General features: G+C 42.9%; 1 protein-coding gene across 2 annotated transcripts; it reads right to left on the bottom strand.

Moving 5' to 3' along the window:
- Positions 1 to 53191: 53191 nt before the first annotated feature.
- Positions 53192 to 198451, bottom strand: LOC121543690 (myoD family inhibitor domain-containing protein). 2 transcript variants are annotated; one of them, XM_041853798.2, is made up of 6 exons: positions 198158 to 198451; positions 197712 to 197874; positions 195663 to 195791; positions 175498 to 175803; positions 55388 to 55448; positions 53192 to 54266 (listed from the first exon to the last, which is right to left on the bottom strand). In XM_041853798.2, the coding sequence occupies exons 2-6, from the start codon at positions 197803 to 197805 to the stop codon at positions 54215 to 54217; spliced, it is 642 nt and encodes a 213-aa protein (XP_041709732.1). In that variant the 5' UTR covers positions 197806 to 197874; positions 198158 to 198451; the 3' UTR covers positions 53192 to 54214. The 2 variants fall into 2 exon arrangements, with proteins under 2 accessions (XP_041709732.1, XP_041709731.1); XM_041853797.2 differs by lacking the exons at positions 53192 to 54266; positions 55388 to 55448 and adding an exon at positions 168157 to 170965 and having other exon boundaries at positions 198158 to 198447.
- Positions 198452 to 234796: the final 36345 nt, after the last annotated feature.

Consider the following 234796-nt stretch of genomic DNA (forward strand, 5'->3'; position numbering starts at 1 on the left):
GAGTGTTGGGAAAATGACACTGCTCCTTCACCGGAGTGCTTTCACTTTTATCATCACAAATCAAATTATAAACATTGCAGCCAAACCTTGCTGGGGATCTGGCTGGAGGAGATTTCCATAAGATTAATTAGGCTCGCCAGCTAAAGACAGGGATGGGCGGAAGGGACAAAAAATGAAATTAAATAAAATACGATGGGAGGGGGTTGGATAGAGGGGGTGGGCGGGAGGCGGTGGGGAGGCATTCATTGCAGTATGTGAATAAGGGAAGTCAATTGGACAATAGGTAATTAGTGTGGACTAGCATGGATTCTCAAAGACACCAGAGGACACCGGACCCTCTCCCTCCTTCCTCCCTCCTCCCTCCTCTCCCCTCTCTAGGCCTGTGATGTGGAGGGCCGCGTGGTGAACCCCACATTTAATTAGAACACTTTGATACCCACAGGAGTGCCTGGAGAGCCCCGGGGCATCCTAAACACTGACTGACACACGGCACACTCCGGCCGCTCCCCGCTCTCCAATTAGAGACGCACCACGCTGTGCTACCACACACTCCATATACACATCTATGACTGTACACTTCTACACAAGCTCCACACACACACACACACACACACACATCTACAGTACATCTACACACAGCCGCCATTTGCCAGCCCAAACAAGCACAGCCCTAACCCGCCCGTCAGTATTTGCGTGCCTTTCCAAATTGGCATTTGGATTAAATGGTGCCTAAGATGCTCTGAAGGGTGTCAGAGAGAGAATCTCTCACCTGAGCTGATCGGGATGCAGAGAGACTGCAAACAGAGTGATTAAAACTAGGATAAATTTTTAGGGGGGATAGAGAGAGAGAAAGGAGGCATTGGTGTTTGCAAACTGTGTCTAGCATGAGGAAAAGACACACAGAGTTTGGTTGGCATGCCGATGTGCAATCTGCAATATTAATGTGGGTTGGGCTGAATAAATGATAACAATGCGGGGAGCTTTGCTGTGTTACACTGGTGTATTTTTTATGTGTTGGGATAAACCTGACACCACAACATTTTACATTGCTTGACTTACGTGAACAAACACTGGGTTCATGCATTATGCAATCAGGATGTTTTCATCCAACACATATAAGTGTTAAGTAAACAAACTGCTTACTCTTTAGCTAACAAGATGTTGCTGTAAATAATAGATATTCAAATTTGCTCTCTGTCTCTCTCGCCAGATGGAGAAAAGAAGAAAGTTGTGTAATTTGTTGTATTATTTAACACTTTCCCCCCGCCGTCGCTTCCCCGCTGCTCAATGACAAACAAACACAAACAACGAAAACATCAAGAGAGGCGTCTCACGCTGTTGTTGTTCTTTCACAGAACACAATCTTGTGAAAATATTTCCTTTTGCATAACAAACCCTTATTAGAAATGTATTATCCAACTTTGAAATATTAATATGAATCTGACATATACTTCTCTCAAAGAGAAAGAGCATGACTATCTCCACCACGACAGGAGAATTGTATGGTTAGAGATTTTAATCAAAAGAAATCAATAGGATAAATATTTTATTTCAAAAGACAATGGCAACTCACAATACCGAACGCCATCACAGACTTTGCATGCGTCTGTCAACGTTAATCCCTCTAGAAGTCTGTCATATGAAAACATAATGCATGTCAGGCTGTGTGAGGAACCAGTTGAGAGACTCTAAGACATTGCTGTAATGGATTGCTAGGACATATGCCTATCTCAACACAACAAGCCTGTCCTGTGTGCTAGTCTGTTTATCCAAGCTTCAGTCGGTTGCAGTGTTTCGTCAATAACCTTGTTTGATCAGAGATTATCTTTATCGATGGAGGAAATCAAACAAACAGAGAGCACTAATGGTTTGATAATCACTGACAAGGACAGGGCTCCTCTTAACCACTAGGGGCTGGATGGGAGGCTTAGTGGTGGCTAGAGGAGGAGCGTTTTGTTTCCAACACCCCCATCCCCTAACCCCCCTTCAGAGATGATAAAACCCTATTACCATACCACCCTATATTCACACTCTCTCACCCCCCGCACACCCTGCCGCCCCAACTCACCCCCACCCCCACCCCCACCCCCAGACTCTCTCTCACCCCCCACCCCCAGAGGCATTGGGTGTCCCTTCCCTTCCCTCACCACACAACCACCCCCCTGCCCCCCCTCCCCCTTGGTGCATGTGGGGCCCGGGGACCCCAAAACACCCCCAGATGGGTTCTCATTACCCCATGCCGACACCAGTCATGCGCCTTTTTAAGCATAAAACCACGTTTTATACATCTAAATGACATATGCCTTTAAAGCCAGGTCCTATACATATAGATGTTGCTAAAACTTAGCATGACTGGCTGAAGTGAACTCCGATTCGTGTGGAACTCCAACAGCTGTCAGAAATTACGTCCAATCATCTTTTCTCTGGGCAGGGATTGGGCGGTGAGCCCAGACTGTGAGCACCAATGGCTTTATTGGGCCCGACAAATTGAGCGACTCTTAGAAAGCCAGTCATTTGCTTTATAATGCACTTTGTCACTGTTTGCCTAGATTTTGGCGGTAAACCAACAGTATATCACTTTCTAAGGTTGAATGTGGTGTATGGTGCACTCACTGCCATATTTACACCCCTCTCAATTCTTCTGTTCTCCTGTTTTCAATTCTGTCTTCTGTATCAAAGCGCCTCTCAGCACAGCTTGTGTTCCGTTCAAAAGTGATTTGTCAAAACGTGATTGAGGGACACATCTTTCTCACGCTCACGTCAGTCTCTCCGACTTCCCACCCTTTTAGAGGTGATGTGAGCGAGATGGAAGGGAGCTGTCAGAGGATCCTGAACATCTGTATCAATCAACATGGATTTGTTGTTGGAAACAGACTTGTACTGTATAAATCAGTTATCAGGTTACTGACTCTGTCTGTACATTTATGTTATATCCCAGTAGGGGATTCATACGTATGCGATTATTGTTTTGATTTGTTTCCGTCACACTCGTGTATGTATAATTAAGGCCTGGGGCTTTTAAAAATCACCATTCTCTTTGCTATGCTATATCAAGTCAATTTGATGACAGGCATAAACATGCTATGGTGAGTTAGCTATAGGGACCTCGATAGTTCATGTAGCCAGTGTGATCATGGTAAAAGTGAATAGGGGCCAAATACTGTAGCATACACAGATAAAAAATAAGTCTAGGTCTCTCTAGGGTCAGACTGGCTGCTTTTATTATATTATTTTTCATTTCTTCATTTTATTTATTTATTCAATCAAAGATTTGATTTCCTCCCAACACTCTTCCATCTGGGAGAAAAAAAACTGTTTAAACAATAAAACAGTTGAACCTTTTGAATAGCTCCACCAGAAGCCAACTTGAGAGTTAATGCTGAATCATCAGCCAAGTCTGGTGCTTTCCAATGATACACAGCCTGCCTCCTACTCAGTACTACACACTTGATATGCTTCTTCTTCTTCTTCTTCTTCACTGGAGCGTTCATTACTCCAAATGGAATGGAACAAGCCGGTCACAAAATCCAATCATAGGTCTCAACATGGAAACCGTTGGAACTGGTACATGAGGTAATTCTTAAACATCTCCATGCTCACTCAGGCCAAGCGACCAAAACATATAACACTGCTGAGCTTCATCCATTCAACAGCTGCTAGCCTTTATCATTAGTTATATATTCTGTATATCAACAAGGAAAACATTAAATAAAGAGTTCCATATGGTTTCAAAATGCCATTTGTGTGTTGGACGTTAAACGGCTTTGAGTAATTTAACATGATCCGTTCGGAGAAAGAATCTCTCTCCCCCTTCCAGCAAATGTTCTTCCACAAAGACACAAAAACATATGGCGTGGAAGGCATGCAAGTACAATAACATTTACACTGGAAATCACAACCACATTGGGCTTGTGTTGTGTCAGGTAAGCAGCTCCATCCAAACCAATCCACACACTGTGCTGCGCTGCTGGGCTCGCTGCTGTGTACTCGTGGGTGTCGGACCTGTTGCCTGTTGGCTCACAGACATACAGTGTTGGCAGGGGCCCAGGATAGCCTATTAAGGGGAACGCCAGCCAACACCGAGAGACAAACAAGGCTTGTCTCCGCTCTGTGACATTGTGTTATTTTAAGGCTTTAATCGGTGACAGTTCGCCGCTAAACTGTTGTAAACACTCCTCGTCAGCGTGGGCGGAACTGTGAGAGAAGAGCTAACGGCAATCTGTTGGTAAATTAATGAGGGGCTTTTCCACTCCTCCTGCCCCCGTTGGCACGATGCCAGGCCTTGAGTATCAACAGGCTGGCAGGGAGAGGAGGAGAGAAGGTTGGGGGAGAGGAGGGGAGGGAACGGGAGGGAACGGGAAGGGATGGGAGAGGAACCATCAGGATCCAGTGGAGGAGAGGAGACGGGGGTTTAATGTGAGAGGATCAAGATGGATTCAAGGTTTCCCCTAAAAATAACTCCCAGTCTCCCACCACCATTTTATATCCAGTATCCACATCCTAGACTGGAGCTGGCTGCGCTCTCTGTGAGTTCAAAGTGACAGTTCACATTGAGCAGAGTTGCCCTGCCTGTGCCAGAGAGGGCTTTTAGCTGCAGCTAATTTACAAAATGGCTTGTGTGAACAACCCCTGGCCTCACCCCGCCCCCTTTCCTCACTTCAAAGCAACTTTATTAGGGGAGAGATTAGACTACACTTAACCCCTAACGAGCCATATGAGGGACAGAATAAAAGGTTTCTTAACTGCACTTTTATTTGATGGTTTCAATATGAGCCACGGGGTGGGGAGGGGAGGTCTAGAGCTCTTGATGGCTTCGTATGTAAAAGCAACCTTCTGTCTCCGACCGACACAACTCATACCCACCTCCTTTTGACTATACACAGCTGTTTCCCCTCCCTATTTCTTTCTCTCCTCGCTCTCTCCCTCTCACTTCTTTTTTTTGTTGCAAAATAGGCCAAAGTAACTTCCAAGGGTTTCCCCCTGGGGTTTATGTGATATTTAACTATGGCTACAGTGGCATTTACTAATTTTATATGTGCAGAATTTATGTCAGAATCTTATTCAGAGATTTCCGGGACGCGGAGCAAAGGTGGCCCGGTCTCTGTCCCGCTGTGTATACAGTGGTATTAAGTGAACTATTCACAACACGTACGGTGACATGTGCATCGCTATTTTGTCTATAACTTTGCTGCCTTTCCTCACCTTGCACCACAATTAAATGCTAACCTTAGCATTTGGAGAGGGTGACCTGCAGGAGCCAATTTGTTGTCCGCTGCACCTCACCTTCAATACAGAACAGCCAGATAAACGCAGTGGGGTGTCTTGTCAAAGGAAGCCTCTCTGAGGGGCCATCTTGTTGACAGGGACATGGGATAAATCAGACAACATGAACACAGAGACACATGCTGTGGGTTGGTATAAGTCACCCTGGAAATAGTCTATTGACAAGCTGCATCTAAAATGACACACAGTCATTTCCTCCACAGTACACTTATTTTCACTACTAGAGCCACATAGGCGTAGTGCACTATACTCCCGAGTGGCGCAGTGGTCTAAGAGATCCTGGTTCGAATCCAGGCTCTGTCGTAGCCGGCCGCGACCGGGAGACCCATGGGGCGGCGCACAATTGGTCCAGGGTAGGGGAGGGAATGGCCGGCAGGGATGTAGCTCAGTTGGTAGAGCATGGTGTTTGCAACGCCAGGGTTGTGGGTTCGATTCCCACGGGGGGCCAGTATGAAAAATTTAAAATAAATATTGTATGCACTCACTAACTGTAAGTCGCTCTGGATAAGAGCGTCTGCTAAATGACTAAAATGTAAATGTATATAGGTGAATAAAGTGTCATTTGAGATGCAGCCACAGCTACAGTCCAGAAAGACACTTTCAGCATCCCAAGCTTTAACCAGTGGCCTCCGCATATATATAGGGATTAAACCAGAAACTGTCCTGAAAGACAGTTCTTCACCATAAAAAAAACGTAAATATTCAAGTCAAGTCAAAGTTACAGTATGGAGAATTGGGGGGAAATGAAAGCACGATAAAAGAAAATGCCAGAAAAAGGGTTCAGAGGATTGACCCGCGGGGCTTAAAATCAAATTGCAACAGTATTGTATTCCCTCCCATTTTCAGTAGTGCCGGTAAGCTCCTTATTGATACACATGTGATGAGACCACCCATACCTGGGGCTCATCCCCGTCATTGTACAGGACGGAGGATAGTAAGGGGAGAAATCACAGGACCCTTTTCTTATTCTAAAAGCTAAATCCCCTGGGTGGAATTCTGTCTCACTCCTGACTCAATCAAATAATTACCTTCTGGTCTGCATGCTCGTTAATCAAGTACTTTAACGTTTTATGCAAAAATAAAAAGTATTCATCTTATCCCCTCTTTTTTTGGACTGGCGGAGGAAGGATCGGTCGGTGCCCACTTTTATCTCTGCAAAGTCGCTGATGTGCAGTTTTGAGATTTCTATAAAACATACTGTATCGCAAAGATTGCTTTATAATTTTATGTTTAGTCTACAGGAACGCAGATTATTGTACTCCCTGGACTGGGTTGAGAAAGTAATTTGAGTATCAGCATAACTGTTCCGTTTAAAATAAATCTGCTCTGAGCCAATGAGAGGGAAAGTCATGTAATGATGTTGTTTAAATAAACAAAATGTGCAGTTTTTCCTGAGGTTCCTCTGTTTGTAATTGTCAGTTATAACCGCTAACATCTGTTTGGCTCTGACGTCCCCGTTACAAACGGCCCCAACAATTCCAACACCCCTTAGACAAATAGGCAGGAGGGAACAAGGCCAAAAAATGTTAAACTAAAAGTCCAATGGAGATTTGGGAGGAAATCTTTGGAAGCACCCTGATGAGGACCATAATGCCAAAACATGTTTTAGATAATAATCCATTTTTTTTAACTTTCATTTCTCTCCAAGAGCGACTTGAGTATCTTTTCTTCATACATTTTTTGGAATGAAATATTACATCCATTTGATTATTGTCTTCACAAAATGATCTAAGACCAGAGAGAGTAGGAGTAAAATATCTTGTTGTAACAATAGACTTGATTGCTTCTTGAAATGAAGCGACGGAGAACAACACTTGTGAGAAAGAAGTGTTGAAACCGGTTGGAAGTGTAGATGGTGTCTGACAACAAGTGAGATCCTTCCGTCTGTGGACACATTACATATGACACTACTCAGTTGGCGATGGGTCTAAAATATGGAGCGTTAATTCAGGTCCTGACACGTCTTCATGTTTTTTCTGCTACTTCACGTTTCTTTGCAACATATCACAACTTGAAGGTAGCAGAAATATGTTTTAATCAATGGTATTTCACCTATGACAGGCAACTGGGATTTACTCGCAAAAACAACAGTAGACCTACTGCTATATTTTATAACCATAAAAGTAAGAATTGATTCAGAGCAGTGTCTATCTGCTCTAACCAATCAGAAGCATTCCATTTAGACTTTCAAATCTAGGGCATTCAGTTTACACTAAAGGGCTGTAGGGAGCAGACAGATTCAACCACTCCCCTCAGTCTCCTGCACAGATAGGGGCAATTCCATGGTAACATAATTACGCTGAGAAAATGTATACCAAACAAAAATCATTGATTTCAAAGTTTAACCATCCATAGAACTCTATGCACAATTACTACTTTAACAGACAAAAACTGATGGAGATTTTACCTTGATTCTGTTACCAAACTTTGCATCTGCACAGTTTTTCCAGTAAATGTTTATTTTTTACTGTGTAAATTGTTCAAAGTAGTCATTGTGCATAGAGCTGGATGGTTTGTTAAACTTTGAAATCAATGGTTTTTGTTTGGCATACATTTTAAAGGGAAAAATTGGAGTCTTAGCGTAATTCCGGTACTGAGGATTGTCCATAGTTCTATCCTCCTTTAAATATGACCAGTATTCTTGCTACTGAACTGGGTCCACATAGGGGGAATCAAGCCAACCTATTCTCGGCCAAGCCATCTATCTTCAAACAATTTCAACCTAAAGTTACACTCACTATGAATACACTGCCACATTTTATTTTCTTTTCCCCCAAGAAAAACAAAGGAAACATGAATTAATACCGAAATGCTAAGCAATGAGCCTTCTCCTCCGTTCTCCCACCAAAATAGAAAGAAGCAAGCGTCCCTCGTCCTCCTTCCATCCTGCTCTTTCACTCCATCGAATGTACATTTCTAATGCATGAGGCCCATGGTAAGGCATTGTGGAAGAATCCAGTATCAACCAACAAAACGATCAATAAAACATGGAGGCATGGCGTTCAAAGCCATGGTAAACGCACCTGACATGGAGAGGGAGAGGACGTGCATATTTTGTCAGATAGGGAAGGGAGAGAGCTACTAGTAGTGTACTGTAGATGTATATAGTGTGTTGAGGAGAAATAGAAGACCCACAACTGTTGTGATGGGCAGTAGAAAAGGATGGGGCTGCTTATAGGTGACATGTGAAGCTAGCTTACCTTTCAAACTCCCTTTGAACGTCTTCTTTAGGGAGGGACGGAAAGAGAGAGAGAGAGAGAGAGAGAGAGAGAGAGAGAGAGAGAGAGAGAGAGAGAGAGAGAGAGAGAGAGAGAGAGAGAGAGAGAGAGAGAGAGAGAGGGAGAGAGAGAGCGAGAGAGAGAGAGAGGGGAGAGAGAGAGAGAGGGGAGAGGGAGAGGAGAGAGAGAGAGAGAGGAGAGAGAGAGAGAGAGGAGAGAGAGAGAGGAAAGCGAGAGAGAGAGAGAGAGAGAGAGAGAGAGAGAGAGAGAGAGAGAGAGGGAGAGGGAGAGGAGAGAGAAAAAGAGAGAGATTGTTATATCAAATGGTTTTATCTTCTAAAAGTTTATTTGATTAATTTGTTTATTTGATTGAATGATTCTCATTATAGTGACTGTAGCCTATACATCTAAGGGTTGTGTGAAGCTTTATGTGAGTTTGTTTACTACACTATCATGTTCTAGGAAGTCTTGTAATTATATCACATAGGAAACAGATAAAATTAGGGTTAATTCACACACTTTTATCTGAAGGCATAATTGGATTCCATTTTAACCATCCTCGTTACACACAACCACAACACATTATTGTCACAATATGAGAAACACACTCAGAGAGACATTAACACTCATGCCAGGTGAGTATGGAAAACGGTAGATTCTCACATAATTAGATACATTTCACCAGAGGAAAATTTCTAGGAAAATCAGATTAATCTACAAAACATTTTGATTTCTTAACCACAGAGGTTAATTGGAAGAAATAACTATTTGTCTGTTGAATAAACACATTGTGAAGGTGACTACGGTTGACTGTGTTGCTAATCATCGTTTATCATAATTATCATGTGTAGTCGAAATTAGCTGGAGCAGGAATGTTGAAAATGTCCATCATCATGTCTGTCTGTTTTCTTTGGACAGGAGCACCCAATCACCTCCAAAAACTGTCAATAATATTCAATCATGACCGCTATCCTTGATCCATAATATCACAGTCCCTTGATGGACAACCCACACTGGCCCACATCCATGATCCATCCACACATATGGTGAAGATTACTTAAGAAATAGAAAAGAGACGAGTCCAAATGAAATAAATAAATAGACAAATAAATAAATAAAAAATACAAGCTAGTGTTCTCATACATTTTAGATGACAAGCTCCTATTGATTGGGTGCATATGAAACTAAACAAGCATATCCATGCCCCAGAGCGCTGAACATGCACACTGATAATTATTTATGACATATCTGGCCAGAGAAGTTTTCTTGGCATAATAAACTGGACTGCTCTCTATTTTACCGTGCAGTAATCTACTGGGTGATCCCAGAAACCCACAAGGCTAGGCCAAGTAGAGTGGAGTAGTCTCTTAATGAGATACAGAACTTTTGGAGAGAAGGGAAGAATCCTATAACAAACGTAATGTGTTTCATTATCGACCAATTCCACACACACTCTCGATAATAACACTCAAATCCCAAATCAATTGCATTTCTCACAGAGATCTACATAGACCTTGTTAATAAAAATGCATAGGGAAACATACAAATAAATGATGATCTCGCCATCACGGTTGACAACTCCATTGTGTCCTCCTCCCAGAGTGCAAAGAACCTTGGCGTGACCCTGGACAACACACTGTCGTTCTCTGCTAACATCAAAGCGGTGACCCGATCCTGCAGGTTCATGCTCTACAACATTCGCAGAGTACAACCCTACCTTACACAGAAAGCGGCACAGGTCCTAATCCAGGCACTTGTCATCTCCAGTCTGGATTACTGCAACTCGCTGTTGGCTGGGCTCCCTGCCTGTGCCATTAAACCCCTGCAACTTATCCAGAACGCTGCAGCCCGTCTGGTGTTCAACCTTCCCAAGTTCTCTCACGTCACCCCGCTCCTCCGCATACTCCACTGGCTTCCAGTTGAAGCTTGCATCTACTACAAAACCATGGTGCTTGCCTACGGAGCTGTGAGGGGAATGGCACCTCCTTACCTTCAGGCTCTGATCAGACCCTACACCCAAATGAGGGCACTACGTTCATCCACCTCTGGCCTGCTAGCCCCCCTACCTCTACGGAAGCACAGTTCCCGCTCAGCCCAGTCAAAGCTATTCGCTGCTCTGGCACCCCAATGGTGGAACAAGCTCCCCCACGACGCCAGGACAGCGGAGTCACTGACCACCTTCCGGAGACACTTGAAACCCTACTCTTTAAGGAATACCTGGAATAGTATAATAGTAATCCTTCTACTCCCCCTTTACTACCACTGTCTTTTGTCTAAACTAACACCTGACTTATTTCACCTGCTAGCACTGACTTGTTTGAAGAAGTGTACTTACTGTGATCAAGATGTGGTTGTCCCACTGGCTATCCTAAGTTAAATGCACCAATTTGTAAGTCGCTCTGGATAAGAGTGTCTGCTAAATGACTTAAATGTAAAAATGATTCTTTAAAACAGTGGTGGATGATCATCCAATTTAGCCCGTCATAAGTGTCAGCTGCTAGGTTCAAATCATAATAGCATGATGTATGATCTTGTTAGCCGCACCTTGTCATGACGCCGAGGCAACATCTTAATCTGATCTATGAACAGGCCGACCTAAGCAGCTACGTGGCTGGGTGGAATAAACCTGTTCAACGTGCAGATAAGCCCGGAGAAAGATGAGACAGGGCCTAATGTGACAGGTGATACACTTCACATTTAACAAGCTTACACTCCAGTGTGTCCGTACATACAAACAACCCGTAAGTAGCTTAGAAATCAATGACCAGTGAGCAGGGAGCAGACAGGGTTGGTATTTTATTTCCTGAGGTGTCTAGCAGACAAGAGCTTAGCCATCCATAATCCATGTTTAATATCAGGAGAGGAAGAAGCCCCGGTCGGGCCAAAATAGCAACCAATATCCAATTTGGGCCCAAATAAAAAATTGAACAGTAATGAAATACTAATCAAGTGGGTTGTTTACTTAGCTGTGATCTCTGATCTATGTGTCTGATGATGTTTTCTCTCAGGGTGTGTGTGTGTGTTTGTGTGTGTGTGTGTCCTGAACTCTGAGCTGTGTTGATGTGTTAGCTGGCCGGCCTCCTATGCTCTTCAGACAAAACGGTCATTCCATATATCAGCCTTGTAGCATTACACAAGCTGGACCAGTCGTCATTGCATTATGGCACAGAAGTAACTACACACAGACACACACAAACTCGCTAGGGATCCTGCAGAGGTCAGTATAGTAACGCCACAGAGATCAAATACTTTTCCTGACTTCACACACACAGACCAAACCCTGCATGATTCCTGAGATGGTGGACAAGACTTCTGAGATATCTATAACTAAAACTAGGCATCTGGACATATAGATAGAAAGTCTATGTGGACTGACTGAATTAAGAGGGAAAGATCAACTCCATAAAACTGAGTCACACTACAAGCCTTCCTTCCTCACAGGTTGTGTTGTAAAACATATCAGACTCCTAGAAAATATTTTCTTCCACCTTGGAAGTATCGCATGTTTAATATTCACAAAGTCCCCTTCATGGTATCATAGGAAAATAATGTAAAACGCTGATATTATCTACTCCAGCTGAAAGGCACCGTGAGATCTCCTGTGTTAATTAATTCCATACCTGTCATTCTCGTAAACTCTCAAATCGTCACACATACCATCTCTTCTTCTTCCATGTGAACGAGAAGAAGAGGAGATGAGAAGAAAAGCTGCAGGTTGTACTGAGATTGAGAGAGAGGGAGGGTATGAAAGTAAATGTCTCTCTTCCCTCTTCCTCTTCTGATTTTAATTGCGAGGTGCAAAGTGAAATGGCTGCACTCCATGGTAGCGTTAAAGAAGCCGAGTGTCAATGAGACTGGATGGGTGGAGGGGGGGTTGGAGGGAATAAGGGAAGGTGACAGACAGAAGAACCCGTCCCCAAGGTGCTCTCCAAGAGCAATAGATAAAGATTCCCCTGGGACATTTTTCTCATTAGTCCTCAGACACAGTTCAGTAATTCAGGGGTGTTGGGTTACCATTTGTCATGAGAGTCACTCCATGCTTTGCTTCCTTTATTTGGATATGTCACCTCGGAGGAAAAATTATAAGCCTAGCTTGCATTCAAACAAAGGGACTGCTGCACACACACACGCAAGCGCGTACAAACACGCACACACACACTGAACGGTGGGTTTACATTGAGGCGCGTAATGAATGATGGCAAACTCTGCGCGATGCTTATCGGCCCGACCATTGTGATAAGTCCATCTTTAATGAATATGAGGTGTTCTCCACCAGAGAGAGACTGCTGGCTGTACGGTTACTTCTCACCTCAGTCTCAGACAACGAGACATCTGCATTAGGCTATCTGGGTTTGTCACTCACTGAGTTTGTGCACTTTCCTTATTTACGGCTCAATAGAAAAACCAGAAGGATCGAGTCACCTTAAAACAAAGAAAATACAAACGACTAACGGCGATGTTGACACTAGAGGTAGTCTGTCTAAAGTAAAGGTGCAGGACAGCTGGAAAACATGTTAATCTTGCACCCAACACGGTCTGTGTTTGAACAGTTATCTTCGACTGCAATATGTGCTCCTCCAACAAAAGGAGAAGCTTTTCTTCAAACGCACCGTGCAAGTTCTGGACGTTTTTATTACACCCGTTAGCCACATTAATTCTGCCGCACAAAAGGAGCCTTTGCTTGTGTGTCACCTCGGAGACAAAGCCATACCAAGACAGATGAATTCCAGAGGATGTGCTTGTTTCTAAAGGGAAAGATCTATTCTCTCTCAGAAGTCTTGACACTACACCGCCAGATACAACAAATGTGCCCTTTCAGGAACATCACAGAGGCAGGAGCAACGGAAGGACAGGGGAAATGGAAAGTGCTCATGACAAACCAACACATCCACCTCTTTATAAATTCACTATCCCAATCATATCATCAGACTTCTTTCCGAGAAAGGAATAATATTGAAATTCATTTTCAGAGAGAGAGATGGAAGAAAACCTACATATAACCCTGTTAGATTTTCTACACCAGGAGGGTGTTAGGTGTTAGTTATCCCCTTGGCTTGTGACTGTGTGCCATCTCTCTCCTTATCTCTGTCTCTGTCTGCATGCTTAAGAGAGGAGGCCTAGGCATATTAGGGAAGACCTAGACTGAGACTGTAGGAGACTAATTGTGTCAGCGACTGTACCCAGGCCCATCTCATCTCCACCATCATCATCTCACATAGTGACCTTATCATGAACAGAGAGCGAGAGATAGAGAGCCAGAGCGTGTGGCTTCACCGCGTAGCGTGCAGTCTGGCCTGCCCCCGCTATACTGATGGACTGCCAGTCTATAATGGGGAGAATAATACGCCTCGCTCTCGCTGTCATCTCACTCATGACCCCCCCGCAGGGTCAAAGGTCAGGCCATATCTGTCCCGAGTGGTCATTTAACTATTCTTAACACAACAAAGAATGCAGATTACATCCCTGTTGCATAAAAAGGTTACACACGCCGTGCCAAGAGGTCTCGGGCTCTCATTGCATATTTAAAAAATACTTGAAGCTCGGCTCGGCCTCGACGGCAGGAATGACCACAGGTTCAGGGAGGCTCGCGGTGGGAGAATAACAGTGAATAACGGTTGGTTCATCCTTCTAGCGACCTTGGAAATCTTCTCAGCTACTCACAAATACAAACTCTGGCTCCTTCTTAACAGATGCCTTTCATTATTAATATTGTAAGAAATAAGCAGTGAGAGAAAAGTAGGGAGACTATGGGGTTTTATAATACTAGTACCCAGCAGAGTTAGTCCACATAGACCACAGGAGGTTGGTGGCACCTTAATAAGGGAGAACGGGCTCGTGGTAATGACTGGAGCAGAATCAGAATGGTATCAAATACATCAATTTCCAGGTGTTTGATGCCATTCCGTTTGCTCCGTTCTGGCCATTATGAGCAGCCTCCACGGACATAGACAGGGATAGGTGACAGAGTGGTGAAATTATTATTCAGACCTAAAATAAACACAGAGGTTGTTGAAATGGAATAACAGGACTTGTCCTGTGGTAAGTCAAGGCTACACAAACTTGAACAACACTCGTAGAGTATTAGTATGTTCATTTCATAACCCTCATTTGTCATGTCTCGATGCCAGTATCATAGCTCTAGTAAAACTTAAAACTCCACAAAGAAATTGGTGCTGTTTCAACATCATACCCAGCCTAATAATAATAATATGCCATTTAGCAGACGCTTTTATCCAAAGCGACTTACAGTCATGTGTGCATACATTTTTACGTATGGGTGGTCCCGGGGATCGAACCCACTACCCTGGCGTTACAAGCACCATGCTCTACCAATTGAGCTACAGAGGACCACATATCCCCTCAAAACAGTGTCCTTCCCTTCATGTAGGGGTTATCAGCAGTCACCCAACTCTGTCTGACAAGCCCCCTTCTACAGTACAGGAAACAACTGTCTGTCCTACAGGCCTTAGTCTGACCAAGCAGAAGAAGAAGAGCTACATGTTACATGCTACACTCAGATGCAACTCAAGTGCTTTAAACCAGGACAAGCCCCTGCAAACGTACAAGAACAAACGTTGATTTCTGAACAAATTGTCCTTGTTTGACAAAGAGAAGGAAGTGTTTTGTGTTGAAACATTCAAGTCAGTGTCACTTTATTTTTTATTTTTCTGTATGTCAGATGTATTTATCAATTTATAACTATGTCATAACAAAACTATATATGTACTGCATGTATCCCTTCACACAACAATGGAAATACTTGTGTATCAATACAGTAGCTAACCTTGTCCTCAACAAAGACTCCAGCTGGAGTTCGCTCAATGGTTGGACTAACACCAGAGAGCAGTAATAGCTACAGATACAACACAGTAAAGAGATTATGAATTTTCCCTCATTTGAATTCATGTTGAAAGTTGAATTAAGATATATATAGGACGACAAGCTTTTGAGCTGCAAGCAGAGAGAGAGACAGAATTATGTAAATTCAAATAACATATTCTTTATATCAGAAAAAAAGAATGAAGGGGCTATAATATGTTCTCTGTAACAATGAACGAGTTCGAGGAAATTTCCTCCCAAACCGTGATCTAGCAGAACAATGGGCCTGTTCATGGACAATTAAAACAAAGAGCCAATGGAGTTCTGCTGGGGAGCAGTGATGAGCATAAATGTCCTTTATGAACCATGCAAATGGTCCCTTTTATTAGAGACACCATATTCAACCTTAAAGAAGAAACATGGGATTCATCTCATTCTTGTCTCTCTTTCTCTGACCCTTTTTTCTAGCTTTGCCTCCCTCCCTCTTTCTCTGTCTCTCTCTCTCTCTCGCTCGTTCTCTCTCTCTCGCTTTCCCTCTGTCTCTCTCTTTCCCTATCGCCTTCTCTCTCTCGCTCTTTCTCACTTTCTCTTTCTCCCTCTCTCTTGGTTGTTTGGGAAAGATGCCTTCCCTCTCTCCTTCTGACTGTTCCTCCCCAATCCCTGGGAGTGGAGTAATCACCTCTTTACCATGGCACCGGCTGACACTTTTGGAACGAACCAGAGGGCTGAGGTTGGTGAATGTGATTTCACACAAGGCAGGGTTTGCAGGTGACAGGACTGGGGGACTATCTGATTAGTCCCTTGCTGTAGTCTCTGAGCAGATTTACAGAGAATGGTGCTCTAGTCTCTGTCTCTCTCTCCCTTCCTTCCTCCCTCCCTGCTCAGGCCCTGTCACCATAACAAACACTCATTATTTTCATTTACTTATTATAGAAAGCAATTTATTATCAAATTATTATCATTGCAATTTGTACAAACAAACATGTGCTGTATCTGTATGGAGATAGACATATATATATATATTGAAAAAAACATCATTTGCATATATTATGGGGAATTTTGTATAATTGCGAGCATGCATACACATGCTCGTATGCACTCACGCACGTATGCGCACACAGACAAACAAACACAGACAACAATTTGCCCTGATTGTAGATCTATCTGTGCTAAAAACAAATGCTATGGAGTCAATTGGCTCATTCATCACCCCTCCTCTCCCCGCAACTATTCCCCAGGTTGTTGCTGTAAATGAGATGTGTTCTCAGTCAACTTACCTGGTAAAATAAGGGTTAAATAAAGAAATAAAAAATCAAGGGGGTATTCGTATGTGTGTGCACGTGTATGCTTGTGTGTCTATGTCTACGTGTGTGTGTGTATATATAGAAGTAGAAGGTTAATGCAGATCTGTGAGCAGAGATGACAGCAACTGGACCCCAGTGAGCACCAACACGAAGAGTCCAGAGACTTTCATCTTCATATGCACTGGCCTCTTTGTTCCTCTCCAGTCTCAAACTTCACATTTATTGCCAGGCTTTAGAGAAGGCAGAGTGACCTTGAGAGGACCCTGTAGTCATCTATTCCACTCAAACACTAGTTAATTAGCGACACCACGGTTTGGGGTTTGCTAAATCACTGGATACAGTAATCAAACCACAAGCTGACAGGCCGCGATACAAACGGCTAAGCAAAAAAGAAAGGACCACGGTACTAGCTCTGAAGAAAATAATTACAGCACTGTGTAGTGGTGTGTGTGTGTGTGTGTGTGTGTGTGTGTGTGTGTGTGTGTGTGTAGTAAGTGTGTGCGTGTGCTTATAATCTGTGCTGTGCCACGTCAAAGGCACATTGGACAAGGAAAAACATTCTACAAAAAAAAAGCCTACTCAATTAAGATAGATAGGGACTGCATATGGGAGACTGAGTAAAATGTTTAAAAGGACTATCAAGGCAAACATCAACCTGCTGTCAGAAATGCCCCTTCCCAAGATAAGTCTATGGAGAGGAGGGAGAGAGGGTGAGTGACCTGCCTTCCCTCCCTCTCCCTCTCTCAGATAGGCCTATTGTTCCTATTGACAATCAACAACCAGCCAGAGGTTACACTGAGGCATTAAAATCACTCACTTCCCTTTTATTATTTCACATTCTTCCTGAACAATTTTTTTTAACGCTCACTTTTCAAAAGAAAAGGAGAGAGGAAAAATACAATATGGCAATTTAGCTAAATAATTACAGCATTTTACTCCTATTCCGCCTACACTTGGAGGCTCCGCTGGCGGAAAAAGCTAATAATTCAATTTCTCAGTGCTATAATTGTCACCGATGTACCTAAAGGTCATATCATTCACCCAGAAGAAAGGGAGAGAGAGGCTGGAGACATGCTCAGAAAAGGCAATTTAACACAGGGCTAATGGGAGGAGTGTTACTCAAATGGACGGAGGAGTGAGGGAGGGAGGGCGTTTGGTTAGCAGCCACATGGTAACGGCGGGCTCATACTGTATCGGCTCTCTCCCTGGTCGCTACGCTCTCCATCACCACCGCCATCATTCTCAGGTAACTAACAGATGAGTGATGGAGACAAAATGGAGATGATGTTTAGGCCTGTGTTAGGGGTTAAGCCTGGTGGCCTTTCAAATGGCTGCCGTAATAAAAGTGCAGTCGGGAGGCAGGATTGGGGGAGTAGCAGCCCTGGCTTTGAAAGTAATTGACTAATACAGTGCTGGGTATTAAAGTCATAGAGTGCCAAAAGGGAACACACAGCCGCTTGACCCTAAGCCACTTTGGAGTAATCTAGTATTCAATCCAGCGTGTAATGACTGCTGGGGCTGTCAATCCTCGGGGCTCTCTGTCTCTGCCTGGCTCCCCCACTCTCTTAGTCTCCCTCTGTCTATCTCTCTCTCTCTCCCTCTCTGTCTCTTTCTCCCTCCCTCTCTTCCTCATAATTCCCTCTCTCTCCCTCTTCTTCTCTCCCCCCTATATCTCTCCACCTATCCCCCTTTCTCGCCTGGCCTATGAATGCTGTTGTTTCACAGAGAGGAGATGGAGGGATGACTAAGTTGAGGGTTGACTGAGGGGCCTAGAAGAGCCAGGCTTTAGGGTGTTAAGTCCAGGGCTCACACCGTATCTACCCACTGTCCCTCCTTCATCCTCCAGGCTAATCCAGCGACACCAGAGGGGTCAACACACTCTCCGTCTCCCCCACTACCTCCTCCCCGAAACAGGGCGCACCGCACACTCCTTAAACTCTCTCTCAAACAGGTTATTCATGTTTAATACAAATGAATGTGGAACCGTTGGTGAGGTGAGGAGTTCAGAAGCGGTGTCTTTGGGAACGGGGGAAGGCATCATTAAAGAGTGGAGCGGTTCGAGCAATTTGCTTAACCTCTCGACGGTCTCTGTTCTCTGTGATCAATAGGTTTTATCCACCGTGTGAGTCGTCCATAATGATGAGCGGACTGACAGACAGATAAGAAGCTCTGAGTCAGATGAGGATTTTCGACGTGTTCTCTTATTAAAATCATTAATCTGTTTCCTGAAAAACGCTCTCCATGGACTTTCTGTATTGTTCATAATGTTGCACAGCAGTGTTGTAATCTTAGCAAATAGTATTTTTGGTCCTTTTCCTATTACGTACAGTATATATTAATGTACCGCAGTCATGATGAAATGTGTGAATCACACACAAATCTTTGTCAAAGTGATCTGGTGAATCAGCAAAAGACTTAATATGCACCTGTACGTTTCTAGCTAGACAATTTAATACTTGTCCATGCATCACAGAAGTATCTAGCAATAGCAAGATAAAAACCTAAGGAAACCAACCATCGAGGACAAGAGCATACTGCACCCCCCGAATCCCCGCCCAGGCCCTCACCCCACCCACCTCCACCATCCCTACTTTCACCGCCATCGCAGAAGAGACCGGCACCTGTCACACTGTTTGAGCAGAGGTACGGGAATGGAGAAAAAAAACACGGCAGCACTTCACAACACTGTCATTGCCATTCATAATACGCATTGCAGTATAAAGAGGGCTATTAGGGCCCCAACCTGGGAGCCATTAAATCATTTTAAATCGCTGTAACATCCCATTAGTGTCAGTGGTGAGACCACATAATAGTCTGTATTATAGAGATCACCACCGTGGACCCATTTGGACTAAATCACAGCAGCCTCTATCCTCGGCTGGGATCCTTATCCCCCGTCCCCAGCGCACGGGGACACTCATGCCGAGGATATGCTGGATACTCCTGGGGATCTCCTGGTGCTTTAAAATCAAAAGGATTGGGCGGACCGTCCACAGCACCACCCTATGAATTAGGCATGATGCAAACTCCATTAGAAATGAGTATGCTATCTGTGGCTGTTTCTGTGGGAAAATCATACAACGGTAGCACGATTTGCTTGTTTAGTGGTCAAAATATCAATTGAATTTGAACCAAAATGCACTACTGAGATGTGTTGATATACAAGCATAATTAGGATTGGAAGATGGACTTTACTCCCCAAATCAATTGTATGAGATCTGAGGGGAGGATAATGAGTCAGAGCTTGCGGGGGTGGATTTGCAATCTGGAGATGAGATGGACAGTAATGTGATATTAAATTTTACATTTTAGTCATTTAGCAGACGCTCTTATCCAGAGCGACTTACAGTTAGTAAGTGCATACATATTTTTTTTTTTTTTTCATACTGGCCCCCCATGGGAAACGAACCCACAACCCTGGCGTTGCAAACACCATGCTCTACCAACTGAGCTACACGGGGCAAGGTCTAGTAGTCCCTAACTAACCTGTGAGGAACCAAACCATGACAAAACAGCCATGCTAGAGGTCAGAGGTCACTAAATCATAGGTCTGACACAACCATGACAAAACAGCCATGCTAGTGGTCAGAGGTCACACAATCATAAGCCTGACACACAGCCATGACAAAACAGCCATGCTAGAGGCCAGAGGTCACACAATCATAGGCCTGACACAACCATGACAAAACAGCCATGCTAGAGGTCAGAGGTCACACAATCATAGGCCTGACAAAACCATGACAAGAAGCCAGGGATCACATCATGAAACAAATAATGCTCTCTATAATAATGAATCAGAATAAAAGACAGGGAAGGAAAAAACATTTTCAGAACGAATACCTGACTGCTGATTAGGCGTAAGACACCTACAAGTTTGTTATTGAACTCAAATATTGATGATATAAACAGTACAAATGACGAGAGGTCACGGTTACTAAACTGAAATGAAAAGCAGAACAAATAGATCAGGTAGGTGCTCTGGGTTTGAATGAAAAAACTCCATGTGAAATATGCATCTTCCATTACATATCTATATCTCTCTCTCTCTTCCTCCACATGATAAATAGCTCCTTCCACAAACCCTTGGTCTGCCCTATGAGTTCTTAGAGGAAAAAAGCTATGATGAATGGATTAATGCCAGAGCCCAAGCAAACACCTCTCCTGGCTGATAAAAAGAGATCTTGCCAATGACAATTTGGGGACACTGGTGACCCGAGGAGTGGTCTATGGGGTATGCCCCCCAGAGAGGCACGGTGATGGAGCCGAATCACCATTAGGGGGAAGATTAAGTGCCCCTTGCTTCCGACACTCACTTCATTATACATGCAAGCCCTCGCCCGGCGCATCTCCCGAAAAGGCACAGTTCCTTTGTTTCTAGTGACTCCCGCCACTTTGATTGCTTATTTATTGGCTGTCTCCGTTGGCAACCCCAGTCTAGAGAAACAAATCCCATTGGCCGCGGTGCCCCTCCTGTCAGGTGAGGAGAGGAAGAGAGGAGAGAAGTGAGAGTTAAATTTTTTATTGCGCAGAATACTTGCGCAGGTGGGAGGGAAATGTTTTTACCTGTCAAATGTTCTGTGTCTCAGGAGGAAGAGGAAGCATAGTCGTGGCATTCCCAAAACTACAGCTGACAAATAGAGAGCCCTCAATATGAATGGCTGTGCTTAGAAACAATGGGTATGAATAAACAACAGCTCCCACACAAATGCTAATAAAAATGATGTCATGGGGGAAGGGGGTTCGGAGGCTAGAGTCATTAGATGAAAAAATCTCCTCTAATAAGCATGCAGCACTATATTAAATGACTGGATAAAATGACCATATTATTACTTTGTCTTGTTAGACTAAACGAAAGTGAAACATATACTGGCATACTGCATTTTAGTCCAATCTGTTCTCAAGCCCCCTTTTAAACCAACCAATCACTACAAATCGGCAGCTGATATTTTCGCCAGATTTTTACAACGTTTTTACAAGCGGTGATCAGAGGAAGGGCGAAAGTCCTCGTCGGACATTTAAGAGCCAAAGTGGTCTTCGTGAGGACTTTCATGGCTCTTTAAGTAAATTCCCAATACATGCCACATGTGTTCCAACATTTCAGGGTAGGAGGACAACCCCCAACACCTCTACAGGGTGTAAAACAGGAACACATTTTATATAGGAGAAAAAGCTGAATAAAGAATCACTTTTAGAGCGGGTTGGGTAAAAGGACAGTGTGAATAATTAATTGCTAATCTAAGTTACTCGGTCGGGTTTCAGTGTACTCCTCATCCTGTTATGAAGATAAACAGAGACTTTTTAATATGTAATGGCAGGAAATGTTTTTTATTCTGACATTTCCAAAGTGAAGAAATCAACAGATATGTCCTCAGGCACCCCTGTGTTCAATGCAGAGCAGAGTGCTTCCACAGTTAAACACAACCTGAGAACTTTTAGAATGGATTAGGCTATTTTGTTCGCTAGCTATAGGTTACTAGGAAATCAATACAGTTTGCATAAGACGGCAATGTAATCCTAACGGCAATGTAATCCTAATGGCAATGTAATCCCAACGGCAATGTAATCCTAACGGCAATGTAATCCTAATGATTCTTAATCCATACTGTACTGTATCCTATCAAAATAAAATCAGAATGGCTACTATATACAGGAGCCATCATGGACCTGAATAGTTTAGTTTTAACAGCCTGATAGTAGGTATCAGAGTACTAAGATAAATGTCTATTTCACACCTCAGAGCTGAAGATAACCACATGGCTGATTAGCTTCCAAACATCCCTCAATGAACAAACGTTACACTAACCGTACCTCTGTCACATATCAATAGATAATCAGCTTTGACATTGAAACCAATAACACTGGACTCACTGTGGGAACTTACGATTCTGTTTTCTCTCAAGAAATTTAGGGCACCAAAAACGGAGTTGTAAAAAGCACCGACGTTATCTTAACCAGATTTATAAACCACATTAGTTGTCTGTAATCCAAACTGAGATGTACTGAGAAGTATGAAGGGTTTTGATAGCACTAAGTGGAAAGTTTGCTGAAGAAGTTATAAGCAGGCCACAAGTTACATATTATGATTTTTTGGGGGCAACAGCATGGACGTGGAGAGTACTCTAATCTAAATACAGAATGCCATTTTCAGAAAATAAAATTCTATGCAATTCTGCATTAACATTTATGCCCGAAAGCCATCCATTATTAAATATAATTTGAGAGTGATGAGCTGAAAGTGACATTAATGGTGGTAACGAGATTGATATATTTAGACTTAAAACTTAGACACACGTTGTCATGCACACACACACCAAATATTAGGGGGCGCTCTCCACCTGTATTTTGATGCGACTCGCATGCCAAGACATTTTCCTGAAAACCATTAATGGGTGTTACATTATAAAACAATATCCATATTCATGTAGACTGACAATGAATGATGACAATAGAATTACTACTATTAACTAATATATTTCAGATTTTGATTTATGTACATAGTCACGCTTATAATCAAAAAATCCCAGCATTCACACGTTATGCAAAAAATGTATCCTAATATTATGCCCTGTTGGATTGATTGAATATATTATGACACCAAATCAATATATAAAAAATAAGTAGTTACAATATGGCTATGCTATACATTTCATCACAGTATATCTACTGATCATTCCTAACAGTGGACAAGTGCATCCAAGAAGCATATGTCAAATCAATAAAGGAAAATCTATTTAAAAAGTGTTTGCATGTATAGATTGACATGGTGGATCATCAGCACTATCGATTTCCTGTACTGTGATGTTCATGAGACACTACATTCAATCTAAACTTTGCTCAAGTAACCAATACATTGTTCCCTCTCTCCCTTGTTTGCATACGGCAAAAAAGTGCAAGAGTTGTGGCAAACTGGTGTTTTTATCAAGTTCCCTCATACAATTGAACTGGTGTTTTTATCAAGTTCCCTCATACAATTGAACTGGTATTTTTATCAAGTTCCCTCATACAATTGATAGAGATAAAAGTACAGTAAATTAAGTACAGTAGTTCTGTAAAGTTAAAACAAAGGGCTCTATCCTCTGACTTGGCTGATTTCAATCAATTAAAAATCATGCAGTCATTGTAGGCCCACAAAAGAAGACATCTCCACTCTATAGTCACATGTAATTACCCAAGTCAGCTGCTCCGTGGCGTGTGATCTTTGGCTGACAGGAACATTGACTGAAGACCTTCCCAGAGAAAGGACTCCCCGGTCGGGTCGCCCGGCACGCTAGGCCCTCCTCAACCTCCATAACTACCCCTCCCAGCCCCAACATCTCAATACACCCCCGTCACACCCGGCTTTCAAATACAAAGCTATTGACAAATCAGACCGTCAGTGTGAAAGCTGGTCTCGCCTATCACTCACAATCAAGGATCTATCTATCACTCCTCTGCTTTGTAGGGCAAGAGAAATGACTCCTCGTCGTCTCGGCCCGTGCTAATTTGACACAGCCCACTTGGCTCGCCATAATTGCTCTGTCACTGTCAGTCCTTGGTGGAACCCCCACACTGTACAATTTGGACACAATTACCAGGCGTTTACCGGCATCCATTATACCAGCGGTGTTGCCCGCTCTGCTCCTCACATTGCCACGGCTCATCAAACGTGGATGCGGCCCATTAATGAACATTGTTAGCATTTCTCTTAAACTTCTCTTCTCCTGCCTCTAATAAACAGCCAGTGTTCCATGAAGGAGCATTGCCATCCTCCATGTGACATGATATTTATTGTCTGCTGGGTGGGGGTGGGGTGGGGAGGATCTGCTAGAACAGGAGGAGGGGTAACAATAGATATCAGGTTGGATGGAGAGCGGAACAAAGAGAGAGAAATAGAGAGGCCAAAAAAGAGAGACAAAGAATGCCACAGAAAAAGAAAGTGAAGAAAGCATTACATCCTAAATCTATAGGACATCACAGTAAGCCTAAAGAACACCATTATGACCAAAACTGCATTGGCAGCTATGAATACATCAGTGGCCATCAGAGGTCATTCTTCAGCTGCCTGACACCTGTTTTGTCCTCACTGGCCCAGAGGAGAGGACACCCACCGTGATCTAATGGCGTCCGTGTCCTCTAAAGACCGCTCATTTCCTGCTCTGCCCCCGGGGTGGCGTTGTGTGACACAACAGGGGCCATCTTTAGCGAGGGGGGTCACCATCCATCATTGGCCCGTGGTGCTGCGCTACATTGCTGTTTCCCTATTCCAAGGTAATTATATGCTGATCAGAGGAGTCAGGGGTGTCACCCCGCGGCGGCCACAGGCTGAAACTCAAGCTGAAACACACTTACACGCAGGCCGACACATACACAAAAATACACATGCCCCCCCCCCCACCCCACACACACTTTCCCCACACACAAACTGTGACCATGAGTCATGCGCGTCATCTCCCCTCCCATATCCTCCCTTTTCACAGACCCTCCCCTCCCTCCCTAACCCCTCAGACAGTATGGGTAAATTAATGAAACCCAATGCAACTGCACTCGAAGACACAAAATGTCCTCTCATTAGGCTCCTGTCTGCCTGCCATCCCAGGGCCACATCATGAAATATACAGACATACATTTTAGGAAGGGTTCAAATCGGCCACGTTATTTATTTATGGCCAGTTTATAGGGGCTAAGGTCTTATTCTGGGGGAAAAAGAAGACAATTGGGTGAGGAGAGAATGCCATTTGAGGTACTAGAGTTGTATTGGGTTGCAAACCTAGACTTACTGTTAATCAATTTAAACGTATTATGCAAGTAAATTGTTATTCCTTAGCTGGCTATTGCAGGCACCTGTGATGAGGCTTTTCATTTCAGAACGCAGACTGAGACAGACAGACACACTCACCAATACCTGCCGTACAAAAGTAATACTTTCCATGTCTCTGCAGTCCTGATATGTACTAAGTGTTTGGCTGATCACAGAATAAACTCATTAATTTGCTTAATTATTTAGCCCCATCATTTTCCTCGAGTCTTGCTGGGAACTGTCAGTGAAGCAAAGGAAACAACACAACATTCATGTTCTCACTATCACATAATAAACAAACATAAAATACACCAGAGACTGATTACAGGCACTATACCACAGAGAGAGAGAGAGAGTTTTTTCTCTCCGACAGATGAAATTGTTTCAGCTTGTTTTTGACAGCTACAGCACAGACGTGGGGTGTGTGTGTGGCTATTACTGTGGCGTGCGTCTGGTTGTAATAATTAAAGCCTACCGTACTGCCGACCTGAATAAATTAATACTTCCTGTGTGAGCAGCAATGTGCCACTGCACATTCAGACATGCTTTGTTCCTCCTGATTACTTGTTTTGTTTCTTGTACTGTTGTGTGTCGTGTGTGTATGTGCATGTATGTACGCACACGTGTGTGTATGTATGTGCATGTATGCGCACATGTGCGTGCGCACTTTGCGTATGCTTGTGTGTGTGAGCGTGATAAAATGATGCGAGTGATAGGGAAAGCTGTCTTTCTCTAATGTTGCACATTTATCTCATGAATATAAATTAAAAGTTTGGCGCCTTTTACTTTTTATTTTTATTCTAATTAGTTGGGAAGGGCCGTGAAGGAGAGAAGGCTTAGAAAGGCATTAGGTTGCAGACAACCCAGGGCAATGCTCTGTGAGACTAGAAGTGGACACAGAGCAAGGCTTTATCATATCACCATAAACATGCAATGTATAATTGTTTTGCATAGAACTGGTTCAAATCACAATTCATATTCCCTATGGCTGTTTTCCAAGCCTTGTCATTCATCCAACATCTCTAATTAATCCTGACTCTCCATTGGCAACACACACACTGACACTGTACTGACAGTACACTCGCCACAAAATAACATAATGGATTATTTGAAATGCAACCTGCCCTCTCTCCTCCTAGTCCCCATTCGCCCCCATAAAACATTTACCCTATCAAGCCATTTACCATTTACTCTCTTCCACCCTCTTGACCCCTTAGTGGTGGGGAACCAGTGCATTTAGCATTAGGCTCTGATGTGGTGATGGTGCTGCTGGTGGTGTGACAGTGCAGGAACTTTTCTGGATAGTAGTGTAATTAGGGAGGAAGCGGTGGCAGGCAGGCGCTAGCTAGCTACCAAGCCAGGGTAAATCCCATTATTTGGCCCTCTTCCCGGAGAGTGAATTGTGTGTCAAGTAGGATGCATGTGGTAACCACTATGAAATTACTGCTGGGAGGGGAGGAGAGGGGAGGCTGAGGGCATGTAATGCACTTCCATTGTGTTGTCGAGTGCATCCAAATAAGCAGGGGTAAATGGAGGAACCACGGTAGGGCAATGGGGCTGGGGGTGGGAGGGATGGGAATCAGTGGGATGCTGTTGGTGGGACCACCTGTAGTTGGGGAGATGCTGTGTGTGTATAGTGCTGGTAGCTCACAAATAATATGACTGCGATGATAGAAAATTTTGAGAAATAGAGTACCACCCACCCACAATCCCTCCGTTTTTTTGTCTGCCATAAAGCTGTAGTCACAGGCTTTTCAAAGGCCTCCACTCTAGTAGCAGTATGACTAGGGTACAGAACTGCAGACTTCGGAAGCAGAGGGAAATACCTCAGGCTTACAGAAAGTCACAGACGAGAGACCGGGACATTAAGAGAAAAAAACAACACTAAAACTGTCAGATGAGGACAAAAAACAGAGTTCCGGAAATCTATTATGAATGAAATAAAATTGAAAGGTAGCGGCAGAATAATAACACAGAAGGAAGAAAAAGGAGAAAGGGAGAAGAGGAGACACATACGAACAGCCTCCAGTACCGCTAGCTGACGCCGTTCATCAACAAAGGCCTCCAGTCAACACTGTTTTTATTTCATGTAACATTTATCATCAGTGCTGTCCGTCAGAGGCAGACGAGGCGCTGATCTAAACCAGACATCAACCTCAGCAGAGCTACAAAACTAGTTGACGGTCTCAGCTCAAGAATGCTAGCTAGCACCCGTGTTATTAGGTCTAGAGAGACAGGCAGACACGATATTGCCAAGATAACTACAAACAGAAATCTCTTTGTAGGAAGAGAAAAAATAAGTCTTATGCTTTAGATAATTTGGGCCCAATCATACTAGTGTTGTTTAGACTTCTAACACGCCCTCGGTAGATGAAGTGTGTCTCCTGCTAATAGCTGGTATAATGACTTGGTTAAGCTGCTTATTTCAGACATAAATAATGCATTTAGGCAGATGCGCTTGACTTTTGTAGAATAATAATCGCACTGTGATTGACACGCTGGTTTGTTGAACCTGGAGTTGTATCTACATGTTCACCTTTGGAAATAGGCCTGTCTTCTTTAATATTGCAATGTTAACATAATTATGAAAACCACCCCTTAAAGCACATCGCCCCTTACATCCATGACAAAATTAGCTTGCTATTTTTGGGTGCCTGGATTTTTTTTAATAGCCAAAGCAAATCCAAGCAGAGCATTGCTGTTTGACTCTCATACATTCCTCATTCACTCAATCAAGTTTCAAAATGTATTCACCACGTGCACAGGATCCTGATACAACAGGTGTAAAACAATACAGTGAAATTCTTACCTTGAGAGCTCTTTCCAAACAAAACAAAAAACACACTCAAGAACTAAAATGCGAGTCAAAGAAACAAGAGAATGCAAGTATATACAGGTCAGTGCCCGGTTACATAAAATATCTTAAGTGTTTCCCTTAAGGAATAATTTCCCCTTACCTAAGGGAATTGTTTAAACTCTACGGGATCGGTGTCCCGTATACGGGATGGCTGAGCTAACGTGTGCTAATGTGATTAGCATGACTGTTGTAAGTAACAGCAAACTTTCCAGGACATAGACATGTCTTATATGGGCAGAATGCTTAAATTCTTGTAAATCTAACTGCACTGTACAATTTACAGCAGCTACTACAGTGATAAAATACCATGCTATTGTTTGAGGAGAGTGCACAACAACAGAAAACGTATCACGGCAACTGGTTTGATACATTCACCTCTGAAGGTAAATAATGTACTAACATTCAGTAATCTTGCTCTGATTTGTCATCCTAAGGGTCCCAGAGATAAAATGTAGCATAGTTTTGTTTGATCAAATCCATTTTTATATTCAAATGTAGGAACTGGGTTCTACAGTTTGAACCCCTGCTGTCTCTGGCTCCACACCCACCCCGCACGGCCATCTAGATGTGTGAAAGTTAGTGTATAAGCTAATGATCCATCATTTATGACATTCCTGAGAGTGTGTAAACTTACATTTTGTATTACCATATCATTTTTGCATGTTCTCTATAGTTATGTACTTCAAAATGTATCAATTGACCAATTCAGCACATTTGGGCAGACTTGATACAAAATAGTCCAGTATTGCAATGCTTCACTGGATCAATCTGAAACTTTGCACACACACTGCTGCTATGTAGTGACCAAAATCTAAATTGCGCGTAAACTGCAATATTATATTGTGGCCTTTCTCTTGTATTTCAAAGATGATGGAACAAAAAAATAAATAGAAAATGCATGTTTTTTGTTTATATTATCTTTTACCAGATCTAATGTGTTATATTCTCCTACATTAATTTCACATTTCCACGAAGCTCAAAGTGTTTCCTTTCAAATGGTATCAAGAATATGCATATCCTTGCTTCAGGTCCTGAGCTACAGGCAGTTAGATTTGGGTATGTCATTTTTGGCGAAAATTTGAAAAAAAGGTCAGATCCTTAAGAGGTTAAGGGCGTTGCATAGAGGCCCTCAAATGTTTTCATTTAGGTAAGGGCATAGTGAAATGCTTACAAGCCCATAACCAACAATGCAGTTTATTAAAGAAAAAAGAAAAGAAAAAAAGTTAAAGAAAAAATAGATAAGTAAAAAATAAAAGCAAATAACTAAAGAGCAGCAGTAAAATAAAATAACAGTAGGGAGGCTATATACAGGGGTGTACCGGTACAGAGTCAATGTGCGGGGGCACCGGCTAGTCGAAGTAATTGAGGTAATATGTACATGTGGGTAGAGTTAAAGTGACCATGCATAAATAATAAACAGAGTAGCAGCAGCGTAAAAGAGGGGGATGGAGTGGGGTGGGGGGGCAGGGCAAATAGTCTGGGTAGCCATGATTAGCTGTTCAGGAGTCTTATGGCTTGGGGGTAGAAGCTGTTAAGAAGCCTTTTGGACCTAGACTTGGCGCTCCGGTACCGCTTGCCATGCGGTAGCAGAGAGAATAGTCTATGACTAGGGTGGCTGGAGTCTTTGACAATTTTTAGGGCCTTCCTCTGACACCGCCTGGTATAGAGGTCCTGGATGGCAGGAAGCTTGGCCCCAGTGATGTACTGGGCCGTACGCACTACCCTCTGTAGTGCCTTGCGGTCGGAGGCCGAGCAGTTGCCATACCAGGCGGTGATGCAACCAGTCAGGATGCTCTCGATGGTGCAGCTGTAGAACCTTTTGAGGATCTGAGGACCCATGCCAATACTGGAGTGGTTGAGGTGGGTTTATACATAAAAAGTGACTGGTAGTAGGATATACATGTAAACAGGGCTAAAAAGTGACTGGAAGCAGGTAATATACTAATGGTAATAATCAATCAACACTAATCATATAATCATACTAGCTCCTATATAATTACATCTACTGTATGTGACACGGTAATATGATTTTATCCAAAGCGACTTACAGTTAACACATAATGACATACTATGCCTTTGGGAGAGGAGGCGTCCATTTGAGAGCATGGGAATATGGGAATACACATTGCGGCACTTCAGACCTGGAGCCTTCGATGTATTACTATCTTATTTAGTGTTTATTTACAGGTTAACACCCATAATCATACATTTTACATTTACATTTTAGTCATTTAGCAGACGCTCTTATCCAGAGCGACTTACAGTTAGTGAGTGCATACATTATTATTTTATATATATATTTTTTTTTTCATACTGGCCCCCTGGTGGGAAACGAACCCACAACCCTGGCGTTGCAAACGCCATGCTCTACCAACTGAGCTACATCCCTGCCGGCCATTCCCTCCCCTACCCTGGACGACGCTGGGCCAATTGTGCGCCGCCCCACTCGGGGACGTAAAAGATAAGGTGGCTTTTAACATTAAATGCCACTATCAGACTACACAGAATATCCATGAAACAATGATATGTAAATAGGCATGTAAATATGTCCCTATGCAGCTATATAATAAACACTATTTTCCATCCATGCATGAACAAGACTTAGAGCAGATGAATATCTCCAATACAAAATATTTTTCCACATTCGTTTTTTAAGACCTTGTCTTATGGCAGGGAAATGCATCTCAGTTCACATTTAATCCCCCTTGGTGTTACACTGCTAGGAGAGAGAGAAGAGAGAAACTCATATTACTGCACCCCCTCCCTAGTCCCCGGCTGAAATTAGCACATTGAATAGCTTAGAGGTGGGTACTAATAGCTGGAAGCATGAGGATGGGTCCCATGTATAAATATCCACATCAGTCAGGGACTTTAATGTCTGACCTTGGGCCAAGTCACCCAGCTATTGTCACTGTTCATCATGGGAAGCATGTAGGTAGTACAGTACACACACAGGGGCAATGAGCTAATACACTGTATAGTAGGGATGTGTAGCGTACAGCTAGATCACACACATAGAGAAACATATTGCACTGTAAGTGCTCCAATAAACGGTATGACTATTAGTGAAGAAGTCATTTGATTGTCTGGTAATGTGGTGCGTAGATACCACAAGAGCCTATAAAAGAAAAACGTCTGTGAAAGAATATAGCTTCTGTTATCTTACTACAAAATCGTACACCTGTGTATGTAACTCCGACCTGCGTAGGCAAACTCATGATTCATTTTTGTCAACGTACTGTCTATGAAATTATAAACTGGGTGGTTCGCGTCCAGAGTGCTGATTGTCTGACAGCCGTGGTATATCAGACCGCATACCAAGGGTATGACAAAACATTTATTTTTACTGCTCTAATTACGTTGGTAACCAGTTTATAATAGCAACAAGGCACCTGTGGGGGTTTGTGGTATATGGCCAATATACCACAGCTAAGGGCTGTATACATTTTACATTTTAGTCATTTAGCAGACGCTCTTATCCAGAGCGACTTACAGTTAGTGAGTGCCTACATTTGCATACTGGTACCCCGTGGGAAACGAACCCACAACCCTGTCGTTGTAAGCGCCATGCTCTACCAACTGAGCTACAGTGGACTACAGTGTATCCAGGGGACTACAGCGTATCCAGGCACTTCGCGTTGCGTCGCGCATAAGAACAGCCCTTAGCCGTGGTATATTGGCCATATACCACACCCCCCCGTGCCTTATTGCTTAAATATACAATTGCATTCTCATTCTTTTGAATGAAACTACAAGTATGATGATAAAGTAAAGTAGGCCTTTGTCCTTGTAAACTCTGCATCACTCTAGAAGCATAATAACTTCCTCCTCTCTGTTGCTCCTCTCCTCCTTCTTCTACTTTGTTGTGAGCAAATTGGAAAAAACCCAAGGTAAATTCTGCTGGTATTTGTCAGGGAGTTCTTGCTGGTCCCCAGTGATAATTATTTGATCTTGTTTGCTTCATTATTCATCTTGTGGGACCCTGTTGTGACTTGTGGATAAATGCCATATGAAAGCATTGTGATCTGAGGATGCATCTCCACTTTTATCCCTGCTCCCCAAACAGATCAATTAGTAAAACTAAACAGTAAATTATTAATCAGCTTGCTTTGTGTCCTCGTTCCGTCGCTGGAAAAAAACACTTCATTAGAGTGAAAAACATCTTGTGATTGAGGGAAAGTATAAGCCGAGCTGATGTCACTCTGGCGTCGAAACATAAAAGAAGAGTATAATTATTGAGGGTGTCCATCATGCCAGGTAAGTTTATTTTCCTCCAACACCGTCCCCCTAAAATGACGTGCACTCGTAAAATGGGGTCAAGTAGAGTGGTTCAATGTCATTGGCGTCGTGTGTCGCTAGATGGGGGCTTGTGATTAAAATAACACCGGGCTGTTACATGTCACGGAGAGGCAATCAAAATATATTAGCAAAAATATTCAGATCAGTCAAATTTTAATGAGGTGTATGGACTCAAGAGGGTTACCCATCCACCAGAGAACCAACTGGAGGATGGCGGGATGGAGAGACAGCAAGGTACATAAACTTTTTTTCACAAAAAAAAAGAGATCCAGAATTCCGGGGTCCACTCCCTCGGTCTACAGATTGCTCCGCTGTTCTGAGTCGGGAGCAATTTGAATAAATTATTCTGGGGGAGAGAAAAAAAATTACTTGGTGGGTTCATTTTGTGCGAAATTATATTTTCACTGGAAAGGTTAATTTTGAAGGGAGCTTGAATGGCTGGAAACGGTGCAGCTGAGAGAGCCAGGCAGGCAGCCTCGCTCGGTACGGTGTGGAGGAGAGGAGAGAGGAGAGGCGGCAGTTATTAAAAGCGATTGCATTTCCTCCCGGATGTCTCCAGAGAGCAGAATCAGTGGAGATGTTAAACCTTGCTTGACACCCCAGTTGGATAATTGTGGGTGTGGGAGCTAATCAGCGGAAGATGTCTCCTCAATTTAAATCTTGTCAGTTAGTCGAGATTAGGCCCTCCTGTATCGGGCGCCATTAGCTTTGTTGCATGTCAATGTGCGAGTAAAGATGTACGCAAGGTCCGGCTGCAAGGGTAAAAAGGGGTGCTTGACGGTGGATATATAACAGGCAGATTTATTCAAGCTAAAACCCAGTGTGGCATTTTCTGAGGAAACCATAAAAAACCCAGGGAATTTATGCAGCCTTTTGAAATTGCATGTGTTACCACTGACCTAACCAGGCGCCCAGTGGAATAAGAATGCAGTACATAGGGATGTGTTCCAGTTTTTTTTTTAGGTACAAAAGCATTTCAACGTCTTAAAATTCATAAAAAAAAATTAAAAAACAAGGAGAGGGCAACGAGGCAAATAGTCTGACTTGGATTCAACACATACAATCAAAGACTATTACAATTCCACTCATGTTCGGGATAAGTCATAAAATATACAGTACTGTATATATACGCAGGCCTCTTTTTAACTACAGATATTGAATTATAGATCAAATCTGGGGCTAGAGGAAATCATATAGGACCCATGCGTTAACGCCGCCGTAAATAAATGGTTAATCATCTGTGACAGCATGTCAACTCATTAATAAAAAAGGGGTAACATTTTAGCCAGGGTTTGAAAAGAGGGGACTAATTCAAGAATGTGCAGTGAATTTTATAGCTCTTCAGTCTGGCTGGCGTGGGGCATGCCTTTGCATTCCCCCATGGTAAATATTTGTAACAGATTTTCTCCTGCAAGACAAAAGCTCCTTTCACCGAGCCGGTCCCTTAACCTCGGCGCGAACGCGGGGTCAGGCCAAATAAACAAGGCAGTCGTGCCAAGTTCACCGGCCCCAATGATTCCTGGGCTGGGCCCGCCGCATACCAGCTTCTCTCTTCATCACAAGTGGCTGAGTGCTGACAGATGTTTCTGCTAGCTGGGCTAAATGGAAAGGAGACCCCTCCTCTTCTCTCTCTTTCCTTCTCTCTGTATCACTCTCTCTCTCGCTCTCTGTCTCTCCTGTAGCACTGTCTTTCTTTCTCGTCAATGCTGCCGGCAGACACTTGTAAGCCCAGACAGAAGGCATTCTCAGATTTATGGAATATGAACTCCAGTAGACTACAGTGACCAAACAAAGACTACCTGAACAAAACAGCAGTCCAACAGACCGAACAGTCAGAAATACAGTATATAAACTCAAACCAGAATACCTGAACAACAGAGACCCTAATAGTCAGAAGAGTCAAATATACAATAGACGGGTTGGTTGTTTATCAACAAAACCGACACGTGCGCAACTATGGGGCAAAACAGACAGGGTTGTCTTAGATTGTTGACAACATGTAAACTATATTTCATCTCCATTGTTTATTGAAAACATAAATACATATGCACAATGAGCACTTGTTGTCTCTCAAATACATCGTTACAGTTGTTGGTTAGCTAGCTAGCAAATTTTAGCAATATTAGCATAGACGTGACATTAGTCAAAACACCTCAAAACAAGATATGGGATCAATAACAAGATAAAACTAGCTGAAACGAGCCACCTACGATTCCCCACAAGGCAGTTTCTTGTCATTGTTGCTAGCTTTCTGGCCATCCATAATCACAACAACACACAGACTTCTGCCCCATTGAAGCGTGTGCATCATTTTCGTGACGTTGTCAGCTAACCCATCTCTATCAACTTAGATTTTCTTGAATGACACCAACACCCATATGTGAACACAACACCTTCTCCCTCTGAATAGTAACAGGTTCTCTCGTACAGTCTGAGCTCCTAGCATTGAGGTGTGTAACCTGAGAGCCAGGTTCTAATTATCAGCTCAGAGGAGGGAGGACGATGCTGCGCCAACACAGAGGCCCAGCCAGACCTTCCCTGGCTGGGGTCGGGAACCCCTGTGAACACCCCTCCACCACCATGCGTGGGAAGAAAGTGAGACGTCGACTCATAGCCTAGCCCACCAGACTTTTACCCCACGATTAGAGGCATCAAAGCGGGGCGGCAGAGGCAGCGCTGTGAGGTGTAACAGGTTGTAACGGGTTCACGGCCGGGCAGCTGGAGGGCCAGACGGTAAACAGTTGTTGCTGGCTGTTGTCTTGAGCCTCAGACAAAGGCTCAGTGTGGGAAACAACAGCTACAGCTGGGGGGAGCAGAGTGCGACATCGATCCAGAACCGCACGCATTTGACACACCTCTGAGCTCTCCACTGGCGGCCTCGCCTCAGCAGCCAATCCATGGCAGCCAGAAGTAGTAGTGGTGGTATTGTTTGGTTTGTAATGTCTGTATTAATATGTCGTTTTTCTTATTCTGTAAACGTGATTATCATGTGCTCGGATTGGGTCAGAGTTTCTACATTATAATAACCTATACAGTATAAGGGTATCATATAATATTGTACAAAATGTATAAGGCTATCAAACCAATTCCGTATTTATATTATAATAATGTTAATGTAAAGAAGGATGTCTCCTCTGAAAAAAAGAAGATTTGTGTTTGTGTTTATATATCAAATCCAAGTCTGTACAGAGGGACACATTAAATATATTAAAATGAAAAAAAGCGGTTGCCATTTTATCTCCTAAGTTCTAACAGTCAGTAAAAACATTAATTATTGATAAGGCTGGCAATTGATTAGTTAATCAGATAATGTAATTGAAAAATGAAAATCATCAGACTTGAGTGAGTGTCTGCTACATTCAAATCCACATGGGGGTAGTGGTGATGGTGGAGGGGGGGGTTTCAGTTCTTTGGGGATCGGCCTACGTAGAATTTCATCATTACCACGCCACACTATAAAAGCAGAGTGGTGATTAAAAGAACTTGATTGATTTGGCTCTCATTGGAATTAGTCATCCCGTTCCGTCACATGACTGTGTGTATGTGTGTGTGAGAGAGAGAGGGAGGACCAGCAGTCGCAGCACGGCCAACTCTGGGAGAGAGCGTGTGTGTGTGTATATGTGTCGTCAAGAGGTGGCCCCACTCCCCCAGTTTTCACTCTCCAGCTGTCTGCACCGCTCTGCACACACTCACACACGTTCACACACACACTCTGCACTGCTCCACACACACACACACACAAGCTCACACACACGCACACACTCCTCCAACCCACACCACAGAAAGAGAGAGCATCAGCACCAGCGGACACAAAAGCTATTGATTTTACTATCCACCACAATGAATGATCATCCTTAGCCAATTTCTGAATTTAGAAATGAGTTCAATACTAATAATGATAGTGGAAGGGTTCTTTAAACTGTAGAGAATTGAGAGAGAGGAAATGGGCTAGAGAGAGAGAGAAAGATGGAGGAAAGGAAGATTTGTGTAGTGTTTGGCTTTGGAAGAAGAGAGGATATGACTTCTTGCCATGGGTGTAATTAAATAAAGATGACACCAATGGTTTTACAGTATAAATTACTACATTTTACTCTCAAATACAATTAATCTTATTTGACTTTCCTCAATGGACAGTTTTTTAGCAACTGACAACTTTTAAATGCATCACTCTTCGGCTTTTATTATGCAATTTTCAACATACAGGATTCTACCAAATTCATATGCAGTCTTATATTATGTCATGCGTCATAAAGATATATTGTAGCCAGTTTCACATTCTCCATGCTTTCTGCTAAACACTGTCTTCCATAAAACTAAAACAAGCACATCAATATATTTAACATTCACTTTGATTGGACGAGGAAAAACGATTTATGTCAAATTAACAATAGACGAGCAGAAATACAGCAACTAACCATACTGTAACAATTATATATTTTCTCATATCTCCACACAAACTTCATGGTTATTCAGATAACACCAATAACATTCAAGAAAGCTTGCTATGTGAGTGTGTGTGCATGGCTGTATGTATGTGCCCCTGCATGTGTGTGCACATACATGTGCGTGTCTGCGTATGTGTGTGTGTGCTCACAAGTGTGCATGCATATGTGTGTGAGCGTGTGAGAGAAGGGGGCTAGTCTTATTTCGGTAGCATGCAGGCAATCACACACAGAGGGGTGATGTGTGTTAATCAGAAGCCCTCTGCCCCTGCCGGGGTGTTAATTCGGGGCCCGTTAAAGAGAGGTGTAGATTAATAGATAAAGGAGGTCCATGGGAGGGTCAGCCTGATACGGACGCACAGTGTTCCGGGTGCTTGTCAGACGCCTGCTCGGATTAAGCTTCGGGTTCCTTCTCCATTGTGGAAGGTGAGAGGTTAACCATTTACCCAGTTCATTGGGCTCTCAATCAGGTTTTCAAGGTGGATGGTGGAATATCTACATAAAGACATAGCATCTGTATGCCCCTCAGGCTTCATTTGTATAGAGCTGAACTGAGGGCAATGCAATGCACTAGCAATATGCTACATGCCATTGGGGATTACAGGGACATACAGTAGGGTGAAAGAAGAAATATCATGTATATGTACATGTGGAAAACTACAGTATATTAATTGGATCATATTTGTAAATGCTGAGATGGCGATGCGTTTGGATAAAATATCTACAGGCTATCTGTGAATTCCTAAACCCTTATATACCACAGGCATAAATCTTAATGTGGGGTGCAATGCTTTCCTTTCTCTTTTCAGGAATCCCTTGGAATAATGATGAAAAGGACGAGAAAATCCCGGGGAGGAGGAAAGACGGGGAAAAAAGAGAGGAAAGGGATAAAATGCCGAACATGAAACTCTGCAAATTTGACTTATAACAAGCAAAATTACACCCTGCTGTCATTTAAAATGTGTCTGCCCTCTATAAAGGTGTCTTTTAGGTGTGTTAATTGAATCCGGCACTATTTTCCAATAATAATCTGTAAAGTTCAGCCATCCATCCCTCACAAGATCCCTGCCGTGTGCCAGAGGAGGACGTATCTATTTCAGTGGCTTAATTTATTTTCATGATTCGCTGATAATGACTGCCATGCAGGCTGTACATCAGAATTAACCTTCATTTCACTGAGGTATATTACGATGACAGTCTCAGACACATTTCACCTACACAAAGGGCATTCTCCCCTTCCCTCTCCCCGCACTTCATAATCATCCTCGGCAAGATGAAGATTGTTTGATAGCCGATTAATTTTCATAGGAAATCAAGTGGCCACAGCTCCCCCCTCCATGCCACCACACCACACAAGCTTGTGCTTAGTGACTTTTCTGGCAATTAGGTATTTTATTTAATATTTTCAATTTATTTCTTTCTAAATTGCATTTTTTACTAACCTCCCCACCCCGTCCTCCCTTTCTTGATATCTCCGCCTTGTAATTTATTTTCGGCGATGGCAACATAACAAAAGTCCTGTAAATTGATCAGGGACATCAAGCGACAGAGAGTGAGAGGAGAGAGAGACGGGGTCCCTCTCTCTAATTTCTATGCAAACCATTAAGTGTCAGATACAAATTCTGCCATTTACTATGGTTTCTGTGAAAATATTTCATTAGGGACGTGACGTCACATTTGAAGCCAGCGCCGGATCATCTCCGTCCTATTTTCTCCCTCATGAGCTCTTTGTTCTTCTAGCCTTTGTAGGATCTTGGCACTAAAAAGGCCATATGCAAATTACAATAATAGATTTAGCTAAGCACCGCAGCAATGGCATGATATCCTATTTAGAGTGAAACCAAAGCAACATTCAATTTATGGTATTAACCCAGGCACATGCAAAGGTTGCCAAAAAAGTGATTAAGAAATTACGGAATTGGTCCTCACTGCATTAAGTTTTTTTTCCCACCCTCATTGACATGGCACCTATAATAAGGAAGGCTGATAATTAGAATATTCTAGAGAGCAGAGAGCAGCCAGAGCTCTGTTGGAGCTAAGAGCTGGGGGTGTGCTCTCTCTCGCTCCACTCTCTCAAGGCCTGAACCAAGAGTGCAAACACACCCATTCTGTCTCTATGGTAGGTCATACACCTCTATGGGCTAGAGCATAGACTCACAGCCTGCAGGTATGTGTGTGTGTCTCAGAGACACCGATCCTCAGCCCTGTCTGTGCCAGCAAATAAATATAATCAATCCTCCATTTACATACAAATAGGCTCTCCCCCTCTACCCCTAGTAATCTGCTGCCTTCTTCAGGGAGGAGAGTTATATTCACTCCATACTGCAATTTCATATTTATCCTCAGATGGTCTATTGATAGTTTCTTCTCTCCTCCACTTCATTTTATTATTAGAGGATATTGAAGGCTTGTTGGGGCTGACGAGGCACATATGCTCCGTGATTTCCTGCCGCGAGGACATGATTATCACAACTATTGACATAGTCACTTCTCCCATCACTTATCATTGCTTACTGCCCCGTTTTCTCCTAAGATCTGGCTACATTATCATGCCGTTTAGATAATGTGTGTAAACGGTGGGGGACAGTGCCACCGACGTCCGTGTCACTAATGTGCCTCATTCACTCAGTGTCAAGTTGATGGGCCATGGACCCCTGAGAGCGTGTCAATCCCACTTTGGACAAACACCCTCCATCAAAATGATCAGTAACACTGGGGGCCGCCGCAACATTACTCACACAGAGAGGGGGGCAGAGAGCAAGGGAGGGGAGAGAGAGAAACATAGAGAGAGAGACAGACAGACAGAGAGAGAGAGAGATAGAGCCAGAGAGAGAAAGACAGCCCCACATGATGACCTTCATCATGTCTACTGATACAGCACTTGGGAAAAGGAGGGAGAAAGGTCCCATACAGTATCTTTACCCTTTAGGAAATGGCCCTTTTATGCAGAATGGTGATAGCCATCAATAGCGACCTACTGTATTGTCAAGGTCCATCTTCAAAATGCAACTTGTCACTTCATGTAATTAATGTGTCAGAAGCAAGGCGTGATAACACATAAAATCATCCACCATCCGCCTACACTTTGTTGGATGCTTGATCGTGTAATCTTTGTTATGCATTGGATAAAAACATTCAAAGCGATTGCACTATTAACCGTTTCAGTCACCCTTCTCTGGCCTTTTAATCAGGGTTTAATAGCCGTTATTAACTCATTAAGGACCAGTTGGGGAGCTGCTGTGACCTCCAACAAAAGTTAACACTCTGATGCAAGAGTTATTTCCTCATGTTGAATAATTTTAATTGCGACCTATGCAAATTCACTGCTGCTCGTTACCAAACCAGCTGAAATAATTAAGTTGAGTGGCTCAAATTAAAATACAAAGGGGGAGAATATTGCATTAGCCAGTACCCATCCCAAAAAATCGATCCTATTAAAATGTGTTCAGTTGTTTTTGGTGAGCTCAGCAGCCTTGGCAGAATGTGCGTTCTCTGTTTTTTAATGCAAGGCCTCTTTAGGATGTGTGGACTGGCTTTGACAAATAAATAGAAACACATATTTACGTGTCGTACGTAAATATTTTCCAGTCGATGTCTGTCAATAAAACTTGTTAGGCCTCATCGTACGCCTAATTTGTATACTCAAAAGCGGAAAATAATTTCATCAACATCTAATTCCATCATAAGCGGTAATCGGGAGCTGGAGAGACGAGTGACCGTGTGTGTACGTGCATGTGTTTTGTGAGAGTAACAGTGTGTTTTGTGTGAGTGACAGTATACCATGTGACTGCTGCCAGTGGAGTCTGACAAAGTAATGCAATTAGCTGCGATAAGAAACTGTTAAGATGCTTTTCTTTAGATATAAACAAAGATGTCATCAGCTTCAGAAATAAAACTGAAGTGAGAGAAATATGTCTGACAGCACTGCATATCTACAAAGACTGACTGTCACAAATAAATGACTATTATTCTCAAGTAAATATTATTTTTTTCCCAGAAAGTGAACAGCTGTTTCCTGTCTTTTGGAGAGTGTGACCATTGTGTTGATGGAACAGAACCAGGAAGTAAGTTAGGATGTTGATAGTTTGTCCTACCATGTGTCTGACTACAATTAATGGATATCAGTTTCGATCATGCCTCTCTACTGTATGTATGGGCTGTGAACAGAGTAAGACAAGCCAACTATAAGTATGCATTTGTTTTATGTTAGAGTACTTAAGTAGGCCTATCACTGTGGAAAGTATTCCAACACAATGACAGGTGTACTATGATAACCAGATATAGAACAGATACAGTACAACTGCTGGTAGCCCCGCAGTTTACAGAGAACATGATGATGAAGAAGTAGTTTGTTAGGACAACACACTGCCCTGCCTGAGTGCTATACCTGAGAGCATCCACGGAAGCAATCTGAATTCCGTTTCCCCTCTCGGCCTCGAGCAAAGTTCGATCTGGGAAAAAAAACTAGCAAATTAACCAAAACTGTCACTCAGGAATTACGATGTGGCTGAATACTGCAAAATATGTTCTTTGAAGTCCTCATTTCAGCAAAATGTATATAAATATAAAAAACGTTATATCTAATTAAAATGATAACTGCATTCTCATTTTTCTAACTCTCCATATCCTCAGGGCCAATTGGGATAGAGTGGGTTTTTTCCCCTTCTGCAGCCTTTCTGTCTCTCTCACTCTCTCCTCCACTGCGGCTCTCTTTCTCCTCCTGAACTGCTCCTACAGCAATATCACATCATTACCATCTCCCCAGCTGAGCTGCAGCCAGCCATTATCATGCAGCATTATTAATCTTCTTGTCTTATCAACTTGCAAATCACAAACCATTGAGCCTTATGGCGTGGTTTTGGGTTGGCCGTTATTCATTTTGTAGGTCTACCTAGCCTCCCGGTCCCCCCCTAAATCACCTGACGATTGTCAGTCTCTTACTTTTGCCCTGGCCCCTGTGGCCCTGTACTGAAGCAGTGGCAGGGATCCACGTCTCTCTCTATCGCTCTCCTTCACTTTCTCTCTCTTTCTATTTTCTCCCTCTCTCCATCCACCCTTGCTTCCTCTTTCTCGCTCGCTCACTCTCCATCCTACCCTTTCTCTCTTTCTCCATCTCTCTCTCTTCATCCTCCCCTCGCTCTCTCTGTCTCTCTCTCCCTTTTTAAAGAGAGGGCCCCTGCTTTTGAAACGAGGAGAAAGGACACATTTCATTAATGAAGAATTAACATCCCACTGCTATGAGTTCACCTCTTTTCCTGACACGTATGTCCACGTCATTCTAGTCATTTTTTCCCCTGCCATTAGTATTCTGGGTGGGATAAAGCAGAGCCAGGCAGAGCAGCAAACAGCCAACAGAACAGAGTCGGGGAAAGTTTCTTTAAAGCGCCAACACTGACCCTGTGATTCTGTTCCTCACTTAAGTTCAACTTTTTTTTACTAAGGCTAAAATATTCAATGTGTTGGAAATGCAGTGTGGCTAATGCTATGCTATTTGAGAAAAATATGTGGGTAAAGAGCATGTGTGTGTGTATTTGAATTTGCATTTCCTTTGAAAACTTTGCATGATAAATTACTTTTTCTCGCCCTCAGCTCATTAAACGCTCTACAACAGGTAGCGACCATTAAATATTAAGCAGAAGACAAACTGTTGTATGTGCACATACCCACATACCGGCCAAGTCTATGTGGACCAAAGTACTAATCCACCATCTCATCTCATTTAACATCAGTTAAAACTGACAAATCTGTTTTAACTTCATTAATTTTTATGTAATCATTAAGAATTATTTACAGTAGAACATGAGAGATCATGATTTCAACATCAAGTTAATAATGGTGAAAAATACTAATTGTCATACAACATTTATGATGCAAAGTAGTCTTTCATTCCGGTAATGTAATTGACAGCCCCTATATGGATTGGAAACTTCAAAAGATAACTTCCTCAACATTTTGGATAAAGAGTAGGCCTAGTTTACTTTTAAAACACACAGCATTAAGGCTTTCACAGTGGATGATATTTTAGAGGAACATTTTCCAGGAATACATGGCCAACATGATCATTCCCAAAGCTTATCTAATCAATTCTGCAGGCTTCATCTGCCTCCTATCAGCCCCTTAGAAGAAATCAGCTCTGTTACACCTCAAGAACACTTATAAATAATGAAAACAGTTTCTTAAAAAGAAAAGACCGCTTAAGGACAAAATGTTGATTATAAAAGTGCCTTTTACCCATGTCTTCATATTTTAGGATTCTCAAGATGCAAGACTCTGGGCAAGGTACTACTAGAACGAGGAACTACATCTGACCAAAAATTAATTTGAGATTTTTCAAAAGTGCTGACGGTATGAAAACAGACAGACAAGTGGTATTTGGATATAGACATTCAGATTCAAGTCTCTCCATGCTACCACTTTGATCTTGTGTGTATCATCTTGTCCTTGAAACTGGTCTGAACTCCGTAGTTTACAGCAGGCAGCACACTGTGGTCGACTATTAATCCAATATTAAAGTCATCCATCTTTGAAGGGGCAATCTGCGATTGCTACATCCATTTTTTGACTTCTAAATTAATTATATATGCCCACTGAAGAATATAACTTATAAATGCCTCATCGGCTTAGTTCAACTGTCGTTGCTTATCAGAACCCAAAATATAAGCTTGTTTCGCTCCATTGTCTATAAAGAATGCAACCGCAAATAAACTTTAATTTTGATATCATGGATGGTCAGTCCTTGCATCCATAGCGCTGTCTATGAATTTGAGAGTGGTTCCATTTCTCCAGCCCCTTCCCTCAGCTGTTTACCGACAGTGGCAGGGTTGACACTTCGTTATTGGTTGAACTGCTGCTTTAAACAAAGTTTCAAAAGAGTCCAGCCAAACTCAGGAGGTATAAGATAATCTCCAGATGACTAGTCATTTATAACATATAGGGATGTGTACCTGTGTACGTGTGTGTGTGTGTGTGTGTGTGTGTGTGTGTGTGTGTGTGTCTGTGGACGCAGTACCTCCGTTGTGAGTAAATGGAGAGAGTTAAAACACTGAGACAAAGCCGAAAAGACCTTTACATGTTTAACAGCATGTGTCCTATTTTGTCATGCTATTGCTATGCAGAGGCAGTACCAGAGGGACAAGGCAGACTTTTTATGCCTGTCTATAAATTAGAGCGCTTGTGGGTTGATGAGCAGTGAAGGGGAATCGTGCCTGAATCCAGGGTGAAGCTGCTATGAAGGGAAGGGAGAGGTGACGGAGACAGGCAGCTGGGGCCCTAAAAAGTACAAAACTATTGTGGCCAGAGGACAGACGGACACACACAAATGCAGGCATGCACACGGAGACGCATGCACACACACACACTGAACTCCCTAAACACATGGACCCCCTCACACACACTCAAATCCTGATGATGGCTATCCTCTATCCTGTACGGCTCTTCCAGATAGAAGCAGCCGCTGGGTTTCTCTCCACACACTAGGAGACAGAGGTCTTTGCCTTACATTGCCAGCAGGCTCGGGTTCTACGCTCCTCTCCTCTCGTTTCCTTCGGTGAGGATTTACATTCTGCTCCTGGCAGGTCGACCGACAAATTGACCAGGAAGCTGCGGGAGACAGGCTGGAGGCTTTGGCTGAGCTGAGGGGGGAAGAACTGCTCAGAGAACAGCCTCCCTCAGTGGAGCCACTGCTCAGTGCCGAGGGTTCCAGGGGGAGGGCTAAGGGAGTCAGAGCAGCGGACGAAAGGCTGGCAGGCAGGCAGACTGCATACGGACCTTCCCAGGGACCTGGTGGGGCTCAGAGGCCAGTGTCCCCCCAGCGGCAGCCTGCAGGCCAGAAGCCCGGGGCTATCGCTCCACAAATCAACCCCATTTTCCAATCAAACATGGGAACCAACCAGGGAACCAGGCCCACAGAGTTGCTTATAACAGTGAATAATTTACCACACAGAAAGGTCGTCACACCAAACTGACAGATTTCTCTCTTTGAAAAAACATCTCCAGGCCCCATTGGCCCGGTCGGTCTGTCTCCAATCCTCAAAAGTACATCTCAATCTTTAATGCACTGATAAAGAGAAATGCAGGGGGAAAAGATTGAGCAAATGGAAAGAAAGAGCATTGATGTAACATTTGTAGATTTTTACATTTAGGTTTATTAAAGGGGAACTGCACCCGCTGATTTGGCCTCGTATTTTGGCTTGCTCCTCAAGAAATGCTGGCGGCCATGACAGAAGCCAAATGTGACTTGGCATGGGGGTGTGGTTTGATGTGCGTGTTTCTTGGGTGTGTCCTTGCCACCACCAAGACACACCCATCTGTCAGAACCTTGACCGCAGTGGTTTCCCCCCACTCAATCACAACAAACAAACCTCCTGCAGGTTGAGTTGAATAACAACAGGCAGATGTATGCTGAGATGACGGAGGAAGCTTTGAATTGGTCAGTAGATATAATAATATATAATATAAACCATTTAGCAGACGCTTTTATCCAAAGCAACTTACAGTCATGTATGCATACATTTTATGTATGGGTGGTCCCGGGAATCAAACCCACTACCCTGGCATTATAAGCACCATGCTCTACCAACTGAGATACAAAGGACAGAGTAATATGAGATGTGATTGCTGAATGTACAGTGAGGGAAAAAAGTTTTTGATCCCCTGCTGATTTTGTACGTTTGCACACTGACAAAGAAATGATCAGTCTATAATTGTAATGGTAGGTTTATTTGAATAGTGAGAGACAGAATAACAACAAAAAAATCCAGAAAAACGCATGTCAAAAATGTTATAAATTGATTTGCATTTTAATGAGGGAAATAAGTATTTGACCCCCTCTCAATCAGAAAGATTTCTGGCTCCCAGGTGTCTTTTATACAGGTAACGAGCTCAGATTAGGAGCACACTCTTAAAGGGAGTGCTCCTAATCTCAGTTTGCTACCTGTATAAAAGACACCTGTCCACAGAAGCAATCAATCAATCAGATTCCAAACTCTCCACCATGGCCAAGACCAAAGAGCTCTCCAAGGATGTCAGGGACAAGATTATAGACCTACACAAGGCTGGAATGGGCTACAAGACCATCGCCAAGCAGCTTGGTGAGAAGGTGACAACAGTTGGTGCGATTATTCGCAAATGGAAGAAACACAAAATAACTGTCAATCTCCCTCGGCCTTGGGCTCCATGCAAGATCTCACCTCGTGGAGTTGCAATGATCATGAGAACGGTGAGGAATCAGCCCAGAAATACACGGGAGGATCTTGTCCAATGATCTCAAGGCAGCTGGGACCATAGTCACCAAGAAAACAATTGGTAACACACTACGCCGTGAAGGACTGAAATCCTGCAGCGCCCGCAAGGTCCCCCTGCTCAAGAAAGCACATATACAGGCCCATCTGAAGTTTGCCAATGAACATCTGAATGATTCAGAGGAGAACTGGGTGAAAGTGTTGTGGTCAGATGAGACCAAAATCGAGCTCTTTGGCATCAACTCAACTCGCCGTGTTTGGAGGAGGAGGAATGCTGCCTATGACCCCAAGAACACCATCCCCACCGTCAAACATGGAGGTGGAAACATTATGCTTTGGGGGTGTTTTTCTGCTAAGGGGACAGGACAACTTCACCGCATCAAAGGGACGATGGACGGGGCCATGTACCGTCAAATCCTGGGTGAGAACCTCTTTCCCTCAGCCAGGGCATTGAAAATGGGCCGTGGATGGGTATTCCAGCATGACAATGACCCAAAACAAACGGCCAAGGCAACAAAGGAGTGGCTCAAGAAGAAGAACATTAAGGTCCTGGAGTGGCCTAGCCAGTCTCCAGACCTTAATCCCATAGAAAATCTGTGGAGGGAGCTGAAGGTTCGAGTTGCCAAACGTCAGCCTCAAAACCTTAATGACTTGGAGAAGATCTGCAAAGAGGAGTGGAACAAAATCCCTCCTGAGATGTGTGCAAACCTGGTGGACAACTACAAGAAACGTCTGACCTCTGTGATTGCCAACAAGGGTTTTGCCACCAAGTACTAAGTAATGTTTTGCAGAGGTGTCAAATACTTATTTCCCTCATTAAAATGCAAATCAATTTATAAAATGTTTGACATGCGTTGTTCTGGATTTTTTTGTTGTTATTCTGTCTCTCACTGTTCAAATAAACCTACCATTAAAATTATAGACTGATCATGTCTTTGTCAGTGGGCAAACGTACAAAATCAGCAGGGGATCAAATACTTGTTTCCCTCACTGTATGTAGACATTCTAAACGAAGTGTTTTGATAACTTTCAAATGTAGTAATAGGTCCATGTAGAATAAACAACCCTTTACATAATACCGTAGAAGCAGTGTTCTGCTAATATAACAATGTGCACCTTTCATTGTCATTCCCAGCCCCATTCAGATACTATGCCTATTGGCATTTTGTCTGGTGGTAATGGGGCTACCTTGGCAAACATGTCAGAGTGGTCATAACTTCCTGTGTGTTGTCCCGTATACAACAGGAGTTCCCTCATCCTGGTGCAGAATACACAGGGTTTCTCCCTCCCCATATTGACTGATACCATAATAAAAATAAAAAGTTCACTCTAGTAAAATTGTAATGCAGAGTGCCAGGTCTCTCTCAATATAGAGACATCAGTATCAAGCCCGTCAGTCAATCTAGACTTCATCACGTCATTTTGCAAGTCTCCATGTGCTGGTTCCATACATGTTTCTGTGAACACATACACATTCACTGTTCTATTACCAACGGCAGTTAGGATAGGTAATATCTGAAACACAAACAGGTACTATGTTGAAGTTTGAAAAGGTAAGACAAAACCTACCCAATTATACTCTCCCCATCAAACGACAGAGGCTGGAGTATGGCAAAAACATCTCCAGTCCTCTCCATCTGTAGAAATAGGCAGAATTGAGGCAGAGTTAACCAGTGACGCATGGAATGAAAAGGGTGTTGCAAATACTGGACATTTCTGCTGTACTGCATTATTAGTAATCACCTTCAGTCCCACATTGTTGATGTGTCGAGTGCCAGGTCTCTCTCCATTCAGAGACGTCAGTATCAAGCCTGTCATTCGGTCAGGACTCTATCACATAATTTTGCAAGTCTCCAAGTGCTGGCTCGATAGATGCATCTGTGAACACATACACATTCACTGTTCTATTACCAGTGGCAGTTAGGATAGGTGATTTCTGACAAACAAACATACAGTGCATTCGGAAAGTATTCAGACCCCTTGACCTTTTCCACATTTTGTTATGTTACCGCCTTATTCTAAATATTATTATTTTTTTTATCCAAAAAAAAAATCCTCAATCTACATGACAAAGCAAAAACAGGTTATAATTTTCTGCTAATTAATACAAATACAAAAACTGAAATATCACATTTACATAAGTATTCAGACCCTTTACTCAGTACTTTGTTGAAGCACCTTTGGCAGCGATTACAGCCTCAAGTCTTCTTGGGTATGACACTACAAGCTTGGCACACCTGTTTTTGGGGAGTTTCTCCCATTCTTCTCTGCATATCCTCTCAAGCTCTGTCAGGTTGGATGGGGAGCATTGCTGCACAGCTATTTTCAGGTCTCTCCAGAGATGTTCGATCAGGTTCAAGTCCGGGCTCTGGCTGGGCCACTCAAGGACATTCAGAGACTTGTCCCGAAGCCACTCCTGCGTTGTCTTGGCTGTGTGCTTAGGGTCGTTGTCCTATTGAAAGGTGAACCTTCTCTCCCAGTCTGAGGTCCTGAGCTCTCTGGGGCAGGTTTTCATCAAGGATCTCTCTGTACATTGCTCCATTCATCTTTGCCTCGATCCTGACTAGTCTCCCAGTCTCTGCCGCTGAAAAACATCCCCACAGCATGATGCTGCCACCATGCTTCACCATAGGGATGGTGCCAGGTTTCCTCCAGACGTGACGCTTGGCATTCAGGCCAAAGAGTTCAATGTTGGTTTCATCAGACCAGAGAATCTTGTTTCTCATGGTCTGAAAGTCTTTAGGTGCCCTTTGGCAAACTCCAAGCGGGCTGCCATGTGCCTTTTACTGAGGAGTGGCTTCATTCTGGCCACTCTAAATAAAGGCCTGATTTATGGAGTGCTGCAGAGATGGTTGTCCTTCTGGAAGGTTCTCCCATCTCCACAGAGGAACTCTAGAGCTCTGTCAGAGTGACCATCGGGTTCTTGATCACCTCCCTGACCAAGGCCCTTCTTCCCCCGATTGCTCAGTTTGGCCGGGCGGCCAGCTCTAGGAAGAGTCTTGGTGGTTCCAAACTTCTTCCATTTAAGAATGATGGAGGCCACTGTGTTGTTGGGGACCTTCAATGCTGCAGAAATTTTTTTGGTACCCTTCCCCAGATCTGTGCCTCGAACACAATCCTGTCTCTGGGCTTTACGGACAATTATTTCGACATAGCAAAGGGTCTGAATACTTATGTAAATATGGTATTTCTGTTTTTTAAACCTGTATTCACTTTGTCATTATGGGGTATTGTGTGTAGATTGGTGAGATGTTATTGAATTTAATCCATTTTATAATAAGGCTGTAACGTAACAAAATGTGGAAAAAGAAAAGTGGTCTGAATACTTTCCTTAGGCACTGTACACTATGTTGAAGTTTGAACAGGTCAGACTAAACCTACCTAATTCTGATCTCCCCATCGACGACCATTGGTGAGCAGGCAAGAGGTGTTCTGACTGTAGTTCCAGATTTGATTAGATTCAGGCCGGTGATGCTGTTACGATTTGCTGCTCCTAGTTCACTGAATTAGTCAGACTCAGACATGAGATAATGTCACAGGGTTGGTTATGTTTCCACTTGACACTGCAGAAATATGTATTCAATGTTTATGCATTCCAATTGGTTGATTGAATTTACATATCAATAAGTTGTTATGCCATTAGTCATGCTTGCAGATAGGGGGAGATCGCATACGTAAATTCTTACCAGTCTGATATTGACATGGAAGCGGTAGGTCATGTTCTAAAATATTGTATTCTATATTCATATTTACAATGTGTACGAGTTCACTATGTACATGGCCTGGTGTGTGTGTGTGTGTGTGTGTGTGTGTTTGTGTGTGTGTATGTATGTACAGTACCAGTCAAAAGTTTGGACACACCTACTCATTCAAGGGTTTTTCTTTATTTTTACTATTTCCTACATTGTAGAATAATAGTGAAGACATATGAAATAACAAACTATGAAATAACACATATGGAATCATGTAGTAACCAAAAAAGTGTTAAACAAATCAAAATCTATTTTATATTCAAATAGCCACCCTTTGCCTTGATGACAGCTTTGCACACTCTTGGCATTCTCTCAACCAGCTTCACCTGGAATGCTTTTCCAACAGTCTTGAAGGAGTTCCCACATATGCTGAGCACTTGTTGGCTGCTTTTCCTTCACTCTGCCATCCGACTCATCCCAAACCATCTAAATTGGGTTGAGGTCGGGGGATTGTGGAGGCCAGGTCATCTGATGCAGCACTCCATCACTCTCCTTCTTGGTAAAATAGCTCTTACACAGCCTGGAGGTGTGTTGGGTCATTATCCTGTTGAAAAACAAATGATAGTCCCACTAAGCCCAAACCAGATGGGATAGATAGCGTATCGCTGCAGAATACTGTGGTAGCCATGCTGGTTAAGTGTGCCTTGAATTATAAATAAATCAACGACAGTGTCACCAGCAAAGCACCCCCACTCCATAACACCACCTCCTCCATGCTTTACGGTGGGAACTACACATGCGGAGATCATCCGTTCACCCACACCGCGTCTCACAAAGACACGGCGGTTGGAACCAAAAATCTCAAATTTAGCCTCCAGACCAAAGGACACATTTCCACTGGTCTTATGTCTCTTCTTCTTATTGGTGTCCTTTAGTAGTGGTTTCTTTGCAGCAATTTGACCATGAAGGCCTGATTCACACAGTCCCCTCTGAACAGTTGATGTTGAGATGTGTATGTGCCTTGATCTCTGTGAAGCATTTATTTGGGCTGCAATTTCTGAGGCTGGTAACTCTAATGAACTTATCCTCTGCAGCAGAGGTAACTCGGTCTTCCATTCCTTTGGCGGTCCTCATGAGAGCCCGTTTCATCATAGCGCTTGTTGGTTTTTGCGACTGCACATATAGGGCTTTTCAGTCTGCTGTCCTTTGAACGTGTTGGGGGGCGATGAAACAACGGCGCCCCATTCAATGAAGGGAAGCGAAGTGGGCAGAGGGGCAACTTGCACGTGCAGCTTGGCAATAAGGGGGCATGATTTATTGACATGATTGTATTCCAAACCCAATCTTCATTTACTCGTTGTGACGCACTGAGGTTCCAAATTCAGTTTTCGACAAGACTGACTTTATGAACAAATTTATGCTATTTGCACTTTGTAGTCAATTTTGACACTAGAATAAATGTTTATGACTCATATATTATCGATGCCACATAGGCCGTTTTCAAAGGGATTAGTTACTTTTTAGGGGCAGTTGCTCTTTAAAGATTAAGAATTTAAGAACTGTGCTGGTCTGAAGCCCTATGCTATGTCCAGGCACTGGCTAATTAAGTTTGATCTAAACTGCAATGTTGAAACCAGCAGTAATTGCGCTTACTGAGATTTTAAAGCTCTAACTCATGCTGTATTTATTACCCTCTTCCTTCAAAAAGAGTTGGGCGTGAGAAAATCAGAAGTAGTTAGACGTAGTTATGCCCACTAAAGTGGGCCTAAAACTTGAAACCTCAAACCTGAAAAGTGTCATCTCCACCGACTCCCAGTGCTGAGCAATGAGCCTTGTTTTTTTGTCTGTCTGTCCCAGGCATCTTGAACAATTAGACGGTGCAATCAGCATCCATCAACCCTGGTCAAAGAGCCAGAGAGAGAGCAAGGCTCCCACTGTTACAGGTCAAATGGCCAATTGATGCCATCTCTTGCGAGCGTGGGACATGCAGGGTAAAACAATTATCAGGACCAGCTTGTCCATGGTGTACTGCAGCATTATCGTAGCATAGCCACCATGCAGTACCCAGCTCTGCTCTCCCAGGTAGGGCCGTGCTGACTGGTTGAGAGACAGGGAGCAGAGAGAGAGAGGCCTGGGGAAAGGAGAGGGGGGAGACTGGAGAGGAGGGCGGAAAGAAGGAAGAGGGACTGAGACGAGAGAGGGAACGGTGAGCCTCCTCCTGTGACAGTGTTCCGCTGTGTTGTCGCCTGTGTGGTGGGGGACTTGTTTCCTCCGACGTTTGTCGCCGCTCCGCTCTGTACCCACTGCCCTCTCCCCTCTTCCTTAATGAGTGTGGATGCCCGACTGCCTCGGCTGCCTCAGCACCTGCCGTGGGTGGCGAGGGGTTAATCCTCGGTGGGTCTCTTCCTCTCCCTGACGCCCCTGGGCAGGCTGCGGAGGAGCAGGCAGGAAGAGCTGACAGCAGCAGTAGCAGCGGCGGAGAGGAGAGGGTGACAGGAGGCACAGATACCCTCGGGTTCCCCCCGTAGCACGCTAGAATGAGTTGTTTCAGACGCTGCTGGATGCCTGACAACCGGCCTTCATAAATTACAAAATGAAGATTGATAATCGCTTCTCGGCCCCACCTCCTCCTCCACGTGTGTGTACACACAAAGTACGCCCGCACACCTACAAGTACACACACACACAAAAGGAAGATTTATGTGAAAATAACTGTCATTTGCAGCATGCTTGTTTGTTGTCAGGCTCCAGGTAGCTGCTCTCCTCCCTTCTTCATGTTCTGCCAATTAAAAAAAGAGGTCAACAGGCTGAGAGGAGTGTGAAGAAGAAGTGTGTATTACAGGCTGTAACGCCTGGGCGAGGGCCGGGGTGAAGAGGAAAACCCATACATGTTTTATTTATCTGGAGGAAAAACAACTCCTGAGGAGGCTTCTTTCGCTTGTGCTCAGAGAGAGAGAAGCACTTTGAAGCACCGTGGGGGCCGTGGGCCATGGGGAAGGACCATGGGTGGGGTGGTTATTATGCGACAGAGTGCTGAGGCCTACACAGCACTCCATTTTGAACTCTTTGGCTCCCAAATGAATGGAAGGGAAGCAGTGCTACCTAGACGGCACAATGAAGGTCAAACACAAGTTAGCTGGAACTTTCAAGAGAGGTCACAACTTTGTATGAACAAAACTGGAGAGAAGGACTCTTACACAGAGACAGGGATAATTTCAAAAAACAAACTCAATACAGTCTCCCTTACTCTCCTCTGCTCTCGCTATAAGTGTCTCCATTATGTTGTGATTACATTGCTCCTATCCTGGTTACTGTGTCTGTGAGGAGTTGGTGAGAACTGTATGAAATATCATACTGACTGCCCTGTTATGCCATATGAAAAAGGCAGAGAATCACAAAAGCCAGCAAATGAAATCAGAACCGGCTAAAAGACAGAGATGGCGTATGAATGTAGCCCTTCCAACCCTCCCAAAAGGAATTCAGTGGGGAATAAATAAAGAACATTTAACCTCTCTCGTTTTCCTCGTTGCCTCTGGCTGTGTTAAATTCAGGGCACTTCACGAGAGATTGATGCTCCTCTATCTGATGCATTACGAATGTCTGCAGGGATCCGGCACCACCCGCCCTCCTAAAACCGCCCAGCATCAGCATAACGGGCTGCCGAAGCAGCGGCGGCCAGCAACACACTCCACTCGGGGAAGTTTTTCGACTCAGAACATCCTTTTTATTTTTTGAGAGCGATAACCTTGGCTTGTAAGTTGCTTACTCAACAGACCTTATTACGGGGTTGGGGGGGGGCTGTTACTGTCGCTTCTACTGAAAGGTCAGCAGCGCTGTTAGCTGCCACTCCCCATTTCATTATGATCACGCCATTATCATAAGCTGATTCACAAATTGGCATTGGGGCAGAGGGTGGGGGGTAACAGCGGGGATGACCGTAGGGTAGGAGGGGGGTGATGGGGTGCAGACAACAAACCTCCTCGCTCAGAGCAGAACGAGACTCGTCCGTCTCCCCTCCCCTCCTCGTCATGGGCTGCACTGGTAAATTGGCAGCAATCCAAAGAGAGACAGAGCGAGGGAGAGAGAGCGACCCCTTACATGCAGACACACTAGGATGTCTCCAGGGCCTGTCAGAGAGGAGAGGAGGGGTGGGGCACAGCGCCAACGAACAGGGAGAGAGAGAGTAAAGTCAAATAAAGCTGACTGATACTTTCTCCTTCAGACGGTCTAAAATGCCAGACATGATGTAAATCATGGTCCCATGACCGTCCATCCTGGCTCGTTGTCAGTTTCTTGCAGGCCGTCTCCTGTCTTCGCTGGGTGATTTGGACAATTGTCTGAAAGTGAGAGAGAATCCAAGATTGATATTTATTCAAAAGCGTCCCCGCTTCAATAGCCTGATGGCCAACATATTTCAGCACCGGAACCCATCACCATCAAAAGGGACACTTTCAAGCATTAGTTTCCCTGTACTGAACAATAAATAATTGAATATGCTATAGGGGTGATATGAGCGGAAGAAAGGTGTATAAGAGATATGTCCCCATTTATCTTAACACCTATCTAAAGCGTCACCTTGGACATTTTAGAGATGGGCCTGGGTTCAAGAAACTAATGGTTCAACATGTCTTTATATTCTTTTTCACCATTCAAGTATTAGTACTGTGCACATTTGATTTTCACACAATCCTTTTTAATGTGCCATAAAGGGCACTCATTCAGACCATATGCGGTGTGCGTGTGTGTGTGTGTGTGTGACAGTTATGACGGGGTAACAAATGTGCAGGAAGCGTTCTGGCGCAAAATCAGTGCAGCTGAAACAGCATCCAGGTGCTACAGTACACATTGGCTGCGCTGAATGAGCTTACCCCCATAACAAGAGCTGGCCTGAGACCACGCAACGAGAGATGCAATGTAAATGCAAGCTAAATTACGACTATTATTAACACTATTAAACTAGCACGGTCTCGAGCAGAACCGAGGACTGGAGAGCGATGGATGGAGGGAACAAAAAAAGGAGGGGGATACTGTACCCAAACAGAGTGAAAGAAAGAAAACAGCTAAAAGATCAATTTCATTTGGCTCTGGTCCCAGTGTATAGTGTAAATCAGCCATAGATGGTGTATAGTATATGTCCCTGCTCTGACCTGCCCGAGTATATTGACTTAACCCAGTTGTCAAGGCTATGCGGCACTATGTATATTTCCACAGGTGAGCAGTTAAAATGTTCCTAAAGCTAGGAGCCTGTCTGAGATGAATTACCTCCGGCCCTGTCGCCTCTCCAAAACATCCCCCTCAAACTTAAATCAGGCGCCTGTCAGAAACAGAGAGCGCTAACTCCCAGAAGACGCTCAACATCGGAAATAACGGCAAGTTTAAATAATTTTCAAAAACAGCAGGCCAATACATTTCCGCAAGCTGAGGTTAATTTAGTAAGGGGAAACCACGGTGCAATTACCCTGTCCGATTCCTCTCTCCTCCGTTCCTCCTCTGCCTCCGTGCCCCGAGGGCGCCGGTCTCTGAAATGTCACACAGAGGAATTATTTTTCACCTGAAGAATGCAGCTCTGAAAAACAGGCTTATCTGGACAGGCCTCAGCTAATAACACACAGCAGCACCCGTCACTGAATATTAGTTCATTAGCTAACTCTTAGTCATTTTTTTTCTTTCTTAATTCCGATCAAAATAGGAAAAGCCAAATTATTACTTTAGTTCTTTAGACAAAGTTGGCACTGAAAGAGATACAAGAGAGAGAGAGAGAGAGAGAGAGAGAGAGAGAGAGAGAGAGCTGTTCAGTGATTATATTAGACTGGCAGTTTGGTCTGACGTCAGTCAATTAGCTTGACTAAATGAAGTCTAAAAGTAATAACGCTCGTTCAGTTCAGTAATTAGTGAGGCTCATGTTTATCCAGGGCTCCAAAATTACTCCCACCCCATTACACGTATTTTGGTGTCCTTAATATGACATGATGTGAGATGCATAACAGTCACACACAGGCTCTAGTTAGTGACACACTGACTGCTCTCCTGTCACTCTACCCCCACCCCAGCCCGCCCACCGACCTAAGCTCACCTCCCATCATGCAGTTCTGTTTTGCGAGTGCCTGGATGGAGGGAGCTGCTATCTACAGTGACGCTCTACCATGTCTCTAATTACGACGATATCTTAATCTAGTCAAATCAGCCAGATCCCAATCAGATTCCCCCAGGCCCTGACGGGCTCCCACCGCCCAGGAAGAGAAGACTCTGAGCTGAGCTTCGATCCCATTTCCTTTTTTAATCAAAGTCTGACTCAAGCTGTTCCTGTATGAAGGGAGAAACGATCATGCTGTGTCTTTTTGGAAACCAATGACCAAAACTATGTTGCCCAAACACACATGCCGGCATCCACCAACAATTGGGTTCTGGTCTGCGTTGATGTGTGTGGGAAGTTGCTAATTCAAACGCGGCACAGTGTGGGCCTCTGGGAAGGTTTTGCAGTTTTACCCCCATTAGACAGTGGTCTATAGTTGTAGTATTTCGTTTTGGTTTAGAGCAAGTTTCTAACTCATTAGCTAGTAGAATTGCAGTGCAGCGCTATAGGAGGTCACACAGAGTTCCCCACACAGCACAACAAATAATGAAAATAAGAGGTTTACAGTAATTTCATAACCCTCTCCGCTGTACCAAGAGGCCAGCATTTCATCACTACACTAAATCAGTACAGTATGCTAATCTTAGCTGAAATAAACATGTTTCCTCCGCATTCCATTCATTTCAATGTTGCTGTTTTATAAAAACCTAATCGAGAGCCAAGCTCATTTGCACATCAGAGGTCTGAGTTAGCAATCTCTCCAGGCCTCTTGCTTATTCCCCATCACTTCCCTGCCGATCCCAGCTAAATACTAACAAACCCAAACGGCAGGAGTCCAAAGACCTCGCATTAGAATTTATAAACAGTTTAAAGAGATAAGCAACACATTTACCATAAACACCATACATTTTTTAAATATTCATAACAACTCCCCTCTGATGTGGTAAATGGTAGCTGTAAATGTTAAATGCTGTTTTGAATATCTTGTTAGCTAATTGATTGTGACTCATTCGTTAAGGGAGATGCACACAAGCGAGATGCGGACGGTTTCTGCAGTTTTTTTTTTCCTTGCTAGAGAAAACTGCGTGCAGCAGGGTTTTCATCAACTAGTCAAATAAACTATTTGATCAGCCCTCTGAGAACTCAAAGCTGCTAACATAAGATATTGCAGAATGTGACATTTTGTATAGTTTGTTTTCTCTGGATGGAAATTCATATTGGAGACAAATACCTCACACTACAGTAAGTCTTGATCAACTTGGCAAGCAGAGGGGTATACTAAAGCAAATTCAATGAGTTAGCCAGCTAACTTTGATAAACAACCAGAACTAACTATTGACTTTACGCTTCATTAAGAAAGCTTAGATCTGTGTTTTAATTGCTGAGTCAATTAGACCAGAATATTTATTGAAGTTATTTTAGAATATTTAGGCAAGTTAGCTGGCTTAGCGAGTCCCTATTCGTGTTCGCTGATGTGAAGTCTGTTTGCTGAAAAAAACATGCGTTACTTAGAAATTAAAGCCTAGCATCGACTGGACACAAAGGAGAGTAAAATCAAAACATGATGAATATGTACCAAATCAATTACTAGCTGCTAACATAACCCACTGGCCTAATGAGGTATGCACAGTTCAAAGGACATAATGTATGAGCGGGACCCAGGGAACAAGGGTGAGACTCTCGCTCTCTCGCAGTGTTAACGTATACGAAGCAGGCCCTCTCATTCTTTCTCCCTCCCTCCCTCTCCCTCCCTCTCATTGATTTGGTTCTGAGAGCGTGGAGAGCACAGCATCCTGAAGGGGCCTTATGAAGTGCACATTGTAGTGAGTCTCCTGTAACAAATCACCTCCATAGCGCTCAAACAGAGAACCCATGATCAAACCGCCACATCTCCACACACACAGGCAGAGCCATGCAAAGGAGTGGGAGGTGAAATAACGAGGGGGAAGAGAGGGAGATGAGAAGGAATAATGGAGTGAGTGGGCATACACTCTGGCTCTGGCATGGTGGGGGGAACACAAATCATCTGCTGTAAAATAAAAATCCATATGAAGAAAACAAGGCAAATACTGACACAAAGGTATGGATGTAAGCTAGCAACACATCTGATTCCAGGTCTGTGTTGGTGTGTGTGTGTGTGTGTGTGTGTGTGTGTGTGTGTGTTTTGTGCTGTGCGTGTAAAAAGCCCAAGCTCCATCACATCTCAATGCCTCCACAAGGGAAACACTGCACACACATTACATTGCACAGGTGTTGTAATAAATAAAAAACTGCCCTAAAATGTAAAGACTCCCCTCAATGTCCTCCACCTCTCTCCCTCCCATGTGTGTGTTCATTAATAGATTACAACAGCTGTGGCTACAATGCATTGAGAGGAGAGGGTGCTGTTGTAGCAAAAATCACACACTGGCTCTAAATGCCGACACACACACACACACACACATAACCCATACACAGACACACACATGGGGGGTATCACTAAGCATCTGCATGGAAGGAGCATGTCCTAGAGATGAGGGATGACAGCAGCTGTACAGTAGCAGGCCCAGTGAGCCAAGCCTGTGTGGGCATGCTGCTCTTCAGAGGCCTGGGGTAGGGAGGAAATCCACAGACCTGACAGACCTGACAGACAGACAGACAGACAGAGCGAGAGAGCGAGATAGAGAGAACCTTAGGGATAACCAGAAAGAGAGAGGGAGCTACAGAGGGAGAGAAGAAAAGGAAGAGGATGCAGAACAGTGGTGCAGAGGACATCCAAAGAGAGAGATGGAGAAAGAGAGAGAAAGAGAATGAGAGAGAAAGAGACAGAAAAAGAAAGTGGCAAGAGGGGGCCTACTACTGTATATCTGTAGAGACAGAGCCTCTCAGAGCCTCCCAGACTCCCTCAGCCTGGATGCAGTCTCCCTGTCTCTCTTCGGTCACCTGAACTGCCACATTATGATAATGCAATAAACGCAGCAGAAAAGCAAATCCCAATACTTGTAATTTCCTCTCCCGCAAGGACTTCATGTAAATGCTTGTGTCCGTCGCCATAGGGGGGAGAGAACAGGCGGCGCTGCCACACTGAGATAATAGCAAACGTGTTCGCAGGGGATGCTATTTTTACGATCACGCTACCGAAATCCGATCCTTCAGCACATTTCTTCAGGAGTAGACACAGGTTATCTTTTTTTTTTTTTTCATGTACCCATTTCAATTAATATTCAGTGGAGAGTGAAAGTACAGAAATCAATTTATCATGCTCCGGAATCAAAGTTGTGCTGTTTCTTTGATAATGGTATAACAGACGTTTACATACTGTGGAGATCAATGTGATCCTTGTCCCAGACTGTCTTGTCTGTTTTCCCTGCTTCCCATCATCTCACAGCACAGAATATACACTCTCTCATTCCATGTCAGTCCTTTGACATCCAGTGTGTGTGTGTGTGTGTGTTTGTCCGTGATGTGAGTGCACTACACTTGTTATTCCCCAGGTTGTGATGTGACTCCAGACTTGTGCCTCTGTGTTTACAGCTCTGTGGGCTGGTTTCCTCCTCAGGATGAACACTGACAATGATGATGAATAAGTGAAGTGTCTCTCTCTCTCTCTCCCCCACTCTCTCTCTCTGTGGCCCGATGCTTCCTTTTCTTTATCCCGACTGTTCCCCAGTCTCTCCTCTGGCAGGAGGACATACAGGCTTCCTGGAATGGGAATGCTCTCGGAGGGGTCTAGGGACAAACACATGGATAGAGGGGAAAACACCTCTTTATCCCAGACTTCAGTGGGAATATGCAGGGTGGGGAGGCAAGGAGGCTAGGGAGGAGTGTGTGTGTGTGTGTGTGTGTGTGTGTGTCTGAGGGGAAATGACACACTCCGAGAGAAAAGGGAATGCATTAAACAGAGTTCTCTCCTGTGGCAACACACACACACACACACACACAGCCTTTCTCTCCTCTCACAAAGGACACCTTTATTAACCCTTACCCTACTAATTAAAGAGCTCCAACACTACAGCAAATATTGTAATGTACAAATAGTGTACACTAACTAAATGGCATTTATTTATCTCTCGACTAGAGACATCTCCTCTGTAAATACCTAGTTAAAGTGGGTTATAGGCCCAGCAAAGACATCGTTATATACCAGTCATTTAGGGTTAATGCCCAGCCTGACAAAAAGCACATTAGTAATTTCTTCCCCTGCTGATATGTGTTTCGGGTAAAGGCCATAAACTAGCTCCTTTCAACATGTTTTGGCGCTGGGAAAGATCCTTGTTTGTCTTGCTTACTGGGGCTGTTGTGGAATGCAAACAGGAGGACGTGGTTCGGTTTTAATTCAGTCTCGTATTATGCAACATCAAGTGCCTCCTCCCCTCAATTAAAACTGACGATCACATTAGGCCTTAAATCTTTAACACAGCCGGCTGAAAGGAACCATGACTGGCTAATAGTGTGTAATGCCTTTTGTCTGTGTGGGGGGAAATCCGTATCGTCAGTAAAAACAATGCATCAATTAAGCAATTAGCCAGAGCGCCGCAAACGAACAGAACAAACTGGGCAGCTATCCAAGCCCTCCCTCCTCCATCCCCAATAAGACAGGCAGGCACCATGCCAAGGGGCTTGTAGCTTTCATTATGAAACATCACAGAGCAGAGGGTTGCCTTTCATTCTGCCAGAGTGGAGGCATTTGTCTGCCAGCCAGAGGAGAGTAGGCGAGTGGAGGAGAGGATATGTTTTGTTCCAGCAGATGTTGATGCTGTTAGCGGGGTGGAGGGGTAGAGAAGGCTACATGGCTCGGTCAAGGCCTGGTGCTTGGTTGGTGGGAAACTATGGGTGGGTGTGGGGGCGGGGGGGGGAGGGGGGTACACAACAAAGCAATGTGCCATGGCCCTCTTCACTCGAACACAGATTAATTAAGCCATCAAAGCAGGCCTGCAGTGGCAGCTGGAGCTTAATTGTGGTAATTGGGGTTAATAACGTGCTATTACACACTGATCACAAGTATTGTTTCATGGAGGCGGGTAAATTGAGCTGGGTTAAATATGGGCGGGGGTGGAGGGGTAGGGGGTAAGAGGGTTGGGGTAATGCCAAGTTTGTTTCAGTTTCTTTTCCCACATAATGTTTGTTGTCCTTGATACCCACGGCTGGAGAGTGAGCGAGAGGCTGGTAAAACATGGCGGTTGCTGCCCAATTATCAATACATGAATCTATGATTGGATTGATCAAGCATTCAATAAATCAATACATTTAATCAATCAAATGTAACACCTGATCATAAGCATTGTCGATACATCACTGTCGTTAGCACAGGACAGAACTATTAAGGTCACTCAGTCCTTCCAACCATACATACAGTCTACATCCCTCCTGGCCTAACAGAACAGTACAATGGCACCATTTCAATAGGAAGTCATCAGTCCTTCAAAGCAGTGATAGTTTAGACGTGTCCTGGGTCCAACCTCAGTAACATCTTCTTAAAACGGAGAACGACGGTGAAAGATGGTGAAACAGGAAATCAATGTGACGAGGCTAGCTCTCTGATTAATGAATAGATTTCACGTCTGGCTAGCCTCAGTGACGAGCCTCTAATGTCTTTATATCAGCCGTGGCTATATCACTCTCTCTCTCTTTCTCTCTCTCTCTCTCTCTCTTTCTCTCTCTCTCTCTCACACACACACACAGGATGTCAGAGGCTATATCTGACAGACTGGAAATAGAGGAGCAACATCACAAGACTGAAAATGGACAGAAAAAAACTGTCCGTAGCAGTTATTAGTTGTAACGTTGTACAGAAATACTGATATGCTAAGTATGAAGCCCATTCTCTGATACAGGCTGTGACAGTTTTCTCTTCCACTCCAATTCCATAGCAATTACACAGCTCTTATAGAACCACTATTAGCCTGTCTTTAGCCCATACATTTGTCCTGCTCACTCCAACTGGCTACTGGCTGCAGAGAGCACTTCTCCTGTTTAAAGTGCAGAATTATCCTTTGCACTAGATTAAAATGATGTGGTTGCTGTTACGGCTTTCGCTTTTGTTTTACCCTTTTAAACACTAACTTAAACCAGGGGTCGCTTGATGTACAGTGTATTAAATTAGTGGTTTAAGTATGATAGAAAGCATAGAACACAGGCACTTACAGGATGTGAAAGAATCCCTCTAACTCTCAGCCAGACAAGTGTATACGCTTGCCTCTGATGAATAAGACCTATCTGACTTCAACACATTTACAAGTCCTGTCTACATCCGTTTGGACTTGAATGTGAACACGATGTGAATGAACAGAGTGCTTGAACAGTCGGTGCTAACCTGGCAAAGCTCTGCAGTGTGTGTGCAGTATTTGTGTGTGTGTGTGTGTATATATATATACTGTATATCTCTCTGTGTGTGAGTTAGCTTCAGCCCTGCAGGCTCTCCCCAGCTCTGAGTGGTATAGTTTTGGCAGACAGACAGACAGACAGACAGACAGTGAGGGAGAACAGAGCTAGGTGGGGCAGGGATCAGCAGTGACTCCAGGCATTCAGCCACATCTGACTTTGATTAATTGGCAAGCCGCTCCTCTGTCTCTCCACCCAACACCCTGACAGAAAGGTAGAGCCCAGACGCACTAGGATGCACTGTGAGCCTTCAGCAGGAAAAGACACACTGCACACACACACTCATATAAACACACACACACACACAGTCCTTTTCTCACTCACTACATCAATGCAGAATCGTCCAAGCTGGTGAGAGTTGTTGAATCTCTGCTTAAATGATTTAAAACAGGAGTGTGTCTCCCTCCCTCACTCTCGAAATGCACAGATCATCCCCCATGGTTCTCCTTAAATTAGTCAAAAGGGCAGTTTCTGGTTAAAGGAGTTTTTTTTATGCAAATTTTTTGCCACCCTGGCTCCTGATGTCTTATCAGTTACAATGCTCACCTATGCACTTTTTCCTTTGACTTACTGTACAGTATATCCTCCTTACGTCTGCAGAATGCACTCCAGGACATCTATTCTGTCTGTCTGCTCAGTGTGTGCGTACATATATTTTGTCTGTCTGCTGAGTGTAGCCCTCTACAGCACTACATCTCTCTGAATATCAGTACAAACCTGACAAACGGAGCTGCTCAAATGATTTCTCTGTCTTTAAAAACTTCAACAGGCAAGCGTTTTAAAATCATTAGCTACAACATACCTTCTTTGTTTTCTAATAAAAGTGTTTATGATAAAGAGGATCTCTTTAACGGTCTCCAAGAGAGAAAAGAGTGTCCCACTGTTTCATCTACAAACGTATCTGCTTATATTTCCATTGGGACAGAGTTGTTGAATTGCATAGCGCATCATAGTTCATGTTTCTCCCTTCCATGGGCAGAGACAGTAGTGTGATAGACCTTTGGAAGCCTTTGGAGAGAAACATTTATTGGTCCTGAACGCTGTAATATGGATTTAGCACAGATGCTCTTATTAATCCCACTACATGAGTGCACTACATAGGCAATAGGGTGCCATAGTGCACTATAAAAGGAATAGGGTGCCATTTTGGAAAAGCCAAGGACTAAACAGCAACACGGCAGCGCTAATTCTCCATACCTGGCTTGCTATGTGGTACAGTAATTGCACTTGTAGCCATCAGAGCCAATACCATGATTACATTTATGATCTCAAGTATGTTGCATTGTTGTTGCCTGATGGAAGGTTCTTAAGGCTATTTACTGTACCTGGCTGTTGGAGCAGGAGGCGTAATTATGTTGCATGTACTGAACAACAGCTGACAGCATTTCATTTTTAAATGTAACGGGAGAGAGAGAGAGAGAGGGGGGAGGGGGGTGAAACAGCATTACAGTAAATAGATGTCATTTCACATGTCTCCAGAATTGCCTGACTTTTGTGTGTGAATGGACCCCCCCCCCCAATCTCTCCTACAGAAGGCTAATAAAGACAATAAAGTATGGTTGAAGTAGCCTGAACATGGAGCTCCAAGCTCACATCATCAGTTCCAGCAACACAACACAGTGGCCTCCCATCTCCTCTTCTCTCTCTCTCTCCCCTCAACGCCGGTGGGAGTCAGATGATGTCTAATAGACCCTACAGGGACCCAGCACCACTTACCACTTCTGAAGCACCCACCAAGCAGCCAGGTCCCGTCTGCTGTCACAATGGAGCGGAGGGCCATGCTACTGTTTGATACTCTCTCTCTCTCTTTCTTTCCAACAGCTTCATTGAGAGGAATGGAAAAGGGAACACTCGATGCTACTACCTTCTAAAGCAGCTTCTGGCCCTCTTTGATCCGTGGCAGTGTTGAACATGCTCCCTTCTTTTGTAAGCCGCTCAGAGACAACTGATGTACAGATAACAGCCTGGGTGCTACTGGGTGTATTTCCTTATGCACTGGTGTAAAAGAAAAACCTTATTGGCTGTAATGGTGTTTCATGATCCGATTCCCCACAATGGGAGCCAGCTATTGCCTCTTGTGGTTTGTAATCCACAGGCTAATATCAATACCACTAACTCATGTACTGTCTAAGGGGGTAAAATGCGCATACGTTTTACGTTTTACTTTTCGAATAGAAAGAATCGGTTTCAGAACAATAGATAGTGAATCTCTTACTGTGACCTACTCCAGATAGATTGGCCATGTATAACAGAAACTGACCTTTAAAAATACAATATGCTAATAAATAGCTGTGGCGAGAGCCAGGCACTCCATACAAATGGACCAGCGGGAAACGCCTGGCGTTTTAATCAGGTGGAGTTATTTTTTAAAAAGGGCCCTCGGCCACATAATTGATCCCTAAAGGTAAGTCCCACACAGGAACCTGGGGACACCGCTCTCTATTACTATAAAGAACTACACTACCCTTTGTTTTGGGCTCTGGGAGGAAGGGGATTTAAATATACAGTATATTCTAGTCATATAAAGGCCACAAATGGTAAGCATTTTAATGATATAACTGTTTTGATGTCCTATTCCTACTGAATATGTAATAGGAACGGTGTGTGTTTTGCCCCCCTCCAGTGACAAAGCATAGGCAAACAGTGGGGTTCAGTTGAAAAGGGTACGATAATAAAGTCAACGAATCAGTGTTATTAATGATATACTGGAATAAATACTGCGACTTAACTTTAAAGTCAAAAAGTGCCCTCCTCGGCTAAAAAGTGCTGCTTATGCTGCAGCCATTTGCCTGAGGTAAGTGGCTCCAGTTCCTTCCCTGTTTGACTCCCATCAGCATTACTGTCTGTCACCACACACACACACACACACACACAAACACACAAATACACAAACACACACATTACCAGAACAACACACACACAGCTTCAGACCTCCTCAGCATCTTGACTGGATCTTCTCTACGCCAGTTTGTTGGTTCAGAGTCAAAATAGTATTTTCAATTTCTTGGAACTCAATGTGATGAGGGGAGTATTCCTAAAACAATTAGTCTACCTCTCTGCTTTCAAGTGTCGCCATTGATCTGGTGATAAACAAGAGATTTATGAGTATATCGACCCTATTGGGGTTTCTGTGGCCTACAAGAGTACAAGTGCCGGAGTACAATCAGTGAGACTTCTCTCTCTGCAACCACAATGTAAACACATGGGCTTTGGCAGGAGAAAACACACTCTCAGGGCGGCTACCTGCGGTTAGCTGTGATTATAGGTCACAGATACTGTCAGAGCCACTTTACCACAAGAAACATCCTAAGACTTCCACGTTTCAGATACAACCAACTCTACTGGGACTATTTCTGGCATTGGTGCTTGTTTTCTCTATGCTCTGGTGGTAAAAGGAGCAGTAAAAGGAGCTCTAGCTAAATGTGCAGTTTCATGTAACCGAGAGTTATCCCTGGAAAATGAATCCAGTAATTACATTACCGAGTTAGGTGGTGCTATAGAGATTATCTTAGACCAGCTGGGTAAACATATGACACACAGCACAAACATGTGCTTAATGTGAAATATTACACTGATTAAATCATGACCCACCGATTCATTCCCCGCAAATACAGCATAAACATTGAAAAAAATTAAGAAATCAAAAACATTTGCCAAGGTACGGCTATGGCAACGGAGTAGAAACTCTGTTCCAAATAAGCAAGTGAGGTTTTTGGAAAAAATGTAAGAAGATATACATTTTAGGCTGACTTCTACATGACGGTACAGGGAAGGGAGAACTCTGGGGCTGAAAATTCATGCAAAGTGTTTAAGGCTGGGGCATGAAATGGCATAGTAAACTGTAGATTCCGGACTCACAATACAATGTTTCTTTAATCTTCAAGAAAAGGAGTGACAACATATCGTAGTTAAAACATTGCACATTTAATTGTCAGATTCAAAATCCAAGGACAGTTCCTTTGTTTCCACTACGTATCCAGTATGCACCGTGCCTCCAAAATATCCCATAAAATCCTATCGCGCCACTTAATTGTTCAATATGAAGCCAAAGCATCTGAGGTTATTCCAATCTCTTTCTCCGACGAATATGTGCAATTGTCCTCTTTCCCCATTCTAATGTAATGCCATCTGCGCCGCGACGCGATTGGCTCGGTGTTGCCATTGCTGCCAACCTGGGTCAGCGCCACCATCAAGCGCTGTAATTGAGTAGTTAGTGGCAATTTTCTCCCTTAATTTCCATCTGCGAAAATCCGGTGCCTGGCATGGAAAATAGCACATTACACCAAGCAGCAATTGTGGTGAAGTGTAATAACATCGTTTCCACAGTTTGAAAACTTCCCCCGAACAAATTAGGATCATTGCTATACATGTCATATCAACCCAACCCCCACCCCCCCACCAAACACATGAACTGGGGTGCTACAGAGGGAGACAGCGGAGACGTACCCATAAAGAATGGGAGATGTCCATTAACATACAGATAATTACCTTCCTCCAACACGCCAGCCCTCCCTTCAACACTATAATCCCGTGACAAAGCCTTTGATGCGGCGTATCACAAACACCATGTTGACACCAAGGACAGGCTTAAAGACGGCGGCCATTTTCTTTCTGCATATTTATCATGACACTCGTATCAAAGAGAAGTTTGATTCATGAGCGTGTAATAAATAACCAATGCCGTTCCGTGTGTGTTTTCTGACAGAAAAGGCCAGGGTGGAGTTGTAAACTAATGGTCCAATAGGTTTGAGCAGGTGTGCACGTTGCGACTTGATACGTTTCTCTGGCAGATTTATGCAGATCATAAAGCGACATCGGGGACAAAGAAGAGTGGAAATATGAGTCTGACTTCTAATGGTTAGGTTATCACACAGAGGGTTTTATTCACTGTGACGCATGCACGCACACACACGCACACACACGCACAAGCACACACACAAACAGGAATGCATTAACACGCAGGCACGCACGTACATATGCATATTCACACACACACACACACACACAAAGGTCACATATTAAAGTTTGGCCATGTGGAAAATTAACACTTTATTCCAAGCCTAATGATCTTCCTAAGGAATGTACAACATGAATGTTTTCCCCCAAAATTTATTTAGAATAATACATTAAGCACCGTCGACATGATTTCCCTGTAACATAAATTTGATTCTATAACGTTTCATAAAGGAAAGAATCCTCTCTTCCTTGCTCGTTTAATTTGTTTTGTTTTTAAATTTAATTACTCTGATACACTACATCAAAAGAGAAATAATAATAGCTGTAATTTAATCGATTCACACAAGTCTTTTTCATAAACTCCTGCCTCTCTGCTTAACGCAATAGGCAGCCCTGGCCTTTCATTCATTATTTATAATGCTCTGATGATGTGGTAATGACAATGCCATTGTTTTTTTTACACTTAGAGAGCCTGTGAATCAGAGAGGCTTTTTACAGGCACACCGGGCTGGCGGATTATCAAGGGCAAACAAAAGATAATTAACAACAGGCAGGATCTGGGACAGCCCAACCTGCTCTGTGCTCTGGCAGGAGGCCCCCTAGTCTCAGGGTTCACTTAACGCATGCAGGTCCTTTCAGCACACAGACGCTGCCGCAGCCTTTGCAACGACTCAAACAGCATAATTAGTGAGATCTCCTGTTAGGAAAGGGAATGCAATTTATTTTCCCTTCTCTCCTCCTCCTCCCTCCCTCCACCTTCTCCTCTCTTTTCTTTTTGAATAGATATTAATACTTTGAATTTTGCCGTGAGAGGGCCTCAGGTCGGCATTGTTTAAAGCCAGGTTGTAAATGAGGATAAAAGAAAGATGGATGATAATGTGGTGAATTGATAATAAGATACTGAATTGCTATACGTTATGCTGTGGACTTACTCTTGGATTCTGGTCAATGAGAGTACCCAAATATCATCCTTACATTTAATTAAATGGATAACGTGGACGAGAAAACAACATTACTTATACATGGTTTCCAAGAGTCTGAGCTCTTGAGGCAGGAAGAAAGATACCCAAGTACCCCATCCCTGTCTCCCTGTCCTCTGGTGAGCTCAATGTCAGAGGAGACCAATCTCAACCCACGTCACACCACCTAAAACTGCCTGTCTAACAGTACAACTCACTCATAAAGCACTGCACCGATAATTGTGTGAATGTCTACAGTGTGTGTATGTGTGTGCGTGCATGCGTGTCTGATCGTATGTGTGTATTCGTCACGGAGTATAGTATGTGCATGTATAAGTGAATCTAGCAATCTGAAGCAAACCCCTTAAAAGTATTTTCAAAAACACACGCGTGTCTGTACGGGAGGCGACCTCAAGGAAAAAGCAAACAATGCTGGAACTGTGCTTTTAAAGACAATGCTTTGAGTATAGACACCATGGTAACGAAATGGGCACCGAAGGACCTGTAACCGTCTTCCTTCACTGGCTCAGCCAGCACCAAAGAGAGAGAGAGAACCTTCAGTTTTCAGTCTGACTACTTAGAGTGAAGGCAAGGCATGGATTTTTATTAAGGAGTAGGGACAGCATTCATTTTTAAAACCTCCTCAATAAAATATCATACAGTCATTCCATATTCCTCAGTATTATAATGATATGAATATTTAAATGTAAATGCATTCCGAGCACGGGTTTCTTCTTCAGTAAGGCATCAGATCTCATTTTCTACTTAAGCTCTTCAGTCATGTTTATGCATATCCACATGCATGATACATATTTCTTTTTAAAGCCTCCTAATGCAACCCTGATAATTTTGCTTGACTTTAATGGGCTGTGACTTCATTGGTGAGCTTCTCTCTTTAAGACAAAAATAAGGAAAATATGATCAAATATCTCTTTCATGTGAAATGCAGGGAATGTTTCTTGAAACTTCTCCCTCTCTTCTGTTGCTTAGACGGAGTAAATACATAAAAAACAGAAAACCCACATTATATTTCTAGTTATGAGGCATTGTGTAATTGGGATAATGTGATTGATACAGTATCTTTCAAAATGAAAATTATAATGCAACGAAATACAAAGACGATGGTAGTAAAATTTTAATTGAATGGATAACATACAAATGAATGAAAAATCACACCTTGAAAACAGATTTTGTACATTATATTCTAACTTGAAAATTACAAGACAAAGTCATTGAGAATATTGTGCATCTCATTATCAGTGTTCTATATGCCAGGGCCCTTGTATGGTTCTGATGGACCCAAGCAACTTCCACCTCTCTGAAAACCAAAGGTATTTTCTAAAGTTCATGACAAGATGTTGTCATTTCACTTACAGATTTATGAAAACTGAGCAGATATGGTTGAGTATTCTGACATATTGCTCAATTTGACTGGGGATATGATTAAAGAAGGAAACAAACAGTCAATAGAATCAAATCCATTTCTTAATCTATGGAACTGATTTGCCACAATGAGGTGAACGCTGCCAATACGGTAAATACGGTAAACATGTTTGATCCAACAGCAATTGGTAAATTGTTGATAGAAGATCATCAAATGATTACAACAAAAATATTTAGGTTGAAATCAACTTCATTAATCAAATGTATCAATCAAACGTATCAGCAGTTGTCACAAAATGCTTTACAGATACCCAGCCTAAAACCCCAAAGAGAAATCAATGCAGAGGCAAAAGTACAGTGAAATCAATGTCTCTACCAAACAACACGTGGTATAGGGAGGTTAATTAATACCAAACTACAGGATCAGATATACTGGAAAACAACAAATACTGTAACTCAACTTCTTGAAAAAAATAATATATGCTTAAGATATTGTCTTTAGACTCTGCAATCTCCTGTGATATAAAGTAATGGACCCCTTGGTGTCCTACTTGTTGAGAGGAGATTGTAGTGACGCAGTCAGGAGAAGGAGGGAGTAGCCTGCCTGTCTGGTGTCACCATTGGTGTGAGGAGGGAAGACAGAGGTACAGGAGGGTGAGATTAATGGAACCTCCTCCTCTGGCCTCAGTCATTGTCACACATGACTCAGACACAGAAGAGAAGAGCCAAAATGGCAGAATGAATAAGAGAATACATTTCTAAGAATTCTCATCTTTTTTTAACCCTCATTTCGTACAATGGAGCTTTTATTTTCCAAATCTACAACCTGCAATGGGAAATGAGAGAAAATGATGAAAAATGAACAACAACTGTACATAGGAAATGGTAAATACAGTAAATACCACTCTCCTCAATTGCTAAGCAGGTGCAAACGTGCTCCAGGCTTTGAAAAGCTTTCAATACAAGGCTAAAGGGACAGAAAAGAGGGAATCGATTTCAACCCTCTTGATACTGTGACCCTGATGCCCTGAGAGGAAGTGAGGCGGAGAGGAGGAAGAGGAGAGGAGGAAGAGAGGAGGAGGCGGAGGGCCCTGCCAGTGTGCGTTCCTTGGCCTCCCTCTGCTTTGATGCCGGGGGGAGGTCGGCAGGGCTGGAGGGGCGGAGGTCTGGAGCACAGAGAGGGGTGAGAACATGGTCCTCCTCAAATGGCGAAAACATGGTCCTCCTCAAACAAATAGAGAGATGGGGGCGCTAGGTAGGTAGGTAGGTAGGGGCACTTGGCATTTCCAGTGGCTGACCGGCCAGCTTGTTTGTGGGCTCTAATGAGCACTCGGACTCCATTAATGAGCGGAACTGAATCCATTATCATCATCATTTCAAAAGGAGGCCCGGCTGCTAAACAGCTCCCTGCATTAGCAGGAGTTTCCCTTGTTGTTCCATTTGATCAGTGATGGTGGCAGGGGGTTCACCACACCCCTGTCTGCTACAGTCTGATTGCTACAGCACAGGTACACAAGCTGATACACACACGTACGCAGTTGCATCATACAGTACATGTACACACACATACATGTACACACACACTGATTGGCCTCCCCACTTCCTTTTCCATTCAGCTGGAAAAATTAGTGACTGAAAATTAGTCTGAGAAGTTATGACCCTGCGAAGAGAAGCCGTGATGTGAGCTAACAGTTTGGTTACATGCTGTAGCGAGGTTTGAAAAGGGATCAAGCGAACAGATGAAAAAAAAACATACATTTTTCAAAAATAAACACTGGGAACCACTGGATGAAAGGAGAGATCCTCCAATTCCATCTCTCTACCACCTTTTCAAGGGACATCACATCAAAGGACCAATTAGCGTGTGTGTGAAATTGGGCGTTGTGGCTGCAGCAGTTGTGTAAGGTCCTGTCAGAGCCGGGGCCAGCCAGCTCACTGAGCAGCTGTCTGCAGTGTGAAGCCCTGCCTGCACCCCTACCTCCCCTCTGCTGCCTGGTGACAGGGCCCCTCCTGAACCTGCCTGGCCCCTGAATGTGTGCCATTCTCGATCTCCCCCTCTCTCTTTTTGTTCTCTCCTCACTCCCTCTATCTCTCCTTTTCTCCCCTCTCCCTCTCTTTCCCCTCTCTCTCTCCCCCCACCTCTCTCTCGCTCTCGTTCCGTTCCCTCCTCACTCCTTCTCCCCCTTTCTCCCCACCTCTCTCTCGATCAGTCCGTTAAAGGATTTTAATTAGGCCTCGACTGCACAGCGCCACACAGCGCTTTTGTATCTCCTGAATGGTACAAGGGCTGTGAATCTGAACCAGTTCACTGATGTGAGGGAGGGAGGGAAAAGGACCTCTTTTCTCTTTCTCCTTCGCTCTTTATTTTGATATGTGCTACTTCACACCCATTCGGTCTCTTCTTTCATTGTGCCCTATCTATCTCCTTCTGTGGTTGTAGAATTATTGAAATGTTAACGTGTCCGTGTTGCCTTTGATATTTAAGACAAAGGGTACAGCTCAGCAGACTACACAGCCGATCTGCTCAAACTGTAAAAAACGATATTTCATCTCACTCTTTGTCATGCTCCGGCAATAATTTTTATGTGTGTATATTTCTAAATCGCTATTTCATCTTTCATCTTGCTCTGCCCTTTCCTCCACTGTAATGACATCCAGTACTACGTTTGACTAAAGAATGGACAATAAGTAATGAATGAATGTTTTCGATTCACTGCCCACATTGTGGATTCTCCCATAGATTTGGTTGCGAAACCAATCATAATAGTCTCCATACCATTTAAATTATCCATATTTTATGCATATAGTACAAGGGAAACAAAATATACCGTCAATGAATGAAGTCTTATTAAACAGTTATAGTCAATATTCACACAAGGAATTATACATGGCACAAATCTATACAGTACACCATGACAACCTAATGAGCAACGTAAACTGACAAACATGATAACAGTGAATTAAATATCTGTAGGTTCTGATACTGTATATCTGGTATTATTACACAAGCTGCTGAGTGTCACCCTGAGGAACACACTGATACCAGGGATGGCACCAAGCCAGCAGGGTCCAGCCCACCCTCTCTCTCATCCTTCACTCTCCTCTCTCCATCTCCCTCCTATTCCCCTCCCTCCCTCCCTCCCTCCCTCCCTCCCTCCCTCCCTCCCTCCCTCCCTCCCTCCCTCCCTCCCTCTGGTATCTTTCCAGTGCAGTGGCCGTCGTTTACCAGTCTATCCCAAATTAGCTGGGCAGGTCTTATCCTCTTCATCACGCCATCACACCGTTCAAGGCGCCGTGCGGCCAGGCAGGCGCCGTTTCCTTTGGCTCTCTACTGACGGTCCTATCTGACAGCGTTTTACATCTCCCCTGCTCTGCCTACCCCTCCACTTCACCGCCAGACAAAGAAATTAATACCCCTAGTGACTGTGTTTTAATTAAGCAATTTCATGCAAATTACACATTTTAGATTGTCAAATAATATACTGCGCAAAATTGTGAGCAGGCTGATCTGATATGCATGGAGTGTTATTCTTCCAGGCGCTGTGCATACAAGGAAAATGAACAAAAATGCTAATTTCTAATCTATTATGCAAACAGTGAGATACTTACATAGATTTGCACGCCTTTCTTGGCATGGCTGAACGTCGCTCTTGAATTCTATGGATAGGATGGATGTCTGGATAGGATTTATAAAGCAGTCTCTTTTGCTTAAATTTTTGTATTTTCCTTTTCAATCATATCTTTCTCGATTACCTCTAGGTACAAATATTATTCCTATTCTGGCAATTTGGTATTTTGACAGCAAGACAACATAAACAAACATTAATACTGTAGATGTCAAATATGGCCTTTAATTAACATTCCCTTAACATATTAAGATTTGAACAACCTAAGAACTTGATATAAGACTAACAGTGTATTTTTTTTAATGTAATAATGAAACAGAGACCATAATAATTAATGTTAGTGATCCTCCAATCCTCAATTTTCTCCCTTTTGTACATATAACCTATTTTAAATTCATTATAATCCACCCAAGCCTTAGCACAGTGGAATCAGTAATGATGACAAAAAGAATATAACATTATACTTTATTATAGTTGGCTTGATTTAATATCGGGGTCCTGCCTCGTGAGAGTCCTTAGAACAAGCGACGTTCTTAGAAAAAACGTCTCATGAAACCACAGGCGCTAAAGTCAGCGTGGTAGCATAGGTAGCTAGCACAATGAGGCCCTTATTAACAAAGGAAGAGGAGGGATCTTGCTGTTTTTTTGTGATTTAAATACATTTAATCAAAGGTTTGTTTCGATATGCTGCCACTTAATAGTGTACATTACCACATACAATAAAAGCGAATGATTTGCAGTCCTTCCAGTCCCCTTTTTTAATGGGGGACAAATAGCAGGATAAGAGCAGGGACGGTGATGTTAATGACAGGGTACAGAACACAGGCCTTGACGTGGGTTTTCCAGTCAGAACGTGGCGGTTCATTTTAATAATGGACCCTCATACAATAATCAAGGAGGGGTTCTTATAACGAGAACTAACTACAATACACATAAAACATTAACCGAATAATGAGGAGCTAATCCCAATGGTCTGGCTTCAGTCAGTCAGCAGGAGGCCTCCTCTACTGTACATCCCTGCAGGGAAGGTTCTTTTATGATTCCTCTGATATCAATGAAGTCAACAAGAGCAAGGCAAGATTAACATCGGATATAGAGGGCCAGGAGTTTTTCCCTGAGCACATGACCTGACCAGGAAAACACACTATGCAGTAACTAGGTCTAATATGTACTTTGGGTGGTTTTATAGTATATTACTTTTTTAAATGTTGTACGCTTTAAATGCTAGGATGTCATACTAATTTCAGCTTTTCATTAAGTAGAATTCGCTTCACACTATTGAGGAAGAGAATCGTCTTTTGAGACCTACGTGTGTTTGACAACAGCTAATAATCAGATATGGTGATGCGCTGTACCAAAATGAACAAATGGCATGAATCAATGCAACTGCGCATTAGATAACGCATTCTCATTATGGACGAGCCTAGTATGTTGATATTTGTTGCTTGCTGCACTCAAATTTACTAAACAGTACGTTCTAAATAGTATGTAGTACGATTAGTACACAGTATGCAGTTTTAGTAAGAAGAAGGCAAAACTTCTGAACCTATAGACATTCAACTTCAATCTGTTTCATCCATGATACAGAATACCATCATATTATGGCCACATGGTTTTGAGTCTGAGGATGGAACACCCCAAAGCGCTGCGGTACAGTAGAGACTTTTATGCTGATGTATTTACCACAGACATACGGTTACTGTCTGGCCTGGTTTACAGAATGAATTCTGAGGCGTCCCAGACCAGACCATGGCTGTGTTGTTAACAAACAAGTCTGCTTCCAGTGGCCCAGCACATCATCATTCATAAGGAACTATTCAATTCTTATTCAAGGCTCAGACTCAGGCACAGCAGCTCTGTCCTGTGGTGAGGCCTGTTATGGAGATAGAGTCAACAGTGTAGTGGACTCCATGTCACATTCAGTGTTATGGCCTTTGTTTTAGGATATCTTAGGGACTGACTTTTATACTGCCTCATCCCCTCCACCCCATTTCTCTCTCTCTCTCTCTCTCCTTTCCTACTCTTCCCTCTCTCTCGCTCCCTCCCTCCCTCTCCCCTCCATCACAATCTAAACAGAAATCTGATCTGAATTCAAAGCCCCATCATCTCACCGAGCTACCATATGACTGCCGAGCGAACCCATTGCGTCATCTGGCCAGGGCTTGCGTCCTGTCCTGCGGTCAGTGAGTTTGTGTGGATGTAAACAAAGCTTGCATGACAGCGAGGCGAACTGGGGGGAATCAGAAGCTGGCAGCGTGGCTACTCCACAGTGTTCCCGGTGATGGGATATTAAAGGGTAATTACATGATCCGAAAGGCAATCTGATTAGAGCATGGCAACAGTTGTTATTGATCCCAAGTGTAGGATCTGTGGCCTGGTGGATAAATGGATACATGTTTATCATATGGCTCTGGCTTGACTGGGGAAACTGATTCAAACGCTCTTGTCAAACAGCGGAACAAGCCAGTTCAAGAGTCTTTCGTTAAGTTCAGTACCAATGGAAGTCTGACAAACAAAATGGGCTAAGAGGTTTATAAACAAGGCGATATCGGGTAAAGGAAAGATATCCAAAGGTTGGGCACTGCATTGTCATCATACTGTAAAAACCCCAAAGGTGTTTATTTCACAGATTGGGTATCATGTCATCCTAAGATTTGTTCTTCTCGAACTAAATGCTAACAATGAGACATCTCCTTGAAATGGTCTAGGAAAACTAATACAATAATGAGTTATTTTACTAGCCAATAATCAAGCATATCACTTCACAAAATGATTCAGCAAACCTCTGTCATGGTATACAGATCCAAAAACGTTGTAAAAGTACAACAAAACCTCCCTAAATCATTACATCTACTCATTATTCAACGTTGCGACAACGGAACAGTTCCACAAGCAGTGTGATGGAAATCGTTTCCCTGTTTCCAGGCCTCTATATCACGATGAATGGAAAGCACAACAGCCCCAGTGTTGTGGCGTCTCGTTAACTGTGCCTCTAGGTAATCCAATTGATCTGCAATTCATTTTCGGAAGCGTTAAATCAATGCACAAAGACATGAAAAGCCCCAGGTTTTACAACTTCAGTCAGAGATACCGACAACACTTTGTAACACAGATAATCATGCTAATGTTACTTGTTTGTAACTCGGTTACAGTATGATCAATGTGGTGAAGGAGAAAAGCGCCTACACGCTTGGGGGGAGTTGATTTCGCATGAAGATAATGGAGAGTGAAATGTGCCTTTTCCAGAGTCTCTCTCTGTATTTATGGATAGTTCTCTATACATGTGGACCCGAAAAGACTAGCGGTCACCTAATGGGGGTCCAAATAAAGAAAAGGGTGGGTTTAAAAATAAGAAGAAAATCAGTGCCCCAGAGGCATCTATGGCTCTTTCTTTCACTGTCACAAACCTTACACATCAAACACACTCTAACCTCTTCCTAGCACTACAATAATCCATTCTCACCTCCCCATCGCAAACAAAAAGACATTGCCTGGACCCAACAAAACACACAGTACACAAACATCGACTGGTATCTCATCATTCAAAGTACAGTATCTCTTGAGCTAGAGTGATACTACCCCTCATTCCATATTGATTGATAAAGCAGCAAAAAATTTAATTATAATTGATTCCAGATGAGCTTACCATAGTGCCTCGGAATACTACGCAGCTCGGAATCTGAATAGCAAGCTGGTAATTAGGTCATGCTGTTCAATTTTTAATGATCTCTGAAATCATTTTCATGCTCACAGTGTGCCAGGTACAGCCAGCCCAGAGTGATACATCATCATTCTGTGACATGAACATAAGGCCTATCCGTTTAATTGTGTGACCTTTGCAGACCCGGAGCTGTACGTTGTGTTGAGGAGAACTATTTAGTGAGTGCATAGGGAGGATAAGTGATGGCTATCAGGAAGGAGAGGTGCACAAGGCAAGGTCATCATAAAAAAAGCAGTGCATATGTGGCATCGATCAATCCCATCGATGTGTCTTGAGGTTTTTTTGTAAATACTTATTAGATGTGTTTTGTTTTCTTGTGCATTGGCAGGTAGCAAGACAGGTAATATGCAGCTAATAAATCTACTTTAATCATGTCCACTACAAGAAATGAAAGAAAAGCAATCAACAGTAGACATTAAATCCAACTCAACTTAATCCTCATCAACCCATTTTGTCCTATGATGACTGATTGATTTCTGATTTCATGAATCAAGCATAAAGGCACAAATAGCATTTCGAGAAACTGGGCGATCAGATCAACTATCAAGAGCTCTTGACCCAAAGGTCGGCCCATGGTTGGGGGATCTTTATCAGGCTGGTAAAGGCCAACGGATCATGCATAGACGGCTCTCTTGACCTCCCTTGTCAGAGCTCATAGGTAGGCTAGTCCAAGCATACAATTATAATCCAGTGTCACCAGGTCAACCACTGTGGGCAGACTGCTATTAGATGAATACTAAAGCGCAAGGCAGAAGTATAGTATAGGGAGAGACTAAAGAGATGGTTTGCGGCAACACCTCGTTCACCTTCCTCCATGTAAAATCCATCATTAGTGAGTGATTGCTCATCCCACGCCAGCTTTTCACAGTAACGTGCATTTGATCCTATAATTATCCTCCCGGTGAAATGATTGCATCTGGAGTTTCCAAACTGACAACTCTATTTGGACAGAAATAATCCTCTGTATCGGGGCTGCTGATACCTGAAAATAATCTACCCGCTCAAGCGGGAAAGACAAGCGCGTCTCGCATGCCTTCTCTAAGACGACGTATGCGTTGGGGCACGGTGCTACTGCTGCCTAGCTGCCGGTAATTTAGCCATCCTGGTTTGGCTTCCTGAAGTGTGCTGTTTTATCATTGTACGGGTTTGGCTGTTGCTGCGGTGCTGTAATTGAGTAAAGGATGTAAATGGGGGTAGAGCTACAAGGGTGACAGTCTGCAGATGCTAAGTGTGATCCTGAGATTACCACACCTGCCAATAACCGGCCTAGTAGGATGCTGGACGGGCTTGAGACGCTTTACCACATCAGATACCATGGATAGCACAGATCACTGCTAATACTCACCTCCTCAATCTACTCTATGTGAAGGTAGTTATCCTCTTTCACTGACTGACTAACTAATAGATTCCATGTACCAGCTACTAAAACAAATACAGTCTAACACTAACGAGCATGTTTATGCTCCAATTTCAGTATATATATTTAACATTTTACAGTATGCCTTGTGTATCATTCTAATAAATGGTTTAATTGAGGTTACCAGTGGAACAGCTACGCATTATCTACAAATGGGGCTCCTGTCTTGGTCTATTCATAGCAATAGTAATTTTAAACAAATCAGAACATTCTCACACTTACTAGGGTGTTATATTAAAAGCAGCGATTTTGAAATAAATTGAGGATATTCTGTGTGGAAGAGAAGGGAAAAAAACACGAAAGCAACTGCTGCTGAAGAAGAGAGAAATTCATAGAAATCGCACCTTAAAACAGTCTTAACAACTTGCGGCCTTCGTTTATTAGTGTTCCTCGTGTTAATACATAATTGTAAGAGGAGCGTGAAGGACAGACTTTGATGGGATTACTACAGCTCGGCTATAATGGCACATTTCTGTTAAATTAAAATTCAGAAAGAAGACGATGCAGCAAGAGAAAGGGAGAGGCGACTGTAGTGTGAGAGATAATAAAGCAAGGCGACGTACTTATTATTAGGCCAATAATAAATAACAGGGCTGAAATGACACTCATAAATAGAGCCACAGTCAGCAGGCCCATTAGCGTTACCAGGCCGACATGACAAGGCAATGATGCTGGGTAAATACATGCTGTTTATTCATTTGGACCCGTTTGGATTTAAATAGCGCTTAGCTTAGCCGGATGAGGTAGAGATGATGAACAACTTCCCGGCGTATAAAATGATAAAGGGCAAATAACATACACGATAAAAAACATTTTATGTCACTCATTTGGTAGAGAGAGAGAGGGGGTGAAATAGCATTGGATTTGACACATTAGCTGTAGCAGGCAGCAAAGCTGATTTTCAGCTTCACTAGTGAATCAGAAGGGACTACAAAGAACGACGCTGCCAGCTTTGCATGGTCCGTTTATGTATTTATGTATTTATCTATTTACATTACCGTGGGAAGCTTTGGTGAGTAGTGCAGTGCATCCCCATCATGTTGGTGGGAATCCTCCTAATAATAACACCAAGCTGTGAAGAAGGCACGGTGATCCTGAAACGTTGGTGGTTTACCCAATAAATTACCGGGAGCTTGTATATAGTGTGTGACTCTCTTTATTTTTATAGCCTACTGTTACTAGCTTTGAGCCACACACATACAGTACACACACAGTCTATAACGTGCAAACACACACACACACACAGTCTATAACGAACACACACACACTCCCACATGTAACAGTTTTGCTTCCTTCCCTCTCCCCAATCTGGGCTTGAACCAGGGAACCTCTGAACACATCGACACAGTTACCCTCGAAGCATCGTTATCTATGGCTCCAAAAATAACACGGCTCTTGCAGAGCAAGGGAAATAACTACTTCATGGTCTTCACCGATTGAAACGCTACTAGCGAGCACCGTTAACTAGCTAGCCATTTCACACCAGTTACACCCACACCACATACCCAGACAGTCTATAACAGGTCTGTCAACAGGCAGGAAAGTGGAAATCAATACAGTCATAATTGGGGATGACACTGTGTCAATACCTGGGCCCAGATTCACACAACACTTCTTACGCAAAAGATAGTTCATAACTGCAATTCCTCAAACATTTCTTAAGAATTCATGATATTCTTATAATTTCTCAAATATCTTACTTTTTTTCCCAGCAAAAACCAGATATTTTAGGCTTAGTTATAGTGAAACATCAATTCTGGTCTTCATTTTGACAGTTCATAAAAATAAAAATATATATCCAATTGCGATCCAATTACGATCTTGTCTCATTGCTGCAACTCCCCAACGGGCTCATGAGAGGCGAAGGTCAAGTCATGCGTCCACCGAAACATGACCTGCCAAACGCTTCTTAACACCCGCCCGCTTAACCCGGAAGCCAGCCGCACAAATGTGTCGGAGGAAACACCGTTCAACTGACGACCGAAGTCAGCCTGCAGGCGCCCGGGCCTGCCACAAGGAGTCACTAGAGCGCGATGAGCCAAGTAAAGCCCCCCCGGCCAAACCCTACCCTAACCTGGACAACGCTGGGCCAATTGTGCGCCGCCCTATGGGACTCCTGGTCACGGCCGGTTGTGACACAGCCTGGGATCGAACACGGGTCTGTAGTGACGCCTCAAGCACTGCGATGCAATACCATAGACCGGTGCAACACTCGGGAGGCCCATATTTTTTGTAGTAAATATAGCTATTTTTGCCATTAGCAATTCAACTCTACCATTGAAATCATGATGTAGAGGCACCTTGAGAATGTAATCTCAAGAAGGGGTTCGGTGTGAAATACACTCCTTACTAAATTGTAAATGTGAAAATGTTTATTATGTCAAATGAATACGTAGCTTAAAGTTGTGTGTATTTGTATTTATTTTTGCAATAAAGATGGTGACGCTACAATAATACACATTTACAATAGGCCTATATCTAAAAATACATACAGCCTTATGCTATACATACAATATATATATTTTTTTTAAATAGTCCATTATTACACTGAAGAGCATGACTTGAGCTGTTTGAGAAGGTTTGAATCCTAAGCAACCTGCATACACCTTGTTTGAAGTACAATAGACCAACACAGCTACGGTAGTAGGTCAAAGCTGTGTGCTGGAAAACCTTGGTAGAGCATGGGTGGAGTAGGTATTGTGGTGCTCATGTGAATTTCCTTTCTTTTTCTGCTTCAGACCAATTCCTACTTCCCACTTAAAATGTGTTTTGTTTTTAATTTCCATGGTTTTTACACCCGAAGGTGATTATGCAACATTATTATAAACATTATAATACAGCATAACAAAGCAATAAAAGTTAAGTAAAAATACACAATAAAATTAGTATTTATTTAATATTAACAGCTGATTTTTCAGAGGGAAGCGAAAAACCAGAAACCCATTTAAGCCAATATGGAGTAAATTGGGGAAAAAAATGCCTGATCTCTTTTAACAAGACAATTGAGCAAGCTCCTAGAAAATACACAAATAATCAACATGTAGCCTACCCATTTACTATTTACATACATTATTGACTGTCACATTCGGTGGCTCGGAGAGCAAGGCATAGGACACCGGTAGACAGTGTCCTTCGCCCCCGCCTGTCGGGCACTGTTTTCCAAAGTTCTGTTAATGATGGCGAGAGCAGGTTGTTCGGCAGGCGTTAGCGAAGGACACTGGGTGCTAGCTAGCTAACTAGGACTCCAGTACACAGTAGGCGGGATAGGTAGCTAGCGAAAGCTAGGACAAACTCAGATAATACTTTAATTTCTCTTTTCTTTTGACCCACATTTTAAACGCACAGACAATCAGGGGAAATCCGGAATATCAAACGTGTCACTCAAGCATGAAGATGGCATGCTCGAGGGGGGTGGTTATACAGGAAGCCAATGGGGGGCCGCAAATGCAGACAGCAATCACACACTATTGGCAAGATGCGCATAGTAGTAAACACACCACAGTCCCTGTCCATTGCCACTCTTTTAAGAGCCACCTAATAATTGAAAATTAGCACACACCGTGCGTGCCGGTGTGTGTGTGTGTGTGTGTTGGGACTGGGAGGGGGGTGTTAAAACTACAATAATCTAGCTAGCAAGTGCAATCAGATAGCAAGGGCAAATTACTGAGATTACTGGTCTAAAAAAAATAATCTGACTTAAAAAAATTCAATACTGAAACTTTCAGATGAAGTTTGTGAGTCAATTAAACATGTTCAATTGTTTTCATTTGCTTATTTTCTCACTGTTTACATTTTCCATGAGTTTAAGACAAGGTTTTAGCAATCTTGGAATTAAGAACATTTCCAAAATGAAATCCAATAACTTTAATTTCAAGAATCTAATTTCTTCTTAACTATTTTCTTAGGAAGAAACATCGGAAGAAACTTAAGAACATTTTCAAGAACTTTATTTCGTATGTTTCTCCTTAAGTATAAAGTTAAAGATGCACTATGCAGAAAACGCTCTGCCATTTCCTGATAGCTAAAATTCTAATAGATCGCCTAATTTCAATTTGTGCCAAAAGAAGCAAGTAGAGTGTAGAGAATCATTGTACTATCTAAACCGTTGTGAAACATATTTTCCATAACCAAAAATATAGTATTTTCAGCTGTTTGAAGCTGGTGTACAAAACCGAAAGTAAAAAATGCAAAAACTAAATTTAAGATCGGGAAGCATAGAAATAACACACATCTACCGCTTCTTAGACTTGCTTTCAATGACAGATCTATAACTCACATTTCTATGTGAATTTGGTCAGGTCGCCCAAAAAGTTACATATTGCAGCTTTAAGGAACAAATTGCACTTAAGGAGAAATGTCTTCTTAAGAAGTTTTTGTGAATCCGGGCCCTGGTCTTTACTTGTTGGGGGGTCAGGCTGTAATGGTGTTATGGACAACTGAATGGGGCTGAGAGCTTTCTGTGTTGGAGGATAAAGCCAGAGGGCATAGCACCGTAGCCTTTCACTCTAGATTCTCTGTGACAAGTCCAAATCACTGGGGATAAGCTTTCAACTGTTGTACAAGGGACAAAAGTTGTTTCTTCATGCAAGGGCTGCAATATTGTTAGTGTGAGAGAGAAAGCTAGAGGTCCCCGTCTCTGTCTGTGTGCGACTTTGGTTTTTATTTCCCAGGGCATACAGGGTCACTAATAAGGATGTGTTTATGCAGAATGTGCCAGAGTTTGTGTCTTTTTCCTCTCTTTCTCCAGCCTCTTGCCTATTCACTCTGTTTTCAATTATTTACAGTTTTTCAAAAAATAGAAAAATAAGTAGTCAAGCTTTTGGACATTCCTGATGTCGTGCTGCAGCACTTTCCTCTGAAACATCATGCATATTTAAAGTTAATAAAGCATATTCCTTACCTTTTATCCAGGCTTTTTAATGTGGGATATAGAGAGAGGAACATCAGAGAAGCATGTGTGTGTCCCTGGGTTCATCAATGCAGTAACAGCCACTCCGGTCCCACGGGAGAGCTGCAGCCATCACCACCACAGTAATCATTCATGTAAAAATTTACAACAAATAATTGTATTAATAATTTGACAACCCTCAGAACCGTTGCATACCTAGAGGTAACTGCCAAAATAAAGGAAACACTTGAGTAAATGAGGGATACAAAGTATATTGAAAGCAGGCGCTTCCACACAGGATGTGCATCACTCGCCATCGGCGCCATCTCATGAAAAACACTCACACATACAGTGGGGAGAACAAGTATTTGATACACTGCCGATTTTGCAGGTTTTCCTACTTACAAAGCATGTAGAGGTCTGTAATTTTTATCATAGGTACACTTCAACTGTGAGAGACAGAATTTAAAACAAAAATCCAGAAAATCACATTGTATGATTTTTAAGTAATTAATTTGCATTTTATTGCATGACATAAGTATTTGATACATCAGAAAAGCAGAACTTAATATTTGGTACAGAAACCTTTGTTTGCAATTACAGAGATCATACGTTTCCTGTAGGTCTTGACCAGGTTTGCACACACTGCAGCAGGGATTTTGGCCCACTACTCCATACAGACCTTATCCAGATCCTTCAGGTTTCGGGGCTGTCGCTGGGCAATACGGACTTTTAGCTCCCTCCAAAGATTTTCTATTGGGTTCAGGTCTGGGGACTGGCTAGGCCACTCCAGGACCTTGAGATGCTTCTTACGGAGCCACTCCTTAGTTGCCCTGGCTGTGTGTTTCAGGTCGACCCATCTGCAATGCTCTTACTGAGGGAAGGAGGTTGTTGGCCAAGATCTCGCGATACATGGCCCCATCCATCCTCCCCTCAATAAGGTGCAGTCGTCCTGTCCCCTTTGCAGAAAAGCATCCCCAAAGAATGATGTTTCCACCTCCATGCTTCACGGTTGGGATGGTGTTCTTGGGGTTGTACTCATCCTTCTTCTTCCTCCAAACACGGCGAGTGGAGTTTAGACCAAAAAGCTCAATTGTTGTCTCATCAGACCACATGACCTTCTCCCATTCCTCCTCTGGATCATCCAGATGGTCATTGGCAAACTTCAGACGGGCCTGGACATGCGCTGGCTTGAACAGGGGGACCTTGCGTGCGCTGCAGGATTTTAATCCATGACAGCGTAGTGTGTTACTAATGGTTTTCTTTGAGACTGTGGTCCCAGCTCTCTTCAGGTCATTGACCAGGTCCTGCCGTGTAGTTCTGGGCTGATCCCTCACCTTCCTCATGATCATTGATGCCCCACGAGGTGAGATCTTGCATGGAGCCCAAGTCCGAGGGTGATTGACAGTCATCTTGAACTTCTTCCATTTTCTAATAATTGCGCCAACAGTTGTTGCCTTCTCACCAAGCTGCTTGCCTATTGTCCTGTAGCCCAGCCCAGCCTTGTGCAGGTCTACAATTTTATCCCTGAAGTCCTTACACAGCTCTCTGGTCTTGGCCATTGTGGAGAGGTTGGAGTCTGTTTGATTGAGTGTGTGGACAGGTGTCTTTTATACAGGTAACGAGTTTAAACAGGTGCAATTAATACAGGTAATGAGTGGAGAACTGGAGGGCTTCTTAAAGAAAAACTAACAGGTCTGTGAGAGCTGGAATTCTTACTGGTTCGTAGGTGATCAAATACTTATGTCATGCAATAAAATGCAAATGAATTACTTAAATATCATACAATGTGATTTTCTGGATTTTTGTTTTAGATTCCGTCTCTCACAGTTCAAGTGTACCTATGATACAAATTACAGACCTCTACATGCTTTGTAAGTAGGAAAACCTGCAAAATTGGCAGTGTATCAAATACTTGTTCTCCCCACTGTACTTACAATGATACTTCAACACATACACATGGATATTGACGATGCACACACACACACACACTTTCACACTCTCCACATACGCTGCTGTTACTCTGTTAATTATGTATCCTGATTGCCTAGTCACTTTTACCCCTACCTACATATTACATAGTACCTCAACTACCTCGTACCCCTGCACATTGACTCTGTACCGGTACTCCTTGTATTAAGCCTCATTATTGTTATTTTGTGTTACTATTTTAAATCTTTATTTGCCAATGTTCTTGCTTTTTAACTCTGCATTGTTGGGAAAGGGCTCGTAAGTAAACATTTTACGCTAACGTCTACTCCTGTTGTATTCGGCGCATGTGAGAAATACATTTTGATTTGATTTGTAGTTCCAGAGTTAATTAAGCAATTAACATCCCATCATGCTTAGAGTCAAGTATAAAAATGCCCAGTTGCCCCAAATTCTGGCTACCATGGCTAGAAGAGATCTCAGTGACTTTGAAAGAGGGGTCTCATATCAGCATTGGGGGTTTAAAGGGTGTGTGTGTGTGTGTGTCTGTGTGTCTCAGTCACCAGATCTCAACCCAATTGAACATTTGGGAGATTCTGGAAGAATGGTGTGGAAGAATGGTGTCGCATCCCTCCAATAGAGTTCCAAACACTTGTAGAATCTATGCCAAGGCGCATTGAAGCTGTTCTGGAGGCTCATTGTGGCCAAATGCCCTATTAAAGAAAAAATCTACCCCAAACCACTCATTCCTTTAATTTACTGTTTTAAATAACACTAATATGTGAGAACAATATTTTTTGTGAAGAAATGTTTCATTTTCGCGTTATAATAAGGTTGGTGGCAACATGGAAGATCGTGGGTGGAAACCTGTTGCAGCTTAATTCTAACATTTGCAACGGCAGACATACTTTTGAAGAGATGGGAAACGTTGCCCATGCTACGGCAATGGGCCGTGTGGTGCATTCTGGGCGATTCTGGGACAAGGAGCATTCTCCTTCAAGGAGTGAATGGGAGTCTATTGGGCACTAGCTCAAAAACACAACATTATCACAAATTTCATCAAAAAAGAAGTACAACATTACAAATATTTTTGGAGATGTGAGATAATTAACTTGCTAACTGTAATATCGTATAGCTTTGGAATCGTGACATTACAGTGAGGGAAAAAAGTATTTGATCCCCTGCTGATTTTGTACGTTTGCCCACTGACAAAGACATGATCAGTCTATAATTTTAATGGTAGGTTTATTTGAACAGTGAGAGACAGAATAACAACAACAAAAATCCAGAAAACCGCATGTCAAAAATGTTATAAATTGATTTGCATTTTAATGAGGGAATAAGTATTTGACCCCTCTGCAAAACATGACTTAGTACTTGGTGGCAAAACCCTTGTTGGCAATCACAGAGGTCAGACGTTTCTTGTAGTTGGCCACCAGGTTTGCACACATCTCAGGAGGGATTTTGTCCCACTCCACTTTGCAGATCTTCTCCAAGTCATTAAGGTTTCGAGGCTGACGTTTGGCAACTCTTCAGCTCCCTCCACAGATTTTCTATGGGATTAAGGTCTGGAGACTGGCTAGGCCACTCCAGGACCTTAATGTGCTTATTCTTGAGCCACTCCTTTGTTGCCTTGGCCGTGTGTTTTGGGTCATTGTCATGCTGGAATACCCATCCACGACCCATTTTCAATGCCCTGGCTGAGGGAAGGAGGTTCTCACCCAAGATTTGACGGTACATGGCCCCGTCCATCGTACCTTTGATGCGGTGAAGATGTCCTGTCCCCTTCGCAGAAAAACAATCCCAAAGCAAAATGTTTCCACCTCCATGTTTGACGTGGGGATGGTGTTCTTGGGGTCATAGGCAGCATTCCTCCTCCTCCAAACACGGTGAGTTGAGTTGATGGCAAAGAGCTCGATTTTGGTCTCATCTGACCACAACACTTTCACCCAGTTCTCCTCTGAATCATTCAGATGTTCATTGGCAAACTTCAGACGGGCATGTATATGTGCTTTCTTGAGCAGGGGGACCTTGCGGGCGCTGCAGGATTTCAGTCCTTCACGGTGTAGTATGTTACTGATTGTTTTCTTGGTGACTATGGTCCCAGCTGCCTTGAGATCATTGACAAGATCCTCCCGCGTAGTTCTGGGCTGATTCCTCACCGTTCTCATGATCATTGCAACTCCACGAGGTGAGATCTTGCATGGAGCCCCAAGCCGAGGGAGATTGACAGGTCTTTTGTGTTTCTTCCATTTGCGAATAATCGCACCAACTGTTGTCACCTTCTCACCAAGCTGCTTGGTGATGGTCTTGTAGCCCATTCCAGCCTTGTGTAGGTCTACAATCTTGTCCCTGGCATCCTTGGAGAGCTCTTTGGTCTTGGCCATGGTGGAGAGTTTGGAATCTGATTGATTGATTGCTTCTGTGGACAGGTGTCTTTTATACAGGTAACAAGCTGAGATTAGGAGCACTCCCTTTAAGAGTGTGCTCCTAATCTCAGCTCGTTACCTGTATAAAAAGACACCTGAGAGCCAGATATCTTTCTGATTGAGAGGGGGTCAAATATTTATTTCCCTCATTAAAATGCAAATCAATTTACAACATTTTTTACATGCGTTTTTCTGGATTTTGTTGTAGTTATTCTGTCTCTAACTGTTCAAATAAACATACCATTAAAATAGACGGATCATAGACGGATCATATAGACGGATCATTTCTTTGTCAGTGGGCGATCGTACAAAATCAGCAGGGGATCAAATATTATTTTCCTTCTCTGTACGTACCTTCGAGGAAAATAGGCACATTCCTCGACATATACCCTGAGTTTGCGTGACGACTACCTTAGCAACGGCGTGACGCAGCATGACAACGTGAACGCGATTGGTTGACAGTCTACTGGGTGGGGCGTTATACGTTCCTTCATTAATTGGATTCCTATCTCCTTCTTCTGTAATATCTCTGGCCAACCAATTGTACTATTATGTGTGTTTTTCTGCGTTATTTGTAATTTATTCTGTACATAATGTTTCTGACATCGTCTCTTTTAACCAAAAATAGTTTCTGGATATCAGGACAGCGATTACTCACCTCGAATTGGACTAAGAATTTTTCTTCAATGAGTCGGACGCGAAGGATATCCTACAGACACCTGACAAGGCCCAAATCCCCGTTATTCGCAGGAGAAAGAGACAGAGATATCGTGGACGTAGGTCGGGGGGTGCCTTGTAAGGATCCGACAGCGAGCGAGTAAACTGCCTCTTCCATCAATCCTATTAGCCAATGTTCAATCATTTGAAAATAAATTAGATGACCTAATATTACGGTTATCCTACCAACGGGACATTAAAAACTGTAATATCTTATGTTTCACCGAGTCGTGGCTGAACAACGACATGGACAACATACAGCTGACGGGATATACAGTGGGGAAAAAAAGTATTTAGTCAGCCACCAATTGTGCAAGTTCTCCCACTTAAAAAGATGAGAGAGGCCTGTAATTTTCATCATAGGTACACGTCAACTATGACAGACAAATTGAGAATTTTTTTTCCAGAAAATCACATTGTAGGATTTTTTATGAATTTATTTGCAAATTATGGTGGAAAATAAGTATTTGGTCACCTACAAAGAAGCAAGATTTCTGGCTCTCACAGACCTGTAACTTCTTCTTTAAGAGGCTCCTCTGTCCTCCACTCGTTACCTGTATTAATGGCACCTGTTTGAACTTGTTATCAGTATAAAAGACACCTGTCCACAACCTCAAACAGTCACACTCCAAACTCCACTATGGCCAAGACCAAAGAGCTGTCAAAGGACACCAGAAACAAAATGGTAGACCTGCACCAGGCTGGGAAGACTGAATCTGCAATAGGTAAGCAGCTTGGTTTGAAGAAATCAACTGTGGGAGCAATTATTAGGAAATGGAAGACATACAAGACCACTGATAATCTCCCTCGATCTGGGGCTCCATGCAAGATCTCACCCCGTGGGGTCAAAATGATCACAAGAACGGTGAGCAGAAACCCCAGAACCACACGGGGGGACCTAGTGAATGACCTGCAGAGAGCTGGGACCAAAGTAACAAAGCCTACCATCAGTAACACACTACGCCGCCAGGGACTCAAATCCTGCAGTGCTAGACGTGTCCCCCTGCTTAAGCCAGTACATGTCCAGGCCCGTCTGAAGTTTGCTAAAGTGCATCCAGAAGAGGATTGGGAAAATGTCATATGGTCAGATGAAACCAAAATAGAACTTTTTGGTAAAAACTCAACTCGTCGTGTTTGGAGGACAAAGAATGCTGAGTTGCATCCAAAGAACACCATACCTACTGTGAAGCATGGGGGTGAAAACATCATGCTTTGGGGCTGTTTTTCTGCAAAGGGACCAGGACGACTGATCCGTGTAAAGGAAAGAATGAATGGGGCCATGTAACGTGAGATTTTGAGTGAAAACCTCCTTCCATCAGCAAGGGCATTGAAGATGAAACGTGGCTGGGTCTTTCAGCATGACAATGATCCCAAACACACCGCCCGGGCAACGAAGGAGTGGATTCGTAAGAAGCATTTCAAGGTCCTGGAGTGGCCTAGCCAGTCTCCAGATCTCAACCCCATAGAAAATCATTGGAGGGAGTTGAAAGTCTGTGTTGCCCAGCGACAGCCCCAAAACATCACTGCTCTAGAGGAGATCTGCATGGAGGAATGGGCCAAAATACCAGCAGCAGTGTGTGAAAACCTTGTGAAGACTTACAGAAAACGTTTGACCTGTGTCATTGCCAACAAAGGGTATATAACAAAGTATTGAGAAACTTTTGTTATTGACCAAATACTTATTTTCCACCATAATTTGCAAATAAATTCATAAAAAATCCTACAATGTGATTTTCTGGAATTTTTCTTCTCATTTTGTCTGTCATAGTTGACGTGTACCTATGATGAAAATTACAGGCCTCCATCATCTTTTTAAGTGGGAGAACATGCACAATTGGTGGCTGACTAAATACTTTTTTTCCCCACTGTACGCTACATCGGCAGGATAGAACGGCTGACTCCGGTAAGACAAGGGGTGGCGGTCTGTGTATATTTGTAAACAACAGCTGGTGCACAAAATCAAATACTAAGGAAGTCTCGAGGTTTTGCTCGCCTGAGGTAGAGTATCTTATGATAAGCTGTAGACCACACTATTTACCAAGAGAGTTTTCATCTATATTTTTCATAGCTGTCTATTTACCACCACAAACCAATGCTGGCATTAAGATTGCACTCAATGAGCTGTATAAGGCCATAACTGAAAAGGAAAACGCTCATCCAGAGGTAGCGCTCCTAGTGGCCGGGGACTTTAATGCAGGGAAACTTAAATCCGTTCTACCTAATTTCTGTTAAATGTGCAACCAGAGGTAAAAAAAAACTCTAGACCACCTTTACTCCACACACAGAGACGCATACAAAGCTCTCCCTCGCCCTCCATATGGCAAATCTGACCATAACACTATCCTCCTGATTAATCTTATTAGCAAAAACTAAAGCAGGAAGCACCAGTGACTCGGTTAACAAAAAAGTGGTCAGATGACGCAGATGCTAAGCTACAGGACTGTTTTGCTAGCACAGACTGGAACGTTCCGGGATTCTTCAGATAGCATTGAGGAGTACACCACATCAGTCACTGGCTTCATCAATAAGTGCATCGATGACGTCGTCCCCACAGTGACCGTACGTACATACCCCAACCAGATGCCATGGATTACAGGCAACATCCGCACTGAGCTAAAGGGTAGAGCTGCCGCTTTCAAGGAGTGGGACTCTAACCCGGACGCTTATAAGAAATCCCGCTATGCCCTCCGACGAACCATCAAACAGGCAAAGAGTCAATACAGGACTAGGATTTAATCGTACTACACCTGCTCTGACGCTCGTCAGATGTGGCAGGGCTTGAAAACTATTACAGACTACAAAGGGAAGCACAGCCGCGAGCTGCCCAGTGACACAAGCCTACCAGACGAGCTAAACCACTTCTATGCTCACTTCGAGGCAAGCAACACTGAAGCATGCATGAGAGCACCAGCTGTTCCGGATGACTATTTGATCACACTCTCCGTAGCCGATATGAGTAAGACTTTTAAGCAGGTCAACATTCATAAGGCCAGACGGATTACCTGGACGTGTACTCTGAGCATGTGCTGACCAACTGGCAAGTGTCTTCACTGACATTTTCAACATGTCCCTGACTGAGTCTGTAATACCAACATGTTTCAAGCAGACCACCATAGACCCCGTGCCCAAGGACACTAAGATAACCTGCCTAAATGACTACCGACCCGTAGCATTGACGTCTGTAGCCATGAAGTGCTTTGAAAGGCTGGTCATGGCTCACATCAACACCATTATCCCAGAAACCCTAGACCCACTCCAATTTGCATACCGCCCCAACAGATCCACAGATGATGCAATCTCTACTGCACTCCACACTGCCCTTTCCCACCTGGACAAGAGGAACACCTACGTGAGAATGCTATTCATTGACTACAGCTCAGCGTTCAACACCATAGTGTCCTCAAAGCTCATCACTAAGCTAAGGATCCTGGGACTAAACCTCCCTCTGCAACTGGATCCTGGACTTCCTGACGGGCCACCCCCAGGTGGTAACAACACATCTGCCACGCTGATCCTCAACACGGGGGCCCCCTCAGGGGTGCGTGCTCAGTCCCCTCCTGTACTCCCTGTTCACCCATGACTGGATGGCCAGGCACGACTCCAACACCATCATTAAGTTTTCCAACGACAACAGTGGTAGGCCTGATCACTGACAACGATGAGACAGCCTATTGGGAGGAGGTCAGAGGCCTGGCCGTGTGGTGCCAGAATAACAACCTCTCCCTCAACGTGACCAAGACAAAGGACTAGATTGTGGACTACAGGAAAAAAAAGAGGACTGAGCACGCCCCCATTCTCATCGACGGGGCTGTAGTGGAACAGGTTGAGAGCTTCAAGTTCCTTGGTGTCCACATCACCAACAAACTATCATGGTCCAAACACACCAAGACAGTCGTGAAGAGGGCACGACAAAGCCTATTCGCCCTCAAGAGACTGAAAAGATTTGGCATGGGTCCTCAGATCCTCAGAAAGTTCTACAGCTGCACCATCGAGAGCATCCTGACTGGTTGCATCACCGCCTGGTATGGCAACTGCTCGGCCTCCAACTGCAAGGCACTACAGAGGGTAGTGTGTATGGCCCAGTACATCACTGGGGCCAAGCTTCCTGCCATCCAGGACCTCTATACCAGGCGGTGTCAGAGGAAGGCCCTCAAAATTGTCAAAGACTCCAGCCACCCTAGTCATAGACTGTTCTCTCTGCTACCGCACGGCAAGTGGTACCGGAGCGCCAAGTCTAGGTCCAAAAGGCTTCTCAACAGCTTCTACCCCCAAGCCATAAGACTCCTGAACAGCTAATCATGGCTACCCGGACTACTTGCACTGCCCCCCCCACCCCTACCCCATATTTTTACGCTGCTGCTAACTTATTTTACTTCTGCTCTTTTTTTCTCAACACTTTTTTGTTGTTGTTTTATTTTACTTTTTTATAAAAAAATTAATGCATTGTTGGTTAAGGGCTGTAAGTAAGCATTTCACGGTAATGTCTACACATGTTGTATTCGGCGCATGTGGCAAATAAAATGTGATTTGATTTGAGAGAGACATAATCATATACAGTAGGGCCCCAGCAGGACAATGGGGATATCACAGACCAAAAACAACAGACAGTGTCCTTTCAACAGACATTCAACAACTTGACACGTTTATCACTTTCTTTTGTACCCATTCCTTCTTATTGTCTGATGGTTGTGTGTGTGCTCATCTGTTGTGCATCATCTAGTGTGTGTGTGCTATAGTGTGTATCTGTGTGTGTGTCTAAGTGTGTGTTCTCATCTGCTGTGTATTGTCTCTTGCCTGACAGTAAGGCCCTAATGAGGGGACAGCCTGGCTCGCCTAATATTGTTTTGTCAGGGTAGTGTGTGTGTGTGTGTGTGTGTGTTTCTGTGTGTGTGTTTCCGTGTGTGTGTGCAAGTGCACTGGTCAAACAGGGCCATCTCCACTGTGAACAAAAGGCTGGTGGTGGATTTGGTGGGAAGCTTAAGTGGGATGGTCATAAATCACTAGGCTAGCTGCTGGATTCTGACAGGCTTGTATAGCTTTATCTGCGGCACAGCTCTCACCCGCCTGTCTAGTGTTCATGCATATCCACTGGATAGCTGGATATCCCACCTCTCAAACAGGGGGCTAGCTGCCGCATCTCTTTTCAAGGCCTCACCAAGCTCAACTACCACCTAGGAGAGATGCGTTTCTTCAGCGTTGCTTAATTGATTCTGCTGGGGCAGGGGGAAAAAATAAATCTCTCTCATAATTTATTTACGGACCTTTTGATGTGTGATATTTAAAAGGGTTAATATGTATAAGGTTAATCTCTCAGGTGATTTTAACATTTCATAAAGGACCAAAAAATAAAAACATGAAGTTGCAGAGGAGGGAGTTCTTCAGAAGAGTGTTATGGAAGCTCGCATACCAGCACATGAAACAATTAACACAAAATAACACAAAATAAAAACTTTCATGGAAACTTTTTCACTTTTCAGGGTTAAAGCGAAGTTGACCCACACTACTACTGTACATTCAACTGTAGTTGTTTTCGTGTGTCTATTTCCTTACCAATCCAATGCTTGAAGCATTTAAGACTGTCAATGTCAATTCCTGACTACAACGTTAAGACGAAACTTCAGAGGGTTAGGAGTGGACACAGCATCAGATAGCTCCATTTTCTGCCAGACCTAGACCCATCTCTCTGCATTTCTTCCCTCCATCTCAGCGCTCATGTGTGTGTGTGCATGAACGCACCTCTATATACAACTCTTCATGGACACCTCTTCATGTGTGTGTGAGGGGTGCTGGTGGTGGAGTAGCCAGCCAGCTAGCCAGGAGCAAGACCAGGGGAGCCAGTGAGAGGCATGAGTGGAGTGGGTCTCCATGCAGTCCCAGGCAGCTCCACAGCACCCAGCATATTCATAAATCAGCCCTTTCAGCAGCTGTCAGAGGCTCCATAATGAGGGTCATTATTCAGGCAGGGTGTCAAAGCTACTATCAGAGGGACCGTCCCTGGAAATCACACTCACTCTGCTCCTTGTTAAATAAACAGTGCAGTATACAAAATGGCAAACAAGCCGAGGGTCAATCTGATACAGTGCAAGGGCACAGTAGGCCTCCAGAGTAATTTACCCTCAGGGAATACCCCATGGCTGGGGAGATGGATTGTATAAGGCCCTCAAAAAAGATTAATGGAAATCAAAGACAAAAAGGAACAGAGGGAGAGAAGTAGAGAGAAAGGGAAAGAGACAGACTGACTGATAAAAATAAAGTTGAGGATAGAAGTAAGGGAGCTTTGGACTGATGGAATTATTGTACTATATGTACATTACAACAATAACTTGAACATACATGTATAGAATTAAACAAATAACAATCTGTCTACTTACAGTAAGAAACAATGAGAGAAATCTACATGAGATTAACTTTTTTTCTGGGATATTTAATTCAAAACTGGACTGAAATCCAATATCGTCAGATACTGTCTGTAGGCCTACAATACTGAGAAATGACAAAGTGCCACCAAACTTTGGCCCCAACCTCAAACACTAGCTGATGTAATGGTCTAATAATTTCAGTGTCTGAATATACCTTATCAAATATTCATCCTTTTATTGCTTTGCTAATCTCTGACAGGGACCTCACAAGCTGTTTTATTAATTCTGGGTGGTGGTGGCAGTGGTGGTGGAGTTGTATGGTGTGTAAAGGGAGAGCAGGTGTTAGACAGAACGTAGACAGATAGATCACTACCATGGGCATGGTACCGTAGATGTGGGTGCACACTGGGCTTTAGCTATAGGCCATTAAAAAAATTAAAATAGCATAACTTGAAATGTCTCGAATATACTGTATATAATAATTATATAATTTCCAACAGCCATTAGGCTGGATAGTCTATTGGACTCCTGAGTGTACAGTATATTTCACTTTCACTGTAAATATGTAGCCTATTGCCCTTTTAAATGAATTTTATTGTGTATTATTCTGTTTTTATGTACTCGGGTGTCTTTTTAAGCACATAACCAAATGATTTTTCCCTTGGTGGGATAATAAAGTTGATCTAATCTAATCTAATATATGCCATATCTTTAGTATGTGTATCTGATCGCAGAGGGAATTGAACCCTCAACCTTGATGTTTCTAGAGTCACAATCTTACCAACAGACACAGGACCCTACCCACAGATCAGTGAGAACAGAGTAGTAACTACTATATTAAGAGATTACCATCTGCAAATTCAATCGAGTACAGGCTTAACTGAATGAACAATTAAGACGGAATGCAATATGATATTTTATTAAATAGTTTGGGGAATGGCCTCGTCTCTGAGGGAAGATCCTCAGAGCCAGATGATGTGATGGCAGGTAGCCCCTGTATGTGGGGCCGCTGGCATCGAAACACCCCGCTGGGGGAAAGGATTTCCAGTGACGGGCCTTAAAGTTATTATAGTTGGTGGTAGTGAGGAGGTGGATGGTTGTCGAAAACTATTGCTGAAAAACTGTGAGAGAACGAGGTTAAGTTGACAGACGGGGCCAGACGGATTACCAGGACGTGTACTCCGAGCATGTGCTGACCAACTGGCAAGTGTCTTCACTGACATTTTCAACATGTCCCTGACTGAGTCTGTAATACCAACATGTTTCAAGCAGACCACCATAGTCCCCGTGCCCAAGAACTCTAAGATAACCTGCCTAAATGACTACCGACCCGTAGCACTGACGTCTGTAGCCATGAAGTGCTTTGAAAGACTGGTCTTGGCTCACATCAACAGCATAATCCCAGAAACCCTAGACCCACTCCAATTTGCATACCGCCCCAACAGATCCACAGATGATGCAATCTCTATCGCACTCCACACTGCCCTTTCCCACCTGGACAAGAGGAACACCTACGTGAGAATGCTATTCATTGACTACAGCTCAGCATTCAACACCATAGTGCCCTCTAAGCTCATCACTAAGCTAAGGATCCTGGGACTAAACACCTCCCTCTGCAACTGGATCCTGGACTTCCTGACGGGCCGCCCCCAGGTGGTAAGGGTAGGTAACAACACATCTGCCACACTGATCCTCAACACGGGGGCCCCTCAGGGGTGCGTGCTCAGTCCCCCTCCTGTACTCTCTGTTCACCCATGACTGCATGGCCAGGCACGACTCCAACACCATCATTAAGTTTGCCGACGACACAACAGTGGTAGGCCTGATCACCGACAACGATGAGACAGCCTATAGGGAGGAGGTCAGAGATCTGGCCGTGTGGTGCCAGGACAACAACCTCTCCCTCAACGTGACCAAGACAAAGGAGATGATTGTGGACTACAGGAAAAAAAAGAGGACTGAGCATGCCCCCATTCTCATCGACGGGGCTGTAGTGGAACAGGTTGAGAGCTTCAAGTTCCTTGGTGTCCACATCACCAACGAACTATCATGGTCCAAACACACCAAGACAGTCGTGAAGAGGGCACGACAAAGCCTATTCCCCCTCAGGAGACTAAAAAGATTTGGCATGGGTCCTCAGATCCTCAAAAAAATTCTACAGCTGCACCATCGAGAGCATCCTGACTGGTTGCATCACCGCCTGGTATGGCAACTGCTTGGCCTCTGACCGCAAGGCACTACAGAGGGTAGTGCGTACGGCCCAGTACATCACTGGGGCAAAGCTCCCTGCCATTCAGGACCTCTATACCAGGCGGTGTCAGAGGAAGGCCCTCAAAATTGTCAAAGACTCCAGCCACCCTAGTCATAGACTGTTCTCTCTGCTACCGCACGGCAAGCGGTACCGGAGTGCCAAGTCTAGGTCCAAAAGACTTCTCAACAGCTTCTACCCCCAAGCCATAAGACTCCTGAACAGCTAATCATGGCTACCCGGACTATTTGCACTGCCCCCACCCCATCCTTTTTACGCTGCTGCTACTCTGTTAAGTATTTATGCATAGTCACTTTAACTCTACCCACATGTACATATTACCTCAACTACCTCAACTAGCCGGTGCCCCCCGCACATTGACTCTGCAACGGTACCCCCCTGTATATATAGCCTCCCTACTGTCACTTTATTTTACTGTATATATAGCCTCCCTACTGTCACTTTATTTTACTTCTGCTCTTTTTTTCTCAACACTTTTTTTGTTGTTGTTTTATTCTTACTTTTTTTGTTTAAAATAAATGCACTGTTGGTTAAGGGCTGTAAGTAAGCATTTCACTGTAATGTCTGCACCTGTTGTATTCGGCGCATGTGACCAATAAAATTTGATTTGATTTGAGAGAACGAGGTTAAGTTGACATATAAATACATCCCAAGATTTACATCCATTGGTTGAGAGAGAGTAAGGTGATAATTGCAAGAACGAGCCTATAGGTTAAACAGCAAGTGTGATGTGCATTATTGTTCGTGCTTGTAGATTATAAGGTAAATAGGTGAATGACATTCCACACATGGCTAATAGGAAAGAAGAAACAAGGCGCTATGCTGATGATGATACGTTTGTATTCATTCCCACTATGCCCGTAGAATAAGAAACAAAAGTTAATTATGTTTTGCTGCTTGATGAAGTTAAATGAGCATTCAGACCAGTTTTACTGATTGAACTTTCATTAACTACATTACATATCTTTGTCTCATCTCTCTCTATGACCAATACCTGCTTCTGGATGTCCTAATTCAACTAAATACTTTCACTTGAACATGCATGTCCATGTGTTACAGAAGGGGGGAAATGGTTTGGGGCTATGGTCCTAGTACAGGACACATGAGAGAAAAACAATATACAGTGGGGGAAAAAAGTATTTAGTCAGCCACCAATTGTGCAAGTTCTCCCACTTAAAAAGACGAGAGAGGCCTGTAATTTTCATCATAGGTACACGTCAACTATGACAGACAAATTGAGATTTTTTTTCTCCAGAAAAACACATTGTAGGATTTTTTATGAATTTATTTGCAAATTATGGTGGAAAATAAGTATTTGGTCACCTACAAACAAGCAAGATTTCTGGCTCTCACAGACCTGTAACTTCTTCTTTAAGAGGCTCCTCTGTCCTCCACTCGTTACCTGTATTAATGGCACCTGTTTGAACTTGTTATCAGTATAAAAGACACCTGTCCACAACCTCAAACAGTCACACTCCAAACTCCACTATGGCCAAGACCAAAGAGCTGTCAAAGGACACCAGAAACAAAATTGTAGACCTGCACCAGGCTGGGAAGACTGAATCTGCAATAGGTAAGCAGCTTGGTTTGAATAAATCAACTGTGGGAGCAATTATTAGGAAATGGAAGACATACAAGACCACTGATAATCTCCCTCGATCTGGGGCTCCACGCAAGATCTCACCCTGTGGGGTCAAAATGATTACAAGAACGGTGAGCAAAAATCCCAGAACCACACGGGGGGACCTAGTGAATGACCTGCAGAGAGCTGGGACCAAAGTAACAAAGCCTACCATCAGTAACACACTTCGCCGCCAGGGACTCAAATCCTGCAGTGCAAGACGTGTCCCCCTGCTTAAGCCAGTACATGTCCAGGCCCGTCTGAAGTTCGTCTCCTGAGTGGCGCAGTGGTCTAAGGCACTGCATCGCAGTGCTAACTGTGCCACTAGAGATCCTGGTTCGAATCCAGGTTCTGTCGCAGCCGGCCGCGACCGGGAGACTCATGGGCGGCGCACAATTGGCCCAGCGTCGTCCAGGGTAGGGGAGGGAATGGCCGGCAGGGATGTAGCTCAGTTGATAGAGCATGGTGTTTGCAACGCCAGGATTGTGGGTTCGTTTCCCACGGGGGGCCAGTATAAAAAAATATGTATTCACTAACTGTAAGTCGCTCTGGATAAGAGCGTCTGCTAAATGACTAAAATGTAAATGTAATGTAAATGTAAGTTTGCTAGAGTGCATTTGGATGATCCAGAAGAGGATTGGGAGAATGTCATATGGTCAGATGAAACCAAAATAGAACTTTTTGGTAAAAACTCAACTCGTCGTGTTTGGAGGACAAAGAATGCTGAGTTGCATCCAAAGAACACCATACCTACTGTGAAGCATGGGGGTGGAAACATCATGCTTTGGGGCTGGGACGACTGATCCGTGTAAAGGAAAGAATGAATGGGGCCATGTATCGTGAGATTTTGAGTGAAAACCTCCTATCAGCAAGGGCATTGAAGATGAAACGTGGCTGGGTCTTTCAGCATGACAATGATCCCAAACACACCGCCCGGGCAACGAAGGAGTGGCTTCGTAAGAAGCATTTCAAGGTCCTGGAGTGGCCTAGCCAGTCTCCAGATCTCAACCCCATAGAAAATCTTTGGAGGGAGTTGAAAGTCTGTGTTGCCCAGCGACAGCCCCAAAACATCACTGCTCTAGAGATCTGCATGGAGGAATGGGCCAAAATACCAGCAACAGTGTGTGAAAACCTTGTGAAGACTTACAGAAAACGTTTGACCTGTGTCATTGCCAACAAAGGGTATATAACAAAGTACTGAGAAACTTTTGTTATTGACCAAATACTTATTTTCCACCATAATTTGCAAATAAATTCATTAAAAATCCTACAGGCCTCTCTCATCTTTTTAAGTGGGAGAACTTGCACAATTGGTGGCTGACTAAATACTTTTTTCCCCCACTGTACATACCTCAAAAGTAGTGCTGTACTCCCAATATTGATAAGTCACAAGCGGTTCCTCATTCTCATCTAAGATAAAGGTACAGTATCATGGTCACACTGGGAATGTTCAAGGACAAAACACATGTCCTGAGGAAGGGAAACAAGGATGTTCCACCTCTCCTTTATTCTCTGGTTAACCAAACAGCTAGGAGTATTTTCTCTCTTCCCGCCATTGATTTTCATCTCACCTACCTGAAGGCAACAGATTCATCTTTTACAACTGAGTTTTCGACAGCCGTTCACGCTGGGCGAGACGCTTCTGAGCGCCATGCAGCTTATGCACAACGCCAATTAATGATTTTGTCAATTCAACAGTGGGTGGGTGACGCAGTGCTGTATATTCGTTGAAGTACTTTTGAGGCATAACTGCGACTCGTAATTTGTACCATCTGTTTTAGTGGGAGAGAAAAGAGATAGAAAAAGAGAGAGAGACCGAAGCCCAGGCAGCAATGCATAACGTTTGGTTTGTGTGACTAGTGATGCCGCCATGTCTTGAGGACATTGAAGAGGGAACATATGTTGTCGTCGGAGCCCCGCGGGCTGACATTGAAGATGAGGAAAGACAGTACTTCAAGGCAAATGTTGTCCCTGAAGAAACACTGCCACAACCTATATGGCTCAGAGTATTGACACGTCTCCTGTGGACCACAGAACTGTTACATTGGGATTTACACATAGTAGTAATGGGCAGCTAGGTCCCCTTGACTGTTCAGGGAAGAAGGACAAAAGTCCCTCAAAACTGGATCACTCAACAGGATTAGCCTGGAGGAAAGCTGCATAATCAGAAGCATTGCTACTGAGTGCCACAGACTGGGAATGCATGGAAGACATTACTGGGAATGCATGTAAATGCAGGGGCGACAGGAGTCTCTTACAGTAGGCCCCACATACTGTACCGTAGTGTAGTGTCTCTACAGCATATTTAACCCCTTACACTTGTGGGAATTGGCCTATATGGATAAAGCTAAATTGAAAGGTTTCTCACAGAAGAAATATGAAATGCATAACCGTGGTAGCAATTGAAAGGGAACAGTTTGGAGATAATGGGGAAATTATTAGACCAAAGGTGAGTACACAACAGTTCACTTGCCACAAGACTGAACCACAAGACATACAGTAGAAAGGAGTCACGAGTGCATTCAGGTGTATGTGCCGCAGCGAATTTTCTTCACAATAAACAAACATAGTGTAGGCTCATTCTGTTCAGACATATACAATGTACACTACCGTTCAAAAGTTTGGGGTCACTTAGAAATGTCCTTGTTTTAGTTTTTCCATTAAAATAACATCAAATTGATCAGAAATACAGTGTAGACATTGTTAATGTTGTAAATGGCTATTGTAGCTGGAAACGGCTGATTTTTAATGGAATATCTACATAGGCGTACAGAGGCCCATTATCAGCAACCATCAGTCCTGTGTTCCAATGGCACGTTGTGTTTGCTAATCCAAGTTTATCATTTAAAAAAGGCTAATTGATCATTAGAAAACCCTTTTGCAATTATGTTAGCACAGCTGAAAACTGTTGTGCTGATTAAAGAAGCAATAAAACTGGCCTTCATGAGACTAGTTGAGTATCTGGAGCATCAGCAATTGTGGGTTCGATTACAGGCTCAAAATGGCCAGAAACAAATAACTTTCTTCTGAAACTCATCAGTCTATTCTTGTTCTGAGAAATGAAGGCTATTCCATGCGAGAAATTGCCAAGAAACTGAAGATCTCGTACAACGCTGTGTACTACTCCCTTCACAGAACAGCGCAAACTGGCTCTAACCAGAATAGAAAGAGGAGTGGGAGGCCCCGGTGCACAACTGAGCAAGAGGACAAATACATTAGAGTGTCTAGTTTGAGATACAGACGCCTCACAGGTCCTCAATTGGCAGCTTCATTAAATCGTACCCGCAAAACACCAGTCTCAACGTCAACAGTGAAGAGGTGACTCCGGGATGCTGACCTTCTAGGCAGAGTTGCAAAGAAAAAGCCATATCTCAGACTGGCCAATAAAAATAAAATATTACTATGGGCTTTTTCTTTGCAACTCTGCCAAGAAGGTCAAAAACATTGCTTTTCTTTCGAAAACAAGGACATTTCTAAGTGACCCCAAACTTTTGAACGGTAGTGTATATGACATGAGTTTTATGATTTGGAGATGTGAAGTGCACATTTGGACAAACAGGTGTTTGGCTTGCTTGTATGACATCAAAGCGCTATTTATTATAATCCTCAACGTCTCATCTTTCAAAATACATTGAGTCATCTTAAATTTACAGCATTTCCCTCACTCAGACAACAAAAAAGTTGCAGAAAGAGGGATGGGGGGGGGCAACTTTTTGTAATGCGCGGTGCTCAAGTTCAGAACGGCTGTCAGTCAAAACCCATACAGATCTGTGAAGCACAGAGCCAAAACTCTGACGTCATGTATAGCATGTTACTGTACAGCCAATACGTTCCAATTTTGGCACTTATTAGTGCCCAAATCTGCTATTTTCAACCCGTATACATGTACAAGTATAAAGGGTTAACAAATTAATATTTGCCATTTAGGAGACACATTTATCCAAAGCGACGTAGTTTTATTTAATTTTTTACATATGGGTGGTCCTGGGAATCCAACCTACTACCCTGGCATTGCAAGCCCCATGCTACACCAACTGAGCTACAGCGGACCACCAGGTGCCTCTTGTAAAACAGATTCTAATAACACATTCAGACATCATCATTAATTACAATTTGAATCCTCAAAGTGAAAAGCTACTGTAAAGGTAACTGTTTCAGACAATGGAATGGTAAGCAAATACAAAAAAAAATAACTGTAACCTTGAAATATCATCAACATGTTGACGTCTCACTATAAAGCCATCATAATTGACCCTGGTTAATAATGATATCATTGAGATGTTTATCAGAGCCCAGCCATAGGGCCTTCATTACATCTCTGTAGCAGAGGGTTAGAGAGGAGCTCCCTACTAAGCCCTGTTTGGACACATGATGAATGAGCCTGAGATAGACTGCTGCCATTGGAGACTGGAGAGCAGAGAGAGCCAGAGGATGATGAATAATGGCTCTGTAGTCTCTTTCCCCACAGGAAGCTCCTATTCCAGTACAAAGGGAGAGTTGACAACCCAGAACCAACCCTCACAGAACCAAGCCTATCGACAACCAGTGACAGAACCATGCCTTTCTATCCACAGCCAGGGACAGACAGAGGTAAACATCACCTGCTTTAGACAAGACTCAAAGTTTCCCAAACCACCTTAGTTGTGCAATGAGTAAAACTGTATCATAAAAGTCAAACTCTTTCTCCCTCTCCGTCTCATTTTCTGAATAAGGATAAAAACTCTCGGCGGAAAGACAAGCGGTCCGCAAGGATGCTGAAAAATGAAGGCTTTCAGTGAGAAACGCCGGGAAAAAAACAAATGCACTTTTGCAAATTAACTTTGACTGCTCAACAAGGAGCTCGTGTTGACAAGGGAGAGCACGGATCTGAGAGAGACAAAACAAATGTAATCATCTTTTCCATCAAGAGGGAATCTTACTCCTTTTCCTCCACAAAGACCCCCCTGGCTTAAATCAATTGCAAACAAACCTGATTCTGCAGCAGCGAGCGAGAGAAACAGGAGGGAATAAACAGTAGCTTTCAATTTAATTCAGCGCTGGGCTCGGGGAAAGCAAAACTTTCATCCATCACTTTCATGTTGCTCAGAAGGCAGCAGTAACTCTGAACACACAACTGGAGTGACAACGACTGTAGTACGTTTACCACCTGCAATACACTTGACATCTCCTTATGTATTTATGATCACGTTTCACCTTTTATTGTTGCTTACTGTTCGTCTACGACTTTGAAGTGTTGCTCACACGAGCGAGGAGAGAGAGAACGAGAGGAGGGAGAACCCTTGAGGGTTATTTACTGTTTCACTCTCAATTACAACCTGTCTGTAATCATCAGGCCCTCAGTAAATAAATACAGTACAACACAGCCACTACAACAGGAGCTGTCGAGCCACACTGTGGCTGCCTGCCACATCAAGGGGATTCCTTCTCTAGTCTTTTAGGAACAGTGTTCATCAACCCTGGTCATGGAGACCCACATTTTCGTTCTAGCCCAGCACTAACTAACACCGGATTGAAATAATCAAGAGCTGGATAGTTGACTAGATGTGTCAGGGCTAAAATGTGGACACCCTGTGTGTCTTCAGGAGCAGTCTGTGTCCACACTATAGTCTACCAGGAGGTGGGTGTCTGTAACGAACAGTATATGCCAGTCTGCCTATTGTGCCCTGCTGAGTGAGTCAGACAGGACATGAATATGCCACCAGTGATGAAGGACATAGTCTAGCCAGTGATGCCCATGGCTTCTCTCTCTCTCTCTCTCCCTCTCTCTCTCTATCTTCACCACTCAGACCACATCCCTACATTCCATATCCTGTCATTAAGACTCTACGCTTCCTTCCCTTCCTTAAAAATAATCTCAGCAGTTTTTTGTCCATCCACTAATAATTCAATTTAGCAGACCCAGCGCTGCGGCTGCCATTAGTTTTGAGGACGTGATTTAAGATTGATGACTTGTGTCCCCCCGGGAGTCTGTTTCGAGGTGGGGGGGACCTGGCGATGGCCGGGTGGCAGCGCTGGAACAGGCGTGGGAGTCAAGAGAATTAAAGTTCTGAATTGATTTTCTCAAAATTTGAGCTGACTAATGTGACAAGTCGCAGCTGTGAGCGACTCAGTGCCGGAGCCGTGCCCGTCTCCTCCAGGCTCCTCAGTGTGACATGGTGGCAATGGGAGGAAAGGGTGCTGGGGCCCCCCTTCTTACACACACACACACGCACAGGCACACAGATGCACACACTCACATACACACACACTCTCTCGCACAAACACACATATAGCCTCCGCCACCCCCTGTAACACAGTGCAGCACAGAGCTGCTCACCCATCAAACTCTAGTCAGTGACACAAATTACAGGGGAGGACTGAGTGAGGGAAGCAAGGCTGGGCCTGGCACCTCACACGCACAGCTCAGCGCCTACAGTACACCGGGCCACGCTACACCGCTGACAAGGAACGGGTCACTACGGTGGCATTGGTGAATTATTCAACAGAAAACAGAAAGAGAGAGAGACAGAGAGAGAAAGAGAGGGAGGGGGGTAGAGGAAGAGAGAGGGGGGGGTAGAGGCAGAGAGAGAGAGCACATACTACATATATAGAGAGGAGGGAATACACATCAATCTGAAAATGCACACCTTGTCAGAGTACTGTAGGCTACTATCAAAAACATGATGAACCATCTAAAGGTTGCTGTATGTTGTAAAGCACCATGAACAGCATTAAACTTTTCTACTTTTGTATACTATACTGTATACTGTTATTGCTATAAATTACAGCAATTCTACTGAGAAACAGACAGATTTGAAATCTTAGTTCTCAACAGTGAAAATGAACTGTCTGCATTTGTTTCTCGGAAACAAAATACCAGGCCATTCTAGAGGACTGAATTACTCTTTTAACCAAGTGTTTGCATCTCAATGTCCCAACTGGCAAAAAGTCACAAAATGGGCCATTTTATATACGGTCTGGCAATTCATTTATGGATGACTTAAAGAAACAGTAAGCAAACAGTCTTAAAAAACAGGGGACCCTGATGAGTGAACGTTGGAATTGAGTTTCACGCTCGAATGCAGCCTTTAAGACAAAGCACCTCAGAAGATAATTACAGTGTCAAGCATCCGTCGTGCAAGCGTGTGACGATTGGCCAATATTTAGCTTTAATTAAATCAAAGGCAGAAATGTAATTTCTCCTGAGTGATCTTTACACAGAGGCCGATTCGAAAAAAAAACAACATAGCGGTAGGTTGGTTAATGCATTTCCTTTGTTTGTTTTGCCCCCAATGTCCGTGAGGTAGAAGAAGCACATGCAGAGAGATAGACCACTCTTATACACCTCGTGAGGAACAGCGGGATTCTAACTGGAAAATATACTTAAATTAGCCGTACACAATTTAAAATTATGGCTAAAAGCAATTCAAATGAATGCAGTAATAGGCTAAGCACTGGGGTTAAGTAATTTACCATGTGAAAGGGCAGACTTTGAGAAAACAATGTACAGTAAAGCACACAGTTACTTAGCTGTTACAGTGTCCCATAATTTTTTACTGACAATTTACAGTAAGAGTACTGGATAGGATTGAAGCCTACACAGAGTACCTCACCCACACTTTATAGGTTGTGAGATAGAGTAGTTATGGCATCGCTTTGCGAACTCTTCATTTTAAGTATGTCATTACTGAAGGTAATTTGAGTGCTCTTATATCTCAACAAGAATTTAGTGGAAACATACTTTAAGTAACTTAGTAACTCCACTTGTCTAGACTTGCACAACAATGGCATTCTCATATGGACACATCAATTTGTTCTCACTAGTCAACTCTTGTTGATTCTGGAGGGCCATTTTCAAAGCATTAAATAATACAGTAAAATAAAGTTTCCAAGGAAGAAAATAATATTGTAAGCTGTAACGTTTTTTAACGGATGAATGAACAAAGTATGATGTGGATTTAAGTCCATCTATGTGTTAATGTTTGAGGTTGGTCATAATGTTCAGGTACAGTAGGTATTGATGGTTTGGAGCGTACCTCGGAAGTAGTGTTTTAATATGTTGTGTAAGTAAGCTATTGGGGTTTGGTCTGTTTTCATTACCCAGCAGCCACTAGGCTCTGGCTCCCTAGCAGTGTCTCTCTCCAGACCAGGGAATTAAAAAAGACCTCTCTATATGTTTGGACTGCAGAATGGAGAACGTGCAGGGAAAGGTCAATACCAAAATTAATATGGGCATTAATATTCCTAATGCAAACTCACAACGTTGGAGCGTGTCATAGATGGAGGTCTGCACAAAGTTTTATAATAAAACCCTGCTAGTGCCATCAGATTTGTGTGGATCTTAGAGCTGAGACACCTGTGAAAGTTCAACACGCTGTAATTGTGACGAGGTGTTGGGTACATTTCTAAAATGTCTGATGCTGTTGATGAGCAAAGTGCAGTGTTTCGTCTCAGAGCTCTCTCTCGGTTTAATTGATTGTAAAACAGTTTAAAAACTGCCTGAACTGCCGAAAGACTCAAAGGTTGCCGGAGTGTTCAGAGATTTAATTACATTTATGATATGAGGAGGGATTTGACTATACAAATTCCTTTAAACTGAAGAATGTTGTGTATGTAAACACAAAGTCTTGAGTTCCTCCGTTTTCAGAAAATACGTGCAGAGAACTGTCAAAAAGCGTATTAATTGAAATCTGTATTCTGTACACAGCTTATACAGTGAGGGGAAAAAAGTATTTGATCCCCTGCTAATTTTGTACATTTGCCCACTGACAAAGAAATTATCAGTCTATCATTTTAATGGTAGGTTTATTTGAACAGTGAGAGACAGAATTAGGACTCTTAAAGGGAGTGCTCCTAATCTCAGCTTGTTACCTGTATAAAAGACACCTGGGAGCCAGAAATCTTTCTGATTGAGAGGGAGTCAAATACTTATTTCCCTCATTAAAATGAAAATCAATTTATAACATTTTTGACATGCGTTTTTTCTGGATTTTTTTGTTGTTGTTCTGTCTCTCACTGTTCAAATAAACCTACCATTAAAATGATTCAGAGGAGAACTGGGTGAAAGTGTTGTGGTCAGATGAGACCAAAATCGAGTTCTTTGGCATCAACTCAACTCGCCGTGTTTGGAGGAGGAGGTATGCTGCCTATGACCCCAAGAACACCATCCCCACCGTCAAACATGGAGGTGGAAACATTATGCTTTGGGGGTGTTTTTCTGCTAAGGGGACAGGACAACTTCACCGCATCAAAGGGACGATGGACGGGGCCATGTACCGTCAAATCTTGGTTGAGAACCTCCTTCCCTCAGCCAGGGCATTGAAAATGGGTCGTGGATGGGTATTCCAGCATGACAATGACCCAAAACACACAGCCAAGGCAACAAAGGAGTGGCTCAAGAAGAAGCACATTAAGGTCCTGGAGTGGCCTAGCCAGTCTCCAGACCTTAATCCCATAGAAAATCTGTGGAGGGAGCTGAAGGTTCGAGTTGCCAAACGTCAGGCTCGAAACCTTAATGACTTGGAGAAGATCTGCAAAGAGGAGTGGAACAAAATCCCTCCTGAGATGTGTGCAAACCTGGTGGCCAACTACAAGAAACGTCTGACCTCTGTGATTGCCAACAAGGGTTTTTCCACCAAGTACTATGTCATGTTTTGCAGAGGGGTCAAATACTTATTTCCCTCATTAAAATGCAAATCAATTTATAACATTTTTGACATGCGTTTTTCTGGACTTTTTTGTTGTTATTCTGTCTCTCACTGTTCAAATAAACCTACCATTAAAATTATAGACTGATCATGTCTTTGTCAGTGGGCAAACGTACAAAATCAGCAGGGGATCAAATACTTTTTTCCCTCACTGTATTATACTAACTGTAAGTCGCTCTGCTAAATTACAAAAAATAAATTTTAAAAATGTAAGCTTCACAAACATATTACCTAAATTGTACAGTAGAAGTAGCTATACTTAATTATGACAAAACAACAACTACAAGGACATCACACACATAAGAGATCAATGTAAAATTCAATAAAAAATAAAGTATTTCCCTGTCACAAGAGACAGAATGGATATTTTTGAGAGCAGAAACTGCACCACCGGGCAATTTGACAAGTGTTTTGCAGTAATTATTCATGATGACAACACGCAGCAAAGAGTTAAGGCCCCCAAATGTACATTTTAGAAAAAAAGTGCAGCATGGTTGTCGTCGTGTTTTATTCATGATAAACTGATCGCCTGGCTAGGAAACCCCCATCTGCTTTGGATGTACCTGTTAATGCGCTATTATTTATGAGGGTGTTTGTTTAGGAATGCACACTGCCACATGTGCACACGTAATTAATCCAGCAGACAATTAGATATTGTTTCAATACGCAGCTGAGTGCAATTAGCATCATTGGTAGTTCACATATGTTGGCAGTGCAACGAACGGCTTAGATTAGGCACTGAAAGTGCTTGTTAAAATCTCTAACTTAAGGCCACTTGAGCAGAACTCTCCCCCTAATGATCGTCTAAATGTTGTTGATGGAGAAATAATCAATTTTCCCTTTGCAACTAGTGGGTTCCGAGTTAGAAAACCTGATTAACCCAATCACAGACTACTTAATTACCAATGCTCCGATTACCACACCGCTCTCACAATGACTCAATTAACAGGTGTTTTAAAGAAGAAGAAAAAAAACTAAAATTAACAAAGAATCTCTCAAAGCAGAATTCAGTTCATTTCAGTTCCCCCATGACTGAGCGCTCAGTAAAAGTCTGCTACTTTTCTGAAAGTGATTTGACAAGCTGAGGGAACTGGCCCTCGTCCAATATCCTCATCCTCTCATTTCCCCTGTTTTCCAACAGGCTCTCATTCCAATGGAGTCCCATTATTTTCTCCTCACCGGGAGGTTTTCCACACCCAGTGACATCCATTGGAAGCCCCATTTGTGTTAGTTGGGGTAGTGGGCTAAAGGCTTGGAGAGAGAGCGCTAACTTGCTAAGCAGCAGTCCAGCTCCCATGTCTGGCTCTGCTGGGCTGTTTTGCCACAGTGGTTGCCGGGGTGATGCTTCACGGACTGCACTGACCTCTGCAATTTCAAACCGTCAATCTGAAAGACCGGAGTAGCTCTATCCCGCTTGCCTCTTTATAGATGCGCACATCTTTTTATTCTAAATCCAGTCTCATTATTGTTCCTCTCCACTAGCCAGCAGGAAAAGCCCTGCTGAAGTTGGAGAGTTAATTGAGCGAGTCTTTCACACTGTTTGGTCTGAGAGAGTGAGCTGGCTGGCTGGCTGCCGGCCGGAGCTCTTATTTGCGTAGATTCCGGATGTAGGGCCGATCGGTCGGACGAGGTTGTCTGCTGCCGGACTTCACTTGAGCATTCATGTCTGGGTACTTGGTGTATTCGCTCATTACCAAGCAGAGAAATGTCAGAAGGAGAACCAGGGCTGTAATGTAATCTGGACATTGAACTTCTTCCTCTTTAATGATAGGCAGACTTATTTGGCTCCTCCACACTGTGTCATGTTTAACAGTGTTACATAGAGTTGAAGTCGGAAGTTTACATACACCTTAGCCAAACACATTTAAACTCAGTTTTTCACAATTCCTGACATTTAATCCTAGTAAAAATTCCCTGTCTTAGGTCAGTTAGGATCACCACTTTATTTTGAGAATGTGAAATGTCAGAATAATAGTAGAGATAATTATTTATTTCAGCTTTTATTTCTTTCATCACGTTCCCAGTGGGTCAGACGTTTACATACACTCAATTAGTATTTGGTAGCATTGCCTTTAAATTGTTTAACTTGGGTCAAACATTTTGGGTAGCCTTCCACAAGCTTCCCACAATAAATTGGGTGAATGTTGTCCCATTCCTCCTGACAGAGCTAGTGTAACTGAGTCAGGTTTGTAGGCCTCCTTGCTCGCACAAGCTTTTTCAGTTCTGACCACAAATGTTCTATAAGATTGAGGTCAGGGCTTTGTGATGGCCACTCCAATACCTTGACTTTGTTGTCCTTAAGCCATTTTGCCACAACTTTGGAAGTATGCTTGGGGTCATTGTCCATTTGGAAGACCCATTTGCGACCAAGCTTTAACTTCCTGACTGATGTCTTGAGATGTTGCTTCAATATATCCACATAATTTTCCTTCCTCATGATGCCATCTATTTTGTGAAGTACAACAGTCTCTCCTGCAGCAAAGCATCCCCACAGCATGATGCTGCTACCCCCGTGCTTCACGGTTGGAATGGTGTTCTTCGGCTTGCAAGCATCCCCCTATTTCCTCCAAACATAACGATAGTCATTATGGGCAAACAGTTCTATTTTTGTTTCATCAGACCAGAGGACATTTCTCCAAAAAGTACGATCTTTGTACCCATGTGCAGTTGCAAACCTTTTTTATGGTGGTTTTGGAGCAGTGGCTTCTTCCTTGCTGAGTCGACATAGGACTCGTACTGTGGATATAGATACTTTTGTACCTGTTTCCTCCAGCATCTTCACAAGGTCCTTTGCTGTTGTTCAAAGAGTCAATACAGGACTAGGATTGAATCGTACTACACCGGCTCTGACGCTCATCGGATGTGGCAGGGCTTGAAAACTATTACAGACTACAAAGGGAAGCACAGCCGCGAGCTGCCCAGTGACACAAGCCTACCAGACGAGCTAAACCACTTCTATGCTCGCTTCGAGGCAAGCAACACTGAAGCATGCATGAGAGCACCAGCTGTTCCGGATGACTATGTGATCACGCTCTCCGTAGCCGATGTGAGTAAGACTTTTAAGCAGGTCAACATTCACAAGGCCGCAGGGCCAGACGGATTACCAGGACGTGTACTCCGAGCACGTGCTGACCAACTGGCAAGTGTCTTCACTGACATTTTCAACATGTCCTGACTGAGTCTGTAATACCAACATGTTTCAAGCAGACCACCATAGTCCCCGTGCCCAAGGACACTATGATAACATGACTACCGACCCGTAGCACTGACGTCTGTAGCCATGAAGTCCTTTGAAAGGCTGGTCATGGCTCACATCAACACCATTATCCCAGAAACCCATTACATCATTTTCTGGAATTTTACAAGCTGTTTAAAGGCAGTCAATTTAGTGTATGTAAACTTCTGACCCACTGGAATTGTGATACAGTGAATTATAAGTGAAATAATCTGTAAACAATTGCTGGAAAAATTACTTGTGTCATGCACGAAGTAGATGTCCTAACCGACTTGCCAAAACTATAGTTTGTTAACAATAAATTTGTGGAGCGGTTGAAAAACAAGTTTTAATGACTCCAACCTAAGTGTATGTAAACTTCCGACTTCAACTGTAGCTGGAGCAAGAAAGGAAGGCCACAAGGCCTGCTGCATAATGTCAACTTGATCTAGACTAGAGTTCTGGGCAATATATATATATATTTTTTTTTTCACCTTTATTTAACCTGGTAAGCCAGTTGAGAACAAGTTCTCATTTACAACTGCGACCTGGCCAAGATAAAGCAAAGCAGTGCGATAAAAACAACAACACAGGGTTACATATGGGGTAAAACAAACATAAAGTCAAAAATACAACAGAAAATATATATACAGTGTGTGCAAATGTAGCAAGTTATGGAGGTAAGGCAATAAATAGGCCATAGTGCAAAATAATTACAATTAGTATTAACACTGGAATCATAGATGTGCAAGAGATGATGTGCAAATAGAGATACTGGGGTGCAAATGAGCAAAATAAATAACAATATGGGGATGAGGTAGTTGTATGGGCTAATTTCAGATGGGCTGTGTACAGGTGCAGTGATCGGTAAGGTGCTCTGACAACTGATGCTTAAAGTTAGTGAGGGAGATAAAAGTCTCCAGCTTCAGAGATTTTTGCAGTTCGTTCCAGTCATTGGCAGCAGAGAACTGGAAGGAATGGCGGCCAAAGGAGGTGCTGGCTTTGGGAATGACCAGTGAGATATACCTGCTGGAGCGCATACTACTGGTGGGTGTTGCTATGGTGACCAATGAGCTAAGATAAGGCGGAGATTTGCCTAGCAGTGATTTATAGATGGCCTGGAGCCAGTGGGTTTGGCAACGAATATGTAGTGAGGACCAGCCAACAAGAGCGTACAGGTCACAGTGGTGGGTAGTATATGGGGCTTTGGTGACAAAACGGATGGCACTGTGATAGACTACATCCAATTTGCTGAGTAGAGTGTTGGAGGCTATTTTGTAAATGACATCGCCGAAGTCAAGGATCGGTAGGATAGTCAGTTTTACGAGGGCATGTTTGGCAGCATGAGTGAAGGAGGCTTTGTTGCGAAATAGGAAGCAGATTCTAGATTTAACTTTGGATTGGAGATGCTTAATGTGAGTCTGGAAGGAGAGTTTACAGTCTAACCAGACACCTTGGTATTTGTAGTTGTCCACATACTCTAGGTCAGACCCGTCGAGAGTATTGATTCTAGTCGGGTGGGCGTTCGATTGAAGAGCATGCATTTAGTTTTACTAGTGTTTAAGAGCAGTTTGAGGCTACGGAAGGAGTGTTGTATGGCATTGAAGCTCGTTTGGAGGTTTGTTAACACAGTGTCCAATGAAGGGCCAGATGTATACAAAATGGTGTCGTCTGCGTAGAGGTGGATCTGAGAATCACCAGCAGCAAGAGCGACATCATTGATATACATAGAGAAAAGAGTCGGCCCAAGAATTGAACCCTGTGGCACCCCCATAGAGACTGCCATAGGTCCAGACAACAGGCCCTCCGATTTGACACATTGAACTCTATCTGAGAAGTAGTTGGTGAACCAGGCGTGGCAGTCATTTGAGAAACCAAGGCTATTTAGTCTGCCAATAAGAATGCGGTGGTTGACAGAGTCGAAAGCCTTGGCCAGGTCGATGAAGACGGCTGCACAGTACTGTCTATTATCGATCGCGGTTATAATATCGTTTAGGACCTTGAGCGTGGCTGAGGTACACACATGACCAGCTCGGAAACCGGATTGCATAGCGGAGAAGGTACGGTGTGATTCGAAATGGTCGGTGATCTGTTTGTTAACTTGGCTTTCAAAAACTTTCAAAAGGCAGGGCAGGATGGATATAGGTCTGTAACAGTTTGGATCTAGAGTGTCACCCCCTTTGAAGAGCGGGATGACCGCGGCAGCTTTCCAATCTCTGGGGATCTCAGACGTTACGAAAGAGAGGTTGAACAAGCTAGTAATAGGGGTTGCGACAATTTCGGCGGCACATTTTAGAAAGAAAGGGTCCAGATTGTCTAGCCCAGATTATTTGTAGGGGTCCAGATTTTGCAGCTCTTTCAGAACATCAGCTGTCTGAATTTGTGTGAAGGAGAAGCGGGGGGGGGGGGCATGGGCAAGTTGCAGCGGAGGGTGCAGAGCCGGTAACCGGGGTAGTGGTAGCCAGGTGGAAAGCATGGCCAGCCGTAGCAAAATGCTTGTTGTAATTCTCGATTATTGTAGATTTATCGGTGGTGATAGTGTTTCCTAGCCTCAGTGCAGTGGGCAGCTGGGAGGAGGTGCTCTTATTCTCCATGGACTTTACATATGTGGCCAGACATGCCATACTGTTCACCAAAAAGTATGTAAAAGGTAAACAATTACAAATTAAAATTGTAATTACTAATCACCAAACATAGTCCTATATACCTACTTTATTAGCGACGCCTAATTCCCTTTCAGTCAGTCACAACCCACCACCAAATGAGAAATCCAATCCGCCCTGGGCAGATCCCTATTTTCCCTCCTTCCATCTTCCTTTAGGGAACCAGAGATTAGAGTACGTGAGCATTTGGTTAACAGTCTCACTTACCAACATTCCACCTTAGTATTTTATTCACTTTGAGTCTATCTATTTATTGCTCTAAACTCTGAGTAGAGTGGTGGTTCTGCTGTAGCCTGAGGCAGAATAAGCAATAATGTAAACCCCGGAGAGCTATTCACAGGGAAGAACAAGCCTACCGACCAGAGAGAGATTTTCTCCTCCACTGTTCTCCGTTTGGGCGTTGGGGAGGCTAAACGGCGGAGGATATCGCTTATTAAACCATCTGCCTGATGCTAATTAGATTATCTGAGATAAAGAGGAGTTTTCTTTGTACATTTTAATGAGATGATGTGTCAGGCAATTGGAGAGAGAGGTGCTGAAGATGGATGTAATTTCTTTTTGGGGCGGAAGGTTTGGTTTGAGACTGAGGATTTTCAGGTGAAAGTGTAAAAATGAACAGATGTGGAGGAGTGATTAATAGTGGAAACATCTTGGCCACAAGAACAAAGAAAAGAGGAAGTTGGGTTATGGTAGTGGCCCCTTTCACTGAATGGGCATAAAAAGACTACCCTCCGTTTGCTATTGAGATGTTTGACACAATAATTTAAGCATCGAGGCTGAATGTTTTGAAGCATCCAACCTAATCAAGAAATTGATTTAGAAAGCATTGATGATAGGATTCCAATTAAGAGCGTAACATTGGAATCTTAACCCAGTCTCTGTCTGCATCTGAACTTGCACCATTTTCCCTATAGTGGCCTGATCAAATGTAGTGCACTACATAGGGAATAGGGTGCCATTTGGGACAAACTAGTCTCTGGCCCTCCATCTAACCAGCAGATAGAGTTCAGTGGTAAGGATATTCATAGCGGGCCCCACAACTAATGAGAGAGAGACTATTGATTAGGGGCTGCCTCCAGAGAAGAACATAAAAGTACACATTCAATAAAACAGACTTCATATCCCATTCAACTAGTGTAAAGGTTAAGTGCTGAGGAATATTGCAAGGATCAATAATTGACTGCAACTTCATGTATGGTCGGTGTCGATAGCCTATATCATCATCTAATCTCCAAGCCAAATGCCACTTGGTGCAATCTGTTTGACGCATATGTTTAAAGCAAACCCAAATAGCATGGTTTACATTTGCAGTTCATATGATTTATACCGAACACTCCACAGCACACTATTATAAACTAATAAAGTCATCACCAGCCATCAACGTGGCTTTGTATAAATTGGAGCTTATTAAAAGTTAATAACCACATACATAACCGCGTATTCTCCCTTTACAATAAATAAACTCAATTTCCTCACCGTTAATGGCGAGAGAGTGTGCCTTAAGCAAGACAAATGAAGGGTTTGTGGCGCACAGTAACAACATTAACTGGCTAATTAAGCAACAATAGAGGGATTCTGCCACTTCTCACAATAATTACGCAATGTGGTTTAATGAAAAGGTTAACTACGCGGAAGGAATAGGACGTCTGAGCAAGGCGGGGATGGTTGGTTCCAAACAAACACTTTTCCCTATTTGTCTCCCTGTTAACCAGGCCCAGTTAGAGTTATATGATCTAGTATTTCTCCTATTGCATCTTTCTTAATGGATATTATATCCAGTATCCACTTCACAGATGAGTGCACTATTACAATGGAGAGAGAAATAGAGTCTCTCTTACTGTATGTGCCCCCTAGCAGAGAAACTGGCCACAGGGCAACTCTTGCAAATGCCAGATTGGCTGGTCCATCTTTAGCCCAGTGGGCCTGACTAAATTGCTCATAATGATCATTATTTGGCTAAAGAGGGCCGTGACAGGAAAAAAATTGGCCGTTGTGGGGGCCTCTAGGAATAAAATGGGCCGGTGTGTTAGAAATGCCCGGACCAATTTTTGGTCCCAGTCCGTCCCTGGCCCCTAGGATTACTGAGACGTCTGGGATGTTCACAGAAGCAAAAATAACATATAAGCTTGAACTCTAGTAAAACTTTGCTCTTCTAACTAGCATAATTTTATTCATACATAATCCCAAAACCACAATATTACATACAGTACTGAGCAACACGATTTCTCTCTTTTAGTTGATGAGAAAGCTTTACAATGAATTCTCAGTTTGACTACCAAACTCTTAGAAACACATCAGCAACAGCACCCTTGATCTCTAGTCTAGACTAAAGTAATACAAGGTCTCTTGCTTCTAATAACATCTATGTCCAAAGGCTCCTCAGGCAATACCCTATTTGTCTTGACTTAATGTCATCCTCATAAATGATTACTTTAATACCCCAGGTAGACCCAAATAACCTGGGGCGACACATCACACCAAACCACACACACCCATTACATATGACCTGTTGGTCAGCTTATACATTCAGAATACATCTTCTAGATCTGAATATTCATTGAGGGACTCATCTTAAAGTGAGAGTGATTGAGCTCTCAGCTCAGCTCCTGTGTAACTGTGAGAGAGGCGTGTCAGGGCTGGACCAGAGGGTGGACATACACAGTGAACACAGACCGTTATAGTACTGTAGTAGCCACTCCTGCTGCTCTATGAAAATACAATTAACTATAGGAACCATGCTGTGAGGTGTGGATGGATATTCTATATGGGCACATTTCCATATGCTAACGCCTTAAATATTCCATTAATTGCCAATGTAAATGCCCTTGAGGGTGCCAGACCGCAGACATAATCTGGCAGGGTTGCTAGCTAGCTGCAGTACCCTAGCGTGATCCTTTCAAATGTGACAGGGGAGACACACAGACGGACCTCCAAAAACCTTACCTCCATTCTGTTTTCTCACCCCGCGACCCCCAGAATGTGAGTGTACATATTTTGGGGTTTCATATGAAACCTGTTTTCTACATTTTCCCACGTTGCATCTGTGACATGCTCGTGAACAGGGTTTATATGAACAGAGGTCACCCTCCAACCGCTAGGTTATATGCTTCCCCCAAACCCATTGGTCCTATGAAAGCTGGGGAATATGGGGAACAAGGGATGGAGCACAGGTGGGTGGATGGTGATATAACCTAAAGAGGACAGGGAGACAGTCTGTGGTTGACCATCTGCCAATGTCCTCTAAGCTAGTCAGTGTATCTCATCTTTATGGATCCACAGCGATCAAAAGTATCATAACCGTTGTCCATGTCTTGGCTGTGAATGACATCAACAGTAGTAGTTGATTTCAGGGGCAGTGTAACCTGTGTGCTCTATGTCTGAACTCCAGATTTCTGACACTCTATTGAATGGAAATGTCGGAGACTTGAAGAATTAAAATCTAAATACATCTGAGATTACATTTAGAACAAAGAAGTGTAAATCCACAAATGCAATTACAAACAGAGGATTATTTAAGTAAGAAAGAGTGTAACTGCCAATGGCAGATTTAAAATAACTTTCTACACACACCCACTGTATACAGTGCCTTCGGAAAGTATTCAGACCCATTGACTTTTTCCACATTTTGTTACGTTACAGCCTTATTCTAAAATGTTTTTTTAATTTTTTTATATACACTACCGGTCAAAAGTTTTAGAACACCTACTCATTCAAGGGCTTTTCTTTATTTTTACTATTTTCTACATTGTAGAATAATAGTGAAGACATCAACACAATGAAATAACACATATGGAATCATGTTGTAACCAAAAGTGATAAACAAATCAAAATATATTTAATATTTGAGATTCTTCAAATAGCCACCCCTTGCCTTGATGACAGCTTTGCACAGTCTTGGCATTCTCTCAACCAGCTTCAACTGGAATGCTTTTCCAACAGTCTTGAAGGAGTTCCCACATATGCTTTGCACTTGTTGGATGCTTTTCCTTCACTCTGCGGTCCGACTCATCCTAAACCATCTCAATCTGGTTGAGGTCGGGGGATTGTGGAGGCCAGGTTATCTGATGCAGCACTCCATCACTCTCCTTCTTGGTAAAATAGCCCTTCCACAGCCTGGAGGTGTGTTGGGTCATTGTCCTGTTGAAAAACAAATGATAGTCCCACTAAGCCCAAACCAGATGGGATGGCGTATCGCTTCAGTATGCTGTGGTAGCCATGCTGCTTAAGTGTGACTTGAATTCCAAATAAATCACCTCCTCCTCCATGCTTTACGGTGGGAAATGCACATTCAGAGATAATCTGTTCACCCACACCGCGTCTCACAAAGACACGGGGGTTGGAACCAGAAATCTCAAATTTGGACTCCAGACTGGTCTACTGTCCATTGCTTGTGTTTCTTGGCCCAAGCAAGTCTCTTCTTATTATTGGTGTCCTTTTGTAGTGGTTTCTGTGCAGCAATTCGACCATGAAGGCCTGATTCACGCAGTCTACTCTGAACAGCTGATGTTGAGATGTGTTTGTTACTTGAACTCTGTGAAGCATTTATTTGGGCTGCAATTTCTGAGGCTGGTAACTCTAATGAACTTATCCTATGAAGCAGAGGTAACTCTGGGTCTTCCATTCCTGTGGCGGTCCTCATGAGAGACAGTTTCATCATAGCGCTTGATGGTTTTTGCGACTGCACTTGAAGAAACTTTCAAAGTTCTTGAAATTTTCCAGATTGACTGACATTCATGTCTTAAAGTAATTATGGACTGTTGTTGCTCTTTGCTTATTTGAGCTGTTCTTGCCATAATATGGACTCGGTCTTTTACCAAATAGGGCTATCTTCTGTATACCCCACCTACCTTGTCACAACACAACAGATTGGCTCAAACACATTAAGGAGGAAAGAAATTCCACAAATTAACTTTTAAGAAAGCACACCTGTTAATTGAAATGCATTCCAGGTGACTACCTCATGAAGCTGGGTGAGAGAATGCCAAGAGTGTGCATAGCTGTCATCAAGGCAAAGGGTGGCTATTAGAAGAATCTCAAATATAATATATTTTCATTTGTTTAACACTTCTTTGGTTACTACTACTACATGATTCCATATGTGTTATTTCATAGTTTTGATGTCTTCACTATTATTCTACAATGTAGAAAATAGTAAAAATAAATAAAAACCCTTGAATCAGTAGGTGTTCTAATACTTTTGACCGGTAGTGTATCTCAATCTACACACAATACCCCATAATGACAAGGAGAAAACAGGATTTTAGAAACTTTAGCAAATGTATCAAAAATTTAAAAAAACAGAAATACTTTATTTACATAAGTATTCAGACCCTTTGCTATGAGACTTGAAATTGAGCTCAGTTGCATCATGTTTCCATTGATCATCCTTGAGATGTTTCTACAACTTGGAGTACACCTGTGGTCAATTCAATTGATTGGACATGATTTGGAAAGGCACACACCTGTCTATATAAGGTCCCACAGTTGCCATTAAATATAAGGCTCCCTGCCTGTGCCATTAAACCCCTACAACTTATCCAGAACGCTGCAGCCCGTCTGGTGTTCAACCTTCCCAAGTTCTCTCATGTCACCCTGCTCCAGTTGCTCGTATCTGCTACAAAACCATGGTGCTTGCCTACGGAGCTGTGAGGGGAACGGCACCTCCTTACCTTCAGGCTCTGATCAGACCCTACACCCAAACGAGGGCCTGCTAGCCCCCCTACCTCTACGGAAGCACAGTTCCCGCTCAGCCCAGTCAAAACTATTCGCTGCTCTGGCACCCCAATGGTGGAACAAGCTCCCCCACGACAGCGGAGTCACTGACCACCTTCCGGAGACACTTGAAACCCTACCTCTTTAAGGAATACCTGGAATAGTATAAAAGTCATCCTTCTACCCGCACCCCCACCTCCCATTAAAAAAATATATATATTGGGTGTTTGTCCCACTGGCTATCATAAGTTGAATGCACCAATTTTTAAGTCGCTCTGTATAAGAAGTTCTGCTAAATGACGTAAATGTAAATGTTGACAGTGCATGTCAGAGCAAAAACCAAGCTATGAGGTCGAAGGAATTGTCCATAGAGCTCCGAGACAGGATTGTGTTGAGGCAAAGATTTGGGGAAGGGAACCAAAACATTTCTGCAGCATTGAAGGTCCCCAAGAACACAGTGGCCTCCATTATTCTTAAATGGAAGAAGTTTGGAACCACCAAGACTCTTTATAGAGCAGGCCGCCCGGCCAAACGGAGCAATCGGGGGAGAAGGGCCTTGGTCAGGGAGGTGACCAAGAACCCGATGGTCACTCTGACAGAGCTCCAGAATTCTTCTGTGGAGATGGGAGAACCTCCCAGAAGGACAACCATCTCTGCAGCACTCTAACAATCAGGCCTTTATTGTAGAGTGGCCAGACGGAAGCCACTCCTCAGTAAAAGGCACATGACAGCCCGCTTGGAGTTTGCCAAGAGGCACCTAAAGACTCTCAGACCATGAGAAACAAGATTCTCTGGTCTGACGAAACCAAGATTGAACTCTTTGGCCTGAATGCCAAACGTCACGTCTGGAGGAAACCTGGCACCATCCCTACGGTGAAGCATGGTGGTGGCAGCATCATGCTGCGGGGATCTTTTTCAGCGTCAGGGACTGGGAGACTAGTCAGGATCGAGGGAAAGATGAACGGAGCAAAGTACAGGGAGATCCTTGATGAAAACCTGCTCCAGAGCGATAAGGACCGACTGGGGGAGAAGGTTCACCTTTCAACAGGACAACGACCCTAAGCACACAGCCAAGACAACGCAGGAGTGGCTTCGGAACAAGTCTCTGAATGTCCTTGAGTTGCCCAGCCAGAGCTCGGACTTGAACCTGATCGAACATCTCTGGAGAGACCTGAAAATAGCTGTGCAGCAACGCTCCCCATACAACTTGACAGAGCTTGAGAGGATCTGCAGAGAAAAATGGGAGAAACTCCCCAAATACAGGTGTGCCAAGCTTGTAGTGTCATACCCAAGAATTAGCACACATTTCTAAAAAGCTTTGATTGCTTTGTCATTATGGGGTATTGTGTGTAGATCAATGAGGGGGGAAAAAACAATATAATAAATTTTTGAAAAAGGCTGTAACCTAACAAAATGTGGAAAAAGTCAAAGGGTCTGAATACTTTCCGAAGGCACTGTATGCCACAGTGTGCCAGGGCCACATTTGATTTATTTAAGAAACACTGCTAGTGAAAAAGATCAAGATGTGAAAAACGAATCATAGTTGAATAATGCAACTCTTTGCATTTGTACATATTGTATAAGAGTTCATTATTTAGTAAACGAACTGACAAAAAAGTCCATTAGTGTTTTTCAACAAGAAACAATTAATTACTCTGAGCATACAGGTTAGCTTATTGGTGACGAGTTAAAAAATGTATGAAACAAAAATATTTACATATTTTTCAAAGATGGGGAGGATGCACATCTACGATGATGAGGCCTAAATGGATGGTGTCTTTTTAAAAATGTATGCGTTGCACAAAGCATTCCCTTAGCAAGCGTTTGAGAGCTTTTTGTCATGAATTTGTTATGAAAATGTTGGTTGACAAATAGGAAAACATAAATATTAAAAGCATTTACAACATTTTACTTTATGAGTTGACACATTTAATATGCTGACTAAAAGCTTGCCACAGTTCTCAATTACTCTCCCTCTCTCGCTGTGTGTTAGCTAGAATCTTAAAGATGCATTCTGCATGCAAAGACTCACTCACTTTGAAAAACATTCTTGTAGCTTAAGGGTTCATAAATACGGTTGCAGTACGTAGATAAGATGCTGCTGCTTTGCATATAACACAGATTCAAAACATGCACTCATTGCGTTCATCAAACTGCACGGCTTATTAGAATGGAAGTAGCATTAAGCTTTAATACAGAAAAACCCTGAGAGGCCTAAACACAAACCAACGTCTAATTCCTCACAAACAGACACAAAGCAAGACAGCACACAAGAGGCAGCCAACACACAAGATTACCATTCATCTGATCTCAAACGCCACACACACATGCTGCGCATCAAATGGAAGAATAATAAGAAATAAACTATGCAGATGTTGACTGAAAATATTGATAAGCAAATGTTGGTATAATATTCTTCCGTATGTGCAAAAATACATGAAATACAGCAACTAAAGCTAGAACCTTACACTGTAAAATATGACCAAAATGTGTTATTTTGTAAGGGTGTGTACACAAAATTGCTGGGAAGTTCTGCATTATTTTATTATGTCTGAATTTAAATGTTCACTAGGTTTCTCTTGTGCTATACTGGGAATACCAGAGCTTAGATCTGAAACAGCAGGGAATTCCACCACCTGACTTTACTCTTTTACATTCTCGACACACTCAAAAACAAGCTACCACTTTACAGAAACAGAAAAGAGAGAGGGAACGATAAATAGCGGTGCAACCGCGGTGATTGAACATTGTTTTCTGAAGATCATAGTCCCAAAATCACACCTGACATTTCAAACACTGAAAGCTACCCACATATATTCAGTCTCTCTCTCCCCTCCTGTCTCTATCTCCAGGGTGCTGGGTTATTAATGAGTCAGACACATAAAAAGCATTTGTGTGACTGGGAGTGTCAGCCATCAAAAAGTATGTTTTGAACCGTCTCTGTGCATGTTAGAGAATTATTCTCTTTATAAGGACAAGAGACAATCAGTGATTGCCAGGGCTTTCAAATGACCAGACCTTGAAGCCTCATTCGCAGACACACTGTATGAATATTGTATGCAAAGTGTAGGAAGTTTGGTTGTCTAGAGGGAGAGGCTTGAAGACTGGAAGACATTGGTGCTAGTAATGACTGTTTGCTATGAAAATAGTGTGTGTTTTGCGGTACAGAGTGTGTGTGTGCGTGACATATTATATTTCCTGTAATTAATTGGATAGACCGATACAACAGCCACAGGTGAATTTTTTGAACGGTTGTTATCATGTGTGTTTACCACCAGATTATATTGAAACACAGACAGTTAAGGAACTCTCCTTTTAAACTGAGGCTCACACAATAGTAACAGAACCTTACCAAAACAGGTGAAACTTTCCCTGCCACTGACACAAACAGAAACACACATTACATTATACACAGAGACCTCTCGCCATGTGATCTTCCCAGTGCCTCCCTGGACTGGTAACAAATAATGGGGGGAACTCTGAAAAGGGTTTTGATGCTCCTCTCCTGTCAGAGCAACAGTGACACAGTGGCAGCCCAGCATCATCTCCCCTCCACCAAACACACAGACCTTTTCACCTCCAACACTCTAAAACAGCATACAGGAAACCCTTTGAATAAGAAATACTCCAGAGTTTCAAACAACTTCCTGCAAGGTGTGCCAGCGGAAAAACCCATTGAGCAAACAATGTTGATGTGGGAGAGGATAGATACTATATGTGGAGGATGCCTTAGTGAATAACAGATGGAGCACATCGGCTTCAAGAAGAGAATGTGCCGAGGCCTGCAACTCTAGCGGGTCAAATCTGTGTACAGTGCTGTCAAGAGGGGTGTCTGCCTGTTACACAAACAGCGGGAGATGTCCAGGCGGTGGTACAAGCATCTCAAACTAAATTCAACACCATTTAGTTTCTGTCTTTCCCACTGAACCAAAGATAAATCCTCTGTAAGGCCATGCTATCATCTCCGGTGTACGATGACAAAGTAGATCCTACCTTCTCTCAACATATGCATGTTCCCAAAAAGCCATTATTGTACATTTTAGTCATTTAGCAGACGCTCTTATCCAGAGCGACTTACAGTTAGTGAGGTCATAAATTTTTCATACTGGCCCCCCGTGGGAATCGAACCCACAACCCTGGCGTTGCAAGCGCCATGCTCTACCAACTGAGCTACACAGGGCCCATTATACCCTCCTGGAGGATGACCAGAATGGGCCTAAAGTACACTGGGTGGCATATATGTCACTCCACTCCTAGACAGCTGTGGGTTTGATGGGTGCCGGGAATGGGGCCATTTTAGTAGCTGATGTGTCCATCGCTGGACAATATGTAATACTAGGTTACAGTCGGGGCCCGAACATGACAGAAAATCATTAGCCACTATAGGCTGTTAACTGTCACATGAATGATTGAAGAAGCAACGAGGCGTCCAGTTTTGTGTGGCAGTTAAACGTCTGTCCTTCCAAACGGGATCCCGCCGAGACCTATGACGAAGCAGCTTGAGGAGGGCCACTCACCTTCAGACAGGGAAACCTGGTCTGCCATACTGCATGGTGATCAGGGGGATCGAGAGGGTCAAGTGGAGCATATGGCGTCTGGTTTATACATGAGCTCGAGTCTCTTTAAATACAAGCTGATGGGTAAAGCAAAAGGCCAGCCGGAGACAGTGAGACCAGACACCAGGGTTGGATTCTATGTACCATAAGTTATATACGTAGAACGGTGATTCACCAAACAAACATTTGACTCAATCTGATACCAACTGAACTGTAAAAAAAATATTATTATAAAAAAAGGAGCCCTCAACAGGAAAAACAGAATGTCTCATTTTCCACCTGGAAGGAGATAATAGGTTTGAATCAACGCTAAAAAGCAGAGCCTGTTTTTCTGGGGTTCCAACCAGATTAAAATCTCCTCTGACATTGAGCACAGCCAGCTATCATTTCAATGCAGTCTCGCCCGCAGTCCAGATGAGCTCCTCTGCTCTCGACAGTTTTATAAACCCCTTCAACTGAGATGACATTCATCACCTTGTTTAGCCACTATGTAACATATACTGTGGCGGACTGGTGGTGGGGCTATTTTCCACAGAGCAGAGTGAAGCACAATCTCCATAGGATTCCCCAGTGTCCTCTCAGCTCTCTGTGAGAAGGGCCTAGCTGCTTCACAGACATGCAGACTGAGGGTCTCTAGGGGAGGCCCAGCCTGTCAAAGAGGACCATTATTTAAGATAACTCTGCCTTTCCCTTTCACCAGGCTCTCTCCATTCATTAAGGTCGTTACAGTTAAATGTTTTTTTCCCAAAGACAGTAAGAAATACATGGAAGGGGAATAGGTAGGAAATTGTCAAATTATAAATTAAGCCTCTGCTGCTTCAATTATTTGCTTCATTTCATAATAACGTGGTTAATTATTCAAGGAGGTTAATTATAACTAGGTTAATGACATTATAATAAAACGGACTGAGACATTTTCCTCCAGTTTATATTACACTTACAGTTGAAGTCGTAAGTTTACATACACCTTAGCCAAATACATTTAAACTCAGTTTTTCACAATTCCTGACATTTAATCCTAGTAAAAATTCCCTGTTATAGGTTAGTTAGGATCACCACTTTATTTGAAGAATGTGAAATGTCAGAATAATGTTAGAGAGAATTATTTCTTTCAGCTTTTATTTCTTTCATCACATTCCCAGTGGGTCAGACGTTTACATACACTCAATTAGTATTTGGTAGCATTGCCTTTAAATTGTTTAACTTGGGTCAAACGTTTCGGGTAGCCTTCCACAAGCTTCCCACAATAAGCTGGGTGAATTTTGGCCCATTCCTCCTGACAGAGCTGGAGTAACTGAGTCAGGTTTGTAGGCCTCCTTGCTCGCACACGCTTTTTCAGTTCTGCCCACACATTTTCTATAGGATTGAGGTCAGGGCTTTGTGATGGCCACTCCAATACCTTGCATTTGTTGTCCTTAAGCCATTTTGCCACAACTTTGGAAGTATGCTTGGGGTCATTGTCCATTTGGAAGACCCATTTGCGACCAAGCTTTAACTTCCTGACTGATGTGGGGGGCCAGTATGAAAATGTATGCACTCACTAACTGTAAGTCGCTCTGGATAAGAGCGTCTGCTAAATGACTAAAATGTAAATGTAAATGATGTCTTGAGATGTTGCTTCAATATATCCACATAATTGTCCTTCCTCATGATGTCATCTATTTTGTGAAGTGCACCAGTCCCTCCTGCAGCAAAGCACCCCCACAGCATGATGCTGCCGCCCCTGTGATTCACGGTTGGGATGGTGTTCTTCGGCTTGCAAGCAACCCCCTTTTTCCTCCAAACATAACGATGGTCATTATGGCCAAACAGTTCTATTTTTGTTTAATCAGACGATCTTTGTCCCCATGTGCAGTTGCAAACCGTAGTCTGGCTTTTTTATGGCGGTTTTGGAGCAGTGGCTTCTTCCTTGCTGAGCGGCCTTTCAGGTTATGTCAATATAGGACTCGTTTTACTGTGGATATAGATACTTTTGTACCTGTTTCCTCCAGCATCTTCACAAGGTCCTTTGCTGTTGTTCTGGGATTGATTTGCACTTTTCGCACCAAAGTACGTTCATCTCTAGGAGACAGAACGCGTCTCCTTCCTGAGCGGTATGACGGCTGCGTGGTCCCATGGTGTTTATACTTGCGTACTATTGTTTGTATAGATGAACGTGGTACTTTCAGGTGTTTGGAAATTGCTCCCAAGGATGAACCAGACTTGTGGAGGTCTACAATATTTTTTATGCGGTCTTGGCTGATTTCTTTTGATTTTCTCATGATGTCAAGCAAAGAGGCACTGAGTTTGAAGGTAGGCCTTGAAATACATCCACAGGTGCACCTCCAATTGACTCAAATTATGTCAATTAGCCTATCAGAAGCTTCTAAAGCCATGACATCATTTTCTGGAATTTTCCAAGCTGTTTAAAGGCACAGTCAACTTAGTGTATGTCAACTTCTGACCCACTGGAATTGTGATACAATGAATTATAAGTGAAATAATGTCTGTAAACAATTGTTGGAAAAATTACTTGTGTCATACACAAAGTAGATGTCCTAACCGACTTGCCAAAACTATAGTTTGTTAACAAGAAATTTGTGGAGTGGTTGAAAAACGAGTTTTAATGACTCCAACTTAAGTGTATGTAAACTTCAGACTTCAACTGTACATATATGAACTAAATATTTGAATTGTTATAAATATCTTACAACTGTGAAAATTGACGGCATGCATGCTGAAGCCACATGCCGAAGCCATTTACAACGCCAATTAAAAAATATATATATGTGTCTCAGGCATCTTTTAAAAGCCAACAACAACAGTAACAACAGATGCCTCTCTGGGAGTACAGTATATTCAGTCCCGCTCCCTCTGGTGTGTGGCCAATTAATTTATAGAAGTGGATCTGAAATTACACACAATGCACTCGGGGTGTGTTTATGTATCTCTGTCTGTGTGACAAACAAGCGCTTGTTCGTTCAGTGTATCCGCTTGGCACTACAGCCCTACGGGGCATGATTACCAGACCCAGAGTGATCCTTCAGCTCTCTGCCTGACACACTCGTGTCTCCCCCCCTCTTCCTTCACATTTTTTATATTGCCAGTGTGTTTTATTTACTCCTAGTGGCGCGTCCGTCTCTGTAATGTGTCTGCCTGCCAGGCTGATAAATAAAGCTGTTTTTCTTTTTACGGTGCCCGTGCCGTTTACAGCTAATGTGTCTTCATCCCCACTGCTATTTATCAGCCTCTCTAGACGTCCGCTGGCTGGATGAGAGGAGGCCCAATCCTCTATTTCATCACAACTATTTCTGCGCTGAGGTGAATGTGGTGGATGTAGTGTTGTGGTGTCAGGGCAGTTTTCACTCTAGATCAGTACATTCACAACAACAGACAAGGTTTGGAGCATTGGCTGTCAAAGCTTCGGTGACTAAAAGTTTGGCTTCTCTGCTGTGATAGTGGCTGAAGTTATGAACCAACTTGCTACATTTAAATGTCTTTCAAAGTCTTATTACGTTATACCGTAAAGTCTCACTTCTTTACACAGGAGACTAGCCACACTGAGTAAAATATTATTAAATATTCCCCTCCTGCTGGAGTTCATGCAGACATGCATGGTTTCAACAACCTTATTAAAACAAAAAAACGAGAGAGAGAAAACGTTACGTTGTAATTCATGACACTTGTGCGCGTCCTCGAATTCCTTTTTCAAACACTTGTCTTGCCATGCCATATTGGATGTCAGATCCTCTGATGTAGCTCGAGTAGAAGCCTCTCACACCGAATAAGGTCTCACTCTTTCCTGCATTTGAAGCTATCACTCAATGCGATTCTGTGTTGTTTGACATCAAAAGGGGGAAGGAAGACACCGGCATCACCTGTCGAGTGCTCCAAACGGTTGAAGCTAAAATATCTTCAAATCACTTGTCCAAGACATTTCCCCTATTAAAGCTGACTCCATGCAGGCTTAAAGACTGAGACAGGCCCTTAAGATGAGCTATCCAAGACGCAGTGTTACAGATTGGAGATCATACAGTAGGCCAGGCAATGCTTTAGAACAGCCTGCAGTGACATGATGCCATTTAAAGAGAAACATTTATAATGCCAAGAAGAGGACCTGATGCTGCCGATACACAAGATGCCAATAGAGCTCCTTATAAAATCACCCATCACTGGAAAGCTGGGAGATTACAAACTTAAAGTCAGGGAAATCTCTGGCAATCAAGCTAAACCTGGGATAGAGAATCCCTGCTATGAAATCTCACTCTGTAAAACAAAGAACACAGGCAGATTGAACGATTTTATTAATGTCCAGTACATGGGCATTGTGAAATAAGATAAAACAAATTTCTCTTGGTTCTAACAAGTAGTTCCGCAGGAGAGATCAGAGATACTGTAGCACCACATACAGTACCAGTATTATATATCACACAGCTGCCAGTAAAGAGATGTGAACAATGATAACCAAGAGAACTCCTGTATATTTTAGTCTTTGTCTCATCTCCTCCCTGAGGTTCCCTCACCACAGTCTACCATGGGACACTGCCTGCTCTGCTCTGTCTCTAGCTCTCCTAATGGAAGAATTAACACTTCTTGTTAAGGTTGGCTGTTAACATAACCAGCCGAGGTATTGTCGTCTTGTTCCTGAATTAGAGTCAGACAGAAATGCTTCAACATCCCGGCACTCTGAAGAGAGAGATAGTGTGTGTCTGAGTGTGTGTGTGTTTGTGTGTGTAAGCACGCGTGTGCGTGTGTTATTCCTAACGATGCGGCTGTGGGACCCGGCAGGGGGATGCTGGAGCGCTTGCTAGGTGTTTTTTGGAGGTGAGTTTGTAATCTCGGTAGATCATGTTTTCCACCCCTCAGATGAAGCAAAGCAGCTTTGGCAGCCGTGCGTTTCATCTCAGACACTGGGGTCCAAAACAAAGAGAAAATGATTGATTGGATGATGAATTATTTAGAGACAGAGGGCTGTGGAATGAACAGGCAGTAGTGAAGAGCAGGCAGACCGGTTCATCTCTCCTTAAAGATTGGATTACAACCAAAAGTTGGCCCTAATTGTACTAATGTGTGTCATCACAAATTTGCAGAAATCAAATATTGATGTGGACGTGGGGACACAGCTGTGGCTGTGTGGCGCTGGGCTGTGACAGCACTAGAGAGGCATTGTCATAAGGATGTGTAGGACAAGCTATAGCAGATATGCTGTACCACAGAGATAGTAACACGCATGCACACGCACACACCATCTTTCTCCCAGCTATACACACTTGCCTCCCCCTCACTTTCACAACAGCACATAGATACGCATACAAATAAATATTTACCTGAAAACTTTTAGAAAGTGTAATGAAATATAAACCTCAACATTGTTGTTGTGGTTTAATAACTGTAAAAATAACTTGAGCAAAGTACCATACCCCCACCACTGTTGATTCCTCATTCAACCACAGGGGGCGCTGATGTAATGTGCTTGCCGAGAGAGAGGAAACAAGGACTATGAGGCATGGCTACTGAGATGAACACAGCTTCCTTTTTTTCAATATCACCTCCTCATGAAATTTCATTTTGGATTGTAAATGTACAGTAATTTACTATCATAAATGTGTAATGGGCCCCTGAATCCAATGACATTGTAGTGGCTAATCAACTCATTTGAAAATGAATATAGATCTATTAAGTGGGGAGCTCAGCATTTCTGCGTAGTTAGAGAGAGTGGCGTGCCGTCAAACATGGGCACCACTTTTTACTCTAATCTTCAGCCCCAATTCCATTCCTACAGATTCTTTTATACAGATGATGAACGAGATTAAATGTCTTTTAAATACTGATTTGTTTTGTCATTCCGATCTGATCTGTAATTGACTTTAAGAATAGAGGAATTAGATGAGAGTGTAGATGAGGCTCATTTCAGCTCATTTGCGCAATATGAATGCAAGGGAAGTTAATGACACTTTTAGGAAAATTAATGTAAAAACAAGCAAGGGGAGGAAATAAATTAAATTGCACCATGAAATTCAAACAATCTGAACCCGCTGGGCAGCTGAAATCCACAAAAACATACAAGAACACACCACGATTTCAGCGTTTTATCTGTGAGAGACAGGGCCTGAGGCGCTACCTACAAACACTTAATCAAAGTTCAACTCATGGCAGAAAGTGACTAAGAAAGGGTGGGAAATGGATAGAGTACAGCATGCAAATGACAAATGCTGACACTGACTGTGTGCGTGCGCACACGTGCATATGCGTGTGCATGTGCACTTGCCTGTGTGTATGTATGTTGTGTGCGCACCTGTACTGTCTCCGCCTTCTAGATGGTAGCGGGGTGACTAGGTCGTGGTTCAGGTGGCTGAGGTCCTTGATGATCTTTTTGGCCTTCCTGTGACACCGGGTACTGTAGATGTCCTGGAGGGCAGGCAGTGTGGCCCCGGTGATGTGTTCGGCTGACCGCACCACCCTCTGGAGAGCCCTGCGGTTGAGGACGGTGCAATTGCCGTACCAGGCGGTGATGCAACCCGACAGGATGCTCTCATTGGTGCATCTGTAGAAGTTTGTGAGGGTCTTAGGGGACAAGCTGAATAACTTTAGCCTCCTGAGGTTGAAGAGTCACTGTTGCGCCTTCTTCACCACACTGTCTGTGTGAAGGGACCATTTCACATCGTCAGTGATTTTCACGCCAAGGAACGTGAAGCTTTTGGCCCTCTCCACTGCAGCCCTGTCAATGTGGTTGGACGCATGCTCTCCCTGCTGTCTCCTGTAGTCCACGATCAGCTCCTTTGTTTTGATGTTGAGGGAGAGGTTATTTTCCTGGCACCACTCCGCCAGGGCTCTCACCTCATCCCTGTAGGCTGTCTCGTCATTGTTGGTAATCAGGCCTACCACTGTTGTGTCATCAGCTAACTTGATGATTGAGTTGGAGACGTGTGTGGCCACGCAGTCATGGGTGAACAGGGAGTACAGGAGGGGGCTGACCTCACACCACACGTATATACACACACACACACATATACAGTGGGGGGAAAAAGTATTTAGTCAGCCACCAATTGTGCAAGTTCTCCCACTTAAAAAGATGAGAGAGGCCTGTAATTTTCATCATAGGTACACGTCAACTATGACAGACAAATTGAGAATTTTTTTCTCCAAAAAATCACATTGTAGGATTTTTTATGAATTTATTTGCAAATTATGGTGGAAAATAAGTATTTGGTCACCTACAAACAAGCAAGATTTCTGGCTCTCACAGACCTGTAACTTCTTCTTTAAGAGGCTTCTCTGTCCTCCACTCGTTTGCCTGTATTAATGGCACCTGTTTGAACTTGTTATCAGTATAAAAGACACCTGTCCACAACCTCAAACAGTCACACTCCAAACTCCACTATGGCCAAGACCAAAGAGCTGTCAAAGGACACCAGAAACAAAATTGTAGACCTGCACCAGGCTGGGAAGACTGAATCTGCAATAGGTAAGCAGCTTGGTTTGAAGAAATCAACTGTGGGAGCAATTATTAGGAAATGGAAGACATACAAGACCACTGATAATCTCCCTCGATCTGGGGCTCCACGCTCACCCCGTGGGGTCAAAATGATCACAAGAACAGTGAGCAAAAATCCCAGAACCACACGGGGGGCCCTAGTGAATGACCTGCAGAGAGCTGGGACCAAAGTAACAAAGCCTACCATCAGTAACACACTACGCCGCCAGGGACTCAAATCCTGCAGTGCCAGACGTGTCCCCCTGCTTAAGCCAGTACATGTCCAGGCCTGTCTGAAGTTTGCTAGAGTGCATTTGGATGATCCAGAAGAGGATTGGGAGAATGTCATATGGTCAGATGAAACCAAAATAGAACTTTTTGGTAAAAACTCAACTCGTCGTGTTTGGAGGACAAAGAATGCTGAGTTGCATCCAAAGAACACCATACCTACTGTGCAGCATGGGGGTGGAAACATCATGCTTTGGGGCAGTTTTTCTGCAAAGGGACCAGGACGACTGATCCGTGTAAAGGAAAGAATGAATGGGGCCATGTATCGTGAGATTTTGAGTGAAAACCTCCTTCCATCAGCAAGGGCATTGAAGATGAAACGTGGCTGGGTCTTTCAGCATGACAATGATCCCAAACACACCGCCCGGGCAACGAAGGAGTGGCTTCGTAAGAAGCATTTCAAGGTCCTGGAGTGGCCTAGCCAGTCTCCAGATCTCAACCCCATAGAAAATCTTTGGAGAGAGTTGAAAGTCTGTGTTGCCCAGCGACAGCCCCAAAACATCACTGCTCTAGAGGAGATCTGCATGGAGGAATGGGCCAAAATACCAGCAACAGTGTGTGAAAACCTTGTGAAGACTTACAGAAAACGTTTGACTTGTGTCATTGCCAACAAAGGGTATATAACAAAGTATTGAGAAACTTTTGTTATTGACCAAATACTTATTTTCCACCATAATTTGCAAATAAATTCATTAAAAATCCTACAATGTGATTTTCTGGAAAAAGAATTCTCATTTTGTCTGTCATAGTTGACGTGTACCTATGATGAAAATTACAGGCCTCTCTCATCTTTTTAAGTGGGAGAACTTGCACAATTGGTGGCTGACTAAATACTTTTTTCCCCCACTGTACACACACACACACACACACACACACACACACACACAAATGGTCTGAGCAGCGTGCTTCAGCTCTGAGAATCACAAGTTTGCGCCCAGTGCTGGGCAATCGTTTATTATTATTTTGTGAGTGCCGAGGAAGGCATACAGTATATCAACGTTCTCATTAACTTTTCAAACGTCAGACGTCGAAGTCTATTTCTAGTAATCAGGCTGTGTAATTCACCCCCTGGTAAGACTAAATGCCTGGCAGCAAGGGTGAATAACTTTAGAGGGCTGTGATTGGGCCTGCCTGGTACAGGTCTGGCCACGGCTGTACAAATAAAAGACTGACTAGAAGGTGAGATACCTGAAGAGGCGGTTTCACACCACTGTTCATCATTCTCTCCTTCAGTACAGCGAGAGAGTGAACAGTGTGTGTGAGAGGGGTGGGGTGGGAGGTGTGGATGGGTGTGTGAGTGTGGGTGTGGGTATGTAGGGTGTGTGTGTGTGAGATGCTGGGGTATAATGGCCATTGCCTTCTGGATGAGGTGGATAAGAGACTGACTGAGCCTAGGCCTGGGCTTTGTTCCTGTACTTCTCTACTCCTCCTGCACTCCCCTAGAAAACTGAGGATGGATCAACAACGTTGTAGTTACTCCACAATACTAACCTAAAAGAAGGAAGTCTGTACAGAATCCAAATATTTCAAAACATGTATCCTGTTCGCAATAAGGCACTAAAGTAAAACTGAAAAATTAACTTTATGTCCTGAATACAAAGAGTTATGTTTGGGGCAAAACCAAAACATCACATCACTGAGTACCACTCTTCATATTTTCAAGCATGGTGGTAGCTGTATCATGTTATGGGTATACTTGTCATCGACAAGGACTAGGGAGTTTTTTAGAATAAAAATAAACAGAATAGCGCTAAGCACAGGCAAAATCCTAGAGGAAAACCTGGTTCTGTCTGCTTTCCAACAGACACTGGGAGACAAATTCACCTTTTGGCAGGACAATAACCTAAAACACAAGGCCAAATCTACACTGAGTGACAAAACATTAGGAACTGCTCTTTCCATGACAGACTGATCAGGTGAATCCAGGTCAAAGCTATGATCCCTTACTGATGTCACTTGTTAAATCCACTTCAGATCAGTGTAGATTAAGTGGAGGAGACAGGTTAAAGAAGGAATATTAACCCTTCAGACAATATTTGAGATGTGGATTGTGTACTCTATATGTGTGTCGTTCAGAGGGTGAATGGGCAAGACAAAAGATTTAAGTGCCTTTAAACGGGGTATGGTAGTAGGTGCCAGGCGTATAGGTATGAGTGTGTCAAGAACTGCAACGCTGCTGGGTTTTTCATGCTCAACAGTTTCCTGTGTGTATCAAGAATGGTCCACCACCCAAAGGACATCCAGCCAACTTGACACAACTGTGGGAAGCAATTGAGTCAACATGGGTCAGCATCCCTGTGGAATGCTTTTGACAACTTGTAGAGTCCATGCCCCGACAAATTGAGGCTTGTTCTGAGGGAAAAAGGGGGTGCAACTCAATATTAGGAAGGTGTTCCTAATATTTTGTACACTCAATGTACACTGGAGTTGCTTACCAAGATGACATTGAAATGTTCCTGAGTGGCCTAGTTACAGTTGTGACAAAATATTGTGCAATCCAGGTGTGCAAAGCTCTTAGAGACTTACCCAGAAAGACTCACAGCTGTAATCACTGCCAAAGTTGATTCTAACATGTATTGACTCAGGGGTGTGAATACTTATGTAAATTACAGTGAGGGGGAAAAGTATTTGATCCCCTGCTGATTTTGTACGTTTGCCCACTGACAACGAAATGATCAGTCTATAATTTTAATGGTAAGGGGACAGGACAACTTACATTTACATTTACGTCATTTAGCAGACGCTCTTATCCAGAGCATACATTTTTCATACTGGCCCCCCGTGGGAAACGAACCCACAACCCTGGCGTTGCAAGCGCCGTGCTCTACCAACTGAGCTACAGGGGGCCCATTATACCGTCCTGGAGGATGACCAATGACCAGAATGGGCCTAAAGTACACTGGGTGGCATATATGTCACTCCACTCCTAGACAGCTGTGGGTTTGATGGGTGCCGGGAATGGGGCCATTTTAGTAGTTGATGTGTCCATCGCTGGACAATATGTAATACTAGGTTACAGTCGGGTCCCGAACATGACAGAAAATCTTAGCCACTATAGGCTGTTAACTGTCACATGAATGATTGAAGAAGTTTTGTTTTGTGTGGCAGTTAAACGTCTGTCCTTCATGTTTTGCAGAGGGGTTAAATACTTATTTCCCTCATTAAAATGCAAATCTATTTATAACATTTTTGACATGTGTTTTTCTGGATTTTTTTTTTGTTATTCTGTCTCTCACTGTTCAAATAAACCTACCATTAAAATTATAGACTGATCATGTCTTTGTCAGTGGGCAAACGTACAAAATCAGCAGGGGATCAAATACATTTTTCCCTCACTGTAGATATTTCTGTATTTCATTTTCAATCAATTTGAAAAAAATTCTAAAAACATGTTTTCACTTTGTCAGGATGGGGTATTGGGTGTAGATGGGTGAGAAACAAATATAATTAATACATTTTGAATTCAGGTTGTAACAACAAAATGTGGAATAAGTCAAGGGGCATGAATAATTTCTGAAGGTACTTGTAATTTTTTTTATCTAGCCTAATAAATAGCATGGTTTCCCCGAGTCGTAGTGGGAGGACCACACACCATATCTTCGCGTGTTTACTTCAAAGTGATGGTTATTGTATTAATATTTGCGCATAAAGGCGTTTCCACCTCCATTTTGTCGCATAATACATTTTACCGACACAAAAATATCCCACCATGTCGAAAGAACAAATGCTCTGTCAGCATTTACACTGAGTATACCAAACATTAGGAACACCTTCCTAATATTGAGTTGCAAGTGACATCAATAAGGGATCATAGCTTTCACCTGGAGTCTATGTAATGTTTTGTATACTCAGTGTATAACATTCTACCGAAACTCACTCGCATAACAACTGTGGATGGAAACATGGTTAATGACTACATCAAGCTTGTGACTCTACAAACTTGTTGGATGCATTTGCAGTTTGCTTTGGTTGTGTTTAGGATTATGTTGTGGCCAATAGAAATGAATGGTAAATAATGCATTGTGTCATTTTGAAGTCACTTTCATTGTAAATAAGAATAGAATATGTTTCTGAACCCTTCTACATTAGCTTAATGTGGATGGTACCATGATTACAGATCATCATAAATGAATCATGAATAATGATGAGTGAGAAAGATGCACAAAGATCATGCCCCCAAAACATGCTAACCGCTCACCATTACCAATAACAGGGAGATTTTCTTGGGGTTATGATATTTATGCATCTGTAACTTTCTCACGCATCATTATTCACGATTCATTCAGTATTATCCGTAATCTTGGTAGCTTCCAAATAAATGTAGACGTGTTCAGAAACATTTTCTATTCTTATTTACAATAAAACTAATTCCAAAATGACACAATATATTATTTACCATTCATTTCTATTGACCACAACATAATCCGAAACACAACCCAAAAAACTGCAAATGCATCCAACCAGTCACAAGCTTGATGTAGTCATTGCGTGCATTAAGCATTTTTCCAAATACTTTTGACGCCTTCTAATGGGGGGACTAGATACATAAAGTGCATTACATTTCTAAACGGTAAAACAAATATGTATGAAAATACACTAAAATAAAAGGTGACATTCTGTACTGGGGCCTCATATAAAACATTTGATTTCAAATCCAAAATGCTGGATTATAGAGCCAAATTAAAGGGTTTAGCTTCACTGTCCACATAAATACATAGGGGAGTGTATGTACTGTGCAGCTGCATGCAGTGGTGGCACTATACATGTCTTTCTCTCTGTCCCTTTCTCCATCTCTCTCTCTCGCTGACTGGGGATGAGAGAGAAGTAGGCCCCGTGTAGCTCAGTTGGTAGAGCATGGCGCTTGCAACGCCAGGGTTGTGGGTTCGTTTCCCACGGGGGGCCAGTATGAAAAAAAAATGCATGCACTCACTAACTGTAAGTCGCTCTGGATAAGAACGTCTGCTAAATGACTAAAATGTAAAAATTTTAAGTAATTCATCAGGACTAGTGGCGGTGGGGACAGGGAAGGGGAGGAGTGGATTGGTTGGCAGGGGGGCTGGCTGGCTCTGCCTGGAGGGAGGAAGCTGGATGTTGTAAGGTCATTGTCCAAGCTCCAAGACAAACGTACCTTTAAGGTTAGAATGTCTTTCCCCGCTTTCTTCAAAAGTCCTTTTCAACTTGATTTGCTTGTGAAATCACATTCTACACCAAATATTAGCTTATAACTATGAATATGGATTTAACAGTAGACTTAGACACCAGGCAAAGTGTGCAAGTCTCCCGTACTCCCTTGCTTCCTGTATAATCAGATCAGTTAAATTCCTTTATGCAAACTAAAAAAAGTAATACATTCACACTTGAAGTCCCATCATTGTCGCTCTCTCTTTTTCCCTCTCTCATTCCCTCCCTCTCTCCCCCATGGTATTCCTCTCTGGCCATGGTATGAGGTTGAGGAGGTATTTGAGATAGCTCTGTGCAAGGGCCGAGGTGGAGGCTGAGTCTGGAGTAGGCTCTAGGCCCCTCATGGAAACTCTGTCCAGGGCTCCAGCACAGGGCGGCCTGGCTTCTGTTGTGTGCATCATTGTGCTGAGCATTCCCAGGTGTGTGGGAATTTATACATCTCAACCCTGCCGTGCCCCAACTCTACTATTCCCCTGCACCCTGTTCCCCCACTCATGTATATTTATTTATTTATGTTTAATTCGATAGGGACATAATGTCCAACACATTGACACATTGAATAAACAATCATCTGATGTGTTGCGCTTGCACCATAGTGCATAATCCCTGTGGGTGGAGTAGTCACACATGGAGTTTTTCCTGACCATGCTATAGTCACTCAAGTTCTAGGGCCTGCAGTTTCTCCTGGTCTGGTGATGTGTTCCGTGAAAACTCTAGGCTTTATCCATAAGAAGTGCTGTAGCAGGGACAGAAACCGAGCGTAGGCGCCAGTGAAGATGGACTACAGGAGTTCACCTTCCACTGCAGTGTGAATGACATGACATTTACTCACCCAGACCAGAATGCTGCTGGCCAGTTGCAGCAGGGTAGAGTCTTCCATGATCACACTGATTAGAAAGTTACTGGTCCCACAGGGAACAAAGATCAACAGATGATACTGGAGAGATGGAAAGCAGCAAACTCTAGGAACGTGTATGTTAGGATAACCCAGACAAGCCAGTTGGTAATGGCTAAAGACAGTTTATGTACATGTCATGTAGCCAACATGTTTATGTAATGTTGAATCAATAAAGCTCCTGTTTGAAATGCATATTGTATTGTTTGTTCTCATGACCAGATGTTGATGTTCTCACTGTAGTTATTGTTCTGTGAGCCCTTTGGGTGGCCAGGACTCCTACTGTTTATTAGCTGGTCCAAGTGGAAGGAAACACACGTAAGTTATTAGATGGAAGAAGAGTGTGTGTGTGTGTGTGTGTGTGTGTGTGTGTGTGTGTGTGAGAGAGCTAGAGGGAGAGTGAGAGAGCAACTGATCAGTGTGTGTGTGTGTGTGTGTATGTGTGTGTGTGAGAGAGAGCATGTCCAGCTATGTTACAAATGAAAAAAGGTGAGAAGAAAGTGCTACTCCACCCAAGAAGGTTTTCGTCTTATGATCTAAGTCGATCAAAGAGTTTCAGATATGCCTGTATGATACACCGTGATATCATAAACATAGTAAACATAGCCAGCCTATAAATATGCTTACATAAGACTAAACCATAGATTTATTTTTGCTTCAAAATTTTCCTCACAATCGTGACAGTGAAGACTGCATTTCAACTAGGAGGGTACTGTACCATATCTTTGAACAACCAAACAAGTCAAGTGAAATGCCTGCAGTATTTTAAGTACTTTATCCTTAGAGCTTCATTGGCCTCAAATGCAAAAAAAAAGCCCAGACGAGAATGCAAATGCTCTTCAACATGCCATTCAAATCACCTCAGAAAAGCAGAATACATTTAGCGGCGTTTTTCAAATGCCAGACTGATAACTGGTGGTTTACAACACTCAGTTAAAAGAAGAAAATAAAATTAAAAAAGACAGAAGAGGGGAGATGTATTTTTGAAGCGCCTCGCTAAGGCACCGCGTGGGAATTCCGTGCGCACATCATCTTGTTTAGAGTGCATTAGCAGCCAGTGACACAGCCTCCTCCTCCTCGCTCTAGTTTTCTTGTTGTCGGGTGGAGTGTCCTGAGGCAATAACAGCAGCGAACACCCCACCCGTCTTCATTCAGTGATACGTGGGGGCCTAATTTTCCATCAGCAAAGCATGAAATCAGGGGAGAATGCCACACACAACAAGCTGCCTTCGCCTTTCACCAGAACCACTTCGCCTTCCTGACACACGCACACACGCCATACTCTCTAAATAAACTTGAATTATTGCGTGTGGAAGTAAAGTGGGTGCGCAGCTGACAATGACAGTCTTATTACTGAAGTGCCATGTGTTGGGTTATGAAACAGGCTTTCCAGACTCTCTGAATAATAGGCAATGCTGTCTCTACTTTATGTCTGTCTGTCGCTAGGTCTAAACAGACACAGTGAAACTACTGTACAACTACAGCATGAAATCATGGCACTTTTCTGATCCTGTGAGTAGATATGATAAGGCCAATTCTCTACTGGGGTTTTGAAGATGATAATGTCAGTCAAACAGTGACACACTCACAGATGTAATCTGAGGGACTAGCAGCTATGGCTTTAATGCACAAACACGCACACACACACGGAGACACACACTTCTCTTCCATCTACTGACAAACAAGTCCTTTTATGAGGACAGTTACTCATAACCGACAAACACTGCTGCAAAGAGTCTGTGGCAAGCGCGTGCGCGCACACACACACACAGACAGATCTTTCTGCATTGACTGACAAAGACACTGCAATATGGATGACAAGAACAAAGCACACATAACATAACTCAAGCCATGGTGAGACGATTTCCTGTTCAATAATGAATCGCCATCAGCATAGCAGCATCAACACTCACTGCTGTGTGAAAAAATAACCACCACGCTTCTCTTAGAGAACAAAACTTCTATATTTAATCTGCACTGCGAACAGCACGCATGCAAAGTCAAAACAAAATGGATGGCCAAGTTCTGTGGCATGCAAATCATCCAGCATCCGGACGACAGCTACAAAAAGCTTATCCTCCAAGTCTTTTGTTTTATGATTGACAGGATTTTAAAATGTGTAGATTATAAATATTTATAATTGAGTTGATATCTGCTGTATTTCTTTTTTTATTTCTTGTTTGATTGAACTTGGTAGAAAAGGCATAAGAAAGCGCTTTCTGGAGCACAATACTGATGCATGCAGTCTGTACTGTCTATCTATCAGCTAATAAATAAAACCATCCCTGAGTGTAGCAGCACTCTTCACCACAGCTAATGAGAGATTGTTTATTTTAGTGCTCCCTCCCTCTTTCTCCCCTCCCCTCCTCCTCTCTCGCTCCATCCCTTCCACCTTCCCAACAGCCTCCCTCTGTGGGAGTGTCCTGTACACTGAGGAGGTCACAGTGAAGTCACCAGGGGCTCTCAAAGTCCCTTTTATGGGAGGAGACAGTTGGGAACACAGTCCTGATCTCAGAGAATTACCCAGGAACACCAGTGAACCCAATCATGTTTGGGACTGCGGCCCAGATACTAAATGGCAAACATGGACTGTAAAGTATTGAACGGCGCGCTAACTTGGCTATTCTCTACCACACACACACACAGCGAGGCATATTTACCACCAGTCTGCACCCTTGGCCAGATGTGTTGCATAACTGGTGTGATTTAACAAGAAAACACACACAATCCACCATCCAACAACCGTTTCCAGTATCAGCCCTTATGTCCTCTCTCAATCTCTACTTCCATTACAGGAGAGTTATTCCCCAACAGTGGGCTCCATTCGTCAGAGAATGCTGCTGTGGGGTGAGGAATTTGGACGTGACCACAATGGCTTCATTATTCTGCTTCTGTGCATGTGGAGGTAGGAGAGGAGAGGGAGGAGTAGAGAGTTAGGAGAGGAAAGGCATGAGAGGAGAGGAGAGGCATGAGAGGAGAGGAGAGGCATGAGAGGAGAGGAGAGGCATGAGAGGAGAGGGAGGGGAGGAGAGGCATGAGAGGAGAGGGAGGAGAGGAGAGGCATGAGAGGAGAGGAGAGGCATGAGAGGAGTGGGGAGGAGAGGGAGGAGAGGAGAGGCATGAGAGGAGAGGGGAGGAGAGGGAGGAGAGGAGAGGGGAGGAGAGGAGAGGCATGAGAGGAGAGGAGAGGAGAGGCATGAGAGGAGAGGGGAGGAGAGGGAGGAGAGGAGAGGGAGGAGCGGAGAGGCATGAGCAAGTCTCTCAGGGCTCATGTCAGCTGCTCTGTCTTGTTACACACCCAGATAGACCTCCAGATTGGGGATAAAATGGTGCCACATGTCAGATGGAGGTGTGTGTGTGTGTGTGTGTGTGTGTGTGTGTGTGTGTGTGTGTGTGTGTGTGTGTGTGTGTTAAGGGGGTGAGAGAGACACATCCTTGTGTCTTTGCTCAGATGAACAAATGTCACTTCTAAAAGCCCTACTTTGGGAAATGTCACATTTTGTAGTTATTGGCTTTATTCTGACTACCAGGTAACTATATAAATGAAAATAACACTAACAAAAGACACAATACTATGGTATAATGTCGACTTTTACTTTTGATCAATCTGTAAGGCTGCGGAGACTGCCATACTGAGGCTGTCAGTTTAAGAGACACTGTGTAGAGTCTAGGACCAACTGGACCTCTCAGAATGTGAAATAACTTTATTTGGCCTTTGATTGCATTGCAACACATGAGCTCACCTCATTCTGTATCAATGCTGTCCCGTACCTTCATATCAAAAAGGCCATCAAGAAACACCAAGCCAGGCGGGCAACATACCATGTGATGCCTTCTAACTCCAAATGTCCCTAAAACCTAACCCAGACCTTCAACACCATCTCATCAATTTTACTCTTTGATATTTCATCATGGGGTAAAACCGGGGTGGCTACAGCATTGAGTTGACTACAGACAAAACAAGAGGCCTTACAATTGATTGAAGTTCAGTCAAGCATTGTCAATATCATAAAACTCCAACCGCACTCTGATAGTAAAACAAAACAATAAAACATATCTAGTTTGTGATGCTGTCAAGAGACGAAGAAAAAAGACTCCCGCTAGCTTCCATATCATAAACCATGGAAATATAACACTGGAGGATTCATTTCATAGCCATACTGTAAACTCCATGCAATCCCACAGAGCATTAGAATTTAAAGCAAGCATGAAATACAAACCCTTCAAGGAGATTCAATTCTACAATCAAGCAGGCCAAGTAAATGATGTGGTGACAGGGGGCCCACAGCAATTAGCATGCAGGCTAGTGTTAGTGCAATTATGGAAAACAGACGGTTGGATCACAAGGGCCAGGGACAGGAAGGAAGAAGGAAAGGACCACTATTTCCATATTATTCCAGGGGACACACAGTGTGTGTAGGTGTGTGTGTGTCTATACTAGGTGGTGGTCATTGAGGTGTCTAGGTGTGTTTTTTGCATTCATTTGTAAGTGGGCTTCAAGGTTAATGGGAACTCAACTTTGTCTTTTGAGAGTGAGCCGTAGTTAGAAGGCCAGTGAGCCACACCATTGAGAAGAAAATAAATAGAAAAATGCATTGTTCCTCATAAAAACACTTGAGTTGCTTAGGGGAATCACAAAACATTAACGGGTAAACAACCCCAGAGCGGAAACACTTCTGGGAAAATAAGAGACACACATTTGGGCAAATCTCTCAGGTGTAGCCAAGCCATCAAAGCCTCCCTGACTGTATGTATGTTAGACATGGCAGAAGGACCACCTGGAGACGAGAAATGACACTCATTTCAGAGTAAATTACCCAAACAAGCATGCCAGGGACTGGCATTTAGTCTCTTGATGTTTCCCAGGGGGTTTAAATGTGAACGCCTCTAATTCAAAACAGGGAGGGAGGCAATACCAACACAGCACAACACAAACACATCAGCAGTACACACCACGACAAGAAGAGAGGCCTATTGGGATACAGCAGAGAAAACAGCCTCGACTGTCAACTGGCTGCATGCCACACTGCTCAAAGAAGCGGCAGGTCCTCCTCTCATTCAAAACAGGTATTTTGACATTACACTACAGTAGCTCTATAAAGCATAATCCACTTGTCCAGTATGAGTCTCTCCACTTGTACAGCTGATAGTCTTCCCCAGTAGTACACAACAGCCTACAGCCCTGCACTGTACATAATCATTGTGTCCAGCACATTAAGGTGGACAGGCAGCATGTCTAAAGCCTACACCCCCCGTTTGCCTGTTACTTGTGCCTTTGTCAGATCCCCCATCTGGTTGAGTGGGTTTAGCCCTAGGGCTTCACACGTTGTGTGTGTTTCAGCATCCAGCAGCAGCTGGTAGGTAGAGGTCTTGTACACTCACACACATTGGTTTTAAAGGCATACTCTGTTACAGAGAAAGGGCCCTATGCATCTAACATCTAACCTTATTGTCACTCCTACTATAGGGAGCCACTCATTCGTCAGCTCTCTCACACACACACACACACACGACAAGACTAGCTCATTGTTATAAAAAGTACTCATAGATGGCAGAGCAACAGAGAGAGCAAAGCAGGAGTGACACCTTGACATTTTGTCACAGGATCAAATAGAGGAGAGAGATGTGACTGAGTCAGTGGTTCTGTCTGCTTTGAAAAGCTCCCATCAGACAAACACAAACACGACAAGACTAGATCATTGTTATAAACAGTGCTCATAGATACCCTGGCAGGGCCACAAAGAGAGGGGGTAAAGCAGGAGTGACACCTTGGCATTTTGTCACAGGATCAAAGAGGAGAAGGATGTGACTGTGACTCTGTGGCTCTTTGAAGATCTCCCATCAGCCACACACATCCACGTGAGCATGCAGACAAGCACGAACGCACGCACGCGCACAGACATATACACTGGGACAGCTTAAGGTGTGTCACCTCGCCTGAACCTCTCCTGTTGTCTCCGTTCACAACAAAACAGCAGGCTCTCTGTGTGGAGAACAAACCCAGACATATGCTTCCCTGTTAGGGTGGATGAGCAATGGTGTCATGTGGAAGAGACTGGGAGATTTAGAGAAGTGTAAATAATTGATCCAGATGCATCATAAATGTACACTCATGTACAGTGCACAAATAAATACTATCTGGACTGCAATACATTACTGTTTTGAAAGCAATTTATTCTCATATTAATTGATTTGCATATCCGCATCAGATTTGCTAATTATATCCTTTTACATGAATTTCTGGTTTGAGTAACACCTTGTGAATTTGCTCACTTATCAATATTCTGACAACTGAAATCACTGAATTACTGGGTTCAAATTCAAATCACCATATCAAATGCATGTACTGGCATGTAATGGTACATACGGCACCATATGGACATTAGAGCCTATAGGCTTCCTGGAAAGAGTCCAAGCAAGTCAAGCAAGGAAATGTCAGCTTTCTCTCGCATCTACACATATTGTAAAGCAGAGGAAACTAGGCCTAATCAGGAGTATAGTTGTGGTATGGTGTGTGTGTGTGTGTGTGTGTGTGTGTGTGTGTGCGCACGCTCGCTCCAGTAGCTCCAGTAAGGCAAGGTATCTACAAACAGCCATATGCTAATGCCAGGGGCAACGATTGGGAGAGGGGGTCTTAATTTGGGCCACAAAGAGAGAGAGATAATAAACAAAAGTTAAATAAACAATGTAAACATATGTTATTATCTATGTAAACATGTTTCCCATGCCAATAAATCCCTTTGAATTGAAGCGAGAGAGAGAGAGCTTCAGATAGAGGTAATGAGAGAGCTTGATAGAGAGCTCATGGGCTCCTGAGTTCTTCTGCAAAAAGATAGAATTGGAGTTGGATAAATGTAGATCAACTTGAATTTTTTCACAAGGACTTATACAGGATACTAACCTCAACATCAAAACCTTCAATCCAAATCAAAATTGCATACCTAAAACCTTGATTTTGGACAAAATTACCTGAATGGACTATTACTACCAAGGACTATCAAGAAAAAACTTTAACAAACCAACACCTGCAGAAGAAACACAGTGGAAACTGATAATACCATCCAACACAAAACTGAGTGAGTAATATTCAGTCTGAAGCTACTTCTGAAGCTAAAAAGTAAAAGACAATCTCTAGGTAATTTTGTTATATAAAGCTAAGTAAATAAGTATACTAAGCTACTAAGCTGCTAGAACAAAACAGGCCTGGCTGCAACTTCAATTAGCACTGAAGTGTGAAGTCAGATGTGTGACAACTCGAGACCAACAATGGCAGGAGAGTTTCACAGCCCCCTCCCCCCACCCAAATGCAGAGGCCTTTGAAGCCCCCATGGCTTATCCCTGTGCAGGTCATTACAATACAGTACCCCATGGACCTTAAAAATAACACTGCACGGAATAAGTACAAAAAAAAAGCTCCTCAAGGACAATCCAGAGACACTATTGGCTGACTGCTACAAAGAGGGGAACGTAAGCAACTTAATTTTCCACACAGACCATCCCCTGGCATGGCACAGTGCTATAAGAGCACACTACCCCTCTGTCAAGAGAGAGGGTATTGGCCCAGGGTGGAAACTCAGAATACTAGACATTGAGGAAATTGAAACAACCTCTGTCAACATGTACAAGTCTGGGACAGTAATGGTGAAGGGCATCCTCATGCAGTTCCTGCAGGACTTTTATAGGATCAAAGAGAGAGCACAGCAGGAAAAGCTCTCTCTCTGTGACAACTCCCCCATCCTGAGTGAGTCTGATCACACCTCTTCAAACTGTCCTGCAGACGAGTATAGTCACCCCCCAAGTAATGAACACACCCAGGTCCCACAACTGCACTGCTCCTCCATCATTGAGAGGGATAAATTCACAGAGCTAGAGAGAGACATGGAGGAGCTCAGAGAGCTAATTGACACAATCCAGACAGAACAAACCCACAAAACAGATCAGCACAACAACACCCTCTCAACAAGACCCGGAGGGCAGAAGGTGGAGATGGACGGCTGTCTGAGAGAGCTGGCTGCTCTACGGAATGAGGTGAGAGAACTTAAGGAGGCACACATGGCACTGAGAAAGCTGAGGTGTGACAGGGAGCAGGTCACTCCCCCAGAGAAGCCAGCAGAACAGCCCACCTCAGACCCGGACCACAACCTCAACACCACAATGGGCCAGACAACACAGGACCCACCAACCCTCCTAACAGCCCCCGTCAGCTCCCCCGATAGCCCTCCTGACAACCCCCACACTGAGCACACACAAAAGCCAAAGATTGCGCTCCTCATTGACTCAAATGGCAAATGACCTGAGGACCCAGTAGGAAAGGGTGGCCACAGCAGTCAAGGGAGTGATTGAAAAAGCTTCTTCCACTTTCTCCAATGCTCAAGTGGTTATCTTCACCCTGCTACCAGCTACCATGAAAATACTTTCACCCTGCCACCATACAGCGGGTGAATGCAAGCATTTCGCGAGACTGTGCCTCAAAGCCTAATGTCAACCTGGCCCACCACACCACCCTGGACTTGAACAGCCTTTACAACCAGGTCCACCTCTACTAGGCAGCAATCCAAACTTTTGCCAGGACCCTGAAGGACGTCACCATCAACCGTAGCCCCAGCACCTCACACAGGAGCAACAGAGCAACGGACACCCTGCCCAGACCAGCGAGACACCCTCCCAGACCTGCAAGACCCCCTCCCGAAGGACCTGCACTGAGAGAACCCACGCCAATAAAACCTACACCCAGACCACAGCATCACCAGCCACACCCCAACCAGCTAAGACCACCCCAAGCAAACACTGGCCACACCCTATATAGGCCCCCCCAAATCAGACATATGCCCCTTCTGCCGACCCCATGCTCCCCGCCCCTGCGGCAAGGACCTCAACATGACAGCAGGACATATGCCCAGGCCAAGAGCAGAGCAAAAGGCCCAACCCACTCTATTACACCCGCCCAAGCCCCATTCTGCGACCTAAGAGGTATGTATCAGATGCTCAACATGCTCTGCTCACACCTACTGGGCCTAAACCACACAAAAACAACACTAGACACTATGGAACACAAAGCTTTTACTATCTCATCCTGGAATATACAAGGTCTGAGGTCATCTACCTTTGGCCTAAAGAGCAGGAACCCAGACTTCATCAAAGAAATTGGAAATACAGACGTTGTCATCCTACAAGAAACATTGTATAAAGGAGACGGACCCACTGGTTGCCCTCTAGGTTACAGAGAGCTGGTATGCCCATCCACCAAATCTACCAGGTGTGAAACAGGGAAGATACTCAGGGGGTATGCTAATTTGGTATAGAGCAGACCTAACCCACTTCATTAAATTAGTCAAAACAGGAACATTTTATATCTTGCTAGAAATTAATAAGGAAATCATCTCAACAGAGAAAAATTTCCTCATGTGTGCTACCTATATCTCCCCAATAGAATCCCCATACTTTAACAATGACAGCTTCTCCATCCTAGAGGGGGAGATCAACAATTTCCAGGCCCAGGGACACGTACTAGTCTGTGGCAACCTAAATGCCAGAACTGGACAAGAACCTGACACCCTCAGCACACAGGGGGACAAACACCTACCTGGAGGTGACAGCATTCCCACCCCCATATGCCCCCATAGACACAACTACGACAACATAACCAACAAAAACAGGTCACAACTTCTGTAGCTCTGTCGGACAATGGGTATGTACATAGTCAATGGTAGGCTTCGAGGGGAATCCTACGGTAGGTACACCTATAGCTCATCTCTTGGCAGTAGTACTGTAGACTACTTTATCACTGACCTCAACCCAGTCTCTTAGAGCGTTCACAGTCAGTCCACTGACACCCCTATCAGATCACAGCAAAATCACACTCTACTTGAACAGAGCTATGCTCAAATCATGAGGCATCAAAGCCAAAGGAACTTAATAATATTAAGAAATGCTATAGATGAAAGGAAAGTAGTGTGGAGATCTACCAAAAAACAAAAAAACAGGCAATTTCCTGGACAAAATGTTTTACATAGTGAAGGTGTAAACTTGGCAGTAGAAAACCTAAACAGTATATTTTACCTCTCAGCTTCCCTATCAAATCTAAACATTTCAAACAGACAACCTAAGAAAATGAACAACAATGACAAATGGTTTGATGAAGAATGCAAAAACCTATCCAACCAAAAACATAGACCCAGAAAACCAGAGCATACGCCTTCACTATGGTGAATCACTAAAACAATACAGAAATACTCTACGGAAAAAGAAGGAACAGCATGTCAGAAATCAGCTCAATGTAATTGAAGAATCCATAGAATCTAACCACTTCTGGGAAAATTTGAAAACTCTAAACTAACAACAACACGAAGCGTTATCTATCCAAAACGGAGATGTATGGATAAACCACTTCTCCAATCTTTTTGGCTCTATAACAAAGAACAAACAGCAAAAACATATACATGATCAATACAAATCTTAGAATCAACTATTAAAGATTACCAGAACCCACTGGATCCTCCAATTACATTGAATGAACTACAGGACAAAATACAGTGGCTTGCGAAAGTATTTACCCCCCTTGGCATTTTTCCTATTTTGTTGGCTTACAACCTGGAATTAAAATTGATATTTGAGGGGTTTGTATCATTTGATTTACACAACATGCCTACCACTTTGAAGATGCAAAATATTTTTTATAGTGAAACAAACAGGAAATAAGACAGAAAAACAGAAAACTGGAGCGTGCATAACAATTCACCCCCCAAAAGTCAATACTTTGTAGAGCCACCTTTTGCAGCAATTACAGCTGCAAGTCTCTTGGGGTATGTCTCTGTAAGCTTGGCACATCTAGCCACTGGGATTTTTGCCCATTCTTCAAGGCAAAACTGCTCCAGCTCCCTCAAGTTGGATGGGTTTCACTGGTGTACAGCAATCTTTAAGTCATTCCACAGATTCTCAATTGGATTGAGGTCTGGGCTTTGACTAGGCCATTCCAAGACATTTAAATGTTTCCCCTTAAACCACTCGAGTGTTGCTTTAGCAGTATGCATAGGGTCATTGTCCTGATAGAAGGTGAACCACATTCAGAGACTTGTCCCGAAGCCACTCCTACGTTGTCTTGGCTGTGTGCTTAGGGTCGTGGTCCTGTTGGAAGGTGAACCTTTGCCCCAGTCTGAGGTCCTGAGCACTCTGGAGCAGGTTTTCATCAAGGATCTCTCTGTACTTTGCTCTGATCATCTTTGCCTCGATTCTGAATAGTCTCCCAGTCCCTGCCGCAGAAAAACATCCCCACAACATGATGCTACCACCACCATGCTTCACCGTAGGGATGGTGCCAGGTTTCCTCCAGACGTGACGCTTGGCATTCAGGCCAAAGAGTTCAATCTTGGTTTCATCAGACCAGAGAATCTTCTTTCTCATGGTCTGAGAGTCCTTTAGGTGCCTTTTGGCAAACTCCAAGCGGGCTGTCATGTGCCTTTTACTGAGGAGTGGCTTCCGTCTGGCCACTCCATAAAGGCCTGATTGGTGGAGTGCTGCAGAGATGGTTGTCCTTCTGGAAGGTTCTCCCATCTCCACAGAGGAACTCTGGAGCTCTGTCAGAGTGACCATCGGGTTCTTGGTCACCTCCCTGACCAAGACCCTTCTCCCCCGATTGCTCAGTTTGACAGGGCGGCCAACTCTAGGAAATGGTTCCAAATTTCTTCCACTTAAAAATGATGGAGGCCACTATGTTCTTGGGAAGATTCAATGCTGCAGACATTTTTTGGTACCCTTCCCCAGATCTGTGCCTCGATTTGCTAAAATTTCTAAAAACCTGCTTTTGCTTTGTCATTATGGGGTATTGTGTGTAGATTGATGAGGAAAAACAATTATTTAATCAATTTTAGAATAAGGCTGTAATGTAACAAAATGTGGAAAAAGTGAAGAGGTCTGAATACTTTCCGAATGCACTGTACATAAGTATTCAGGCACTGTATGTATAGTTTTTTGTGTGCTCTAGGGAAACGGTGTCTAGATAGAATTTGTATTTGTGGTCCTGGCAACTGGACCTTTTTTTGGAACACCATTAGTTTTGTCTTACTGAGATTTACTGTCCAGGTCTTATATAATCTGTGCAGAATATCTAGGTGCTGATGTAGGTCCTCCTTGGTTGGGGACAGAAGCACCAGATCATCAGCAAACAGTAGACATTTGACTTCAGATTCTCATAGGGTAAGGCAATATCATTAAGCCTGATTTGTAGCCAAGGCAAACATGTGACATCCAACTAGCCTGGTGACACCACGCCAGGAAAACAATAGCGGTCCATTCCAGTAATTTGCAGCATGGGCTTAAGTCTTACCCACAGGAAATATTACATTGATGATAGACTCATTATCACAGAGATGTCAGTCAGTGACAGGGCACAGGAGCTTCTGTTGTAGCATCTATTGGTCTATTCTCCACTAAAGGAATGACAACATGTGCAGTAGTGGGTAGTATAGTTGGTGTTTGTATCTTGGCTGTATCATACTGTATTGAGGATCTTATTGTTCCAGCTGTTGTTCAAGTGTTACGTAAAATCATTGACAACTCTGTACTGCTTTTTCCAAAATAGGAAACAATTCCCCATGTACACACATGGGAAAAACCAAAAAGTTTGTTTGTTGTCAACAATGGCTCAGGGGTGGTGTATGGATTATTTCGGAGAAATTCAATTGGACTTTGTGCATGAGTAGTTCCATGAGGGTCGTAAACATTAGGGCTTTGGGACGGAAGAGTGCATATTTGAGTGTAAACAGATGATCAACTGAACGCTCTGAGGGATTATTTTGTGCCTTGTATCACTGCTTAATTACATGAACTTCCCTTTTTAAATGAGGACTTTTTTCAGTTTCAGGGTTTGGCCGGGGAAGCGAAGCAAAGCGGTGGACTGCTCTCGCACATATCCTTCTCCTCCCAGCTAGGATGAATAAAGCAGCCCATTCACCCTCTCAGAGTATTTTAATTAGACTAGAGTGCATGTAAACTGGAAAACGTCTAAGGTTACACCACAAACACAATACAGCGGGGTAAACACGGAGACAGGGCCGGACCACGGGGTGCTATTGTCAAATATAATTTGTATGAAATTAAACTATAAAATAATCAATATTGGATCATGTACAGTGGGGTAGACTACTAGACAGTCATAATATGGCCATCTCCTTGAGTCCACATAACAACCCTTGTGTTCTTCCATCCAGACCAGAGTTTCATAAACAACGCATGGGCATAGAAACAAAGGGTTTTCCACAAACAAATCTTTCCACCGAGAACTGACACTGGTGTTAGTAGCTATTTACATACTGAGAACGCACTGGCGGAGATTTGCATAATGTTTTTTGTAGCCGGGTGCTCAGGGGAGCAGCATTGTAACATATTGGTGCTTAATGAACTCAGCTTTTTTTTTTTTTTTTTTTTTACAGAGTAAATTAAGAAATGCATTATAGCTGTTAAAGCAATCTGGAGGGAAATCGGAAGCCTTCCACTGCTAAACTATGCTTGATCAGTAATAAATTACGTTACACTTATATGCTTTAATTCATGCTAATTTCACCCAATTAATGTATCACAGTGGTTCTGAGAGAGGGCCGCCACTGGAGGTTTAATTATTTATCCGATTTCTCTATGTTCATGTGTGTTTTTTCCTGTTTGCATATCTGTGTGTGTATGGCAGGCTTCTTTCACTGAGTTTATGCATGACTGTCTGTGTGCTATTATGAATGTATATAAGTAGAAGTGAGTTTTATCCATGCACAGGGGCGTTTCTAGGATTAGAAGACATTGGGGATTTAGCCCAAAGCCAGTAGGGGGGTCTGGGGGCATTCTCCCACTGCAAAAAAACAGAATTTCAACAGCAAAATGCATGAATTTGGTGAACTTTTAGATGAACATTGAGAGATCAGATCTACCAAGTTTTTTTGTGTGAACTTATTTAGTTGGTCAGTTTTACAGTGGGGGGTTATACAGGTATAATATTCAGACTAATATCAATTCATTTATTCAGTTATCATATTTCCACAAATATTTAGCTTAAAATAATGTATAATACAATACATTCAGGTAACTTACACCTTCCACAGCAGACACTGTCAGTATGTAATTACAGTAGCTAATGTAGAGGTCTCTACTCTAAAACACTACTTACTTCTAGAACACATACATCAACAACGTATTGCCAAAACCCTCCATACCACTCCTCTGCCTCTCTCCATCACTTGTGTCATCTGTTGCGGTCTCTCGTCTGCCTTCTTCTGTTGCAGTCTTTGTTTACCCTCCTCTCTTTTCCTGTCCTTGTAGTGCAAAGTGTAAAACTTAACAGTTGTTTTAATAGTTATTTCACCTCACCTGCAAATTATATGATTCATTTCATTTCGTCAGTTCTACCAGCTAATGTCAGACTTTTAGATTACATTTGAAAACCATAACCTAAGGGCCTATGTATTTTCAATGTATTGTTCACCTACAATCTAACCACAAAGCTGGCCCCTCTTTCTGGCTGTCGAACGGAAAACAGCATGACTTATAAGAACATCCTTAGCTTGTCCTTTCACTAAATATACTGTTAAATACCTCTGACTGACCCAATAGCTTATGAATGCTGAGCGCTAACGCTATCTTATAAATATTACCCTTACGCTGAGGGAGACTAGCTAGCTAGTTAGCTACCACCAACATTGCAAAAACATGTGGTTAACTCTGCTGCTTCTGCAATGACTTTCTGGCTGTTCTGCACTCTCCACCTCATTCCCTGCTGCCTGCTCATGCTCAACCTGCTCGCTTTTTTCAGAATATCCATATTTGCTCTGCACTACCCATACAGAAAAGCAATAAACTCAGCAAAACAAGAAACGTCCTCTCACTGTCAACAGCGTTTATTTTCAGCAAACGTAACATATTTGTATGAACATAAGATTCAACAACTGAGACATAAACTGAACGTCACAAACATGTGACTAACAGAAATTGAATAATGTGTCCCCAAACAAAGGGGGGATCAAAATCAAAAGTAACAGTCAGTATCTGGTGTGGCCACCAGCTGCATTAAGTACTGCAGTGCATCTCCTCCTCATTGACTGCACCAGATTTGCCAGTTCTTGTTGTGAGATGTTACCCCACTCTTCCACCAAGGCACCTGCAAGTTCCCGGACATTTCTGGGGGGAATGGCCCTAGCCCTCACCCTCCGATCCAACAGATCCCAGACGTGCTCAATGGGATTGAGATCCGGGCTCTTCGCTGGCCATGGCAGAACACTGACATTCCTGTTTTTCAGGAAATCACGCACAGAACGAGCAGTATGGCTGGTGGCATTGTCATGCTGGAGGGTCACGTCAGGATGAGCCTGCAGGAAAGGTACCACATGAGGGAGGAGGATGTCTTCCCTGTATGCACAGCGTTGAGATTGTCTGCAATGACAAGCTCAGGCCGATGATGCCGTGACACACCGCCCCAGACCATGACGGACCCTCCACCTCCAAATCGATCCCGCTCCAGAGTACAGGCCTCGGTGTAACGCTCATTCCTTCGACGATAAACACAAATCCAACCATCACCCCTGGTGAGACAAAACCGTGACTCGTCAGTGAAGAGCACTTTTTGCCAGTCCTGTCTGGTCCAGCGACGGTGGGTTTGTGCCCATAGGCGACGTTGTTGCCGGTGATGTCTGGTGAGGACATGCCTTACAACAGGCCTACAAGCCCTCAGTCCAGCCTCTCTCAGCCTATTGCGGACAGTCTGAGCACTGATGGAGGGGTTGTGCGTTCCTGGTGTAACTCGGGCAGTTGTTGTTACCATCCTGTACCTGTCTCGCAGGTATGATGTTCGGATGTACCGATCCTGTGTAGGTGTTGTTACACGTGGTCTGCCACTGCGAGGACGATCAGCTGTCCGTCCTGTCTCCCTGTAGCGCTGTCTTAGGCATCTCACAGTACGGACATTCCAATTTATTGCCAATTTATTGCTTTTGGTGTTTTTCAGAGTCAGTAGAAAGGCCTCTTTAGTGTCCTAAGTTTTCATAACTGTGACCTTAATTGCCTACCGTCTGTAAGCCGTTAGTGTCTTAACAACCATTCCACAGGTGCATGTTCATTAATTGTTTATGGTTCATTGAACAAGCATGGGAAACCGTGTTTAAACCCTTTACAATTAAGATCTGTGAAGTTATTTGGATTTTTACTAATTATCTTTGAAAGACAGGGTCCTGAAAAAGGGACGTTTCTTTTTTTGCTGAGTTTATATGGCCATATATATAAAAGAATGTGACATATTTAAAAATATATAATCATATATTTAAAACCCATATATAAATGTGACACACATTTTAAAACATATAATCATATATTTTAATAACATATATACACTATATATACACAAAAGTATCTGGACACCTCTTCAAATTAGTGTATTCGGCTATTTCAGCAACATCCATTGCGGACAGGTGTATAAAATCGAGAAAAACAGCCATGCAATCTCCATAGACAAACATTGACAGTAGAATAGCCTTACTGAAAAGCTCAGTGACTTTTAACGTGGCACCGTCATAGGATGCAACCTTTCCAAATTGTCAGTTCGTCAAATTTCTGCCCTGCTAGAGCTGCCCCGGTCAACTGTAAGTGCTGTTATTGTGAAGTGGAAATGTCTAGGAGCAATAACGGCTCAGCCGCGAAGTGGTAGGCCACAAAAGCTCACAGAGCGGGACCGCTGAGTTCTGAACTGCGTAGCGCGTAAAAATTGTCTGCCCTCGGTTGCAACACCTACTACAGAGTTCCAAACTGCCTCTGGAAGCAACATCAGCACAATAACTGTTCGTCGGAAGATTCAAGAAATGGGTTTCCATGGCTGAGCAGCCACACACAAGCCTAAAATCACCATCATCAATGCCAAGCATCGGCTGGAGTGGTGTAAAGCTTGCCGCCATTGGACTCTGGAGCAGTGGAAACGCGTTCTCTGGAGTGATGAATCACGCTTCACCATCTGGCAGTCCGACGGACAAATCTGGGTTTGGTGGATGCCAGGAGAACGCTACCTGCCCCAATGCATTGTGCCAACTAAAGTTTGGTGGAGGAGGTGGTCTGGGGCTGTTTTTCATGGTTCGGGCTAGGTCCCTTAGTTCCAGTTAAGGGAAATCTTAAGGCTACAGCATATAATGACATTCAAGACAATTATGCGCTTCCAACTTTGTGGCAACAGTCTGGGGAAGGCCCTTTCCTGTTTCAGCATGACAATGCCCCTGTGCGCAAAGCGAGGTCCATACATAAATGGTTTGTCAAGATCGGTGTGGAAGAACTTGACTGTTCTGCACAGAGCCCTGACCTCAACCCTATCGAACACCTTTGGGATGAATTGGAACACCGACTGCGAGCTAGGCCTAATCACCCAACATCAGTGCCCGACCTCACTAATGCTTGTGGCTGAATGGAAAGCAAGTCCCCGCAGCGATGTTCCAATATCTAGTGGAAAGCCTTCCTAGAAGAGTGGAGGCTGTTATAGCAGCAAAGGGGGGACCAACTCCATATTAATGCCCATGATTTTGGAATGAGATGTTCGACGAGCAGGTGTCCACATACTTTTGGTCGTGTACTGTAAATCTCACACCCCCCCATACAAAATATAATCATGCTAAATGTACTCAGAACATTAGTATTTTTTTTGTTCAATGCATTTATTGCTTTGAAATGTAGTCCAGGAGTGTTTTTAGTTTTAGTTTTACATGGCATATATTTAAAAACCATACATAAATCTCACACGTAGAGATTAATTATTTTCTAATTGCAGTTGGTGTTAGGCAACATTATGTCTACTTTATTGTTTCTTGTAGCTACTGCAGATGATACTTGCCATCTCATTTTGAGATTAGATTGAGATGGCGTAGACAACTATTGTAGGTTTATAATTCATTTTGAAAATGCACAGAAAGCTATCTAAGTATAAATGTTGATTTTCGTACACTATAGTTGTGGCTGCACATTGTATTTATAAAACATGGTTTAGATATTATTGTTGTAAACAATGACTGTATGGTTGCAATCCACTATTATTTTGGGCAGGATCGTCTCGTCTCCCCTCAACAACACTCGAAGACATCTGTGACAACTAACCGTTTCTCCTGTCTCCTTCTTTGTTCTGTTCAACTGCTATATATGTGGTGTACACAAGCATATTTCCAATAGAAAATGTTAGTCTAAATGGTTGTACAAAGAAGATTCAAATCACATTGGGTCATTTTTTGGGGGTCCTCTTCTCAGACTGCACATATAAGGATAACAGGTAACAGGCGATACATCGTCTGTTAAAAGAGCTACAATGCTGTTGGGTCTTTCACACTCAACAATTTCAAGAATGGTCCACCACCCAGGTGTTCCTAATGTTTGGTATACTCAGTGTAATACACATTTCAATACTATGAGTCACACATGAGTATATAAGGTAACATATGACATATCAGGGACATATATGTAATAAACATGTGTCACACATGAGCATATAAATATTATACATACACTACATGACCAAAAGTATGTGGACACCTGTTCGTCGAACATCTCATTCCAAAATCATGGGCATTAATATGGAGTTGGTCCCCCCTTTGCTGCTATAATAGCCTCCACTCTTCTGGGAAGGCTTTCCACTAGAAGGCTTTCCACTCTCCATTCAGCCACAAGAGCATTAGTGAGGTCGGGTACTGATTTTGGGCAATCAGTCCTGGCTCGCAGTCGGCATTCCAACTCATCCCAAAGTTGTTCGATGGGGTTGAGGTCAGGGCTCTATGCAGGCCAGGCAAGTTCTTCCACACTGATCTCGACAAACCTTTTCTGTATGGACCTCGCTTTGTATACTTTCCGAATGCAGTGTATGTACTTATATGTACTTGCACTGAACAAAAATATAAAACGCAACATGTAAAGTGTTGGTCCCATGTTTCATGAACTGAAATAAAAGATACCAGAAATGTTCCATAAGCACAAAAAGTGGTTGTGAGGCCAGTTGGACGTACTGCCAAATTCTCTAAAACAACGTTGGAGGCGGCTTATGGTAGACAAATGATCATTCAATTATTTGGCAACAGCTCTGATGGACATTCCTGCAGTCAGCATGCGAATTCCACGCTCCCTCAAAACATGAGACATCTTTGGCATTGTGTTGTGTGACAAAACTGCACATTTTAGAGTGGCCTTTTATTGTCCCCAGCACAAGGTGCACCTGTTTAATGATCATGCTGTTTAAATCAACTTCTTGATATGCCACACCTGTCAGGCAGATAGTGAGCTTTTCTCCTTTGCCAAGATAATCTAACAGGGATGTAAACAAAATTGTGCAAAAAATTAAGAGAAATTATAATTTTGTGCATATGGAAAATGTATTTACATGTTGCGTTTATATTTTTGTCCAGTGTAAATACTGCATTGCGCAAGTTATGTGCTGGTATGGAAACTCGTATCGGACGTACAGTCTGAAATAAAAAAATATATAACTATAATAATTATTGGACCGTCAAAACATTTGGGTCTGGACCAAAAACATCCGGGGATTCAGCCCCGGAAGCCCAGGCCTAACGACGCCACTGTCCGTGCATTAAGGTGTGTTCATGTGAATGTGTGTGTATGTGCGTCTATGTGTATGTGTGTGAAAGAGACAGCTCAATCCCCTGGGTGATGGAGCCTTGTAAACAGAGCCCTGATTGTCTTTGTGTTAACTGGCTTTGCTTTCCTGTACTCTGTGTGAGGACTGGAGGCTGCAGCAGCACAGACAGGCTATCTGCCTTCCTTCCCCAGCTAGCAGCAGGATGATGAGTCATTGTTTACAGGCCCTTCCATTCTGCCATCCTATCAAACGACGGTGATGTCACTTTTCCATTGAATCACAACCTTTGCATGTCACTAAGCCGGGCCTACATTTTACTCTCTCACGGCCTCTCGACAATCCTGTTGTCCGCTGCAATCGGTACTTTTACCAGCTGCTGTACAATACAGTATAAATATGCCAATAAAAGGGGAACATGTCAAGCACTTTAGAAGGTGAAGAAGAATATCAACGAAGTGTAAACATAATATTTCAAACAGACAAAACAACATTCAGAAATCAAAACATATTAGGGCTAAATGTTACAGGTCTTTCAGGACAAAACAGTTTTACCACTTCAGAATGCATCAAGTAAATACAAACATACACCTCACTGGAATGTTAAATGGAATCGCTGGCTGCCGGGTAATGTTCCCAGAGCATGTTGGAAACACCCCTGGAAAAATATACTGTTGAATTAGCCTTTTGTTTCACTGCCGGCCGCAGAGAATACACATCTACCTCAGAAAAATGCAATCCAACAAGGAACTGTATGGCTTACTACTGTATATCAGGTTTTGACAAAACCACTACAACAGTGCAATATCATGACTCTCAAGCACTGCATAGAACATTAAGCTTTCGTTATTAAAAACTGCACAGGCATTTAAGAAAAGATGCCCAAGAATCACACCTAGGCCTTGTTAGCGGTCTGTGTCAGAACCAAGAGAGTTTGAGAAGGAATTAACTGTACTTTGTTTTCCCCCTGCTACAGTAGGCCTTCCCCCTTCGGAGAGGCACCGGTAAGTATCCATTCCCGTCATGCAGATATTAAAAAGCTTAACCGGAGATGGTTTTCAAGTAAATTACAGGAAACAAAATCTCCTGATTAGTCAATTAAGTGGCACATTAGCCAGGGAGTTAATTAAAAGATAGCGACGTATCCTTAAAGACTATGGCGCTAAGGCAAGAGGAGTGTTTAAACAGGAGATTGAACAAATGGTGCTTATTAAAAACTTCCAGTGAATCACTTGACATCTAACACATCTTGCACCTAGAGCTACACAAACAGATTGTCACACGGTGCCAGTCCCTGGACTCCACTATGTAAATCTTTGGGATGGGAGAGAGCGAGGAGATGGAGAAAAGAAGTGCCATGCGTCACACCATGCTGGCACGTCAAGATGTTAAAGCTTCCTACAATCAGGGGCTTAGTGTGGCTGCCACACCATCCGATGAAGAAAAACACCCAGCTCTTACTGCTAATTGCTGAAATTAATGTTTGTAACGTTAGTGAACACAAATATATCTCTGGACTGGCAACAAATCTCAACCGCAGATGCTTACCCCCAAAAGTATTTTGTTTTGCATGAAGGCATAGCTTGTGCATAAACTGTTGGATGCTATGTTTGTAACCAGACACAATCATTCATAAGAACATTCAGAGAAAGGGGAATATTATACCCTCTTATAGCTTCTTAAGCAATTCTTAATGACTCATGATGCAGAATGAAACAAGAAACAGAGATAACTCCTGCCTTTTGCTCAGGGAGTTTGAGGCAGAGAGTGCCCCGAGAGTTAACAGTAAGGTACACTAAAACATCACAGTTCAGTGGGTGGGTGGGTGTGTGTGTGTCTGTCAGAAAGACTGAGCCCTGAGAGTTAAGAGTTAGGTACACTAAAACATCACAGTTCACTGCACTGTGTTGCCGCCTCAGCGTCACGTTCAATCCGGAACAATGCGACAGCTGACAGCTCGCGCCAAGGAGCATCACGCTAAAACTGAATTATTTCTGCCACGTGTTAATTTATTAACAACCTATGCATGCTCTAATGTAGGCACATTTGCATATACATTTTTAACCTGGAAGCCAAATCATGAATATTCTTGCCAGGCAGGCATTAGGAATATTTCTCTTTGTTATGTGCGTTTGAATTTTGAAGGATGGCGTGAAGGAAAAAAGAGAAGGACACAAATCTGTGTGAATGTCCGCAGGGCACATCTTCTTTAAGGGCAGATATCAACACTTCATCACCTAGAACATATGAGCTATGGCAAGATGATCTGAAAGCTCCTCCGCTCCACAATCCTGTCTCTGCAGCTGCTTGTCTAAAAGAAGCATGCACCTACAGAAACAGGTTTTAAACTAACTGGTTTGTTTTGAAGGGCCAGTAGAATACTTATCCATGAAGTAAAGAAATAAAGAACACACCCTAATGATGAGGTACTGACTAACAGATGATAAAATATACAATTGAAAAAGAAAGATGACGGCGTGAAAGACAATCAATAAATGAAGTATCTTACCATAGAAACTAGTTTTAACGCTTACAGAGCCCTGACAAACAATCAAGCAAGAGGCTGGGTCACAGCGTACACATTAACACATAATTGTAACACAGTACTACTAATGGGGCCATATAACACTGTATATATTCATCAAGTATGTTGTGACAAAGAGGTCTGTCCCAAGTGTGAAGACAGCAGGTGTTTCGATGCACATACACCTGCAAAGTTTATCACATACTATTATTCCCCTAGGTTACACATGCACAAAACTTGCAGATTCCTTCTTTAGGTTATGGTGCTGACTTCACCATCACAAACAAAGCCATTGTGTGTAACAGTGACAGGTTGTTACTGAATGGTTGTTAAACAAAGATGTAAACAGAGATGTGTTTGTTGACTTTGGATGAGACAATTAAGAGGTTGACAAGGAAACAAACACATCAAGGCGATGCATCTGTGAGTTGAGAAGAGTCTCAGGTGTAGATGCTACCTGTGTGCCTACAGTAGGTGGTGTCTCTGGGGGGGGGGGGTGTAACGCCAGCCTGGTGTGTATCTACGCACGAACACACAAAAGTGTTTGTTATTACATGTTCCATCTCCTGTCAGGATTCTAAGAGCCTCAAAATGAAAAAACTGTGAGCAACAAGCCTGATTGCATTGTTGCATAGTGATAGTTTTATATGGGAGAAGACATTCTACAATGAAGAATCTACATAGTAAAATGAATAATAATTATGCTAATTATTTCTACATTCTGCCTATTTACTATTGAATAAAAATGGGAGCAAAGTAATGATTGATCTGAAAATAGGCTACTTAATAAAAGCAAAGATTGTTCTTAAAAATAAAATCTTACGAAGAAGCCATTGTCTGTGTTTAGTTTAGATTATTAGGATCCCCATTAGCTACTGCACATGGAGCAGCTACTCTTCCTGGGGTCCACATAAAATGTACAAATACATGACAAAGTACAGAACAGTTATAGATAAGAACATCATAAGATATTACATTAAATTGAAAAAAAATATGAGTTATACATTGGAAAGACACCAAGAGAAACACACACTTTTTACACACTATGCATACACTACAAGACCAAAAGTATGTGGACACCTGCTTGTTGAACATCTCATGCCAAAATCATTAATATGGAGTTGGTCCCCGCTTTTCTGCTATAACAGCCTCCACTCTTCTGGGAAGGCTTTCCTTCCATTAGATGTTGGAACATTGCTGCGGGGACTTGCTTCCATTCAGCCACAAGAGCATTAGTGAGGTCGGGCACTGATGTTGGGCGATTAGGCCTGGCTTGCAGTCGGTGTTCCAATTCATCCCAAAGGTGTTTGATGGGGTTGAAGTCAGGGCTCTGTGCAGGCCAGTCAAGTTCTTCCACACCTCTCTTGACATACCATACTTGGATGGACCTCGCTTTGTGCAAGTCATGCTGAAACAGGAAAGGGCCTTCCCCAAACTGTTGCCACAAAGTTGGAAGCACAGAATCGTCTAGAATGTCATTGTATGCATTAGCGTTTAGATTTCCCTTCACTGGAACTAAGAAACTAACTAAAAATCCTCAGCATACCCCATAATGACAAAGTGAAACCAGAAATACCTCATTTACATAAGTATTCAGACCCTTTGCTATGACATTCGAAATTGAGCTCAGGTGGATCCTGTTTCCATTGATCATCCTTGAGATGTTCCTACAACATGATTGGTGGTAAATTCAATTGATTGGACATGATTTGGAAAGGCACACACCTGTCTATATAAGGTCCCACAGTTGACAGTGCCTGTCAGAGCAAAAACCAAGCCATGAGGACAAAGGAATTGTCCGTAGAGCTCCGAGACAGGATTGTGTCGAGGCACAGATTTGGGGAAGGGTACCAAAAAATGCAGCATTGAAGGTCCCCAAGAACACAATGGCCTCCATCATTCTTAAATTGAAGAAGTTTGGAACCACCAAGACTCTTCCTAGAGCTGGCCGCAAGGCCAAACTGAGCAATCAGGGGATAAGGATCTTGGTCAGGGAGGTGACCAAGAACCCGATGGTCACTCTGCCAGAGTTCCTCTGTGGAGATGGGAGAAACTTCCAGAAGGACAACCATCTCTGCAGCACTCCACCAATCAGGCCTTTATGGTAGAGTGGCCAGATGGAAGCCACTCCTCAGCAAAAGGCACATGACAGCCCGCTTGGAGTTTGCCAAAAGGCACCTAAAGACTCTCAGACCATGAGAAACAAGATTCTCTGGTCTGATTCTCTGCCAAGATTGAACTCTTTGGCCCAAATGCCAAGCATCACGTCTGGAGGAAACCTGGCACCATCCTTACGGTGAAGCATGGTGGTGGCAGCATCATGCTGTGGGGATGTTTTTCAGCGGCAGGGACTGGGAGACAAGTCAGGATCGAGGAAAGATGAATGCCGCAAAGTACAGAGAGTATCCTTGATGAAAACCTGCTCCAGAGCACTCAGGACCTCAGACTGGGGTCAATGGTTCACCTTCCAACAGGACAACAACCCTAAGCACACAGCCAGGACAACGCAGGAGTGGCTTCGTGACAAGTCTCTGAATGTCCTTGAGTGGCCCAGCCAGAGGCCGGACTTGAACCAGGTCGAACATCTCTGGAAAGACCTGAAAATAGCTGTGCAGCAACGCTCCCCATCCAACCTGACAGAGCTTGAGAGGATCTGCAGAGAGGAATGAGAGAAACTCCCCAAATACAGGTGTGCCAAGTTTGTAGCGTCATACCAAAGAAGACTCGAGGCTGTAATCACTGCCAAAGGTGCTTCAACAAAGTACTGAGTATTCTGAATACTTACGTAAATGTGATATTTCTGTTTTTGTTTTATTCTTTATTCAAAAAACCTGTTTTTGCTTTTTCACTATGGGGTATTGTGTGTAGATGAGGCAAAAAAACAATTTACCGTATTTTCCGCACTATAAGGCGCACCGGAGTATAAGCCGCAGCAGCTAAATTGAATGATATTGAATGATGTGTACATATATAAGCCGCACTGGACTATAAGCCGCAGGTTTAATGTTTAATTACCATATGTAAGGGTTCGTGCACAGAGGGGATTGTCGGGAAAGAGACAAACTGTCTCGCTCTCGTAATGTCTGTCTGTCTTGCTCTCGTTCTGTCTCTCGTTCTGTCTCTCGTACCACTCTCGGTTCCACTTTTACTTTTGCGCGCTACCTGTCTCACTCTTTTCCGGCCTCCACCTTTTCCTGCTGGAGCCCGCCGCTTAAAGGTGGGGGGCGCGGACCGGTCATAGAGCCCATAGAGTTAAAGTTGGTGGACTGTAACCTGTAAAATCCATAGATTTAGGAGGTCTTCTAGTGGCCGTTAGCTGTAAAAATCCATAGATTAGCCACACCGTTATATAAGCCGCAGGGTCGAAAAATGGGAAAAAAGGCGCGGCTTATAGTCCGAAAATTACGGTAATCAATTTTAGAATAAGATAACAAAATGTGGAAAAAGTAAAGGGGTCTGAATACTTTCCGAATGCACTGTACTATGACGGTGCCACGCTGAAAGTCACGGAGCTCTTCAGTAAGGCTATTCTACTGCCAATGTTTGTCTATGGAGATTGCATGGCTGTGTGCTCGATTTTATACACCTGTCAGCAATGGGTGTGGCTGAAATAGTACCGACCAGGACCAACCCTGCTTAGCTTCGTTGGAAAGCCAGCAGTGGGATGCAGGGTGGTATGCTACTGACCTGACGTCTTTGACTGTGCATTTCCAACAGTTCTTACTTTCGGTCTGAACTCTTGAAGTTGTTGACTGTTTTTGTGCTTGCTAGTTAACTAGCAGTTCTCAGCTGTTAGCTGCCAATGGCTAGCAGTTTCTCACTGGTGATAAAAACAGATTATTGACTTCATTACTGAATTATTTAATGTAACAAATCAAACAAACCTCGTAACCAATTCATGGTAACATCGTAAACAATTCACTTAAACCCGGCGTTTATTTAAAACAGGCATTTATTAGCGCAAATGTGGGCCAATACCTGGCTATTAGAAAGGGACAGGCGGCTATTTGAGACTGCGTTTAATTTATGTTTTACAGTAGTCATTTGTAAAAATAGAGAAGAGTAAAGGCCCAAGGCATATGCCCTGAGGGATACCGAAACTGTACATATCTGATATTACTTTCTGCATTAGTTAGTTACGTACCTTTGACAAGAATGGCAGCATTACATGGTTGTAAATACCCTGAGTATAATGAAGGAAGCACTCAGCGTTCCAAACAAACTGTCAATCCCAACGAGATGACTTGGCCTCCAAGCCATTCTTTTAAGTGATGTTAAGAGCAAACAATCAAACCAGCGACCCGGGGAGAAAATACAACACATCAGCAAATGACGGGTAACAATAGTGACATCTAATTTATAGTTCAAGGACCGTGTACAAGCAAACAAACAGGCATTTCTGTTCCACACGTCCTTCTCAATTTGCCTCTCCCACGGTCCATTGCCTTTGGAAGGGAAAAAAAGTTGAAAGTGCACAACTTTAGTCTGATGTCTCACTTGCAGTGCAGAGGCCTGAGCCCGCAGCCCACCAGTCTTAAACAACACCCCCCCCCCCCCTCCCCTCCAAACAAAGGAAATAAGCTGACAGGCCTTGACACAAATGGTCCATTTACATGCACGCTTACTTACAGATACAACACACAGAGGGTGGGGTGGGGGGGTAGAAGGCTGTAACGGGTGGGGGGCACTTTGTGCTATCGAGGGGAAATGATTTGAAAACATCTCAATGTGTCTACCCTATTTCCTTCCTTCCATCCATCCCTCCTTCCTTTTTCTTTCTTTCCTTAATTTCTTCCCTTTCTTTCTTTGTTTCATTCTATCAGGCAGGTGTTGTCAGTCCCCACTTCACAGAGTCAAGAGGCAGAAACGTTGAACCTCTGCACCCCATTCATCTGGCAGGTTTTGGGCTCAGCTCGTGATCTTTGTAAGCGCCTGGCGCTTGCTGTCTTTACATGTTGTTGGCAGCGCCTCCAGGTAACAGAGAGATTAAGCACAGTGAGATGCCCTCGTACAGCAGCAAAGCTTTAGTGAAGGGGGTCTTTAAATATTTAAGGTATGAGTAGAATGACACGTTGCTGCGCAAAAGAAAAAGAGAATACAAATCTTCTAACCTGGAAATCATTCACATATAAATCCTGTATGTCTGATTTGTAGGTAACTGTGCTTTAGAAAAATGTCAATTTTTTTACAAGATAATACATTTGTTTGTATGACAGTGATACCCTGTGTGAGGTGATGGTGGAATATTTCATGTTAAATATAAAAGCGTTCATCCATCATTAAATGCACATTCATCAAATCACTACTACGTTAAAAATACATCTACAAAGGCTCAGATATCTAGCCATTTCTATAAATAATCATCCATCAAAATGATAAAAACTGGCAAACTTTCTTATCTCAAAACATCCCTTTGACGTGACTTCCCCACTATCTTTTCATCTTTTTCCATCAATATGATTTTCATGTGTGCTATATTCTCAAGCATTTTCATAACAAGCAAATAAACATCACGTGGTTTCACCATTCTGGCCCTGTGTCAGTCAATTAACTTCTCCAGGTAATGAACCATTTGCATAGTAAACCAGGCCCGAGTGTGTGAACCCTAATGGGGCCACTACCTGAGGAGATTAATTGAGAGTGACATGGCTTGAACTCCATTTCTTTTTTTCCTCTTTCTTGCTTACCCCCTCAAAGATTTGCCTCATATTATTTTTATAACGCGCTACAAGCCTAAATAGCGGGAGTCCTTCAAACTTTGACACGGGCTGTGAGAAGAAAGGACGTTGCTTGCATTATACATCATCACATGTTATGTTCGGAGCAGGTGCATCACCGGGCTGCATGGTGTTCCTAGCCTTGGCAGAGAATAAAATAATACCCCAGCTTCATCAGTGAAATGGAACATGAGATGTCTCTTATTACCAAACATACTGCATCTCTGTTCTAATTACAAGGTAATGAGGTTTAATTTGCATGGGCTGAAAGGACAGAAGTACAAAAGCACAGACAAATACATTGTAATGCTAAACAAAATGAAGAGTACTATAGCTGGAGCCATTTGGGAGACACGGTCCTATGCAGCAAATTGCCATATAATATAATATGCCATTTAGCAGACGCTTTTATCCAAAGCGACTTACAGTCATGCGTGCATACATTTATTTATTTTTTGTGTATGGGTGGTCCCGGGGATCGAACCCACTACCTTGGCGTTACAAGCGCCGTGCTCTACCAGCTGAGCTACAGAGGACCATGTAATGCACCCACCCTCTTGTTCCTATCAAATTACTTGTATTAGATTAAATTACCAGTATGGTTAATCTTATCAATATGTGACTGAAGTCTACCTCTAAAATGAAAATGATGCAACTAAAAACACCATTAAAGCCCCGTCCCTTTATGTAATAAAAAGTGACGGTATAAATTTGTTCTCATGGCTAAGGGCAGCAGACATTCATTTTCTGAGTGACAATTCCATCCCACCCAGAAAGAAGAGAGAAAGGAGAAAGAGCGAGAAAGAGAATGAGGGTGGCAAGGCACTCTGACTTATTTAATATTGTAAGAGAGATGACCCCAGGTCCAAGAAGCGCCAAATTTCAAGACCGAAAACAGAAGCAATGGATGCGTCTTAATTGTGACATTACAGGCACTCGCACAGCCAGGAACAGAGGGGGAATGATTAAAAGGACGGGAAAGGTGGGTGACTTTGTGAAAAGGTCATTGCACACTTACACACCTGGGGTTTTCACGTATTTTCCGCTCATAAAAAGAGAACGAAAAAAAGAGTGAAAGAAAGTACTCCTATGTGATTATACAGAAAGGAAAGGCTTTTCGGGGGCCGGGGCCGATATTTTACAATGCATTAGTGAAATAAGATGGTAATTTCCTGGGCAGTGTGTATCCGGGCAGAAAATGACAAAAGGGAAGGATCCTCCCTGTCTCTGTTAGCTTGCAGGTGGTTCGCCTGCCATCATCACCCCATCGCCAGGTGGGCTGGGCACGGGGGTTAATTGAGAGGTTAACAGGAGGTTATGTCAGTCAAAGGTCAGGGCTGTGCTCTACCCAGCAGGGGGCCCGTGGTCTCCATGGTCCCTGCTGACCTCGCCGAGTGTTGGTGGCCGTGTTTCCGTGTTCCTCCGCTGCGTCTACGTGAGAGGCTCTCTAATAAAGAGCAGAGTGGAGGGGAGCCACACTGAGCCTTACTACAGACTACCTATTGTCTCTGAGTGATGAATGGTGGGGAAGATGAAAAAGGACGGTAGCGTAACAGGTAGAGTATCATAGGTTCTCTGGTCGGTGTTGTAGTCATACTACTGACCCCCACATGACACACCGGTGTCATTTAATGTTACACTATAGATTGATAAAAAATGTAATATTACACAATTTGAGGGATTATAGTAACTAACTGCCAATTCATATGTATTTTGGAAAGCAGACAGTACAATTACAGTATACCAGCTAATAGAGTTGGTCAAAGAAGAGAGCACACAGACTTGACTTGGAGACCACCACACATTGACTGCTGCCCACCAAATAAGGATGTACAGTACATATGACATATCTATAACATACTGGTAGCCTACAAGCAGATCGGTTTGTGCTTTAGCCATATGTTCATCTCATGCCAATACTATGTATGGCATGACAAGGAGTGACAAAACAGTTGGCTAAAGCGCCAACAGATCTGCTTCCATGCCAGGAATTGTTACACAATGGCTCATAGCAAATCTGAAGACAAGAGATAAGTACATTAACAACATTCATACTTATTGTAATCTTTTTTTATTATTTCAAACATGATTCTGAATTAATGTATAACAACCTACAAAGTGTGTTGTATGCTAAATGCAGTGAAAAGAGGTCTTATAGCAGTGAAAGTTGCTCTAGATAAGAGCGTCTGCTAACTGACTAAAATATAAAATGTAAAATGTTATAGAAGATGGAAAAGGTGAAGACGGTACAGTATATCATATACAGATCAAGTAGTGGACAGAATATAAAAACATACTACAGTTTGAGAAAAAAGATAAACATGTAAATACTATGCTTGGAGAAGAAGTCTTCACATTATCTAGTGTTGTTCCTGTTAATAGGACTGTATATCCAGAATAAAATATCCAGAGAAAGAGCGTGTTAGTTAATCATACAAATGTTAAAAGAGGTCTGCGGAGGAGTCCTTCCAACTCCTTTAAACATAATAACAATACACCATTAGAGAAGTAGGCCTAAGATTTGACAGCGCATTATCTTTGATGGTGTGAAGTGAAGGAACATTCCCATTTAGAAAAGCAACACACTAATGAGTCCCTGTGTTAAGTATCACTAAAACAACATCAAAGCAAATCTCTTCTTCGAGACTGAGAAAATGATTCACCACAAACTCAACTTGATACACAGAATTAAGAAGAGAAAAAAATAATCTGCTGAAAAAAATGTTGTGCCTTAGTTTACGATTCTCTTCTCCTCTGAATCTGACAGCCCAGAATATTTCCTTATTGTGTTGCGAGTCATGCACTTGTAATCCAAAAGCCGCTTATGGCAAACAGGGTCAGCCATGTTTTAATTCCTTATCACTTTCTGTTTCTAAAGAGTGCATTTCAACAAGTAATACTGAGGCAGTATCCCAAATACATGCTAAATAACATCACAGAAGTAACAGTCGTACCGTACAGTATGTAATCAAAGTGAGTGTAAGACTGAGAAAATAATTGATTGTCAACAATATAAAAACATGATTGTCATAACATTTTGTTTTCTACAATGAGAAAATGTTGTGCAATTCACCAGTCGGACACATTTCTTATCCCTTGTATATTCCAGGAAGCCAGTATTTCCAATGTATATCCAGTAAATTCAGGGCTTGAAAGACTGACAGGTGAAAACCATGGTGAGTCTTTAGGATAGACTAAAACCATTATTTCCAACAACATGGCTTTAACATTGCGTGAGGGCGCACGCTACAGTATAACTCAAATGTTCATTAATCATTAGTTATATCAGGCCAAAAATCAGGAACAATCTGACAAGAATAATACTACTCATATCTGGAGTGAACTGCTGACGGAAGGCCTAACTCAAAATCTCCTCTGATCTAATAACAGCAATGGCAGCATACTCCAAAGCCTGACAACTCACATGTTCTTTAACTCCATGTTAACCCTATAGTTAACCATGCCTGTCATCCATCAACCCTTCTCAAAGAGATTTGTTGATACAGGTAGATATTTTGGTATTAGCAGAAGTTTAATCTCTCGTGGACAGACTACGTAGCATAAATGGTATCGTAACATCTGTCAAAAAACTCTGGGATGCGACAACTAACAAGCAACAGAGACTTTAGTTCTGGGTGTACGAGATTAGCATTGGTTATACGTAATGGAGCTCCATTTGTGCAGTTTTGTAAGTAACTCAAGCACACTTGAATCCAAAAGACAACTAAAATGTGTCCTACAAAGCACGTACATTATTTACACAATTTAAAATGGTACAGAACAAAAACTGATATCTGGATTAAATACATTGTTAACAGAAAAGGTATACACTAATCTACCTGATTTAGTGCTGATCTTCAATCTTTCTTTACATGAAGCTTTTCAATACGTATCATTTTGCAAACTACAGTAGATATGGACTATAACTACGGCTGTTCTGATCTGTTGTTGCACATTGTTCATGAATGTGTGTCTTGTAGGCCTCTAATTTAAAGTGTATTAATATGAATAGGAAAAACACATCCCAGAAACATCACATAAAGTTATTACAGTGTCAGTACTGACTAAAACCACTAAAAGGCTGCTAAATATGAAGGTAAAACATGTATTCCTTTGGTTTAGTGTCAGGAATTGACATTTTGGTAGTGAAAAAGAAGAAAACTTTCAAGGCAAAGATGTCAGTCGGACAGTATTCCTGAAGTGATAGAGATGATCTTCCTATTCAATAAGGCATCTAAGGTAATACTTTTTAAAGCGCTGATTAACATATTTGTCAACATTAAACACACACTTAGGTAAATTAAATGTTCATGTTACATGTTTATACTTGTGGTACGTAACAAAAGCATTTATAAACTATTTTTGGCCCCTGCTTGGCAGAGAGGCCCAGTGTAGATGAATACATCTCTCTGTGTGGGCTTATATCGAAGGCACACACAAGCACTTGTACACACACACACACACACACACACACACACACATGCGAACACACACACCCCATTAGCCCACACACACTTCCTCTCTCCCTCCCTCTCTGCTGGAGTGTAAAGTACAGGTAGCAGTAGCACTACGGCCATAATTCTCAATCCCATCCCCCATCATGGTCCTTCCTATGTGGGGAAGCAGATGCCGCAGCACTCCATGCAGATCTCCAGGCAGTCGGAGGACTCGCAGCAGGCGTCCATGATGCCACAGTCCATGTCGTCGCAGGGGCAGTTGCAGTCGTCTCCCATGTCCTCAGCACAGCAGCAGCAGCAGGCCTCCGAGGTACAAGTGCCACAGCTAGCCTGGGCCACCACCATGTTGCACAGGGTCAGGAACTCACAGAACAGACAGGCCAGGATGCAGTGGACACAGCAGTCTGGGTCCAACACACACCATGTCCATAGAGATGGATGGAGGATGAAGGATGAATAAAAACACAGAAAACCACACAAAGCATGATCAAATACAAAGAAAACAAACAGAAAACAAGAACAAAAGCCTATTAAAAAGCCAGTGGGAAAAAATCTGATTGAAACCCCTGCCTGGAACAGAGCGTGTTAATCCCTGGTCCTTTGTAAATCAGAAGCCTTGAGCAGGGCTCAGGCAGTTATACAGTCACAAATCAGACTGACCAATTACACCGACACGTACAGTATGATAATGTCCTTACATTAAATAGGTCAATATAACAGACTATCACTATTAAATGACAAAATAATTGACAAAACAAAACAGATGACACCACAGAATGAAAATGGAACAACAGTATTATATTCAATAGTAGAATATTGTATCTCTATGGATGAAACTGTGTCCATGACTGTGTATGTGTGTGTATTGTGTGGGCATGCACCTGTGTGTGTGCATTCAGGTGCATAAGAGAGAGTGTAAGTTGCGTAGAAGGAGCAGACTAAGCAGGGAGGAGGAAGGAGAGCCAAAGGGAATCAGGAAGAATTCCAAAGGGACTCAATTCCACTTTGGGGTTTTGATTAGCAGCTTTCTGAATAATTGGGGCATTATCATGCAAATGCACAGACTTGATTACGTAAAGCTGATTAGCAAAGTCCGAATTCTTCTCCCTGGCAAATTGTTGTGCTAATGCTGCCGTCTTCCTCATCACTGATTAACATTGAACCTCTTTTTAGACCTTTTACGTGGCTGGGGAGCATGACACCAAATCACTGTTGTTTTCCAATGAACGGATGGAGAACTCTCTGTTGTTTTATTTAATGGAATTTATTATTCCGTTTTTTGTTCAGTGGTGTTAAATATTTTACAGAAAGTAAGTGATGTCGTGCACTAACATCCTTTACATGAAAGTCAGGTGGTACACAGTAAAAACAAAACATTGTCGGACGGACAACAGATTTAAGCAAAACAATAAGTAAAGAACAGGTAGCATTAAAATAATCAAAGCACATGCAAGCATTTTAAACAATGTTAGTTGAAATGAATAGATCATCTTTGTACTAAGTCCTGGGTACTAAGTCACGGATCTCCTCTGCCATGCTTTTTTCTGTACCATGCAAGGAGCTGAGAAGGCTCTCCCCACCACACCCTCCGGCCAGAACATGCACCTCTACACAAGGCCCAGCAGAGCTTTGGAGCTGCAAGACATGATATGGATGCAGAAAAATGCCAGTACAAACAGAGTGCATTTGCATAACTTTTATCAGACCATCTCAGCCTGTCAGAAAGACAGGGTTTGAGGAAGAGAGCGAAGGAGAAGGAAAAGAAGAGGATGGGACGGGCTGAGGAACGCTGAATGCTCATGTTTGTTTAATCAAAGTCGTTTTTTTTTCCTGTTCCCTCACACAGGCAGGCCGCAGAGCTTGACCAGTAGCGCTGTATCGGATACAAACCAGAGAATGCCAACATGAAACGATACAATTGTGTTCCCCAAGGTGAACGCTGATTATCAAAAGGCAACTACAACGGAGACTCTTTAGAAGAAATGCTTCATATTTCAGTATTTGAAACGATGACATTAAGTTATTTAAAAAAACATTCATTCATGATACTGTGCCTATACATATTGTGCACCGTATTCTAGCGCTTAAAGTGATTGTGTACTACTAGAGAAAGTGAAATGAGTAGAACTTTGCCAATGTCAAATGATGAAATCTCAAAGCATCTAAAACCTTGAAAGACCTCTTACAATAATTAAACTAGTACCAGCACAGTACACTATGTTCTGATACAAAATGATCTAAATACAGTCCGTAGCATCAAGCAGTTGGGGCATCTTAGTTAGCTATTCACTTGGATGTATAATTCAACAGCAGCGATTAGTGAGAGCCGTACAGAAGGGAGCGAGGAAGGTGGCGAGGGGGGCTGGGTCATGTACACAAGAACGCCAGACATCTCTCCTACCACAAAGAAAAATAAGGCGCAAATTGACACCGCCTCAGTGAGAGAGAGTTCATGTTTAATGTCAGGCCGCGGCGAAGATGCCCAGATTCTGGAGGGCCAAAAACAGCAGCGAGCGCCTCAGAGGAAATGGTTTGAGACATCTGGAAAAAAACTCCAAAGGCTCACATCAAAAAGAGGAACAGCATGACATAAAACAAGCTGGAATGGGTGCACACCATCGAGCCAAGCGAAAACATTCAAATGAAGAGAGACTGTTGGGTGGAGGGCCAGGATACTGCCTAGCTGCCTGCCCGGCACAGGGAGGGAGAGAGGGAGGGTGAGAGATAACAATTGAGAGGAGAGACCCACCCCATGCAGTAGTCTTTAGAGTGCAAGTCCATAATGCATGAATGAGGGTCAACCTTGTGGCTACGAGGAAAATACACACAAACCAAGGGGTGAAGTTGGCGCAAAGAAAGTATTCCAAATCAGTCACCACAAAGGCCTTAAAAGGTATTGAATGCGACTTAAAAAGGAGCTCAAAAATCATAATTGATTATACAACAAATAAAAACCACAAAAGGCCCCAACCGACCCCCAGCCTGAATAAATGACAAGCGGTAAACGACTCTTAAGTCAGTAGCGTCTACAGAGCTGTTATCACAGCTTTACTTCTGTGCCAGAGAAAATGTGCCAAGAATGCTCTGCTCTAGAATCCCCTGAGCTAGGTTCCCTTCTAGTGGAGCTTTATTATTATAGTGTTCATAGGGGCTGTTTAGTAGCTAATTTCACAGGCAAACAGATTATGGTAATCCATGTAAACATTAAAACACAACAGCTTGCTGTTTTCCGCTGGGAAATAAATACTTGAGTGTGAACATATTGATTTAGAAAACACAAGTCGAAAAATAACCAACACAAAAGCTGTAATGAGACAGACTTATTGAACTGTTGCTATTTTTCTTTGCCAATTAAGATGTGGAAGAAAAACATGACCTCTGTGGAATACATCATTGGTGAATATTTAACTTGTATCATACCTTTTATTTATAGGGAACTCTATATCACTTGTCAGCCTTAGCCCTACCATCAATATGCTGCATATATCAAATATGAAGACAAACAATCTCAAATTCCCCAATCCATATAAAAACGCATTTACAGTGAGCTCCAAAAGTATTTTGTTGTTTTGGCTCTGTCCTCCAGAACATTGGATTTGAAATTATACAATGACTATGAGGTTAAAGTGCAGACTGTCAGTTTTAATTTGAGGGTATCATTCAGGACTAGCATCCACATGAATAAAGAAGTGTTTAGAAACATTCTGTTCTTATTTACAATAAAAGTGACTCCAAAGTGACACAATACATTATTTACCATTCATTTCTATTGGGCACAAAATAATCTGAAACACAACCAAAACAAACAGCAAATGCCTCCAACAAGTTTGTAGGAGTCACAAGCTTGATGTAATCATTGCGTGCTATGAATATGGGACCAAATACTAAACTTTTGACTTCTTTAATACACATAAGTGAATTTTGTCCCAATAGTTTTGGTCCCCTAAAAATGGGGGGACTATGTACAAAAAGTGCTGTAATTTCTAAACGGTTCACCCGATATGGACAAAAATACCCTCAAATTAAAGCTGGCAGTCAGTACTTTAACCTCATTGTATCATTTCAAATCCAAAGTGCTAGACTACAGAGCCAACATAACAAAAAATGTGTCACTTTCCCAATACTTTAGAGCTCACTGTATCACATATTTCACACTTATCATCCATCTTATTTTTTCTCCTTCTTCCTCTATAAGACAAAGTAAAAGACAAAGCGAGCGGACTGAGAGACGAGGCGATGATAAGCCGGGAGCAGCAGGCAGGTTAGATAATGGATAGCAGATAACAGATAGCAGACAGCCGTTACAAGGTAAAAAGAGGATGTGTGTGTGATTCCCAGATGGACAGAGCCACTGTTAATGAGGAGCCACAGTCGGGCTGGAGACTGGAGGACAGACCCATGCAGAGGGAAGGAGGTGTGGAAGGAGGGATGGCACTTCGCAGGCACCCTGGGCGGCTCAGCCTCATTAGAAGGTCACACCTTGCTGACCATTAGTCATTCAGAACACCAATCACCTTCATTACTGCACTCACCTCCGCACAACACCTGAGAAAATGATGGTTCCCCCTGAATTCTAAAATACATCCTTTCGGTTGTTGAGGAAAATAAAGCCATATTAGGCAGGCCTTGACCAATTTCATCATTAAAATAAGAGAACCGAGATAATCTGTCAACTTTTGACCGTCTATTCTGTCCCCTTGACAAATGGCATGTTAATAGGGGAAGACCTGCACTAAAGGTGTTGATGAAGTGTTAGGGGACAGTCAAGCCAAGCAGATGAGGGAAGTGTGTGTTCATTGTGTGATTATTAGTGTGTGAGTGACTCTAATGACCTGAAGTTGGAGCACAGTACTTACCTCCTGGTGAGAGTGTGTGTGTGTTCTATATAAGACAGAGTATTTGCGTGTACAGTCGGCGTCCAGTACTAATAACTCACCCTCTGGTAGCGTCCCAGGCTTCTGGGATCCGGTGGAGCTTCCCTTACTCCGTCTGCTGCTGTCGCTGTTGACCGACAGGCTGGAACGAAGCTGGCTCTGCATCTTCTGGGAGATGCCGGGCGACGGGTGTTGCTTCCTGTGCTGCTCCGCCCCACAGGAACATTTCCGGCGGATTCCATCGCCGTTACTCAGGCCGGTGGAGGATTGGTGGCCATTTTGACTCTTGGCAGAAGCAGCATCTTCTCCTCCCTCGTCGGGCTCTCCCTGCGCAGACGTGGTTGGCTGGGGCAGCGGCTGAGGTTGAGCTGGATGGGAGAAGTTATTTTTTAAATGTCACACTTTTCAGTTAGAGAGCACTTACTGTGCTTTCAGCATGCAGCATGTTTGACTGAGAGCATCGCATTTATTCTCTACTAAGGTTTTATAGCTAGATTCTGGGTATGAGGAGGATGTTTAGAACGTTCAAGGTACTGACTGTCTTTGTTATGTTGGGTGACAAGTATCAAATAAGTCACTTAAGGTAACTTTTTTGTAACCCTCAAGATTTCTCATTTTGATCTTTTCATACCATCAGAACAGATACGGGAATCCCGAGGCTAAACCTTAAATAACTCTCCTTTTTTGTACAGCCATTATGGAGCCTTTACAAATAAAGAAGCACAGAAGAGGATACAACCCTCACACAGCCACATGATCACACAGTACAGTATCCCTGTAGGTGAACAGTGAGGGAACAAGCGTTTTCTTGGAGCAGCACCCAGGTGAGTTAAGAGAAAGATGGAGAGAGAGAGAGACTGATCCTGCATTCCTGCCTCTGCTACAGTAGAGTAGTGATTTAGCTTCCCCTTTCTCATAGCTCTGGCTCTTTACACTCTTACAGTCGCGCCACGTGTGACAGGCAGCAGCCAGCCATGAAGAGTCAACCACCGAAGAATGAACGTCGGGCCATCTGATAAAATAAAGGGAGCGGTGACATTTCCAGTGGAAGAAGGGGAAGCGACTCCTGCACATTCAGCTCTACAGGGAGCTAGCTCCTGCATTGCCTTCCATCTGCACCAGAAAGGAAAGCAGAGAAAAGTAGCAGCATGGTGACTTATTGATCTCCGTTGAATTATTCATCTCTTTTTTAGGGTTTCTACCCCGTTCTTTTTTTCGTTTTTCTTACAAACTCTGCATTTTAGGGTGCGAGTGCTGTATTGTACAAGTGGCGGCCCGTACGGCAATACAACAATCACATGGGAACTTTTTGTTGGCGACAGCCACACGATCTAGTGTTGATTTGTAGAGTGCTACTACTGTACCTGAACTTCTCCAAGTCAAAGTGGATGCACCAAACAGCGATCTGAATATGCAAGTTCTTCCGTTCTTTCTTTCCTGTGTGCTCACCAACTAGTGCAATTATTGTTAACAAGAGAAAGGAAAATCGAGTTCTAGCCCACCTCTTTTTTACAACACACTCTCAGCACCCAGGGAGACCTATCTGACGAGAATGTAGATGTAAAACAATGCAATTAAAAACAGACACTGCTTTGTCTCCTCGTACAGTGGTCCGCATGCTGCCTCTATAAACAAATATAGACTTTTGGGATCAGGTTTCTACGCAATTTGAATTAGACAACTGGCTGGCACAAAGGAGAATTTATTATGCTCCGATTTAAACCCAGGATGATGGATTTGACAGCTTTTTGTGTGACATTGTTAATAAACTACGAATGGCTAACAAGGAGATTCAACAATTGCTTGTTGTTTTCTTTCTCCATATCCACATGTAACTTGTGAAATATCAACTTTGTTCTTACATAGTGAACATCAACAATCTATTCTGTAATAAGGCACATTTTGTAACGGTGGAATTCAGAATCGGCAGCGAACACACCATACTATAACCAGTACAAAAGTTATCTTAAACTGGCCTCCCGAGTGGCGCAGCGGTCTAAGGCACTGCATCGCTGAGGCGTTCGATCCCAGGCTGTGTCACAGTCGGCCATGACCGGGAGACCCATGAGGCGGCGCACAATTGGCCAAGCGTCGTCCGGGTTAGGTGAGGGTTTGGCTGGCCAGGATTTCCTTGTCTCATCGTGCTCTAACAACTCCTTGTGGCGGGCCGGGCGCCTGCAAGCTGACTCCGGTCGTCAGTTGGACGGTGTTTCCTCCGACACATTGGTGCGGCTGGCTTCCGGGTTAAGCGGGTAGTGTGTCAAGAAGCAGTGCGGCTTGGCAGGGTTGTGTTTCGGAGGACGCATGGCTCTCGACCTTCGCCTTTCCCGAGTCCGTAGGGGAGTTGCAGCGATGAGACAAGACTAACGACCAATTGGATACCACGAAATTGGGGAGAAAAAGGGGTAAACGTTTTTCTTAAGTTATCTTAAACTCAATAGCCTTTACTGAAGTATGTAGGCAGGCCTATGTGACGCCACATTCTGGCCTAAAAGACGACACTTGTCTATGAAATAAATCACCCATAGCAGCTGATGTAATAAAGCAGTCTCTTTTCTCATACAGAGGTCATGGAGGCATCCACAAACTACCAACCCACACCACAGTCTGTCTATTCTCTGCCTCAGCCAGCATAATTACCTTTCCCTTTGGAGAAAGTCAAGCTTTCAATTTACAAAGTATAAATAGTTATTAGGAAACCACCGCATAAAAAAAGCAGTGGTTCGGGTTTCCGACACACTAGAAAGCCTAGAAAGTGGTTCAAGTGCGAGCCTGTGAAGACACATTTCGAGGTACAGGTTCCCAGTCTCTCTGGCAAACAGAGTTTTATTTTTATCCAGAGAAGGCAATGGGAGACTAAGATGAATGAACAGGAACAGGGTAATATTCATAATCATTGATCACGGTAATGATGATCCTGCCAAAGATGACATGATGAACCATGTAACCACACTGTACCAAGTAGAATATACGGTATAACTCCTTCTGGTAATAATAGAGACATAGAACAAGCAGCAACAGACAATATTAACTTGGATAACAACTGTATACTCTATAGATCGGGTATACAATATCAATGCCTATGTCATATAAATGCACTGCAAAGTCAGTGTTCCTATCCGGACAAGAAAACATATCCCCCATAAAAAATTAACAACTCCCACAAGTTTAAATAATCATAAGCGATTAAAATTAAACAGTTGTGTGGTTTACCACAAAAACTTGTTTGGAGCTGGTGGAAGTACACAACCTGACAGATCGCATTAAAACACCATGTTTAGGAGAGGAAAAAACACTTCAAATTGGACTTCTAACCACCCTATATGTAACACATCAACAACTGTTGAGTGTACATTTGTAGTTGAATAATACATGGCGTATTCCTCTACACAGGCTGTCAAACATATCAGAGGGACCTGGGGGTGAGTGGTTCTTGACTGTCTAAGCAGCATCCCAATTTGGTCCCTTGTATCCGACAGGCTCAAATATCTTGGGAGCATTTTTAAAAGGCCAGTGTTTGATGGATTCATGAAGAACACACAAATATAATTGCCATTTGTCACCAAGTCTTCAGCTAGTAGTACCCCACGCCATGGGGACCGCAGCGCCAATGCGCCTAGAGAGCACTACTGTCTGTGTGCGGGATCGCTCTGTATGTAAAACTGTGTATAAACACCTATGTTTTTTTTGTGGGGCAGAAAATAGGTCCTATAGGAAGAATTCAAAATTGCACCCAAAAGACACAAGGAGTATATCACACGGACCCACCAGGAAGACACAGGAATATGTATGAACATCAACTCAAATGTGCTGTATAAACAAGAATTCTAAAATAGTACAGGTACCGGAAATATAACTAAGAGGTCAAAACAGGGCAGCTTGGAAATTCTAATTTGCACATTACTACACTGTAAGTCATACGTAAGGCAGGAGCTGGACTGGAGTGAAAACTAGAGTGCTGTGTTTCTATGGCTCAAGCCTTTTTAATATTAATGGAGAGAGAGAGAGAGAGAGAGAGAGAGTTCTGTTTGCAGAGACCTATTAGGATGCCTATCACAAGGAGCATACAGTTAGTTATTCAAATGTCACATGTCAGCAGGCTAAACAGATCCATCCAGCCCCATCTCCTAATAGCTAGCCAGATACACCATGCTTGTGGTTTGTGAGTCAAAATGCACTGTAGAAAGTGGAATACTCACAGGAAAAAAACTGACAAATATGATAAACAACATGTAAACTAATCTAACAGCAGCATTTCTTTCAAAATCACTGAAAGACACTTAAAATTGTAATTATTCTAGTAACTTGTTTGTTTATCTTCGTATCCATTACATATATACGGTGAGGGAAAAACATATTTGATTTTCTGCTAAGGGGACAGGACAACTTCACCGCATCAAAGGGACGATGGACGGGGCCATGTACCGTCAAATCTTGGGTGAGAACCTCCTTCCCTCAGCCAGGGTATTTAAAATGGGTCGTGGATGGGTATTCCAGCATGACAATGACCCAAAACACACGGCCAAGGCAACAAAGGAGTGGCTCAAGAAGAAGCACATTAAGGTCCTGGAGTGATCTAGCCAGTCTCCAGACCTTAATCCCATAGAAAATCTGTGGAGGGAGCTGAAGGTTCGAGTTGCCAAACGTCAGCCTCGAAACCTTAATGACTTGGAGAAGATCTGCAAAGAGGAGTGGGACAAAATCCCTCCTGAGATGTGTGCAAACCTGGTGGCCAACTACAAGAAACGTCTGACCTCTGTGATTGCCAACAAGGGTTTTGCCACCAAGTACTAAGTCATGTTTTGCAGAGGAGTCAAATACCTATTTCCCTCATTAAAATGCAAATCAATTTAACATTTTTGACATGCATTTTTCTGGATTTTTTTGTTGTTATTCTGTCTCTCACTGTTCAAATAAACCTACCATTAAAATTATAGACTGATCATGTCTTTGTCAGTGGGCAAACGTACAAAATCAGCAGGGGATCAAATACTTTTTTCCCTCAATGTACATGTTCTGGCCGTATACCTGGTTGATCAAAATGCTAATTTGTGAATGTGCCAATGACCTAGCAGTGGTCTCATCATCCCCTAAACAGCCTGGGGTGGCGTTTCCCCTCCTAACAAACACCCCTGTAATGTCTGTCTGGCTGGGCTGCTCAATCCAAAGGGATATATTTTCTCATTAGAAATTATACATCTCCCATTCCCATATTTATAGACGCAAAACCAGGGGAATTATATGTAGAGAAGGGGGAAAAAATAGCACCATGAATGTTATTACAAAGGCTCTGATTTAAATTTTCCTTCGGCATATCAATGCTCATTTACGGTTTGACCTTCTAACTCCGTGACAAGGACTTTCTTTATTGTGTCGGAGGACAGGTTGTTGGAATGGACACGCAATGTCAGAATCATCATGAATTGTCCTTTCAACTATTCCAACTCAACACAACCCAGGCTGTGATCATAGTATATGCGAGTATCAGGCGTAAAAATTGCATTTTAATTGCATTCAAATTGATTAAATAGAAAATCTAGCGTGAAAATGTTGATGAGTGTTAGGGTGCTGTAACTTAGAATAGCCTGAATAAGCTAGTCCAACTAGCCTAGTCTAACTGTAATTAATGGAGACAGACTAGCATTCACCATAACATTTAGTATAGAAGGAAGACATTCAACACATGCAGCGTAACAGGAAAATGAATCTTGCTTCAATAGAATAAAACATGTGACAATCTCAGGATGACTCGGTGGTGGTTGTCGTGGTAAAGTCAGATCACTCCTATACTAAAAAAGTAACCTTCCAACTGATCACACAGAGCTCTATTTATCTTAGCCTAGTGATGATTGGCCATCTGTGCCTGTTGAGGGAACTAAATTACCTTCTCTGATAGGATACTCTTTCAGCAGGATGTGACATGTTATGTGACAGAACTGTTGTAACTCTATTAGACCACCTATCCTCTATTCTGATGGTATTGTATAATATAGCATCTCATTCCTGGAGAAAAAACCATATCTACGCTCATGTCTTATTTTCCTGCCGTTTTGAATGAGGAAAGTCACTATTACTCAGCTGTTTTTCACCGTGGCACACTTAATTCTTTGTGACAAATAATCATTCAAATTTGGTTATTCAAATGTAACCTGCTGTAGTGATCTGACACTTGAGTGTTTTAATATTCTGAGCCATCCTCGCTTCCTTTTTTCCCAGTCTCTTTCCTTCCCTCTTTTAGACTGCCCCTCTCGCGCTCTCTTGATAACAATGACAAGGAAAGCAGGGCGTCTGGGATTTCCTCATTTCAAATTTGGTAATTTCGCCGCTGATTGAGGGAAAAAATAACCCCTTCGGACCTTGTTCTGCTTAATTACATTTTACAGTGGAGAAGGCAACTTGAAAGACAAGAGCTTGATTCGACGACCTGAACCTTTCAGGCGCTCTTGGGGAAGGTGGAGGCTATCATCAATTATCCTTCGATTTCAAAACGGAACATTTGGCGAGATGAATGTCTGACTGCAATCTAAATCATTAAAACACCCAATGAGATGCCATTTTCTCTTAAATTAATCACAGAGAGGAAATTCATTCACATTGCACAAACGGCAAAAGCGCACAGGCATTGAAGTTCTTCTCTTTTCCCCTCTTGTGTTGTGTGGAATTTGGTGTGCTGCTAATTTGAGTAGTGCTAATGTAGCATAACAGAACAGATCAAGGACATCCATCACAGCCTTAAAGCCTGAGCGCTGCTGAATGACACTAAATGCAGTCTTTTCTCCCTCCATTTTAACTAAGATATAAAACACAGCACAGGTCTTTTTTTCTGTCTTAAGCTTCATCAAATCCCAATTTTTCCCCAATCTGTTTACATCTGAGAGCAAGAGGAATGTAGTCAAATCTAATGTAAAAATCTCTTCACAAGTTTGAAAAAGTGCACATCTTGCACAGATTTAGGCTTTACACAGGCAGCTACCACATTTTCTAGAAAGATCAATTATGACGTGACTCAGCAGGCCTAGGGGTTAGACTCCATACTCGCCGAGTGCTCCACCCTCTCTCTGACGACTCAAAACCAAAACTAAGCAACAGAGAAGTGGAGTGAAGAGAGGGAGGGGGGGCAGGGATGAGGAGAACAGGGAGTATTTTCAGTTTCAGTTCAATCGATGACTCACAGATTCCACCAATTTCTAAATCTCTATGATGAAGTTAGCTACAAGTTCCACAGGAAACTGACTTGTTTGAAATTCAAACGGGGCACAATGCATCTGGAGGGAGGACAGATGCATTTCAAATCAACACACAGCAACAACAAAAAACGACAAAAGAAACTAGGCAAAACTGAGCAGTCCATAACAGCCAGCCAGTATAGGGTCTGTATGGGGCAGTCAGTCTATAAAAAATATCTATTGACATGGTACCTTTATTTGATCAGTATCAATCTGAGCATTAACCAAAGCTAATGGGACAGCTGTGGGTCAATGGTCTTTGTCTTCAGAGGTGCCAATCAGGGCCTTAAGCTGTGTGATCAGACTAGGAGACAGAGGTGCTAGTCTGCCTCTGAGTGGGTTTTTAACGGAGACGGCCGTATTGATTTCAGCTCTAGCCGGGGAGCGCCGTCTGCACTGTGTCTGAATGGAGCCAGCCCAGCCGGGTCCCCAGTCACAGTCCAGTGATCAGAGCCCTGACAGAATGACCTACCAGAGAGGTGGTGAACCTGCAAACACGATGGGGGCACAGAAGGGGCAACATCACTAGAGATCTCTGTAATAGAAAAGGGTTTTAACCTTAATGTTGGAGCCAAAACCCTGTTAGAGGCCAAGTAATCCCCCCTGCACCACTCTCATTTGAAGTGGGCCCCCGTGTGTGTGTGTGTGTGTGTGTGTGTGTGAGAGAGCTTTCCTTCGCTCTTCTCCAAGGCACTACCCCTGTGCTGTGTTGTGGGGTTGGTAAGGGAGCCAACAGAGTGGAGCTGCACTAGGGCATTGCTGTTCAGGGAATGCAGCAGAGCCTTTGTAGTAGAGTTGATATAGTGGAGCTCTGTGCACACCTGCTCCAAGAAGACAGTTAAACTTGGGAATGAGATCTAGGCCTGTGTGTTTTCTTATTATTAGAAAACTGACAATAATTTGAATGTGTTTCAGTATTCAAATCCTTCCTCCAACACTGCAAAACAATCAATATTTCGTTCTCCATAGTCTTTGTTTCTTTCGTTCTCCATAGCCAATAACCTTGTGTTTGAATTATGACGGTAATTTCTGATATCCACACATTAGACATACTTGTGTATGAGATTTCAGTACATAAATGGATGGTACACAAACTGACTTGTTGGAAAGGTGGCATACAGACCCCTTGACTTTTTCCACTTTTTATATTACAGCCTTATTCTAAAATGGATTAAATAAAAATCCTCAGCAATCTACACACACACAATACCACATAATGACAAAGAAGAAAATCAGAAATACCTTATTTACATATGTATTCAGACTCTTTGCTATGAGACTCGAAATTGAGCTCAGGTGCATCCTGTTTACATTGATCATACTTGAGATGTTTCTACAACTTGATTGGAGTCCACCTGTGGTAAAGTAAATTGACTGGACATGATTTGGAAAGTCACACACCTGTCTATATAAGGTCCCACAGTTGACAGTGCATGTCAGAGCAAAAAGGGTACCAAAACATTTCTGCAGCATTGAAGGTCCCCAAGAACATAGTGGCCTCCATTCTTAAATGGAAGAAGTTTGGAACCACCAAGACTCGTCCTAGAGCTGGCCGCCTGGCCAAACTGAGCAATTGGGGGAGGTGACCAAGAACCCGATGGTCACTCTGACAGAGCTCCTCTGTGGAGATGGGAGAACCTTCCAGAAGGACAACCATCTCTGCAGTACTCCACCAATCAGGCCTTTATGGTAGAATGGCCAGATGGAAGCCACTCCTCCGTAAAAGGTACGACAGCCCACTTGGAGTTTGCCAAAAGGCACCTAAAGACTCTCAGACCATGAGAAACAAGATTCTCTGTTCTGATGAAACCAAGATTGAACTGAATGCCAAGCATCACGTATAGAGGAAACCTGGCACCATCCTTACGGTGAAGCGTGGTGGAGGCAGCATCATGCTGTGGGGATGTTTTTCAGCGGCAGGGACTGGGAGACTAGTCAGGATCGAGGCAAAGATGATCGGAGCAAAGTACAGAGAGATCCTTGATGAAAACCTGCTCCAGATCGCTCAGGACCTCAGACTGGGGCGAAGGTTCACCTTTCAACAGGACAATGACCCTAAGCACACAGCCAAGACAACGCAGGAGTGGCTTCGGGACAAGTTTCTGAATGTCCTTGAGTGGCCCAGCCAGAGCCCGGACTTGAACCTGATCGAACATCTCTGGAGAGACCTGAAAATAGCTGTGCAGTGACACTCCCCATCCAACCTGACAGAACTTGAGAAGATCTGCAGAGAAGAATGGGAGAAACTCCCCAAATACAGGTGTGCCAAGCTTGTAGCGTCATACCCAAGAAGACTCAAGGTTGTAATCGCTGCCAAAGGTGCTTCAACAAAAGTACTGAGTAAAGGGTCTGAATACTTATGTAAATGTGTATCAGTTTTCTATTTTTAGTAAATTAACAAACATTTATAAAAACCTGTTTTTGCTTTGTCATTATGGGGTATTGTGTGTAGATTGATGAGGGGGGGGAAAACTAATCAATTTTAGAATAAGGCTGTAACATAACAAAGTGTGGGAAAAGCCAAGGGGTCTGAATACTTTCCGAAGGCACTGCATCTAATCATTTCACTTAAGTATTTTCAATCTCTCTTTTTTTGTTTAAAACATCCACAATGAATAGGCTTCAACACTTCTGGAAATGCTAATTCGAATGCTTGAAATATCCCATATGAAATCCATCTACAGCAAGACAATGAGGAAATAATTACCAGAGGTAGAATTACAATGGCCATTTTAAATCAACCCCTGTGCTACCATTTCACCCTATTTATACTGTTTTTGATTCCATGACCCACTCGTAAGTAATCACTTGAAAATTACAGCTCTGGTTTTAATGGGCTCTTGTTTTAGACAATTTTTTTCAGTAGAGACGGGGGTCTACTGGATTACAATAAAGATTTAGCTCTTGGGTAACAACAACCATGCTGTTCTTTTCGGCAGAAATACTAGCACACAAAAAAACGGAGACACATTTTTTTGAATATTGATGATATATGAACGTTTCTGAAGTTTACAGGATCTTACCCTGTATACTAGGGTGTTACATTTTGTATGTGGGTCTAACTCATCTTTACACTACACAAAACAAAACAATGACGATTCCTGGATATCCCACTATTCTGCATTAATTTCATTGACGCTATATTGATGCATCAATAAGCAAGAAGAAAGCTCTTCTGCGACATCCACCAGCGAAGCAACAATTCATTGGCATACATCTACCATTGGAAGTGTCAAAGATTAACTTCCTAAAGGTCATTTCTGCACCCGGGTAATAACCTTGAAGCTTCCAGAGTAAAAGCACAATCAGGGATTCACACAAAGGCCACACTAATGTCTTTCTTTTCAAGGCGACAGCCATGTTATTTGACCTCACGACTTCACTTCAGAATTTCCCTCAAGATAAAAAAAAAAATCTGTTCAGCACCCAGAGTTCTTCATCCTTCATTCTTCGGCGAGAGCACTTCAACTATTTGACAATCACAGTGAATAATGTGGCGATTAAACACCTAAAACTGGCGTTAGGTCATGGCAATTTATTTAAGGCCCGGGCCTGCAGAGCCAAAGCCTTGTTTGGAGGAGATATCAGCTGAGTGTATTCCCCTAGGGGCCGAGCCACACAAGACCCTGCTAGCTGCCACATACTGGGGCCTTATAGTTGAAGGGCTCTGACAAGAAACAGTGACCTGAACATAAAATGACCTTCACGTTTTGCATATTAAAAGGTCAGAAATAACTTGAGCTAAATAACACAAGTTTAACTGTTAAAGAGTAACTTTAATGAAAACTTTTTCTTCATCGAAAACCAGATGTTTTAGGCTAAGTTGTAGTGAAACACGTCAATTATGGTCTTCATTTTAACAGTTCATTGCAAAAGTTATATATTTTGGTCTTTTAGTAGTAAATCTCTCTCTTTTTGCCCCTTGAGAAGGTGCCTCTATGTCATCTGAAGGGAGGGGTTCGGTATGAATTACACTATTTTCTAGATTTGCTTGGTGGTACCACCTCAAGGCTTACTATAAAAGCAGATGACAGCGCACCTTATTTGGCAATGGTCTTGGTAAGTGGAGTGTGCCAATATATTTTGCATGATGCTTCCTTGACTACTGACGTTACACAAAATTCAAAAGGCAGTATGGCACATTTCCACATATGACCAAATTCAACATTTTTGCTTACCGTTTCATACACATCTATGTGCTTTTACAAAGAAAAGAAAACATGTAGGCTATGAGGATTATAGATTTATATTCGTAGCTACATCCATCGTCAAAAGACAGATGACAATGGTGGTCATGCCAACTATTTTTCCCAATAGCTATGACTGGCACAGTCTGCTAAAACAGTTGGCTCATAGTTCACTGGTTGTGAGTTCTAATCCCACAAGGGGCAGATATTTTTCCTGCGCCCATACACTTAATTCTGAAAACTGAAACCATACCTGTGAGAGGGGTCGCCCTGGTAGTAGTTGTAGGTTTTTATACAGTACCCAAGACCAATCTGAGAGTTAATTTGACCATTGGAAAAAGAGCTACTGCATTAATACTGCAATGCGGGTTGGATTGAATTGAGCCCCTAATTTTCATTTTGAAGGTGATGATTGCACTTTTCTTCCCAAAGCAATAACGCAATAAATGTGAGTCCACATTTCATTATATATTTTTTGTACCCCATGGGGGATTTGAACTTACACCGCAGGTGGCAATAGATAAAGAACTCAGCGCCTTACCACTGTGAGCCAACTGTCCAGAGCCTAATATATTCGCAATGCACAGAATTATTATCAGAGTGTGCCAGTGGACTTCTGTAACTATGCTTTAGTGAGAAAGTGTTGGGATCAGGTACAACTAAGTTTTCCCACCCGCAAAATGAATATTTATGAGCATCCATCCCCCCCCACCCACAACTTCTCACCTGAATGCATTTTAAGGGGTTGGGCAAAGGCTGAAATTGGGGTTGGAAGATACCCTTTAAGACAGAAATAGACAACACGTTCAAATAACAAGCGGCAGCTTTTCTGTTTTGATTCAGGCTAATAAAAACAACAGACCCAGACAGATCACATGCAGCATAGGGCACCCAACAAGTTGGAAATCGGACAGAGGGAGGAAAGAAAACGGAATAAACTGCCACTATGTGGTCAGTCAGATGATTTCCTATTGATTTCCTGTTTCAGTAAACCAGGGCTTCATTAGAATCAACCAGACCAGTTCAGTGCTCAAGTCTGTTCCTCAGCCTGGATATCTAGCATTGCATTCTGTAAGCTTACTGTATATTCAAAAGATTTCTATTCGCATTCAATTTGCTAAACAGGCCCTCTATACACAGATTTGTTTTTTATTATTATTTGAAGTGACTAAAACATGTTCCTGCACCTTTAGCTCAAAAGGAGATTTGTCATTCCTCACTTTCATATTCCCCAAACACACAGTCTGTGGGGGTGACTACAATTACTACATTCAAACTGTTGTCACAGACTTCTATATTTTTAGATGAAAGTGATGCATTTCACTTGCCAGTAGTGCAGCACACCATACAGTACACTGCATAGTCTACACCTAGTGCTGGCACAATTACCGTATAACCATGGAACTGAAGGTTATGGATGAAGACCTTGATGAAAATAAAATAACCGTCATAACAATTTAAAAAAATATGTATATATATTTTTTGATTTGGGTGTGGAACGAACAGCTGACTGAAGACAGGACGGCCAGGAATTTGTGTGGCAATTTGACTGGTAAACTCATGGGTACACTCGCAATGGCTGCAAGAATTGTCATGGTAATGTAAAATGTTAATTCAAATTATGTTAACGGATGTGGCTCATGCAATGGAATGTATGTTTTTGTCAGGAGCGGTCATTTGGCTGGCCAATTACCATCATCCAAAATTCCATGACCATCACAACTCTACCTACACCTGCTAGCTACAGTAGAGACCTTGGTTTGACAAGTTCTTGCTTCAAAATCCCTGTTCGAAGTTGCTCCGGTAAACAAACCAATGGCAAGTAATTAGCGTAAGACCGAAAAGGCACCCTGGAAAAGTTTAACAGCCTAGAAACAAAGAGTTGCTGTGTCAGAATGTAAACAATCCTCTTGCAACAACTACATGGATGGAAGCAATCAGGTTGTTGTTGCTATTAGCGTTGCCTGACACCACTCTCTCCCTATGGAGTGGGAAACACAAGAGGGGTTTAGAGGAGTTCGAGTTGCTGCTTTTTCTGTTTGTACTGCTGTACTATTCTGACCTGGAATGTGGATACTCATGTCTGTTTCAAACAACAGTACATCTTGAGGTAATGAGATTTTATTTTGCCAAGAGGCTAAAGCAGTGTGATTTAGGTGTAAAATATTGCTTTGGCAAACTTCGCAGGTTAAATGACGAGCAGCAAGAGGCATTGTGAGTGGGTTAATAGTGACACTTGAAGACAAAAGATGGGTTGGTAGTGAATTGGCAGAACATTCTGGATAGAACAGAACAGGATGTTTCTATTATCACAGTTCTAACTCAGTGGTACGCCGAGTTGGAAATAGGGAGTGACATGTACTTTCCATTCAAAAACAAATGGTGAGAACTTTCCAATAAATTTATTTTCATTTCCCCTATTATTTCTGCTGAACAAAAGGGCAAAATGATGCATGAGGAAGTGTTTACATTTACATTTTAGTCATTTAGCAGACGCTCTTATCCAGAGCGACTTTCAGTTACTGAGTGCATACATTCTTTTTGTATTCTTCCATACCCCCCGTGGGAATCGAACCCACAACCCTGGCATTGCAAACACGATGCTCTACCAACTGAGCTACATCCCTGTACATTGCTTAACCCTTTACACTTGTGGGAATTTAAATGTTTTACAGAAGAAATATGAAAATCATCTGCATAACCATGGTAGCAGTTGAAAGGGAACAGTTTGGAGATAATGGGACAATTATTACACTAAAAAGGTGAGGACACAACAGTTCACCTGACAAGACTGAATCCAACCATTACACTGTTGATTTTATGTGCATTTTACATTTACTGTACATTTTGCCGCATTTGTTGATAACGAAGTCTGAAAACACTCTGGAGACATTCAGTAACATGATAACACTATTCCTGGAAAATGTGGGGTGGGGGCATCATAAGACAAAAAAATGACAGGGGTTTGGTTGAGGACTAACTGGTGTCTCCAAGCAGCCACACACCTCTCCAAAGTATGCACAGTTCCTAAGCAAGTTCAATGCACTTTTATAAATCAAAAGAACAGTCTTCAACTATAAAGGTACTTTCTTTAGCTCTCCTAGCTGTGCCGTTGAGGAACTAGATCAAGGACACTTATAGTTGTTTTGTTTGGAACACAACCCTGCATCACCGCCATTACACAATTACTGTTGTTTACGCAATCCAAAAACTATCCATTATAAATCGCAATCTGTGGGTGGGCATGATTTTTGTAAGCTTGTTCTATTGCTAACATGACTAGCTAAGTTATTCAATACAATCTTACAGTGTTAGGCTTTTACAAGGCAATTCAGTGAAACCAATCGTAATTTTGATGCGCACAGAAAGGAGTCATGAGTTCATTCAGGTAAAACAAACATAGACTCATTCTGTTCAGAACAAACCAGGGTATGACGACATGTCATCTTGTAACTGTACAGTAAAACATAGTGATCAAAACATTGACACTGTACATTACATGAGTTTGGAGATGTAAAGTGCACATTTGGACTCATGGCTGTTTGGCTTGCTTGGATGTCATCCAAAGCTGTATTTATTATACTCCTCAACTTCTCATCTTTCAAAATACATTGAGTCATCTTTCTTTTTTTTCTACTTTCTTTTTTTTCAGGGGGTAGATCAGCTTCAATACTGCAGATAATTGTAACTTCCATCTATGTAATTGTCTGCGTCACTTCCAATCCCCCATATATATTTTTTGCAAATATATATATATATACACACACTACTGTTCAAAAGTTTGTGGTCACTTACAAATGTCCTTGTTTTCCATGAAAACATACATGAAATGAGTTTGAATATGAAATATAGCAAAATGAATATGAAATGTAGTCATTGACAAGGTTAGAAATAATGATTTTTAATTGAAATAATTGTGTCCTTCAAACTTTACTTTCGTCAAAGAATCCTCAGTTTGCAGCAATTACAGCATTGCAGACCTTTGGCATTCTAGTTGTCAATTTGTTGAGGTAATCTGAAGAGATTTCACCCCATGCTTCCTCAAGCACCTCCCACAAGTTGGATTGGCTTGATGGGCACTTCTTACGTACCATACGGTCAACCTGCTCCCACAACAGCTCAATAGGGTTGAGATCCGGTGACTGTGCTGGCCACTCCATTATAGACCGAATACCAGCTGACTGCTTCTTCCCTAAATAGTTATTGCATAGTTTGGAGCTGTGCTTTGGGTCATTGTCCTGTTGTAGGAGGAAATTGGCTCCAATCAAGCGCCATCCACAGGGAATGGCATGGCGTTGCAAAATGGAGTGATAGCCTTCCTTCTTCAAGATCCCTTTTACCCTGTACAAATCTCCCACTTTACCACCACCAATGCACACCCAGACAATCACATTGCCTCCACCATGCTTGACAGATGGCATCAAGCACTCCTCCAGCATCTTTTCATTTGGTCTGCGTCTCACAAATGTTCTTCTTTGTGATCCGAACACCTCAAACTTCGATTTGTCTGTCCATAACACTTTTTTCCAATCTTCCTCTGTCCAGTGTCTGTGTTCTTTTGCCCATCTTAATCTTTTCTTTTTATTGGCCAGTCTGAGATATGGCTTTTTCTTTGCAACTCTGCCTAGAAGGCAGGGGGCCCCGTGTAGCTCAGTTGGTAGAGCATGGTGCTTGCAACGCCAGGGTTGTGGGTTCGATTCCCACGGGGGGAAAGTATGAAAAAAAAAAATAATAATTAACTAACTAAGTCGCTCTGGATAAGAGCGTCTGCTAACTGACGAAAATGTAATGTAAAAAGGTCAGCATCCCAGAGTCACCTCTTCACTGTTGACGTTGAGACTGGGGTTTTGCGGGTACTATTTAATGAAGCTGCCAGTTGAGGACCTGTGAGGCGTCTATTTCTCAAACTAGACACTAATGTATTTGTCCTCTTGCTCAGTTGTGCACCGGGGCCTCACACTCCTCTTTCTATTCTGGTTAGAGCCAGTTTGCGCTGTTCTGTGAAGGGAGTAGTACACAGCGTTGTACAAGATCTTCCGTTTCTTGGCAATTTCTCGCATGGAATAGCCTTCATTTCTCAGAACAAGAATAGACTGACGAGTTTCAGATGCTCCAGATATTCAACTAGTCTCAAGAAGACCAGTTTTATTGCTTCTTTAAAATTAGCACAACAGTTTTCAGCTGTGCTAACATAATTGCAAAAGGGTTTTCTAATGATCAATTAGCCTTTTAAAATGATAAACTTGGATTAGCAAACACAACGTGTCATTGGAACACAGGACTGATGGTTGCTGACAATGGGCCTCTGTACGCCTACGTAGATATTCCATTACAAATCAGCCGTTTCGAGCTACAATAGCCATTTACAACATTAACAATATGTCTACACTGTATTTCTGATCAATTTTATGTTATTTTAATGGACAAAAAAAATTGCTTTTCTTTCAAAAACAAGGACATTTCTAAGTGACCCCAAACTTTTGAACGGTAGTGTGTATGTGTATATACAGTTGAAGTCGGAAGTTTACATACACCTTAGCCAAATACATTTAAACTCAGTTTCTCAATTCCTGACATTTAAATCTAGTAACAATTCCCTGTCTTAGGTCAGTTAGGATCACTTTATTATAAGAATGTAAAATGTCAGAATAATAGTAGAGAGAATGATTTATTTCAGATTTTATTTCTTGCATCACATTCCCAGTGGGTCAGAACTTTACATACACTCAATTAGTATTTGGTAGCATTGCCTTTCAATTGTTTAACTTGGGTCAAACGTTTCGGGTAGCCTTCCACAAGCTTCCCACAATAGGTTGGGTGAATTTTGGCCCATTCCTCCTGACAGAGATGGTGTAACTGAGTCAGGTTTGCATGCACACGCCTTTTCAGTTCTGCCCACACATTTTCTATAGGATTGAGGTCAGGGCTTTGTGATGGCCACTCCAATACCTTGACTTTGTTGTCCTTAAGCCATTTTGCCACAACATTGGAAGTATGCTTGGGGTCATTGTCCATTTGGAAGACTCATTTACGACGAAGCATTAACTTCCTGACTGATGTCTTGAGATGTTGCTTCAATATATCCACATCATTTTCCTTCCTCATGATGCCATCTATTTTGTGAAGTGCACCAGTCCCTCCTGCAGCAAAGCACCCCACAGCATGATGCTGCCACCCCCGTGCTTCACAGTTGGGATGGTGTTCTTCGGCTTGCAAGCCCCTCCCCCCTTTTTCCTCCAAACATAACGATGGTCATTATGGCCAAACAGTTATATTTTTGTTTGATCAGACCAGAGGAAATTTCTCCAAAAAGTACAATCTTTGTCCCCATGTGCAGTTGCAAACCGTAGTCTGGCTATTTTATGGCGGTTTTGGAGCAGTGGCTTCTTCCTTGCTGAGCGGCCTTTCAGGTTATGTCAATATAGGACTTGTTTTACTGTAGATACTTTTGTACCTGTTTCCTCCAGCATCTTCACAAGGTCCTTTGCTGTTGTTCTGGGATTGATTTGCACTTTTCGCCCCACCAAAGTATGTTCATCTCTAGGAGACAGAACGCATCTCCTTCCTGAGCGGTATGACGGCTGCGTGGTCCCATGGTGTTTATACTTGCGTACTATTGTTTGTATAGATGAACGTGGTACCTTCAGGCGTTTGGAAATTGCTCCCACGGATGAACCAGACTTGTGGAGGTCTACAGTTTTTTTTCTGAGGTCTTGGCTGATTTCTTTTGATTTTCCCATGATGTCAAGCAAAGAGGCACTGAGTTTGAAGGTAGGCCTTGAAATACATCCACAGGTACACCTCCAATTGACTCAAATGATGTCAATTAGCCTATCAGAAGCTTCTAAAGCCATGACATCATTTTCTGGAATTTTCCAAGCTGTTTAAAGGCACAGTCAACTTAGTGTATGTAAACTTCTGACCCGCTGGAATTGTGATACAGTGAATTATAAGTGAAATAATCTGTCTGTAAACAATTGTTGGAAAAATTACTTGTGTCAAGCACAAAGTAGATGTCCTAACCGACTTGCCAAAACTATAGTTTGTTAACAAGAAATTTGTGGAGTGGTTGAAAAACGAGTTTTAATGACTCCAACCTAAGTGTATGTAAACTTCCGACTTCAACTGTATATGGGATGGCTGTCAATACTTTGGTCGTTAAATGAAACTGGTATACTTTTCTATTTATCACAATTTTCTTTAACCAATTATGGTCTTTAATTCAGGGCCGATAGACAAGTTCCTTACTTTTCCCCCTTCCGCTTTCCTCTTCCATTTTTGCGGTAATGCTGCAATTATTTGGTTGTAATTTTGACTAGAGCAGACATTTCCATATGTTTTTGTTAGCTACGTGTGTGACATAACTCCACCAGTCCTACCTATGATATCATTCACGAAGATTATATATATTTTTTTCTTATCAAAACACTATGTTTTTTGGATGAATTAGTATATTTGAATTTAACCACAGTCATGTTTGATTACAGCATTTCCCTCACTCAGACAATTTTTTTCTCAAAAAGTTGCCCAATTAGCAGGAGGGATGGGGGCAACTTCTTGTTGCGTGCGGTGCTCAAGTTCAGAACGGCTGTCAGTCAAAACCCATACAGAGCTGTGAAGCGTATAGCATGTTACTGTACAGCCACTACGTTCCAATTAAGACACTTATTAGTGCCCAAATGTTCAACCCGTATACTGGTATGAGTGTAAAGGGTTAAGAAACAACCACAGATTGCTAACCACAGATTGCTTTGCTGTTGCTATGGTCCCTGCTCTCTTTTCATTAGTAACTGAATATTTCAGCCGGGTAGCATATTTACATTTTAGTCACTTAACACAAGGTTTCCCAAACTTGGTCCTGCGCCCCCCCGTTTTGGTTTTCCCCTAGCACTACACAGCTGATTCAAATAACCAACTAATCATCAAGCTTGGATTATTTGAATTAGATGTGTAGTGCTACGGCAAAACCCAAAAAGTGCACCTAGGGGGCCCCACGACAGAGTTTGGGAAACCCTGATTTAGCAGACGCTCTTATCCAGAGCGACTTACAGTTAGTGCATTAATCTTAAGATAGCTAGGTGGGACAACCACATATCACAGTCATAGTACATTTTCCCTCAATAAAGTAGCTATCAGCAAAATCAGCGCTAGTAAGGGAGATTTTTTTTCTCACAAATAAGGACAACTAAGCATGTTATCTGCTTCACTCTAAACATGGCTACAGTGCAGACACACTAAAACACTATACATGCCTTCTAAAAAGATTAAAGTGCACTGAAAGCTGAAACAAGTGGGCCTAGACAATCAAGGCCAAACCACAACAGGATTTCCTCACTCACACTACAGAAAGCTGAAGGGTTGGAAGAGCAACCAGAAGGAAACATGCCAACTATTGGTCATAATAGCAGAATGAGAGAACACGCATGTTACTTCATCCCATGTTATTGTTATTTAATCCCACAAGATCATTGTATTAAACTTCAATACCATCTTGCCATTTCTCTCTGAAACTGGGAGGGTAAGTTTTCAGAGGGACCATCTGTCAATGGGCATACGTCACTCTGCCACAGGGCCTAACAGCTTATGACAAGTCATGACAAAAACATTACTCAGGTAAGATAGGTGGGCTTGGCTACTGCACAAGGCTATACATGTTTAGAGTGTTTCTGTCACTATGTCATTGTTTCTGTCAATGTGTACAGTACAATTGTTAGGTATTGTTTTTTGTGTGGATCCCAGTAAAGTAACAGATGGGAATCTGGGCAAACACGTAATAACAGGATTTCCTGAGGTGCCCCTCATTGTAACACTTACTTCGAACAGGGTCACAATAGGTAGGGTTTTCCCCCATCACGTGACTTTGTCCTTCAGCGGACGTGCCTCTGGGACACGATGTTCTGGATGGGTTTGTAGTTTCAGATGATTTGTTACTGTCACAAGCATCTAGGATCAAAGCACACAACATAAGAAAATGAACAACTGTTTAGCTTAAAAAGAAGGGGTGAGAGAGAGACTGACAGAGAGAGATTGCTTGCATGTCCTCCCATTAAACAGCTCAACTGGTCAAAATAAAGGTGCATTATGTACTTCTACTCAGAAAAATATGTAAAACAGTGATAAGGTCAACTTCGGTGGACGTAATACTAATATCAGGGACAAAAGAACAAGCCAAGCCAGGGCTGCCTTATTTTTGCCAGGAGAAAACATTGTCCTTTGGCGAAAGGTTACACAACAGTCGGGAGCAGGGCAGTTCAAGTAAAACTCAATGCCAGATTTCTGGATCTAATTTTCTCTACTCTGCTCCCGGGTGTGCACTACCTGCCAAGGTTTTTACAACCATAAAGACGGGCGGCAGGTAGCTTAGTGGGTAAGAGCAGGTAGCAGGTAGCTTAGTGGGTAAGAGCGTTGTGCCAGTAACCGTAAGGTCGCTGGTTCTAATCCCTGAGCTGACTAGGTGAAAAATCTGTCGATGTGCCCTTAAGCAAGGCACTTAACCCTAATTGCTCATGTAAGTCGCTCTGGATAAGAGCGTCTGCTAAATGACTAAAATGTAAATGTATTAATCTACATTGAAAAACATATGTAGGCAAAAACCTGCTCCGATAACTATGAAAAAGGACAGCCCATCTCTCTGAGTGAATATTAGTACTATGTGATTCCCCCGTCAAATACCATACATTCCAAGGATCCTTGCAAAAATGCCATCTCCATTCCTGCTATGTTTAGCCAATCATCAAAAACATCTACAATGTCTTTATGACATAGTTGAAAAAATGACTTCCCGTTTGCTTCAGACAGTTCCTGTTTTTGTTTTTTTTGTTTTGTGATATTGGTTGTAACCATAGCCCTTTTCATGTTGTTTGGTTCTGGAAAAGAAGGTGACGAATGGCTCAGCACAACATGGCAAATGTTATTTTCCTTAGCCGGATTATGCATTTGTTGCAGACCTGTAATGCTGCCGCTCTGTTTAGTAAGCAATGGCAGATAGATGAAGGAGAGGGATGAATGAGCCACAGTGGCTCTAGATAGATATGGCCCAATCTTAGCCAGAGGCATGAGCTGATAGATGGCAAGTCTTTAGTCTTGGTGTGACTCCCTCCCTCTCAGATCGATGCACACTTACAGTAGCAGTGTGATTCATCGCTGTATTTAGTGATTACAGTTAGAAATAAATTAGCCTATTCTCAGAACATCTACAGCCTCCTGAGAGAGGGGAAATCCAGTCTTAACTGAGAAAGGCTTTGAAGGTCCAGCGAAAATCCATTTGCCACCCGTCCCTGTGATTGCTTACTCTGTCCTACTTTGCTATTTTTGACAGTGCTGTAATGATGCTTGGTATAAATACGATGGGTAACGGTTCAGTGGCTGTTTGAAAGAAGAAGAAAAAAAAAATGGGGCCAAGCTTATTTTACATGTGATAATCTTACGGGCAAGTACAAAGTTAATTAAAAACTATAATTGGCTGTGGTTCCTGCTAATAGTCACCAAGGCGTTCCTTCAATCTTTATTGGGAAATAATGAAAACATTATCATGCCTAATACTGGTGTATAGATACTGATGTCTGGCAAAATGACAGGAATATAATTTGAGGGAATGGGTGCATGTTGGTTGTTATTATTGTTCTGAGTGTACTGATGGATTTTGACATGCAAGAAAAACAAGATCATGATTTCAATTATGACTAATTTTTAATCTTGACCAAGTTATTATTGATAGAATATTCCTTCAATGGTAAATTGACACCAGTGTTCATTGAAAGTGGAAGAGACATAGAGCACAAGTACAACACCTTCACCAAACAAATAAACAACAATTGCATAACAGTCATGTTGTCAGCCCTTATAAGCAGTAGATTGTCATACCATGAGAGTTTGGGAGAAGAGGACTTGTCTCCTGTTGAAGGTTCTTCCCTGGCCCAGCAGGCCCTTCCGGAGGTAAGACTGTCTTCGTGGACATGAGACAGTCCTCTTGAATAGATACACGACAGATAAAGAAGACCCTCCTTTTCCTCCTTAGCCCTCAACCCTGGGAAATTGAATGTAGACTTGAGTAACACACTACCACTCAAATTAACGACAATGAGCAAGTTGCTGGTTCTCGCTCATCATAGAGAGGAGAGTATGAGTGACGTCAACCCACAATATGTCGTTAAAAGTTAGTGGAATTTTCCGCCTTTACAGTAACTATAGAAACTGCAATGATACCTGCAACTAAGTCGTTTACATTTATACATATGGCTATTTATTATCGAATAAATCACATAGGCCTACACTATGTGAACATGCATAATAAGTTTGTTGATAAGTACCTTACAAACATGACAACTCCCTCCCTCAAGTTTGACTTATTTTCATCCCTCCTCCATAGTGAAACGCCTTCTCGTTGGAAAATTCCGCGCTAGTTGTAAAATACAATTTATCCAAAGTTATCAATACGTTTACAATGATTCGCTTTATTCCGTTTATCACGCTATTCGTGCGGGAAAGGTTGTAATATTACTCCTAATGTCCTCGACGTTCTGCTGGTTCGCTTGAAGAAAGTTTGATCTAAAACATTTTCATCATATCCGGATTCCGAAAGCCACTCGCGCACGCTCCGCCAGCTCCAGAAATTAGAACGCTCGTGTGCAGTGTGTCTAGAGGACCATGGGAAAATCTTGGAGAAGTAAACTTTGAGGTGTAAACTATTGCCACTTGACTGTATCCTAAACAAAGTGTCCTCAAAGTATAGCTGCTGCTTATTTGCTCTGAAGATTATTATCTGCTTGTCACCTATCATTATCTTGATATGCATCGATGCACCTTGTCCAATATTGTAGCAGATCATCCTCCCAAGTCATGACATGACTCAAATTGTTTTTTATCTAACTATTAGGCTTATCACTACTGAGTACTAAAGTACTTTTAAAACTTGCATAATACAATTTAGTAATGCATCTTATTAAAGGGGTAGTGCAGACAAAAACGTCATTTTCCTGTGTTTTGTATATACTGGACAAAAATATAAATGCAACATGCAACAATTTCAAAGATGTTACTGAGTTACAGTTCATAGAAGGAAATCAGTCAATTGAAATACATTTATTAAGACCTAATCTATGGATTTCAAATGACTGGGCAAGGGCCTGGGAGGGCATAGGCCCACCCACTGCGGAGGTTTTCCCCACAAAAGGGCTTTATTACAGACATAAATACTTCTCAGTAGCACCCCTTCTCCTCAGAAGATCCCACAAGTGAAGAAGCCGGATGTGGAGGTCCTGGGCTGGCGTGGTTACACGTGGTCTGCGGTTTTGAGGCTGGTTGGACGTACTGCCAAATTCTCTAAAGCCTCGGCTTATGGTAGAGACATTTAAATTAATTTCTCTGGCAACAGCTCTGGTGGACATTCCTGCAGTCAGCATACCAATTGAACGCTCTCCCACAAATTTTGAGAAATCTGTGGCATTGTGTTGTGTGACAAAACTGTACATTTTAGAGTAGCCTTTTATTGTCCCCAGCACAAGGTGCACCTGTGTAATGATCATGCTGTTTAATCAGCTTCTTGATATGCCACACCTGTCAGGTAGATGGATTATCTTGGCAAAGGATAAACACTCACTAACAGGGATGTAATCAAATTTGTGCACACAATTTGAGAGAAATAAGCTTTTTGTGCGTATGGAAAATGTCTGGGATCTTTTATTTCAGCTCATGAAACATGGGACCAACACTTTACATGTTATGTTTATATTTTTGTTCAGTATATATTTCCACACTATGAGGTTGGGATAATACTGTGAAATTGTGAAATTTGTGATTTGTGCTGTTTGAAAATGCCACCTGAAATTTCAGTGGGTTTTTTGGACCATATAAGTTCATAGACCAATAACAAAGAGAATTTGCCCTCAGCTAATTTTCAGTTTACACATCCCTACCATTAGGCTCCTCCCATTAGGCTCATCCTCTCTCAGACCACTCCCATCCATTTCATATAGGAAAGAGAAGCCAACTGAAGATCACAACATATAATATTTATCCTTGCTCCCATCTGTCACATGCACTTATGTTAGCTTTTTCAAAAGCGTTAAAGGGGCAGTGCAGTCAAAAATATGATTTCCCAATTTATTTATGATATTTCCACACTGAGGTCGAAATAACACTCTGATATTGTGAAAATTATAATGCCCTTTTAGTGTTTAAAAAATAAATGGCTGGAATTTCAGCCTGTTCAAGCGGGTTGGAGATTTTGTCCCACAGCATGACATCACAATCTGATCTGGTTATTCTGACCAATGACCAGTTATCTTTTATTTGCCTTCAGAAAGTATTCACACATTTTGTTGTGTTACAGCCTGCATTTTAAATGGATTAAATTGAGATTGTGTGTCACTGGCCTACACACAATACCCCATAATGTCAAAGTGGAATTATGTTTTTAGTTATTAAAAATGAAACGCTGAAATGTCTTGAGTCAAAAAGTATTCAACCCCTTTGTTATGGCAAGCCTAAATAAGTTCAGGAGTAAAAACTTGCTCAACAAGTCACAAAATAAGTTGCATTATTGCACTGTGTGCAATAATAGTGTTTAAGATGATTTTTGAATTACTACCTCATCTCTGTAACCCACACATACAATTATATGTAAGGTCCCTCAGTCAAGCAGTGAATTTCCAATGCAGATTCAACCAGAAAGACCAGGGAGGTTTTCCAGTGCCTCGTAAAGAAGGGCACCTATTGGTAGATGGGTAAAAAAAAGCAGACATTGAATAACCCTTTGAGCATGGTGAAGTTATTAATTACACTTAGGATGGTGTATCAATACACCCAGTCACTACTAAGGAAAAGGCGTCCTTCCTAACTCAGTTGCCGGAGAGGAAGGAAACCATCTTTCGGATGGGACGTTAAACGAGTGTCCTGACTCTCTGTGGTCACTAAAGATCCCATGGCACTTATCGTAAGAGTAGGACATAGTAGGGCATAGGAGGCTGCTGAGGGGATAATAATGACCGGAACTGAGAAAATGGAATTGCATCAAACACCTGGAAACCATGTGTTTGATATATTTGATACCATTCCACCCATTCCGCTCCAGTCATTACCACAAGCCCGTTCTCCTCAATTAAGGTGCCACCAACCTCCTGTGGAGTAAGGATGTTAATCCCGGTGCCCTGGCTAAATTCCCAATCTGGCCCTCATACCATCATGGCCACCTAATCATCCCCAGCTTCAATTTGCTCATTCATCCCCCCTCCCCTTCCCTGAAACTATTCCCTTGGTCGTTCCTGTAAATGAGAATGTGTTCTCAGTCAACTTACCTGCTAAAATAAGGGTAAAATAAAAAAAATAAAAAATAAAAAACGCTCAGGGATTTCACCATGAGGCCAATGGTGACGTTAAAACAGTTACTGAGTTTCATGGCTGTGATAGGAGAAAACTGAGGATGTATCAACAGCATTGTACTTAATTCACAATACTAACCTAAATGACTGAGTGAAAAAAAGGAAGCTTGTACAGAATAAAAAAGAATCAAAAACATGCTCCTGTTTGCAACAAGGCACTGCAAAAAATGTGGCAAATAGATTAACTTTTTGTCCTGAATACAAAGCGTTATGTTTGGGCCAAATCCAACACAACACATCACTGAGTAAACTATTGATATTTTCAAGCGTGGTGGTAGCTGCATCATGTTATGGGTATGCTTGTCGTCGGCAAGGACTAGGGAGTTGTTTAGGATAAAAATAAATGGAATAGAGCTAAGCACAGGCAAAATCCTAGAGGAAAGCCTGGTACAGTACAGACTAGTTTAATTCAGTAGAGTAGATTACAGTACAGTTTAGTAATATACTGTACTGTATTGTACTGTACTGTACTGTACTATACTCTACTTTTCGTAACTGTACTGTACTATAGTGTACTGTAATGAACTGTACTCTGCTGTGCTCTACTGTACTGTACTGTGCTGTCCAAACTTGTGAAGCATAGATGTCTAAATCTAAATCAATTATAGACGTCTATGTTTGGGCCAAATGTAGGCTGGTCCGGTCTATGTATGTTGAAATCAAGGCCCGTCCGGACCACATCTGAACCAAACATAGACGTCTAAGATTGGTTAGGATTTGGTCCGGACCAGACCAAAAAGTAACGTCCGTGGACATTGAAATCAAGGACTGTCCGGACCGCACCAAAAAAAGACCCCCCAAAAAAGACGTCCAAAAGACGCTGGCCTCGGTCCGTGCTTAGTGGGAACTGTCCTCACAGCTCTGTGCCAAATGCAAAAATGCTATTTTCTAAACCATCTATTAAAGATTTTACATTAGACATGCATTTATTTAGTTAAACATTAGTTTTGAACTTTGTCTTTGCTTTAAAAGAAAGATCGCACCCCATGCAGTGGCCCCTGTGCAGGATCCGTATAGGGCCTATTGTTAGTGCAGTATCTTGCTGATTGCTATTATATACCATGAACCCTTTTGGTAACAGAAGTGAAAAATAACATGAGAGTGGGGTGACATGAGAGTGGGGTGAAATATGCCCTCCTCATTGACTGGGTGAACTCCATTTTCTGCTCCTAATGCAGAAATCACTCCGGGTCTCTGGCATAATGATTTACGATGAAACTGTGTCAATGTTGAACTCACAAACCCCACATAATCCATCTTGCAGATACCTACACACCTTGCAGTCGGACTGGAGGAATGCAGTATTCCCCGTTTCTAAGTGTTGAATCTATTACTGGGCTCATCTGTAATCACAGTGGGCCTCTGTGCCCCACAGATGGTAATTACCTGGATACAGATACTCCCTGACTCCCTGCTAAAGGTAAAATCTTGGCAAACCACAGTTGCTGTGCTTCCAAGCTATTGCCTGTGTCTGTTTGGGGTGTTTCAATGGATGGTAACTGGGAACGGATATGGCTAAAATTGCATTAAAGTAATAGGCCCCTGACCTTGATGGAATTTATATTGTACAAGTCAAAGATTGAATGCTGTGCACCGCAAATAACTCAAATACTGTATCTCAGATGTATATCTTCTTGCGCAAGTCAAGCTTCCTCTTTGAAACAGTGATTTTTCATGCATTCAGACTACATTGCGAAATCTATTACTTTTTTATATAGCGACACACACTGACAAACACTATCTTGTGTGTGATCATGTGCAGTATCTGCGCCTAAATAAGGCGAGGTGGAATCCTCTGTGTACACACTACATCACAGCAGGTTGTCACATTGTGTCAGTGTCGTGTCAGCACCGTGTCAGCATTGTGCATCTGTTGCAGTCACATCTCTGAAGACACAGGAAATGTCTCTATTGACTTCATCTGTTTGTTTGGCAGCCTGCCTGATTGCTGGAGTAGAAAGGAGCCAGACAAAAGCCAGTCAGTAATCTGAGTCCACTGTCCAAAACGCATTACTTCACAGTGCAAAAAATGCAGCAAAACTATCTGTCACCACCACCACTACTCTAGTGATAAAAGGCCATTCGCTGTTGTAAACATCGCAACATACAAACTGTGCAGCCCAGGCCCACTGTTTAGAGAAAGTTATAGAGTCCTGATATAGAACGATATATACATTGTATTTGCCACAGAAATTGGAGGCCCACTCTCTCCCAGAGTCAAGGCACGTGCTTTGCAGCGTGTTCCTAACTGATAATCAATGACTATGCAAGCCAAATGAGAAAAGTGTCACTTAATTACAGTAGGCTATGTGGGTGCTCCTAGGTAAGAACAAACTGTTCAACGCTAGGGGATGGAAATAGGTCAGTGGTATTCAGATCTGGGCCTCATGCTGTTTTTTTCTTCTCTTCCTGGTAGTTCATGATTGGTTGATTAATGGATTAATGTCATTGATTGGCGAGAAAGTCCACTCATTCCCAGCTATGAATCAGTCCCTGATTAGAGGGAAAGAAAGGAAACCCTGCAGTGCTGTGGAGAACTTCAAGGCCCAGAGTTGAATAGCCCTAAACTAGGACCTGCAGATGTACTTATAGTTAAATAAGAGGTACACCATGGTCCTTATGCATCGCTCTCACCAGCGGCCTGTGGTGGACGCATTTGGTTTTTGTTATGGAATTAAAGTTTCACCCCAAACGGTGTAAAAGAAAAGCAGTGGAACTGGAAACCTGTAATTATGCCTAATGAGCTTATTCTTCTGCGCTGTGGTTAGAATAGAAATGTGAAACTTACCGACGGAGCCGGGTCCTCGTCTTGACTTTAATGGCCGAGTGAAATGAGAAGGTGTCACTTTGAACCACAACACCACGGCACAGCCACAATGCACACCCGTAACTGATCAAACCTTCAAAGAAACTCACAAGGAAGTCGATGGCTAGAATGAGAGGAACTTAATAAGTCGAGCTTTGAAGCTAACAGAGGAAAAAACGCCAGCCGTCCACAGACCAAGCTAACCGTGGCATTGGGTGACCCTTGACGCCCTGCGTGATTAACAGCATTATGGTCATTTCTGACGCCGTTTGAAATACTCTCTGATCAACACTGCACACTTTTATTGGTCTCACTGTCAGATACTGAGACAGACTTGGTTTTCACAGAGCAAGCCTAGTCTGGAGCTGTCTGCTTGAAACGAATATGACATGAATAGATATGTGACTCATTAAAAAACACGTTTCCTGGCGATCAGCACTGTTGGGTAATTACTATAACTGATTGGTGATTCAAATGCAAACAAACACCAGCTCCCTCAAGGGAAGGAAGAGAAGAAGAAGAAGAAGCAGAAGAAGAAGAAGAAGAAGAAGAAGAAGAAGAAGAAGAAGAAGAAGAAGAAGAAGAAGAAGAAGAAGAAGAAGAAGAAGAAGAAGAAGAAGAAGTGAGCAGCTGAGTAATATTCCTCCTCCGCTTGCCTTGTACACATCTGGACTCAAACTTTGGAATGAGTGAAGAATGCACGTAATCAGTAGCAAATGTTCACACTGGGGCAGACTAGTCATGAGTTCATGAATATGTATCCCTCTCTCCATTAAAAAACGAAAGAATGCCCCTTGGTCTGAGTAAAAGAGAAGTTGATGGAAAACTAAACCCGCTCGGCAGGTTTTCATGATGATAACTAAGGCCAGACGACTCATAGCAGGACAACGTGACAGTTAGGCTATAACAATATGGCTGACAGCTCCTGATGATGGGATCCAAAGATCAAAGTTGAGGTCAATGTGCTGCTAATTTAACCTTGTTGACATTCTACCCCAAGCCACAGATACATGTGTCAAATCATCCAATCCATCGCAGTCCTGCACTAATTTTCTGCTGTTGATACTAATGAGCAGAGCGTATGAGTGAAAAAGGAGTTAATCTGAGTCAGTATTAGTTAGTTCCAAATGTGGAACTGGACCCCCTGGCCCTGACTTGAGGAGGGGATCATTGCAACACTCATCAGCACCCCCAAACGCACGTACGCACACACACACTCACATACGCACGCACATGTACATTCACACACACTAACAAGCACACACATGCACACACACACACAGACACTCAACCAACCCCCCTAACCCCTACCACCACCAGCCTGTAGCTCTAATGTCAGTTTCTCCACTTTCACAGCTGCAGCAGAGTTATAGTACGTGAGACCAACAACATGTCAAATGACACCCCAGTAAGAGCAGAATGTGTGACTACATGCTAAATACATGTCATTCTAGGTTACAGAAAGTTTGACATGTGAGTGGTTGTGTTGTGGGCATCAACACATAGCGGTGTAACATGATAGTCGACCCCTTTGTATGAAGCTAATTTCCTTAGTGTTAACATTCTTTGATAAGCTACAGATTGCATGTTGATGTGGACAATGTGTCACAGCTGGTGTGGTACATGATGAAGGTACATGTAGTCTATGTTCAGTATGACTGTGTTACGATGCAAACCAAAGATATGTAAAACTCTTCTCTGCTTTAATAATATAAAATATACGATTTGTTAACTTAAAGGGGCAATCTGCAGTTCAAACAATAACAAAGCGAACACTCCACCACTGTTTTGGTAAAGGGATGAGGGATGGGGCTGCGGAGATGTAACCACTTTCAAATTAATTTGACAGAGCTATGGATGCAAGGATTGACCATCCATGATATCATAATTATGGTTTTAACCATGTTTTGAGGCTATACGTTTACAATTATATTATTTACAAACAATGGAGTAAAACAAGAATCAATGGGTTTATATAAAAAAGTCAAAAAATTAATCACAGATTGCCCCTTTAAAGTTTTGAGCATTTTTTTTGAGCATTTCTTGTTCTTGGCTGGATCTGATTCTTTGTTTTCAAAGCTGAACACCACCACACTTTTTGGGTCTTTCTGATTCATCAGAGACGTATCATTAGCATAAACCTAAGCCAAAGATATACAGTGGAGACACTGGCTAAAAAATCACAGTAGGTTACTTATTTGTGAAGGCGTGACGCCACATAGCCTGTGTGTCCAGCTTTGAGCCGTCTCACACGGTGCCAAACACATACCCCAGAGTCCTGTTAGTGTACCCCCCTGGGTGCAGCAGGGCAAGACTAGAGGCATATCATCACACACACACACACACATGCGTGCACGCACACACACACATACACAATGCTGTGAAGCCACCATAATATTCCACAAAACTATTTTTGATTAATTGAATGGCCCTGCCTAAACCTCAGATTAGACTTTGACATATATTATAATTAAGTAAGGCAAATCTGGAAGTGAAGGAATATCACATTTTTAACAAATGTGGGTTTTAATTTACCTCATGTGGAGATGGAATGTGGTCACCTGCAAAGAAGCCAATCCACAGTGTCTAGGTTTGGCTGGATGTGCATATATAAAATAAACCCAACGCAATTTGTATGGAACAGCAGTCAAATATTTATCCAGTTGATGAGGTCTGGCTCTCTGTGCTGCTCTGACAATAATTAAAGACAAACCAAGCTAAAGGTGAGACGCAATGACATCAATGTTGAAATGATATAACATCCAGATGGCTTGGTACGAATAGCTGGCACAATAGTGGACAGTGCAACAGTATTAGCTTGTTGATACTGTGGGAGCATTGAGGTTGAATTTTAGTTAGCTATTTCCTGTTTAGAATGTTTGATGTGTTCTGACGAGACATTCTAAGTGTCCGGATAGCTGTTCACCTTGTTTGTAGAATCAGATCAAGCAATTCCACAGGCCAAGTGAGATGTAAAATCCCAAATAAACCTTTAAGCACCTAGGTTCATCCAAATTCCCCAACCATGTCTTCCTTCTCAACTCATTATCTGCAATTACTATGCATGCCAATAAATTACACCTTGCTGTAGTGTATCAATGAAAAATATCCATTGACTTTGATGTGGTCCTCTGTAGGTCAATTGGTAGAGCATGGCGCTTGTAACGCCAGGGTAGTGGGTTCAATCCCCGGGACCACCCATATGTAAAAATGTATGCACACATGACTGTAAGTCGCTTTGGATAAAAGCGTCTGCTAAATGGCATATTATATTATTATATTATTATGCACGGTGCTGTATGTTATTGACAAACAGGTAGAATGGGTGTTGTTAGTATAGTAAGGAGTGGCCTGTTGAGAAGGCATTGGTCTCACTGACATGGGATCACAGTCCAAGGTATGTGTCCGATGAGCACCACTCAGCACCCTCTGGGAAGAATAAGAGGAGTGCAGCTAAAAATCAATAAAGCACTGGAGCTCTCTGTGGGTCTCCTTCATAGAGGCCCCTGCTCCCAACACAGACTGATAACTCAGTTAGAGCGGAAATAAGTCCACTGGCATCTTTATACTATTCAAAGCAGTCAGGCCCAATATTGTGATTATACGTGTATTTGTGAGTGTCTAGTTTATGTGTGCTTGTATGTAGGTGTGTTTGTTTCATGTGTGTGTGTGTGTGTGTGTGTGTGTGTGTGTGTGTGCTTGAGTGTGTGCCTGTGCCACCTCACGTAAATACAAGCCTGAGTTGGCCTGTATCCATTCAGAATGTGATGATACTATTTTCTCTTTTCATACAGTCAAACATGCCTTTTCAAATGTCAAATCTAAGCCAAGGACTCACAGTATTAATGTGAAGGTGGTGAAACGGGAGAAAGAGGGGATTTCACAAATCTCAGATCAAAGATGTCTAATTATGTAAATCAAGAATTCTCCAAATGTCAGCATTACTAAAGAGGATTAGGATTTGAGAAGGTAAACGATAAATCACCAATCAGCTTGCCAAATCAATACATATGATATTAACCATCATTTAAAAATCTACTTAATCATACATACATATTGACCGCAAACTGAAAAATGAATTAATATTAAAGGAACAACTCAATAAAATAAATATTATCCTCGGCTGATTCAGCAAAAATATGGTCTTTGTTGGTTATAGTATCTTTGTTCATGTGTTCCTAGAAATGGAAGGACGTTAAACAGAACAGGACTGAAAAACGCTTTGGAAAAATCTTATCAGACGTCAGAAGGCAGAAGGGGTTCTTTGGAAAACATCCTCAATGACCACATTGACATTACAAATGACAACCCTGCTGCTGGCTGATGCTATCTGCAGGGCTGCAGCCATTCACACAGATCAGAGAGCAGAGTCTGTTCTAGGTTGTGTCTGAAATGGCATCCAGGGATGGGCAACTCCAGTCCTCGGGGGCCAGAGTGGTGTCACACTTTTTCCCCATCCATAGCAAACACAGCTCATTAAACTAATTGCCTTCTAAACTGAATATCACGATTAGTTGATTATTGGAGTCAGGTGTATTAGCTGGGGCTGGAGAAAAAGGGACACCAATTAGGCCCCCGAAGACTGGAGTTGCCCATCCCTGCCCTATATAGTGCACTACTTTTCAAAAGTAGTGCACTATGTAGGGAATAGGGTGCCATTCTGGACATAGCCACAGAGAACAGAGTCTGTTCCAGCTCTGTTTCTGTTTGGGGTTTATCTCCTGCCAGCGTCATGGCTACAGAGGAATGTAGATGTGGCTAACCTGTGCTCCAGTAATATAATCTGGTTCCAGATCTGTTTGTGCTGTCTTGCCAACTCTTATGGCCATTTGTTGGTAAGACAGCACAAACAGATCTAGGACCAGGCTGGGGAGCCAACATGGTGACCTGTTCTCACCTTGTCACATAGCTAATGTACTGTACACTAACACTACAACAGCTCAGCCTCAACACACAGAATAGACAGGTAGACTCACCAAGAGAACATTCATCAACGTCAGCAGATTGATCACATTTTAAAACAGAACAGAGGAAATTTGTGTCCCACAAACTAATACCTATTAAATGTTTACAGTTTTAAACCCCTATGATATTTTGATGTTTGACTTTGGAGCCAATAGCTTTTTTTAAAGGACTATTATAATAACCCCTTATGAAATTTGGATTTGAGAACCTTACATCTTAAAACAACAACTTAATTCACCAGGCGATGAATGCAGCATTACCTGTCTGAGACCCCCTGTGGTTTCCAGTTAAATGAAGATTAGATCCGATTAATTATATCTCCCTATGTGGCTAACCTGGAAGGGTTCAGTTCAGCATCCTGATTAGCTGTGTGTGTGTGTGTGTGTGTGCGTGATTATGTGTGTGTGATTGTGTGTGTATGTGTGTGTGTGTTATGACGCTGTAATATATTAGAGGAGGAGATAAGACCACCTATCGATAAGAGATCTAATTACAGTCAACATGAAAACACATTTAACTCACTAATTATAATTCAATATCTTCCTTACTATGGCTTTGCATTAGAAATGGTTGTTTTGCTATTAGCTTTGGTGAAGCTCCTTTGCGATTCCTAACTGCCCATTTTATCAAGTGTTCGAGGCATTATTGGATAGACCAGTCATCTAGTCATCTTCTGTCTGCTGTCTACTGTGTCACTCACAACCCCATTGAACACACTGGGATGAGCTTGAGACAGAACAAAACATTAAGTATTACACTACATTTGCATATCATTAGGAAGATGGGAGGCCACCACCCCCTATGGGTTACTCCCTTATAAATATATTTAAATATATAAATATCATGAATACATTACTTGATATTGCCCTCACATCATCTCTAAAAGCAAGCAGGCTTCTCGTCTATGGTGCAACGCCACCTTGGTTCTCTGGGGAGAGGACTCACATGACACATAGAGACAGACGCACACAAATAACAGACACAGAATCACACAGATGCAGACACACACACACACATGCACACTTCTGTGCCTATCTGACTTTAAGCATTTTCTCCCTTTTCATTTTTCACAGTTCAACGAAAAGAGCAATTACATCAGCGTCTGCAAGCCTGAAGACGTGAGCATCGCTGTGGGCAAACACCTGGCCGCATTTAGTGGAGCAGGAGCTGCGCTGCAGCCAGATGTGAGCTGCAGGTCTGGGGCACACGGAGGGAGGCACATGGAGCCTGTGATCCAGCCCCAACAATGACCCCTGGGTCCGGGCGGCGAGAGGAACCAGTGAAACCCTAAAAACACTTCCATCACAACCAGTTAATATTACTATCCTTCACGAACGTGGAGTCCAACCATCAATGTTTAAGACTTCAACCATCCATCAGGTATCCATTTAGCATGTGTCCGTATTTTCCTATTGAATCAGTGAGATTAGCATTACAAAGCGAGGGGTTTGAAATGTTGTCAAAACATATCATCACTGATATTGCTTCAAACATGCCAAGTGTAAGAAGTACACTGCACAACACACAACATATAATGTAAGAAGTTTGGCAGGAATGAGTGGATGGTGTGATCTGCAAGAGAGAGAGAGAGAGAGAGAGAGAGAGAGAGAGAGAGAGAGAGAGAGAGAGAGAGAGAGAGAGAGAGAGAGAGAGAGAGAGAGAGAGAGAGAGAGAGAGAGAGAGAGAGAGAGAGAGAGAAAAACTTAGAATGAGAGAGAGAGGGGGAGAGAGAGAGAGAGAGAGCGGAGAGTGAGAGAGAGAGAGAGAGAGAGAGAGAGAGAGAGGCACAAACAGAGAGAGAAAAACTTAGAATGAGAGAGAGAGGGGGGGAGAGAGAGAGAGAGAGAGAGCGGAGAGGAGAGAGAGAGAGAGAGAGAGAGAGAGAGAGAGAGATACCAAGACCTAGCAAGGAGAGAGAGAGATAAATTGGAATTAAAACATTCATTCCCTGAAGTATTTACATTGTATATAACTTACAAGTAATACATAGTGCCACCATCATCCATGTACATTTAGTACTTCATGCCAATAAAGCAATCTGAATCTGAATCTGATAGAGAAAAAGAGAGAGACAGAGACAGAGACAAAGACAGAGAGGAGAGAGAGTAGAGAGCGAGAGAGAGAGAGAGAGAGAGAGAGAGAGAGACGGTATGGCATTTGACCCCCGTGTGACCTGCATGCCAACCCCTCACATGTGGTTCACATCTGTCCTCCACTGCAATGCCTCTTCTGGCTCTGGCTTCTGGCTCTAAGCCACTTGTTGCAGCAGCAGGCATGGAACATGGAGCCCCAGTCAGCCTCCATACGCCTGCTAGCCAATTAACAGCAAAATAAACCCAAACAGATTTCAGTTGATAAATCTTTAATGATACGAGGGATTTTACACAAATGCACACTTGACAGTGCTAATTTAAAGCAAATACCAAAGCTTGATTAAAAATTCCCCAGGCCGGGGAGAAGATAAATGTTTAAATAATTTATCCGATTTAATTTACACGACTGTGATGCTGTAAACAGAAATGTTTTGATGTTCGTAATGCATTTTGACACGAAAGGAGGTTTTGGGGCGGATCCAAAATAGAGCACAACGAAAATGTGGTACAGGCAAGAGAGGAGGAGGGAGGAGGGAGGAGGGGGGGGCTCCCCCTTCCTGATTTAGTAAGCCGTCTGCGAATGCACTAAATGAACTTTCAGTACTCTCTATTTACATATTATTCCAGATCTGCGCAGGCTGCAAGTGAGACCGCCATCGGGTATCTTATAATAACTAATTTGAAAAAAAAATGACAGGAAGAGAACCAGGCAGGATGGCGAACGTTCAGCAAACACAGTGGTACACAAACGTCGGAGCCAGCCCCAGGCAAAAGCACTTTATTTTGACCCTGGGAAGCTGACACTAAACAAGGATGTAAATACACTGAGAGAGAGGGAGAGGAGGAGAGGGAGCCAATAATTCTCACGCCGGGCACATCTGGTGTTTGTCACAGCCTTGCGTTGGGGCTCTTGACACTGCGGCACACACACACGCGCGCACACACACATACACACCAGCCTGTATGTGCTCAACCTTGCTCCACTGCCATGGCCTCTCCCAGGTGTGTGTGTACTGATAGACAGACCGCCACACAGAGGGAGAGGGAGAGACAGAGGATAAGAGGGAGGGAGGGAGGGAGGGAGGGAGGGAGGGGGAGAGAGAGAGAGAGAGAGAGAGAGAGAGAGAGAGAGAGAGAGAGAGAGAGAGAGAGAGAGAGAGAGAGAGAGAGAGAGAGAGAGAGAGAGAGAGAGAGAGAGAGAGAGAGAGAGAGAGAGAGAGAGAGATATGAAGGACAGCATTTGGAGAATGAGAATGTTGTGGAGACATACATACCGTACACAGGAGACTCGCCAGAAGACATATGACCTGCAGGTGTGTATATAGGCGACCACTCGTACGGTAAGACACCTATTTGCATGTGTGTAGTCACTCCTTCCTGGCAGGTCTGGACCAGTAAACATCACCGTTATCTGTAAACAAACAGACTTGCTAGTGACTATAAATGAATACATCAAATTTTTATGGGAATCGCCATGTTCGTCACCCGAGCAACAGAACGGCCTACACCATGATACAATGTACACCTGAATACATGAATACAAAACCAGGGGCCTTTCTGTTTGTAGGGCTATGTTGACTGAATTTTTCAAGATGTTATTTTGATTTGACACGAGTCTGGGCTCAGCGGAGTGGAGAGACAGACAGACACAGAGAGAGAGTGAATCGTATACAGTACAGGGAATGTGTCTGTGGAGGCAGAAAGAGACAGAGGCACAAGCATGTCACTAAGGAGGAAACCAAGGGGAAGACACACAACAAGACAATTAGTTTGGTCAGAGATCTGAATAGCAGACAGTTTGTCACTAGACACACACAGACACACACAGACAGGGTTTTGTCCCATTGATGTTTTTTTTCATACAGTTGAAATGAAATCAGTCTGCAGTCAGAGAAAAAGCCTCTGTTGTGTGTGTGTGTACCCCACCAGCAGTGAACGATCACTCATTTCCAAGGTATAACACCAATCTCGGCATGGGGGGGCCTTGAAGCAGAGCTGACATTATAGCACACACCAGACGTTTACTTGCCAGGACAATGTATCACTTTCACATCAAAGGAAACGTCTCCTTTAAAATGAAGCGGTGGTGGAAGTCAGCTTGCTTGTGCTTTATTCACTTCCATCAATAAACATGCAGTTAGGGTATAAGGTAATCAGGAAACACAGCCAAATAAGGCTGACAATGTATCAAAGCCTGCGCTCGGAGGCAACAGCAAAACCCTAACAAGCCAGTTTATAACCGGTAGCTGTTACTGACATTAGTCAAAACCAAAAGAAAGATAAAATAGAATAAGGAATGAATGCGACGCTGAAATAGCCCTCAGCAGCCTGTTCTCCTCACGCTTTTAATAACTGCACGCCTCCTTCTTTGATATGATAACAAATATAAATTGTTTCAAAACATCAAATGCGAGGAGAGCTGTAGCTAGACCCAGACTGCAATGGTGTTAATCTAGAAGAGGGTGACATACAGACACACACAGCCAGGGCCGGATCCAAAGACAGCAGGAGACACATACTGGCTGAGATGAACTCATTCATATCGAGAGACCCCGGCTCAGCTCTGCCAGGCCCATTCTGCTGTAAAAAAGCAGCAGTGCAGGCTTCCATAACCTCTATACCTGAATCACTCAGCCAAGGGTTACCCTCCTGCTCCCCTCCTCAGGGGACCCATGTTGTCGGACTCCCCCTGGTCGTGCTCTGCTGTCTGGGAGGCTTGTACAGAATGCTCTGGGGGTTCATAGAAGGTGAAGAGGGAAGATTGAATCCCTCTTGTCCCTGGATTTGTTTGTTTCAATCCCGGCCTAAACTGAGGGAGTAGACATTAAAAGGCAGTTGGGGAGGGAGGAGAGAGAGAAGGAGGTGGAGAGGGAGGGAGGGAGGGAGGGAGGGAGGGAGGGAGGGAGGGAGGACTACAAGCCCCAGCAGGTACGCTGGGTGTGTTGAGGGTAAAGAAGATGCTGCAAAAAGAAAATCTCATCCAAATAATTTTTGCCCCATGGCCAGTAAAATGCAAATAACAGATCAAAGGGGTTTGGAATGGAAAACTGGAGAGATTGGAGTGAATATCATCACAGCTCCTCGCCATGACACTTCAGTGGGCTATATATAATGGGTATGGGAGAAATACCTCAAACTCATAACTGAACTGTGCTGGACAGGCGCTCTCTCTCCCTCTCCCTCTCCCTCTCCCTCTCCCTCTCCCTCTCCCTCTCCCTCTCCCTCTCTCTACACGTCTCTCTCTCTCATCACTGTGGTAAAAGCACTCCCTCTTTCATCACTCAGTACACACAGATAGTTTGCTTAGGTACAAGAGCTCTTCACAAAGGGATGCCAAATTCCCCTGTTACTTGTAGACATGACGATGATGTTTGATATTGGCGGCCTGATTCAATTGTACAGTACTCTACACTGTCTTCCCAACTTAATGTAGATAAAACATCAGAGTTCCTATCCGGTCATGAACACATAAACGTCACACACAAACCTCAAGTTCTAATCAATCAATGCCACTTTTTAACAAGTCACTGTCCAGTGTTTCCAGATTTCTTTGAAATATGACCTGTAATTAATTACAATATGAGTGAAATGGTAATTAAGTATGTTAAAAAGCAGCTTTTCTGTGTTGGAATGGTTTGGGCGTACCCTAACAACAGAATGATGTGGGCATATACCGGTCATTAAAAATATGAATGCGAGTAGACCGCTGATTGGCCAGCTCGTCTTCCTCAGTAGGATGACATCATCCTCTATGAGGAAATAGCAAGCAGTTTTTATGCGGCCTGTTTGAGATACAAGTTTGAGGTGGGGTTTTTTAAGTGTTTTTTTCCTCCAATTTATGCTTTGGCCACAAATACGAATATAAGATGAGTCAACAACATTATTTGGGTATGAGTTAACAGAATATTAATTTTGACTGGACAGTTATTTTAACACCCAGTGTGTTCAATGTATAGGCTTATAGTCTATGAAACTAGCCTAGCAGTGCCATTTCTCAAGTTTGGACCTCAAGGTCAGAAATACTGCAGATTTTTCTACCCTCTAATCAGGAGCTGATTCAGACCTGGGACACCAGGTGAGTGGAATATCTGGCCAATCAGTGACGTGATTAATCAACCTATTATAATGACCAGTGAGAAAATAAATCCAGCAATACTTCAGAATTCAGATCCTGCTATCCATCCCTGGTGTGTGTGTGTGTAGAGGTGAGATGAGCAGGTGAGAAGCCTCCTAGGTCTAAGTAGCAGACGAACAGCTGAGAGTGGGGCTCTGCTTGGCTCAGCGTTGCCATGACTACTGTTAATGACCCATGCCATCTGACCTGGAGGAGAAGCCAATCATATGGCTTTATAACGGTGACGTCATGACAAACACAACTGTGAAGTATAGATCAGTGAAGTGTAGATCAGTAATAATACTGTCAATATTTTGTATGTAAATACTTTGTTGTTTAGGAATTAGGTGTAACAACATCATAAGAATTACTCAAGACAATTATTGGTGAGGCTTTATGATAAGATTGAATTGCTTAGATCTGAAAAATGGTAATGTGATTTATTCCAAAATAAGCATAATTTCCAATCTGAGGAGATATGCCAAACGCATACAAAGCATTTTTATTGATGTGTTTGACAAATAATAATGAGGGGTTAATCTCTCCAAAACGCCTCTTTCTCTAATCTTCATAGTTCAGTCACAATAACCTGCCATTTCAAATCCTCCTCTGATTTACCCTGTGTGCCATCCAGATCAGCAGTGTTCTTCACTAATATAAAAGGCTTTGGCCCATCTGGATAACAGAGAACAGGATGCATTGACTGACATAAGAATCTAAACACAGCTAGCTGTATTTTATGGTTGGTCAGCAGAACCTGTGTGGGGGGTTGACACTGTCTTCAGCCCACCTCAAAACCACTGTTTCTTCCTTTCCAGGACAAAAGTATTTGCCATTAAATGTAAATCCTTAATCCTCCCTCTTTTTTTATCATCCTCCCCTCCTGTCCTTCCCACATCCATTCATATTTTCTCTATGCATGCCGTGCACCTTTCTCATGCCTCATTACTGCCAATAATTTGAATTCCAGTGCCCATTGTCACCTGCTTTGTAATCTGATTACTTCATGTGAGGAATTAGTATGTATATTTAATGTAATGTTTTCCATCTCTTTTCTTTCTCAAAATTTTTTGGGGGATAAATGTTGCAGAGGGAGGAACAGAGAGAAAGATAGAATGGTTTGTCTTGCATGTCTAGCGGATATGCCAGCATCATGCTAATAAATGACAGCTGATTTATGCATCTGTATTCTTTTATTTATAAAAAATAGCAAGCAGGCCGATTTCTGATATGAATAATACAAGTGGATCCACTTTGATTAGGGCTTCAGTGGAGAGCTGTGCATATTCAGCATTACAATTAAATCTTCTGATGTGAAATAGGAATGACACGCTAATGAAGCGAGCCAGCGAGCCTGAACCGAGACTGTCCAACATCGTTATGGGATATCTTAGATGAAGAGTAATTATACGAGGAACACTGAAATGTCATTAAAAATCTTCAGTAAGTGATTTAACCCACTTTTCCTCACTAATGCTAGATTTGACTTTTTTTACTCCTCTCCTCAGGTTTTTTTTCATCTCTCTCTCCATCCCTTTTTTGGGGGGGCCAAGACCGAACAGAAAGTTCCTCCTCAGAAGTTCCAACAGAAAAAAGCCGGACTCTTAAATATGCTGGGTTTTAAAGATGGAGATACAATCGAGTGTCCTAATTTAATTTGGTGCATCAGAACTCAATGGTGGTGGTATGTAATTGAAATCATTCTTTAATAAATTCATATGAATTGGCAATTAGGTCTTGATCTGATTCCCACCGAATGGATTGAAATTGATAGTGGAAGTCCTTGAGCCATATCACTCCAGCCACTTTCACATTATCAAGCTCAAATGTTGATATATTATAAGTAATAATGTGCAGTAAAATACTTATGTGGAAGGGATTGGATGTTGTTGATAAGCGGATTTAGTTAATCTGATTCTCATTCATTCATGTTTGATGTGTTCTCATTTTACAGTCTGAGATTTACCCACTGCCTCAATGTGTTGTTGTTGTCTGAATAACCAGCTGTAAAACAATTACTGAACAATATCATGTTACCATATAATATTCATTACTGCCATTATGGAGTCTCACTATTTGTGCTTTGAGCATGTGTGTGTGTGTGTGTGTGTGTTTGTGTGTGTGTGTGTGTGTGTGTGTCAGTCTGTCTCGTGTGTGTGTGTGTGTGTGTGTGTGTGTGTGTGTGTGTGTGTGTGTGTGTGTGTGCGTATGTGTGTCTGTGTGTGTGTGTGTGTGTGTGTGTGTGTGTGTGTGTGTGTGTGTGTGTGTGTGTGTGTGTGTGTGTGTGTGTGGTAGGTGCTGGAAATGCCACAGGCAAGAATTCATGAATATCAGCAGTTTCTCACCACTTTGTTTGGTTAATGCCTTATTTCAGTGGGAGAAATATGCATTTTTCCAGCATGCATTACTTCATTCATAGCCCATTATATCCACAGAAAGTAAAATGTACCTTTAGCCCAGGACCCACTGATGTCCTGATTTGTGAATGTCTATGTTAAAAGGGCAACATTATTTTTGGCCCTACAGAGGCAACGCTGTATAACATTAAGAGCAAATAGAGTACTTAGTTTCAATAAAGTTTTGTTATGCATGTAAAATCGAAAACTGTTCATTTCATTGTCCTATTTTATTTAAATAGCAAAACCTAAAGGGGTAAAAACACTTAGTTTTAAAGGGTATCTAATCAGTTTTAACTAAACTGATAGCATTTTATATTATTATCACATCATAGAAAAACATTGTATCATTTGTATAGCCTTTATTAACAAAAGCACTTGTCAGCCTAATATAACTGAAACAGAGCAGAGCCCTGTCTGGCTCTGTGCTGCTGATAGGACAAACATGTGAGTGGCGTGACCGTGTCCGTTACGGAACATGGAGTCATGGCATAAAACTGGCACTGGTAGAAAAACGAGTGCCGAACCCAAACGTGCCTCGAAGCTATGCAATTATTTTTGCACTGCGTCCAATATCAACTCGAGAGCAATGCAAATTATTTAAGACGTGCTTTTCAGGGCCCGCAATTATAATAATGATGATCTCAATTAGCGTCGCCATTGCCTCTGACTATTTAGCAGGCAATTTTGCAGCCTGGGGGCGAGGGTTTTCTGGAGAGCTGACACACACTGTCAGACCAGGAGGAGGAGAGGAGTAGAGGGAGATGAGTCCTCGGACGGACGCTCAATCAATAAACATGTGACTGGAGATATTTACTACAACGTCCCAGGAGGAGACAGCCTAAATTGACCTAATTGGTCAGTGTTGGAAATGAAATTAGATGTAGCTGGATGGAGTTCATTTGCTAGGCCTAATTCTAATGCTCAAATGATACACTTTATCACTTTAAGGATAAAGTCTGTATCCTACAAGCACTAAAAGGAACAAGTAACTTTTGAAGTCAATAACAATATTAACTGTACTAATCTATTTTTAAAAGAAGATGAATATTAACAAATAAAAGCAGAATAAAACAATAATAATAATAATAATATGCCATTTAGCAGACGCTTTTATCCAAAGCGACTTACAATCTCCATATAGGCTACATCAGCTTTTATGTGCATTTCTGAGTCAAAAATGCAGATGTACTGTAGTTCTATAATTGATGTACTTCCAGTGTATATCTATAAAGGTGCTGCTACATTCACCCAGTGCACCGCTCCTTCTAAAGGAGTTTAGAAATGAACTCTGACCTATTTAAGAGATAATTCTCTCCTTTTCCTCTGGATATAAAAGAGACTTCTCTTCCCAGCGTTCATGTGGAAAAGGTTTGCACCACTACCCCTTTCTTTTATTCATCGCACTGTAAATAACTCCACTTTATGAAAAGCAGCCAGTGTGACTCTAACCACAACACATTATTATTTCATGGTCTTTGAAAGACGGGTCTGTAACGTTGCCTTACACTTTAATGTGGGAGCTCTCTCTGATGTTGTGTAGTACACAGCCCCGTCCTTGTTGCAACTCCTCACTTGAATTCACAAACACTTCCAAGTGCATAAATAGCACAAGAGACAAGTTTGCCTCGAGAGGTAATGCTCTGGAACGCCATTGAGGGAGATAACAGCAGGCATGGCTGCAGCTCAGGCTGTCATTGGGGGGGACTGTGTGTGTGTGTTGATCTCCTATTGACTTCTCATGGGACATCACATAGAGAAAATAACATAAGGGTTGGCGTTGTCATTAAATGACCAGCGGACATGATTCAAAGCATCCCAGATAGAATGTCCCTGGCCACTCTTTGGAATGTGAATGAGCCCTTAGAATACAGAGAAGCTAATGGGGACCTATTGGTCATGCTGGATTCAGTGTGAATCTCAATGAGCATGACAGTAAGAATGCTCCATGACCGACAAGGTGTAACCTAGCTGAGATGAGTTGAGCTATCCACTGCTTGTCATCCATACTGTTCTTTATTCTATAGCATCAGTCAACACATTTCCATCGAGAATTGGTTTGAAAAATGAAGAAGGAACAGCAACATTGGAATATAACCATAAACAGCAATTCATAAAAAGCATGTTCTTATGCCCTTTCTTGATGCCCACACCTCTCACAGTGGGTACCTGTGTGCCTCTTCTGAGTCTCTGTTGATCCCTACAGTATGCTATTCCCTGGATAAACTACCCCCAGTCAAGGGTTATGATGAACTCTCCAGTAACTACAGGCCTAGTAGTGTACTGGGCCATGGGTGTACTTGATCAAAGGGTGGCTTGAACACGTGGCCCCAGAGCCATTACTGGTCCAGGGGGTTGGCTCCAGAGGGCTCTGCCAATGGATCCGCATGTCCCCCTCCTCTAAACCAGACTCTGGGTGCTAGAATCTGGAACAAAGCCTTGTAACATACACATTAAAATTGAATAGGTTTTTTCTCATTCTCAGAAGTAGTACAGTCCTGAAACGTTAAAAGCGTAATGCCAGCTAGATTTTTCATGGTTGTGCCTTTGTAGAATAAAATATATATGTGTACAAAAAAAGTAAGAACTCCCTGAAGTTGGAGGTAGACGGTTGCTTTTCAAATCCTAGTTTTGGTCCTTTATTTTAGTCAGCAGTGAAAAGCCATGAATACAGAAAATAATAACGTCTGTTACAATTCTCAACCATGACTTTCTAATGTCAGAGAATCTTAACGCACGGACACAGTACACGGTAATGAAAGTATCAAAAATGAGTTAACCTCGATCATAAAGGAATAAAACAAAAACATAAAATGTATTCACCAATTACATAAACATATGTGTTTGCTACAGTCCCAATTTACTGTATACATAGGGGGATCATATTCCCAATTATTAGAGAATGATAGTAGTAGAAAGTAGACATGACTCAACTGCCAGACATAATGCTTCATAAAGTATGCACAGAGGTACAAGCAATAAATACACACATTAGGTTAAGCCTTACAGCTACGCAAAGCAGATGCAGAAAAAACAGGTTTGCTATTCTTAGCGAGCAATGAGAGAACAGTAAAAAATCATGAAATTCAGAAAAGAAACACTGATAATTTTTTTTCGCTTAGAAAAAAGTCTGGTAAATTTTATGGGTCCACCAACATTTTTACATAGTATGCACAGTTATCAAAATACAGACAAAATCATCCCAGAAAATCCAGACAATCCTAAAATCTAGTGGAGGAGCAGATTGCAGTTCTGGAGATCTTTCTGGTATTATGTGCAAGCAACTATTTTAGACATTTTTATTTTTACAAAACCCATGCAAAATCTACAGGTAATATGCATTCTGTGGCTGACAGTTTTTTCCTTCCCAAACAGTATAGATGAGGTATGCATTCTTATGCATTGTACTTACATTTAGGTCATCATCCTGATCATTTTTATTTCTTATATTATTTTTATTTATTAATGATTGTTTTCCAGTCCACCAAATGATTTTAGACATGCATTTTAAAACACAATATTCCCTTACAGGTATTTTTACATTATCATTCTACAAATGTTTGAGGACAACCTATTACAATACTAATCTTCTTCCATATCTGACGTTGGGAATGTAAACTGTCCGTTGAGCCATGTCCATTGAGTAAAGTGTAACAGCTCTTGTGGCATTCTAATAACTCAACGTGCAATCTGCCATTTAATTGTTCTGAATTGGTTGTGCAGAGGTAGAACCTTTTAGAAAGCCTTCATTTTTGGGGGTAAGTGGGAGAACCCTTTTTTGAAAGACGCTGTGTCCTTATATTTGGTGTGATAAGATTACTATGAATGTCGTCTTCAAGTCATTTTGCTGACTCCATCAAAGTACATAAGGGATAAGCTTTGTTCCTGGGCCCAGCACCCTCTTGAAGTGGAACTGGCATGAGTGTGTGTGTAACGTATGTTTGGTTATGCATGTGTGTTTGGTTATGCATGTAGTGCGCTAAGCTCTAGCAGCCAACTTTTTTGGCTTGGCACAACACTTGAAAACAACATATGCACAGTATGTTCCCATACATACGCACAAAGCAGACACATACTGATAGTTCAAATACAATACAACTCAGTCAGTTATTTGACAGTATTTGCCTTTCTGCATCTGAAGGTTACCATAACAAGGACCAGGAAAGCTGGCAGACCAAAAACACAGGACTGTGTTTGTGTGTGTGTGTGTGTGTGTGTGTGTGTGAGCCTTTGTAAGGGTGTGTGTGTGTGTGTAATTTCTAGAGTGTCTATCCCATAACCAGAGGCAGAATTTTGTGTAACTTTGGTTTGACTGAAAACGGAAATGACCATTAAATTAACAACATCCACTTTTCTAGATGAAATTTAGCTGAGAGAAATGAAATATATTTTTAGACAATCACTAACTTCTGTTCCTGCCACTAGAATCCCAAATGTGATATAAAAGTTACCTACCCTATACAGAATGCAGTGCAGTTAAAGATAGCTTCTCCTATGCTACCAATGACTGTATCTATATAGTTAAGAAGCTATGAATTAGACAATGAAGTATTTAAACTATAGAATAAAGCAAATATCACCTAGAAAATGTTTATTTTCACCTTTGATATCCCTCTTCTACAATGGCTATATTATTTGCTTTTACGTGATAACCAAGCCACATCATTTCATATCAACTTGAAATTATGACTTATTTGGCTTTACTAGATATTTTAAATGTTTGGTTACTATGTTTTCAGTTTCGGTTTTAAACGTGTCTCTAAACAAACCGCACGGAAATAAGACATGACATATTTGACAGTCCCACTGAACATTACATATTCACTAGATTAGAAAAAACTATGACATGATGGGTAACAAAAAAAAAAAAAAAAAAATATCTTCACAACAACACAATGTTCTGCCCTTCCATTGAATACACAAATGTTTGTTTTGGTCATGATCCACTTTTACAATATAGCTGCTTTCTACCAGTCCCTATCACAGCCTGTAGTTACATAACATCACATCTCCTCTCCTCTCTTTAGTCCTGGTAGATACTCCTCTCTCGCCCTAAACTCCAAGTGGACACTACGAGTTATCAAATTACACATCAAAATCTTTAATTTTTTTCTTGAATCATCTTTGTACAGGGCTAAACTAAACGATCCCAGAGGTTATTTAGAAGGTAGTTTGCGGAAAGCTTCTCTTTGTACTAGTTAAAGTCACAGAAGGCTGACCAAAGAGTCTGGTGGCTTCTGTCTAAGCTATTGGCCATTGATAGTGTTGGCTTTGGTTTCTAGCTGTTGCCTGTGACTGTTTGCAGGTAGACAAAGCTTTAGAACAAGGAGGTAAAAGAGAACAGCAGAAGAATATGCAGAAATGCATTTTTTTCCGTATTGGTTGGTGCTTACACAAACAGTTACGTTTTTCAAACTTAATATCACGTTAATTACTTTCATCACAAACAGATACAGACTGGAAGCCTACTTTTTTGACAGCTGCAACAGTCTTGATACCGTGCTTCTGTTACTGGTGTGAAATAGGAAATGGCATTTACAGTTGGTGGTGCCAGAAATCATAAAACAAAAAGTATAAGGCGAAAAGAAAAAAAAGAAAATACTGTTTTTTTAGAATTTTAGCAACATACAGGCAGTGACACTAATTTCTGATACTACTCCTGTGCAAATGATGGACAGAGCAACAATGTTTGAATTGAACCAGCAATCGTTTCTAACATCAACAACTACTGTGAGGGTTTTTGATATTCACAAACTTAAACATATTTTTTTGGCAGTATATGAGGCCGTTAGCTTTCTACAGAACGGGTTTCCAGACTCGTGTTTTTGTCGTTTTCCATCCATGAGCCTCTGTGTTTGTCTGTGTGTATGTAGTGGCCAAGCCATCTTAATGAAACAGGTCTGAAAGTCGTTTTAAAAACCAGACATCTCATGCCTGTCATGTTCAGTCAGGGATCCCAAAGGGCTGCAACAAAGAGTTCCTTTGGGCCTCGTCTTCCGGATGCATGCTCAATAAATACTCCAGTCCGTGGGTCAGGAGGGAGGAGAGTCAGCTGTGGTCTGTTCTGTTGGTTCTGTTTGGTTCTGGGTGTGGAGTGGTTCTGGTTCTGGTTCTAGCGGGTTCTAGGAGGACAGCCTGTGAGGAAACAGGTAGGAGGACAGTGTGACGGAGATGGAGGGAGGGGCCTGTAGTAGTGGGAGGGACTCCAGTAGTCACTCCAGGTCATCTGATAGGTTGCCCTCCTCCAGCTCCCGGTCGTCGTCCAGCTCTGGGCTGTGGTTGGCTGTCGTCACCAGCGACATCGGACAGTCATCGTCGTCCATGTTCAACGGCTCCTCCTTGACGTGGATCGCTGGCCTGGAAAGGAATGGATGAAATATGTTGTTAATTATTTTATATATAAAGACATATGATATCAGAGTAGGAAATTGATACAGTTAAAAGCCGCAAAAGCCATGAAATTCAAATGAGTGCCACAAGCCCGGATTTCACCTATGCACTACCAAGGTGTTTGAGCACACAGCTTTGAACTAAACCTGTCTCTCTGTCTGTCTGGTGGTTGGTCAGTGAGCTGCAGACAGGGGTCTACAATGGTGGTGAAGTCAAAGAGATCCTCTTATGAATATCTGAGTTGTTTGCGTACAAGGCTCTAAGGAATCAACTGTTCACCCTGGTCACATATTTTATCATGCTGCTATTTGTTAAAGGTAATTAGAAAGATTGTGAGGGAGAAGCCCCTCAGCACAATTAGCAGGGGGTGAACCAGAAAAAAACATCTAAGAAATCACTAAAATAGCCTCCCTCTTCTACAGAATGTATCCTAGCTATTCCATTTAATACACATACAGTATATTAATCTTTTTCAGAGAAAACATGTACAATTTTGCTGACAATAATTGAAATCAGCCAGAATTATCATAAATATATCAAAGCTGGCATTACGTTGCTAAACAGCATGTAACAACAACCATAGTATTTGTGAACGATAGTTCAACATGAAACATCACTTCCACTCTAAGCAATTGTACCAAAATTGCATGAGAAAAACGTGAAAACGGCTGACACCCAGACATGGTTGACCTTCCAAAGTTTACTGATGGCACCTGGTTGACTTAAAATATATATATATATATATAAAACACACTGCATACTAAATAATGGAGCATTTCTCATCCCCTCTAGTCCCCCAGAGCAAGGGGAGTCAAGCTTTTTAAAATCTTGTTAATAGAAAGCGCAATACGTCATTAATATGCAGGGGCGTGCGTGTCGCTCCTCCAGAGGAAAAACCTGCAGCTAGTCTCCGCCATTAATCAACTTCAGCCCGGCAGTTCAGTCGGACACACGATACATGTTTTTAACTCTAAATGGATGAATATCTTTAGCCACTGTGAATAAAGGCAGTGTGAAAACACTAAAACACCGGTCTGAGTGGGGACGTGGGGATGTTTCCCCTCCAGAACAACAGAGAGAGTGTGGGCGGATGTGTGGGGCTACTAACAAGAATAATAATGCTGTCACACACAAACAAGGCTTAACATGATCCGGGGCCCTACTCAGGGAAAGGGTTTGTGGCGCGATGATAAATCTGACAAAACCTAATTATTTCTGACACGTCGGATGCATCAGGGAATCCCTGTGGACTAAGAGGGGGGAGAGAGAGAGAGCGAGAGAGAGAGAGGAGAGAGAGTAAGAAAAATCCTTATCAAGTACTCTCTGTATTAGAACGTGTCTGGCAGCCATCTCCTGGGTTGCCTTCATCAATGGCAGGAGGAACTTTAAATTTGAAAAGAATTTTAAAAGGTACAGATTACTTTAATATTTATAGCAAAATAAATTAATATTCAGATGTGGTAGCTAGAAGGAGAGGCTTTGCCTTTTCAGGATGCTAGGCGGTGTGATGAATATGTTTCCTTCTCAACCCACACACCCAAGAGGAACCAGAATAAACATAACTCTCCCCTCCAGGTGAGAAGAGGGCGATGAAACTATTCTCTAGCATTAATTGATCATACTAATTCTAGTTATCTGGTAACACATTTATTGAGTTTAATTTGTTGTCGTAAATAAAAATGTAAAACAATATTCATATTCAGAGCTACCACTATAATCAACAGACATATGTTTTGATGTTTTGATGTGAAGTATTTGATATCTCTCCCAATTAATGTTTTTACAAACCCATATGCCTTTAGAAAGTATTCACACCACTTAACTTTTTCCACATTTTATTGTGTTACAGCCTGAATTTAAAATGTATTACATTTAGATTTTGAGTCACTGGCCTACACACAATACCCCATAATGTCAAGGTGGAATTATGTTTTTTAGAAATGTTTACAAATTAATAAAACATTGACATTGAGTCAATAAGTATTCAACCCCTTTCTTATAGTAAGCCTAAATAAGTTCAGGAGTAAAAATGTGTTTAACAAGTCACACAATAAGTTGCATGGACTCACCCTGTGTGCAATAATAGTGTTTAACATGATTGTTGAATGAATAGCTAATCTCTGTACAAATATCTGTAAGGTCACTCAGTCGAGCAGTGAATTTCAAACACAGATTCAAGCACAAAGACCAGGGAGGTTTTCCAATGCCTCGCAAAGAAGGGCACCTATTGGTAGATGGGTAAAAATTTAAAAAGCAGATATTGAATAACCCTTTGAACATGGTGAAGTTATTAATTACACTTTGGATGGTGTATCAATACACCCAGTCACTACAAAGATACAGGTGTCCTTCGTAACTTAGTTGCCTGAGAGGAAGGAAACCGCTTAGGGATTTCACCATGAGGCCAATGGTGACGTTAAAACAGTTAGGGTTAATGGCTGTGATAGGAGAAAACTGAGGACGGATCAACAACATTGTAATTACTCCACAATACTAACCTAAATGACTGACTGAAAAGAAGGAAGCCTGTACAGAGTAAAAATATTCCAAAACATGCATCCTGTTTGCAATAAGCCACTAAAGTAAAAGTGCAAACAATGAGGCTAATAAATTAACTTTATGTCCTGAATAGAAAGGGTTATGTTTGGGGCAAATTCAACATAACAGATCACTGAGTACCACTCTTCATATTCAAGCATGGTGGTGGCTGCATCATGTTATGGGTATGCTTGTCATCGACAAGGGCTAGGACGTTTTTTAGGATAAAAAGAAACGGAATAAAGCTAAGCACAGGCAAAATCTTCTTCCACTTTGACCTTACAGAGTATTTTGTGTAGATCGTTGACAAAAAATGACAATTAAATCAATTTTAATCTCACCTGGTAACACAACAAAATGTGGAATGATTTAAGGGGTGTGAATACTTTCTGAAGTATATTCAAATCCTTGGTGATCTTCCTCAAGCTTTGTAATAAATCATTTGTATTTATCATGTTACAACAAACATGCTACATTGACGATATTAATCGTAATGGGAGTCAAACAAGGCAGGACCAGACTGTAATCAGTAGCACAGCCATTAGACAGCCAGCAGCACAACCTTTTCTCCTCACCATCACAGGCATAGCTCACAGCTTTCATTTGCATTCATTATAAATCACTAACTTGCTTGTGTGGTTGGAAAATGAAAAAAAGAAAGGAGAAAAATGATTAGTCCTCGTTGGGGCTATAGACTGTATTAGAGAACCATTGGATGAGTCATTTAGTCGTTAATGGCTAGCTGGCATTATGAAGTCTGGACTAAATGCCTAGGCTCTGTGTCTGATAAATACCAGCTATGTGTGTGTGTGTGCGTGACGTTCATGTGTGTGTGTGTTGTGTGTGTGTGGTTCATAAGTGCATCTTGGACAGAGACTCATCATCATCACTGGGAGATTATGATCACTGGTAATCACGGTCTGTATGAGGCAAGGCAGGGATGCAAATAACATAATTAGCTATGTGTCGTAAGTTAATGAGGGGCGGGGGACGATCAGAGGACAGAGTGACACACATCATAGCATCTGAACATGGATCATTTATGGTTATCAAGGAGTGTGGAGTGATAAAAGTACATACAACAACTTAATGGCTTACAAAACAATGCAACATAAAAAACTAAGGATTTGGGGTAAATTGTTTCACAAATTTTACAATGTGATACTGTGGTCAACATGCGTACATTTTTGAAAGTCTAAATCTCTTTTATTCAAAGTGAAACTGCTTTTACTGAAGTCTTTTAGCAGCATCCTACTGTACTGTAATTCTAGCTAGCACATCTAGTTCCTGTCTTCTTTAGTCTTTTCTTCCTCTTAAGCATACCCTTGAGGGGACACACACATAAATGGTAACATGCCTGGAGCTATCTGAGTCGCTGTTTGGCTGATAACATTAACCTCCAGAAGTGGGGGAAAAAGGTTTGTCTAATTGTTCGATTCACTTGGTTTCTGAAGTTTCCCTGCTCTCTCCTGAGGATCGCCTGGTATACCGTGTACTCTTTAGTTAGTGTTACTCTCCCTTCATTATTAAGTGCATCCCAGAGAACCCACTCATAAAAACACATTTCTTCCATTTTGAGGATGTTGCGGCCGTGTGAAGGCGGCGAGCGGTAGTGGAGGCAGCCTCCACAGCAGCCCCTCACACCGAGGCGAGGTCGTCTGAGAGAGAGAGTCTCCTGTTCTGTCCGTTATTAAAAGTTAAATAACCTGGGGGAGTGGATACACAGGGATTCTGTCTGGCACTGTAGATTTGCCCCACTTAACACCCCCCCCACTCTGGCCCATTTCCGAAAGGATTAAACACATCCAAACAAATTAATGTATGGGTTAGGCCAGTTCCTCTCAGAACAGTCAGTGCCCTTCTTCGATACAGAACTGTCTTAACACCCGGTTCTACTCCAGAGATGGCTAGCAAGTTAGCTACTGTGGCTTGCATCATTGATTTCAAATGGGGGGCGGGGTGCGGAAGTGTGTGGGGGATGGAGGAAGTAGTAGCTTCACATTCAGCGCCCTTGGTGCTCCATTTCCTATCTTTGGCAAGGTAAACATGGACTTAAAAAAAATATATATATATTTCACCTTTATTTAACCAGGTAAGCCAGTTGAGAACAAGTTCTCATTTACAACTGCGACCTGGCCAAGATAAAGCAAAGCAGTGCGATAAAAACAACAAACACAGAGTTACATATGGAATAAACAAAACGTACAGTCAATAACACAATAGAAAATCTATATACAGTGGGGAGAACAAGTATTTGATACACTGCCGATTTTGCAGGTTTTCCTACTTACAAAGCATGTAGAGGTCTGTAATTTTTATCATAGGTACACTTCAACTGTGAGAGACGGAATCTAAAACAAAAATCCAGAAAATCACATTGTATGATTTTTAAGTAATTCATTTGCATTTTATTGCATGACATAAGTATTTGATCAACTACCAACCAGTAAGAATTCCGGCTCTCACAGACCTGTTAGTTTTTCTTTAAGAAGCCCTCCTGTTCTCCACTCATTACCTGTATTAACTGCACCTGTTTGAACTCGTTACCTGTATAAAAGACACCTATCCACACACTCAATCAAACAGACTCCAACCTCTCCACAATGGCCAAGACCAGAGAGCTGTGTAAGGACATCAGGGATAAAATTGTAGACCTGCACAAGGCTGGGATGGGCTACAGGACAATAGGCAAGCAGCTTGGTGAGAAGGCAACAACTGTTGGCGCAATTATTAGAAAATGGAAGAAGTTCAAGATGAAGGTCAATCACCCTCGGTCTGGGGCTCCATGCAAGATCTCACCTCATGGGGCATCAATGATCATGAGGAAGGTGAGGGATCAGCCCAGAACTACATGGCAGGACCTGGTCAATGACCTGAAGAGAGCTGGGACCACAGTCTCAAAGAAAACTATTAGTAACACACTACGCCGTCATGGATTAAAATCCTGCAGCGCACGCAAGGGCCCCCTGCTCAAGCCAGCGCATGTCCAGGTCCGTCGGAAGTTTGCCATTGACCATCTGGATGATCCAGAGGAGGAATGGGAGAAGGTCAAGTGGTCTGATGAGACAAAAATAGAGCTTTTTGGTCTAAACTCCACTCGCCGTGTTTGGAGGAAGAAGAAGGATGAGTACAACCCCAAGAACACCATCCCAACCGTGAAGCATGGAGGTGGAAACATCATTCTTTGGGGATGCTTTTCTGCAAAGGAGACAGAACGACTGCACCGTATTGAGGGGAGGATGGCTGGGGCCATGTATCGCGAGATCTTGGCCAACAACCTCCTTACCTCAGTAAGAGCATTGAAGATGGGTCGTGGCTGGGTCTTCCAGCATGACAACGACCCGAAACACATAGCCAGGGCAACTAAGGAGTGGCTCTGTAAGAAGCATCTCAAGGTCCTGGAGTGGCCTAGCCAGTCTCCAGACCTGAACCCAATAGAAAATCTTTGGAGGGAGCTGAAAGTCCGTATTGCCCAGCGACAGCCCCGAAACCTGAAGGATCTGGAGAAGGTCTGTATGGAGTAGTGGGCCAAAATCCCTGCTGCAGTGTGTGCAAACCTGGTCAAGACCTACAGGAAACGTATGATCTCTGTAATTGCAAACAAAGGTTTCTGTACCAAATATTAAGTTCTGCTTTTCTGATGTATCAAATACTTATGTCATGCAATAAAATGCAAATTAATTACTTAAAAATCATACAATGTGATTTTCTGGATTTTTGTTTTAGATTCCATCTCTCACAGTTGAAGTGTACCTATGATAAAAATTACAGACCTCTACATGCTTTGTAAGTAGGAAAACCTGCAAAATCGGCAGTGTATCAAATACTTGTTCTCCCCACTGTACAGTGTGTGCAAATGTTATAAGTTATGGAGGTAAGGCAATAAATAGGCCATAGTGCAAAATAATTACAATTTAGTATTAACACTGGAGTGATAGATGTGCAGAAGATGATGTGCAAATAGAGATACTGGGGTGCAAATGAGCAAAATAAATAACAATGTAAATAACAATATTGGGATGAGGTAGTTGGGTGGGCTAATTACAGATGGGCTGTGTACAGGTGCAGTGATCGGTAAGCTGCTCTGACAACTGATGCTTAAAGATAGTGAGGGAGATAAGTGTCTCCAGCTTCAGAGATTTTTGCAGTTTGTTCCAGTCATTTGCAGCAGAGAACTGGAAGGAATGGCGGCCAAAGGAGGTGTTGGCTTTGGGGATGACCAGTGAGATATACCTGCTGGAATGCATACTACTGTGACACTCTGGCTCCGGGACTTTTGTATTTGAGCCAGGGTGTATTTGTTTTGTTGGGTTTTGTTGTGGGGTTTTGTTGTATAGGGTGTATTCGTTTGGTTGTGTTTTGGGTGAGTTATTTGTAGTGTCGTGTGACTCCCAATCGGAGGTAACGAGTGTCAGCTGTCGGCTCGTTATCTCTGATTGGGAGCCATATTTAAACTGTTTGTGTTCTCATGTGGGTTGTGGGTTTTTGTTCCGTTTCGGTCAGTGTACCGTGGACTTCATTGAGTCGTCTTTTGTTTTGTATTACGTGCTTTACTCAAATAAAGTCATGTTTCTTGGACACGCTGCGCCTTGGTCATACTTAGACGACCTAGACGACCGTGACAGAAAAACCCACCGTAAAAGGACCAAGCAGCGTGTCAAGCGGCAACAGGACCTACCTACACAGGATTTATGGACGCCTATCAAGGATTCATGGACATGGGAGGAGATACTGGATGGAAAGGGTCCTTGGGCACAACCGGGAGAATATCGCCGCCCTCGTGAAGAGCTGGAGGCAGCTAAAGCCGAGAGGAGGCGGTATGAGGAGGCAGCACGGAGTCAAGGCTGGAAGCCCGTGGGTACTACCCAAAAATTTCTTGGGGGGGGGCTTAAAGGGAGTGTGGCGAAGTCAGGTAGGAGACCTGCGCCTACTCCCTGGACTTACCGTGGAGAGCGAGAGTACGGGCAGACACCGTGTTACGCAGTAGAGCGCATGGTGTCTCCTGTACGCAGGCATAGCCCGGTTCGGTATATTCCAGCTCCACGTATCGGCCGGGCTAGATTGAGCGTTGAGCCGGATGTCATGAAGCCGGCCCAACGCATCTGGCCACCAGTGCGTCTCCTCGGGCCGGCTTACATGGCACCAGCCTTACGCAGGGTGTCCCCGGTTCGCCCACATAGGCCGGTGCGGGTTATTCCACCTCCCGTACTGGTCGGGCGACGGGGAGCATCAACCCGGGTAAGGTTGGGCAGGCTCAGTGCTCAAGGGGGCCAGTAAGCCTGCACGGTCCGGTATTTCCGGCGCCACCTCCCCGCTCCAGCCCAGTACCACCAGTGCCTACACCACGCACTAGGCTTCCTGTACGTCTGCAGAGCCCTGTGTCTCCTCCACGCACTAGCTGTATGGTGCGTGTCTCCAGCCTTTTCCCACCAGTGCCTACACCACGCACCAAGCCTCCTGTGTGTTCCCCGAGTCCTGTGCGTCCTGTTGCTGCTCTCCGCACTAGGCCTTATGTGCGTCCCCAGGGTCCAGCATGCCCTGTTCCTGCTCTCCGCACTAGGCCTTATGTGCGTCCCCAGGGTCCAGCATGCCCTGTTGCTTCTCCCCGCACTAGCCCTGAGATGCGTGTCCTCAGCCCGGTACCTCCAGTTCCGGCACCACGCACCAGGCCTACGGTGCGCCTCAGACGGCCAGAGTCTGCCGTCTGCCCAACGGGGCCTGAACTGCCCGTCTGCCCTAAGGCGCTTGAACTGGCCATCTGTACTGAGCCTGCAAAGCCGCCCGTCTGCCATGAGCCTTCAAAGCCGTCCGCCAGACCGGAGCCGCTAGAGCCTTCCGCCAGACAGGATCAGCCAGAGCCTTCCGGCCAGACAGGATCAGCCAGAGCCTTCCGCCAGCCATGAGCAGCCAGATCCGTCAGCCAGCCATGAGCAGCCAGATCAGTCAGCCAGCCATGAGCAGCCAGATCCGTCAGCCAGCCATGAGCAGCCAGATCCGTCGGCCAGCCATGAGCAGCCAGATCCGTCAGCCAGCCATGAGCAGCCAGATCCGTCAGCCAGCCGCGAGCAGCCAGATCCGTCAGCCAGCCACGAGCAGCCAGATCCGTCGGCCAGCCATGAGCAGCCAGATCCGTCAGCCAGCCATGAGCAGCCAGATCCGTCAGCCAGCCACGAGCAGCCAGATCCGTCAGCCAGCCATGAGCAGCCAGATCCGTCAGCCAGCCATGAGCAGCCAGATCTTTCAGCCAGCCATGAGCCGTCCAGCCAGGATCCGCCAGAGCCGTCCAGCCAGGATCCGCCAGAGCCAGCCAGCCAGGATCCGCCATTGAGTCCGGTGCTGTCCCTTAGCCCAATGCTGTCCCTTAGCCCGGTGCTGCCCCTTATCCTGGTGCTGCCTCTTAGCCCGGTGCTGCCCCTAAATCCAGGTGGGGTAAGTTGGAGGGTGGTCATGTGGAGGAGGCTAGGGAAGCGGGTGGTGACTAAGGTGGGGTGGGGACCACGACCAGGGCCAGAACCGCCACCGTGGACAGACGCCCACCCAGACCCTCCCCTAGACTGTATGCTGGTGCGCCCGGAGGTCGCACCTTTAGGGGGGGGTACTGTGACACTCTGGCTCCGGGACTTTTGTATTTGAGCCAGGGTGTATTTGTTTTGTTGGGTTTTGTTGTGGGGTTTTGTTGTATAGGGTGTATTCGTTTGGTTGTGTTTTGGGTGAGTTATTTGTAGTGTCGTGTGACTCCCAATCGGAGGTAACGAGTGTCAGCTGTCGGCTCGTTATCTCTGATTGGGAGCCATATTTAAACTGTTTGTGTTCTCATGTGGGTTGTGGGTTTTTGTTCCGTTTCGGTCAGTGTACCGTGGACTTCATTGAGTCGTCTTTTGTTTTGTATTACGTGCTTTACTCAAATAAAGTCATGTTTCTTGGACACGCTGCGCCTTGGTCATACTTAGACGACATAGACGACCGTGACAACTACGGGTGGGTGTTGCTATGGTGACCAATGAGCTAAGATAAGGCAGGGATTTGCCTAGAAGAGATTTATAGATGACCTGGAGCCAGTGGGTTTGGCAACGAATATGTAGTGAGGGCCAGCCAACGAGAGCGTACAGGTCACAATGGTGAGTAGTATATGGGGCTTTGGTGACAAAACGGATGGCACTGTTATAGACTACATCCAATTTGCTGAGTAGAGTGTTGGATGCTATTTTGTAAATGACATCGCCGAAGTCAAGGATCGGTAGGATAGTCAGTTTTACGAGGGCATGTTTAGCAGCATGAGTGAAGGAGGCTTTGTTGCGAAATAGGAAGCCGATTCTAGATTTAACTTTGGATTGGAGATGCTTAATGTGAGTCTGGAAGGAGAGTTTATGGTCTAACCAGACACCTAGGTATTTGTAGTTGTCCACATATTCTAAGTCAGACCCGCCGAGAGTAGTGATTCTAGTCGGGCGGACGGGTGCAAGCAGCGTTCGATTGAAGAGCATGCATTTAGTTTTACTAGCGTTTAAGAGCAGTTGGAGGCCACGGAAGGAGTGTTGTATGGCATTGAAGCTCATTTGGAGGTTTGTTAACACAGTGTCCTATGAAGGGCCAGATGTATACAAAATGGTGTCGTCTGCGTAGAGGTGGATCTGAGAGTCACCAGCAGTCGGCCCGAGAATTGAACCCTGTGGCACCCCCATAGAGACTGCCAGAGGTCCAGACAACAGGCCCTCCGATTTGACACATTGAACTCTATCTGAGGAGTAGTTGGTGAACCAGGCGAGGCAGTCATTTGTGAAACCAAGGCTATTTAGTCTGCCAATAAGAATGCGGTGATTGACAGAGTCAAAAACCTTGGCCAGGTCAATAAAGACGGCTGCACAGTACTGTCTTTTATCGATCGCGGTTATTATATAGTTTAGGACCTTGAGCGTGGCTGAGGTGCACCCATGACCAGCTCGGAAACCAGATTGCATAGTGGAGAAGGTACAGTGGGATTCGAAATGGTCGGTGATCTGTTTGTTAAATTGGCTTTCAAATACTTTCGAAAGGTAGGGCAGGATGGATATAGGTCTGTAACAGTTTGGATCTAGAGTGTCACCCCCTTTGAAGAGCGGGATGACCGCGGCAGCTTTCCAATCTCTGGGGATCTCAGACGATACGAAAGAGAGGTTGGACAGGCTAGTAATAGGGGTTGCGACAATTTTGGCGGCTAATTTTAGAAAGAAAGGGTCCAGATTGTCTAGCCCAGCTGATTTGTAGGGGTCCAGATTGTGCAGCTCTTTC

This window comes from Coregonus clupeaformis, unplaced genomic scaffold (assembly GCF_020615455.1).
Source record: "Coregonus clupeaformis isolate EN_2021a unplaced genomic scaffold, ASM2061545v1 scaf0234, whole genome shotgun sequence".
NCBI lineage: Eukaryota > Metazoa > Chordata > Actinopteri > Salmoniformes > Salmonidae > Coregonus > Coregonus clupeaformis.

What these genes read in the sequence shown, in the direction of transcription:
- LOC121543690 (XM_041853797.2), bottom strand. Translation starts at nt 197,805, where the DNA reads ATGTCCACGAAGACAGTCTTACCTCCGGAAGGGCCTGCTGGGCCAGGG. An exon ending in TCTTCTCCCAAACTCTCATG is followed by an intron (nt 195,792 to 197,711) that starts GTATGACAATCT and finishes CTTTGATCCTAG; the next exon opens with ATGCTTGTGACAGTAACAAA. An exon ending in GCCTGGGACGCTACCAGAGG is followed by an intron (nt 170,966 to 175,497) that starts GTGAGTTATTAG and finishes TGTTGGACCCAG; the next exon opens with ACTGCTGTGTCCACTGCATC.